This window comes from Ochotona princeps, chromosome 26 (genome assembly GCF_030435755.1).
Source record: "Ochotona princeps isolate mOchPri1 chromosome 26, mOchPri1.hap1, whole genome shotgun sequence".
NCBI classification, from domain to species: domain Eukaryota; kingdom Metazoa; phylum Chordata; class Mammalia; order Lagomorpha; family Ochotonidae; genus Ochotona; species Ochotona princeps.
Genome location: NC_080857.1, coordinates 21,145,506 through 21,433,863, shown reverse-complemented (window position 1 = coordinate 21,433,863; position 288,358 = coordinate 21,145,506). Strand labels below are relative to the sequence as shown.

The following is a 288,358-nucleotide window of genomic DNA, read 5'->3' as shown; positions in this document are numbered from 1 at the left end:
GGGCAGAGGGCAAACCTGTCACAGGAGAGACACATGGGCTACAGGAGTGACCCCTTCAAGCCCCATGTGCAGCAAATCCCTGAAGAATCACGGGAAAGTAGCCGGAAGCAGACAGGAAGTGAGAGGAGCCCTGGGGCGGCTCCAGGTCCAGGCACAGGCATGGGCAATGATGGCTGAGCCAAGGCACACATAGCCTGGGACACAGGGTGACTTCGGCCACAGCGGACCCACGCTCAGATAATTGTATCTTCTGAGCGTGGGTCCCACAGTGGTCCCACGCTCGGAGGAAAGAGGAGGACTCTGAAAAACAGCTTTCCTGCCCTGTGACCTTGGCAGCGTACACAGCCACTGTAGCCTCGGCCACCACATCCCTAGATGAGGTGATACCCACCTCCTGGGGCCATTGCAAAGAGTCCAAAGACAGACAAGAATGCTTCAAGAAGCTCAGGCAAAGGGACGATGCAATGGGTTAAGTTGCTGGCTGTGACACGCCAGCATCCATTATCAGTGTAGGACTTGGTCCAGGTTGCGGCACTCCTGATCTAGCCTCTTGGCTAATGCTTCCTGGGAAACAGGAGATAATGATGGAAGTACTTGGGCCCCTGACACCCAGGTAAGAGATCCTGATGGAATCCTGGACTCCTGATTTTAATCTGGCCGAGCCCTGGTTACTGTGGACATTTAGGAAGTGAATCAGCAATGGAAAAACCTTTCTCCATCACTGTGTTTAAATTTATAAAAAAAAAAACCTAAAAGAATTAAAAGTTGCTTATTTTCATACAAATGTTTTTAAAGCCTGTGCAGTTTTTCCCATGGACTTACTTTTGAAAAAAAAAAAAATTTGCAGGAAATAAATGCACTCATTTCATTTTCCAGGGACTTTCTGAAGCGACTCAGGTATAGCCTCCCACACAGAAGTTTGTTTCCTACTGCTAGTCCCCAAGGCCAGCATGGCTTTGGGAGGCCACTGATGAGAGTAGGATCAAGACAGGGAGTCAAAAGCAACAGGAAAATGCAATGGATGCAAGGGACTGAAAACACCTCTGCTCACCGAAGTCACCAAGGGCCCAGAAGAGAGGAGGGGCAGGTGGCAGATTAGGCTGGATGGCATCCAACACTGCTGACTTCTCTCTCACATTCTCTCTCTCTCTCTCCCCCTAAGGGGAGGCCAGCTACAAGGTGAGGTTTGTCAGGGCTGGATTTGGGGCCCCAGATGGGCAAGGCAGAACCTTCTTCAGCCCACAGTTGGGGTCCAGAGCTGCGGGGAGATGTTGGCAAAGCCATACCCTGGCACTGTGCTGGGGCTGTTTTCTCTCTGCCCTACACTGACCATCCCTGGCACAGCCCTCAGCAGGAGCCTGCTTGGCACCACAGCAGTGAGTAGCACCAGTTTCTTTAAGATCCTCTAAGATGCAACAGACGTTTCTGACCTCCAGACTAGGCCGACAAGCACCTGACTCAAAGGCACAGGATCCAAGAAGCAATGATGAAGAGGTCCAGCTTCTGTATTCACAGAGGGGCAGCCCGGACACATCTCTCAGCCCAGAAGGGTACCAGCCATCGGGCCCTCCCTGCCCCCACTGCTCTCTGTTTTAAAGAATCAACATGGCTCAGGAGGTGTCTTCTTTGCATGGGAAGGGGTTCCAAAGTGGGGGCTGTGGAGACAAAGTGGACTAAGTCAGGAATGGAGGTACAAGGGTGTCTCCTTATGTCACTGAGTAGTGGTGGCAAAGGGGGCTTTGTGAGGACCCACCCCATGACACATGTCCCAGGGGAGAGTGGACCCTGTCCCAAAGATGCTTCCAGAAACTGGCCTGATTCCAGGCTCTAGAGATGACTGTCAGTCTGAAGTTGCCACCAACCTCCTACTTCATACGACACACATGCCAGGCGAGGTGGGGCAGCCGGAGGGATGCCTGTCATGACCAAATGCTGAGGAATTAGATGAAAGAGCATGAGCACGTGCCTGGGGCCCATGAGTCACACTAGGGCAGTTCCAGTCCCTCCTTCCCCAGAAGCCACAGGAGGGACTAGCAGGCAAGTTCCCTCAAGGCACAGGGGGTGAGGAGCACACATTCAGCTTGAGCCACTCAGCCCGTGAGCATGGAGGAAGCCTCCTTGAGCAGCTGGCCAGGAGCCATCGCTGCTTTGGTGAGCTCCTCTGACACATCCTGCCATTTCCCTTGGGAGGCAAACATGTGATGGTGGCATCTGAAGTGAGGAAATGTGAGAGGGGCTAAGGTCATGCCGCAAAGGCAATCTGGGGAACAGAGTCCTTGGGTCTCGGTGCCTGCTGGCCCAGCTTGGCAGTCAGTCCCAATAGCTTCCTAATTTCCCTGCACTCGAATCTTCATTGGTGAGCATTCGCCCCGCCTATACTAGCAAGTATTATCAAGGGCAGAAGGAAAGTGGTGCCACTCAGCAGAGAGCAAGAAGAAAACTGGCACTCCTCAGAGTTGTCCAAGCATAAGACATTGTGTTTGTGATGATCATCGCTGCTACCAGACGTCAGGGATGCTAAGTTGCAAGCCCCATGAGAAAACATAAGGATAACTACTGGCAGCGGCCTGGGGTCCTTAAGAAACGAACCGAGGGTCGTCAAGTCGACTATCAGTGGCAGGAGAATACAGAATCTGTGGCCATCCCCACCATGCAGGTGGTGAATGCTTGCTAAGGACAGAAGGAACAGTGTCTCCCAAGGGACTCGAAGGAAGCAGATAAGGGAAGCCCCAGCTACTGCCACTCAACTGACCTCAAATACTGCTTTAGGACATGCTCTAGCCTTTGACCACCAAACAGGGCAAAAGGACTGTACAGAAACCACTCCAACCTGTCCCTTGCAGGCTTATCCCATCTCCTGCCCTGTTCCAGATACTGTGGCAGGCAGGGGCCTCCACAGCCTGGCTCATTGCAGCCTCAAGTTGGTTTTGCAGAGGCTCAGGGGGCATCTTCAGAATGAGCCTGCTTTGCTTCCTTCAGGTACAATGACTGCCTGAGCAGAGCCCCAGCAACGCCTGCTCTTTCCCCTGGGTGGGTAAGAATCAGAAGCCACCTCTTACCCAGTGTCAGGTGGTAGTCCTTTCATCTACACGGCAATTTCCAAAATAAAAAGATGGCTGCGGCCAAGCAAAATGAAGAAAAGGAACAACAACAATAAGAAGAACTACAACAAAAACATGAGCAGAAAAACCAATCCCTGCTTCCTAGCACAGAACGTGGTCTAGAGCCAGCACAGTTTGGATTAGGCCATAGGCTGTGCTCTGGCAGAGGGCCACTTCATGGAGCCAAGGGTTTAGAAGAGGAGCTGGTGACTGAGGGCCTGGGGTTTTATCCAGGAAAGGATAGAGTACAGAGGCTATTTATCCCTTTATGTCATTCAAGAAAGGAGAATCATTTGGTTGGCTGGAACTGCTCTTAACATTCACATTTCCCCTCCCCTCTATCCCAGGAATAGACGTCTAGAGGTAGAAATGTTTGCCTTCCAAAGAGCAGCAGAGAGATGAAATGCATTAAGAAAACCTGGGGCAACAAAAACACCTGTGCCTCTCCGTCTGAGACACAGCAGAGTCCTTGAACCAAAGTGCCATCAAGCTCATAAAGCAAGGAACAAACCTCAATACCAAAGTCACCCTCTTGGGCATCCCAGGGTAGGACTTCCATCTCAGCTACAAACAGCAGTGGCCAAACCCATCACATGTGCCAGCTCTACCACTCTCCCCATCCTGGAACCTGATGACGCTGCAAATGCAAGGACCCTGCAGCTGGGCTCAGTGCCTCTGGCGGATAATTCATGGGAGGACAGCAGAGCAATAGAGAGGGAAGAGGGACAGGTCCTGAGGACTCTACTTCCAACCCCGTTTTCATTCCCACTGGTCAATATTTAAGTAAAGGAACCAAAATTCCAACAAAGACCCAGTTAACCTCTGTGGTCCTTCCTACCCAGTTGACGGGCCAGAGTGCAGCGCGGTCTGTGCAGAGATGCCAGAAGGCCATCTGCAGCCAGTTTCCCACTGGGAGACTCAGGAGCTGGAGGTTCGTGCCCATCAGTGGCTTGCTGAGCATTCACCACAGCATCACTCTGCTACAGAGAAGCCTGTGAATGCTCTTTCTACTTCCAAGGGCATCCTGGCTAAGAAGGTCCCCCTCCAGTCCCAGCTTCCCGTGTCCAGGGCCCACCCTCACAGGCTATCCTGGCTAAGAAGGTCCTCCTCCAGTCCCAGCTCCCCGTGTCCAGGGCCCACCATCACAGACCATCCTGGTGCACTGCACAGATACTGCCAATCAAACACAACCCAAAGCTCATTCCAAGAACTGGAGGGGAGTCCATGGGGAGGCAATAAAACAACAGTGATCAGACAATAAAACAGACAAATTCAGGAGCTTTGCCTCTGACTTCAGGCAGGCACCAGTGAATCTCCCAAGACACTCTTCTGGGAAGAGCAAATGTTTATATCGGAACTTGATCTGATTGTGTTTGGACTACGTGTCAGTAGATGGGTACCTTCGACAGGTGCTGCTTTCTGCTCCAGAATGTTTCCAAAAGGAACAAGGATGGACTCTGCCTACCTTCTCCCCTGGCCTTTGGCTGTGTTCTTCCTAACCGCCTCCTTTCCCTGCAGTTCCCCTTACCATCTGTGGGCTCAAACAGGTGGGGCATCTGGAAGTGCTGGTAGGTAGTGACAGGTGGACCAATCTATATACTCTCACACTTCAGCCTTTTAGCTAGAACGCAACAGACGCAGGGAACTTAGAACTCACGTTAGACAAGATTCCTACTCAAGGGTGTCGGGGCAGAGGGTAAAAGGGACAAAATCAATCCCAGAGCATCCAACACCAGCGTCCGGGACAGCTAGACTCAGGGCTGAGGCGGGCCCTAGACAGCTCTGGGCACATCCAACCGACCAAGGAGCAAGAGAAGACAGATTTGGCTGGGTGACTCTTCAGGGTCACCCTCAAGGCGAGGAAGACTGTGGGGGGTTGAGGTGCACATAGGCACCCCATATTCCCCTATACAGCCGGAGCTCATGTCCATTAGTTGTTCTCCTAGGCAAGGGCAGAAAGGCCCTACAGGGCCAGAAACTCTGAAGTGGCCCTGTATCCACCCCTTCCATCTTCAAAGTGCATTAACAGTGCAAGAAGTAGGATTCAGAGGGCTGTGCAGCCAGCACCCCCTGTAGCCTCCAGTTCCCCCATTGCCTCCGGCTTCCCACATCACGTGCCCCCCACCCTCATCACGCTAAGACCAGAACTCTTGCTGGATCTCATAAGGGGCAGGCCTGTGCGTGTTCAGCTCTGCTCTGCACAGCGGCACGGTGCTGTCCTGACTCTGCCCCTCTGCGTCCAGGTCCAGGAGCGTCCGCTCGCCTGGGGGCAGCGGCCCTGCCTGGAAGGGGAGCAGGGCTGGCAATCCGGGTCGCTCCTCCACAGTGCTGCTGCTGCTAGCAAAGCACGAGTCCAGGTTGCTGGGCGTCTCTGTGCTGGAGCTGTTGGCAGGAGAGGCGCTCCGGGCATGGCTGGGGGACACAAACCACCAGGGGTCCAGCCGCTGCCGGTTGGCAGAAGGACGTGGCCGGGGCAGGAAGTCCAGGGTCTTGGGTCTCTCCAAGGTAGAGTCCTGCTGGGAGCTCCACCGCCTTGGGGTCGGGGGAAAGACCACACTGGGGTCAGGGAGACGGGGGAATTCGCCGGGGTCTCGACTGGGACTGGGGGTTTTCAACATTCCTGATCGAGGAGACAAATGGGAGAGCCGTCAGAGGATGGCACCATTACTCCTGGGCCACCCAGTACCCTCCCACCTCCCTGCCCTGTCATAGGCTCTGATGTGGGATAACAAATGGGCACACATTTGCTGAGCATCTACCATGTGCCGTGCAGTGTGCCGGGAGGTTCTGGGGGAAGACAACAGTGAGCTACAAGGCCATGGCTCCAGTACCCAGGTACACACGAGGCCACATCTGTCATGAACTGACTGAAGGCAGTGTCAGCAGATAATGCACAGGGCAGCCACCTGTGCTTCTAAGTCTTCCTGGAACCCAGCTACATTCCAAGTCTCTACCTTCCTTTCATAGCTGCAGGAAAGCAGTCACAGTGGGCTCTGCAACGTCCACACAGCCAGTGACCGTGTTATCAAAACACCTGATAACCCCTGGCAGAAGGGACTGTCCAGTCCTTCACTGTTCTGACATTTAACAAACAAACATACGATGGGAATGGTGCTATGTCTCAGAAGTCTAACGGGGAGGGAGAGAGGGTGACATGAGAGGTCACACGGGTGGATCTAACCAGGGGCTGGCCATCAGGTTGAGTGGTGCCGAAGTCTCACCTGCCTGTCAGACTAGTGGACGTTGGAGGAGCATGCTGGGAGGGAAGTCCTAGGGTGAGAGTGTGTGTCTCTGGGCCTCTAGGGAGTCAGCCGGGCAGCAGTTTAGCTGGAAGCTTCTCCAGGTCTACAGGGTGAGCATGAGTCAGGACTGAGTGTTGAGGGAAGTGACGCATGAGTGCAAGCTCATTTTACAAGCATGTCTGAACTAGTGACTGCAATGGGAGGCCAGAGGCCAGGAATCCTTCCTGCGCCCTGCAGCACATTCCCCAGGGAGTAATCGGAAGCTGGGCTTGTGCCCTTCCTGCCCCCTGAAAGCCCTGCCCCCGACAGGTCATCCCTCCCCTGCAGAGTTCTGAGCTGGCCTCTTCTCTGCAGCCTGCTTGCCATCTTTTAACCCTCAGGGAGGCAGGGTCATCAGCTGACACTGGCCACCTGATTCCACATCAGTACTTCCTAAAAAGGCCTGAGGAACCTGCAGATGGCTCCCTGGGGGGAGCGCAGGACTCACCTGTGTTAGGGTTGTGGCCTAAGCCATTGCGGGATGGGCTCCTGCTGGCTAGGACAGCCTCTGGCTTGAGGGCCCCATCTGAGGGAGTCCGCCGGTGACTGCTCGGCTGCGCAGGGGCCGTGAGGGTGACGTGGGTGGGAGTCAGGGACTGGTGAGGGTCTCGCTTGAAGCGCTCCACTCGCACGTTGACCAGGGGGTTGTGGGTGCAGGGGGTCCCAGGTGGGGCCTCAGCCGGGCTGACTGGCATCTCGTACACTACGATCTCGTCGCTGTCGGAGCGCAGCAGGGAGCGGGTAGAGTTGCACTCGGAGATGGAGGAGAGCGAAAGCAGTGTCAGGGAGGCTGAGGGGTCTCCCAGCAGCAGTGTGGGCTCCTCCTTCTTGAAGAGCTTCCGGGATGGGGGACTGGTGCTCCGACGGGGCCGGCCAGCCCGCTGAAAAAGGCCCTCACGCCTCTTTTTCTCTTCCCGGGCTGGTGGCTCAGGCTCCTCCGGGGGAAGCAGCTGACACTTGCCAGCCTCCAGCAAGTCGAACCCGAGGCCTGTGGCCGCAAGCACAGCTGCACAGCCAAGCAGGGCCACCTCACAGCGGCGGTGGTGAGCAGCGCCCCGCTTGAGGCTGTTGGTTGGCGTCAGCTGAGGGGTACTGGTGGCTGAGTTCACTGGGGTGGGCTCCTCATGGCCTCCGTCGCTGGAGGGGCCATCCCCGTCCTCACCGCGAGGAAATGGGATACAGAGGTAGGACTGGTTGGGTGAATGCTGCAGACGACCCTCTGCGCTCTGCAGGCCTTCGATGTCCTCATCCTCTGCGAAGACGATGGCAGTGATGGGGGACAGGGAGGAAGCAGCGAGAGTAAGGTTCTGAGCCTTTTCCTAGCTCCAAGCTTCCTGACTCAGGGTCAGGAAGCTTGCAAAGATCAAATGCTCTGATGGCCAGGGATGTGCTATTTACTGGATGGGGAAGCAATAGTGCTTTACCTGCTTACACCAAGACAGGGAAATCACTCTAGAGGCCCCATTCCTGTTTGCAGGAAAGGGATCAGCTAGTTTGCTACACCTTTAGGAGGACCCGTCACACAAGGGCAGTATGATTTTCCAGAACATTGAAAGAACAGACACATTCCTGATGCTGTTTGATTTCAAGTACGGTGGCCTAGCGACTTAAGATCAGCCTCCCACAACGGGTTAGAATTCCTCGTTAGGGGTGATGGTCGATCTGCTCTATGGAGTCATATATGCTACAACCTTGGAAATCTACAAAGCTAAGAATATGAGGGGGACCAGCGGGGTAGCCCAGTAACTGAAGCCCTCATTTTACATGCACCGGGATCCCATATGGGCGCCAGTTTGTGTCCTCTGCTGCCCCACTTCCCATCCAGCTCCCTGCTTGTGACCTAGGAAAGCAGTAAAGGATAGCCCAATGCCTTGGGGCCCTGCACCTGTGTGGGAGAACTGGAAGAAGCTCCTGGCTCCTGGCTTTGGATTGGCTAAGCTCCAGCTACTGCAGCCACTCAGGGAGTGGCTTTCCAATAAAAATTAAAAGAGCATGCAGGGATCTTCCAATACTTCATTGGAAATGTGTATTATGTGAAACTTATCCATGGATTTAAAAAATGTTTTGCATCAAAATCACATGAGTTCATTTTTCACAGACATTTTGTAGGGTGCTCCTATTGTCTAGGAGATAGTGGGAAGAGCCTAACCACGTAGTAACCACAGGGCAGCACTGCAACCATCCTGCTCGATGGCTGCTGTGCTTCCAGCTGGGTAATACTTTGGGTCTACCCCAAAAGCCTAGATATTGGAGGTCTGAGCCCCAAAGTCTTATGCTAATGGTTAATAGATAAATGCTAATTGCTAACAGAGTAAGGGTAGAGACTTGATCTGACTACAGCATTAACAGGAGAGTCGACTGTGAGGTCTTCAGGTGACCGAGGTCACACAAGAGGGTTGATCACGTAAGCAGAGACCAACCTAGCCTCTGTCTCCGCTTTTTGGCCTGCCATGCGACTGACCTCTGCACGCGTTCTGCCATCAACTTGATTATACATCAGACCAAGGAGGCCACTTGACCTTAGACTGTGAACCCCCCTTCCTGAGTGATTCCTCTCCGATTATTTTAACTACAATAACAAAACGCTGAGCAATACACCCAGCCTTCACTTTGTGTATGAGGAATGATCCAGAAGGAAAATGCAGGCTCCAAGGCCTTCTGCACTGCCCTTAGGAAATCATTACTGGGATCTTAGGCTAGGAGGCCAGGGGCAGACCACTTGGCACTGGTAGGAAAACAACCATGACCCAGAAAAACACAACGGAAGAGGTGCTATGCAAACTAGGAAGGGATCAAGATGGGGGCCAAAAGTTGAGCAAAAGAGGGGGCAACCTTCACATGCTAAGGGTCTGTAAACTACCCTGGATGTTTGGTCAAGAATGTTGCAAGGGAACAGAGCTCTAAGAGCAATGCTTACCCATCTCCATAAGGCTGGTGAACCCTGGTAGGGCTGGGGTACCCTTTGGGCCCTTCCCCAGGTTGGGGGCGCTGGACGACCACTGCTTGCATCCGTCTACCAGTGATTTGAGGCTGAATAAGAGGAAACACAGGAACTGTCAGGACTGGTTACTTCAGCTGACTCTACCCAGCCGTGCGGGTCCAGGGCAGTCCTCTCCCTGTCTTCCGAATGGTACCGCAGAGCCTTGGCACACAGCTACCAATCTTTACTGGGGTCCATTTCTGCTGCTTCACAAACAGAAGTGCACATGCTCTAGGGCTAGAAAAGCGGTGGGAGGAGCCGCACCTGCGCACATGCTGTTGTGGAACGGTGGAATGACCCGGTGGGCAGATAGAAGCAAGCACTGCCCAGCCAGTGTGGAGTCTTGCATAAGCCCATGAGAAGGAAGGCGTGGGCAACCCACAGGCACTGAACACAACACGCTCAGGAGAGCAGGAACACTGTAATACACAAACCTGCGAGGCGAGTGTGGGCACTAAGCTGGCAGGGAGGAGCCAGGCCACTTCACTCCCACTAAGGCTCAGCAGCTCCTCCCAAGCTCTGAGCATGCCTATGCAGCCTTCAGAGCTTTCCAGACACACAAAATTGAACCCACAAAGCTGCACCAGCTCGGTGCACTTTGGGACAGACCCATGGGGTGGGAAAGAACAATGTGCTGGAGCCCTAAGCTGGTTGTATTCCCATCCCTGTAATCCGGTGCTTTTACAGGATCAGAATGGGCACCCCGATAAGCCCCTTATGGAATGGGGGCATCAGAGATCCTAAAGCACTGGCCTCTTCCCTGCAGACAGTAAAAGGGGGCCTGAGGCATCTGTGGTTGCTTTGGAGACCACTGTTCAACCAAAGCCGTGCTCCCAGAGCTTCCGACAGAGAAGGGTCAACTTTTTCACTGACCTCGGAACCTAGTTGTCGGGGAATTAAAGTACAGTCCAGTTACCGCTGGTTTCATATAAAACACAGACCAAGAGCTAAGCAAGCTGCCTAACCACAGCCGGGTCCTGCAGGGATCACCTCCCCACGTCACTTCCAGCACCGACGCTGACCAAGGACATCCCAAGTTACCAAGTCACAGGACACATAACTGTTTATCACTTCCCTCACTAAGGGTGACAGGATTACCCCAACAACCAGAGGGCTCAGGGAGGTGAGGACTAAGGTACAGTGATGAGGCACAGGGGTCTTCCCAAAGTGCACGATAGTGCCGCTGGAAACAGCAACAACCAACCAAAGCCAGCTCGACCCTTGCAGCAATGAGGCTTCATCCACGAGGCATGCTGTGGGAACGCAGCAATGGGAGGGCAATGCTTACAGCACAGCTACCGAGAGGGTGACCATGGGACTCACCCCAAGTGGAAATGTGGAGACTCTGATGGGGTACTTAAACCATTAGTTTTCTCACGTCTCTGGGGGGATCTTCAATGAACACAGACAATCAGTAGTGGGTGCTGGAGGGCCTGCCTGGCCTCTTCTCTCACCAGAACCCCCAAGGTTGCACTCGGGCTATGATGCCAGCCTCCCTGCCAGTTCCAGACCCGGGGCCCACTGTCCCCTAATGGCTTTTTGTCATTACAGACTTTTGTCAGAAAAAAGTAACTGAAATTAGAATTGTTATCATATACAGGTTTCCCCAAATTCCTGACATTAAAGAGCTCTTTGCTCAAGACTGGCTGGAAAGCACTCTGACTGCCCAAATGGGAAGTGAGGGCCGTGAAAGAGTAAGTCATACATTTTGAATGTTTTCAAAAGTTGGTGAGGAAGTCCACATATGGAAGAAGAAAATTTAAGAAGTCCATGTTTTGTAATGTGAGGGAGATTTACTTTCCTACTAAAACAAAATGTCTGTAAAAGAAGTAGAAACACAGAAATTGCCAGGACCCAGAGCCAGGCCAGTGAACTCTGTCAGGGATCACACCAAGGTCAGCAATGACAGGGATCCTGGGTGACTGAGTCCTGCGGGCCTGTCTCAACCCGCCTCTGTGCCGGGGCTCAGAAGCCCGGTGGACGGCTCCTGCTCTCCAAGCACTCCGGAGGGCACAGCAGCAGTCCGCACTCCTCTAAGGACTCAAGTGCTGGACTGTGGCTCAGGTGGTCTGTCCTACACATCGAAATCCCTGTCCAAAGGTATCTAGTCGTTGCTAAAGCCTGGCTTCAGAAAGTTAAGTCTATACGTGTCAGGTCTCTGCGTTTAGCTCAGATCTAACACAAGGGAATGGGCTTTAGATAGGAAACCCTAGTATATCAACAATTATGAATGCCAGTTACAGGCTCAAAGCACCTATGAGAATACAGGGTTCTCAAAAACTTCTTATATCAAAATAATTTATTTTAATTCCAATTTCCACAAATGTTTTTAAGTCCCCTCCTTATAAGCATAAATATCCAACTTTAGAAGTTCTTTGGAGGGGCTGGCACAATGGCTCAACTAACTAATGCTCTACCTCTAAACATGACATTCCATATGGGTGCTGGTTCATGTCCCAGCTGCTCCGCTTCCCTTCCAGCTCTCTGCGTGTGGCCTGGGAAAGCAGCGGAGGATGGTCCAAATCCTTGGGACCCTGCACCCACGTTGGAGACCTGAAAGAGGCTTCTGGTTCCTGGCTAAAAATCAGTAAATATTTTTTTTAAAAACGCTTTGAAAAGTCACCAGAAAAGGACAATGGGGACTGTTGGTTATCCTCACACTTAGAAAAGTCAAGACATATGGTTTGGGGGGGCGTGCATGTCTAGCCTGGCAGTTAAGATGCTGGTTACAACACCTGAATTCCACACCGAGTGTTCAGGATGCATGCCCAGCCCTGCTCCAGCTCCTGACTCCAACTTGGTGATGATGCAGAGCCTGGGAGGCAGTGGCCATGGCTCAGCTGAAGAGCGTTCCTGCCCCTACCACCCTCGTGGAAGTCCTGGACCGGGTTCCTGGTTCCCAGCTTTAGAGCAGCCCCAGGGATGGCAGGAATGTGGGGAGGGAATCAGCAGAAAAAAACACTCTTCCTGTCTCTCTGCCTCTCCAACAAGCAAAAGAAAATTTTCAAAAAGAAAGAGAAATAAATGGCTCCAGCTGTTTCTCAGGTATGGTTGGCATAAAACAGAAGGAGAGGCAAGGAGGAATCTTCCCAGCTCAGGTTGTGCTGAGCTTGCTAGGACCCAGCTAAGCTTCTGCGTGCTTCACAAGGACGAACCTATTTAATCTTCTCATCAACTCCGCAAGATGTATCCCAGTACTGCTCCCTTTTCATAGATGAGAAAACCTAAAGTCCCAGGGCGAGACTTGGTGAAGCCATGCACATTTTCAGGCAATCTACTGCAAAATGCCCAGCCTGAGAAGAACTAGGGGCATAGGGGCACTGGGACAATGGGTTTCTGGGTCTCAGACCCACAAGTGAGAACACAGCGCACCCAAGACACAAAGGTCCCATTTGTGCAGGTCAGTACAGCTCTGGGGGGAAGGCCTGGAAGCAGTTCCTGAGCTCGGAAGTCACAGCCAAGTGTACTGCCAGGGCTGGTCCCTGCACCAGGGCGAGCTCTGGTCAAGACAGTTCTGATGGTTCCTGCTCGTCCTTCTCACTCCTCTGTACCCCCTGCCAGATACAGGCAGAATACTTGGGAAGCACATTCCAAGTGTAGTTGATGCTTGAGCTCAAGCTACTGAGTCCCACAGCCCCAGGAGTCAGCAGATGCTGTAGTGGCTACAGTCGCTCTACTGCTTGTGATTACGGGCTTGAGGGGCACTCAGCCATGCTCGCCTGGCCACACCATGGCCATGGCCGAAGGCAGCTCTTGTGCCCCAAGGACAGTTTCATGCAGTCCAACAGTAAGGACAACACAGCCTAAAGCAGTCACTATCTGATCCTTAATGCAAAAAGCCTTGTGAATCTATGTGTTAGGGAACAAGGAGATGGGATGATCCACTGGAAAGATCACAGGCCCTATAATTTCTCAGGAAGCACTGAGATACACACCACAAAGAGAAGGTAGTTCACGTTGTATTCTCGAATGGTGAAAACTTCACATCATCTGGTTCTTACCCTTCATCTCCTGAGGCAAGCTCTTTCTGACCCAGCGTCCCTGGCCCCCACGTCCGTCCCTTCTTTTTGGGGGCCCTCTTCTCCTCCTCCTCCCCTTCCTCCTTTGGCATAACTGAGCTTCGGCCCCAGGTCTTGCTGCTTTCACCCGGTGTCACTGTGAACAACAAAAATTGAACAGGTCTGGAAAGTGGACAGGCAGGGTCCCCAAACAGGTCTACACCGCAACACACACACACTCACTCACACGCACATACATCCACAGGTGCACACATTGGGAGCCACAAGGATATCAGACTTCAATGAGATCTGGTGAACATACAGGAAAGTGACAGGGTTTCCAGATACCAATCATTTAGCTCTGTAAGTGCTAGATGTGGTAAAGTTGGCTATGTTTTCACAGTCTCGATACAGAGCCAGCCATGAGAGCTCCAAACAGATCTCACTTAAAGAACCTGTTTTGTTGGGAGGAACTGAATTGTTGGCGAGTGAGTAGGGGGTTGAGGAGAAAACAAGGGCTAAGGAAGGTGGGGGAAATGCAGAAACAGAGACAAGAAACGGCTGGCGGGGAGGAAACGAGTTCAGGACGACGGAGAAGGTGAGAGGAGGAGCAAGGAACAGACCAGGCCATGGGCATCTACAATAAATGACTCCCCAAGTGAGCCACAGACCAGAACACGGGGAGCCGTGGGAGCGGGTGTCAGTCCTCGCCAACAGCAGCCACACGACAACACGGGGCTCACTGATCTGATGTAATCAAGGAAAGCGAGAAATCTAGAATTTTAAAAAATATCTTCTTAATAAAAAATATCTTCTTTTCACTGGTCCATACACATACACACACACACACACACACACACACACACACACTCACATGTGTTTACATACAAGATTACTTCAAAACATTCATGAAAAATGGAATGAAAAGATATTTTGAGGCCCCCAAAAATCTGAAATCCATGCATTGTTTCTTCATACTATGCATTTCCCAGAAATTTCTTGAAGGTCCCTCATATGCAAGAATTTCAAGAAAATCAACTTCTAATTCCATTTTTTCATGAACTTCCTGAAGTACCCTCATTCATGGTTGTCTCTCTTTCTCTATCAATATACAGACAGATATAGATACAGATAAATAGTAAATATTATAGTAAAAATAAAATCCAGTCAGATGTGGACAAAAGACTAATAAGGATATCCCAAACACGGCAGAAAGGACACTGGGTTTCCAGGCAGGGAACCCTCCGTGTCCACTTCACACACCACTTTCCAAACTGCTTTGTAAATCAGAGACACTGCCAGTACCCACAGCAGTCAGTGGAGAGACACAAGGCGGAGGGCTGAGGGATGGGTATGTGTGTGCATAGCTATACACTTTGCTGAGGAGAGGTGGCAGTATTTATGGATGGAGCAAGCCTGGACCAGTGGGTGGCTGGACTGGTACGTTTGGGTGCTCCTGGTACGTTTGGGCCCCAACCAGTTTGGGAAACAGTCTCACACTGGATGGCTCGAAGGCGAGGGATGATGGTGGGGCTGGCGGGAGGACTGGAGCGGCTGCTGATGAGACTTTTCCTTTTGTCCATGGTCGGGGAGGCCTGCACCGTGAACTTGTGCTGGAAATCTGCTCGAGAGAAAGACAAACACATGCATATGTATTAGGTTCTTACCGTAAGAAAAGCCACACAATTTGTCACCTGCCATCAGGCCCCAGGGATAGGGACCCCATTACTTAAAAAGCTCAGTTCACCTGGGAAATGTTATTTCAGAATCGTCTTTTTTTTCCCACAGGGTGTGGAAGGATAAATGGATGAAAAAGATGGAAAAGTTATCACCCAACTGAAGTTTGTGAATCTTCCTAAAATTCTCTACACAGTGTATGCATCATGATGCGATGATGCTGACCAGTGAAGAAAACGGAACTTAACAATCCATATGAGCCTTGAACTCCTAAATCTTTGAGTACACTACCCATTTTTCAGGACCAACACAGGAGACTGATGCTTTACACAAAAGCTGGGTGGGGAACGGTGCTGAGGGTCAACCCTGGGAGGGTACCAGAGCAGTGAGGGAGCCAGGCGAATGACCCTCAATCCAACATACTCTCAAGGCAGAAGGCCAGTGCAGCTCACAGCTGGAGTCTCCGAGCTGTGGCCTCCTCATCCGTATGGGGAGCACAGTGACTAGCCACCAGCTGCCGGAGACCCCGGGGCCTGCCCCTGAGTCCACCCTCCAGCAGAGGGAAAGTGCAGCTTTGAATCAGCACCACCGTGCCCAAGCACCCAGGCGTGCAGACGCTCAGGGCACCTACAACCTGGTGCTGCCTGAAAAGAACAAAACAGGCAGCAAGGAGATCAGTGCCGGGTCCCAAGCACCTTCTCCTGAAACGGCTCGACTTCCCACGACTGTCCTTAGGCCACCCTCCCTAGTCTCTGTTCCTTGGTCCCTAACACACTCATAAGCTTGTCTCTCGGGGCGTCCCAGATCCAGAACACAGGGCCAAGTGCACATGCGTGCGGACACACACACACACACACACACACACACGTTTCTAACTTCATTCCTCCATATCTCTCCAAGGCTGTCGGGCCACAGCTGGACACATCCTGGGAGATGAAGTCCCATGGGGTCTGTTGCCAGCCTCATCTCAGTCACGGGCTAACGAGGGAATGCACCCTTGAGATGGGTTCAGACACACACCAGGGGACCCCAGAACTCCCCCGCCCCAGTCACACACACTTCCCACAGGGAGAGATGTGCCCATGTCAGCTGCCTAGAGAGTTGCCCCTTGGCAGGCCCTGCTCCCCTGCAGTGGGGCAGCTGGCCACTCTCCCACTGAACGCATGATCCTGTGTGAGACTGCGAGCCTCGGTGTTGCCCTGCTCCCACTTCCGGCCTCCAGCCACTGACCAGAGGGCAGGCTGATGCGGTTGCCGTCCTTGAGCTTCAGCCGGCTCTTCCTGAACTTGCCCTTGCGTTTCTTCACTCGGGGCTTCTCCTGGCACAGCTGGTGGATGATGATGTGGAGTTCCCGCTCCAGGATGTCGATCTCCCGCTCGGCCAGCTCCTGCTCCCGCCGCCGCAGCAGTTCCTCCTGGTTCTTCTGCTGCAGCGCTGCCCGCGTCAGCTCCTCCTCCCAGGTGCGGAGTTCCTGCACGGTGGGCGGGACCAACAGAGCGGGTCTTGGCGGTGAGGCCCCAGGGGGCCCTTGAAGGGTTAGTGCTCCCACAGGCCCAGAGTTTCCCAGGATACCCAGTGGAAAGAGGGGGCTGAACGCCTGTGTGCCCCAAACTGTGGGGAAGAGAAGCTCAGGATTGTCGTGGAGACAACATCACAGAAGCTAAAATCACAGGTCAAGTCCTAGACATGGCAGCTGAGAGAGTGACACGAGCATTTGGTGTAATACAGTCAACAGCACCAACATTACAGCTGCAAGTCACTTTCTAGCGTATTACATGGGACAGTGCATCTAAATCATGACAGTACATGTTTGAACAGTGTCAACGTATTGTTAGAGTGGGTTTGACTTCTCCTGGTATAGCAGCCCCCCATCTATGCAGGGTCTCCCCAAGACCTGATGTGGTTGTCTGAGATGTGGACAGTACCAAACCCCACATGTACTGCACCCTCTTCTGCACAACAGAGTACTTCAACTCAAGGAAAAAAAGAATTAAAAGTTGATTTTGGTGCCCTCCCAATGGAAATTCTTGCATATTTTTTTCATAATTAACATCTTCCATGAACTTTTGGAAGATTCTCCCATATATATGATTTCACGGGTTTTTATATCAAAATGAGCTTATCTTAGAATTTTATTTTTCCACAAAACTTTCGAAGCTCCCTCATGCAAACACCTATGATAAATTTAATTTACAAATCAGGCCAAATGAGAGATTAATACTGTAACTAATAATAAACCAGGCCCACTATAATAACATAGTAAACTTACAAATCATTAATTTCTCGAATTTCCTAACAGCCGTTTTGAAGCCACAGTTACACGAAACGCAAAAGTCTATGTGAACAGCCCTTGAGGTCCTCTCTGTCCCCCTTAGGTCTATCCTGCAAGCAACAGAAGTATTCACAGTTGGCTTGTAACTATGGATGCTGAAAACTAGCAGGAAGTGGAGAGGGGCCACTGAGTTAATTGTCGCTGAAACAGAAAGGCAGATGGAGTTGTCCAGAAACCCCCGGTTGGTTTCGGCTTACAGACAAAAGGCTCTAAACACACACAAAGGGCCAACTAACTTCCCATCCAGAGTACTGTCACCCTGTGTTCTCTTCCTGCCACCCAGAGAGGCTGTGGTTCGCAACCTTACAGCACCCTGATCTCTAGTTAACCTTCTCCTACTGTGGAACCAGGAAACCTTTCTAGAACTCATGTTACCTGCTGGCAAGCTGAGACGCCCCACTGGTAATTACCCAACAAGCTTCTCCTTGGGTTTGGACAGCTGAGGAGACATGGAGCAGGGAAGTGAGCCTGGGAGAATCAGGGAGGTGGGCCGAAGAAGGGCTGCTCTGTGTGTGTGTGTGTGTGTGTGTGTGTGTGTGTGTGTGTGTGTGTATGTGTGTTTTTCTCCGTATTCTCTCTTCTTACCTTTTCTTTGGCCCTGAGTTGGTCAAACATCTCCTGGATCTCATGCTTCCAGTCATCCTGCAGGCAGTGGAAGGAGTCCTTGGGCATTTCAAAGAAACCAGACTCCTCGATGGTAGTCAGCTGGTCCAGGATGCTTGTGAAAGATGGTCGTGAATGGGGATCGGGGTTCCAGCAGTCTGAATGGAACATAAGGGGCAGCAGAAGACAGGAATGGGCAAATGCAAGACTTAGAATCTTGTGGGAACTCATTTATCACAGAATTCTCTCTCCTTTCAAAAAGAGACTGACTTTCAGATAAGCCCAAGTAAGGTTCAGGTTACAAACCAAGCTGCCTACCATCAGTTACAAAGAATGAAGCTGGAGACAAAACAGCAATTTTACACCCACTTGAATCTGACTGTCATGAAATGCAAGACAAGCAAGTCCATGGCAGTTCTTGGGTCAAGTATGACTACCTTAACACACATGTCACTGCATGATGCAAATCCTAACCAAGGGCAGCTTTGTCCTGAGACTCAATTTCCCATAAATCAATGGGCTACCGTATCCTCTCACACCTCACTGGCTGATTAGGCAGAGATAAAAAGCATTAGAACTGGAGTTAGGAAAAGTAAGTTCTTTCTAATCCCAGTCCAGACAGTAACCAGTGTGGTAGCCATCTGTCCATTGAACCTCTTTCAGTTGTGAATTTCTGCTTACAAATGTATGGGATTTGACCAAATAAAGTGTTTATTTGAGAGATAGAGGGACAGACAGACATGGAACTTCCATCCACTAAATGCCTCCAATGGCCACGGATGGGCCAGGCTCAAGCCCTCCCAGGTTTCCCAAGTCTCCATCTCCCAGGTGGATGGCAGGGACCCAGAGCCATCACCACTGCCTCCCAGGGTGTACATCAGCAGGAAGCTAGAATCAAGACTGGAGCTGGGACCTGATTCCAGCCACTGCAATGCAGGATGTGCACATCTTAGACAGCAACTTAAGTGCTGCATCAAACACCTGCCCACTAAGCAACTTTGAGGCTTCCTTTTTTCTCTTATGTTCTTCATTTCTATATGAGGCATTCAGCAGCCCTGGAATAAAAGCTGCTATACAATCTTGGCTTGCACTAAATAACAAAAGGACTGAAGTGCTGGTCAGCAGGCTTTGGTCCCTGAGCTAACTTCCACTGTCCCTGGAGAACAGAAGGGCCTCTCTCAGCAGGGTGTGCCCATATCCTTCAGAAGCCCTAACAACTGCCCACAGCATTCTTCCCTCATCCTTGAGTAATGCAGCTTACGGCACTGGCCCAAACCTACCACATGTCTGTCTCCATGTTCAGAAAGGCCAGGGGTCACTTACCTTCCATGAGTCTCGCGAAAGGCTCTGGGCATGTCGAAGGAATAGGAAGAGCGAGTTTGTTCATGGCCACTCCGTAGGCCACTGCCAAGCCATCAATGCCTCGGAAGGGCACCTCACCAGTCAGCAGCTCCCAAAGCAGCACCCCATAGCTAAGGAATGGAAGGAGAGAGCAGCTGTGTATAGCGAACCCCAAGGTCTGGGCCAACTTTGGAAATCTCTCTCTCTAGAATATCCCTATTTGTCTGACTGACTAACTGTTGTTCAAAATCCAACTTAAATGTCTCATCATTCATTCATTCATTCACTCATTCATTCATTTAAAATATCTGCTAAATATTTTCTTAGCATCAAGCTCAATGCCAAGCACTGGGATAGATCTCATCCACTAAGAGATTAGTGACTGGGACAGAATACAGGGTGATAGGTCACGAGAAAGATCCTATGAGGACAAAGGAGCAGAGTGGGGACAAGAGACAGCTGGCCTTATACACCCTGGCTGCTGAGTGAAGGAAGCAGGTCAGTGCTCCAGAAACAAGGTTAGCATACAAAGTTGATGGCTGCAGAGCATGGGCCTGCCCTGGGGCCTGGCTCCAGAGATGAGCCAAGGGTTCAATCACGCACTGGGGCATCTGTGAGGCTGCAGGTGGGCTCTCGGAGACATCTGGCCAGTCTCCTTGGACAGTAGCTTGTTCCCTGGAGGCCTCCAAATATCATCAATCTTTAACATGTATCTACAAGGACAGACTGCTACTGGTCTTGTCTGGACAAGTAGTTGGATTTGGGTTAGAAGCTGATGGGAACAAGCCTGGGCACTTTGGCAGGCGTCTCCTGACACTCAGGGGTTCCTGAGACCCATTCAAACTGCCGTATATTACTGTTGCTCATTTACCCATCTATGGGGTCCTGAAGGCAGGCACAGTAGTTTGCAGCTTTTCCAGGGCTTCTCCCAGGCTCTAGTACACAGCAGGCATGCCCAGACATGCCTTTGTGTGCAGGGGAATGCACCTACGGTCAGACGATCTTACAGGCTGCACTGGCTGCTCTAGAATCAACCTCAAACACCATCAAGAAGTACACCACTGTACTTCCTGTCAAATTGTTCTTACCGAGGCAATGGCTGCACTGGGCAGTTTCAGCCAAGCAACCCCAAAGACCCATCAGATGTTGGATGCCAGCTTCCCACCTGAGGAACCTGCTCCTGACACTAATGCCACCTCTACTCTGGTGTCTGGGTTCCAGCCCCTTGCACAGACAGACAGAGTAGGTTTCAACGACCCAGGGGAGCCTTGTTCGTGTCCTTGGCAACGTCTGGCTGCTTCACAGAGGACAGCTCTGCTCTTCCCTGGCTCGCTTCTCCCATCCCTGCACTCAGCTCCACTGAAAGGCTCTACAGCTAAAAGAAACCTCACTAAGTAACATTTAAACAGACTTGAGTGAAAAGACCACATCACCTTGCATCCTTGTAGACTCACCACTCAGGACAACAGCAGTGTCTGCCTCACAAGACAGTCAAAAGGATTCAGTAACGACAGCTATTCCTGGCCCAGCAACACCACGATGGCTAAGACACGTGTGATTTCCCCCAGGCAGGACCTGCAGAGGGCCATGCGGAGCCTGCGGCGTCTGCCGAGAGCCTTGTCTAGGGACGCCTGCACTCAGATAAGAGGCCCTTCTGGGAGTGACTAAGCCAGCCTGCTCTCTTCTGCCAACACCTCTCTTCATTTCTACTGCACAAGATGGGGGTCAGAAAGGAACACTCAGCAGGAACAGAATCTGAGAAAGAAACTGGAGAAATATGAGACACAGGGCACGGAGCTGCAGCCTTTTGGGTGCGTGGCACAATGTCCGCGTAACCATTCTCTACTCCTGCGGTCTGCTTTGTCATACTCCCAGGGTTGGAAGAAGGGCAAGAGGACCGTGCAAGACCACTTACAGACAGCCAGCTCAGCCAAAGCACTGCCAGAGTCCTTGGGCCCCACAGAGAACCGCCAGCTTCCGCAGAGCAGCCGGGTGTTTCCAGGAGCTCTCCCTGCCGCCAGAGGTTCAGTGAGCCTTGACCATTTCACAGGTCACCTTCCCGACCAGAGTCAGAAGAACTCTCCACTGCAACCAGCCAGTGACCCTGCATTAGTGCTAAGGCTGGCAGCTCCCTTAAGTGGGTTGGGCTGAAGAAATCTTGCACTGGGTAGTCACCAGTGAGCCCACATTCCAAGAACCACGCTGTTTAATGATCACTGGTAAAGATAACTGAGAAACTACTTTGCAAAAGTGTAATTTAGAATGCAATGTTTCTTCTATTGGACTCTCATTCAAATGAATATATATACACATAGATACATATGGACACAATCTGTTTAATGATAATATCTCCAGTGGCATGAAATCCAAAAGGCAGCTTACAAAACAGAACAATCTCATTCTTAGGGATGGAAATATCAGCTCATGAAGAGAGGTAAACACACTAAAACACCAATATGGCTTATTTCTAAAAGTGAGTTTAGGATCAGTGAAAGAGAAACGAGATAGTGAAGGAGCTTCTATTCCTTAGGTCATTCCCTAAATGCCTGCAACAGCCAGAAGCTGGGACTGGGAGCTGCGGCCAGGCGTTGAATCAAGGCAATCCAATATAGAACACAGGCCTCTTAACAGCTAGGCCAAATGCCCACCTGTGTCATTTCCAAAACTTAAAATGATCAAGAACATATCGCTACTTCATCCCACATACAACAAGCAGGAAGTCCCCAAAGACCAAAGCCTTCTGGGTATATCCACTGCTCTCCCTGCACAGCCCAACCACATGGGGAAATATCAGGCTACTCCTTTTTTTTTTTTTTTTTTTTTTGCGAAGTCAGATACACAGAGAGGAGGAGAGACAGAAAGGAAGATCTCCCATCCAATGATTCACTCCCCAAGTGACCGCAACAGCTGGTGCTGTTCTGATCCAAAGCCGGAAGCCAGGAATCTCCTCCAGGTCTCCCACACGGGTGCAGAGTCCCAACACTTTGGGCCAACCTCAACTGCTTTCCCAGGCCACAAGCAGGGAGCTGGATGGGAAGTGGAGCTGCTGGGATTAGAACCAGTGCCCATATGGTTTCCTGGCACATTCTAGGCGAGGACTTTAGCCGCTAGGCCACCACACTCAGCCCCAAGCTACTCTTCTTAAGGAGGTCCCATCCAAGTCGACTGGGAAAACTTACGTAGTCGAAGACCCAGGCCAACGTCATACCCTTCACCTGAGCATGAACACTTTGTGATTTGGTGCCCAGAGGGTGCCGAGAGTTTTGACTTTTGTCCGGTGCGTAAACTAGGTAACTCCCAATTGTCCATATGAGTAAATTGTAGTCAAATTTAGGATCCGAAATCAACTTCATCTGTCACTGATGAACATTCTAGAGGCTGCAACATCACCAGACACTACCAGAGAGAACGTGTCTGGGAGGAGAGGAGGAGGTAACAAGGACTGGGCACTCGCCTCTTGGCGCAGGTGTATGTTCGGTCCTTTGCTGATGCTGCCTTCCATCGCTGTGAGGATGGTTAGGAGGTGGGGTGGGCTTGTGCTGCTTCGGAATTATCTGTGCAGGTTGTAGGTCTCCTTGAATATGAGGAGGCCCCACCCCGCCCCCCAGAACCACACCCAAAGAGCAAGAACAACAACTCGGCCGGCTGGCAACAGCAGAGCCCAGGGAGGCCCAGGATGAATTCCAGCAGGGGCGGACGGGCGGGGGCCCAGACTCAGCTGGTGTCTGGCAGCCAGCAAACAGTTCTGAATGAGTTCAAAATGAACAAATGGGTTACAATTCGAGAGCCAAGTTTGTAGACTCGTGCAAGTCCTCTCTTGGATGTCACTCACCCTGGGAAAGTGCAAGTGTACACGCCCGGTCACTCGGTACAAGCGAGGCTTAAGAGTCTTGCGCGTGGTTCTGACCACAGCTTCTGCCTACCACTCAGGGGAGCTTAAACACGTAACTTAATGGGTACAAGCACCCACATCTGTAAGACTGAAAGAACAGCACCCGCTTTGGGCATTCTTGTAAGGATTAGTTGAGATGAAATGCAGATGGCACTAAATATACAGCCTAGCCCTCAAGCATTTGGGTCTGGGAAGCTGTGAGATCAGCTGGGGCCACTTAGATGAGGAGAGAGGAATTAAAGAGCCATTCAATGGAGCCCACAGATTATCTTGAACGAAAGTCTGTAGCATGAATGCTAAGAAAACTCCACAGGAACAGGCTGAATTCTGTTTACTAAACACAGTCATCCACCGCTGAGTGAGGAAGCTCACTTCCTGGGAATGATTTTAAACCAGTGACCCAAGCCCAATGCGGTAACCTAGTGGCTAAAGTCCTCACCTTGCACATGCCAGGATCCCACACGGGCACCGGTTCATGTCCCAATGGCCCTGCTTCCTATCCAGCTCCCTGTTTGTGGCCTGGGAGAGCAGTCAAGGACGACCAAAGCTTTAGGACCCTGCACCCACGTGGCAGACCCGGAGGAGGCTGCTGGCTCCTGGCTTTGGATGGGCTCAGCTCCGGCCATTGTGGTCACTTGGGGAGTCAATCAGTGGACAGAATATCCTCCTCTCTGTATATCTGACTTTCCAATAAAAATAAATAAATCTTTAAAATAAATAAATAAATAAACCAATGACCCACTGGCAGGTTATGCAACAAAGTCCAAGATTTCATCCAAAGAGCTGATGATCTGGGGTTTGCCTGGAAGCTGTTCCCCTTACAGAGCACCTGTTTCAGGAAATGCCTCTCACAAGCTTGCAGGCTCTATGAGTAAAGGGCAGGACCCACGATCAGTCTCAGAACAAGGATCCCATGAATTAAAGCTAAAGCTCCCAGATGACACTGAGGTATAGTCGGTAAAGCTACCATCTGTGGTGCGGGAACCCCTCAAGGGCTCCTGTTCCAGTCTCGGCTGCTCCACTTCCAATCCAGCTCTCTGCTAATGTGTCTGGGAAAGCAGTGGAGAACAGCCCAAGTCTCTGGGCCCCGGCACACGCATGGAAGACCCAGAGGCTCTGGGATCCTGATTTCAGATGGGCCCAGCCCTGGCTATTGCAGCCATTTGGAAAGTGACTCAGCAGATGGAAGATCTTTCTTTCTGTTTCTTCTCTCTCTCTCTCTCTCCAACTCTTTCAAATAAATAAATACATCTTGAAAGAAGGCAATAGAAAAAAGAGAAAGGGAGAGAAAAGCAAAGGTCCTGCCTTGCTCACTCAAAGGACAAACCCTTGCAATGGCCTTGCCCTGCCCACCTCTGTCATGATGCTTTCCCATCCCCTAAGCTTGTCTCTGGAAACCTGAAGCAATTCTGTCCAAGTAATCACCAACAGAAACCTCTAGAGAACGCGGCACTAAAACCTGAACAAAGTCAGGCCTGGGCCAGGAGAAGAGGACAAGCACACCCATGGGCAGCAGCACATTCTGGAAGCATCATGGTTTCCCATGAAGAAAGGCCAAGTGAGTGTCAGAAGTGGCAAATGGCTCATTCCCCTTCGTCCATAATAAGGGTCGTGACTGAGCTGCCTGCTCCTGCCTCTCTTGGAGCCAGGTGTGCCCAAGTAACCTGTGCAGGCAGCGGGTGTTGAGGGCTGCGTGCAGTTTCCAGATTGTCTCCCGATTAAAGACCAGCTGTTGGCATGGATGAGCTCTCTTCTTTTAATAAAGACAGTCACTCATTTCGTCCACCCAGACAGAGACAATGCTGAGGGAACCTGGCTTGCTGGATGATCCTGCAGCCAGGGCTTTCTAGGCCACACCTACAAAGAGAAACACGCTTCTATCCTAGTTCAGCCTGTGTGCCTCCTGGCAAAAGAAGCTTAGCTAAATAAATTAACCTTCTAAACAAAAGGTCAAGCAATACAACTATAAACACACGCAACTGCCATTTTTACAGACCAAAACATTCGATATCAGTAAATAACTGAATCTAACAAGACTGGGTTAGACATTCTAAGGCAATAAAAAGTTAGCTGTTTCTCATTAACTACTTCATCCTTTAGTTAACATATGGCTAAATAAAAATCTACACACGTAGCTACAGAGTATCACTGCAAAAAATTAAGTAAGTGTCCTATGTCCACAGATTGGAAAATTACTACATTCTACTGATTCCCAAGGTAACACGTAGATTAAACACAATTCCTACCAAAAATCTCAGATGCCTAATTTAGAAAAACTGACAAAAGGATCCTCAGAGGCTTAAGCAAATGTTATAGACTTAAAATGGCCAAAATAATCTTGAAACAGAACAATAAAACTTAACTATGAAACTGCAGTAACCAAGAAAGGATGGAGCCAGTCTAAGGATATGGATGTAGATTAATGGAGTAGAACTGAAAATCTAGAAATAAACCCTGTGAGGTGACTTTTAAAAAGGATGACAGATAGGCCCAGTGTGGTAGCCTAGCAGCTAAAGTCCTCACCTTGCACATGCCGGTATCCCATTTGGGCACCGGTTCATGTCCCAGCTGCTCCACTTCCCATCCAGCACTCTGCTTGAGGCCTGGGAAAGCAGTAGAGTACAGTCCTAAAGCCATGGATGGGAGTCACATGGGAGACCCAGAAAAAGCTCCTGGCTCCTAGCTTCAGGTGGGCTCAGTTTCGGCCATTGCAGCTACTTGGGGAATGAACAAGCAGAGATCTTTCTCTCTGTATCTCCTTCTCTCTGTAAAAATCTGACTTTACAATGAAAACAAATAAATCCTTACAGAAAGGATGACAAACAAGTCAGTGGGGAAAAGAACAATTTTTCAATAAACATCGCTCTGACAATTGACTAATCAGATGGAAAATAATAAAATTAGATCCCTACCTCAAACCACATGTAGATATTTATTCATAATGGGTCAAAGGTTGAAATATAAAAGCCAAAATTATAAAATTCTTAGAAGAAAACATAGTTATATTCATGACCTTGTATTAGGCAATGATTTCTTACATATTAGACACCAAAACAAAAGAAAAAACAGAAATTGGACTTGATCAAAATAAAGAATGTCTGCTTAACAACGCCATTAACAAAGTGAAAAGGTAGTCAACAGAACGAAAAATTTTGCAAATTACATATCTGTTAAAGGACCTGTATCCTGAATACATAAAGAACTATTTCAAGTTGAAAAAGACAGCAAACCCAAATACTGAGTTGGCAAGGAATTGGAATAAACATTTCTGCCAAGAAGATATCTCAATGGCTAATAAAAACAGAAAAAGGTAATTAACATCATTAGTCATTGGAGAAATGCAAACCAAAACCACAATGATACACCACTGCACAGCCACAGAGACGGCTATAATTAAAGAAAGAAAAGAAATCGGAACCCTGTTCATTGCTAATGGGAACATAAACTGTAGTTGTGATGAAAAAGCTTGGCTCCTAAAACCATTAAAGACGGAACTATCATATGACTCAGCAACTCTACTCCCAGGCGTGTATCTAAGAGAACTGGAAATACACGTTCCCACAATTACCTGTAAACAAATATCCACAGTGGCCATCATTCATGACAGCTAAAACGTGCAAACTATCCATTGTCCATCAAAGGATAAATGGATGAACATTACCTACTCACACAATGACATATGATTAAGATATAAAAAGAATGGAGTTCTGATGTTAGCTACAATGGATGAACCTTGAAAATACGGCACCAAATTAAAGAAGCCAGTCACAAAAGACTAAACATTGCCTGATTCCAGTTATCTGAACTATCCAGAATTTGCAAACCAGTAAGCTAGTATTTGGAAACAAGGGAATCGAGACAGAAGGGACTGGGGAATGGGAAGAGTTGGTAACGGATTTCTTTTTTTGGCTGATAAAAATGTCCCAGAAATAGGGATGGGTGGGAGGTTGGGTAGGGCTTTTCCCTTTGTTTCTCCTCTGACCCCAGATACAGGGAAAAATGATAATATTAGTGTGGAAACAATGGTATTACCCACTTTCACCCTGTAGCCCTTGATCCAAACTAATAAAAAAATTTAATTAATTTAAAAAATTGTTATGCAACAACAAAAAAAATGTCCCAGAAGAAATAGACACTGGCCATAGTGGGTTGAGTCTTGGCCTTGAACAGGTATGGCCATGTCCTAGTACCTGGGATCTGCAGTTGGGATAGAACCTCCCCTGAGGCTCTGGACAATGTGTCCTTGTCACATGTCTGGTCTGCAGAACTGCAAGAAATGAATTTCTAGGCAATCAAGGCACAACCACTGACTTCTATGCTTTTAAGTATATAAGCAGTGAACTTTACAGCATATGAATAATATCTCAATCAAATTAGTTTAAAGGGCCCGGAGTGGTGGCCTAGCAGCTAAAGTCCTTGCCTTGAACATGCCAGGATCCTATATGGGTGCTGGTTCTAATCCCGGAGGCCTCGCTTCCCATCCACCTCCCTGATTATGGCCTGGGAAAGTAGTTGAAGACAACACAAAGCTTTGGGACCCTGCACCTGTGTGGGAGATCTGGGGGAAGTTCCTGGCTCCTGGCTTTGGATCAGCGCAGCTCTGGCCATTGTGGTCACTTGCGGAGTGAATCATTAGACAGAAGATCTTCCTCTCTGTCCTTCCTCTCTGTATATCTGACTTTGCAATAAAAACAAATCTTTAAAATGACAAAAACAAATAAGTTTTAAAAAAAGTATATACACACATGCACATACGTAACCTCATGGACTAATGTGCAGTGTAACCTAACGTCTTGGCTTTTGCATGTCAAAGTGATGACACGGTCCCAAACCCACCAGGATCTATATAGCTGCTCATGCCCTCAGTGGAGACAAGACTGCTTGGATCCATGTCCTTGTTCTCTCCTGGACTGACATTAACTAGGGTGACATTTCACCAGGTCTAGTCCGTGGCCCTGCAGTTCTTGCTGCAAGCCTGGGATCCATCTCTTTCCATTTCTAAACCAAGGTCCAACAGACAGAGCTGTGACTAACAGATTAACTAACTGGACTGACCTTTCTTATAGACCAACCAAGAAGAAACAGACAGTACAAGGGACATTCTTCAGTTCAGGAGCTGTGCCCTAGGTTGGTTAGCCCCCTCCTTAAGTCCAGCAGGAACAGCCACTTGGAACCCAGCACACTGCTGAGTGAGCCAGGCTGTTCTAGGTTAAGTGCCCGCATCATCCTACAGCCAAAGATGGGAGTACACCTTGCCCCTGAATCTTCTGGCCTTCTCTGGGGAACAGACACTGCCCTGGAGGACTGTACCTGCCTCAGCACTAGAGGGTACATGAAATCACAGGAAACTGTCGCCTGGCAATGTGGCAGTCAGCCCTGATTATTCGGGAGGGCTCTCCCAGTACAGTTTCATTACTTCCAGCTCTGAAGCACACACACAGTCACAAAAGACCTGGGGGACACTGTCCCTGTGGCCCTTACCTCCACACGTCGCTGCCTTTGGAAAACATGGAGGCGCGAATGACTTCTGGAGCCATCCAAGCGTAGGTCCCTGCCGCACTCATCTTCGTGGTTCGGTGCCATTCCCGAGCCAGACCAAAGTCCGTGATCTTCAGAATCTTGTTGCTCAGGTCTCCATTTTCCACCTTCTGAAGGATCAATACTGGCCAAGGAAATGAAAGCAGGAGAAACTGGAGAATTCATAAGATACAGAACCCTACCATCACTGGCCGCCTCTCCCACAGGCTCCATGGCTCAGCTGCCCCAGATCCAGGGTTGCAACGGCTGCAGTTTGGCCAGTCGGAAGCCAAGAGCAAGGAGCTTCCTCCAGGTCTCCCACATGGCTGCAGGGGCTCATGCACTTGGGCTATCTTCTGTTGCCTTTCCAGGTGCATCAGCAGGGAGCTGGATAAGGAGTGAAGCAGCTGGGATTCGAACCAGCATCCACATGTGATGCTGGTGCCACAAGCAACGGCTTTACCACTATGACATGGGTGCCAACCCCAGGAGCCACAACTTCTGAAACTCCTGCATTTTCATGCCATTCATTTCACAGTCATCATCTTTAATCCTCACAAGAACTTTAGGAAGTATGTACTGCAGGTTAAGCACTTTCAGACTGAAAATCCAAAATGCTTCAAAATCCAAAACAAACATCCTGCTGACAGCTCTGCCAACTGCTGTGACAGCACAGCTGCAAGGCTCACCATCTGGTGGGGCTTCCTGTCTGCCCAGCAGCCCCGACCTATATCTATTCACAGATCACAGAAGCAGGGGCACAGGGCATCTCCAACAGTTGAGACAATGCTGGGCAGCACCCAGGAGCCTCTCGACATTATTTTTGCATAACTGTAACTTATTTGAGAGGCAGAAAGACAGACAGCACTCCTTTCACCAACAATGGCTACTAGGCCAGGCCAAAGCTGAGAACGTAATCCAGCTCTCCCACGTGGCTGACAGGAGCCGTATCACTTCAGCCACCACCTGCTGCCTCTCAGGGTCTGCGCTGCTAGGCAGGGTAGGAAGCTGGAGTCAGGAGCCTGAGCTTGGCTTCCAACCCAGGCACTCTCATATGGTATGCTATGTCTCAACAGATAAGCTGAACACCCACTCCCTCTGTATTACTGTAACTCTTGAGAAGTGTGACTGTCAAAACCCATGCATAATCCAGAAATTCATTCCCATCCACAGAGAAGTGCTGATCAACTAGCAGTCAGAGGTGCACACATGTTCACACGTATGATGATGTGAACATGTCCTGGGAGGGAAGAATTTGGGCCCTGCAGTAGTTATTCCCTGGGTCTTGTCTCCCACATCTTAACCATGACGCCCTGCAGTATGGAAGCCGCACCCTGGCTCTCCTAACACAGTAGCTGAGGCCCCCATGACAGTCCAACCACGGGAGACAACTTGACTTTACAAAGAGCAAAGCCAGGGCTGGTAAAGCTCCCAGATGGGTGTCAGTTCAAGTCCTGGTTACTTCATTTCCGATACAGCTCCCTGCCAATGTGCCTGAAAAGCATTAGAGGATGGCTCAAGTGCTTGGGTCCCTGCACCCATGTAGGAGACCTACAGGAAGCTTCTGGCTCCAGACTGCAGCTTTAGCTACTGCAACCATTTGGAGAGTGAACCAGCAGATATAATACCTTTCTCATCTACCTTCCAAATAAATAAACGAATAAATGTCTTTAAAAAAAGTGGAACCATCAACTGATTCGAGTGCTACCAGTACCACCAAGGAACTCTATGTGAGCAGGCAGGCCCTTGGACACATGGATGCCAAGCTTCCATTTCACAAGCAGGGGTACCCCAAAGTCTCTAAGCACAACCTGTAGTGGGCTCGACACTGAGTCCCTGGAACTCAGGATACAGGACTTCAGAGGACTTCAGGACTCACCCCTGCCTTCAGTGCACGTGCTGTGTGTGGGCCAAGGTGCCTACTGGTGACGGAGGACATTGGAACAGATAGATGCTGGCGCCATCTTCTATGGCCAGCCACTGTGTGTCAGGGTAACCCCAAGTGCCTTCCTGCCAGGTCTGCCCTCAGCAAGGGCTCCTGTAGGGTGGCCAGGCCTCTGGAGGTTCTCATCTGTGCCTCTGTCATGGATGCTTGCCTCAGAAGGCTCTCCGAGAGCTCCAACCTGCCAGTATCTCAAGAAAACCACTGCGACAGTAGTGCTCTGGGTACCAGGAAGGGGTGTGTGTTTTGCGGGGTATGAGTCTTTGAGGGCAGGCAGGTCTCCACTCTGCTGTGTGCATCTCACCCCCAAACACTGATCTGGCTCTTGTGCCACACGCTTCTCAGCAGTCAGTAGTACCAGGGCTGTTGGGCAGCTCTGGGGTTGGAAGAACAAGAGGAAAGAGCCACTCCCTACGCCCAACAGATGGAGCCTCCTGCCTACAAGCCCTGGCCACACCCTGACAGCCCTCCCCAGCCCAAGCTGCCAGCATCCTGAGACAGGACAGACTTCCCATGCCTTGGGAAGATGGGGGCAGAGACAGCAAGGAAAATAAAAACAAAAACCTTTCTTAACCTCATTCATTGAAGAAAAAAAATTCCAGGCTATTCCAGGCCTTTCTCTCTCTTGCCCTTCAAGTTGCCAGGTGAGTCACACACTAGAGCCCACCACTCCCTTGGCAGAGGCTGTCAGCAGCTGTTGACCCTCAAATGGGAGATTCGCAGTGAACCCTTCCCCTCACATATCCAGTGGGGTTCAGGCCTGTCACCTCTGCCATCCGGGTGGCTAGGACAGGGAAGTAGAGAAGGAGACAATGTTCCATGGCACTGTCTTGTCAGACGGCTCAGAAGGATAGCGGGATGATAGGGGATGAGAAGAAGCAGTCACGTACATCTGCCTTTAGGTGTTACAGGTGCCGCCCAGGGCTTCATCCCCACCCCTGGTGCTTCCCACTCAGCTGTCCTCAAATACACACCCTGACGGCTCAGGTCCCTGTGGTGCTTAGCGCAGGCCAGGGCCCTCACTTCAGCAGAGAGACAAGGCAGTAGGCAGAAGCCAGTGAGAATCCCGGCCCAGGGTGCCAGGCAGGAACCATGCCCTTCAACACTGGCATCCATCAAGCCTCTCTTCCCACTGACAACCAAAGCCCTGGTTTGTAAGAACTTGGCTTCTTCTTGTAGTCTTTGGAAAGCTGAGATGAAACTCACATAAACAGAAAATCAACCATTTGAAAGGAAACAGCACAGAGGCATTTAGCACCGTCACAATGTGCAGCCTCTGCCTAATCCCCAAACATTCCCAGCACCTCTAAAGGAAACCACATACCCATTAGTACCTATTCTCCGTTCTGCCCTCCCTCCAGCCCCTGGCAACCACCAGCCTGCTTTTTCTCTAGGGAGTTGCCTATTCTGCTGACTTTAAAAAAAAAAAAAATATATATTTATTTACTGGATAAAAAAGGATGAGAGAGAGAGGAAGATAGGGAGGGAGGGAACAACAGAGAGGGAGAGAGAGAAAAAAAGAAAGAAAATTCCCATCCACTGGTTCATTCCCCTGATGGCTTCGACAGTCAGGGCTGGGTCAGCCCAAAGCCAGAAGCCCAGAACTGCATCTGGATCTCCCCCAGGAGTGGCTGGGGTCTGCGTTTTTGGGTCACCTTCTGCTGCCTCCCCAGCCACGTCAGCAGGGAGCTGGAGTTGAGGTGCAGCAGCCAGGACTCAAGCAGGCACTCAGAACATGGGAGGCTTAACCCGCTGCACCACAGTGCTGGCCTCTGCTAACTTCATATGAAAACATAAACGTGCCACATACGATAGGTAATATGTCACAAATGATGGGTTTTAGGTCACTTCTCTGTAGGTTATATCAGTACTTCATGTATTCTCATGATTGAGAATATTCTCTTGCATGTACATACCATAACTTATTTAATCCACTTGTCCACAGATAGACATTTGGGTTGTTTCTCATTTTTGGCTACTGGCAACAGGGCCGTTAGGAACACATGTGTATACATGATCTGTGCACATGCTTAATTTTTACTCTAAACCTAAGAGTAGAACTTCCGGCCACACGGTAATTTTATGTTTAGCTTTGTGAGGAAGCGCTCAATTTCTCCATCGCAGCTGAGCTACTTCACATTTCCAGCAGAATAAGAGGGCTCCAGTTTCTCCCCAGTCTTGCCAGCCCTTGTTTTAATCAGTTCTCTTGTTGTCTCTACTGCTCTACACACGAGAGCCAAGGCCTACTCAGTGCATTCTCAGGGGAAATGGGAAAAGTAACCTTTCTTTCCAACTCAAGATGATGCTTCTCCAGATGATGCTGGGCCAACTGGATGGCCGTATGCGGAAGAACGAAGTTGGACCCCTTTCTCATGCATACAAAAATGAACGTGAGGGCCCAGTGCGATGGCCTAGTGGCTAAAGCCCTCGCCTTGAATGAGCCAGGATCCCATATGGGCACCAGTTCTAATCCTGGCAGCCCCGCTTCCCATCTAGCTCCCTGCCTATGGCCTGGGAAAGCAGTTGAGGATGGCCCAAAGCCTTAGGACCCTGCACCTGTGTGGGAGACCTGGAGGAGGTTCCTGGTTCCTGGCTTCGGATGGGCGCAACACCAGCCGTTGTGCTCACTTAGGGAGTGAATCATCACACAGAAGATCTTCCTCTCTGTCTCTCTTCCTGTCTCTATGTATCTGACTTTGCAATAAAAATAAATAAATCTTTTTAAAAAATGATCTTGAAATGGAGGAGATCTAGATAGAAGAGTTTGAAGGATAAAATCCCTGAGAGAAAGCTTTGGGACAAATATTTATGATTTGGACATAACGATAAATTCTTAGATATTACACCAAAAGTATGAAAAGCAAAAGGGAAAAAAATAAAGTGGACTTGATCTAGGTGAAACATTTTTATACACCAGTAGGATTATCCGATGAGAAAAAAGCTCATAGAACAGGAGAAACTTGTAAGCCATCGATTTAATAAGGGTCTAATATCTGGTATAATACTAAAACAAGCTGGACCAAGGTGGGCCCGCGGCAGGGTGGCAGAATAGACAGGAAAAGATGGATTTGAACTACGGACCTGGTGGTTAACCAGACGTCAGAGCCTGATGGCTCAGGGAGAGGCATCCAGCCTTTCAGACTGGGGTGACAAGGAGAATGGGGTGCCACTAACTGTGGCGTTGAGGAAAGAAGCTTCTACAGATTGGGGCTGAACAGGAAAGGCAATGCAGTGGCACAGCACATAGCACGCAGAGCACCTGTCACACACCAGGCTCTCAGAGCACCACGGTTACAAGGACGATGATGACCGAGTGTCCTGAACACGGCTGGAAACCATGGGATTCAGCACTGGAAGCAAGGCCCGACGCACAGCCACCACCAGGACACATGTGTTGTATAAATAAAGGGAAAGGTTGATTAATAATGACAGATAGTCATGATGGTCGCTGACTATGTAGTAGCACCATGTGACTGCTGATGTCACCTTCAGTTTCAAGTCAAGCCCGTGAAGCAGGCGTAATTACCTCCCTGTGCTCACCCAGGCCAGAACAGACAGCTGTATGTTGTTCAAGTCAGTCGTCCAGTGACAGAGGGACAGGGACAGGGACAGGCATGGAATTCAGAACTGTGTGACATCACAGCTACCCTGGTGTTGGGCCATCCATGAAGGAATCCACCGGGTTTCTAAGGCCTGCACCTTTCAGCTGTCGCTGGTGAACAAATCTCCACTATTCTTCTCCATGAATTCTTCCTTCAGTATCCCAAACCAAAGCCACACAATTGATTGAGCCTTACATGCTGGTACTTTACAAACTTTGTGGGAAAAAAACACAATTTAAAGACAAGCTTAGTTGGGTATAAAGTATTTTTTTAATCTACGCAGGTTTTTTTTTTTCATATTACACACTTTCCAGAAACTTTCTGAAGACCGCACGCAAGTATGGGTGATTTTTTTTTTCTTGGCACCAAAATAAGCTTATCTTTTAAATGCATATTCCACAAACAGTTTGAAGTACCGGTGGGTATGCTTCTTCTAGTCAATGCCAACTCAAGCATTGAGCGTGTCTCATCAACTGCCCCAGATTGTAATGGACTGTGACTCCCGGAGGGCAAAACCCTCAGCACTCTGCTGGGGCCCACACCACTCATTCCACAGCAGGGGGCTCTCTGACAGAACTCAGCCCCCACTGCTCTGAAGGAACAGGTGCCTCTCCTCCAGCCATCTGCTCCACCAGCCCCATCCTACTGCTGCCAGAAGCTGGGCAGACCCTTTGGGGCAGACTGGAGGGAAAGTAAGGCCTCAGTCAGGGGTTCCACAGTGACTAACTCACCCAGGTGCTGTAAGACGTGGCGGGGGATACACAGGGAAGGCAAGTTGCAGATTCTACTTCAAAAGCCTTCTACAAAGAATAATACACAGAGCCCGGCGGTGTGGCCTAGTGGCGAGAGTCCTCACCTTGAACACGCCAGGATCCCATATGAACGTCAGTTCTAATCCCGGCAGCTCCACTTCCCATCCAGCTCCCTGCCTGTGGCCTGGGAAAGCAGACGAGGACGGCCCAATGCTTTGGGACCCTGCATCCGCGTGGGAGACCTGGAGGAGGTTCCTCGCTCCTGGCTCCGGATCGGCACAGCACCGGCCGTTGCGCTCACTTGGGGAGTGAATCATCGGACGGAAGATCTTCCTCTCTATCTCTCCTCCTCTCTGTATATCTGACTTTGCAATAAAAATAAATAAACCTTAAGAAAAAGAGAATAATACACAACAGAAGGGACAATGCGTGCATAAATAAAGGCCAGCAACTTAAAAATGGCCATTTCTCAGAAGACATACAAATGGTCAGCAGGTATATGAAAAGATGTTCAGGGCCTGGCGACATGGCCTAGTGGCTAAAGTCCTCGCCTTGAAAGCCCCGGGATCCCATATGGGCGCTGGTTCTAATGCCGGGAGCTCCACTTCCCATCCAGCTCCCTGCTTGTGGCCTGGGAGAGCAGCCGAGGACAGCCCAATGCTTTGGGACACTGCACCCGCGTGGGAGACCTGGAAGAGGTTCCAGGTTCCTGGCGTCGGATCAGCGCGCACCGGCCCGTTGTGGCTCACTTGGGGAGTGAATCATCGGACGGAGGGTCTTCCTCTCTGTCTCTCCTCCTCTCTGTATATCTGACTTTGTAATAAGAAAATAATAAAATCTTTTTTTAAAAAAAAGATGTTCAAAGCTCGCTAAGCACCAGGGAAATGCAAATCAGAACCACAGCGAGAAATCAGCCACAGGTGTTAGAAAAACAAGCCCCGGCAAGGATGTGGAGAAAAGCAAATCCTTAGACACCATGGGTGCAGAGTGTAAACCAGTACAGCCATTGTGAGAAACAGTACGGTTCTTTCAAAATTAGAAGAACCAGGATGGGCATTTGGGATGCAGTTAGTTGAAAGACACTAATTGGGACACTCAGATCCCATATGGGAATGCTTGGGTTCCAGCTCTACTCCCAAATCCAGCTTCCTACCAACGTGTGCCCTAGAAAGCAGCAGAGGATGGCTCAAGCACTTGAGTCCCTGCCAACCACATGGGGGGCCTGGACTGAGTTCCTGATTTCCAGCTTCAGCTGAGCTCAGCTCCAGCCATTGCAGCCACCGGGGGAGTGAAGCACAGACGGGGGGGGGGGTCTCGATTTCTCTCTGCAAAAAAAAAATGTGCAACTATCATCTTACTCCAAAATCCCACTGCTAGATATTTACCCGATCAGTATGCCAAAGGGAGATGTGTACTCCCAAGTTCACTGCAGCGTTATTCACATTAGCTAAGACATGGATTCAACCTAAGTGTCCATCACCAGTAACAGGATAAAGAACACACAGTGTATCCATATGATGGAATACAGCCACAAAAAGATGATGAAACTCTGTCATTTGGCAACACATGAAGGATACCCTGACACATGTATTAATACCCTGATACATGATGTTTTCATACACATGGATTAAAACATCATGTGGTGCCCTGTAAATTCAAATAAAGTTTCTGAAAACTCAGTAACCTAGTACACTATTCTTGATGATCAGGACACCATCTATATCCCCATTTACCTGATATTTTTCTTTAAAGTGACTTTTAAACGGCTTAAAAGAACAAAATCTGTAAACTATTGTAAATGGGAAAGCCAAATAGTCTCCTAACACTAGGTAACCTGTAAAAGCAAATGGAGGGCCCGGTGGCGTGGCCTAGCGGCTAAAGTCCTCGCCTTGAAAGCCCCGGGATCCCATATGGGCGCCGGTTCTAATCCCGGCAGCTCCACTTCCCATCCAGCTCCCTGCTTGTGGCCTGGGAAAGCAGCTGAGGACGGCCCAATGCTTTGGGACACTGCACCCGCGTGGGAGACCCGGAAGAGGTTCCTGGTTCCCGGCATCGGATCAGCGCGCATCGGCCCGTTGCGCTCACTTGGGGAGTGAATCATCGGACGGAAGATCTTCCTCTCTGTCTCTCCTCCTCTGTGTATATCTGGCTGTAATAAAATGAATAAATCTTTAAAAAAAAAAAAAAAAAAAAGCAAATGGAAAGGCAAATGAATGTTGAGTTTCAATAGACCCTGCTGCTGGTCCGAACCCGAGGCTGCTTTCTGTGTTAAGACAGGAAAGCCTAGACCCATCAGGGAGGAACGAGAGGCAAACCAACACCAAGTGGGCCTGCAATCTTCAGCTACTGAGGCAGAATGACACTACTTACTGTACACCACCGCAATGACCCCAAAGCCACCCCCTGCGGGAAGGCCTGAGGGACAAGTGTGGATGGGGTGGCCCCAAAGAGCTTTGGGAATCTGGCTTACCATCATTTAGCTGGAGTCTGGTCTCTCAGAACTTGGCATAACCCCAAGACACTCCTGCATTAGGTCCTAATGGTCAATCTAGCTTTAGCTGATGACTTATCATTCTGAATCCCTCATTTATTATTCATCTCCATTAGCATGAGACGCTGGGATCTGCTCAATGCTCACCTTGGCACCAAGGATCCTGTCCCCAGGCATTCAGCTAGTCTAGCTGAGTCAGTGCCCTCTCTCCCAGATGAAGCAATGGTGTAACTGTTCAGAAGGGTGTACTCTGTCTGGTATGATCTCTCACTCTCTCAGAAGTTTCGTGTTAAGTATCTTACGCACAAAAAACTGCATAAAAATGTACATGTGCTGAGCATGAAACCCACCGAGAGGCGCTCCCCCCCTCCCCCCAGAAGTCTCACGACGTTGACAGGCTTACTCCCTCTTTATGAGCTCACCATCTGTGTACATATCCTTAAATAAAATAAGGTACAGTTTTGAACCTGCTGAGTCGGGTGAACATGAAGTGGCATGTGACAGCTCCCCATGGCTGCCATCACGAGACAGCACAGGGCCGTTGTGTAACCCAACACAAACATGGTCACGCACGAAGTCCAAACTCCTGGGGCCAGTAGGGCCATGGCCTCTCCAGGGGCTCTAGGGACAATCCTCCTTGCCTTGTGCGAGGAACATGTCTGTTCCACGGTGTTATTCCCTTTGGCTCTTCTTACAAGAACGCTGGACACTGGATTAAGGCTCATCCTAGTCTAGGATTACATCTACAAAGACTCCATTTCCAAATTTTACCATATTTGTGTAGGCCCATTTTTTTGGTGAGAAGGTTAGACAAAGAAAGAAGACAAGACAGGAAAGGCTCAGGAGCGGACCAGAACTTCTGAGCAAAGGGAGGAGTGTGTCACGGAGGGTGTCCTGGGGTCGAAGCTGATCCCCTTGGGCTGCCCAGCTCCCAGAGAGCAGGTCCTCTTCCAAACGCTGCCAGGAAGACAGAGATGGGAGGGTAGGCCCTGATCCATGGAGAGGGCAGGCTCGGCACGACAGACTCTGTCCCCAACAACCCTGCGTTTGAGATGAGGTGCTCAGAACTTGCATGGTGTGTGATGGGATGAGTCCAGAAACTCTGACTTACCCCTCAGTCGATGAGGCAGCAGTATGGAATAGCAGAGGAAGAGACACACAGGACCCGACTCTCCTTCTGCATTGTTCGGTTATTTATTTGAAGGGCAGAGAGTCACAGACTGAGATCTTCCTCCTACTGCTTCAATTCCCCAAATGCCCACACCAGGCACGGCTGTGCCAGGCTGAAGCCAGTATCCCAGAACTCCAATTAGATTTCCTTTGTGAGTGACAGGGACCCAAGTATGGAGCCATCACCTGCTGCTTCTCAGTGTGTCCATTAGCAGGAAGCTGGATTGGAAGCAGAGCTGAACCCTGAACCAGGGCACTCCAAGAGGAGATGAAGGCATCCCAAGCAGTGTCTCTGCCGCTGTGCCAAACACCTGCCCCCAATGGCATTGCATCAATCTCTACCACAGCTTCTTCACTTTAGCACCTCCTATGCCCCAATTCAAGAGGCACGCACTTCTGCCAGCTCCTACCTTTCTCAGCGGTCTGTGGTAGAACTGACTGGTTCTTTGCTTTCCAGAGAGCCAATTTAGAGATTTGTCGCTAATAATCCAACACCTTCCATCTGTGTCCAGCTTCCAAAACAGTTGCTATTGTCTCCTCCTGCTTAAACCCTGTGCATTTGCTGCGCTCTCAGCCAGCATTCAGGAGGCAGCGACCTCTGCTGCCATGCACAATCTACCACCCTACCACAAGACTCCTCTCCCCTTCGGTTTTATGTGATTAAAGGAATCTTGCAAGGAGGAGGCCTTTGCTCTGACATCAGAGGGCCTGATGTCAGGGCCTGCAGTCAGCCCCGACTCCTGATCCTACTAACGCAGCCCCTGCGAGGTGGCAGCGATGGCTCAAGACGCTGGAGCTCTGCTGCCCACATGGGAGGCACGGGCTGTCTCTGGTTCTCAGTTTCAGCCCTGGTTTTTCTTATGTACCTGGGAAGTGAACCAGCACATGGGAGCTCACTCTCTCTGCTTCTCAACCAACCAAAAATTAATCAATTAAAATACAGAATTATACAATGGCTTCTCTCCCAATACACAACACCTGCCGAGAGTGAAGCAGAACAAGATGCCGGAGTGCAACGCCACGTCCACATCCCTGCGTGCTCTCCCACTTCAAAAGGAACAAACGGGAGACCGCGAGGGTGAGACCGAGTGCCGAGCTCTGGTTCCACACTGCATGGTCTTCCCCAGGTGCTCATGTCCCTGACCGATGACTCTGCCACACCTCCCAAAGTAGCGTCCATCTTTCCCTGTGGCAGGCACGCCACACCACCTGTCTGGGCTGAGGAATAGCTAACACCAGAGGCAAGGTGACCCTACCCCAGAGCAAAGCCCCTCCGGGGGGATACAGCCAGCCCTTAGGGTGCCTGAGCTGCACCGGAGATCACTGCTTCCTGCAGCAGGCTGTCTCTGGGAGAAGACGGAAGGTGATCCCGGACACCCCCACCCCGCAACACAGCAACTGCCAGCACAGAACAGGCAGGCAAGGCCCACCAGCAGGGAGCAAGCTCATGACTAGTGCACACCACAGCCCATCCTGGCCCAGCCCTCTGCCTACTCCACCCCTTCAGGCCAGACTTGCTTACTGAGACAGTGACTCACCACCTAGATGGCATGCGCTCAGCAGAGGAGTGCTGTCTGCTGCTCCGGGATGCCAGAGAAGCTGGCAGCCACTGAAGCCCGGCCAGGACTGGCACCATCAGCAGAGCTGCCCTGTACAACCCTCTGTGCTCCTCACAAGCCTGAAGCAAGGCAACCGGAAGGGGGAGATGGGGTTTAGGGAGATAGAGGATCCAGGATCCCTGTTCATGCAGAAGATGGCAGGAAAGCAAGTAAGTGCGCCAAGCACCCGGTGAAGGCACAGCATTCACCACGGCGACCTCCTCTTGTGGCTCAGGGCAAAGCCAACAGCCTCCCTTTCCGTTCAAGTTGACTATTCTATTCCATTTTTATTTATTTGAAAAGCAAATTGAGAGACAGGACAGAAAGAAATAGCTAATACTGATGGGTGTCTTAGTGGTGGGAGACAACAGGCAGACTGACTTAAATCTATACTTCTCTCACCCTGTCAACAGCACTTGAAGGCAGGTGACATTCCCATGCCTGCTGTCAGGTGTGCAGGCTGACATTCAGACAGGCTGGTCTACGGATGGGGAGAGGCAGAGCTGGGATATAACCCCCATCAGAGCAAAATTATCTAGCCAGGGTGATAGCCATTACCATGCCATAACACACAACTCCTTCAGGGAAAGCTTGTAAACGGGTGTGCACCACAGAACCTGTGCACATTTGGAAATCAGAAGCTTAAACGCAATCACTTTCTGCACCCATGGTTAAAGACACTCTGCAGCAGCCCCTCTTGGGGGAACTGCTGACCTCAGGGCAGCATCCCAGAGAGCTGGATGCAGACAGCTGGATGCAGACAGCTGCAGGGCACTGCCCCACGGCAGGTATCCAGGTCTGCTTGGCCTCACCCCCAGGCAGGTATGTCTAGGCTTCCAACTGTCTCCAGCTGAGTGTGAGGGAAAGCTCCCAGCCAGGGTTAAAGCCGAAGGCCAGAGTCAGCAGGGTTGGTGAGAAAGACAAAACAATTTGGAAACACAGCAGAAATGCACTGCTACATTAGCAGTCCTGGGAGCACACACAGAAGGACTAACGAGGGATTAGTGACAGGCAGGAGCAGAGCCTGAAATACATACGGGACCCAGACGGCGACTCGTCCACCAGTAGTTACTCTCCCCTCCTCCCGTAGGAAGAGTAGCCGTGACTTCACCAAGAGAACCTGGCCAATTGTAAAGGCAACCCCATCTCTCATTTGCCTTGTTCCAGCGTGACCTGCTCTGAGGTGCAGCCAGGTAACCAAGGAGTGCCCAGGGCTACTTTCTGTAACCCATTTTCAAAGATTCCAGCTTGTGGGGCTGGTGCTATGACGCAGCATGTAAAGCTACCGCTGTGATGGCAGCAGCCCAAACAGGTGCCAATTTGAGACCCGGCTACTCTACTCCTAATCCAGCTCCTTGCTCTTGGAACTGGCAAAAGCAGCAGAGGATGACCCAAGAGATTGGCCCCTGCCATCCACAAAGGAGATACAGACGAAACTCCAAACTCCTGCTTTTGGCCTAGTCCCAGCCACTGTGGCCATTTGGGAAGTGAATTAGTGGGTAGAAGACCCGTGTGTGTGTGTGTGAGTTCCCCTTCCATGTAACTCTTTCAAACAAATTAAAACAAATAATTAAGTCTTAAGAAAAAAAAAAGAAACAAAATAGTTGCAAATGCCAGCCAAAAGCAGTGTTTCAGCTAATCCACTCCCAGTGGGCGCAGCTAAACATTTGCACAGCCTCTCTGAGCTGCTGCAAAATGAATCAACCAGAACCACGTTCCTCAGCTGCTGTTATTGGGAAGTAACGTCACATTCTATAATAAGTGTGGACTTAAACCGTTCACTAAAAAAAGCTCACATGTACCACAGCCCCATATGCATCAAACTCTGTCCTAAGTACTGGCAGCTAAAAAATAAATCAGCACCTCTCCTCCAGAGGACTACCCAGCCCGAAAAATCAGAAAACATGGAGCGGGTGACATTTGCTATCCATAAAAGCAGCAAAATCCTCAGAGGCGGCAGAGGGAAGGAGCTCTGGCCGACTTGTTCACACCCCAAAGGCCCAGGACAGGTGTAGCTGCACTGAGGTTGAAGTCAGGAGCCAGGAATGCCATCAACCTCTCCTCTGAGCAGCAGGAACCCACGCACCTGAGCCATTATCCCTGCCACGAGCGTCTGTATTAGCAGGAAGCTGGAGTCAGGAGCCACGGCCTGATCCCAGGCACTCCCATGTGGCGTCTTAGCCACTAAGCTAAATGCCTTGTCCCTGACATGGTAAACACGATTCAGAACTGAAGATTCAGAGTGAAAAACAGATGTGGAAACAGGGGTTGTGGTGCAACAGACTAAGCTGCCACTTAGTTACCAGAATCCTTTATCAGAGCGCTTGGTTCAAAGTCCTGGTTCCCCCACTTTGGACCCAGCTTCCTGCTAATGCACATAATGGCTCCAGTGTGTCAGCATGGCCAGGCCCAGCACTTCCTGTTGTGAATGTTTGAGGCATGAACTGTAAATGGAAACTCAGTTTCCCTCATTTGTTTTGCTTTTAAAGATGAAAATAGGGGGCCAACGCAGTGGCACAGCCAGCTAATCCTCCACCTGCGGCACCAGCATTCTATATAAACACCAGCTTGTGTACTGGCTGCTCCACTGCCTATCCAGTTTCCTCCTTACAATGAGGGAAGGCAACAGAGGATGCCCCACGTCCTTGGGCCCCAGCACCCAAAGGGAAATCCTGAGAAGGCTCTGGCCATTGCAGCCATTTGGGTAGAGAACCAGCAGATGGAAGTTCTTTCTCTCTCTCTGTTTGTCCTTCTCTATGTAAATCTGCCTTTCAATGAAATACAAATTTTTTTTTACAAAATTAAGATGACAACAAACATTTCAAGAAAAAAAGGACAGGCAGTTTATTTTATAACTAGACTGCAGTAAAACATGAATAACCAAAAATACATACCTTGCTACATTTTTCCTTTTTATTGTTGTTGTGGTTAAAGACATGTTGTCTCTGTCACCTAGCCAATGGGCAGATATCAAAATGGTAACAGTGGGTTATGTCTAGATAGGGGATTAGGGATGACAGGTTTTTTTTCTTACACTTATCTATATGGTGCTGTCAGGTGAAGGGAGATGTCTCACTGGCTGGTCCCGGGAAGAAACCCTGTGCTCTGAGCGGAAGAGAACTGGCAGATAGCCCAGCCGAGTGAGCCAAAAAACCCACTTCCACCTCCAAGTTGGCTGCTCTTCCACCGGAACTCGGGGAGTGTTGGACTAACACCACCCCTGGGCACCGCCAGTTCTCCCCGTCTGTGGGTGCCATATCCGCCAACTCAACCAGCTATTTCAGGGATCAACACTGTTTGTACTGAACATGCAGGGTCTTTTCTTGCTGTGATCCCCTAAACAGTACAGGCTAATAACTTTCTGATGGACGCAGGCGGGGGTGTTGTAAGTAACCTGGAGTTACACGAGGGGAAGGCATTGCAACGTTAAGTAGGCAGGACAGGTGATGTCCAAGCCACTTTATATCAGGTCCTTGAGCACCCACAGACTTGGTGTCTGAGGGAGATTCTTAGAACCAGTGCCCTAGAGATACTGAGAGGCCGTGGCACTGCCCCAGGCCCACCTGGGGAAGGGAAGCAGCTTTTCACAGCTTCGAGAGGGTGGTTCTGAGGCTCAGCCTGTCTCTACTGGGAAGATACTCAGCATCAAACTAGCACAGCTCTGCCAAGGTGAGGATGCAACAGCGGGCTGGCAGGTGACACTGCCCCAGCGTTAAGTAGGATGAGCCCGGGCTGGGTTGGAGGGAGGGTGCAGGTGGGCAGGTCACACTGACCCTCAACCATAGCAGAGGAACGGACTTGGTAGTGATGAAACCATCTTGGCAGCTTTGAGTGGTACGGGCTGGACCCTACAAACCCAGTACCACTCAGCACCCTGAAGGGACACCCTCTATGTGGCATGTCCAGGCAAACCAAAGGTTGGGCCAGCAAAGAGAGTCAGGCACCCAAAAGGTCACTGTTCAAGCAGGTCAAGATGACACATCCTCAGGTCCCTGAGCTCTGCTCATTAGGGCTTCATCCTGAAGACGGGCAGGACGCAGGGTCTGACTGAGCGGCAGCAGGCAGGCCCCACGCTTGACTCACCAGCTCCTCTCCTGTCAGCCCTTTCCACGCTAAGGGAAGCGGAAACGCCCTGGCCTGGGCCATTTACCGGGCCCTGCTGCTTGGCCCCAAGCCGCTCCCTACCCCTTTCTCAGGGAATCTTCAACTTCCTGCCTCCACCCACTCTAAATCACCATGCACTTATCTTTTTTTTTTTTTTCCTCAGCTGTGTGCCCTACCCAGTGATTCATCTGCACACCGGCAGAAAGGGCCTTAAAAGAGTGGTAAGAAAGACCAAACCACCCTAACCAGCCCAGAGGCAAACAGAAAGCATCAACTCAGAAACCCCTACAGCCCAGCACCTTGGTCCCCAGCTGCAGCCTACCCTGCAGGATCCTTACCGTCCGCTCCCCAGAATCCAGAGGGACAGGCACTGGCACACCTGCCTCACGTACAGAAGTGTGTGGGTTCAAATCCTAGTTCTGTTTCTGATTCTAGCTTCCTGACAGCCCCAGGGAGGGGGGGAGGGCACAGCAGGTAGTGGCTCAAATCAGGTCCCTGCGATCCACATGGGAGACTTAGACTGGCTTCCCCAGCCCTTCACCCTAGCCCAACTCTGGCTATAGTAGGAAAGTGGAGAGTTGGCCAGCAGGGGGAAGGAATATCTCTATCTCTCCCTCTCTTAAATAAATTATAAATAAATATTTTAAAAAGTACAATAAAGACTTATTTTATTTTGTGTTTTCTACCCACCTGAGTCCCACATTAGAATGCCTGGGTTAGAATTCTGGCTATTCTTTCTTTTTAATTTTTCTGTTTATTTCAAAGTCAGAGACAGAGAGAGAAGAGTGAGTGAGACGAATTTTCTATCCACTAATTCACTCCCCAAGGGTCTGCCAATGGCCAGGGCTTAGCCAGGCATCTTGTCCAGGTCTCCCACCTAGGTTCAGGGACTCAAGAACTTTGACCATCTTCCGCTGCGTTTCCAGCAGGGAGCTGGTTTGGAAGTGGAAGAGCCAGGACATGAAATGGCACCCACATGGGATGCCAGAGTGCCAAGTCACTGGTTCTGCTGACTCCAGCCTCCTGCCCATGCACACCCTGGGAGGAAGTGGTGATGGCTCAAAGGGCTGGGCCCCTGCCACCTAACTGGGAGATCTGAATTGAGTTCCCAGCTTCCGGCTTCAACCTGGCCCAACCCCACTGTTGCAAGCAATTGGAAGAATGAACCAGCAGATTTCTGAAGATTTCTCTCCTGTCCTCTCTCCCTTGCTCTCATGTGTTTTTATCTCTCTCTGCCCTTTCAAATAAAAAAAAAAATAACCTTTAAAAAACTCTACTTGTGGGCCCGGCGGCGTGGCCTAGCGGCTAAAGTCCTCGCCTTGAACGCACCAGGATCCCATATGGGCGCCGGTTCTAATCCCAGCAGCTCCACTTGCCATCCAGCTCCCTGCTTGTGGCCTGGGAAAGCAGTCGACGACGGCCCAAAGCTTTGGGACCCTGCACCCGCGTTGGAGACCCGGAAGAGGTTCCTGGTTCCCAGCTTCGGATCGGCGTGCACTGGCCCATTGCGGCTCACTTGGGGAGTGAAACATCAGATGGAAGATCTTCCTCTCTGTCTCTCCTCCTCTGTGTATATCCGGCTTTCCAATAATAATAAAAAATCTAAAAAAAAAAAAAAAACTCTACTTGTTTCCCCATAGCCCAAGATTCATGAAATCCTCCCATTAGAACAGCCTGATTTTTTACGTGGTCAGAGGACACCCATGTCCAGAAGCCCAGCCCAGGAATCATACACTCCAGGCAATTCAACCCTTGAGACGCTGGGCTTCACCCATAGCAAGATACGATGAGGCCTACTAGGGCCCAGCCCCGCTGCAGTGTTCATCCAGCTCCCTGGGAACCTCACATCACCACCATGGCAGGGAGGGACTGCAATCATCTGAAACCCCTATAACGCAACCAAGGTCCAAGCTCAGAACTGTAACCACAAGAACGCAGGTGGCTGCTCTTAAGAAACCACAACTCTAACTTGCTGCCCAGCATCCCTGAGAACCCAGAGATCTTGGCAGCTGAAAGACACAAATGCCCCAGTGACTGGAGAAGAGCAACAGTCACAGAATGGGGCAGAAGGAGAAGAGCGAGGGGGGAGGGAGCAGGGAGCAGAGACCCCATTAAGGACACCAGGACAAAAGCTCCTTGGCCTCATTCATTCTGGTCCTAAGTCCACTTCTGTAACTATCATCATCATCATCATCATCATCATCATCACTGCTAGCATTCACTGAGCATCTCTTTAAAAACACTGGGAGACAGGTGTCCATATAGTCTCTATTACTCCTGTTGGTCCTAGGCAGGGAGCATGGGCCTCAGTGTCCAGTTCCTAACAGTGACCGACCTTGTCCGAACACCAACATCGCTGGAGCCAACAGACACAAGCGAGATGAGCTCCCCAGGAGGGGGTCCCGGGATATAGAGCTGCAGAGGGCTGGGTTCCTGGGGGCAGACGGAGAGAAGGCCAGCCCAAGCAGAGGCAGTCCCAGGATTCTGAGCCATGAGCCTGGGGAAGGGTACCTGACACATCCAGGAACAAGGTCCTCAGAGCTAGAAGAGAATTCTGATGAGAAAGAATAGGAGAAGGCAGCTGGAAGGCGGGAGGCCATGCCAAGGAGTCAGGGAACCACCCAGCAAGGCAGCACAGACATGGCAAGCAGCTACCCTAATACATCACTCAGCAGATGGAGGACAAACCTACACAGGTACTGGGATTGAGGGATGAAGCGAGAGGCAGAGTCATTAGCTGCACACTTGGGATGGAGAAGTGACCCTGAGAGTCAGGGACTCTACGGCAAGCCATCATTTACCTGCCCCGGGTGGGCACCTGCAAGTCATCAATCTTATAGGGAACTAGTGTTAAGCATGTTTAGGGAATTTTCAAGGTCCCTTCTGCCACAGGCAGAAACTGTTTTAAAAACAAGTTCTGCTAGGGTTCTGCATGAAAGGTAGCAGTCAGCCAAAAGCCGAAGCCCTTGGAGGAGGCAGGTGTTGGGGATTACGAAGGAAGCGGAGACATCAGCAAGCCAGAGGATGGAGCCAAGCCAGCATCGGATGTCCAAGGAAGAAGTTGCAGGGATGACACTGCCCCGATGAGGTCCATGGTTGGCAAGGCCGGAGTCCCAGGCAGCACACATGCCTAGGAGTTGTGCTCCCCTCTGGGCATGTGAGGAGCCCCTGAGGACCTCTTGGGGGCAATGAGTCAGCAAACCAACCCCCCTCCCAAGCAATGAATCAAATCAACAAGCAGTACAGCTCCCCAGATAAATAAAAGCCACCAAGACAAGCACTGTAGTGAACGGGAAAGGGCATTTCTCTAGCTGCCCTGATTTCTCCTCCAGCTTTTCTCATTGCACACTGTCCTTTTGAAAACCCAGATCCAGACACATCTTCCCCCCTTCCACCAGGCTAACCTCTCCTAGCGGTGGGCCACCCACTCACCGCTCCCTTCCCATCCCTCCACAACTATCCAAGAGCAGGATTCCCTCATTTTCACTTGTAGTCACCAACTCCCTGTCACTGCCAGCATGCAAAGCACAGCTGCTTTGTGCCAGAGCGGCTCACTCCTGCATTTACCCGGGACGACTGGCAGGCCCCCAGAACCAGTACAGCATGCTTTCCTCCCATGTCTGTCAAGGACACACAGCATAGTGTTCAGGGAAGGCACACGTAGAATTAGGCCAGAGGGAACAAACACTGAGGGATGAACTTTCCAGGACAGGCTAACATCTTACAGAGCAGATCAGGCATGGGGTCTCACGCGCAGTGCCCATACAGACTGCTGAGGCAACAGCACGAGGATGCTGGGGCTTGAGTTCAAATCCCGACCGTGTCCAGGTAAATCCCAATGCTGAGTCTGTGCTATGGGGAACAACACGTGGATCAGCACCCGGAAAACAAGTCAAAGCGCCTACCTTCTTAGAACTGGGCCTGTACCTGTCTCACAATTCAACAGCACGGCACACAGACTGCTGCTGCTTGCTGGCCTGGGGATGAAGAGGGCATGCCAGGGAACTTAAACTTGAACACTTAACAAAGCCTCAGGCAGCCACAACGCGGCTCATCAGCCTTGAACATGGACTCTTTCCACCAGTCCTGTTTTCTGTGGGAGCACCACCTTCACCTCTTCCTTTGGATGCCACAACATCCCTTTCCTGCAGCTCCCTAGCTGCAGAGTAAAAGCTTCTAGTGGCTAATGCAGAGAAAGAAACCAACCTCCCTTTCCCTGAGCAACCCTCCTAGAACGTGTCTGCAGGACACCTTGCTCTCTCTAACACCCGAAAATAGGACTCCTTTGAAGGACAATGCTGCTTGCAGACCCACAGCCATGGCCATCTTGTGCAAATTCAGCCCAAGGAGCACAGCCGAGCCTCCAGCCCTGGGCTGTCCGGACACAGATGTCCCCAGCAGGGGGCCTGGTGACACAGCCAGGGACACAGCTCAAGTACAGTCTGCCTGCGCTGCGTTTTCCCCCTTATCAGCTTGCACTGTCTGACAAGAGCTGCCGGATCTCGGCTGTGCTTGGGCTGTGTGCCCAGCTATACACCAGATAAAAATACTCGTGAAAGAGGAAGCGTGTCAGGTCTTCAGTGGTCTGGTCAACAGAAAGCAGTTCTTCTTCCCTGCTCGTGGCCATGGGCTGTGGTTGCTACACAGACTCTCGGGAATCTTGGATCCCCAAATTCTGCTTCCAGAGTTCCCTTGGAAGACCCAGAAAATTCCACTTCCAAAATGTCACCACCTCTCTCTCACCCTATGTGCTTTCCAGCAGTGTTGTCCTTGACACTTCCCCTGCAACCCCAAGAGGCAGGTCTACGTTGCTACTGCCTCAATCTGCCCTGAGACATTTGGATAGGCGGTGGGTAGGCGGTGACCACACCACGTGATTTCCAAGCAAGATCAGAAAAAACGATGCAGCTTCCACCTTGGGACAGTCACGCTGCAAGCCCTGGATTACCTCAGAAGTCCAAGGGCTCTGAGACAGCGCTGCTCAAAGAAGGGCTGCGCGTGGGCCTCCCCACAGTAGTCCCAGACTCCAGGTCGCCCTGCCCACCACCTGACATGCCTGTCTACAACCTTGGGAGGACTCCAGTCTCCCTCAGGGAGCTCACCCTGAGCCTTCCTGTCTCCCCTGCCCTTGAGGAGCAGGAGTAAGCCCTCTCTCTAGAAACAGGATTTTTTTAAAAGAAGAAAAGCTCCCTGTGGCTGAGCATTTAGTCCGTTCTAGACATCTGTCTAAGGTCTTACCTGCAGAGCATCATCCAGTCCTCACGACAAGGCTAGGAGCAAACATTAAGATGACCCCCATTTTAAAGAAAAGGAAAAGGGGCCACAGGTCAAGGACTTTCCCCAACATCAGGTCCATCTGACTGAGAGCCAGGCCATGTACTCTGGCTGCTTAGAGAGCATTCTCTTCCTTCAAACAGAGGACACGGCTGCTGGGAGCACAGCTTCCCCGTTCTGTATTCAGCATCGAGGGATGTCCTAAAAGACCAGGCAATGGGGCCCAGCACAGATGAACACGTGGCTCTGCGGGAGATGAGACAGGCTTCTCTGTCTTTTGCTTCTCTACAAAGTCATGGCTGCGGCCTACCCACCCTATTACCAGCTCCTCCTATATTCTGCCCATTCTTTATGCCCTTGGTCCTGAATCAACTCCTTCCAGGGAATTTTGCCTTCTTTAGACTCCCAGCTCAACTGGCACACAAGTTCATGCTGTGTGATACTATTACGGTGGTGAATTTTTTTTTTTTTTCATTTTAAAAGTTTTGAGAAGGATAGAATTCCCAACCACTAGCTCATTCCCCAAAATGCCTGCACTTCTCAGGATTGGGCCATATCAAGGCCGGAAACTCGGAACACACAGCAGATCACCCACTTGGGTGCCAACAACCCAATCATGTTGGCCATCACCCCTACCTCCCAGGGTCTGCATTAGCAGGAAGCTGGAGTCAGGAACCATAGTGAGGCATTGAAACCAGGCATGATAAAGGAAGTGGGTGTCATACTGATGTCTGAACTGCTCAGCTGCATGCCTGCCCACTGCCCTGGTTGCTTCTGGCTATGTTTTCTATGTGTGACTTCTGCTATGTTGGAGTATGATTTGTCCTTCTGAAGTGTCTGGGGAATGATATTAATGGAATTAAGGGGTGAGAGCTCAGCTGACCATGGTGTTTAAAGGCAGAACCTTTGGGGGACGACACACTTTAAGTCAATAGGATGGATTCACCATAGTTGAATGTTGATGGCTTTATCAGAAGAAGGGAAGGGGCTGGCATCTTGATGCATACAAGTACTGGTTTGAGTTCTGGTTGTTCTACTTCCAAACCAGATCCCTGTGAATGGCCCGGGAAAGCAGTGGAAGTGCTTGGGCCCCTAAGCTCATGTGGGAGACTCAGATGAATCTCCTGGCTTTAGCCTGACCCAGCCCTGGTCATTGTAACCATTTGGGGAATGAACCAGCAGATGGAAGATACATCTCTCCCCCCACCTCCTTCTCTCCATAACTTTGTCATTCAAATAAATAAATGGATCTTAAAAAAAAAGAAGAAGAAGAAGAAAGGCAATCTCACACAAGTAAGTAGTCATACACACACACACTCCCTGTCTCTTGACAAGTAATGCTCTGGAACCCTGGTCTTCCAGAACTGTCAGCCAAAATAAACCTTTCTTTATAAAGGAGGCTACCACAGGCATTTGATTATAGTAACAAATCTCTCAGTAGCACAGCTCCTGAGGGTGGAAAAGGTGCAATTGAAGTGCTATCATGTTACATACATGACAAATGTATTTCCTGAAGCATCTGTACATGGCAGGCTCCCCAGTTTCTCATAAGACCTGCTTGGGGGTGGGGAGTAAATTGGTATACATACCTGTGTGCCCTGGGTGAGGTGGGTGAAGGCACAGAGACTGCACTTCACCAGGGCAGTAGGGACAAGAAAGCAGCTGAGGGCAGAAGGGGGAAGCAATGCCACCCATCAGATCCCACCGTCATCCCACTGCTCCTAGCCTTGGAGCCCTTGCCATGGAAGATGTTTGAATCACAAGTCTTTACTGGCTCGGCAACCACAAACCATAGATGAAAGTGTTCGGTGATCACTCCTTGCCCTCTGCGTGGAAGCGCGGGGACTGCCTGGCCATGGATGGGCTGTGTCCTGACTCATTGCCACCCTCTGCCGTAGACACCTGTTCTCCTCTATCCTCCCACCCTTGTGCATGTGGGAAATAGACTGATTCTTCAACTCTAGATACACCGGGGGAGGTGACGAAGAAAACAAGGGCCACTTACTTCCAGTACCAGGAATCACAAGCGAAGGAAGACATACGACAGTGTCACTTCACACTAATTCTCTTCAATCATGTGAGAAAAGCAAATGAGGGAACTTGAGAAAGTTCATGGAAATTGGAATCAAAGGAGAAACAGATTTTGGTGCAAAATTTCTGGAACTAGGGTGCGCATCCTACTTAGCAATTAAAACACCTGCATCGTGAATTAAAGAGCCCTGGGTTTGACTCCTGATTCTGGCTCCGCAGCCTGGCTTCCTACTGAGGCAGACCCTGGGAGGCGGCAGTGATGGCTGGGTCTGCCCACCCCTTCCCCTGTGGGGGACCTGCTTAACTATTCCATCTAGACACTTTGTGGGGTCCAAGAGGAAGGGGCAAGGGATTGAGGTTAGGGAAAATCGTCATCCTTTTTAACTTTCTTGTGGCTCTTAGTTTTCTCCTGTGCTTGCTGATATTATAGCTTCCAGGAACACCTGTGCCTGGGAGAAGTGGCTGAGCTAGGAACTCCTGAGTCTCATGGTGGGTGCTCTTGGTTTCAGCCCCTCTGCCCATCCCTGTCCATGGAAACCCGTTCCTCTGTCAGACACTACAACCAGGTACAAGGTACTGCCGACAGCAGTGGGATGAGGGTCTATAACCCATCTGGGGAACAGTATAACTTGCCCTAAGTTCCCCAGGACACAGTATGGGAGTTAAGTCTGCATCTTTCCTGGCCACCAACATGAACCTGATAATAGTATTTGTTGCTCTTTGGGGGAGAATATTCTTCTGGAACTCAGATCATTTTTATGTCTCAGGCAGCAGGCCTCTGGCTGCCTGAGGTTGGGGCCAGACATCCCGGTGTTTCAATAACTATCTCGGTGCCATCGGCATTGTTGTGTGGTGGAGAGAGCCCTTGTCCATTCCCCAGCACAGAAGGCTTTGTCCACTGGGTTAAATTAATAATCAGATTACCTTGCCAATATCAAACGCATGGCAGCTGTGTTAAGGGATAATGCTCCATCAGTCTCATGGGTTGCAGCGAGAATCCAACTAAACCAACTAAAAATTGAATTTTTAACCTTCAGTTTGTTTTCAGATTTTCCCCACTTTTGAGGGCACTTCAAAGGTTCGTGGGAAATGGATTAAGAAGTTTATTTTGGTGTCAAAAAATGTTGAAATCCATGTACAAAAAAAAGAAATACATGTATAAAAGGAGTCTTAATAAAAGCTCCAGGGAAATGAATATTAAATGCTATGCATAAATTTCAACACTTTTTAAAAAATAAAATTCCAGAAGGTTCCTATCCCCCAGGTCACTCCCCCAAATGCCTGCTAGAGCCGAAGAGCTGAAGCTGCCAACCAAGACAGTCCAAGTCTCCCACAAAGGGGGCGACGGTGGGGGAGGGGGTAGGAACCTAACCACCTGACCTTAGCAGCAGAGGAGGGAGGGAGAGAAGCCCCACTGCCTTCCTCCTGGGGCAAAAGCATTTTAATTATCATTGAGAGCCCAGCAGAGCCATAAAACCAGCCAGCTGTTCCATTCTATCAGGCCAGAGGCAGTCAGGGATGATGGCAGAGAGGATGCGGCATTTTTCAAGATGCTGAGTGCTTTAAGCTACTGCTGGGTAAAGGGAGAGAGACCGAGTGGTGTAGGCAGGCAGGCTGGTCTTTTCCATGGCAGCCACTGCACAGCTATGAGGAGCTGGTGGGAATTAGCACCAGTCAGTGGTTCTGGCCCAAGTGCCTGAGCCCTTTCCGGTGACAGGGGCAGAACTGTGCCTGGCTGGCTTAGGAAATGGCTGCTCAGCGTGGCACGTTAAGGACATCTACCCATGTACTACGTGCACCTCAGATATCAAGGGATGGGAAGACGTGCCTCCCCCACCTGGGAAAGAAAGGAAAAAGAGCCGACTGAACATGATGCCCCAGAGACACTTGGGGTGCGTCTTTCCGAGGTTTTTTGGTATTGTCCCATGGACAGGTAAAATTCCTGCAGCTCCAAGAGGCCCAGCACATACCCAATGTCAGCTGAAGCCTGATTCAAGGGTTTTCCAAACCCACCCTCCAATGGCAAGGGCTTTCTTCTCAGGTTACGAAAGCCTGGGGGGGCGGGGGCATAAGGAAGATCAGGAACAGCTAGCTAATTTCTAGGTCTTACTCTCACAGGGCAGGGCACTGTGACTGTGGGGTGAGCTGGGACACAGAGGCACAGCCGCCCCATCCGAAGCTCAGCGGCAGCGGCTTAGAGAAGCAGGCAGGCAGCACCTGTAAGTCAGAGCGACCAGAAGGCTCTGAGATGCCCGGCCCTGTGCTCAGCTCCAAGGATGGGGCAGCAGTGGAAGGAGTCGCCCTTGGCCTGGTGAAGCCTGGTCAGGGATCATGTGACTGTAGCATCTTCTCTCGGCGAGGCCATCTGTCACAGCCGGCATGGCAATGGGAGGTTAGGAAGCAGCACCTGTGAGCTCCTGTCAGCTGTCCGCTGCAATCACCCCTCGGCAGAATCTAATTCAGGGGGAGAGGGGGATGTTCAGCCCTGGCATGTGGAAGCTGGCAAGGGAGCAACCTGGGCACATCTTAGACTGACATCAGGCGCAAACAAACTGGGCAGCTGTCAGCTGCTCTCCAACACTTTCAGGCCTAAGTGCGAGCCATCTTGCCCTAGCCTCATTTTACAGAAGAGAAATGCAAGTTGCATGAAGATCACAAGACACCAACAAGGCCACGCAGCCAGTTAACATCAAAGGCCACGTCCCTCCCACCACCCCAGTGCCCTCACACACAGGAGCCTACTTAAGGTCTCTGTGACGGTGGTGGCTCACAACCCTCCCATCTCAAGCCCTGAGTTGATATGAGCCCAGCCCCACTTCCTTCAAAAGGAACCACATTTTACATCCTTCCTGGGGAGCTCACATGAAAGCCCTATGTTAAGAGGAATGATGTGTGGTGCTACAAGAGCGATGGGGAGCTAAGGGGTGCCCCAATAGAGCTGGGCTCCCCACCTGAGCAAGGAGCCAACTCTTTTCCTGACTCCTCCACATGTGGCTGCTCTGTGTCCTGTCCCCACGAGACCTTGAGCTAAGAAAGTCACAGGAACAAGATGAAGTACCAGGCTAAGGAATAAAATGTTCCAAGGGACATGGAGATGAGGCTGACCGGCTCCTGCCTGATCTCCTTAAAGATCTGGAAGCCGATCTGGCAATGTGGTGTAGGTTAAGCCTCTACCTACAGTGCTGGCATCTCCTATGGGTGCTGGTTCACATCCCAACTGCTCCACTTTAATCCCTCTGTTCACATGCCTTGGAAAACAGGGAAAGATGGTTCAAGTGTTTGGGTCCCCGCACTCACATGGGAGACCCAGATGAAGCTCCTGGCTCACAGCTTTGCCCTGTGTCAGCCCCTAGCTATTGCAGTCATTTGGGGAGTGAACCAGTAGGTGGAAGATTTCTCTCTGTAAATTTATTTTTCTTTTTTTTTTTTTAAAGATTTATTTTTATTACAAAGTCAGATATACTGAGAGGAGGAGAGATAGAGAGAAAGTGGAGCTGCCGGGATTAGAACCAGCGGCCATATGGGATCAAGGCAAGGACCTTAGCCACTAGGCCACGCTGCCGAGCCCTGTAAATTTCTTTTGAATAAACAGATAAAGCTTAAAAGAAGAAGAAAAGAATAGGATTTGGGCCTGGTATGATAGCCTGGTGGCTAAGTCCTCGCATCCGCCAGAATCCCATATGGGTGTCAGTTCGTGTCCTGGCAGCTCCACTTCCCATCCAGCTTCCTGCCTGAGGCCTGGAAAAGCAGTAAAGAACGGTCCAAAGCCATGAGACCCTGCACCCCGTGGGAGAATTGGAAGAAGCTCCTGGCTCCTGGCTCCTGGCTCCTGGCTTTGGATCGGCTCAGTCCAGGCTGCTGTGGCTACTTGGAGAGTGAGTCAGCAGATGAAAGATCTTTATCTCCTTCTCTCCATATATCCGCCTTTCCAATAAAATAATAATAATAAAATCAATCTTTGAAACAAGAAAAGATTTGTCAGGGACAAATCTTCACCCTGAGCCATAGTGGAACCACCAGCCATTTGCAAAAAGTGGGGCGATCAGCTGACAACGTGGCATCCCATGTTAAATCACATCTGTAACACTGACATCCGCTATTAGAGCCACTTCAAGTCTCAGCTGCTACACTTCCAACCCAGCTCCCTGCCAATGAGCCAAGGAAGCAGCAGCGGACGCCCAAGTGTTTGAGCCCCTGCCACTCACAAGGGAGACCCAGATGGGAATGTGGGTTCCTAGCTTCAGCCTGCATATTCCCTGACCACTGCAGCCATGTAGTGGGTGAATCAGCAGATGAAAATCCACCTGCCTCTCTCTAACTCTGCCTTTCAGATAAATAAATCTTTACCAAAAAATGATGGGGGCCGGCACAATGGCTCAACTGGCTCATCATCTGCCTCCAAGCACTGGTATCATATCTGGCTGCTGGTTTGTGTCCCAGCTGCTCCACTTGTCATCCAGCTCCCTGTCACAGCCTGAAAAAAAACTGGAGCACAGCCCAACTCCTTGGGAATCTGTACCTGTGTGGGAGACCTGGAGGAAGCTCCTGGCTCCTGGCTCCTGGCTTCGGATCCACTCAGTTTCGGCTGTTGCGGCCACTTGGGGAGTGAACTAGAGGACAGGAGATTCTTCTCTCTGTCTCTCCTTCTCTATAAGCCTGCCTCCAATGGAAATAAATAAAGCAAAGATTCATTTAATTCTTGTATACATCAGCCTAAAAAAATCCTCAGAACTCAGCTGCCATCATCCAAATCTCTGTAAGAAGCACTTGTGGCAAAGAACACAACAGGGAACAGAACAGGCATACAGAAGCTCACGAGCCAGGCACGCCTGGAGGGACCTCTGCTTTTGACAAGGGGCACCTGAGGCATCCTGAACAGCTTTCTTTATCCCTCAGAAAGAGCTAGGAACTGGGCTCTGCAGCTGACATCCTCTCGCATTCCTGCAAACAAGGTGATCCCCCAGAAAGTGTGAGTGTGAAATGAGCCTGACGGCCTAGAAGGACAAGCTCTATTCTGGGGGGAGTGTGGCTGAAGGCCAATTACCTCAAGATGAACAACAGAGAGTTAAGGCAGCCGAGACCTCGTACGAGCCTTCAGCCAGCATCTGCGAAAAGGACGGCAGGTATGCCTAGTCCCTAACCCACACACTAACACAGTCCACCCCTCATCTCTGGTCTTTCAGCTATAAAGTTAAAAATGTCTTGGAATTGGAACAGTGGCTTGATGGGTTAAGCCTATGCCTAAAGCAGCAGTACCCCATATGGGCACTGGTTTGAGTTCCAGCCGATCAGTCTCTAATTCAGCTCCCTGTTAATGTGCAGCAGAAGACGGCCCAAGTTCTTGGGTCCCTGTAGCCACAATGAAGACTCAGAATCTTCTGGCTCCTGGTTTCAAATTAGCTCAGTTTTGGCCATTGCAGCCATTTGGAAAGTGAACCAGCAGATGGAAGCTCTCTCTGTCTCTCCTCTCTCTAACTCTGCCTTCCAAACACAAATAAAGCTTTTTTTTTTTTTTAAGATTTATTTTATTATTTTTATTACAAAGTCAGATATACTGAGAGGAGGAGAGATAGAGAGGAAGTGGAGCTGCCGGGATTAGAACAAGCAGCCATATGGGATCAAGGCGAGGACCTTAGCCACTAGGCCACACTGCCAAGCCCACAAATAAAGCTTTAAAAAAAAAAAAGTCTGTCTCCAACTCTGCCTTTTAAATCAAATAAGGTTCTAAATATGTAGAAATCAGCTGCTTGAAGCCCAAGGAAGATACAGGCAGGATACAGATCACACATGAACAAAATGTGCTTGCTACTGCCCTGGGAGGAACACGACGTTACTCCTGATCACATAAAACTAAAACACCACGGGATCAAAGTACTGCAGTGAAACACCCAGCTGTCAGTTGTCCGGCCCAACAGTGCAGGATGAGGGATGCAAGCTGACGATGCCGACTGCTGGGTGGAGAACACCCCGCCACACACAACATGTGTGTTAGAGGCTCTGGAAGGCACAGTCTTCTCCACTTTCATGCTTTTCTGTGTTTTCTAAGAAGATAGTTATTAAAAATAAAATGCAGATAATAGCACTACCTTCCACTGGGCGAGCTTGGCTTCCTGGGGCTTTCATGTATCATGGGTGACAGGTCCCTGATCCAACCTTCTCTGGCCCGGAAGCTCTTCAACTTACAGAGCGTTCTGAATTTCACAGTAGTGACACCGACTTCTCTGGGGGAGCATATCCCTAACCCCAACTTTGAAATACTCCAGACTTCAAAACCTCTGGAGCGCATGTCAGGGATCAAAATACTTTGGGTTGGGCTCAGCAGTGTGGCCTAGTGGCTAAGGTCCTCGCCTTGATCCCATATGGCTGCTGGTTCTAATCCCGGCAGCTCCACTTCCTCTCTATCTCTCCTCCTCTCAGTATATCTGACTTTGTAATAAAAATAAAATAAATCTTAAAAAAAAAAATACTTTGGGTTTTCAGACCAGAGATGCTCAGCCTGTATCTGCTTTACTAACCTAACCTGAATGGGCTCTCTTCCAGCACAGCTCTGCCAAATGCCTTCACACCACACTACCTACTAACTGAAATCCCCCCCCCCCGAGAAGCCCACCCCTCACCACTGTCTTCCATAACAACTGAGTTAACTTGGTCTGCCCAGCTTGACAGAGGAAAGATGCATACATCTATTCTTTTAGAGTTTTTTCCCCCAAGTAGATTTCTGATGTGATGTTTCGGTTAATGGTGTGATACAGTACAGTTATATAAATTGCTAAATCAGGGGTCTGAACCACATATCCTAGAATCAACTGGGCTTGTCTGACTGAGGGAACCTCTTCCAAACACATGCCATGGCACAGGTGGGCACCTGGTGAGGCGGCTGAGACTGCATCCCACATCAGAGGTGCCTGGGTGGGAGTCCGGCTCTGCTTCCAATTCCAGCTTCCTACTGAGTGGACCCTCAGGCGGCTAGGGCTCTGTCACCCTCATGGAGGACCTGGATTACACAGGCTTTGTCCTGGCTGCTGCAGGCGTCCGGGCAGTGACCTAGCGGACAGTAGCATGCTCTCATTCTCTGCTGCCTCTCAAAAAATAGAAAACAAACCCCAGCCCCCGTCTTCAGTCATGTTCACTAACAGAACCCAGTGCAGAGCTGGGCCCGCTGCCCACTGCCACTGCCCACCAGCCCCGGATTCGTGGCTATGCTCTAGTCAGCGTGAGTGGACCTCAGGGCTGTCCCAGGGAGCTCACTCAGCCAGAAAGGACACCTTCTCCTGTGCTGCTACTTTTTCTCCTCCTTCAAAGAAGGATCTGAACAAAATCTCTGGTCCTCCAGCAGTCTTCTTGGTCCACAGGCCAACAGTAGGAGGCCTTGTGCTGGGATGCCAGTAACACAGATCCTGGGTCCCTGGGCCCCTGCCATGGAGTCCCCCAGGCTGCTCCAGGGCAGAGCCACATGCCCCTTCTTTCACCCAGGTCTCCTGTGTTGTCTTCTAGGTTAGGTACACACAAATATAAACCTAACATGCATTATTTAGGAATACATGATAGTATAGGCTAAACGCTTTTCACTGTCAGTAAATGGTAACTTTTCAAGTAAGTGATCAGGCTATTAAGACACTTGAACAAATGACTTCTGACGGAGCCTTTACAGTAGCTACAAGTCAATCACCATCTCCCCACACAAAGCCCTTTCTCTGCTGATTCAATGTAAAGTAGACCTATAATTCCTAGTATTCTGTCTCTATGTGATAAAAATCAAACCCAACCCTGTGAAACCAACCATAAGAATCAAGGGAGAGGTGGGTGTTTGGTGCATCAGTCAAGAGGCAGCATGAGACAGCCCACCCCCAGACTAGAGCGCCTGGGTTGGAGTCTTGGCTCCACTCCTGTTTGCAGTTTCCTGCTCATGTGCACTGCGGGAGGCAGCAGATGATGGCTCAAACAGCTGAGTCTCTACCAGCCATGTGAGAAGTCAGGACAGAGTGCCAGACTCTAGGCTTGGGCCTGGCCCAGTGCAAGCTGTTGTGAGCCTTTGGGAGTGGTGAATCAGCAGACGAGAGAGAAATAAAAATAAAAATTAACAATGCAACGTCAACAGGACAGTGTTGTCGTCAAGTCTACAAAATACAAAGTCTTGACTCCCAAACTAGAGGCAGTGGAAGGGAGTGGTATCACAATTCTAAAACAATCTGCAGTAGAGTAAGCACAATGGGGTCAGTAAGGCTTACACTGGATACGCACAAACCCAGGCTAGCGCCCACGCAGACAAATGCCTAGGAGCTACCCCAACTCACACGTCACATTTACAACTGGGCTCTCAACAGCAGCACTGATCACACAGGCAAGGACCCTGCACACTTCTGGCACAGTTCCCTCGACAGTGTACATCAACTTACTGCCCAACATGGAAGTCCAACTCCTGTGACAACATACCACTCCTGAAGCTCCGCCTTAGCTTCTAAAACTCGAATAAGGAAGCAAACATTGAGCCTAGTGCTTAACACGCTCTTGCTCCGCACCAGAGTACCTGGGTTTGACTCCTAGTTCTGGCTCTTAACTTTAGCTTCCCACTGACAGTCTCACGTAACTGGCTCCCTATCACCCATATGAGCGTCCTGGATTGAGTTCCTGGCTCCTGGGTTTGGTCCTGGTCCAGCCTAGGCCACTACAGGCATGTTCAGAGTGTAACAAAAGATGGAGGCACCTGACATGCTCTCTCTCTTTAACAATAATAATAGGGCCCAGCGTGGTGGCCTAGCAGCTAAAGTCCTCGCCTTGAACGTGTCGGGATCCCATATGGGCGCAGCCCCACTTCCCATCCAGCTCCCTGCTTGTGGCCTGGGAAAGCAGTCAAGGGCGGCCCAAGGCTTTGGCACCCTGTACCCACGTGGGAGACCTGAAAGAGGATCTGGGCACCTGGCTTCAGATCGGCACAGCACCGACCATTATGGCCACTTGGGGAGTGATTCATCGGGCGGAAGATCTTCCTTTGTCTCTCCTCCTCTCTGTATGTATCTGACTTTGCAATAAAAATAAATAAATCTTTAAAAATAATAATAGAGTAACAATAACAAACCTTATAGATCACAAAAGGACAACAGTTTTGTCTCTTGGGTAACACAAGGCCATTCAGACCTCTTGCTCTCTCCTGTAAACAGCAGGACTGTGGCAATGTAGCTTTTCCTTTACCCGAGTCTAGATTTCACTGAGTAAGGACATGGCCTACAACACTGGCATATGTGCACCAATTTGTATCCTAGCTGCTTGCACTCTGATCCAGCCCTCTGTTCATGACCTGGGGAAAGCAGATGACCCAAGGGCTTGGGCTCCTGCCACCGCTGTGGGAGATCTGGAAGAAGCTCCATGCTTTGGCGTGGCTCGGCCCTGGCAGCTGCTCATCTGGGGAATGAAGCAGAGATGGAGGAGCTCTCTTGTACCTCTGACTTCCTAATAAATATTCAAAAAATTAAGACTAGATTCCCCCACACAAATCCCCTGAAAAGATAAAACCTTGCATGTACAATTAGAAATTATGCTGAATTTTGAAACTTCATCAAGGAAATAGAAATCTTAGAATTCTATTATCCTAAGCCTGTTTTTAAAATTATTTTTATTATTTTCCATGATACATTTTTTTTTAACTGGAAAGTCAGATTTACAGAAAGAAGGAGAATAAGAAAGAAAGGTCTCCCATCCGCTGACTCACTCCCCCAAGTGGCTGCAACAGCCAGAGTTGAGCTGATCTGAAGCCAGGAGCCAGGTCTCTGCTCCCATGTGGGTACAGGATCCCAAAGCTTTGGGATATCCTTGCCTGCTTTCCCAGGCCACAAGCAGGGAACTGGATGGGAAGTGGGATAGCCAGGACACAAATCAGCACCCATATGGGATCCCAGCTTATGCAAGGCAAGGGCTTTAGCCACTAGGCTACCACGCGGGGCCCCTAAGCCTGTTTTTAAAAACCAGACTGATTATGTAACATAACTGTACTTTGCCTCATTTTCCTATGATAAGGACATTAAAAAAAAAAAAAAGGAAGAAAACTCAGTTTCAATATCACATGTCCTACCAACACATCTGTTGCTTTTTACTGCCTCACCCAAAGCCATTTGTAGGTATAAGTTACTTGGAAAAGTGGCCACCAAGAGTTCTAAACTATTCAAAGAACTAGACTTTGCAGGAAATGAGCACCACCAGATGAACAGAGATAATGGCTAAGGGAAAAGAGAAGGTGCTGTAGTCCTGTCATTTGAACCCTTCACAGGCATCACATCACATCTCCAAAAAGGTCTCTAATATTCCATATGCTTGCAAAACGGAAGTCTTCCGCTGTAAAGCGGGAGGAATACATGGACAGGAAGAGACTCAGGTAACAAACACTACTGTGCGGTCATGTGGAAAGTAGACTTTTGGCACGGTGAGTAAGCCGATTGCATCTCATGTGGGCGTGCCTGGGTTCCAGGCTCAGCTCCACTTCCATTCCAGTTCCCTGTAATTAATGTAAAATCCTGGGAGGCAGTAGTGATGACGGCAGTACAGATAAAAAATATATATATTTCTATTTGAAAGGCTGATTTACAGAAAGAGAAGGAGAGACAGAAAGATTTTCCATCTGCTGGATAACTCCTCAAATGGCCGTAACAGCCAGAACAGGGCCAATCCAAAGCCCGGAGCTTGGAGTTGCTTCTGAGTCTCCCACATGAATGTAGAGACCCAAAGGCTTGGGCCATCTTCTGCCGCTTTCCCAGGCACATTAGCAGGGAGCTGGATCAGAGGTGGAGTAGCCGAGACTCAACCCAGCATCCACATAGGATGCCAGCACTGATATTATGGCACCTGCCCCAGACTCAAGTACTGCATTCCCTGCCACCCACATGGCAGGCCTGGACTGTTTCTGGTTCCTGATTTGGCCTTGGCCACACTGGCTGCTATGGACATCTGGGGAAGTGAACCCATGCATGGTTACCTGCTTGTTTCTATCTCTGTGCCTTTCCAACAAAAATGAACAAATAGACTTGTTCAATGACTAGGGAGACATGCCAAATGTAACAGCTAGGTGAACGTTCTTGTCTTTTTAGTTGCGCTTTCTAGTTTTTACACAACAAGTACTTGCCATTTACAGAATTTTTTGTAAAGTACTTTAAAAAGTAAACACACTCACTAAAGTACTTACCAACCAACAGAGAAGCTACAAATGCGACAAAGTAAAGTGTGAAGGATTTCTGGGCTGCAAGCTGAAAGACGCAGAGGAAGTTAAGTTCCTGGGACCTGTGTTGCCCCCTCTTGGGGCTGGAACACTCCGGGTGCTGTCAGAGAGCCGCAAGGCTCTCTCCTGCTCAGCGGAGGAGGTGAGAATGAGCAGGAATCTCCAGGCCACTGCAGCCCAGGCCAGCTCCTGCAGATTCAGCCAAGGGGAAGGCAGAAACTTCCAGCAGCTCACCACCTAATTACGTCTACCCCTGAGTCGCAATCCAGCTTAAGGATTCTGCGTGTTTCACCCATCGTTACTCCAGCTCCCTGCTATTAACCACGGGGAGGTTATGGCAATGAACAGCAGCCCTGGGCTAGGAGGGGGAGTGTAACACCACCGGCCAGGCTGCACTCTCCAGACGGACACAGCCACCTGCAACGGCTCCCGGCTCACAGAACCCACCTTCCCTTCCCACAGTCCTTTTTCTGCAGACACCTCAGGTTGTGGTGTTTAGGTCAATCATAACAGAGTGGTACAGGTTCACTCTGCCTGCTCGCCCCATAAAGAGGAAGATGTGCCTCATGATGGCACACAGGCTTCCCTCATAGGGAGATCTCTAGTTTTGCATAGCACATCACAGTCCATCTCGCCCACCGGAAGGGACTTAGAATTGTCTTAGACCCCTCAGGGGTCTCACTCTTCCCTTCCAAAACCTCTTTTTCTTGGTTCTCATCTCATTCCTACGTGTCAAGGATGGAATGCTTTCTCTTGGTGCTTCTGTCTTTGTTTATTTTTTTAATTATTTGCTTTATTTGAGAGGCAGAGAAGAGACTGGGGGCGGGGCCTATCTCTCCATCACTCCTCAAATGCCGCTAATGCCTGGAGCTGGGCAGGGCTGAGGCTGCGAACTCAGCCCAGGTCTGTCTCACGTGGGCGACAGGAACTGAAACACACAAGCCACCCTGCTGCTTCCAGGGTCTGCGAGAGCACGAGTCAGACACAGGAGGCGGGGCAGGTATCAAACCCAGACACACGGCAGACACACAGGTGGCAGTAGTCTTATTTGACAATGCAGCCACTAGGCCAAGTGCCCACCTGGATGATGAAGCAAAGGGCTTATTGCCCCTAAGTTCCATTGGGAATCCACTCCTACTGGAGTCGCAGGCTGTCTGCAGGTGCCCTTACCCTCCCAGCCCCCCTTCATCACACTCACTGTTGCTGGACTTAAGGTCTCGGTGGATGATGGGGACGATGGCCTCATCGTGTAAGTAGTTCATTCCTCTGGCGATCTGCACAGCCCAGTTCACCAGGATGTCCGGGGGAATCCTCTTCCCAGACAACACCCTATTCAGGGGCCCTCCGCGGGCAAACTCCATCACCAGGCAGAGGTTGGGTTCCTTCAGACACACGCCCCTGAGGGCGATGATGTTGGGGTGCTTCAGCATGGCGAAGAGCTTGGCCTCCTGACGAACGTTCTCTATGGTCTGGCTGATGTCCTCGTCGGGGTCGTGGCGAGCAGCCTTCACGGCAACCTCATCCCCGATCCAGAAGGCACGGTAGACCTTTCCGAAGCCCCCAATGCCAATGATCTCTTCCAGAGTCAGCTCCGCAAAGTCAATCTCTAACACTGGGGAGAGAAGACGGAAGCAGCAGGTCAGTGACAGCCTGAAAATACAATGCAAGCATCCACCTGCTGCCCTTCTCCAGCATCCCACTGTAAGATGGAACCCATCAGGGCGGGAACTGCAATTAACCTGCTTTTCTTCTGCAGGATCATGAGGGACTAGCACATAGTAGGCACTTAACAAGTGCCAGGTCATGTCCTGGCAGCTCTGCTTCCGATCTAGCTCCCTGATGATGTCCTTGGAAAAGCAGGGGAAGATGCCCAAGAGCTTGGGTACCTGCCACCCATCTGGGAGCCTAGGATGGAGTTCCTGACCCAGCCTGAAGCCACTGCTGTCATTTGATAAGCAAAAAAGAAGATGGAATTTCTCTTCTCTCGTTCTAACTCTGCCTTTAAAATAAATAAATAAATCCCACTTGGAAAGTCAGGCAGGATCCTGCAGCAAGGTCAAGCACTTTAACCCAAACAACACTGGGAAAGTTCTTCTGGAGCCTCACTCAGCTTTACTGTGCACCTGCTGCTGAGCAGCACACACCCCAAGGCCTAGGGAGAAACACAAGACCCACAACACAGCGGGTCGGCGGGGGTAGGGGGCTGACCAGAGGTTTAGAAAAATCACAAACTACTACACAGGACGGGGTGAAGAGAAGGACCAGGAAAAGGATCCTCAGGCAAGGGGACATCTGAAGGGCCTGAACAAGGAGTGGGAGGGGTCAAAGGGTCACACTGAGACCTGGAGGAGACCAGTGTGTATAACAAGACAAAGAACAAGGGAATGAGAATGTATGGCCTTCGGGCACTTCAGGAGGTCTGCTGTGGCCGCTTATAGCCAACAGCAGAAAAGCTTTTCTTGGGGCAGCTGAGGTAACACGTTTTTAAAGCCATTGTGAAGGACTTAAACTTCACACTATAAATAACAGAAGTATCTTTCAGAAGGGGAATGTTGTTAATTCAACAATTTAGAAGGACTGGCCATAGAAGCCCTGGACAAGAACTTTAAGGGTTCAAGAGAAAACAGAAAATTAAAACCTAAGTTTGAAATCCAAGTTTTTTCACAATATACATTTTTCATAGATGTTTTGAAAATGCTTTGTATGCATGGATTTGGCTTCAACTTTTTTGCCCCAAAATAACTATTTCATTCCTTTTGCCATGAGCTTTTGCAAGCGCCCTCACAGAGCATAATCTAGACGGAGGGCCTTCAGCAGAAGGCGCCACGCAGGAGGTCAGTGCAGGAACCCAGGAACGCTGCTCTGCAGCAGCAGCGAACACAAGCAGAGCCGAGTCAGCCCGGGAGACATCCAGGACCTCATGGCTGAGACCCATGGAGCCTCATAACAAACACCTGGGTCCAGTTCAATCCCCCCAAGTTCACAGTGTCTCAACAAACCCACCGAGTGCCCTTGAGGCCCCAGATCCTATCTGTAAAAAGTCTGCTTAGAGGGTCTGGTGCTGTGCTCTTGCAGCTAACGTCCTCACCTTGAACATGCCAGGATCCCACAGGGGCACCAGTTCTAATCCCAGCAGCCCCGTTTCCCATCCAGCTCCCTGCTTGTGCCTGGGAAAGCAGTAGAGGACGACCCAAAGCTTTGGAACCCACACACACGTGGGAGACCTGGAAGAAGCTCCTGGCCACAGCTCTGCTCCCCCTTCCAGCTTCTTGGAGAAGCAGCAGGTGCAGGCTGAAGCATGTGACCTCCAACACCCACATGCAAAACCTAGAGTTTCCAGCTCCTGGCTTCGACTGACCCAGTCTCAATTATTACAGTCATTTGGGGAATAGTAAACAGATAAATGGATAAGCAGATACCTCGCTCTCTTTCAAAATATTTAAAAAGAAATAAAAATTATCTTTGGTCATGAAGGGAAGGAACACATTTTTCTTCTCTCCCAGCTTTGACACAAATGAAAACACCTGTTTCTATTTCACAAATTTATATCTGTTCTGCCCACAGTTTAAGAAGTGAATGCTCCTTAAGAGAACCATGTGTAGTGTTTTCTCTTGTAAGCTCCTTTCTGCTCTGGCCCGCAACATCACTGTGGACACGCAGCAGGGATTAAGCATGGAAATACACGAACCTTAAAAAGACAGGCACGCAAACCAGAGTGCTGAAAGAACAGCTCCTCAGACCGCATCTCCCAGAAGGAAGAAAATCCCCATGGAAGGCCACGGATCTGGAGCTCATGATTTAGTTAAGGAAATATCAGGACAAGCCTTCAAGTGCAAAACACAGACCACAGCCGCCTAATGAAGACAAGGCAGGCCCCGAGGGTGGGGGAAGGGACTGCGTTCCCAGCTCCCCGCTAACGGAGGGACAACATCCTCGGTTGCAGAGGAGGGCACTCGGGTCTCTCCTTCCCATTCCTGCTCCACACCAGGCCTGGTTTTAAGTAAGAAACAGGTCAAGTTGCATTCTGCATTTTTTTTTCAGTGTCTGCAGCAGCATATTTCCAGGAATATCAGGAACAAAACCTTCTTTCTTTCCTTTTCAGAGCCAAGACATAATTCCTTCTCAACTGTATGCTTCAAAATAATGTACAGACACACTCTGATGGGCTTTGGGCAAGACACTGTTATAAACGTCACACATCCAAAAACGTTAGATACATCTGAAAATACACCCTTAGCAAGTATTGAATAAGAAGTACAAATTAATAACCTTACTCTATGACTTGTTTGGAAACGGACACAATTCTCTTGTTAAAGAAACTTTTTGTAAAAACTGAAATATCTTATAAGGCAACACATTTATAACTGCACATTTTTCCTCTTTCAATAAAATACAGATGAATGTGTTCCTGACTCTCTCTGTTGTTTACGAAGAGCCAAAGTCCAGTTATCTACACAGGAGAAAAGCACCAGCTCCAGATAAGACGTCTCAGAGCATCCCGTCAAGTTCTTGGAGCCAAGACTCACATCCGCTCTTTCTGTTTTGGATAAAGTTTAAAACAGCACTGTCACCTGAGAAAGCAACCATCTAAGACCTACACTGACCATGACTGCTGGGTTTAGTCCCTTCCACTTACAATTCAGAATGTAATGTTACAAGACACGCCCCGGGGAGAAGCTGAAGGAGAGTTGAACCCAGGGGAGACACCTCAGATGCTCAATTCTAACAAATATTTGTAGACAAACGTGTCCATCACCTTTATTTTCTGCTTGGCATTAACTGAATGAGTAGACAGGACATACATATCAGACATACACCTGTCAGCAGCTGCCCAGCTGCCCATCTGTTCTAAAGCGCTTCAGTGAAATCGTGTATTGACACACCTCATATCCCTCATAAGGTCCAGAGCCATAGCCTAGCAGCTAAAAGTCCTCACCTTGCATTCACCAGATCCCATATGGGCGCCAGTTCTAATCCCGGCTGCTCCACTTCCCATCCAGCTCCCTGCTCATGCCCTGGGAAAGCAGTTGAGGACGGCTCAAAGCCTTGGGACCCTGCACCCGCGTGTGGGAGACCCGGAAAAGGCTCTTGGCTTTGGATCGGTTCAACCCCAGCTGCTGCGGCTACGTGGGGAGCGAATCAATGAATAGAGGATCTTTCTGTCTCTCCTTTCTATACATCTGACTTTCCAATAAAAATAAATCTTACCAAACAGAGAGATTGTGTTCATGAATGTCACAATGTCATGAATGAATGTCACGAATGTCATAACTTCCCCACTCTGACAGTAGCTGTCTTGAAAAAGAAAAAAATGGGTGGGCATTGTGGCACAGTGGTTAAGCCATTGCTTCTGATGCTCCCAAACCACAAGAGAGTATCTGGGTTCGAATCCCAGCTCCACTTCCTATCTAGTTTCCTGCTAATACACACCCTGGGACATAGCAGATGGTGACTAAGTGCTTGGGACCCCACCACCCACAGGGGAAACCTGGATGAATCTGCATGCTCCTGCCTTCAGTGTGGTGCCGCCCCCACTGTCGCAGGCATGTGGGCAGTGAACCTGCGGAGGACGCAGCGCCAACTCACCCTCATTCTGCTCTCCTGCTCAGTTTGCCCTCGGTCAATCTACCTTTCAAAAAATAAAACTTGAAAAAATAAAATCACAAAACCACCCACAAAAAATCCAGACCTCTGAGATCTGCCTAAAATCACACTGTACTTTCTAACACGCCAGGTTATTTATGTGTCTTCCAATAGATGACCAAGTTCATGTTCGTCACTACTCCAAAACTGAGCCAGGACCCTCAGCCTTCCTCTCACCAGCCCCTGCACAAAAAAAGATGTGACACATAAAAACAATTTAAAGTCATGTGCCTCTTCAAGACATTCATAAAGATCAAAATGCAGAAATATGAAGCCTTAACTCCAGTGAGGGGGAGAGGAAAAGGGAAGGAAAGGTTTGAACACTGGCTTGGCAAACACCCACAGGAAAAAAAGAGTGGAGAAACAGAGACAGCAGTGATGACTGGGCATTACCTGCTCATGTTTCAAAACATTCAAAGCAAATGTTCAGGTAGAAACAGTCATGGGATCCGGAAAAACTGTCGCAAATGCAAGATCGCAACTGCAAGGGGCCAGCGTGTGTGCTTCCAACTAAACCCTTGCCTTGCACACACCAAGATCCCACATGGGCACTGGTTCACGTCTTGGCTGCTCCCTGCTTGTGGCCTGGGAACACAGCCAAGGGTGGCCGAAAGTCTTGGGACTCTGCATCCACGTGGGAGACCTGGACGAAGCTCTTAGCTCCTGCCTCTGGACTGGCTCAGCCATGGCCACTGCGGACATGTGGGGAGTGAACCAGCTGACAGAAGATCTTTCTGTCTCTCCTTCTCTCTGTAAATCTGTGTTTCAACAAAAATCAATAAAATTTTTAAAAAAGAAACTAAATGTTTAAAGCTGGTCTTCAGTAACTATTATTTTTTCCAGAATCAACTAAGACAAAGTACACAAAAATAAGGAACATTAATAACTGCCAAGGGCCCGGCGTGGTGCCCTAGTGGCTAAAGTCCTCGCCTTGAATGCGCCAGGATCCCATATGGGCGCTGGTTCTAATCCCAGCAGCTCCATTTCCCATCCAGCTCCCTGCTTGTGGCCTGGGAAAGCAGTCGATGACGGCCCAAATCCTTGGGACCCTGCACCCATGTGGGAGACCTGGAGGAAGTTCCTGCGTCCTGGCTTCAGATCGGCGTCCTGGCTTCAGATCGGCGCAGCTCTGGCCATTGTGGCCACCTGGAGAGTGAATCATCGGATGGAAGATCTTCCTCTCTGTCTTTCCTTTCTGTATATCTGACTTTGCAATAAAAATAAATAAATCTTTAAAAATAAAATAACTGCCTATTAACAAGAACACTTCTAATAGGGCAGAAACGACAGTTCATCTCAAATCTCAAACTGTGCAAACTGCACTATGAGACGCTTCCACCTCACTTCTAAAACGACCCGCCAGGATTGATTACCGGGTTCCAGGGACTACTTCACTCTTAGGAAATAAACAAAGAAAATTTCCGGACAGGCTGTGGAACAGGGGCTCCTGGGAAACTGACGAAAACCAGGACACTGGGAGAAAGGCCCCACGAGGGACCCAGGGCATGGTCTCCCTGGGATCTGGCCAATGCCAAATATAGGCAAGGATCTAGGGTGAAGAGAAGGTGCTGCTGGCCCGTGTGTGCGCAGCCCAGCTGTCTAAGGGAACCGCGACTGGTGGGGTGGGGGGAAACACCTGCTCCGGCTTGCGGGGTGGGGGACACCTTTCCCTCCTCAATCTCCTCTGACCCAGCCTCTCCCTTTCTCCCCGGACTTGGTGAGATTCCTAAAGACACAACTTCGAAGTCTCACAGCTGGAGCAACCACAACATTAACAGAGAATTTATTTCAAAGGCACATCGGCCTAGCCTTCACGAAGTCTTCCGGGGCTCCAGAGCCAGCCCAGCTCTGTGGGAGACACCCCCATCTCTTTCCAGGCAAATGCCTGGAAGGGACGACAGGCGTCAGAATTAGTTCCCCGGGCTGGCTGGGAGCGCGGGTCAGGACAGCGCCCACCTGGAATCCTTCCAGACACCCGGGACACAGCGCAGGATGGGGAAACGCAGAGCCGCCGCCGAGGTAGTTCCAGGCAGGCCCTGGGGCTCGCTCCGGCCGCTGCAGTCCAAGCGCACGCACGCACGCATGCCCACACCAGGCGAACACCACCCCTGACCCGGCCCGCCCGACGCCCGCCCGCCCGGCTCAGGTCCCGCCTTCTCCTTACACTGAATAGGCGGATAACAACTGGGGTCCTCGCCACCGGGCTGGCAGCGGCTGGAGAAGGCGCTGCGCGGGGTCACGTAGTTGCTGGGAAAGATGCCCACCCGCTGGTTCAGCTGCCCGGTCCACCAGCCCTCGTCGCCGGACACCTGCGAGTCCTTGGAGAGCACCTCCACCACGTCGCCCAGCCGCAGGGTCAGCTCGTCCTCGCCCGCCGCCTCGTACTCGAACACTGCCGTCCAGTAAGGCAGCGGAGGGTTCGAACCCAGCTCCCCGGGGGCCGCCACCGCCGCTTCCTCCTCCTCTTCTTCCTCCTCCTCGGCCCCCGCGCCGTCCTCTCCCGGCGGGGCAGCAGCGGCGGCGCTCGCCAGGCAGCCGAGAAGCGCTCTGGAGGGCTCCATGGAGCGGCCGATCCATAGGGTGCGGGGCTGCCGCCGCCCGCAGGAGCCGCCGCCGCCTATTGTTCATGCGGCTCCGCAGAGCTGGGGGGACCCCCCTCCCCCGACGACGACGGCCTCAGGTAGGGCCCGGGTTGGCGGGGGAGCGCAGGACCGGCGCTCCGGAGGGGCTCGCGCGGCCGAAGGACAAGCGCGCGGGGCGCGAACGCTCACCGCCTTCCTCGGGGTGCGGCGGGCCCGCGTCCCCGCCTGCCCAGCTCGCCCCCCGCGGGCGGCCTGGCCACCTCCGCCGCGGGTACCTGCAGGTGCAGCCAGTGTCCGCCGCCAGCCAGCCAGCCAGCCAGCCAGCCGGCCGCCGCTCCCCTCTGCGCCCCGCGCCCCGCCTCCCGCGCCGCCCCGCACGCCCGGGACCACCTGACGCGCGCCTGGCTCCGCCCCAGCCCTGCGGGACCGGAGAGGAGGTGTGGCTTCCAGGGTGCCCCGGCCCGCCCGCCCCGCGCGCCCCGCGCGCCAGCCGCCTTCCCATTGGCCACCGCCGCCCCGTGCGCAGGTTCCACTGGCCGTGGTTGGGGCAGCCGCGCTGGGCGCCCTGCAGGTCCCTGCGCCTTCGGGGCCCCACCCCTCCTTTGCGGGCTCTCTCATTCTCAAACCCCAGGTCGACCCCTCGCTCTCTCCCATTGGTCCACGGCACCTGTCCGTTTACGCACCGAGCGAGTTCTGTTCCGCCCGGTGGGAGGAGGCTCCGGTCCCATTGGGTGCGTGAGAAGGCGCGGGTGGATCCCCAAAGGTAACGCCGAGGCTTCGTCCGGGCTGAAAAAGCCTGGCGGAAGGACCGCTGCCTTTGTTTTCCTGGGCTGGTTTGGGGCTCCACCGGGCAGCACCGAGGGTCCTTAAAGGTGTGTTTGAAAGTCAGTGGAGGAGAAGCGAATGGGGTTGCGCCCTCCGGGAGAGCTCTTTTCCTGTCCAGCTCCCCGCTGGCCATCCTTGGATCTGCCGCTGCTAGGGTCCAACCTGATGGGCCAGCTTCCCCGTCTGCCACCCGCCCACCCAGCACAGCCTCCCACAGCCGTTCTGCGCCCGTTGGAGCCTTTCAGGCCCGCTGGAAGGCTCATTCAGAAGAACGCACAAAGCTGCAGTTCTTGCCTTTATGCGTTCATGCCAGAAGACGGTTCGACCCCCGCACCTAACACACGTTGTCCTGTGCTTGCCATTTACTCAAACGTTAGGAAAGAGGGAGGTGGGCAGCCCTAACGTTTACCCTGTGCTGTTAAAGATGTAATCATTTGTGTGAAAGGCAGAGTTAGTGAGGACACAGAGAGCTTTTCACCCGTTGCTTCACTCCCCAAATGGCCACAATGACCAGGACTGAGCCAGACCTAAGCCAAGCGCCCAGAGCTTCATGTCTAGGTCGTGGGTGCAGAGGCCCCAGGCCTTGGGCTCTCTTCCGCTGTTTTCCCAGGTGCATTAGCAGGGAGCTGGATTGGAAGTGGAGCAACCAATGTCTCTGTGGGATGGCCTTGTGACGGGCAGCGGCAATCGCCCTGTTTCCTCTGTTGGAACGATGTAGGGGGTTCTTTGAAATTTCCAAGGTGGATCTGCCCTGCATCGAGTTACCTTAGCACGGTAATGGAGTCTGCCCATGCTGAGGGTGAAGGTGGTGGGCTGCAAAGTTTCCTGTGTTCAGGTGGCCCGCACATCCCAGGTTTGCACGGCCCAGCCCAGCATCACACAGGAAGAGCCGTCAGTGTGGTCCGGAAGGACATTCAGGGTTCAGCTCTTGCCTCAGATTCCTACTGCGGTCTCCTACCGATGCAAACCCTAGCAAGCAGCCCTAATTAGTGGAATTGTGGGCCCGGCACGATAGCATAGTGGTTAAGGTCCTCTCCTTGCACGCACCAGGATCCTGTATGGGCACCGGTTCTAATCCCGGCAGCTCCACTTCCCATCCAGCTCCCTGCTTGTGGCCTGGGAAAGCAGTTGAGGATGGCCCAAATCCTTGGGACCCTGCACCCGCGTGGGAGACCCGGAAGAGCTCCTGGCTTTGGATTGGCTCAGCTCCAGCCGTTGTGGTCACTTGGGGAGTGAACTATCGGAAGGAAGATCTTCCTTTCTGTCTCTTCTCCTCTCTGTATATCCACCTTTCCAATAAAAATAAATAAATCTTTTTTTTAAAAAAAAGTAGTGGAATTGTGTGAGCAATGTTTATTTCCATCAGGTTTATCTGTAATTTTGAATATTCTACAATATAGTTTCCTGGGTTCCTCTCCCTCCTGCCTCCCTCCCCCCATTTCCTGGGAGAGAGGAGGAAGGGAAAAAAATACTGTAATTTTCTGTACAATTTAAATCTTTAATGCCATCCTATGTGCTTAGGCTCTCATGAAGCGTCAGTCATGAAACATTTCAACGAGTCCCTCAGTAAATATTTGCTCAATGGGTAAGTGCTAGGAATGCAAATGAGGGAAGCTCCTTCGTAGTCAGGTTGTCTGGCAGAACCGCAAGGAAGGAGCAGAACGAGCAACTGGGCCTGGGCTGGGGCAGAAAAGAACCTGTGCTCAGGCAGGTGGGCTGACCAGGTCCAGCCGAAGAGGTGGGAAGGCGTGGAGGGGGGCCAAGCCCCCAGAACAGAGGATGAGAATCAAACCGAAAAGGTGGGTTGGGGTCAGAGCATCAAGGACCTTGTCATTACTTGATTCACATTGACAATGACTTAATTGATTATTTGTAATTATTTAATGCCCTGTGTGTTCACCAGGAGTTCAGGGACCGGTCTTTCTGGTTTCCACAGTTCTCCTCCTGGTACTTGGAGTGTACCTAACACCCAGTTGTCTCGTCATGCCTATTTGCAGCTGGGTGACGGGCTGGGAGACCAGGTTGAGAAATCTGGGGTTTGTTTAGTGGACAAAGAAGGCTCGTGGAAAGGTTTGGAACAGGACTGTGAGGTCACCGATTAGCAGCTTTGTTGAAGAATAGAATGGATGAAGAATGAAAAATAGTCAGGTCTGGTGCAGAGAGTGTACACAGCCTGATGCATAGAGAATAGGTGTGGGGAATGCCAGAACACGCCCTGGTAATCGTGACAGACGTTGCAGCCAGAGAAGAGGAGAGGATGCGAAAAGGGAGTGAGGGGGAAGAAGACTGGTGAGATTGTTAAACACCTTGAAAGCCACATGGGTAATCCTCCACCTTCAAGTGCCAGCATTCCACATGGGCAACAGTTCATGTCCCAGCGGCTCCACTTCCCATCCAGCTCCCTGCTTGTGGCCTGGGAAAACAGTGTAGGATGGCCCAAAGTTTTGGGACCGTGTACCTGTGTGGGAGACCTGGAAGAAAACTCCTGGCTTGTGTCTTCAGATTGGCGCAACGACAGCCATTGTGGCCATTAACAGGGTGAATCAGCAGGTGCAAGAGCTTTCTCTCTGTTAATCTGCCTTTTCAATAAAAATAACTCTTTTTAAATAGATATATTAATTTGCCGCGACACCTGCTAGCACACAGACGAGCGGAGGTATGCTAGTCCAGTAAGGGCGTAGTGGGGACCTCCCTGCTGGGCCGCTGCTCCTGCTGGTAAGTGGGAGGCCTGGGACTGGGGACAGACCAGGCTGTGCAGGGCTGTAACACCTGTTGGCCTGTATGTGAACTGGGTGAGGAGAACCAGGCTGGGCTATCCTGTTGTATCCACCGGTATGAGCCAGAGTAAGTACAGGCAGGTTTGGCTTTGCCGCAGCACCAGCTGGCAAGCGCTGAGACTGGGGGCAAGTCCTGTCGAGCTAGACTGCAGAACTGCCTGGAGTGTGTGCCAGACCCAGGATAGGGAGTGGATCAGCTGGGGGGACTCTGGGCACCTGTCTGATGGGCTGCACCTCCCACTGGTGAGCATGAGAACTGTTACCAGAAAAGCCCGTTGGGTTCTCTCCTCAGCTTATTATAGAAATAAAAAGCCCGGAATCTGTTGCAGACAGGAGAGTTTATTTGCGAAGGAACCAGGTGAGCAGGGAAGGAAGAGGTAAGGGAAAAGCACCTCCAGAAAGAAAGCCTGGAGGTGGGGTGCCTCTCGAAAGGGGAGGGAGACACCAAAGGTTTGAGGAAGTGTCTTGGGATTTTAAGCGTTCCCTGACCCCTCCTTGTTGGGCGGGAACCTACAGGTAAAATGTTCCCCATTGGTGGTCTCTTAATCAGTTAGGAAATGGGCGGTCAATGCTTGCGCCGCCCACCTGAAGGTGTGGCCAAGACCTCTGCAGGCCTGGATGGGAATCAAGAACCAGGACTGGGGGTGGGCCTGGCTGGACGGGCGGCGGCACCCACTGGCACGAGTGTGGGCTAGTGGGTGGAGTCGATTGGATTGAGTTAGGCTTCAACATCCAATGATGTCTGTGAGAGCGGAATGGGCTGTAGGACAGACCAGACTGCCGCGCATGTTGGCAGGCACAGGAACCAGGGCTGGGGACTGGTCCACTGCGGGTTATTGGGAGTTGCTCTAACTGGACTTCACCTGCCCCCTGTGTACGTGAGGGCTGAGCATGTGGTGGGCAGGTTGGAGCTGGGCTGCAGCACCCATTGGTTTGCAGAGGAAGGAGGGCAGAACAAATGGATCAATTACCCCAGTGAAACTTGACAGCAATCTTCCAGGCAAATGGAGACTCGGAGGTGAGCCAAGGCAGCCAATCGACCTTGGAAGGATTTCCTCATCCCTGGAGCAGCAATATCACAGTATCTCAGAACTATCCAAGAACACGCTCTACCACGGGGACCCTGGGAGGACACTGGGTACTGGGGAGGCCAGTGTCTCCCCTCCTCCAGATAGGAAGAAGGAAAAGAAAATTTGTAAACAATGGGGGGGGGGAAAAACCTTCTACACAGTAAAAAAAAATTATTTAAAAGGCACAGAGAGAAATTCTACCTGCTGACTCACTCCCCAAATACCAACAATAACCAGACCTGGACTTGACCAAACCCAAGAGGCAAGAATTTCATCTGGGTGAGTCCTGTGTGGGTGGCTGGAATGCAAGCACTTGAGCCATCAGCTGCTGCCTCCCAGGTCTGTAAACAGGAAGCTGGATTCCAAGTAGAGTAGCTAGGATCCGGCCTAGGCACTTCAATAAAGGATCAGGCGTTGCTAGTGGGAACTTAACCCATTCCACCTTAATATCTACCCCAATTTCCCCATTTTTAAAAAAGATTTTTGTGAAGGGCAGAGTTACAGAGAAAAAAAGAGACAACCACAGTGGCCGGAGCTGAACCAATCTGAAGCCAGGAGCCTCTTTTGGGTTTTCCCAGTGGATGCAGGGGCCCGAGGACCCGAGCCATCCTCCGCTGCTTTCCCAGTCTGTAAACAGGACAGCTGGTACTCAAAAGGGAGCCTCTGTGGGATGTGCTGCAGCAGGAAGCTTAGCTTGCTACACCAAAGCACCCATCTCAGTCTCCTCATTCTGCCCCCCCCCCCCCCCCCCCACAAAGTCCACGGAGCCAGCTTCAAGTTCCTCCGCAGCAGCTCGGATGACAAGCACGGGTGGCAGATGGAGGGTGAACCCAACGGGAGGTCGCCACAGTGCCTGCGATGAAGTGGACAAGGCTGGGAACGCAGAGGTGCTATGTAGGTGTTTTCAGCTGCCGCCAGGCCTTCCGGAACTCCGTGGTCACCAAGTGCAGACATTATTTCTGCAAGAGCTGTGACCAGCAACCAGCCAACCCATGGCGTCTTCAGACCAGCCAGAGATTTGGTAGCTAAGCAGGAGAAGCCTGGAGCTACGGCCCAGGGGGACACATCCAGTTCCCTAGAGGACCAGCTTGTCCACCAGTCGGTACACCAAACAACAGCTTAACGGGCTGAGCCACAACATGGACACCTATGGTCAGTGAGTCTTGACTGTTCCACTATGCATCCAGCTCCATGCTGCTGAAACCAGCAAGACGAGAGACGGTGACTCAGGTACTTGATCCCTGCTCTCCTTGTGGGAGAGCTGAAGGTAGCTTTGACCTTCAGCTTGCTTGGACTTGCCTTTGGCATTGAGGCCATTAAGGTTGTTTCAGGAATCACACATTAAGATGCCTTCTCTGTTTTTATTCCCTGTTCCTTCATAAAAAGCAGCCTGTGTTAGTATACCCATTTTAAAATGAGGAGACCGGGCCTGGTGATAGCATAGCGACTAAAGTCCTCGCCTTGAACGCACCAGGATCCCACGTGGGCGCCAGTTCTAATCCCGGAAGCTCCACTTCCCATCCAGCTCCCTGCTTGTGGCCTGGGAAAGCAGTTGAGGACGGCCCAAGGCTTTGGGACCCTGCACCCAAGTGGGAGACCCGGAAGAGGTTCCTGGTTCCTGGCTTCGGATCTGCGTGCACCGGCCATTGTGGCTCACTTGGGGAGTGAATCATCGGATGGAAGATCTTCCTCTCTGTCTCTCCTCCTCTCTGTCCGTGCGGCTTGGGTCTCTGCACTCCGCCCGCCCTCGGGCACTGCCGCACTCTTCAGTATCATCGGGTCGGGGGGCTGCCCGCCTCTTCTGCAGCCGGACCACCAAGGGGCTCCTGTGGTCACCCTGCACACCTGGCGCTGCCTTCAGGGGTCGCAGCCCCTCTCTGCCCAGGCCTCTTGAACTGGAAGGTGGACGCCTGCTCGGCGCGCCACCATGGTGCAGATTATCACACAGCTAAAATCGCCCTGTAATACTTTAGTAATTGGATCAATGAACTGCGAAATCACTTTTTGGGAGGTACATATGAAATCAATATTGTGGGCCCGGCGACGTGGCCTAGTGGCAAAGGTCCTCGCCTTGAACGCGCTGGGATCCCATATGGGCGCCAGTTCTAATCCCGGCAGCCCCACTTCCTTTCTATCTATCCTCCTCTCTCTATATCTGACTTTGTAATAAAAAATAAAATAAATCGTAAAAAAAATCAAGATTGGGCCCAGCGGCGTGGCCTAGCGGCTAAAGTCCTCGCCTTGAAAGTGCCGGGATCCCATATGGGCACCGGTTCTAATCCCGGAAGCTCCACTTCCCATCCAGCTCCCTGCTTGTGGCCTGGGAAAGCAGTTGAGGACGGCCCAAGGCATTGGGACCCTGCACCCGTGTGGGAGACCCGGAAGAGGTTCCAGGTTCCCGGCTTCGGATCTGCGCGCATCGGCCCATTGCAGCTCACTTGGGGAGTGAATCATTGGACGGAAGATCTTCCTCTCTGTCTCTCCTCCTCTGTGTATATCTGGCTGTAATAAAATGAATAAATCTTTTTAAAAAAATCAAGATTGTAAATATGCATTTATTTATGTGAGAGAGACAGAGAGACTCTCTCTTGAGAGAGAGACTGAGAGACTGTGCGTCTGCTGGTTCATTCCCTAGTGGTTACAGCAGCCAAGGTTGGGCCAGGTCAAAGCCAGGAGCCGGGATTTTGTGGGTCTCCCAAGGACTTGAGCCCTACTCTGCAGCTTTCCGAGGAAGCTGGGTCAGAAGTGGGGCGGCCAGGACACTTGTGTCACAGCCAAAGCTTCGTCCACACGGTCACAAGGCCGGATTGGAATAAACATCAAGCTGAGAGCGTTGTTGTCAGCTGCAGAGGAAGACCCCAGACCTCTCATGGCACTAACCATCCTGTGAATAACAACGAAGACAACCAACCACTGCTGAAAACGGAGGCCTTAGCAGGGCCCTGCAGGAAGGAAAGCAGTCCATTCTTGGGGTGTTTCTCCCTCTTCGGCATTGGAAACTGTCTTGATTCCATTTAGTCGGGTAGGTGGACCTCCTTAGCACACTGGGCGCATGGCTCACCTGGCGCTAACATGAGAGTGTGTCTTGGGTTGCCAAGTACTCAAACTTTGTTCTGGGAATCACGTTGTTAAGAAAAACTTCGGCTCACTAGTGTGGCTTTGGGGTTTACGCCTTCTTGTCGTTATTCTTTTTTTTTTTTTTAAGCAAGGCAGTAAAACCTGATGAATAAACGATTCACCCCGGTTCTGCACGCAGGAGCCAGACCTGTTAAGGATTTCACTGCACCGCCCATCAGAGACAACGATGGACAATGGCGCCGCTGCGTGGTGATAAGGAGTATGGCACTTTTTTGAATTCACCTTGCTTCTAGGTTCACGTTTCAGTTCTTGAAGCAAACCTAGTAGTCACTGGGTGGCGCCCTTGCGAAGGAGAAGGGAAATCACAGGCGCTCCCAGCGCTGTAGCTTCCTTCAGTCAGGCTTTGTGCCTCGGTTGGGGGAAACTTGGATTACTTAGTGCAAACCCTCAATGTCGCACTCAACGAATCTGAAGCCTACAGAGGATGAATGACTTGCTTCGGGGTCCACAGCTGACCTGAGGATGCCTGGGGTTTTGTTCTTCTCATTCATTTGTTCACCAGATATTTCCATAGGTGTCTGCCCCGTGTCAAGCTACGGTTCCAGGCATGAGGGATAACCGTAGTGGACAAGACGGGCAAAATTCCTCCTGAAGCTTCTCTTCTCCTAGGAAGGCAGACAGCTGCTGAAGAGGAGGAAATGCAGAAAAGTAGGGAGGGAGATGGGAAGTGTTAGGAGGGTTTGCAGAGTGACTTTGGAGGGCCCAGCGCCATGGCTCAGTGGCTATATCCTTACTTCGTACATGCAGGGATCCCATTTGGGCGCCGGTTCTAACCCCAGCATCTCCACTTCCCATCCAGCTCCCTGTTTGTGGACTGGGAAAGCAGTCGAGGACAGCCCAAAAGCCTTGGGACCCTGCACCTGCGTGGGAGACCCGGAAGAGCTCCTGGCTCCTGGCTTCGGATCAGATCAGCTCAGCTCTGGCCAGATCAGCTCAGCTTCTGGTTGAAGCCACTTGGGTTACACCAGTGGACGAAAGATCTCTCTGTCTCTCCTTTTCTCTGTAAATCTGCCTTTCCAATAAAAATAAATAAATCTTTTTTTTAAAAAAATGAAGTTGAAACAAAAACCAGGAAGAGTTGAGGAAACCATTCATGCAGATAACAGACTCCATTTCTAACGGGACTACTGTGGCTGCCGGGGTCACAGGGGACTGACAGGACAGAGCGGGGGACCCCGAGACGGGAGAGTATGCACTAGCTAACCCTGTGGTGGAGCACAGCCCCCACTGGACAGGGGGAGGCCTGGGGCCAGCGACCAGTGGCCAGAGTTTTGAAATTTGTGTTGAGGGCAGACCATCTGGCTTTGTACCCTTTACCCTGTTGCAAAACGCTGTGGTGTTCATCTCTCATAAACTAAACGTAAGTTGTTCAACGTTTAGCACAGTGTTATGACCTTGCCCTGCTTCAATTCTTTCAAAGGTTTTTAAAAGACTTATTTCATTTTTATTGGAAAGTCAAATATACAGAGAGGAGGAAGGGAGACAGAGAGGAAGATCTTCCATCTGATGATTCACTCTCCAAGTGGCCACAGTGGCTGGAGCTGAATTGGTCAGAAGCCAGGAGCCAGGAACTTCCTCCAGATCTCCCACACAGGTGCAGGGTCCCACGCTTTGGGCCGTCCTCGACTGCTTTCCCAGTCCACAAACAGGGAGCTGGAAGGGAAGTGGGGCAATTAGGGCACAAACCAGTCCCATATGGGATCCGGATAGATGTAAGGACTTACTTATTTTTATAGCAAAGTCGGATATACAGAGAGGAGGAGAGACAGAGAGGAAGATCTTCCATCCGATGATTCACTCCCCAAGTGAGCGCAATGGCCGGTGCGCGCAGATCCGAAGCCAAGAGCCAGGAACCTCCTCCAGGTCTCCCACTTGGGTGTAGGGTCCCAAGGCTTTGGGCTGTCCTTGACTGCTTTCCCAGGCCACAAGCAGGGAGCTGAATGGGAAGTGGCGCTGCTGGAATTAGAACCGGCGCCCATATGGGATCCCAGCGTGTTCAAGGCAAGGACTTTAGCCGCTAGGCCACCACGCTGGGCCCCCAAGACGCTTTCTTACATGAAAAGAGTAGGGCCAATCAAGGCGGCAACCTCCAGCCCAGGTCTCCTGCCCCATAGAAATGCAGAAAGCTCTGGGAAAGTCTAGCAAGCATGCTGAAGTGGGTGAGAGAAAAGTCACAGGGCTCACTGGTCTGAAGCCGGAACTGGCTGACTTCAGGTCTGCTCAGGAATAGCCGCAACCGAGAAACTATCACCCAAGCTGTCAAAACAGACCCACTAAATACCTAGCCAAGCTTCCCATGTCCATAGAGCTCCAGATAGAAACATCCTACAAAAATAATTCTCCAACACATCCTTCTAAAATGCACAATGGCATTCCCATTTGAAGGGCAAAATAGGGAAGAGACAGGTGGTAAGTGGCTTGCCCCACATCACAGACTAGGGCAGCAAAAACACTAGAAATAGGTTGTTAGGAGCTTGCCAGAAACTGCCTTAGAGCTCACAAATAGCCAGCCTGAGGAGTGTTCCAGGTTGCTATTACTGTCTAACAAGCTACTCTAAAATGCGGCCTCTTAGAGCAACAACAAGCCTTTGCTCATGACTCGGCAGCCAGGGCTGGGCTCACTTGGGCAGTTCTTCTGCTAGTCTTGCTTGGAGTCACACATGAGCTTGCAGTAATTGCATGCAATGACCGGAGCAGAATGATCAAAAATGATCTCACTTACAGGACTTGAGGCCATGGTGCCAGCTGTCGGCTGTGTGGCTTGGCTGCTGTCACTCAGTAGCCTGGAGCCGTCTTGCACACCGAGAAGGCCCTAACAGGAGCTGCAAGGCCTGCTTCCTAGGCCTAGAGCCCAGGAACTGCAGTGCACAGTTCATCTTCTCTTCCAACTCCTACTCTCCTGTCTGGGCACACTAAGGGGTGAAGCCAAATGACAACAAAGCCATCTTCTGCAAGCTAGAGGAGAAAGTCTCCCAGCGGAGCTGGAGTCCTGCCAGAACTTTGATCTTGGACTTGCAAGGGCTCATGAAAGTACACTTATTGTTGAAGCCTTGGAGCCTGTGGTATTTTGTGCCAGCAGCCTGAATAGACTAAATACAGGTGGTTTCCAGTTGGGAAGCTTCTTATTACTATAACACATGACCCAGAGCATACTGCCTTGGAAGGAAAAAAAAGATGTATTTTGCCTCATGGTTCTGGAGGTCCAAAGTCTGTGTTTCAGGATTTCCTTGCTGCCGGCAGAGGTCCAAGGTGGCACAGAGCAGGGAGTGCTCAAGTCAACCTGTCTCTATTTCTGTAAAGCCAGCAGGTTGCAGGCACATGCGCTCCACCCTAACGATCCAATTTAGCCTAATCACTGCCCGAATGCCCTGCCTCTGAACTCCGTAACTGGATTAAGTCCCCGCCTTCTTGAGACCATAAACATAAGACTTTGAGGACTAAACTCTTAGGTTCAGGAGGATAAATATTGCAACTGCAGCAGGGGTAGGCAAATGGAACTGCTATGAACATCCGTGCCCAAGAGATTAGCAACATGCCTTCCTTTTGCTTTAGTTAACACCTACAAGCAGAACAGCTGGGATCATATGGCGCCTGTTTGTTTACCTTGGAAGGAAACTGTCAAAACAGTTTGCTAGACAGGCTGCATCACATTGCATTGCTGCCCACAGCGAATGAGACTTTGGGTAGCTTGCAATCCTTACCCACGCTTTGGAGAACCGATCGTTTCCATGGTTAACCAGCCCAATGAATGGGTGGTGGCAGGCAGCTCACGGTGAGTGCTGCTGCTGGTCGTCACCTTTCCCTGTGCTTCTCTGTCATCTTCTGCCTTCTTCATTGAAACACCTGTTCAAAGCTTTTGCCCTTCTGTCATTGGCGGAGAGTTTGTTCAATGTAAATTTGAAGAAGTGTCAGCATAGAAAAGTACGTCTAGAATCTTCCCTGCCGTTCAGATTGGGCAGTCCTGGGAAAGGAGACTGGGATGTCCAAGAGAGTCATCATTGACTATTTGGGGGAGGGACTTTGGCGGTTGGAAGCAATGCACCTGCAGATAAATACCCCAGCTTCACAATGTTGTCAATGTTTAGCCTTGATCGCTAACAGTTTTCTCATCATTAGTACCCATTCCAATCCCCTCACCACCCCACCAGCTCCTCTGACAGCTCCAATTTCAGGCTATTATTATTATTATTTTGGCTGGAGTTTCCAGGTTCAAGATGGCATCGTGATATGTCCCCCTTGCCTGAAGTTTGTCAACTCCATAGGCAAATACAGAGCCATTCACGAGAAGAACTGAGATAAGATTTGGTCTCGAGTCCGTCTAGGGACAGAGTTAAGAACAAAATGGTGTCAACACGCATTCCATTCGAGCAAGGACCTTGGAGAGGAGGCGTGCCGGGGAAGGACTAGGAGGAGGTCGGGGTGGACTGGGCATGTCGTGCAGACGAGCGATTAGTCATGGCTGGGATCAAGGACGTGTGTTCACCCCCAGATCACTCCAGGCTGCAGAGATAAGTGGAGAGTGCGCAAGAGAAGCATACATGATGCAGACACAGGGAGGCTGATTTCATAGAGCTCTCTGAAGCTGTTCACTTAGTCAAATGCAGCTGAAGCTAATTTTCCTCAGAGCCTGGAAGGCCTTGGAAACACACATAGAAAAGATGAAGAAGATAGCAAGCGGAAGGGTCCGCTCGTCGTCTAGCTTATTAAGTCAAATGACCAGTTTTTGATCTACACTTTTGCCTTCCCGTATTGTCAGAAGCCTCTGTTGACCTGTTCTTTTTGACCACATTGACCCTCATTGTTCCCCTTTTCCTTACGCCTGGTGCATGTTGAAGCTATAGGCAAAGCCCCAGTTCTGAGGGTTCCTATAGCCTCATTTTTTAAGAAGAATCTTTCTGGTTCATACTAAAATTTGAGATCTCCCATTCATTGATCCACTCTCCAGATACCAACAATGGCCATGAATGGGATTAATGCCCTTATAAGATGGGGCATAGTGGGTTGGGCCTTGGCTTGCGGTGTGGGCATTCCATAGTGGCGCTGGTTCAAGTCTTGGCTGCTCCACTTCCAGTCAAGCTCCCTGCTGATGTACCTGGGAAGGCAGGTACAAGTACTTAGCCCAAGTACTTGGGCCCCTCTGCTCACTGGGAGACCCGGAAGAGGCTTCAAGATCTTGCCTTTGGACTGGTCCACCTTCAACCATTGTTTCCATCTGGGAAGTGAACTGGCAAATGGTGGATCTCTCTCTGTGTCTCCTATCTCTATAAAATCTTCCTTCAATAATAAAAGAAAAAAGTAAATATCTTTGGGCCTGATGCAGTGGCCTAATAGCTAAAGTCCTCGCCTATAACGTGCCGGGATCCCATATGGGCACCGGTTCTAATCCCAGCAGCCCTGCTTCCCATCCAGCTCCCTGCCTGTGGCCTGGGAAAGCAGTCGAGGACGGCCCAATGCATTGGGACCCTGCACCTGTGTGGGAGACCCAGAAGAGGAAATTCCTGGCTCCTGGCTCCTGTATTGGCACAGCACCAGCCGTTGCGGCTCACTTGGGGAGTGAATCATCGGACGGAAGATCTTTCTCTCTGTCTTGGCTCCTCTCTGTCTATCTGAGTTTGTAATAAAAATAAATAAATCTTTTATATATATATATATATATCTTTATTTTTTAAAAATGAGAGGCTCAAGAGAGGTGATCTATCTGAATACAGCAAGAAAGCACCTGCTTACAAACCAGCAAGGGGGCCCCTCACTCAAACCAGACCATATTGGCCCTAGATCCCTCGCGTCCCAGCTTTCAGAACTGTAAAGCAAAGAATTTCTATTGTTTAAATCACATGGTCTACAGTATTGTGTCACAGCAGCCTGAATCCCACTTGTCCCATGTGTCTCTGCATGGGGCTGGTCCTGACCTGAATCCTTTCTGTGAGGCTGCATTCAGTAATACCAGGCTTTCTTGATGTCTGTGATTTGTTCTAGCGAAGTGTCAAACCTAAGGAGGTGGCCAGGACCTCAGAAACCATTGCCTGTTGGCTAAACATGTAGGTGACCCAGGAGTCCTAGAACTTGTGGCTGATGGAGGACTGTGTCCTGAACCTGGGACGAGGGCCCCAGCCCCCAGGCAATTAGTGTCAGATCAGCCCTGCAGCTAGAAACCTTTATCATCAATTAACAGAAGAAAATAAGCCTGGAAGAGGCGAAATAACTGTCCAAAGATGTATCACTGGTGATAAGCAAGCAGGTTTCGAAGCATGTTTGCTATAATCTGCCCTCCTGGGAGGAGCAGGGTTCTCTGGGTTCCTCTGATGGATTTGCTATCAGAGTCTCTGTGTCTTAGAATAAAAAGGACTTATTCCATCTCCATTGATCTATCCCATTAACATGTTCTTTATTCAGTTGGAGAGTAGCAATAAAAAGCTATGCTGGTCCAGGCTGGAGAGACAGATGCGCCTGTGGCCACCATCAAAAAGCCACCCCGGGGGGCAGCCCTTGTGGCCCAATGGTAAGACACCCACACTCTGTTTCAGAGTGACACAGTTCACTTCCTGGCACTGGCTCCTGATTGCCGCTTCCTGCCAATGGAAATATCTGACTTATTGGAAAGTCAGATATTCCTGGGAGGAGGCAAGGACTTCAGTGGTTGGTTCCTGCTACGCATGTGGGAGTCTTGGATTTTATTTCTGGCTTCTGATCATTGTGAGCTTTGGGGGAGTGAACCAGCAGATGGCAGCTTGAACTAATTATCTATCCTGTTGTCATCTATGACCTATCTACCTCTAACCTTCTACCTCTGGAATTGAAAAAAAAAAAAAAAAGTAATGAAGTTGTATTGCAATGTGATTCAGACTTTAGATGCTCAACACCCCAGACCCCCCACTTTTAAAATATTTATTTATTTTTGCTGCATTAGAAAAGCAAAGACACAGAGAAATAGAGATCTTCCATCCACTGGTCCACTCCCTAAACTTTGGCAATAGCCAGGATTGGGCTGGCCAAAGCCAGATAGATATTTAGAAATCACTGCGGGTCTGTTACCACAGCCATCACCCCTGGCAGCTGGAGCCAGGACTCGAACGCAGGCCATCCAATATGGGATGTGGCAATAAATGCAGCCATAAATGTTAGTTAATACCAGGAAGGGTAGAAAGACAAGTATTTTGATGAAGACCTTAGAATATGAAGACTCAGCAGTCTGTGCAGTGAACATGAATTACCCTTCCTGATGGCTGTCTCCAGATTCAGCCCTCATTTGTGCATGCATGCGGATCTCAGCGGCACGTTCAATCGCCTGATCTGTGACATCACCCATCACAAGGATGCCAAAGTCCATGCCTTGGTGGTGTCTCTGGAATCAGTTTTATTGTGAGGATATCAGAGCGCACTTACATGAGATTCAGAGGCTGGAAGAGGGTGTGCTTCTGAGCCACACGGTGTTCCTGGAGCCCTGAACCCTGGGCCTGTTGGGCCAGAATTTTGTGATCCCCAGAAAATCATCAGCAGTCTGAAGTCAATGCAAAAACATAAAGGTGGTTTATTCAAAACTAACCTAGCCTCCCAGCCCAGCAGGACGGGGGAGCAGTAGCCGCCACCCTGGCGGCGGCTACTGCCACGGCCAAGGTGGCCAAAGCAGGAAAAACTGCAGCAGAAGGGGAAGAAGAAAGTCCAAAAAGAGACAGATGTTCAACAGCACAGGTTTTTTTAGCCATTTCAGGCCAATTCCATATAATTGTACAGTCATGATTGGTCAGCTTAACTGCTGACTTTTAAGAAGAGCAAGTTGGTGGGCTTCTATTGGTGGGTTTGAAGCAAGCAACTTTCACAAAGTACAAACTGGGGGGCTATAGGGCAGTGGGTCTTATTTAACACCAGGGACCTCCTTCCTGATCAGTGACCTGCCAGGTGTCCTGCTGGGTGTCACGTGGACTGCCAGGCCTGGAGTTCACACAGCCCCCAGCCAAGCAAGTAAGGCACAAATCACAAAGGCAGAGAACACCTGGGTTCTTCAGGCTGACTTAACCATTAGGCACAGTGAACACGATACTTAGGGACTATGGTATTTTTTTAGGGCCGCATCAAATCATATTCATTTTTTAAAAATCAGAAGCAAACAAAAACTTCTAGTGCTAAAGGAAATATTTTCTCATATAGTACGAATAGATCTACCTTTATGACAACGCGGTTATAAAGTCCTATTTTTACTACGTTGTTTAGGGAGGAAGGAGTCCAGGGAGGTTGAAGGACACAGGACTCTGAGAAGTCATAAAGTGTGCGCTCCGAAGGAGGAACTTTGTGTTGCCACAGTCTCTCTAGCAGCTGCCCTAGGCGTGTGGTCCAGCAGTTCAGATGCCTTTGCCCATCAGGCCAGGCACTGTGGCACAGAGGGTTAGATGACTACTTGGGACACCCACATCCCACACTCCACTCCTGAGCCCGCTTCCTGCTCAAGCACCCGGGAAGCCAGCAGACAGACCAGGTGCTTGGGTCCCTTCTCCCCTCACCTGGGAGACCTAAGTGGGATTAAAACTCCTGACTTCAGCCTGACCCAGTGCTGGCTCCTGCTGGCATTCAGGGCATGAACTGGAGGATGGAAGAGTCTCCTTTCTCTCACTCTCTCTGACTTTCATGCATGAATAAATAAATCTTTAAAAAAGTAAAAAAGGTGTCCATATCCCACATCAGAGTGGCCGTGTTCAGAGCCTGCTCCTTCCCCGATGAGCAGGAGTAATGGCTCCCATGTTGGGGTTTCTGCCACACAGGGGCAAGCTCCGCATTGGTTTCCTGGCCTCTGCTCCGGCAGGCATTTGGGGAGGTAATTGTTTCTTTTTTCCACTCTCTCAAATAAAATTTAAAAGTAAGTAAACAAGTAAAATGGAAAACAGTGGGTCAGCTGTTTTGCTGTTGTCCACTTAACCACAGGGATTTGAACCACATCCGAGAATGGTCACGTGGCTCCTCTCTCTTCTTTGCTTCTTTTTTTGGTTCTTTCCTCCACCCAAATCCCTCTTCTCTTCTCATATTACAAAATCAAAACCAGACAGGCAAGAAAATCTGTCTTCCTTGAGAAATTGTTTCTTTTGGGCCTGATGCTGTAGCCTAAAGGCTAAAGTCCTCGCCTTGCATGCACTGGGCTCCCATAATGGCGCCAGTTCTAATCCCAGCTTCTCTGCTTCCCATCCAGCTCCCTGCTTGTGGCCTGGGAGGGCAGTCAAGGACAGCCCAAGACCTTGGGACACTGCACCCATGTGGGAGACCCAGAGGAACCTCCAGACTCCTGGCATTGGATTGCTGCAGTTCCAGCTGTTGTGGCCGCTTGGGGAGATCTTCCTCTTTGTCTCTCCTCCTCTCTGTATATCTGACTTTCCAATAGAAAAAAAAAATTTAAAAAAAACAATTGTTTCTTTCTATTACTGTACTGGTAATCCATGCCCATGTCCATCTGACCCAAGTTTTGTACTCGAGTTGAACATAGGCATGTCTTCCTCCACCCCCTAATTTTTAAAGCCAGGGTGTGATTGCACAGAAGTTAATATCTGCAAGCCTCCTCTTCCGATGCAAGTGGCAACCACACTCCAGGCAGCAAGGAGCAGAGCACAGAGAAGCCAGAGAATGGACGTGGGCGGGGCCTTGATGGTGGACAGGAGAGAAGGAAAGTTGAGTGTCTGATACCCCTGCTTCAGGTGGAAGCTTGGAGATTGCTGAGAGCTCTGCGTGCAGGCGGGAGCAGAGGGAGGCAGGCCTGACAGGCCTTTCCCTCCTGCACCGTTCAGGAAGGGCAGCCGCAGGCAGTAGGCAGAGTCCTAGGAGAAGTTGAAGGGCAATTGGCAGCAAGCGAAACGTCTTCTTTTTCTAGCCGTGGAAACCACCTGTTCTGCGGCGGTGAAGGTAGGCGAGCAGAGGGGCTCCTCCCACCCGGAGACCCCAGCGGAGACGGAGAGCTTGCAGGCACGACAGACTCTGTACATCTTACCAGCAACAAGTTGGCCTAACTCAGAAACTGGTCCCTAACTTTCGATATTGATAAGTGAAGCCCCCAGATAACAGATGAAATTGTTCTTGACCTTCCCAAGAGATGGTCCAGGTAGTTATCTTCTTTTCCATACATAAAAGGGTCTTCAAAAAGGCCATCAAAAATGTGTATTATGAAAAAATTCTACCTACATCAATATGGAATTGTTTTTGCACCAAAATAAAGGTATCTTTTAATTCCATCTTCCTATGAAATTTTAAAAGTACTTTTGTATGAAGTATAGTTTCAATAGGTAATCCGCTAGCAATTTTTTTAAACCTCTGGAACTTTTTTATTTTTAAAGATGTATTCAAAAAGATTGCATCAAATTTAACTGTCTTTGTCCCTAGAACCATCAGTCCAAGCACCCATAAAACAAGTGACTTAAACCACATAGCTCACTGAATCTCACGATTTGAAGGCCAGAAGTCTGAAGCAAGTCTGACTTGCTCCCTTCTCAGGGCGAAGTTCCTTGTCTCGCTTCCAGATTCCTGGGCTTATAGGTGGACATCACGCTGTGCCCTCGCCACAGGCCTGTCCCTGTCCAAATCTCCCCTTCCCCGGTCACTGGATTGGGACCTGCTCTAACAACCTCATCCACAAAGACCTCCTTTCCAAATAGGTTCACATTTACAGGTACCTGGGGTTGGGACTTCCGCATCTGGCAGGGATATCATTCAATCCACACACACACACACACACCAAGGGAGCATGTATTAGAATCTAAAAATAAACAATAAATATCTACCAAGAGGAGCTGGACTGAATGGTGGTGGGCAGTTAGTGGACCACAGTTGCCCGTTCAGCCTGTTCTCTGCCTAGTTGCAGAGTTCTCTGTGCTCCTCCCATGAAGATGAGGGATCCGTGGCAGAGAAAGTTCCTAGACAGAGGGAAAACACACAATTCCAGAGCCTTCCTCAAATAGTGCTAATAGTACACACACATACAGAGGTGTATGCATTTATATGTTTATACACATGAATACATATTTACACATATAAATATTATACATGTATAACATACTATGTATAATACATGTTTATACTATAAATAAAATATAAATATATAAACACATATTATTTAATTATATAAATATGTGTAAATATATATATAAATGCATATTATTTATACATGGAAGTACAGCTAATGATACTCAAGCACATGGATCCAGCCCTTCCCACTCGATGAGCAGCCAAAAAGAAGTCTCACATTCATTCCTTAACGGGTTTGCCTAGACAAACCCAACTCTATTTAGCTGCTGGATAAAAATAGCAATGTTATGGGGTACCCTCAGCCTCTTAGAAATGAAAGGGTTAAACTTTCTTTTTTTAGTATTATTAAGACAGATAGACAGAGAGGAGGAGAGAGAGAGAGAGGAAGATCTTCCACCCATTGATTCACTCCACAAGCCGCCACAGCAGCCAGAGCTGAATAATCCAAAGCCAGAAGCTGGGAGCTTCTTCCAGGTCTCCCACGTGATTGCAGGGTCCCAAGGCTTTGGGCCGTCCTCAACTGCTTTTCCAGGCCACAAACAGGGAGCTGGATGGGAAGCGGGGCTTCCAGGAAGTGAACTGGCGCCCGTTTGGGATCCCGGCACGTGTAAGGCAAGGACTTTAGCCACTGGGCTACCACATCAGGCCCAGGGGTGAAACTTTTATGACCTGGATGCCTACGCCAGAATCCAGAGAATGATCTGTGTCCCGAACAAAGGTTAGTTTCTCTTCCACCTTTGCCTTGCGCCAATGTTTCATCTTTGTTTTGCACCCCACCCCATTCTATGTGAATTTTCCGAGCCTTTCCCCTGCCACCATCTCCACAGACTAATGGCAAAATCTCTGTGGAGGAAAAACCTTTGCAACAATAAAAACATTCCTTCCCACATGACTCAGGACAGTTGGGAGCCAAACCATTTCCTTCCATCTCCTGAGCACATTGTTTCCCTCCAGTGACTTCTGCAGTCCAGAGACAGCTGCAGACTCCAGTAAAACAATGTTCTGGTCCAATCCCTCAAGCCATCTTCACCCGTGTGCTTTCCTTTCGGAGAGGAGCAAAGAGGGAGGGGAAGGATCTTTGAGCAGCTGCCATGTCGCATTATTTCCAGGCGTCTGTTGATTTAGGCAGAAGCCAAACGGTCCTTTTGATTGGAGGAAAGCAAGAGAGTAAAAATGAAAACGAGGAAGTTATTTTCTAAAAGGATGGAAAAGGGCACGGAGAAAAAGCCGAGGGAATGGAATAAAGTTGCCCAATGGGAACAGAACTGAACAAAAACATCGCTTATGCAACTCAGCGGACATGCGCTCCTCGAGGGCTCAGGCTCGCCTTGTAGATGAGTCAGAAAGCCAATCTACTTCAGCACTTTGGACCATTCTTCTTTGAAATGAACCTACTAAGGGCACCAGGTTGCAGCCTCAGAATGCTTCTGCCATCGGCTGCAGCTAAGTGTGCACTTCCAGGCTGGTTTGCTTGCTTGGCTGTTGTGGGGAAAAAAAAAAATCACAGTAGGTTTGCAGGGATTAGAATGTCTTCTCCAAAGTGTTGCCATGAGCCAGTTAGATGAGACAATGTGTGCATATCGCGGGCACTCCGCACACGCTCACGGGGTTTAGAGCCTATGTGCAGTTTGGATGAAAGAAATTTCTTTTATATGGAACGTCATTTAGGTTGACACTTTCCTGGTTGGTCACGCCAACTATTACTATTGCCCCAAAGGATCTATTTCTGCATCTTTCCACTTACCAGGTTCTGTATCCATGATAAACAACAAGTGGACTCTGACAATACCAAGGACCAAATGGTACAACGCAGTGACCCTACACAAACATTTAAGCTGCTTGAACTGAACTATATGCTCATCAAAAGAAAATAATACAGATGAATATATATATGTAATTTCTAGCACCACCACCCCTACATATAGCTCTTCAGTCCAAGCCAGCTACTTCATCTGGTACCCAACCACAGAAACAGCCATGACCACCTGTTCTAACTTTGGAGGGAAACCTGTAACCTGTCTAGGCTACACTTACTGAAAGACGGCACACAACTCCTAAAGCTATGTAATTGTTACTGTATGGGCATTGAAGATATTCTTCAGTAGTAATACTTTTGCTGTGAAGGAGTTTTGCCATGCTCGTTAACTTTAAAAGCTAAACTCTAAGCATGGTACAATACCACCGCTACACTCTATGGGGTATATGAAACATGGCTCCTAACCATACCCAGATTTATTCTAAGGCTAATCTGGGGGCTGCTTAGCCAGCTTCACAGCTTCAAAAACAACTGAGCTCAGCACTGGCACGATCGACATTTACAGTTATTCATGTCAAAAGTACTGACTGACACCTGCTCTGCACCAGGCCCTGTGCTCAGCTCCAGGAACACAGGAGTGGTTAGAATAGGCTTGGGCTCTGACCTCACAGAGCTCACAGTCTAAGAGGGTACCAGACACATTGATCAATTAGCCACACTAATGCATAAGGCATTCAGTCAACACATACATGTAAATCAATCCTCTGCCAGCCTCTCATTGTACCAGGTATTTGGGATGATATCATCAATGAAACACATTAAAACTCTTCTTGAGAGTAATTCACATTCTAAAGAAAAATTTTTAAAGATTTATTTTTAATTGACCTAAAATATAGCTAGAAAGAGAGAGAAAGAAATTTTCCATGCACTGATTCATTTCCCAAATGGCTGCAGTGAAAGGAGCTCTGTATTAAAGATGCTCTATAGACTGTTAGGCCAGGCAGAAACTAGGAGAACTAGGAGCCTGGAACTCCATCCAGGGACTCTCATGTAGGTGTCAGGGGCTCAACTACTTAGGTCATCTTCTGCTGCTGCTGGCAGGGGCCTTAGCAGGGAGCTGGACCAGAAGCAGAGTGGCAGGACTCGAACCACTGCTCTGATATGAGACATTAGAATTGCAATCAGTAGTTTAACAGTGAGTTACACTGTACCATAACACCAGCCCGCTCTCTTCTGTGATCCTTCCTCTCTAGCCATGTCTGGCTTCCCATCAGCCATTTCTTCTGTCTGGAGTGTTCTTCCTCTAGGCATTTGCAAGGTTAAAACCATCATGGTTTTCCATTCTTGCTCAAGAGTCATTTTCTCAGGGAGCTCCTTCTGGTCATCCTGTCTGAAGCTAAGCACTGCTCCATCAGCTCGAGCTTATTTCTTGATTTGCTTTTTCCTGCTCATGTTTTATACATATATACAACATGAATAGTCTGTTTTGTATTTCTTTAATAAAACATTTGAGATCGGGCCACTTTAATAAGGAAAAAAAATGCCCTGAAGTTTCAATGGTCCGATCTGAAGATAGTCCTGCTGACAGGGAGCCTAGTTGCTGCAGAGTGTCACATGATGAGAAACGGGACACATGTGTGTCCCTTTTGGCATCTCTCCCTCTTCTTACAAATCTACCTGTCTTAAAGTCAAGAGAACTCCACTTCAGTGACTTTAATCCTCCTCTCTTCCCAAAGGCCCCACCTCTGAACACTATAGCTGGATTAAGTTGGCACCTTCTTAACATCTCACAATGGGGATTAAATTCCAACACATGAACCTTGTGGGACACATTCACACGATATCCAAATTCTAGCATTTGCCCTGCCATGCCGTTTACGTAAGTGTCACGTTGATCTTTTAGCTTCCGTAACAAAATGTGAACTCAGAGCTGGTGTTTTGGCATAGTACGTTAAGCCTCCACCTGTGACACCAGCATTCCATATGGTCACCAGTTTAAGGCCTGGCCCCTCCACTTCTTGCTAATGGACCCCAGAAAGCAGAGATGATCCAAGTGCTTGGACCCTGGTCCCCCTGTGGAAGCCCTAGATGGAGTTCCAGACTCCTGGCTTTGGCCAACCCAGCCCTGTCCATGGCAGCCATTTGGGAAGTGAACTAGTGCCTGAAAGATTTCTCTCTTTCACTTTCTTTCTTACTGTAGCTACATTTCAGATTAAAACAAACAAACAAGCAAAAACTTTAACCTAAAAAAAGGGACAAGTGCCATGTAACGCAGGCCTGGGAAGTCTAAGCGGAGAAGTGTTTCTGCACGGCTTGTGAGGAGTGATGCAGCCACGGTCATTGAGGGGATCCTGCTGATTGGTGGTGAAACGGTCTGGAAAGGCCTAGTGAGGAGGTCTGTGATATCTTAAATAAAACAGGACAATGGCTTACACAAATGGGGTGGTAAGCAATGGTTAAATCCTGGATGTATTTTGAAGGAGAGCTGACAGGCTTTGATGTCAAACAGAAAGTTCAGAGAAGGAGAGAAAGAAAAGAAACAAAGGTATCACCAAGGGTTTGGGTCTGAGCCATTGTAAAGGTGTAATTCCCATGAATAGATAAAAATGATTTTTAGAGCCGAAAAGCCACTGAGTGCACATTGTTCTTTGTTCTTATCTCTAGCCTTTGGCAAGTGGTAAACCATGATTGCCTGAAAAATCTTTTATTTGGCAAAATCAAATTTATTTCCGAAAAGTAGGAACAATAAGAATAATCAGAAAGCACATGTATTTAAAACTGAAGCTCTCACTTCTGGGTCCTGGAGTGTGTCCTATGGCCGCCTGGCTTTCCCAAGTATTGCAAGCTGAATGATGTTCACCACTAATATTGTGCCAAGGTCCTAATCCCTAATACCTCAGAATGTGGCTGTGTCTGGAGATGGGGTCTGTAAAGAACAAGAAGCTATGGTGAGATCAGCAGAGTAATCTAACCCAGTAAGACTGGTATCTTTGTGAGAGATTAGGAGCCAGAAGAGCATGGGAGGACACAGGAAGAGGACAACCACCCACCCAGCCGAGCAGCCTCAGAAGAAACCAGCTCCACCAGCACCTTGATCTTGGGCTTCTAGCTTCCAGTGTTTTTTTTTTTTTAAAGATTTATTTATTTTTTATTGGAAAGTTAGATATACAGAGAGGAAAGACAGAGAAAAAGATCTTGTATCTGCTGGTTCACTCCCCAAGTGGAGCTGAGCCAATCTGAAGCCAGGAGCCAGGAGCTTCTTCTGGGTCTCCCACATGGGTGCAGGGTCCCAAGGCTTTGAGTTGTCCGCAACTGCTGTCCCAGCCCACCAGCAGGGAGCTGGATGGGAAAGTCAGATATACAGAGAGGACGATCTTCCATCCGTTGTTGCACTCCCCAAATAGTCACAATAGTCAGAAGCCAATCCATAGCCAGGAGCCAGGAGCTTCTTCTGCATTTCCCATGTGCGTGCAGGGTCCCAAAGCTTCGGACTGTCTTTGAGTGCTTTCCCAGGCCACAAGCAGGAAGCTGGATGGGAAGCAGGGCTGCTAGGAGTAGAACCAGCACTCATATGGGATCCTGGCATGTGCAAGGCAAGGACTTTAGCCACTAGGCTATGTGTTAGGCCCGCTTTTCTATTATTTTTACCTACATTAAAAATATTATCTATGGAGAACTGTTTTCCTTTCACTCTTTGTGTTACCACAGGGCCAATGTCTTCACAGCTTCATCTGTACACGGAGCTTCCCTACAGAGTTGAACAGTGATGGGAAGGGAAGCATTTCTTAGAACTAGCTACCAGCTTCACTTGTTCTTAAGGCTTTGTTATACAGCTCAGGCTTTTTCTGTAAATGTGGTGAAACTTACCCTGGTCCCTTGAACCCAATGACTTGCTGGGAAAAGCATCTATGAACCAATGTGACTTCCATGTTGATATCCTTCAGATCAAGGAAACGTGCATTGTAGAAAAAGGGTTGTAGTGGGCTGAACTACGACCTGACACACTAAGCACCACTCTGATGATGTTTGGAGATGGGGCCTTTAGGAGGCCATCAGGTTTAGATGAGGTCATGAGGGTGGTGGACTCGTGATGAGATTTGTGCCCTCGTAAGAAGAGCCACCAGAGAGCTTGTAGTCTCTGTACCTTCCTGCCACATGAGCACCCAAGAAGACAGCCATGTAGAAACCAGCAAGAGGGCCATCATGGAAACCTGACCATGCTGACACTTGGTCTTAGAATTTCAGCCTCGGGCTCAGTGCAGTAGCCTAGTGACTAAACCCTTGCTTTGAGTGTGCCAGGATCCCATATGTGCGCCTGTTCTTATCCCAGCTGCTCCACTTCCCATCCAGCTCCCCGCTTGTGGCCTGGGAATGCAGTCAAGGACGGCCCAAAGCCTTGGGACCCTGCACTCATGAGGGAGACCTGGAAGAATTTCCTGGCTCCTGGCTTCAGATTGACTCAGCTCTGGCCGTTGTGGCCATCTGGGGAGTGAACCAGCAGATATGAAATCTTTTTGTCTCTCCTTCTCTCCATAAATCTGTTTCTCCACTTAGAAAAAAAATAAATCTTTAAATTTTTTTTTCAGGACTTTGAGAAAATTTATTTGTTCACTTACTTTTTAAAGATTTATCTTTTTTATTTAAGAGGAAAAGTTAACAGAGTGACAAGGTGAGAACACAGAGGGCCTTCATCTGCTATTCACTCGCTAAGTGGTCATAAGGACAGCAGCTGAAGCAATCCAAAGTCAGGGGCCAGGGGCTTCATCTGGGTTTCCCATGTGGATGCAGGGGTCCGAGGACTTCAGCCATCTTCTACTGACTACTCAGTTCATAAACAGGGAGCTGAATCAGAAGTGGAGTAGCCAAGACACAAATTTGTGCTGTATGGGATGCTAGTGCAACGGAGAATTTAGCCTGATGAGTTTTTGTTGATTAAGCCATCCTATGCAGGTTATGGCAGCCTGAGCTGACTTAGATGGTAACCATGATCATATGACAAAGGAAGAAACCCAACACACAGGAGTTAAGAGAGCCTATCATACTATGGCTTAGTTGTGGTTTGTCCCCTAAGGGTTTATGTGTGGGAATTTTGGTCTTCAGTATGGTGACATGAGAGGTAGTAGAACTTTAAACAGGTGGTATCAAGCTGAGAATCTAGCCTAATCATTATAATTTCCCTTGAGACACCACATCTATATTGGAATCTTGGGATTCAATGTGTGGCTCTGGCTTCTGACTCCAGCTTCCTGCTAATGCAGTGCCTGGGAGGCAGCAGGCCATGAATCAAGATCATCGAGGCACACGGGAGAGCTGGACAGTTCCTGGCTCCCGGTTTCAGCCTAGTCCAACCCTGACCATTGTGGGTCAGCAGATGGCTGGCTCTGTTTCTCTGCCTCTCGAATGAATTTGGGGTGGAGGCATGATATTCATTTGGTGCAGAGTTACATAACTGTGTGGGATGCCTGCATCACATACCCGAGCCTCTAATTCACAACCTGGATCTTCTGCTTCTGGTCCAGCTTCCTGCAGACACACCTCTTGGACAACAGCGGGTGATGTTTCAATTTTTGGACCCCTACCACCCACACAGCAGACATGGACCAAGTTTAGGCTCCTGGCTTTGGCTTGGGTCAGTCTTGGTTATTGCAGACATTTAAGGAATGAACCCATTGATGGACGACCTCTGTCTATCTCTCTGCCTTTCAGATAAAATTAAAATTGAAACAAGTTGATTAAAAAAATCTAAGAAGCAGGACCTAATGGAAGGTGATTAGGTCACCAGGGGGCACTTCCCTCAGGAAGAATCAATATCGTTCTTGCAGAATCTCATTAATTCATGTGAGAATGTGCTGTGATGTGGGAGTCCAGTCCCTGCCTTATATCCCTGTTTGCCTAATGCAAACTGCCCAAATGCACTGTTTGCCTTTCTTGCACATGATCCTACCATCAAGATGTCACCTGCCCCAGGGACCTCGCCAGAGACAAGCAGTACTATGCTGTTGAATCTCCAGAGCAGTGAGCTGGATAAACCTCTTTGCTTTACAAAGTATCAGGCCTCAAGTATTTGGTTATAGCAACAGAAAATGCTCTAAAACAACATGACTTAAGAAGAGACAGGAAGTGTAGAGAATATACATTTGGAAAAGGATAAAGAGGAATTAGGAACGGCTTCCCATTTAAGGTACTTCTGACAGTAGAATCTAGAGGGATAGACAATAATTCTCCAGATGGTCTCGAGGTAGAAATGGGGACATTCTAGACTAAGGAAAGCATAACAATCTTCATTATAGGCCGTCAACTGCAGAGAAACTCATAGTTTCCAATCTATTACCTTTCCACGAACACTTCTTGATCTGTACGTTTTTTTATGGACAGGCCTAGTATGACTAACCCAATGTCATGATAACCTGCACTTCCTGTTGTGTTACTTCCTGCCAGGATGATAAAGTTGTACTGCTTTAGTCCCACTGCTTCACCAATCCACACAACAGGTGCATTTGCTGATGGTTAGCCAGGCTCCGCAGGATACTCTGCAGCCAAAAACAAGATGAAGCAGGTTCACTGTGTTTCAGAATCAGATCCACAATCTTCATCCTAAGAGTGCTCTACCCAGGTGAACAAACCGGACCTACGTGAAGCTGGAATTGTTCTCTGGAGGATGTTTATACTGAATAGGACATGCATTCTCAACATACGCGTTCCTCTCAATTGGTTTTGTTACATTCCATCTTTGTCTTAATTATATTCACATAGTCTTCAATAAAGAAGAGAAGGAACTGAAATGATCCTAGTCCACGCCTCTCTGAGAAGTCAACATTATACACTGCTCTTGCCCATTTCCTGCACATCGGTCATGTGGCAGGGAAGAAAGAATAGGACATAAAACAGGGCACAATTAAAAGAGAATGAAGAAAATTAAAACTTAACTGTTATCAATCATTCTTTTAATAGGCATCATTTTTAAAACTCCAGAATAACCCAAGGGCATAGGCATAATTATGAGGTATGATTTATCAATGAAAAAATAGAAGCTTAGAGAAATGAGGTAATGGCCAGGAAGTCACAGCCAGCGTCCAAATGAGACTTCCCACCCTAGAAGTCTGGCTCCAGACTACAATGTTGCTTTCTTGCAGTTAGGAATGAATAAGAAAGAAGAAAATCCCTGATAAGAAAAGGGTGTGTTTGACTAAGAGAAGACAAAGAAAAGAGGAAATGACTCAAGTCATTTCTACCTTTGGAAATAACTGAGCAGAGCAACCTCTGTCCTCGAAGGAGAACCATTTCACCCTCAAAGGAGATCCACTTCTTTCCACATTCACTCTATTGTAAAGACATAAGTAAGCCACTGTGTTCCCTCCTTCTTTTTCTAACTTGGTTCAATGCATGGAATAATGCTGTCTCAGCAGCAACACTGACCGGCCAACAGATTTGTACAAGGAGCATCAAAGGACTCTGAAGCCAATACATGTGTGGTTAGACCGGCGGTAAAATGAGAGCTTTTCCATGATGTGCCTGTCTTCTGTTGTTTCAACAAGCAATTGAAAGTGATAACCTCATAAAAGCCAGCTCTCCCTGGAGTGGCACCTGCTGACTGATGGGGATCATGGTGACATTCCGTGCTGGGTTCTACTGCATGCACCAGGGTGGGGCCTGAGGGTCCGAGCCCCATCTTTGTCTTCACTGCTAATGAGTAGGTCTGGGGCAGGCAAGCCTAAGCTAGCTTGGGCCGATACGACACATAGACAAATTTTCTAGGCACTTGTGGGAAATGTAAGGGTACTCAAAAAATGGGGAAGGGGAATGAATTAAAAGAAAACTTTATTTGATACCAAAATTTTTTTTCATAATACATATTTTCTATTAACTTGTAGAAGATCTCTTCTGCTTCCTTCTCCACATAAAGTTCATAGGAGTTGAAAAAGGAGTCATTGAGGCTAAGAATTGCTAAAAGGCTTCCCTTCTCCACACTGGGAAAGCACAGCAGAGAACTGGAAAAAATCCATTGGCTTCACCATTCCCAAACCCTCTCCTACCCCCTGACTACTTATACCTAAGTCAATAATTTTCTTTACAATGGACTCTACTTTGAAGTTGAGTTAGGCTGTCTGCTACCCATGTTTTATTTTATTGTTTATTTATTCAATGGTTGTTTTTTATTTTAAGAAGAAACAGAAGAAGAAGACAGATTTCCCTATTTGTTGCTTCACTCCCCAAATGCCAATAACATTTGGGGACGGGCCGTGCCAAAGTTAGGATCCAGGAACTCCATCTGGGTTTCCCATGTGGGTGGCAGGGACCCAAGTACTTGGGCCATCACATGCTGCCTCTGAGAAGCAGGAAACTAGAACTGAGCGAAGCTGGGACTTGAATTCAACCACTCCAAGGATATGAGTGTCCCAGGCTGCCCACTCCTGTGACTCCTACCTTTGAGTATCTAATTGATGCAGCCTAGCAAACATTAAAAAATGGTACATACACATGACCTATTTTTACTCTCAGTGGGGTTCACTTGTTCAAGCTTTTATTTTTAAAGGAAGATTTATTTATTTTTATTGAAAAGGCAGATATACAGAGAAGGAGAGACAGAGAAAAAGATTTTCCATCTGCTGGTTCACTCCCCAAGTGGCCACAACAGCTGGAGCTAAGGTAATCTGAAGCCAGGAGCTTCTTCGGGGTCTCCCTCATGGGTGCAGAATCTCAAGGCCTTGGGTCATCCTCTATTGCTTTTCTAGGACACCACAGAGAGCGGGGTGGGAAATAGAACTGCTGGGACAAAAACCAGCAACCAACCATACGGGATCCTGGTGGATGAGAGGTGAGGATTTAGCAACTAGGCTATTGCGCCAAGCCCTCAAGCTTTTGTCTTTTTTTCTATTGTGATAGCCTTTTTCTCTGAAAGGTGCAAGCTTTATCTTTCCATGGCTACCTAGCTAAAAAAGCACAGCCAGATTCGAATGCTTTTTTTTTTTCCTAAGATTTATTTATTGGGCCCGGTGCTGTAGCCTAGCGGTTAAAGTCCTTGCCTTGAACACGCCGGGATCCCATACAGGCGCCGGTTCTAATCCTGGCAGCCCCGCTTCCCATCCAGCTCCCTGCTCATGGCCTGGGAAAGCAGTCAAGGATGGCCCAAAGCCTTGGGACCCTGCACCTGTGTGGGAGACCTGGAAGAATTTCCTGGGTCATGGCTTCAGATTGACTCAGCTCTGGCCATTGTGGCCATCTGGGGAGTGAATCATCAGACTTAGATATAGCGACTGCTTTCCCAGGCCACAAACAGGGGGCTGGATGGGAAGCGAAACTGCCGGGAATAGAACTGGTGCCCATATGGGATCCCAGCATGTTCAAGGCAAGGACTTTGCCTCTAGGCTATCACGCCATGAGCTCAAATACTTTTGATCTCCTTTCCTTTTCATCACCTACGTATCCAGCTACGTGGCTGATGGAGCAATAATTTGTATCAACCACTTACTGTAAGCAAAGCAATTTGGTAGATACTGTAAGACTACCAAAAAGAAAAAAAGAAGTTGGATACTCTGAACTCTGAAAGACTCAAATTCTAAAAAGTGAGAAAACATTTTTATAATGGACAGTGGTGAAATACACAGCATTGTTGACTGTCGCTTAGGGCAGCGCAGATGAACAGCCACAACAAATCAGCCCAGACTCTTCCACGCTGCAACTGCTTCGTGGTTTATTGTTGCGCAAAGAAGATGGATTTTGTGCGCAATCTTGAATGAAATAAACATGGGCATTCCTGCCTAGACCTGATGCAGAGGACCGGGCATTCCTGGCAAAGAGGGCCTGAGCAAGAGTCCAGCAGCAGATCATGAAGTGATGGGGGGAAAGAGTGGGCTGACAAAGATGGTTGGAACTTGAAGGCTCATTGAGGTCAGGTGGTGAAGGGTTGTGATTCCAGGTCAAGGGATTGTTCTGTGGGCAAAAGGCTGGGTTTTGTTGTTGTTGTTTGCTTGTTTTTTTTAAAGATTTATTTATTTTTACTGGAAAGGCAGATATACAGAGAGGAAGAGAAACAGAAAGGAAGATCTTCCATCCAATGGTTCATTCCCCAACTGAGCGCAGCAGTCCAGAGCTGAGCCGACCCGAAGCCAGGAGCTTCACCCAGGTCTCCCACTTGGGTGCAGGGGCCTAAGGCTTTGGGCTGTCCTTGACTGCTTTCCCAGGCCACAAGCAGGGAGCTGGATGGGAAGCAGGGTGGCCAGGACTGGAACCAGTGCCCATATGGGATCCTGGTGCTCAAGGCAAGGACTTTAACCACTACGCTACCGCGCCTAGCCCAAAGGCTGGATTTTGAGTAGATTGTTGGTAGTGGTGGAGACAAAAGACAGCCAGAATGGAAAGTGGTGTCTGGGTGGGACCTCAGCCAAACAGGAAGACGCAGGAGCCGCTCTCCTTGGGAGGCAGGCAAGTCTAGCATACTCTGAATCCAGGGAGCAGCAAACCAATCCCACACTGGTGAGGCCCAGCCATCAGAGTTACAAGCAGGGAAGTTAGGAACCCCTGGGTCAGAGCGAGGTTGACAAGGAATAGGTAAGTGTTGTACACTTGCAGGGGCCTAACAGGTGAACATCTGAGCCAGGAAGATAAGACACAAAAGTGGTGCAAACCAGGCAGGAAAGGACAAAGGTCTAAATATTTAGGAGCCACCTGGAAGACGCATCAAGGGCTGGAGGACAGGGTCAAGTGCCAGGACCAGGAGCCAGGACAACCACTGTGCTCTGCAGACTGCGTGAGGAGCTCTAGCTGTCGAGTCGAGTTGAGCCAACTCAGATTTGAGTTCAAGCACCTGCTGTGTAAACTTAAACCAGTCACTTCACCCCTCTGGTCTCTCTGTTTCCTTGAACATGATAATGTCACCTTACAGCGTTGCTTTAAGGAGTATAAATAATATATGGAAAGGTGCTGGCACTAGAAGCACTCAATAATGAGAGTTGTCATTGTTGTCCATTTCCTCCTCATTATTACTATCGAACCATCGAGATTGTTTTGGCTCAGGCTGTGAAGATCAAGCCAAGGAGAGGAAACATTTGCCGGGAACAGAGAAGCCAGGATGAAGAGCTGGGCCTCTCCAGAAGTGATCACAAATGATCTCATTCGCTTACAGATATTGGTCATTTTGTCATTGTCAATTTGGTCATTTATTTTGGTTTTGTTTTGTTTTTGTCTTACTGATTTGAAAGGTGGACAGAGTGGAGGGACAGCGCTACCATCCACTGGGTCACTCCCCAAACAATGGAAGGGTTGAACCAAGATGAAGCTGAGAACCAGGAACTCTGTCAACGTCTTCTGTGTGCGTGGCAGGGACTCAACTGCTTGAGCCTCACCTCCTACCTCCTAGGGCATGCTTTAGAAATTAGAATCAGAGGACCCGGCACGGTAGCCTAGTGGCTAAAGTCCTCGTCTTGCATGCACCTGGATATCATATGGGTGCCAGTTCTAATGCCGGCTGCTCCACTTCCCATCCAGCTCCCTACCTGTGGCCTGGGAAAGCAGTCAAGGACAGCCCAATGCCTTGGGACCCTGCACTCATGAGGGAGACCTGGAGAAGCTCTTGGCTCCTAGCTTTGGGTTGGCTCAGCTCCAGCCATTGTGGCCACTTGGGGAGTGAATCAACGGATGGAAGACATACCTCTCTGTATATCTAACTTTCTAACAAAAAATATAAAATCTTTTTTAAAAAAAGAAAAGAAAATTAGAATCAGAGCAGAGCAAGGACATGAACCCAAGCACTGCAACTTGGGCTGTGGGTGTGTCAACCAGCAGGCTAAAAGCCCACTACTGCCCATTTGTTCTTATACTCACTAGTCGTAACACTGTTGGCACCTGCTCTCCAGTAAAAATCCGAAGCATCTTAGAATTCTGCTAAGGCAGCCTCACAGCCTGAGCTCATCTGCTCCAGGCAGAGCCATTCCTGTTCCCTGGAGGGTGAGTTATCATCAGTATTCATGGACGCCATCTGCTCAGCGTCTCTGACAACCATCTCCATGGTGTCTGGCCAGATCTTATTAGCTAAGTGAGGTCAAGCCCTGGGAGGCTGATGTTGTCGATGGAGGTGGGGGTGCTGGAGAGACAGGTGGTTTCAGAAGATGGCATTAGTGATGGGATCACAGGGGTGATTTGGCCCATGGTTAGCAGGTGCCTTGAGGCTGGAAAAGCAGGGTTGTCCCCTTGTGCAGGGTCTGAGGAATCCTGTGGCCACACACTCACTTCATCTGATAAGGACATGGCCCCAGCGACACTGCCTGAGTCTGACTGATGCCTTTGCCTGTTCTCTTAATGCTTGGTTCACCCTACTATTACACGCAATCCAATAATAACGAAGATTTATTAGCCCTTTACTGTATACAAGGCTAAAATTCTGGAATAAAATATTTTATGTGTTTTTGGTTGTTGTTGTTCTTGTTAGCAATTCAGAAAGAGGTAGAGATGTGAACAGAGATATTCCACATGTCCGTTCACTCACCAAATGCATGAAAAACCAGATCTAGCCAAAGCTAGGTTGCTGGAACTCCATGTGGGCCTTCCACACAAGTGGCAGGGTCCGCGTACTTGGGCCATAATCTGCTGCTTTTCCAAATATGTTAGCAGGGAAATGGATCAGAAGTGAAGCCTCGGGCACTTGAAACAGTGCCTGTATAGGATGCTGGCACTGCAGGCAGAGGCTTCACTTTCCTGGATCTAGCTTTCATTGATTCCATATCTTTAGCCCTAGACTGGAAAGACATCTGACACCTCTCGTGTTTGAACCTGCATACAAGTTACCAGGGGGTTGCCAAAAAAAAAAAAAAAAAAAAGTCATACTGCATTCTAGAAGGTTCCTAGGCTAATATGGATGCTGTCAGTCCATGAGCCATACCTTGACTAGCAAGGGTCCTGTCCTGTGGATTTGGTTTCTTTGTTGAGGAGTTTGCATTTTAATCTTAGAAATCTTAAAACCATTTAGAGCACATGTATTCTAGACCTATGCTGAATAAACAGATTATCCAAGTTTAGCTTTTTAAGCAACACTTATGTATTTTCTCAGACTTTTTTTTTTCTGCAAAAATGGTGGCATCTGAGAAGGGCATGGCTCTCTACTCGGGGTTTCACAAGCCTGAACTAGCTTGTTAGTGGGACTGGCACACCTACCTGGAGCTCAACGTTCTTGTCCATGTCCCTTCGGGTTCTCACAGACCCAGTTTCCTGTAGTCACTGCCTTGAGATCCCTGTCAGTGAAGAGCCACTCTCATGTCCTAAAGGCCTTGCACTTGCCTGTCTCCTGGCCCTCCTATGGTGAAACCCAGCAGTGGACACTCTCCCCTTTGTTAAATTCTCTAACACCTCCTCTCTCTGACTATCTGCCTGACCTTAGACCTAGACTGACAAAGCTCTGGTAAGTAGGTGAGGCCCACCCAGGCAATCTTCTATCTTGAGGACAATTGATTTGGGACCTTAATTATCTTTGCAAAGTCTGTGCACAGCACAAGCTTGGTTAATGTTTGATGGAATTATGAGTCTTAGATTCCAGGGAAAGCAGAAAATCTTAGGGGCTGTCCTAGGACTCCCCCCATCGCAATGTAATTGGATCTTCTTGGATGAGCTGCGCTGTTGATTGGCCAACAGTTTTAGAGTCACCAAGACAGAGACAGTATCAGCTGCCTCATTTCTGCTTTCATTTTTACTCCTTTGTTGTAAGCTGTCGCTCTAGGATGAAATGTCCCTCACAATGGTTGCAAAATAAAAACAGACTGTCGGTTTCCAGCAGATTGAGCTAAGCCCTTTTTCTTGTCTGTTGTGTCCACTGAAAGTCCAGCATAGCAGCTGATGCATAGATGATCCGGAGCTTTGCTGACTCGTGAGCAATGTTCAGGGAAGTCTTAGGCCAGGCTGTGTTTGTGTCTGTCACTCAGGGAATTCTGAGGGCCTACAGATGATGATGGCAAGCATTACGGCCTGTAATGCGAAGGAAGAGTTTGTAACGTCCTGACGTCAACCTCCTGACTGGCCTCATAGGAATCAAAACTGCCTTTTGACTCGGAGCCTTCCAGTGGCATTGGCTTAGGAAATGTGAATCCAGGGCTCGGAGCAGTGATGAAGACACTGCTTGGATCCCTATGGACCGTATCTGAATGCCCGGGTTTCAATCCCATCTTCCTGCTCATTCGAACCCTGAGAATTAGTAGATGATGGCCCAAGTACCTGAGTCCGGAACACACATGTAGGAGATCCAGATGGGGTTCTAGGCTCCTGGTTTAGGCTCATCCCACACCAGGTTGTGGCAGGCATTTGGGAAGTGCATCAGTGGCTGGAAGAACTCTCCCTCTTTGCTTTTCAAATAAAGTGAAAAATAAAAGAATATTCTCTTACTGAAAGAAAGCACTAACGTAGTGTTGTCACCACTTACAGACAAGAGAGAGTCAAGAAGTAAGAGGGAAGCTGCTGGAGCCCTCCAGGCCAGGGAATTTCCATGGGGCTTTCTCCACCAGGAAGGTTCTCCTTTCAAAGCAGAGAGAGGAACAGAAACCGCTCCCCCACTATATCTTCAGAAGGAAAGTGTGGCTGCTTCAGTCCATTTGGGTGGCTACTACAAAATATCCCAGAGTGGTGTCTTACAGAGTGCAATTTAGAAGCAAGACCAAGATGCCAGCAGTTCTGGTGTCCCACTTCTCACACACACACACACACATCTTTTTTAAAAGATGTATTTTGTTTATTTATTTGAAAGGCAGAGTTGCAGATCGAGGGGGAGAGACAGAGAGAGATCTTCCATCCACTGGCCGTGGGTTTGAGTCTCCGCTGCTCCACTGCTGATCCAGGTGATACACCTGGGGAACAGCAGAAGAGGACCCGCGTGGGAGACGTGGGAGATGTTCCCGGCTCCTGGCTTCAGCCTGACCCAGCACACACTCCATGTGAGGAGTGAGCCAGTGGGTAGAAGATCTCCATCTCTGTATGTTTCTCCTTCTCTCTATCTCTAACTCTCTCTGTATAATTCTGCCTTTCAAATAAAGAAATAAATTCTACCAAAAAATTATGTGGATTTCAATTTGTTTTGCACCAAAATACATTCGTCTTTTTAAAATTATTGATTTATGTGAGAGCAGGGAGGCAGACAGACAGGCAGAGACGGCTCGCCTGGTTCATTTCCCAAATTAGGCTTCAACACGAATTTCAAGGCTACAGACAGTCGGCCAATAACAGCCGCTGATGAAGAGGTAGAGCTAGGCAGAAAGCTGGTGAGCCTGCTTCTCATTACAATTCTCCTTAGTGCCTCCAAGATCATCATACAGGAAATGTCCCAGTTTCTTCGCTCTCGCTCAGCAGTGAGCACAGTGAAGTGATGACTGCGGGGAAAACCTGAGTGTGCCTTGCAGCCTCAGGGCATGGGGGTGGAACTTGGTAGTGGGGCAGCCTTCCCCAGAGCTTGGAAGCTACAGCTCTAGGGTGCTGGCCTTCACCTTATTTTTGTCAACACAGAACAAGCTCTGCTTGGCCGTTTTGGTCCCATGACATCAGTTTTTGAAATATGAATCATAAAAGCGGTGCATTTCGTCTGTGCCTGCTGAGACTTGCTTTATCACCCTCCCGTTTCGGCATCAATAAAATGATGTTGTCATTCCAGCTGGGAGGGATTTTGATTGTTCCAGACAGAGAGCTGGCTGATCCATTGTGAGTGTGTGTGTGTGAGTGTGTGTGTGTGTGTGTTTGCATGCATGTGCCTGCTTTCTGAGGCTGAGAAAGAAGCAGGTCTCGTCTAAGAAATGGATAAATGCACTTTGATGAGAACTGATTACCGATTTGAGACTTTGTATAAAATCTTCTAGCATCACGGCAATTTACAAACAGACAAAGAGAGTTCCTTGCTAAAGGCATCATTAGCAAAAAAAATCCAATGCCACTTGCTTCTAAATAGAAGCATAAATGTAGGGTTAGAAAAGTAGAGACTAGGAATAAAATAAGAGGCTTTGAGTAAATGATCTGTGAGAGCCCCTTTGATTTAAAGAAAATTTCAAGTTTAACCTTGGAAGACTTAGAAAGGATGCTAAACGCCTGAAAAAGGGGAGTATAAATTTAGCAAGGCCGTAGAAAATTGGTAAAGGCATGAGTGAGGATATTTGGATATTTACATGTGTGCTCCTGTGTCTTCTGTGACCCCAGCATTACAAGGCATTTTTTTTTCTTGAATCTCAGAACGATGGGGTCGGTTGGTGGTAGAATGGAAAGGACTTAGAGACTGGCCAGATGCCAGGTTCAGGGCAGGCATTCCCAGAAGGTCTTGGCAAAAAGACTTAGACTGAGAGGTAAGCTGGCTGGCCAGTGCCAGGGAGTGTGATACAGCTGGGTGGAGTAAGGAGCTGCAGTCAGGAAGTGCAAGGTGGCTGCCTTGAAGGGTGGGAGAGGGTAACTGGAGGGAGGGGGGAACTGCACCCTGGAGGGAAAGGCTGAGAGGTAGGATTGGAGTCCTTAGAGGGATTAGCAGGAGGCAGAGCACAATACCCCAACCAGAACAACTGATGTCACAAAGGACAGGTGCGTAGCCCTGGTTCTCCAGGCATAATGCTGACTCTGGGGATCAAGGAAACCATGTGTGTAGGTTCCATACAAGACTGGCGTGAGGCTATTCCCTTGAGAAACTATCGCAGCGCTCCTTAAATTCTCCCAGAGCATAGAAATACTCCAGGATCTCAATGGCCTCGGGTTGGCTAATAAGCAAATTAGATGATCAGATTTAAGATCTTACCTTTGGGGCCCAGCAGGGTGGCCTAGCAGCTAAGGTCCTTAATCGGCAGCTCTGCTTCCCATCCAGCTCCCTGCTTGTGGCATGGGAAAGCAGTCATGGAGGATGGTCCAAAGCCTTGGGACCCTGCACCCACGTGGGAGACCCAAAGGAGACTCCTGGCTCCTGGCATCGCATTGCATACCAGAATGCCTGGGTTGGAATCCTGATTCCCACTCCCTGTGAGACGGCAGTCATGGCTGTTGTGGGGTCCCTGCCACCCACATGGGAGATGGGAACTGAGTCGCTGGTTCCCAGCCCTGGCCACTGACAGCATTTGAGCAATGAACCAGTAGATGAAAACTGGTTCATGTGTCTAGCATCTGTCAGACAAATAAACAAACAGAGAAACAAAAACTAAATGCAAAATCCTACACATTTATTTTGGTGCAAGCAAATTGAAATCCATGCAAGGTTTTGCTTGTTTTGTTTTGGTTTTATGTCAGGCATTTTAAGAAAAAGATTTATTTATTTTTACTGGAAAGGCAGATTTACACAAAGAGATTCACCGCCCCCCCCAAGTGGCCACAATGCCCAGAGCTGAGCTGACCCAAAGCCAGGAGCTAGGAGCTTCTTCAAAGACTCCCATGCGGGTGCAGGGTCTCAAGGCTTTAGGTTGTCCTCAACTGCTTTCCCAGGCCACAGGCAGGGGCCTGGATGGGAAGTGGAGCAGCCGGGATTGGAACCAGCATCCATATGGGATCCTGGCGGATGCTGGGCAAGGATTTAGCCACCAGGCTATTGCATCAGGCCCCATATCAGCTATTTTCATTGTTTGCAAAGACCCCCCATATGCATGGAATTTCAACATGTTTTACAACAAAATAATTTTTTTTCCAAATTCCATTTTTACACAAATGGGTTTTTGTGTCCTCATATGTCTTGGAAGAGGTTAAGGAAGGCTTCCCAGTAGTGGTGAACATTGGCAGGAATGGTTTGAAATTTTCCACAAGAAAGACAAGTGCCGGGGCCCAGGGCAGTGGCCTAGCGGCTAAAGTCCTCGTCTTGAACGCCCCGGGATCCCATATGGGCGCCGGTTCTAATCTCGGCAGATCCACTTCCCATCCAGCTCCCTGCTTGTGGCCTGGGAAAGCAGGAGAGGATGGCCCAAAGCTTTGGGACCCTGCACCCGTGTGGGAGACCCGGAAGAGGTTCCAGGTTCCCAGCTTCGGATCAGCGCGCACCGGCCCGTTGTGGCTCACTTGAGGAGTGAAACATCGGATGGAAGATCTTCCTCTCTGTCTCTCCTCCTCTCTGTATATCTGGCTTTCCAATAATAATAAATCTTTAAAGAAAAAAAGAAAGACAAGTGTCTGGGTTGTGAGAGGGGAAGATATTGATGGAGGCAGAGAGAATAAGGAATACCTGGGATGTTTTCTTCTGCTACCACCAGAGCTGAAAGCACTGAGCCTCTCCCTCCAGCCGGGAAAGCCAGTAGCAGAACTGCTTGAGCACACAGAAAGCAGAAGGTAGACAAAGGAAGTGGGATTTACCTGCTAAGAACTGATTAGCATGAGTCTCCCCAAAAAATACATTTCAGTCCTTCGGTAACATAGACTTGATATATTACCAGTTTCTAAACTCCAGGGCAGGTGTCTCCAGGCTTCCAGCCAGTACACCACCATCCCTACAATTCTCACTGCTTATTTTCCTTCCATGTGTTTAATGATTACTATTGAATTGAATTTTCCTATGAATTCCAACCCTTGGGACCTGCCTGGAAGCCTTAGTTCACTCTCTGCGACCCCCCAACACCCCTTACTCCCTTGCTCTATGACATAATGACACACAATGCATTGCAGCAGCTCCTGGTCCCACTGCTGCCAGCATGGGATGCCTGTTCAGCATAGGCAGGGTGGATGTCGCCATCAAGATGATGCCTCTGTATTGAGGAGTGTGAGTCAACTCAGCGTATTTATGGATCTGCGTGACATTCGTTGTCAGAAAAGAAAGGAAGAAGGAGTTTTAAAGCACCCCATTAGAAATGACAGTTGCTTTCCCCAGTTTGCTGCTGCTTAAGGAATTTCTAATGGTTCATGTCAGATCCCAAGGCACCGGCCTGTAATGCTGAGAGAGGAACTAGTGTCAGAGGATCTTGGCTCTCAGCTACCGTTTTACTCTGCAGGGACAGTGAGAAATTGGAGCTGGGATAATCTCTTTGCCTTAGCAGGTGCTTAAGCAGGCCTGACATTGGGGTTGGAAAAGTATATCAACTCACCCCAGTTGAGAGAAGTTGTTTTTCAATCTTAAGAAAGTCAAGTATGTACCAGCCCACTGAGGAGTCTCTTCCATGGGCGAGAAGAAGAAAGAAATCAGACACACTATAGACAACCCTACGGCTCAGTGGCTTAGCCGAGGCACTGGTGGTCCTGGGAGACAAGGACAATGATTGACATTTGTCTGGCAATTTGCAGCATATTGCTTTAAGTCTAATTTAATCCTATCAATGAGACCAAGTAAAATAGGTCATTTGATTATATATCCTATGAGGAAATAGACTTGAATTCCGGACCAACAGTCAGTGAGCTGCAACTGAGACATGAACCCAGTCTCCTGCATCCCAACCCCAAGTCCTACCCCCCACACCAGGAATTCTGTTCCACCATATGGCAGACAGTTGTGAGTAAGGTCACGTAATAACTGTCACAAACCAACGTTAAAATTTGATGGTGCTCTACTTTAGAAACATCAATTAGAACTGGTAGCATGCCTTTCATTTCCTCATATTCAGCTGTGCTTTTTGAACCAGGAAAATGAGTGAGATTGTAGTTAGCTAGGTGGGAACTCATGTTGATCAGATTTATCTGTGCAATAGCATTCACAGAGCACGGCTGGTGCAGGTAACTGCCCTGCTTAACATCCTAACAAAGCTCTGGGTTTCACCAAGGCTGAGTTCTTTCATGAAAATGTGCTGGTTGTGTGAATGTCATCCAATGTGAACATCTCCAAAAGCCAATTTTAACAGGCTTCCCAATAGTTTACTAAGTCTCTACCATGCATCAGCCCTGGGCGCTCACTCCTAACAGTGGTTAATGTGAGGAAATTTTGCTTTGTGTATTCAATTCTTTCAAACTTAGTTAATTAATTTGCATTTATTGAAACACATGCACAAGTGCACGCACACACACTCATACAGAGAAATCTTTAATCTGTTAATTCAATCCCCAATGCTGACTGAAGCCAGGAGTCTAGATACCAATCTGGGTTTTCCATGTTGGTGTTGTGGCATTAGTAGGAGGCTAGAATAGGAAATGAAGCCAGGATTCAGTTTTAGGTATGCCAATAGCAGCGGTTTTTTTTTTTTTAAAGATTATTATTATTATTGGAAAGCCGGATATACAGAGAGAAGGAGAGACAGAGAGGAAGATCTTCCATCCGATGTTTCACTCCCCAAGTGAGCCGCAACGGGCCGGTACGCGCTGATCCGATGCCGGGAACCAGGAAACTCTTCCGGGCCTCCCACACGGGTGCAGGGTCCCAAAGCTTTGGGCCGTCCTCGACTGCTTTCCCAGGCCACAAGCAGGGAGCTGGATGGGAAGTGGATCTGCCGAGATTAGAACCGGCGCCCATATGGGATCCCGGGGCGTTCAAGGCGAGGACTTTAGCCGCTAGGCCACGCCGCCGGGCCCGCCAATAGCAGCGTTTTAACTGTTGTATCAAATGCTCACCCCATATGCAACTCAGAATTCTTATTTGTACATCATAAGACTAAACTACTGCATTCTTTTACATTTTCTTTATTTATGTATTTATTAAACTGAGAGAGAAAGAGTTCCCATTCATGGGTTTACTCTCCAAATACTGGGAATAGCTGGGGCTGGGGCAAGCCAAAGCTCTGGATCCAGCAATCCACTGCACATCTTCCACGTGGCTGCTAGGGACCCAGTTACTTGGACTATCTCTGCTGCCTGCCTGCCAGCGTGTGAATTATTACGAAGTCAGGGTGCCTGGATGCAGGACACAACCTTCCAAACCAGTGGCTCAACTGCTCGGTCAAAAGCCCACTCTTACCATGTTTTATTCATGAGAATACTATTGCTATTTCTATAAATATAGGTCATAGAAAACTGTATGCTCTGTTACTACAGAAATACAATGTAAACATTCTTAAATCTGGCTGTAGCAGCAGTGCTGGCCACTCCAGAAATTCAGAGGCTTACTGTGCCTTAGTCGGAACACATGGAATGTGTTTGGGAGTTATTTTTACAAAATACTGCTCTTGCTGTTTTTGTAGAGTAAGCAAAAGGCACATTTTGGTGCAAGAACAGGATATGAGTGTATTGAATAAAGATTCATGTCTACACCAGAAGTTCTTAATGAGAGAGAGGATGCAGAAACTGGCATTCTAGTATTATCTGGAAACATCTTTGACCTTCACAGCTGTGGGCTGGGGTGCTGGTGCTATTGGTACCCACAGGGAGAGGCCAGAGACACTGCTAAATATTCTGCATGGCACAGAACAGTCACCTTTCCCCCGCAACATAGTATTATATGCCCTGAATGTCAGCAGAGCTTAGGTTAGAACACCCAGACACAAAGACCACGGACACGGTAAACATTGATATTTGATTCAGCAGGCAGCACCCTGCAAACAAGTTCCATCATTCAAGGAAAAAGGCAGGTAGTGTAACCCAGGTGTTCTTTTTTTTTTTTCTTAATTTATTCATTTATCATAAAGTCAGATATACAGAGAGGTGAAGAGGCAGAGGGGAAGATCTTCCACCTGATGGTTCACTCCCCAAGCGGCTGTAACTGCCGGAACTCCTCCTATCTGAAGCTCAGAGCCAGGAGCCTCTTTTGGGTTTTTCACATGGGTGCAGGGTTCCAAAGCTTTGGGCCGTCCTCAACTGCTTTCCCAGGCCACAAGCAGGGAGCTGGATGGGAAGCAGAGCTGCTAGGATTAGAACCAGCATCCATATGAGATCCCAACGCGTTCAAGGAGAGGATTTTGGCCGCTAGACTACTGCACTGGGCCCACCCAGGTGTTATAATTTCCTATTGCTATTGGCAGTCAGTTCGGCTCATGTCCTAGCCCACGCTGGGAAGTCACTCCCATAATTCCTATGGATTTACAGGTGACTCTCCCCCACCCCCACTCTTGGACACCATTTCTGAAAAATACCACTTATGCGTGCTTGATTGCAGAGTTGCAATCTATTGCTAATCTTCCAAGACTATCTTTAAATTTCTCAAGTCCTCACCATAAGAAATCTCCCACTGCCCATGAGCTTTTGTAGAGTTTGGCTGTCCCATCAAGTTGCCAGAACCCTCTTACATGTCTCTTTCGTGGCATCTTGTGCTGCTTTCTCTAAAGTGACCAGCTAAAATCTCTTCAATTCTAATTTCTTTGACCTACAAAGTAATGGCAGCAATGACTGGAGCTGAAGTGATCTGAGGCCAGGAGCCAACAATTTCTTCTGGGTCTCCCACATGGATGTAGGATCCCAAGGCCTTGGGCCAATCCTCAACTGCTTTTCCAGGCCATAAGCAGAGAGCTGGATCAGAAGTGTAGTGGCCAAGGCATGAAGCAGCATCCATATGGGATGCCAGCACCACAGGGCAGAGGCTTAGTTTGCTGCACCAGCCCCTTGTTTCAGCCTCTTCATTCCCTGTCTTTGATGGGCTAGTAGTGGAATTACTCAACTAGCATCATCAAATGTTTTCCTGAACAGCCACAATCACAGAAACAACCCATATTCCTGTGGGGTGAATTGTGTCACTGGTGGGAAGGCAACGTGTTGAGGACCAAAGTTGTTTTACATAGGTTTATTTGCTCCCTAACACAGTGACACATTGCAGTGTAGCTGGCAGGAGCAGTGGGCACTGGAAGTGTATCACCTGGGATTTAGATCTGGGCTCCATCATTTGTCATGGGTGTGACTGTGAGCAACTTTGCTTTACAGCTCTGTCCTTTCATTTCCTCACTATAACAGCAGGAAAAATAATAGTATTTATGTCATAGAGCTATGGTGAGACTGTTTGTTATTGTTGTTAATATTTATTTGAAATGCAGAGATCCTTTAACAACTGATTCATGGCCCAAAAGGCCACAACATCAAGGGCTGGGCCAGGTCCAAGCCAGGATCCTGGAGCTCCATCTGGCTCTCCCTTATGGGAAGCAAGGGCCAAAGTACCTGGACCGTCTTCTGCTGCTTTTCCAGGCGCATTAACAGGAAGCAGCCAGGACTCAAACAGGCATTCATATGGCATGTCAGCACCATGGGCTGCTGAATAAACCACTGTGCCACAACGCTGGCCCTCTGGTGGAACTTTTAAAGAAGATTATGCATATGAAGTCCTGTGGTTTCGTGGCAGATACTCAGTAGCTTCTCCACAAATAAATGTTAAAAGTGCAGGATATGCAAGAACACGCCAAAAAGCTTGTAGGAATTTGTGCCGCATCCCACATTGGTACCTGGAGCGCACTAGCTTTGGATGTTCAGCTCTGACTCCTGACCCTAGCTTCCTGCTAACGCAGACTCGGGGAGGTGGCAGTGAGGGCTCCAGTAAGTGCGTTCCTGACACCCACATGGGGGAGGTGGGTGGGACTCCTGGCACTTAGCTTTGCTCTGGCCCAGCCCTTTGGAAGAGTGAACCAGCATAGGGGTGCTCTCTTTCTGTTTGTCAGTCTGTCAAATAAATGAAAAAAAAAAAAAGGTAATTGTATTTTGGCACAAAAATGTTCAAAATCTACATATAGTTTTTTCAGAACATGCATTTTCTAGGATTGCTTTTGAAGACTCCTTGTATGTGTGGACTTCAAAAATAAAATGTTGCGCCAAAATAAGCTTATCTTTTCATTTCTTTTCCATAGACTTTTTGATGTCACCTTACATAAGTAACTTATCCACCTTAGAGTGAGCACATATCCTGAGGACCATCCAATAGACAGGAATACCTGTCCTAATCTGTAGGGATTCCAAGAAGACAAAGAGCTTCTGCCCTTAAAATACTCCCAGTCTCCTGGGAGAGACTGGAAAGTAAACAAATAACTGTAACGCAATGTGACAGCACCGCCAAAGAAGTCTGTACTTGTCAAAAGGTTTTTATTCAGCGGTGACCATGACATCCCGTTGTTGTGGGTAAATGTTAGCTTCCATGCCACTAAAGAATCACAATGCACGTTACACTCTCCGGCACTGACAGCAAGGTACCACGGCCGTGTCAGATCCTGGGATCAGGCCGGTTCCTGGCCAAAAGCCCTGCGGATGGGATTAAGTTGTTTCTCTACTTTGTCTTCACTGCTGGGCTCTCCTCTGGTAGTCTTGGAGGGTGGCCTTGATTTCTTACTTTTAAAATATATATTTATTAATTTATTTGAAAAGGAGAGTGTCACAGAGGAGGGGACAGAGAGAGAAACACAGGTACCTGGTGGCTCATTCTCCAGATGGCTACAAGAGTCAAATCCTGGCCAGGTTGATGCCGGGAGCCAAGAACTACACCCCACATAAGTGGCAGCAGCCCACGTGTTTGAGATGTCTTTGAGATGTCTTCCACTGCCCTCCCAGGTACCTGCAGAAAGCTGAATTAGAAGCAGTATATCCAGGATAGAAGCAGCATTGCAAGGCACTGCAAGTAGCAGTTTCACATACTACACCACAATGTCAGCCCCAAGTGAGCTGACTTAAAACTCTTCAAATGCAACCTGGAGCAAGCTATCTTTCCCAATCCTACAAGAGAGTAAAGAACATTCTCCGTATCACATCTACAAAGATTTCGAGTTAATGAGTAGAACTATACATGTGCCCATTTTAAGTGACTTAAATCACTACAACCATATGCTAGTGAGTTTAATGATTTAATGGTGAGTAAATGTCCTGAGTAAACACACTTCCAATAACAAGGATTATGAAGCAGCATCAAGCATTATTCTTTAGATCATATCAGGGCCTCTTCAAGCCATTATCTTCCCAACTTCTAAAATACATCATGGCCTAGGTAAGCTGTAGAAGCCTAGTTATTGTTCTGCTAATCAAAGCCAATGTACAATTGTGCGTGTGTGTGTGTGAGTGAGAGAGAGGGAGAGAGAAACAATTCTAGAGGCAGAGAGATAAGGCACTTCTATTTATTGGTTTACTCCCCAAATACCTATAGCGGCCATTATGAAGCCAGGATCCCTGGGTGGCAGGAACCCAAACATCAGAGCCAGGCCCATTGTAATGAGGCGCTGGAGTCAGGGAGGACACCCAAGGGCTCTGACAAAGGACATAGATGTCCAGGCTACATGCCTGCTCCCAAAAGTTGGATTTTAAAAACTTACCTATAGAGGCTTGCCTGTTGCACGGTATAAGCTGCCACTTACACTGCTGGCATCTCGCATCATAGTGTTGGCTCAAATCATTCCACTTCCAGCCCAGCTTCCTGCAAATGTGCTTAGGAAGGCAGCCAAAGATGGGCCAAGAACTTTGGTGCCTGTTACCCAAGTGAGAGATCAGAGTGGAGTTTCTGACTCCTGGCTCTTGTGGCCGTTTGGTGAGTGAACTTGCACCTGAGATCTCTCCGTGTCTCTCCCCTTCTCTCTGTCACTCTATCTTTCAAACAAACAAATAAATCTTTAAAAATTTATAGGGCATATTGACTGTCACAAAAGAAGAGGAAGCTATTTTGAAATAGCATACAATGAAACTCAATTAACTGGGGAAAAAAATCAAAGTTGATTTATTCTTCACATCTAACTGGGATAAGTTCTAAGAGGATATTATGTCTAAACAGATAAAACTAAGGTATCAAAGTATTAGAAGCTACTCAGAGAGGTACTCACTTGAAATTGGAGAAGGCCTTTCTAATGATGTCATTTTATCCAGAGCCATAAAAGTCTGACACATTGACTCTCATAACATCCAAAAACTCTGCCTGGAAAAATTCTTAAGTGAAGTTAAAAGACAAATGACAAACTGGGTGGCAGTAGTTTCGGCTTCATTACAGACCATACACTAATGCCCCTGACATGTAATGAACTCCTTCAGATCAAAAAGCCAAAGATCAAGGCCAGCATGTCAAATTGACAGAGAATAGGAAAAGCCAGGATTAATCCTGCAGCACAGTGGGGTAAAAAAAAGGACATCAAAATCAGCATCTTATACCAGAGCACTGGCTTAAGTCCCTGCTACTCCAAACCAATATCCTATTAATGCACCTAAGGCCCCTAACAGCCATGTGGGAAGCCCGGATGGAGTGCTTGGTTCCTGGCTTCAGCTTGGCCCACAGTTGAATGCTGTGACTATTCAGGAAGTGAACCTCCCTTCTTTCCTCCCTGTCTCTCTACCATGCTGCCTTTCAAAGAAATAAAGACTCTTAAAAGACAAAAAGCCTGTAAGTTAAATAAGTAAGTACTCAGCTAAAAAGCTCCTCATGGGCCCAGCACGATAGCTTAGCAGCTAAAGTCCTTCAATCATATGTGCCAGGATCCCATATGGGCACCAGATTGTGTCCAGGCAGCCCTGCTTCCCATCCAGCTCCGTGTTTGTGGCCTGTCAAAGCAGTCGAAGACAACCCAAGGCCTTGGGACCCTGAACCTGTGTGAAAAACCCAGAAGAGGCTCCTGGCTCCTGGCTTCGGATTGTCTCAGCTCCAGCCATCACGGCCGCTCGGGGAGTGAATCATCAGACAGAAGATCTTCCTCTCTGTCTCTCCTTTCTGTGTATCTGACTCTTCAATAAAAATAAATAACTCTTAAATAAGTAAGTAAATAATAAATAAATAAGTAGCTCTTCATAAATCAGAGATCAGGATTTAAGAATTTCCAGTAAATCTGAGGCTAATTGAGGTAAGGAATTTAAAACAAAGCCCCCAAAGTAGATTTAGGTTACAGATGCCATGTTTAAAGAAGAATTCATTTGCATGTTCTTGAAAGCAATGATTTTCACAATATTTTTGCGGTATCATGTTTCTTTTTTTTAATTAAAAAAATATTCGAATGTGAAAAGTGGAGAAAGATATCTCATCCAGTCAGTCTTGGAATGCCCAACACCTGGGTCTGGGTCAGCAGGAAGCCAAGGCGCTAGGAACTCCGTCCAGGATTCCAGGTTGGCGCTGGGGAGCCGTCTGCTGGAGCCCTCACCTGCTCCACCCCAGCTTGCACAGCACAGGAAGCTGGCCCTTAGAGCAGAGTCAGAACGTCAACCAGGCACTCTGAGATGGCATATGGGGGTCTCAGAGAGTGTCTCAGCCACCAAGTGCCCACCTCAGTGTCATATTTTAAGTCACCACACGTGGGGGTGGGTTGCTTTCATATTCTGGTAGTTCAACAGGCTAAGGATTGTTGTTTGATTCAGATTAGGAGGAAATTCTGGCTCAAAAAAAAAAAAAAAAAAAATCCCCCAATAGTGGATGACTTTCTTTTTTTGCTGTATTCATTTAATGAAAACGTTTGAGGCACATAAAGAAGACAAGAATTTCATAAAGGAGACTTGAGTCCAGGATCATCAGGGAAGTAAGAGAAAATCCGGAATTGTGAGTAAAGTTCCAGAAGTTGGAACAAACAGGTGCTTACAGATAAGCAACCAGGAGGTCATTGGTGACCTGTGCGATGAGGGATGTGCTTTCGCTCTTAAGGAACTTAGCCTGGGGCAGTGTTTGCTGCAGCAGGCGAGTCTCTGGAGCACTGGGTTTGATTCTTGGCTCCACTCTTTATTCCAATTTCCTGGTAACACACAGCTTTGGAAGCAGCAGACAATAGCTCAGGCATGTGGGTCCCTACCACTTGCAAGAGAGATTTGGATAGAGTTTCTAGTTTTTGGCTTTGGCATGACTCAACCCCAGCTGTTGTCGGCACTTGGTGAACAAGCCAACAGATGGAGATCTTTCTCTCTCTCACCTCCTTCTCTTTTTTCTCTTTCATATAAAAACAATAAGTTTTTTAAATTTCACATTTTCCCATTCACTGTGTACAAATGTGCCATGTAATTCTTGAAAAATTCCACATTTCCATACACTGAAAGGGGAAATCCCAATGTCATCCGTTCCAATTGATCTTGTATAAATAGACTGCAAATACTCTTAAACAAACGAAAAAGTTTACATTGGCTGGGGTGGGGCAGGGACGGGGAAGAACCTTGGTTAAGAAGAAAATAATATAAGTGGAAGCTAATGTCAATGTACGAATGAAAGTGCCAGGCCCGGGGTTGTGGCCTAGTGGCTAAAGTCCTCGCCTTGAACGCCCTGGGATCCCATATGGGCACCGGTTCTAATCCCGGCAACTCCACTTCCCATCCAGCTCCCTGCTGTGGCCTGGGAAAGCAGTCCACGACGGCCCAAGGCTTTGAGACCCTGCACCTGCGTGGGAGACCCAGAAGAGGTTCCTGGTTCCTGGCTTTGGATCGACATAGCACCGGCCGTTGCGGTCACTTGGGGAGTGAATCATCGGACGGAAGATCTTCCTCTCTGTCTCTCCTCCTCTCTGTATATCTGACTCTGTAATAAAAATAAATAAATCTTTAAAAAAAAAAATGAATGAAAGTGCCTATTTATAGAAGAAAAGAGTACCCAAAACAAAAAACTTACGATGCTTGATGGACCGAGGGCAACAAAGTGGGTGTGACTTGAAGATGGCAGGTGGTAGAGCCCAGAGCACAGGTGAGAGACTCCTTAGGCAGCTTGATACCTCTTCCACTAGGAAAGAGAGAAAAGAAATTAAAGGAAAGATGAAGGTACAAGTAGATAAATTGTGAGGCAGGAAGGCAAGAAATTGAAGACAGACAGGCTGACAGCTTCAGCTTTTTGGTGGGAATGGAAGTAGTGAGGGTGTCTCCAGAACATAAGTGAGATTCAAAAAATCATTAAGACGGGGCCAGCACTGTGGCATATCATGCTAAGCCTCTTCCTGCAGTGCCAGCATTGCCTATGGACACCGATCTGAGTTCTGGCTACTCCACTTCTGATCCAACTTCTAGCTAGTAACCCAGGAAAATAACATAAGATAAGCTAAGTTGTTGGGTCCTACATCCATGTGGGAGACACAGAAGGGGTCTGGCACGATGGCTTGGTTAGCTGATCTTTCCCTAGCAAGTGCCAGGATCCCATATGGGCACCAATTGATGCACCAGTTGCTCCACTTCCCATCCAGCTCCCCGCTTCTGGCCTGGAAAAGCAGCAGAGGACGGCCCAAAGCCTTGGGACTCTGTACCCTTTGGGAAATGAATCAGTGGATGGAGGATCTTTCTTTGTGTCTCTCCTGCTCTCTGAAAATCTGCCTTTCCAATATAAATAAATCTTCAGAGAGACAGAGAGAGAGACAGAGAGAGAGAGAGAGAGACAGAGAGAGAGAGAGAGAGAGAGAGAGAGAGAGAGAGAGAAGTTCCTCATTCCTGGCTTTAGACTTGCTTTGGACCAGCCCAACTCCTTGCTAAGGCCCAGATCTATTACTCACCTAGAATTCAAAATATACCTTCTGTTCATAGTCAAAAAATGGGTACATGTATCTAGAGCTACTGAATCCAAGTCACAACAGACAAAGCAAGACAAAACTCTGCACCAAAACTCAAAAACCCAAACTAAATGAACACATAAACTAGTCAGAAATGCATTTCCATGTACTGCCAGGATTTCTACAAAGCAAGCTGTAAAAAAAATCTCCAAGGGAAAGTTTTTTTTTTTTTTTTTTAAATACACCATTGGAATGTTCATTTTTGCTGTTCAGATAAAGCTACAGCTATCAAGGCTATAATGTGTCTGCAGCATTGAATTGCCTGAGATTCTTTAACTCTGCATTGCTTGATTTGGGGCAAGGATTTCTTTAAGAAGTAGCAGAAGATGGATTAAAAACACACGTTGACCTGGTTTCACATCCTCTGCTCTTTCCACTGCCCTCCCATTAAGGAATGCTCCTGGTGCTCCGTGCCAGGGGAGCCAGACATCTGGTCTCCAGAAGTGATAACTCCGAATTCTGTAAGACGGCAGGGAGGTGCTTCAGATGGCTCCAGCCTCAGCTGTCAGGAGGGGAGAGGGCTCCTCAGAGAACCACCCAGCAAGGGAGCTGGTCCGGTAGGTCCTGCTAGAGTTTTTGAACTACACTTGTTGAAACACAAAAGTAAATAAGCTGGTTAATATGCTATAGTTACACACATTGGAGATCAGACAGTTGCAAAAGAATTTTTTTTAACGTCAAAGGCTGGGAAACAATGTGTGTGTATTTTGTATCTGCTCTAGGGATTTCCAGAGTTTGGGGAGTTTTGCACTACCCTGTATACTTCCCATTACCTTTCACTGCCTTGTCCCAAAAGTGCTATGTGAGTTTAAGGAAAGTAGAATTGCATTTCTGAGCTTTAACAGACGATCCTCTCAGACTGGCGTAGAACTATAACGAGAATGCTGGGCTAGTCAGTGCCAATTAAAGTATACATTGTTTAGAGTTGACATTTAGAGTAAAAGTAGATTGGGATGAGATGTCCACAAAAGATGGCCTCCTAGGTAGAAAGAAATATTTTTAATTTAACTTACAGACCTTCATATTCTGATATTAGTAGTTTATACTGTTAGGTGAGATTTGGGGAGTCATCCTCCCACTCTGTTTTTGACATCTGTTTTCTTAAGTGTGATTAAAAGTGGCAGGTAGCAAATGGCTCAACACAGACCCAGGGAAGGACTCTAGGGCATTTCTCTTCTGTTCTGAATTCTCCTCATCCTCATCTTTTTTCCTTCTTAGACCTGATCTTTTAAGTTGGTGGAAAGCTGCTATTTTTAACTGCTTTTTAAAAAGAGTATCACCCCGTTTGTGAGGTTTATAATTTATCGATTTGGGAGACAGATAGATGCAGGGTGCTCCAATCTGCCAGTTCATTCTCCAAATGCCAGCCATGGCTGGGGTCACTGCTAGGAGCAGACAGCTCAGGACAGGTCTCCGGCATGGGTGGAAGGAACCCAGTGACAAGAACCATCACCTGCCAACTCACGGGTGTTGGGAGTACAGATGGCACTTGAATCCAGACCCTTGGTTGAAATGCACACATCCTAACCTGAAGCTTAACTGCAAAGCTAAACTACTGGACTCAGTAAAATGCTTTTAAAGGTTGAAAAGCTACTGAATGAATGCTAAAATAAATCAAAAGCTCTCATTGAAAAGTCATTGATTTCTGTGTTTTATTTTTGGAATTTATACAAATTGAGTGTCCATTAATGTTAACAACTTCTCTGTAAGGCACGACAGGGCATGCTGAGAAGTGCCTCGTCTTCAAGGGATGTAGGGTTTAGTAGGAGAGATATAAAGCAGCATACAATTCAGTGCTAAATGAGTGAAACTATAAGTGCCCTAGGCTGTTCAAAAACTAAATGCATGGATCTGGATTGTCATAGAGGATTTTAGGAGGCAGGTGAAGGGGTTTGGTTTCCCAAGTAAGGCAGTTGGGCCCACCATGGTGAACCTAGTGGTTAAAGTCCTCGCTTGCATGCATTGAGATACCATATGGGTGCTGGCTAGTATCCCTGCTGCTTCACTTCCCATCCAGCTCCTTGCTGGTGGGCTGGGAAAGCGGTTGAGGACAGCCCAAAGCCTTTCACCCCTGTGGGAGACCCAGAAGAAGCTCCAGGCTCCTGACTTCAGGTCAGCTCAGCTCCAGCTATTGTGACTACTTTGGGAGTGAACCAGCAGATGGAAACTCTTTCTCTCTGCCTCTCCTTCTTTCTGTATATCTACCTTTTCCATAAAAATAAATAAATCTTTAAAAAAAATAAGAACGACCAAGTAAGGCAGTTACTGTTAGTAGGAGTGTAGGGCAGATTTAATAAATGGGTGGGCTAATTACTATAAATAAATAAATAAGAATGCTGATATTCACTGATGAAAAGGTTTCGTGCTGAGCACGTGCAGTAAAGGCAGAGAAAATAGTGACTCAGATCGTGGGGGAGCCTGAACGCCTGGCTCAGGAATGCACTGTTAGCCTTGTAGGTGACTGAAGGGAATTAAAGGCTTTTAAGAGAAATGAATCAGCGAGATTAAATCGTTGATGGAAGCTGGAATGGTTTTAAAGAGGATTGATGGCAATAAGAGCTCTTGGGTATGGCTTGAGGAGGACATCTGCTAGGATGGTTGATAAGGAGAAAGTAGAGCCAATGCATCCGTGGGGGAGGGTCCACGTTGGAGCTGAGTTGGAGAGGTCCATTTCCTTATGAGGAAGAGGAGCCGGTTTTGAGGGAATACAGCACTACTTGCTACATCTGGGTCGTGGCCAAGCTCCCAGGGCCTTGATGTCTGACGTGGGTCACTGTCAGCACAGCCACTGGCCAGAGCTGCAGTGTGTACTCCCAGTTCCTGAGGCGGGCTTGGGCACACTCGGAAGGGTTGGTACACTCAGCTTTGTCCCCTTCAGGAAGGAGAGAGCATTTGCTAGAGGACGTGCTCAGTCCTCAAGGGGCCTATGAGCTGGTCAGGAAACATAATTGTGATAGGATTAGCTGAAAGATGGCTGGTGCTTTGGTAGTATGTCATGGCTGCTAACTTTGACATGCCAAGTGTCACATTATGGATGGCTTTTCTGCATGGTTAAGAGGGTTAACACGTAGCAAGTAAGATCTCCGGATTTTTCTCTTGCTGCTTTGTATGATAAGTATGACAGAGACTGTTACCTGGGGCAGACCGTTTAACCTCTCTGTGCTTTGGCTTCCTGTTTATGAAATAGGAAGCTTGTTGTGGCAGCATTTATAAACATTTCTGAAAGCCACAGTTAAAAAGCACGATAGGGACCCATGCTCCCTCTCCCTGCCCTCTGCCGCCTTCCAACGCCTGACTCAGTCATTTTCAAAGGTCAGCCTTGTTCGTTGGATTCTTTCAATCACTAACTCCCCCAAGTCCATTTGTTTAGCATTGTTTCCTAAAATGCTTCTAGTCAATTGTGAGCTGAAAGATGGAATCTGCCACTGCCTTTTCTACCTTCTGGGCCTGCCCATCCTGCTGACTCTTCATCACCCAGTAGCTGTTGCCGTGTGATCTTCGTCTCTAGGCTCTGGGTTGGATCCTGGCCATATTGCAGGGGAATTAGAGGTCAGTACAAACCCATATGACAACCTGGCTCAGAGTGAAATCTAGGCAGTGAGCTCTCCTGCTCAGTTAAGAATCGTGCTTTCTTTCACATGTTCAAAACATGCCCAGAGCATCAGCTTAAGGGTCTGAATCCTATTTATTTTATCTGTTCCTTGCAGGGACTGGAGTCCCCAGATGTCCCCTAAGACTGGGTCCCTGCTACTTGTGAAACTGCACATTTTTCTCAATGCTGCCATGATTTCCCAATGCTTGCCACGATTGCCCAAGTTTGGCCTGCTTCTGGATGTCTTGAGGCTCCGTTCCAGCTGTCCGTCGGTTCATAACGTACATTCAGCCTGCTTCGGGGCTCCCCTCCTGGCCTGCTGCCGGTTCCATACCCTCCAGATACGCTCTCTTGGCTGAACACTGATCATACCAGCTGGATCTGCATTTTGTTTCACAAATGTATCCAGTTCTGGTTTCCATGACTCCCCAGCCTCTTCTTACTGTTAATCCTTTTATATGAAACCACTGTACATACTTTCTGGTGTGGAAGCTGATGTGGTATTGGAATTTTATCCTTGTTTACATCTTTCTTTGTGTTGGAAAGCTTGGGATCAACTTCCAAAACCTCCTCAGAGAGCTTGTTTGTCTCCAGGAGAAACAAATCAAACTTTACAGTGCCTAGCGTCATTATTCAATCTTAATTATGATTTTAGACATATCGTTAAGAGTATATTTTGGTAATCTATTCACCTAATTTCAAGGCATCTTTTTGGAACCTAATGACTCCATGGTAAAAGAAGATAAATCAAGGCTGGGGACACAGTTCTACAGTGATAGTCTTTAAGATACACCAGCATCTTCCAGAAAGCTTGTTAAAACAGATTGGTGGGTGGATGTTTGACCTGGAAGTGAACATGCTGGTTAAGATGCTTGTCTCCTATACCTGAGTACCGGGATTTGACACCTGGCTGCAACTCCTGACTCTAGACTCCTGCTAATGCAGAACCTAGAATTAGCAGTCATGACTCTAATTTTGGGTCCCTGCCACCTCCCAAGGAGACCTGGATTGAGTTTCCGGCTCCTTGCTTCGACCCCAAGCACCCCGGGAGTGAACCAGCTGATGGGAGCTCAAGTAAGTAAATTAACTAAAAGCTTAAACTAACATCCAGTGATAAGATTGCTTATTCCCTCCGCCCCCTCGCTCAGAGATTGTCTCAAGCCTACCAACCTGCATTTTTCAAAAAAAAGATGTATGTATTTATTTAAAATCAGAGTTGCAGGCAGAGGAGGAGAGACAGAGAGGCTGAATTTTCATCTGCTGGTTCACTCCCTCACTGGCCACAAGAGCCCGAGCTGGGCCAGCTAAAGCCAGGAGTCAGGAGGCATTGGTTTTATCCGTGTGAGCCACGGCAGCGGCCAGCAGGGGGTTGCGGGGTGCAGGAACCACACCACTAGGGTCATTTTCCACTGGTTTTCCAGGTCATTAGCAGCGGACTGGGTAGCAAGTAGAGCAGCTGGGACTTGAACCGGTGCTCCTATAGGATGCCAGCGGCGCCCGCGGTGGCTTTACTTCCTTTGCCAAAACGCTGACTCTGAGAATTTGCATTTTGAACACACCTCCAATGATGTTGATACCACTGGAGCCCCTGCCTGTACTCTGAGAACTGGTGAGACATTAAAGTTGACCGCAGGCAAGATAACCAGGGGCCGATGAACAGTTATTGATCAGCTCAAACTCTTTCCCAAGAGTGCTGACAAAGTTCAGTCCGTGAGGTTAGGATGAGAACTGGTATCAGCAGCATGACTTAACGGCACCTTGGGCAATCACTGAGATTCCTTGAGCTTCGTTTCTTCATTCTCACAAAGTGTTGCAAAGATCAAATAAAAGGGGTGTGTGAAAATGTCCAAACAGTACAATGGTATAGCACTGAGGAGTTACTTCAGTGGTTTTTCACTACTTTCAAACCATCATCCGTTTCTTTTGGCGTTCTTGCTTCCCTCATTAATTATAGCAACTTTAATCCGGGAATATAAAACACTTTTATAGCTATAATAAACTTCAAACTCCTTTAAAAATTTTCATTCAATGAGATCAGACATGCTTAATAAACATTACACAGAGTCAAGCACGATTTCCAGCTTTTGCTGTTATAAAAAGAAAGGTACAGGACTCTATTCTAACTTGGGGTGCAGTCATATTGAATCTTTCAACCGTGTTTAGAGGGGCCCATTGATAAAAAACGGCTACTAGTTACAACTTTCAAAGATAAGGGCAATGGGTACAAAGGATGAGCTGTCTACCCCATCCATTCTTCTGTGTCTCTTGCACCTTGTATTACTTCCTCTGTTACTGGCAGTTGTAAAGCCTCCCGGTCCTGGATGTGGCTTATTTTTCTCATTTCAGAGCCTCCAATTCCGTGCCAAGGACCAGCACCGTTCCTATTCAAACCGGGTACGTCTGTTGAGTTTTGAACCGTGTCATCCGCTGTGCCTAACTCTTCCAGGACTTTCGGCCAATACCTCAGCTGTTAGAGGTCTTTTTAATAATAAACACCACTGTCAGGGTGTTTTTCTGAAGACAAGATGTATCGATTTCAAGTCAGAAAGACCCCGCTTAGGGGATGATGCTCAATGGATGGTCCACCAAGGACCCCGGGTCCAGGGTCTGTGCAGCCCCCCAGCCCCCGGCCCGGGAGGAGTCCACCCGTGCTTCTCCCGGGCGCCAGCAGGAGGCGCCAGCGGCAAGCGGCGGTGCACGCACCCGCGGGGAGCCGGCCCAGGGGGCGGAGAGGCGCCGAGAGGAGGAGGAGGAGGAGCCGGAGGGGGCGCGGCTTCCTCGGCGTCCCTGTGAGGAGCCGGGTCGCCTTCTCCGCCGGGCCGAGGGCGGCGGCCGGCGGGGGGTCGCGGCGGCGGTCCCGGGGGGCGCTGGCGGGCCGCGGGCGGCGGACGCTGCCTCGGCTGAGGCTGTGAGGAGACAAGATGGCGGTGGCGGCGGTCAGGAAGCCGGTCTCCTCCTCCTCCTCGTCGTCGTCGTCGTCGTCGCGCTCCTCCGCCCCGCCGCTCGCCGCCTCCTCCTCCTCCTCCTCCTGGGTCTCCTCCTCCCGGTTCGCTGCCTCCTGCTCCTCCTCCTCCTCCTGCGGCAGCACTAACGACCGCCGAAACGCCGGCCCGCTGTCCCGGGGCTGCGGAGGGGGCTAGACGGGGCGGCTGCAGGCTCCGGGGACCGAGGCCGAGCTGGGGCCGGGGCGGGGACGACGGCGGCGGCGGCGGCGGCGGCGCCGGGTGGGGATGGGGTCGCAGACGCTGCAGATCCTCCGGCAGGGGGTGTGGGCCGCGCTCAGCGGGGGCTGGTACTACGACCCGCACCAGGCCACCTTCGTGAACGCGCTGCACCTCTACCTGTGGCTCTTTCTGCTCGGCCTGCCCTTCACCCTCTACATGGTGAGCTGTGGGGGCGGGGAGCGGGCTGGCACCTTCTCCCCTACCCTGACCCCGCGGGGTGGCCGGCGGGTGTCCCCCCTCCCCAGACCAGCGCGCCGTCGCGCCCTCTCCTGTGCCCGGTGCGCGCGCTCCCGGGTCTGCATCCTCTCCCCCTCGGGGGGCCCCGGGGCCCGGCGCCTGGCCTTGGGGCCCCCATCCCCACCCCCACTCGGGTTCCCCTGGCACCCCCCGACGCGCCCGCTTCGGGGCTTCCCTTATTTTAGCACTGATTCCAGAATGGGGACCTGCGGGGCTCCCCGCGCCCGCCGGCCTCGGCCCTTCTTCTTGGGAAACAGCGGCTTCTTGGGAGGGGGCTCCCCTGCTCGGCGGGTGCTTAACCTGTAGCCTCTCCAACCCTCTGGGACCCCCGGTGTGGGGCGGCTCGCAGGTGGGCGCCCCTGCGGGGTCGGCGCGCCGCGTTCTGGGCACGCTGGTTCCTCCGGTCGCCCCTCGCCCCGGCGAAGGCTGCCCCTGGGCTCTTGCCTGATGGGCGCGGGGGTGTCGGCGTTGCCGGGTGCTGGTGCTGGCTGCAAGCCTGGCCCTTCCGCGCCCTGCCTCTGGCAGGCATTGTTTGGCTGGCCGCGCTGGCTCGGGGTGTGCTCGGGGTCAGTGGCCGTGGAGTTTCCAGGCCGACTTCGGGGCGGGGGAAGAGGAGAGCGCGGGCGAGAGCTGGGGAATCTGGCTGGCATTTCAGCAGATTTGTTTGGGTTGGTTCAAGGCCTTCGCCTGATAGGAAGACGGAAAGTACCGCCTGTTGCTGAATTCAGTATGATTAGCGTGTCTGAATGATCGGTTTTTAAAAGCAGGATTGTCGCCCAAAATTGTAAGCACGTTTTCTTTAAAAATTAAGGTTGTGTGTGTGTGGGGGGGTGGTATAATATTAGGAAAGCAAATGTGGAGAGAGGCGACACATCTGAAGTTGAGGTTTTTAAACATAATCGGAGAGGAAGTAAGGGTACTGGCTTTTGTATTTTAGGCGAATTTCTTTGAAAAGGGACCTGCCAACTTTGTGTTTCTTCTTGGAGCTCGAGTGAGGGCGCCGAGTTAGGAAATGCTGGAACCCCGGGACGACACCCACGGTTTTCCCGTCAGTGAAGCTTAAGTTCGCTGATTGGGGCACAGTTTCACACCCCCAGACAGATTCTGTTTTTTTTTTAATTGAAATTGTTTTGAAGATAGTTAATTGTTTGAGCTAAAAACTCCATTTAAAAAAATGTTAATGACATATGGGTTATTTTATTAGGGAATCTGTTCAGGCTTGCCACATTCTGAACATTTATCATGAGGTGTTATAATTTTCAATTACTTCTGGCCCAGGGAGTTCTCTTTGCACCGTGGAACCTTCCAGGAATGTGACATCATTAATGAACAGGTTAATTACGTTGGGTGTTAAGAATGCTCTAACCATCAGAGAGCTCTCATAGCTGATTGTTCTTGTAGCCAGGAGAATTCCAAGATTAAAGCTGAAATAATTCTTGTGATTGTAGGATTAGTTGCCATGTCCCGGTATAGGGTTTTTATGTTAGCGCCTGCAGTTAAGCTGTGTGATTGTGGTTGAGTCTGTTTGTATGACTGGTGATGTGACTGAAGGAAGACTAGAGCACATGGAGGCCAGTTCGTTGAGTTTACCTTGTTTCATTTGGAGATTTTATTGAGTTAACATTTGAGTGTCTACTGACACTTTGCTGCGCTCAGGGAGAATGAAATTGCATCTCTGTCTTTGTCAGTGGTACCTAATGGTAACTGCACTTTCCCTGAATCTTTGCAGAGTTCCCGGTGCACATGCAGTCAGCCAGCAGATCATGTGGGGGTCTGTGTTAAACCTAACTGAGGTCGGGGCTTGGCAGCGTGGCCTAGTGGCTAAGGTCTTTGCCTTGATCCCATATGGCCGCTGGTTCTAATCCCGGCAGCTCCACTTCCTCTCTATCTCTCCTCCTCTCAGTATATCTGACTTTGTAAAAACAAAAAAACCTAACTGAGGTCCAGCTCACCAGCAGCACTTGGTTCAGGCCCTCGTTCCAGGGTTTAAGGAGACCCACTGTTTCCATTATTCTGTGCTCCCCGGCTTTAGTGGCCCTGCTCTGCTTTCAGGGCCTGCTCAGTGTCTCTGCCCCTCCCTCTTCCTGCCCAAAGGCCTTTGCTGGTCACTCCTGTTGGGATGACTTCCCCTCTCCAGGTGTTGGAGTAGCAATCTCCGTTTGTTTATATGAGAGATTTTCCCCTGATACCCTGTGTGAAATAGCCGGTCTCCAGCTTTTGCAAGGTACCACTGTTTTAGGCAGTACAAATCATTGGCCAATAACTTGATTTGTTTAATGTCTTTATCTCATTAGAATATGAGTATTAATATGGCCAGGAGTTTGTTTATTCACTCTGTATTGTCAGGACCTAGGTCAGTGCCCAGATGCAGGGCCAGTGCTCCGTAGATGACAGATTAGAATTGGACAAGGCACAGCTTCCTCCAGTGAGGGCTAGCCTGGGGATAGTGAGCATGTATAAGCAGTAGCCCCGTCTGGGCACCAGTCTGCATTGAGGGCATGGGTTCTGGGGTGGGGATGTTGGGGAGGGTTAGTAAAGCACTTGTAAACACTTTATTAAAGTGTTGAGGTAGTTTGGAATATCCACCTAAAATAAAAATAAATTCAGCAGTTGAAATTTCAGGCCGCAGTAGATTAGCATTTGTAATGTTCTTCCAGTACCAATTACAAGTAATAGTTCCTATTTCTCATGTGAGTATGGATTTTTCCTGTCAAATTCTGTGTCCTCATGAGGATTAGCCACCAGTGACTTGTTTTGTGACATTAGGCAGATAGCCGACGTGGGATTTAGCACAGGCCTTTGGAAACCAGGGAGCGCACAGGCTGGGTGTCTTTGTCGAATGAGCCTGCCTCTGTATAGACTCTACACTGAGTTAGGAAGTCTTAGGACTTTGCCTGGTTATGTTTTCATGGATACTTTGGAAGGTAGAATTTTTAGTTCCTACCATCCTGAAACTTCTAGGTAGTGGAAAATTTCTCTTACTGTCCTTTCATGTCCCTTAAGACTCTTACACCATTTTCTAATTATTTTTGCACATGACATGTCACAGATGGTGAGTTCTTTGGAGGTGGGTGTCTTTTCTTAGGATGGTGAGCTGGGGTTTGTGTTATCTTGATTTTTTAAATCTTGATTCTGTTATTGATGATCTGTCACATGGACAAGCTGCTCTGTTTCTGAACCTTATGTATTTTGCAAGAGAATATTTGTGAAATAGAGAAATTACCTTCAAAGTAGCCTTTGGTAAATGTCATTTCAAAAAATGATTTGTTAAGTGCAGCATTTCCTCTGTAATGCTCTGTTTCCAGAGATTAGATAAACTTTGTCTAGCCGTTATCATAGCGTGTTGCTCAATATATATTTTTCTTCTATAGAAGGAGTTGTATCTTGAGGTAATGAAATAGATCTTAAAAACTTTGCATTTACCTGAGTGGTTTTCACATTCTAGTTGCCATCAGCGTGGCTTGGCAGTCATTCAGATCCGGCGCTCTCACGTGTGGCCTCTTCGTTTGTGTTTCATACACACTCCAGGTCAAGATGCTGAGCTTCCTCAGTAGGCCACCGACTCCTAGCCTCTGATTTAGATCCAGATACACTCTTGGCTGTCCTACAGGCATCTCAGAGTTATCAAAGCATAAAGCCTGAATTCCCCAGGACCCTGCCAACTTCTCCCCACCCAGCCCTTTTTCTGTTTGTAATCTAGTCAGTGTCTCTTCCTTGTTGCCCATGCTATCCCCTCCAGCCTGTGAGCAAGTCTTACCAATTATTCTTAGATGATGTGAAATTTTCTGTTTCCTCACCTCCACTGCTTTAGTCTCCTTATATAGGCTTTTGGCATCTCTTCCTACCCATGTCCAACTTTCTCCACAAAGTCAAAGACTTAAAAATGTTTTGTGTTACTGCCTCATGTTAATTTCTTCTTTACAAGCATAAAATCTCCCGTCTTTGCTAAGGCCACTTTGTGTGTGTGTATTCAGTTTGCGCAGTTTCCCATTGTGCTGTAATTACACTGATATTCTTTTTTTTTTTTTTAAGATTTATTTATTTTTATTGGAAAGGCAGAGAGAAGGAGAGACAGAGAGAAAGAGCCTCTACTCACTGACTCACTTCCCAAGTGGCCACAATGGCTGGAGCTAAGCTGATCTGATGTCAGGAGCCACTAGCTTCTTCGGGTCTCCCAATCGGGTGCAGGCTGCTAAGGCTTTTGGCCATCCTGGACTGCTTTCCCAGCCCACCAGCAGGGAGCTGGGTGGGAAGTGGAGCAGCTGAGACGTGACCCGGTGGCATTTTGGGGTCCGTATGGTTGTAAAGCAAGGATTTAGCCACTGAGCGACCACCCTGGGCCCTAAGGTGTCTACTTTTTATTCCTTTTTGTTTTTATTAGTTTCTGCAACTGATTTTTATCATCTATAGAATGTTAAATCCTTTACTAATGAGATTTTTTTTCCTTAGACCGTTAGATAATTTTCTTTCCCAAATATTTTAAAGATTTTTATAAACAGGTTTTGAGTAAGATAGCTGAAACAGGAATGCTTATATTTTTAGAATTAATTTTTTTAAGTTTTGAACTAAAAAAATTATAAATTAACAATTAAACATCAGTTATTTAGTACTAAAGTATTTTCTGTGCCCTTAGGAAAGCAAAATAGTGGATGATGTGTTTTGATCTCTAAGTTGTGCATTTTGAAAACTTATTTATTTTAAAATATTTAATTTATATTTACTGGAAAATCAGATATACAAAAGAGGAAGATCTTCCATCTGCTGATTCACTCCCCCAAGTGGCCACAACGGCCAGAGCTGAGCTGACTAGGAGCAAGGAGCTTCTTCCAGGCCTCCCGTGCAGGTGCAGGGTCCCGAGGCTTGAGGCCCTCCTTGACTACTCTCCAAGAGCACTGGCAGGGAGTAGGAAGGGAAGTGGAGCAGCCGGGATATGGACCAGTGTCCGTATGGGGTCCCAGCGGATGTAAGGTGAGGACTTCAGCAACTGAGGCTACTATGCCAGGCCCACATTTTTTTAAAACCCCTATTTCTAACAGTATCAAGGTGAATATAATTTCATACTGCAGCCTTTGCTGTTCTCTTTCATATCACCCATGGTAAAGTTGAAGGTACTCTGTCCGATGACGGCGTCCAAGTGCAGTTTCTTAGAAAACATCTTTTTGTCACCTTGTAGTAAAGCTTGTAAATTTATTAAAACAATTGATTCTTAAAGCATTCTACTGGTTTTCGTTAAAGAAGGAATATTTTGTTAGATAAAGATGGAATGCTTTCTGGATTTTGAGAAATTATTCCAAGTCATAAAATCATCTGACTGCTGAAAGACTTGCACTTTTTTTTTTTTTAAGATTTATTTATTTTATTACAGAGTCAGATATACAGAGAGGAGGAGAGACAGAGAGGAAGATCATCCGTCCAATGATTCACTCCCCAAGTGAGCCGCAACGGGCGGGTGCGCGCCGATCCGAAGCCAAGAGCCAGGAACCTCTTCTGGGTCTCCCACGCGGGTGCAGGGTCCCAATGCATTGGGCCGTCCTCAACTGCTTTCCCAGGCCACAAGCAGGGAGCTAGATGGGAAGTGGAGCTGCCGGGATTAGAACCGGCGCCCATATGGGATCCCGGGGCCTTCAAGGCGAGGACTTTAGCCGCTAGGCCACGGCGCTGGGCCCCGACACTTTTTTTTTAAGTATTTATTTTTATTGGAAAGTCAGATATACAGAAAGGAGGAGAGACAGAGAGGAAGATTCTGTCCACTGATTCATTTCCCAAGTGGATACAACGGCCTGAGGTGAGCTGATCTGAAGCCAGTAGCTTCCTCTGGGTCTCCCACACGGGTGCAGGGTCCCAAGGCTTTGGGCCGTCCTTGGCTGCTTGCCCATGCCTCAAGGAGGGAGTTGGATGGGAAGCGGAGACACTGGGGTTAGAACCGGTACCCAAATGGGGTCCTGGTGGATGCAAGGTGAAGACTTTAGCCGCCAAGTTACCGTGCTGGGCCCATGGTTTTTTTCTTTTTTTCTTTTGCAGTCTATGAGAACACATGGTTTTAACTAGGTAGTTGTTTTCTGTAACTAGCTTTAGTGAGAATTATATTTCACTTTTGTAATAAAAAGAATTTCCAGACATAGAGAAAAATAGGAGAAATGTATATGTATGTTTTTTGTTTGTTACGTGTCTCCAAGGTGTTACGTGTATTTCCATGTGCCCACCTTTGGCCGGAGTTACACGTAAAGCCCATTGTGGACATTACTGCAGCTGGTTGTAAATACATCAGTAGGCTAACCGTCGGTTGGAGTTCTAAGGGCACAGAGCTTAAGTGAACCATTGGCTGAGTTTGGATAAATGCACACTTGTAATGCAGAACTGTCATGTACAACAACATCACCACAGATACTTTGTTCTTGGATATCCAGTTCTAGAACTTTCTATACATATTTATTTGTATAAACCTCTGTTACTTGGTGTAATGTATCAGAGATTCATCTCTGTTGTTTTGTACATCAGTTGCTTCTTTTCATCTTAGATTAGCACTCCTTAGTGTGACGCTCCAGTTTGTTGTCTCGCTTCCTATGTGGGTGGGGACCTAGGCCGCATGCAACGTTTGGATCTTGTATGTGGAGCTGTCTTCCCATTATGAGGACAGTGTATTTATCAGAACTCGAAGACATTGGAAGGTTTCACTGGTTGTCAGAAACCTTTCCTCTTATAAAATAAGGTCATGTTTTCACTTAAAAGAAATGAATGATAATTGCCTACTTCATCTTCTCATTTCATACTTAGTACCCTATTAATGCTAAAGGATTACTCTTTAAAATTTTTCTCTGTGAGTGCAACGGAATCTTTTTGTTCAGATATTCTGACTAATTTAGCCAACTGAGCATTTACAGATAATCTACAATTCCATCACCATCTGTTGAACATTGCAGTCACCAAAGTCTGAAACTATGACTATTTATTATACTTGTTTGTTTACAAAAAAATGAGCTTGTAGAATTTTATTGATTTCATCCGATTATCCATTGTGTATACGTGTACACGGGGCAGGAGGGTTGCCTTTTAATGGCTCTGTAGAAGAGGGTAAGGTGGCTGAGTAACAGCATGTCTAGTAATTTTCTTGTTACTGTTTGCTGAGGTTATTCCAGTTATTGTAGTTAGGTCTTTGTACCTGCCCTTTGTGAGGGATATCACTTTTGCCTTTGGCCAGTGATGGTTGAGTCAGGGAGCATGGAGTCTTACTTTGCTCTCCTTTTGGGGAGTGAGCAGGTGAGGATGGGCAGGGACAGTTGAGGATGATGGGATTGTGGAGCGGTTTGCAGGGTGACTTGCAGGTTCAAGAATAGGAGTTCACAGTGTTGAAGAGGAATATTTAGTTGAGAATTCAGGGCAAAATTTACGTGCCATTTAGTAGCATGTAGATCTGTGGTCTTGGGTAGAGTTCCAAGACAGTAGACTCGAGAAGATAGGAAAATGAAGAAAGCCTAAGAAAACACAGTTAAAACATTTACTGCCTGGGGGCGCAGTGCAATAGCCTAGTGGCTAAATCCTTGCTTTGCATCCAGCAGGATCCCATATAGGCACCGATTTCTGTCCTTGCTGCTCAGCTTCCCATCCAGCTCATTGCTGTGGCCTGGGAAGGTAGTAGAGGACAGCTCAAAGCCTTGGAATCCTGTACCCGCGTAGGAGGCCTGCAAGAAGCTCCTGGGTTCGGATCAGCTCAGTTCTGGCCATTGTGTCCATTTGGGGAGTGAATCAGTGGATGAAAGATCTTTTTCTCTGTCTCTCCCTCTCTCTGTGTCTCTACCTTTTCAATAAAAATAATCAAGTCTTAAAAATGTCAGTTGCCCTTCAGAAAGGTATTGCTGTTAAATTTACATTTATGATAGCAGTATTGATATTCCCACACTCAGCGTTTGCCAAAACAATGTTATTATTCTGAGTTTGCTTTTCATGAACATGTTGAATTAAAGCCATTTTGGTAAGATTTGTCTTTGAAAGGAGTGTTTCTCTTAACATATGAACTTTGTGATTCAGTCTGAGTTAAGGATGTTTTCTAACATGTATTACATAACAACTCTGTTCTGTGGCTTCTATACTTTGTCCTTAAGTGGGCAACTGAAGCGTAGTCATTTATTGGAGAGCAGATTGATTGTTTTTGTTACTTCTGAGTTAAATCAAGTGATTTTTCTGTGAGAGAAGGAGGAGGGGGCAGAGTAGATTGACTAATGTGCTGGACAAGGGAAGAATACAGAGGCTCCTGTAGATTTGACTCCTGTTGACCTTGTCAGCATGTAGATGAATTTCACCCCATCACAGTGGACTAAGTAGCTACTAATGGATTACCTGGTTCCCCTAAAAATTGATGGGATGCTTTTGTTGGTAAAATTGTAGGAAAGTTTACAATTCTTTTACTTTTGGAACCTCAGTGATTGTATCTTTATAACTTGCATTGTTGGTTCTAGTGTGTTATTTCTGTTATGACAGGAAAGAAAAGAAGACCTAGGGAAAGGCGAAGCATTTCCTTTCGAGGTGTAAAGGCAGCATGGGCCTTTAACCAGAGCGGGGCACTCCACTCTGGAGCCTCACACAGCCCAGACAGGGTGCTCAGTGCCCGCAGCCTGGAGAGGCAGGAAGGCCAGTCACCCTTTGAGAAGCTTGAGTCAGGTATCTGACCGGTTTTTGTTTCACTTCTCCCCACTCCTTGAATGTTTTGTTGATGTAAACAGCTCCAGCCACCTCAGATACTATCTTGCTACATTTTGAGAGAATTTCAGATTTACACAGAAGTTGTAAAATTCCTGTATACTCTTTCTCTACTTTGCTCTACCTTTAAAGTTACATAACCATGATGCTGTTATCAAAATGAAGAAATTAACATTGGTAGAGTGAATGGTATTAATATTAATTAATATCGGTACAGTACAGTTAAGGAACTACAGACTTTATTTGGGTTTCAGCAATTGTCCCTTTTGTTTCAGAGTCAAATCCAGGAAATTGTTGAATTTAGTATCATCATCTTTAATTTGATTCTCTTTCTTTGTTCCCTTATTATGATGGTATTCTGTTCTTTGAGGAGTTATGCAATTTATAGCATTTTATCAAGCGTATCTTTTAAAATGACTTATTTATTTGAAAGGCAGAGGTAAGGGGGATGGGGAAGAGAAGGGCGAAGAGACGAGGGTCTTTGATTCATTGGTTCACTTCCTAAGCGGTCCAAACAGCTGGAGCTGGGGCCAGGCTGAACTCAGGAGCTTCAGCTCCACCTGAGTTCCCAGGTTGGTGGCAGGGCCCCAGGTGCCTGGACCATCTTATACTGCTTTCCCGGGAGCATTAGAGGCTCCAGCTATTGCTCAAAAGAGATCGTGGCATTGCAGGTGGTAACCTAACACTGTACCACAGTACTGCCCCCCAAATCCATTGTATAAGAAAAAGTGAGAGGCTTTTCAGCTGTGATAGGTGACGTTTGATTTATTTATTTGAATGTCAGAGTTTGAGGTCTAAGTGGCCTCGCTGGCCAGTGCTGAGCCAGGCAGGAGCCAGGGCTTTATTCCACTCTCCCACTTGGGTGGCTGCGTCCCATGCATGAGGGCCACTGCTGGGAACTGAGTTGAAAGCGGAGCAGCCGGGACACAAATCATGCTGAGTGTCACAGTGGCTTTTCCTGCCGTGCCATGGTGTGGAGGATGAGGGGTGGGGCAGGAGGAGACAGGTGATATTTTAGAAGGACAACAGAAAACAGTGTTCTGAATTTTTAATCTATGCATTGACCAGTAACCTGTATTATGCTTTTTGAAAATTTAGATCTTATATATGAAGAATTATAAAATGAACATTATAACATGAAAAAAGATTGTAGACCTTATTCATGGCAAAATATACACACATCTGTTAGCTTTTTAGCTTCATAATGCTGTGTTTCCTAATTTATAAATTTGAGTTAATAAAACAAGAATATGACCAGAGTACAAGAAAAATATGAACAATCCCTGGTGTGTCATAAAGTGTTCAGAAAGGAGGATGTAATTGTTTTCTAGAATGCTTTATGTAGAAGGCAGTTCATATACAGAAAAGCGTTTTCTGTGGGACCTTCGTGAAGACCATTATTTATGCTGGAACAGCATCTCCATCATCTCCCCAGCAAGCAGAGGAGTCTCTGTGGAGGGAGAAAGATTGTGTATCAAAAGAAAATAGACTGTTGGTTGTAGTGTGCTGTGCTGCCAAGTGTTTTGTTAAGGATGTTAAGGTTTTCTGCGTGAGTTGTTTTTTAGCTTTTATATATGTCCATTATATTACCATGTCTGGTCATTATCTGAAGCAATTAAGAGAAAGAATGTAAAAACAGTTAAGAAAATGCAAACACACCAGTGCTCACTTGTACTCAGCAGATATTCTACTTTATTTGTGCTGCAGTTACACAGGACATGGGATTTTTGCAGGTAACGCAGACCCTCATGACGAAACCTAAATGAGCTTGGCTGGTAGAAAGAGTCTTTAGTTTCTAGGTGGGTTTTTTTTTTTGGCTCTTTTATTAATAAAATCCCATTTAAAGATTGTTTTCGATGAGAGTAAGTATGACTAGTATAATCTTAAAGTACAGTGTATTATTTTAAAAAATTTTAAAATATTTTCAAAAGGGTTATTTATTTGAAAGGCAGTCTTACAGATTGTGTGAAATATAGAGACAGATCTTCTGTTCGCTGATTCATTCTCCAAATGGCTGTCACATCTGGCCTTGGGCCAGGCTGGAGCCAATAGCCTGGAGCTTCATCCGGGTCTCCCACAATACTGGTAGGGCTCCAGGCACTTGGACCATCTTCTTCCGCCTCCCCAGATGTGTTAGCGGGAAGTTGGGTTAAAGTACAACAGTTGGTACTGGGACTTATACACCACTGTGGGTTGCTGGTGTCTCAGGAGGGTCTCTACTATGTTGTAATACCAGCTCCAGTTTTACAGTTCTTAGCATGAATTTTTTTCAGGTGAATCAGAGAGTTGAGAGACAATGACATTGTGATTCTTGATTCCATAATTGATCTTTAAAAAAAATACTTGCTTCAGTTGATACTTATTTGTGGATCTATACCCTCATGCATATATAAATGAGGCTGAATTCCAAGGTATGTTGTAAACTTCGTGGTACTGCCTCTATGTGCTTTAGGGGCCAGGTTGCAGCGTGGCAAACTAAGCCTGTGATTCCAGCATCCCATATGGGCACCAGCTCCTGTCCTGGCTGCTCCACTTCTGATCCAGCTCTGTCTGCAGTGTGGCTGGGAAAGCCATGGAGGATGCCCAAGTGCTTGGGTCCCTGCCCCCTGTGGGGGGATATGGAATGAACTCCTGACCTGGGCCAGCCTCAGCCAGTTCTAGCCATCTGGAAAGTGAACCAGCAGGTGGAAGGTTTCTGTTTCTCTGTGTGTGTCTTCCTCTAACTCTGCCTTTCAAATAAATATTTTTAAAAGATGCTTTATGGGGCCCGGCGGAGTGGCCTACCGGCTAAAGTCCTCGCCTTGAAAGCCCCGGGATCCCATATGGGCGCCGGTTCTAATCCCGGCAGCTCCACTTCCCATCCAGCTCCCTGCTTGTGGCCTGGGAAAGCAGTCGAGGATGGCCCAATGCATTGGGACCCTGCACCCGCGTGGGAGACCCGGAAGAGGTTCCTGGTTCCCGGCTTCGGATCGGCGCGTATCGGCCCGTTGCGGCTCACTTGGGGAGTGAATCATTGGATGGAAGATCTTCCTCTCTGTCTTTCTCCTCTCTGTATATCTGGCTTTCCAATAATAATAATAATAATAATAATAATAATAATAATAAAAAAAAAAGATGCTTTATGTTTTCTCACCTTAAATGTTTGTAGTACCCCGGTTACCCTTGTCATAGGGAAGGTCTTTCCCTAATATCAAGCAGCTGGTTCATATTCAGGTTTTCCCAATTATCATAAAAATGTTATTTCCAACCATTTTTCTATACTGGCATCTAATTAGGATTTTTTTTTAAAGATTTATTCATTTCATTACAGCCAGATATACACAGAGGAGGAGAGACAGAGAGGAAGATCCTCCGTCCGACGATTCACTCCCCAAGTGAGCCGCAATGGCCGGTGCGCGCCAATCCGAAGCCGGGAACCTGGAACCTCTTCCAGGTCCCCCACACGGGCGCAGGGTCCCAATGCATTGGGCATTGGGCCGTCCTCAACTGCTTTCCCAGGCCACAAGCAGGAAGCTGGATGGGAAGTGGAGCTGCTGGGATTAGAACCGGCGCCCATATGGGATCCCGGGGCCTTCAAGGCGAGGACTCTAGCCGGTAGGCCACTCCGCCGGGCCCCTAATCAGGGTTTTAACCGATTTCCCACTGTGTAACTTTAAGATGTTTTGTCTGGTTATGGAGTGTTTTAGTTTATGGATTAACTGTGGTGGTGTTCCCTCCAACTCTATTGTTATATGTAATTCCTGTTAAGTAAAACCTTGTTTTATTGTTTAAAACTAAATATAGTTTTGGAATTTATAAATTTAACATGATTATTCTGCAGATTCTTCTGTTGTCGTTACTTTGCCTTTTTTTTTTGGCAGTTATTGACAGCATTATAGTTGTTCACCTCTTATGCTGTGTCAGTGTTATTGGAACTTTCTTTGTGTTACATGCTTTGATTTAAATACATGTCTTGCAGGTTAAAAAAACTAGGCACACATCATCAAGCACATAGCTCTTGACAGTACTGCAGGATTGACAGGTGGTTTAAGCTAATCATGATTTCATAATCTTGGTAGTTTTTTGTTTTGCTGCTAATACTGGTAAGGAGAATAAGAATTCTCGGGGGTAGTTGCAGTCAGCAACAGCTGCCCTGTGCATCTCATTGTGAGCCAGTGTCCATCTCCGTTCCTCCTTGGGAATGCAGGATAGAGAGGCACATAAGGAAAAATGGGTAATTCCTTTGCTCCTCCCCTCAAAAGGAGTTTCTCAGCAGATTTGGGAGATATTGGAGGTTCGATTTTTAGACATTGCTGACGTGTCTGGAGCAGCGGGAGCCTGTTGCACATGGCATGGTGTCATCGCAGGAGGCTGAGGTGTCATTGCTCTGTGCAACTAGGAAGCACTTGCTTGACATTGCGCTCCGCTTCAGTCCTTCAGCTTCTGATAAGATTCTGGGCATGTGATTTGAAAAACAACCCTCCCAAATGTGCCAGCAGAGAAAGCTACAGGTGATTTTGATGGGCATTCTAAGTTTACCAGTGTCCCCTTGGAGGTGTTAGTCTTTGTGACTGAAAATACCTTATTGTTCCTGTTAAATTGTTGGTTTAACTCATGTTTTTTCAGCAGTGTGTTGTGCAACTTTGATTCTAGCTATAATGTAGACTTTCGTGGTGCTCATACTAGTAACAGTTAATGCATTTTACAAAATATATTTTATTCCTCAAACATCGCATCCTTCAGTTAAAAAGCATTTATTAGATATAAGCTGTAGAAAACTTTGGCAGTAGTCAAGTATATATAGTCCTACATTAAAGTCTTTGTGTTTTCTTCCTTCTCTACTGACCAGTACCTACCCTACAGAGATAATGGTGGTTAGCTCTTGGGGCTTTGTACAGCATACAGGTGTGCTTGTGTATGTGTGTATCCTTGACATCTCTGATATACATTGTGCTTTAAGTTCCATTGAAGTACATGTAGTTCTTCATGTTTTGAACCTTTTGTATAGTAATCCACTGTGTAAATGTGGACTAACTATAACTTCCCCAATTATAGTTCCTTGTGGAGGGATCTTTTAGGTTCTCTCTTTTCTTCTGGTGCAGATAATAGTGGTGAATATTTATGTGCATAAATTATTTTTTTAAATTTTATTTTTGATGATGATTACACAGTTGATCAGGGTGAGAAGGGTCAAAGATGTACATAAGATTTACTTGTGGGAGGGCCTGATGTGGTAGCCTAGTTGCTAAAGTCCTTGCCTTGCACTGGAATTCCATATGGGTCCCAGTTTGTATCCTGTCTGCTTGTGGCCTAGGAAAGCAGTCGAGGACAGCCCAACGCCTTGGGACGCTGCACCCATGTGGGAGACCCAGAGGAGGCTCCTGGGGCTCGTGGCTTCAGATCGGCTCAGCTCTGGCCATTGAGGCCACATGGGGAGTGAACCAATGAATGAAGATCTTCCTCTCTGTCCTTTTTGAAATCTGACTTTCAAAAAAATTTTTTTTAATTTATTTTACTTCTGGGAATTTATATCTAATTTGGAGTATAATTTGAAATTAAAGTAGCTGCCAAATTATACCTCAAAAAATTTTTTTACTGTTTTATATTGTCACAGGTGCACAAGGGAGCCGTTTACTGGGTATTGGCAGTCAGTTTCAGCCTGATGGTGTAAAATGGCATCTGCTCTTGATTTGTTTCCTTAATCATGAATTTGGGTGGTTTTTTTTTTTAAGATTTATTTTATTTTTATTGGAAAGGCAGATATACAGAGAGGAGGAAAGACAGAGAGAAAGATCTTTTGTCCAATGATTCATTCCCCAAATGAGCGAAACGGCCGGTGCTGTGCCAATCTGAAGCCAGGATCCAGGAACTTCTTCCAGGTCCTCCCACAGAGGTGCAGGGTCCCAACGCTTTGGGCTGTCCTCGACTGCTTTCCCAGGCCACAAGCAGGGAGCTGGATGGGAAGTGGAGCTGCCGGGATTAGAACCGGCGCCCATATGGGATCCTGGCCCGTTCAAAGTAAGGACTTTAGCCGCTAGGCCACTCCGCCGGGCCTGGCTTTTCCGTTTTATCCAAATGTCTATTCTTGCATGAATCCCATATTTTTAATGACTTTAATATTTACATTTTTCTATCATGTAGAAATCAGTCTTACTGTGTTTTTCTCTGTTATTTTCTTCTGGCTAGTTTCTCATGCTTACACCTTTGTTAAGTTTCTTAGGAATGCTCTTGCATTTTAGATTAAAATAGCATTAAATTTGTGGATTCCTTTTGGGAGGGGAGTTTGACCTTTATAGGATTTATATGTGATCTCTCTTGTTTATTTTACTCTTCTTTTATATCACTCAGAAGATTTTCCCTTGCCGTTGGTGTAACATTAGTGTTAAGAGAAACCGCTTTATTTCAAATTGGTTATTACTTATATGTTAGGTAACAAGTGATATTTTAAAATAAGCTTTTCATTTTAAATTCATAGAAAAGTTGCAGATAATACAGAGATCTCACTTCTCTTGTACTGTGTTCTATTTTGTTTTTAAAAAGATTTGTTTATGGGGGAGGAGGAAAAGAGAGGGTAAAAGGGGAAATCCATGAGCCTATGCAGCTGTGTGGAATTTGTATCCCGAATGGATAAGGGGCTCACACATTTCAGCCATCTTTGGCTGCCTTCCTGAACTTGGCAACAGGGAGCTGGATTGGAAGCAGTGTAAATGGGGCTCGAACCTGTTATCTTTTGGGATGCTGGTGCAGCAGGGGTGGCTTAATTTGCTGGGCCGGGACACTGGCTCCTCTTACTGAGATCTTAGATGACTATTGTACCTTTGTCCCACCAGTATTCTTTCATTATTATTAAGTTACATACTTCATTCAGATTTCTTCAATTGTTATTTGATGTTCTTTTTCTGTTCTGAGTTCTTTGCTGAAAGTCTTGTTTTTAACTTCTTAATTTCGTATATAATGTCACAGAATTAGTTTTTCTGTTGAAACTCTGTTGAATTTAACAAGTCTCTCTTGATTTTAAAAGGATTTTCAGAGAAGTGGTTGTTTTTAAGTGCAAGTCTTTACATCTTTTCCATATTTATACTTTCTTCCTTTGTATAATTTTTTAATACATCTACCAAGTAATGATGAAAATCCGGACATTTCTGTCTTGTTTTTAACTTTGGTGGGTCTTCTAGTTATTACTGTTAAGCCTGCTAGGTTTTTGTTTGAAATACACATTTGTTTTTTCTTTGCCAAATTGTTAAAGTACTTCTGTGTGTTTTCCAGCGACTTCTGTCATTCAGGGAAGAAGTACATTTTCTTTGGAGTTCATTTTTGGTTCTTATGAATCATATCCACTCAGATCTGTCCTCCAGACTTTCCCTAACTTACTGTTTATTTAAGAGCAGGATCTGGGCGAGTGGAGAGCAAGAGCATGTGCTTCTGTTTGCTGGCTTGCTCCGGGTGACTATAGTGTCGGCTCCTGCTGCCCCAGCCTGAAGCTGGCAGCCAGGAACTGAGTCCAGCTCTCCCAGGTGGTGGGCAGAACTCAGCCACTGAAGCCGTCACCTGCTGCCTCCCCAGGTTTGCGTCATCAGGAAGCTAGGATGAGAAATGGAGCCAAAAGTCAAGCCCAAGCACACTGATAATGGGATGTCTCCTTCCCAGTCTGTGGCTCGCCTGCTGGGTCAAATGCCTGTCCCTTTGGAGATCTTTTTATTTGCATACCTTGGTGTTGTTCACCACATAAACATTGTTTAAAATGCCAACTATTTATTGAGCCATTTTATGCCCATTCATTCAGATGTCTACTTCAGATTTTCTCACTTATTCCTCATTGTAGCCTCTGTGGTGGCAATCCTGTCATTATCTTTATTTGGCAAGTGAGGAAACAGGGTCCTAGGAGTTAAATCATTGGCTCAGAATACAGAGATCGCTCCTGTCATTTCTTCCTTCTGGCTTCAAGACAACTGTGGTCACCAAGTACCACCCTCTTCCACATGCGGAGTCATGCAGAATGCTGCTTTCTGATTAATCTGTTCCTGACAGCTTATGTGTAATTGATATAAGATGATCTAAGTGTCCCCTGATCTTTAAAAATATGGTATGAATCTGGGACTCTTAGGGCTGCCCTTCCCATCATCGTTTAATTACATCTTTAAGTCTTGCCACTTGACCAACGCTTATGTGAATGCAATGCAGCGTTCCGACAGGGATTTAGTTATATGGCTCTCACATATACTTCAAGTGAGGTAATTTACTTCACTGATGACTTGGGAGTGTGGTTGGCTTTGTTCTGCAGTAAGAATTGTAAATAGATTTTATGAAACTAGTATCCGTTCACTTGCTGGTCTGATGTGGGGTTCTTTACCTGCTGAGTTTATAGCACATGCCATCTCCTCATTGGCATTTACATCTTCATTCCAGTTACAGACATGCAAACTTTGCGGTCTGTTTATATCCTGTCTGTTCTAGTTTTTAAAGAAATGTTTATTTGAAAGAGCAAAAGAGGGAGGAGGAAGGAGAGGGAACCCTCAGCTTCCCATTGGATTGGAAGTAGTGTGGTTGAACTCCAGCCAGGCACTCCAACATGGGATGCTGGCATCCTAAGCAGTGGTTTACCGTGCTGTGCCATTGTGCCCACTTTCCATTCTAGTGTTTTGTGAATAAAATCTGGAACCATAGTCTTTGTGAATATGTAAGCAGCAACTGTTTTCAGTATGTTTGAAGGGACAGAAGCTTTTTTGGGGGGTGATTTTAACCTCGTTTTAGAACAGCAGTGCCACTGGTTTCTGGTGGTCAGAGATGATGCTCAACTCATAATGCACAGAGCAGTTTCCACATCAAGATTGTCTGGCCCAAGCTGAGCCCCAGGCCATACATTATAATAGCATCAGAGGGGTCCAGATTAGTTTGTTGCAGGTGAAGGGGTGTGTACAACAGCTTTTCCTCTTTTTATTTTCAAAGTACAAGTATATGTGTAGTGTGCTGTGTTACCACAGAAGGAGCCTGGTCAGGAAAAAACGCCTTCAAGGGCTCCTGAGGAGCTGTCCCCTGTGGAGGACCGTGCTGAGATAAGGTTTGAGAAACGTGTCTGGGAAGAGGATCGTCTGGTGGAGTGGTTAAAACTCAGGGTCTAGAGTGCAACTGGCTGTTATTGCCAGATGTGGGCAAATGACTTTTACTCCATAACCTCAGATGTTTTCATTTGTATAATGGAAATAATAGTACTTTCTTCAAAGAACTGTGTGAGATAACTGGTAAAACACCAGATTAGTCATTTTCCTAAGAAGCTGAAGGAGAGAAAAAGTTCATATTGCTGTCAACACCACTCTGCAGGAGGCTATCTCACACACGGAATGAGAGGCTGCCGCTGTCAGACATGGAGTTAAGTGTTGCCAGCCTGCTTTTGTGCAAAATGAGGAGGTAGTTCTAAGATACATTGTATTGTTTTTCTTTTTGGCATCCTTTAACATTTAGTTAATTAAATCTAATGTATGATGCATTGTATATATGTAACACTTTCTCCTTGAAGGAGGACATGAATTATGAGCATGCAGTGCTTTCTGTTTCAAGGAAATTGAGTGAGCTCAGGGCAGATCTGATGGAACTGATAGATGCATTCTGTTAATGTAATTATGACTGCTAACGCACTTGTATAGATCTTACTGATTTTCATTCTTAGAATTTGAGCTTGTAGTTTAATACAATGAATTTCAGTGAAACAAGATTACAAATATTTTAATATCATTTTTGCACATGTTATCTGATTTGAAAATATTTGTGTTTGACCCTCATAGTTTTCTTTGTTCTGATACTTTCATTGTTAAGTTTTGATTGTAAAAACAGACCATTTGGTTTGCAATGTAGAAAGACTAGAGGAGAGAAAGATTCTTCCATTGGGTTCACTACCCAGATGGCTCCGGCTGGGGCTGTCTAGGCTGAAGCCGAGAACCATGATCTGGGTCTTCCCAGTGGGTGGCAGGAGCCCAGGCACTCGCACCATTATCTGCTGCGTCTCAGACACAGTTGGCATGGAGCTAGATTGGAAGTTGAGTAGCCAGGACTTGAACTGGCAGCCTGTTATGGAATGTGGGCATCTCATGAGGTGGCTTAATGTGCTGGGCCACTGCCCTGTTCTGATTTAAGCCTTCATTTGAACTGTGGCTTTTCTGTTTGTTTGAGACGATTGTAGTGTACTACATCTGTAAGAGTAGTTTTTTTTTTATGAGCGTAATAGTAATAATCTCATGAAATGTGTTTGGAACTGGGATTTTGTGAGGTATGGTAGTAAAAGTGTATTCTACTTGCTGTTCTTGAAGACGTCAAAGTCATGTTGACAGAAGTTGTTGATGAATGTATAATTTCACTTGCTATGAATCCTGATACATAAAGCTGCTTGGAGATTGCTTCTGGTTTGCGTATTTACAGTGTAGGAATTCAGCTTTTTCAGTTGACTCAGTTGATTCAAACTAAAACTGCCAAGTTACAAAGAGATACTAGTCAAAATAGTTCTTAGTAGAGGACACTCCCAGGATGGTTAGGTATACTTGGAAAAGCATTTCTAAATCAAGACATCGTTGGTGCCTCTCATGTTAAGTTCTGAGGCACTAATTCCTTCAGATTTTATTTGGGGAGTTTTTGGGTAACAAAAACTGGGTGCCATCTGGATAATAGCACAAGATAAATCTGGGGAGATGATTCTAGATTGATAAATGTGCCTGTACCTTCTTGTTTGTATTTTCTGTTCTGACATTTTAATAACAGGCTATAATTTCCAGATGTATCACTTATTTGCTTTTATTACACCTTAAGTTTGATGCTGCCTGATGACTTTAGGGATGGATACCTTAGTCTCAGAAAACCATGTAAGCAGAGGCAAGGCTGGATTCATTTTGGAAGGAATGTTTGTGAATCACTAATTCTCTCTATAACATTTAGGTTGTCAGGTATTTTTTGGGGGGTGGGGTGGGTGAGTACCTGTTTGTGACCTTGATTTAAAAGTTTTGAATTGTGTTGTTTTTTTTTGACAAACTCTTCTAAACAGGAACCATTTGGAGACTATGTTGGAATTATTTGAAAATTGTGTATTATTATCTCCTGTGTTTCCTATACTAATCTAAGTTGATCTTGGAACCTGGAGAAAAGCTCAGTTGGGAAGTTTATCACAGTTTTGTATTCCCTTCCAGCTTGCTCTTATTCTGTCACATTCTGTTTCTAGTTCACCTTGTTTCTGTGGTGTGCTGTGTTTGATTTATAAGTCTGGATTCCCTGCCTTCCAACTATCAGCAGAATTGCTACCTGCTCAGTTACTGTTTGCCTCCAGGTTTTGTTTTGTTTGCATATGTGTTTATAACAATAGGTTTGGTTTTTAAAAGTATTAAAATGTAAGTGCTGAATGCCATGATAATTGTTAAGGATCAGTTTGAAAATGAGGGTTCAAAACAGGTTGTGGTTCAAGCAATTTGTACTAAAATGTTAATGTGCTTTGTGTAAAACTGCGTTAGGTAACTGGTAATGGCGTTTGTTTTGAAGAAAGCTCTGTAGCTGTAGGGTTGAATGAACTGAAAAATATTTTTTTCATGTAATAGTGTCAAAAGATAATGCATCTTAATATATGTGATGTAACACTTTAACTATAAGGACATTGACTTTCACCAAAATATATAAATTCAGATTGTATGAAAGTCTTCTTTTTAATATTGTTTTTTGTATAGGAAAAAAATCTTACGAAATATAAGATTAATTTTGTCTATTTATTTACATTCTTACTGTTAATTTATAGGGTAATTTTTCATCACTTCTCACATCTGTCTTGCCCTCGTATTCGCTTTAAGCTGCCCATCTGTAGATCTTACCGTAGTTACTTATTTGCCCAGAGAATAGGGTCAATAAATTAAGATCTATTGATGATGGATTGAATGTATTATATTACGTTAGTCCCTTTTTAGCTAATGGTGTGGCATGAATTTTAACTATTAAGAATATTCTACTAAGAATGTAAATAGAAATTGTAAATATAACTATTGTTACAGAGATGTAAGTATGCAAATATGAACACATAAAAATATACCGTCTTGCATTGTTTATGATTCTGTTTATATTAAACTGGACAATATGTAGATAACATCCAGATTTTCACATAAATATGGAGAGGCTCGAGTTCCAGTAAGTCACTTGGCAAATCAATTACTTTTGGGGAAAATAATTTCTGAGTTGGTTGAAGAGATTGAATGCTGGCCCTTTTAAATTAGTTAGGCTGCTGTATAATTGGATTATAGATATATTATTATTTTTTCTATGAGAATATATGCTTAAATCTGAACATTGAAAGTGCTTCCAAGCATTCTCTGTACAGCCCAGCTGCTGAAGGAAGTGTCCAACTGCCTCGGTTCCCAGAAGAGACCAGCCAGAAGGCTCAGTCCCAGAGCCTCTTCCCACCAGTGTCAGGGCCTTTCCTGAGTCCTGTGGGTGCAGCTTGTATGTGAAAACTGGAGGCTTGTTAATAACATTCATTCTTTCTCTGTCTCTCTGTTTTAACCTCTCTTCTTGCTTGTTAATTAGTATTTTCTAAATTTATGGACAGTGTTTGCTAAATTTTTCTTCCTCCTCTGCCCAGCGTTCCCTCCATTCTCTGAGCATGGGAAGTGGTATGTCTGTAGAGTTGAGTCCTTCACATGGCAAGATTTGCTATCCTTGTCCTTAGGTGATTAAGCCAAAGGATTGTTCAGATAGGATGAACGCGTAGAGGCAAGGCCAGTAAAAGGCTGTATCAGCAGAACTTTACAAAAAATGGTTGGTTTTTTTCCACATGAGTCATTTGTGCCCGGTGAGAACAGTAAGAGGAGTGACTGATTTGAGGCCGATTGTCAAAATTAGAAGGAAGATATAACAGCTATGTAGTGTTATCTCTTGAAAAAGCGCTAAGAGAGGTTAGTTCAGATCTTAATGATAGATGGAACTGAAAAATTAGGATAAGGTTGTGTTTCTCTGCCTCTCTGTTTTGAAATTCTTCTAACTTTCATGATCTACCAGATGTTTTTGCTAAGAAAAGATTAAGTTCATTTTTTTTCCCTCTGGAAACATGCCAGTGATTCCTTATATCATAACTTACTAGAAACACTATTTTTTTCTTAAGGTTTTATTTATTTATTTATAAGGATTTTTTTATTTTTATGGACAGGCAGATTTATCTATCTGCTATCTGCTGGTCCTCTGCCCAAATGGCAGCAGTGACTGGAACTGAGCTGATGTGAAGCCAGGAGCCAGGAGCTTCTTCAGGTCTTCCGTGTGGGTGCATGGCCAAGCAGTTGAACCATTTTCTACAGCTTTCCCAGGTCATAAGCAGGGAGCTGGATTGGAAGTGGAGCAGCCAGGATATGAACTGGCGCTGTATGGGATGCCAGTGCCACAACTGGAGGATTCGCCTCTGTCAGCATCACAGTGCTTCTTGAGTCAAGGTCCAGAGACTCCTGTCTGAAAATATGGGCATGCTCCCGGCAGACCTCTCTGCCTGTTTAGCTGGGTGCACACTTTTGAAGACGTGGCTTCTGTTTGCTAGCATCTACCAAAGCCTTTAGGTTCTCTTAGTCACTGGTATCCAACATTTGTAAATGATGACTGTGCTGTGGATCTTCTCCTTTGTCCTCCTCCCTTTCTTTCTTCTCCTTCACACTTGTTTTTTAAGGGTTTGTTTGAGAAACAGAGAGATAGAGACATCTTCCCTTTGCTGGTTAACTCCGCAACGGGCTGCAGTAGCTGGGGCTGTTTTCCCTGGATTGGAAGGGGAGGAGTTCAGCAATGCTGTGCCAGCCACCATGCTGTGGGGTTTGTTTCATTTGTTTAGCATTGTGGATGCTTTCCTTCTAGAATTGCATATCTTTGCCCTGTAAAGCATCTTTGCTTAGAATCGCTTTGATGGTTTATTTTCTCCTGTCATTTGTCTTTCTAAAACTCCTGTTAATCACATGCTGGCCTTCTTCAGTTAGAGTCTAAATGCCTTATCATATCTTATCTTTTGTCTTCCTTCCTTGTTAATTTCACTGACTTTATCTTTCAGATCTTGTACTACATTGTTTTTATTTTGAATGACATTCTTAACTTTCAAGCCCTCTTATTTTCTGTTGTCTCTCTTCATCACATTTTATAGTTCCTTCAGGAATGCAAATAGCTATCCTGAGAATTTTTTTTAAAGATGTATTTGTTTTTATTGCAAAGTCAGATACACAGATAAGAGGCCAGACAGAGAGGAAGATCTTCCATCTGATTTACTCCCCAAGTGGCCGCCAACAGCCGGAGCTAAACCAATCCAAAGCCAGGTGCCAGGAGCTTCCTCTACGTCTCCCACGTGGGTGCAGGGTCCTAAGGCTTGGGATGTCCTCGTCTGCTGTCCCAGGCCCTATGTAGGGAGCTGGATGGGAAGCAGGGCTGCCGAGATTAGAACTGGTGCCCTTAGAGCCTGACGCAGTAGCCTAGTGGTTAAAGTCCTCGGCTTGAGTGCCTGGGATCCCATATGAGCGCTGGTTCGTGTCCCGCCAGCTCTGCTTCCCATCCAGCTCCCTGCTTGTGGTCTGGGAAAGAGGTTGAGGATGGCCCAAAGCTTTGGGACCCTGCACCCGTGTGGGAGACCTGGAGGAAGTTCCTGGCTTCTGGCTTCAGATTGGCACCAGCCCTGGCGGTCACTGGGGAGTGAATCAACAGATGCAAGATCTTTCCCGCTGTCTCTCCTCCTCTCTGTGTGTCTGACTTTGCAATAAAAATAAAATAAATCTTAAAAAAAGATGTATTTAAAAAACAAAAAAGAATCGTTGTCCATTGGTATCCTGGCACGTTCAAGACGAGGATTTGAGCCAGTAGGCCACTGCGCTGGGCCCCATCTCCGAGAATTTTAAAGTCTGTTCTGTCTGCCACGCCTCTGATTTATGTGTCTTTCCTCTGTGTGTATCTTTCATTTTTAAAAAAAGTTGGATTTGTTGCCTGTTATTCCTATGAAGGGTTTTCCTGAGAGGCCTGATATTCCTTGATTACTCATAATCAAGGAGCAGCAAATACCTACATGCGAGGCGTATAGTGTGTAGCGGGGGCTTTCCTGAGAGGTGCACTTGACCGGGAACTAGCCATGTGATTGACAGGCCCTTAGATGTTGATGTCTTGAAGTCCGTTCTCTTGGGGTCATTCGTTGTTATCTCCTGTCTCTGACTGCAAGCTGTGTGGGGGAGTCAGGCTGTGGCATGGATGGCAAGACTTCTCTTAAATTTGAGTAAGTAGGGTCCTGGCCCCAGGCCTCATTTTACATTGGAACCCGTGCTTTGAGATGCCGTCCTTGTCAGTGTTCTCGATTTCCTCCAGGACTTTCTAGAAATAGTCCCCCCAGGACTGGTGTATGATATCGTCCAGGTAAGGTCAAAGTATTATGTGAACTCTAGTCGCCATTTTCTTCAGCATAGGGTCCTCTCTGACCCTCTCCCCTCTCTTTCTCCTTCCCCCCATGTGAGGGTTGACTAGGAACTGCAGGATTCACATTGTGGAGGCATTCTGGGACCTGGTTCCTGGCCCTGGTTCCAGGAGAGTGACTGAGCAAGCAGATGAAATCCTGCTGGCCAGGACTATATTTTTATCACAAGATCACATGAGATTGGCTTTCTGTAGTAGAGCCGACAGGCTAACTTCACGTGGCTCAAATTGTTAAGATAGAGACTGTGTTAAAAAAAATTACCACCCCCTCCATGCTCAGGCGATGTGGCTGCCAGGCCCACTGTGCAGAGGTCAGATCTTTGTGCTTGGTCTTCTGTTGTGCCTGCCTCTTGATCTCCTACTTGACCTGACACCCTGAGCTCCACTTTTTTTTCTGTTAACTTCCTATCTTGTTTAGAAGTAGCTTGTTACAGTTCTTCTGTTTCTTCTGCTATAGTAGCTTGGAATGAGGGTTTCTGAGGCAAAAAAAAAGCCACTCCATGTACAAATTGCTAGTCAATCCCTCCCTTTGTATGCAACATCTGGTGCCAGATCCTGCCCCGTACTGGGGTGCTGGACTGAGCTGGCTCACTGACCTCACTCACTGCCTGAGAAGCCCATCATCACACTCCCTCAGTCTTCGAGGCATTTTCTCCTCTCGTTTTCTGTCTTTGTGGTTTCATCCATTGGTTCCTTCCTGGCTTATGCCTGGCCCACTCATCGTAGGCTTCTCTGCACCAGCTCTCCTCTTTCCCCGTAGTGCCTACAAGACCGTTTCTTTCTCCACAAACCTCCTTCCCATGTCCTGCCCGTGATTATACCCGGACTCCCCAGGCTCTCATTGGCTTGCGTTCTAGTTCATTCTGGGGTTGGGACAGAGGGTTGCTCACGGTGCTCTGCTGCTCAGACTTACGATGGAAGGAAGTGGTGTAGAGAACTGTGAGCTTCTGTCTGTCTCATCCGGAAAGGATAGCTGAAATGTTTACTTCTTAATTTTTAAATTTTTCATTTTTTGGTGATTCTCTTACGGTTTATTTTTCTGGGCAACAACTTCAAATACTATGTATTTTAAAAATGTCCTTTATTGTACTGACAGTCTTTATGTTTTCAGTCCCTAGTTAGTTGGTATGAAGCTGTCAAATGTTGACACAGGCCACTGAAGGTTTTTTTGTTTTTATTATCTTATAGTCATTTCTGTGTAACTAATTGAAGTTTTCCACAGTAATTCCAAACCATTGTGTTTTTTTTTAAGATTTATTTATTTTTAATTGGAAAGGCGGATATACAGAGAAGAGACAGAGAGGAAGCTCTTCCATCTGATGGTTCATTCCCCAAGTGAGCATAATGGCCGGAGCTGAGCTAGTCCGAAGCCGGGAGCCAGGAGCTCTTCCGAGCCTCCCACACGGGTGCAGGGTCCCAAGGCTTTGGGCCATCCTCAACTGCTTTCCCAGGCCACAGGAAGGGAGCTGGATGGGAAGTGGGGCCTCCCGGACTAGAACCGGCAACCATATGAGATTCTGGGCGTGCAAGGCGAGGACTTTAACCATTATGCTATCGTACCGGGTCCCAAACCATTGTTTTCTAGTATAAACTGATAAATTTTATCACTGCGAACTATGACAACAGAAACATAACACTATTTCCCAAAGTTATAGTTTTCTGTAGTAAAATGCAGATAGGGACTTTTGCCTAAAAAAACTTAAAAAGTTGGGTTTAAAAATTAATTACAATTGGGCCCGGCGCCGTGGCCTAGTGGCTAAAGTCCTTGCCTTGAAAGCCCCGGGATCCCATATGGGCGCCGGTTCTAATCCCGGCAGCTCCACTTCCCATCCAGTTCCCTGCTTGTGGCCTGGGAAAGCAGTTGAGGACGGCCCAATGCATTGGGACCCTGCACCCGCGTGGGAGACCCGGAAGAGGTTCCAGGTTCCCGGCATCGGATCTGCGCGCACTGGCCCGTTGCGGCTCACTTGGGGAGTGAATCATCGGACGGAAGATCTTCCTCTCTGTCTCTCCTTCTCTGTGTATATCTGGCTGTAATAAAATGAATAAATCTTTAAAAAAAATTAATTACAATTATTTTGCTTGGAGAGCAAGCAAGATAATCTATTTCCAGAGTTTTGTTTTCTGGTGACACTCTTGCATGTTCCTTCATTTTTTGACACTCTTGCATATGTTCTGAAAGAACAGTTACTGGCCTATGTTTGCTAATAGATAACACCTTCATGGATGAATTAAGCTGATGTTGTTGGAGATTATAGGTGTGTATTTGGCTACCCTGATCTACAGGGAGAGGTGCTTTTTTTTAATATTTCATTGTATTTGAAAAGCAGAGAGAAGCAACACTTTGCCATTCTCTGATTTCAGCTGGCACCGCCTGAAGCCAAGAGCCAGGTCTAAGTAGATCTTGTTTGCAGCATCAGGGATCCAAGTCCCTGGACCATCATCTCCCAGTGTGTGCATTATCAAGAAGCTGGATTTGAAGTAGAATGGCTGGGACTCAATCTGATATGGGATGTGGGCATCCCAGCAGTGTCTTTTTTTTTTTTTTTAAAGATTTATCTATTTTATTACAAAGCCAGATATACAGAGAGAGGAGGAGAGACAGAGAGGAAGATCTTCCGTCCGATGATTCACTCCCCAAGTGAGCCGCAACGGGCCGGTGCGCGCTGATCCGAAGCTGGGAACCAGGAACCTCTTCCAGGTCTCCCACACGGGTGCCCCAGCAGTGTCTTAACTGTTGTCCCAAATGTACTGCTTCTTATTGTCTCTTTTAAGATGAAGTTATGGGGCCCGGCACGATAGTGTAGTGGTTGAGGTCCTCGCCTTGAACACGCCGGAATCCCATATGGGCGCCTATTCTAATCCCGGCGGCTCCGCTTCCCATCCAGCTCCCTGACTGTGGCCTGGGAAAGCAGTCGAGGACGGCCTGGGAGAGCATTCGAGGACGGCCCAAAGCTTTGGGACCCTGCACCCACGTGGGAGACCCTCAAGAGCCTCCTGGCTTCGGATTGGCTCAGCTCCAGCTGTTGCTGCAGCTTGGGGAGTGAATCATCGGACAGAAGATCTTCCTCTCTGTCTCTCCTCGCTGTATATCTGCTTTTCCAATAAAAATAAATAAATCTTTAACAAAAAAAAGATGAAGTTAATAGTGCATGGCGCAGTAGTCTAATGGCATTGGGCCGTCCTCGACTGCTTTCCCAGGCCACAAGCAGGAAGCTGGATGGGAAGTGGATCTGCCGAGATTAGAACCGGCGCCCACATGGGATCCCGGGGCATTCAAGGCTAGGACTTTAGCCGCTAGGCCACGCTGCCGGGCCCCTGACATTGGTTTTCAATATATAGTGATCACTTAAATTTTGTTGAATTTTTTTCTATCTATGCTAAATTAATTAATATATAAATTCTGCTCGCTTGAGTGTGTTTCTTTACATTTAGTCATCCACTGTTTTTAGCCCCGTAATAATAGGGGGATATATTTTATTTAGATGTATTTTAAACATTCCTAATTTTGGTGCTTTTATCAGAGGCAAATACTATAGATTATCGCGTGTTAAGTATACTGCTCTATTATGTCCCGTTTGGAGGGGCTGTGAATTTATTCTTTGAATTTATGTAACGCATATGTACTAGTGTTGAGGTTGCTTCTTTTCTTGCCACTTAGTGGACTTTGCTCAGTTATGATAGAACTGTGAATAAGCCTTCATTGGTGTTTTACATTTGAAAATAGAATTGGTATTGGGGCATATATAAAATGTATACAGCAATAGGTATAAATGAAATAGGAATAAGTGACCTTGCTTTTTACAAATGTTTTATTAAGATGCATGATCTTTGCCAGGCCATTCAAAGTGAGTAGGTTTCAGTTCTTGTCTGAAAAGGAGGATATTGAACTCAGATCCCTAAGAATTAGTAAGTCTTATGCAAACGTTTCACTTGAAAACCACCGTCACACAGAAATTTTGTAAACTCTACAAGTGGTGTGTGTGATTGTGTCAAATAATTCAAAGTGTGTGTGTTTCATGGTATCCAGAAAAGGGTTGTTTAGGCCACTTTTGTTTTTGTAATAAATATTAGATTTATTAAAGTTGTCCATTGAGATCTAAGAATTTTGAATTCGACTCTTTATAAATCAAACATTTAATGAAAAGAATATTTGTTTATTTTAAATCTAGAGTTACATAAGAAAGGGAGAAACAGAGATCTTCAGTCTGCTGGCTCACTCCCCAGATGACCATAACAGCCAAGGCTGGACCAAGCCAGGACCCGGAGCCTTGTCTAATCTCCCACAGAGTGGTGGGGCCCAGATGCTCAGGCCTTCTGCTTTTTTTCAGGCTATTAGCAGGGAGCTCCATTGGAACTGGAGTGGCCAGGAAAGGAATCGGCATCCATATGGAATGCTGACATCACAGGCTTCGGTTTTCATTGGCTGTACAATTTTTAAGAGGCTGATTTTTTTTTTCCCCTATAACTTAAGATCCTTATAATTTGTAAATGAAGAAAAAGTTTAGAAGAATTATTTGAGAAACAGAGAGGTAGAGGAAGGAGAGAGAGAAAAAAAAATTTCGCTTGCTTGCCTTGGGCTGATTAGGTCAAAGCCAGGGGCCTGCACCTCAGTCCACATCTCCTGCGTGGGTAGCACGTAGTTAGCTATGTGTCAACACTGTTGGCCTCTGGGACCTGCATTGGCAGGAAGCAAATGTCAGGAGCCAGAGCCAGTTCTTGCACCCCAGCATCCTGGTATGAGTATTCTGAGGCACTCTTTGAGGCTAAATGCTTTTGTCCTGGATCTCTTAGGTTGTGTTTAAAAATTCATCATTCATTCACCTGACAAATGCTTCTTAAGTATTGAATTTTCTTCAAACTGATATTCTAAATATAGTTTTTTTCCTCTTAAAATTGTAAGCCTAAGCCAGTGATTTGGCAATATTTAAAAATCTGAATTGTTGTTTTTTCAGATTTACTAGTGTGTATAATGTGTAGGGCTTCTTAGTCTAAGTTTTAAAAATATCAGAATAAGGAGTGGGCCTTTGGCCTATCAGTCAAGACACCTGTTGGTGTATTCATGTCCCATATTAAGGTGCCTGGGTTTGACTCCTGGCTTGGACTCCCTGTTTCATCTTTCTACTAAAATAGACCTGGGGAGGTGGTGGTGATTTTTCAAGTAATGTAACCCATTTGGGAAGACCTAGATTGAGTTTCCAACTGCTGACTTTGGCCCTGTGGTCTTTGTGGGCATTTGGGGAGTGAACCAAAAGATGGGAGATTTCTGTATTACTCTGCCTCTCTCTTTCCCTTCCTCCCTCCCGCTCTCTCTCTGTCTCACACACACACACACACACATCTTAGCACTGATCATTGTTGTTTTGTATATGAACATGTGTTATTTTAAATATAGATTTCTATAATTGAATAATTGAATAAAATTTAGAATATTAAGACGTCTTTTTTTTTTCCCCAAAGGCCCTTCCTTCTTCCATGATTATAGTCGCAGTTTATTGTCCTGTAATAGCTGCTGTATTCATTGTTCTGAAGATGGTCAACTATCGACTGCACAGAGCGCTCGATGCTGGAGAAGTTGTAGACAGGAGTACAAATGAGTTCACAGGTCAGCGAGCCCAAGCTGAACAGGGCAACTGTTCAACCAGGAGAAAAGACAGCAATGGCCCCAGGTAAGGAACCTGTGTCACTCCGCGTGTATGCTGTAGGTTCTGGTGTGTGTATAGTGACGTGTTCATTGTGTTGTATTTGCTCTTGGTGTAAGATTCAACAGCAGCATTGTATCTTACCACTGTAAGTCAGATTGTAGTGTTAGAGCAGGGAACATCTGGTTGGCATGTTTGGGGCTTAAATCCATTTCTTTGGCCTCATTACTAAACAAATTAGAACAATATGCTATTGTGGGCAAGTTTTTTTTTTTAGAAACCAAAATGAAAGAAAACAGACTAAGGAAATAATTATGACTCGGAAATCTCAGCATTTAAAAAATTTATACATATGTAGAAAGTGTGGCATATCTTAAGAAAATTGTGATATTTTACTTTGTGATGTCCTGCTTTAATCTGTCATGACTATCTGTGAAGTTTACATTCTTGCTTTCGAGGCTTACCTATTCCTTACTAGGTCTTCACAAGACTGACTTCTTCAAAGTTTCCCAGGTGAATGTTACCTCGTCCTAGAGGCTTTCCCCCTGTACCCAAGCTGAAGTACACTGTGTCGCTCAGTCCCGTTGGCAACTTATTGCCCTGCCTCCACCTACCTTCTCTTTTAGGGGGGACATTTGCTCTATTCATAGTCAAGTTCAATATGATCCTTTGGAAATATTAGGTGGTACTACGTAAAATCTTCACAAAAGTATTTCCTGTGTGAATTCTTAACATATATTAGCTCAGTTAAACCTTCAGAACAGTTGTATGAGATAGGTTATTCCTGATTTACAGGTATAGAGACCAAGATGAGAAAGGTCAAATAACACAACCACTAATGCGCTGGAGTCTATGCCAAAATGCCATGTTCCCACTCAGCATTATGGGAACTAGTTCAGGTATCAAGGCATTAAATAATATAATGAAAAGTGGCTCCCACTGTTAAGCCAGGTAGTATTTCTGAATATGTTACAGTGTTTTAATACAGTTATATTCTTTTAATCTTTGACATGATTACCCAGTTTGTTCATTTAATAAGTATTTTACCCTGGTAATAATTATGGTCATTGCACTAATGTCTATCTGAAATTATCTTACTTGATCATTTATTTGCTTTTATAAACTTCTTGAGGACAAGAGCAATATTTTTCTTTGAGTTATTATATTCCCACCAGTTTAATCAACATCTGGCATTGAAAGATACTCGGCAAATATTTGAAGTAATGAAAACATTTTTCTGTATTAATATTTTTTATTAAACACAGTATTCCATTTTGTGTTTGTATCATAGATTAGTCTATTTTTAGTTATTTTAAATTTAAGGTTAAATGTTAGAAAAATCACTGTGATAGTTAAAAATTACTTATTTTTACTTACTTGAGAGGGAGAGAGAAGCAGAGACAGAGACCCACCATTCCTGATTGGTGGTCGAAATTCCTCCAACAGTTGATGGTGGGCCAGGCTGAAGGCAGGAACTGGAACTCAGTCCAGTCTCCCAGGTGGGAGGGAGGGAACCAGGTACTTGAGCACATTAGCAGGAAGCTAGAATTGGAAGTAGAACAGGAACTCTGCTGTATTCCCAGGCAGTCTTATCTTGGGATATGAGTGTGGTAAGCAGTGTTTTAACTCTCCGCTTGATTTTATCATTTGATTTCTGTGGTTAGCCGTTTGAAGACCTCTTTATTTATGCAAGTATTTTACAGTTAGGAAGTCGCGCACATCTCAGCCAACCAGTGAAGAGTTTACATTTTGTTTACTTATTATAAGAGTAATTTAACAAAACTGATCCATATCTCATTGCTTAATTTTTCTGTTTATGGATTAGTAATGAAGTGAAAGTATTTTACTTACGTTGTTGTCTTTTATACTGATTTTGTGAATAAAACCAATATTTTTGGGGTTAATTTTTTGCTGTTGATTTGGAGAAGGTATTTATGAAGGCTATTATCTTCTGTGTCAAATACTTTTCTTCATTTTGTAGATGTATTTATATGCTACTACTTAAAGAGGCCTGTTCTGTGCCTATTGTTTCTGCCCTTGACAGCAGGTTTTTTCTCTTTTCCTCAAACATTTCAATATTCTCTTATTAGATATACTTTCAATTTTTTATCATTTAATTTTTTTCTCTTAAATTGTTAAGTTGAAAATATTCCTTGTTTAGATATATGTCCTAATACCATTCATTAAATAATGCATTTTTCTCCAATAATTTAGATGTTTTCTTTTCCTTGTACATGTATATGTGTATAGTTGTTCCCAGCTGTCTCAAGGGGATTGATTCTAGGATTCCTTGCAGATATCAGAATCCACAGGTGATCCAGTCCCTTATATAAAATGGAGCAAATTGCTACAGGTTGTTTAAGGAATCATGCCAGAATATTTTTCATTTGCAGTAGCTTGCATCTGAGGAAACAGATCTGCTGATACGGAGGGCTGATGGTCAGTTGGCGTCTGGTCTGCTCTTTGTTTTCTGTCCTGTTGATCCTTTTTGTTCTTTACATCAATTTTTTTCAATTAATTTTATTTATTTGAAAAGCACAGTTAACAAAGAGAGAGAGAGAGAGAAAGGCAGAGAGAAAGAAATTTTCATCCACTGTTTCACTCCTCAAATGGCTGTAAAAGCCAGGACCAGGAACCACAAACTCCACTGGGGTCTACCATGGTAGCTTCATACTTGATTCTGGAAATCCATTCTCCATATTTTTGTTTCTCAGTATTATCCTGTTATTTTAAAGATTTATTTATTCTTTATTCTTTATTGGAAAGGGAGGTTTACTGAGAGAAGGAGAGATAGAGAGAAAGAACTTCCATCCACTGTTTCACTCCCCAAGGGGCTCCAGTGGCCATAGTTGAGCTGATGCGAAGCCAGGAGCCAAGTACTACTTCTGGATCTCCCACGCATGTGCAGCGTCCCAAGGCTTTGGACCATCTTGCATTGCTTTTCCAGGCGACAGGCAGGGAGTTGGATGGCAAGTGGAGCATCCAGGACATGAACCAGAACCCATATGGGATCCTTGCTGCGTATAAGGTGATCTTGTAGCCACTAAGCTATTGTGCCAGTTTCCCAGTATTTGTTATTCTCCTGCATGTACTCACTTATTTATTTTTTTTTCAAAGATTTTTTATTTTTATTACAAAGTCAGATATACAGAGAGGAGGAGAGACACAGAGGAAGATCTTCCGTCCAATGTTTCACTCCCCAAGTGAGCTGCAATGGCCGGTGCGCGCTGATCCGATGCCGGGAACCAGGAACCTCTTCCAGGTCTCCCACGCGGGTGCAGGGTCCCAATGCATTGGGCCATCCTCGACTGCTTTCCCAGGCCACAAGCAGGGAGCTGGATGGGAAGTGGAGCTGCCGGGATTAGAACCGGCGTCCATATGGGATCCCGGGGCGTTCAGGGTGAGGACTTTAGCCGCTAGGCCAAGCCGCTGGGCCCTACTCACTTATTTTTTGTGACTTGCCCCTCTGTTTACTGATTTTCTAAAAACAATTCTCTTAGATTTTTGTTGGTATTTGTATTTAATTTGGAAAATCTTAACCTTTGAAGTGGAAAATTTCATCCAGGGACTTGAATTAGATTTCCGTTTGTTATCCATTTATTCACTTATCATTTCTGTCTCATGAAATTTCAGGTTTTAATGCATCTAACATATTTCCAAAGTCTGTGTTTTCTGTTTATGTTAATAAATGTATACTCTTATAATGACTAAGCAAGAAAAATGTAAACTCCACACTTAGTTGGTTGAGGTGTGCGTTGCTTCCTAACCTTGTTGTAAAACTTTGGAGAAGTTAAGCTTTGGCTTCCACATTACAGTGACCAGGCAAATAACAGTATTAATCTCATAGCATGATTATAGGTGATAAGTTAGATAATATAGGCAAGGCACTCAGAACAATTAGAGACATGGTAGCCACTCTAAAACTATTCTAATTGTTTCTAGGTATTTTATAAATAAATAATACATTTGTGTATGTGTGTATGTATGTATTGTTCTTTCTAATTTAATGATAATTTTTTGCTGTTTGATACTGTCTACATAGTTGAGAGAGATGCACACCCATTTGGGTGTGTGACTGGGTGGGAAGGTTCAGGTACGGAGGAAGGTGGGTGGGACAGGTGTTTCAGTTTTCTTTTTTTCTCCTGTGTCCACATGGGAGGAGAAGAAAGGTATCCTTCTTGCTGTCAAACTACATTAGCACCTGGGGATGGCGAACAGTCATTTAATAATTTCTTAGAGACCCCCGTGTGGAGGAAGAAGAGTATTTCAAAGATGTTACTAGGACGGTTTTGATAGTTCTGAGAAGTTGTTGATTTTCTTGGTCCAGTGTTGAGAAAATATTTCCAAGGTCTATTCGTTGACGAAGTCCAAATTAGTGCATCTACAGACCCAGGAACATGTTGCAAAGTTTGGCCAGAAGAATTGTCCAACCTGTTCTTTTTTCCATCTTTTAACATAGTAGTTGATGTCCCCTACTGGCCTAGGTGAGCTGGCCATCATGTCTCCTGTGTGCATCTGGGCATATTGTCCACTGCGTGGGCATCAGCAACAAGGAGACCTATTGCTGATACATGCACTAAAGGTTGAACCACACATCTTGTGATTTTTTCCCTGTTGCTGGGGTCTTGAGTCCAGCAGTCTAGTCATGGAGTTCCTCAAGAAACTTAACATAGAGTTTTCTCAGTCTTGACTCTTAGGTGCACCAACCAGTGCAGGGTCAGGTTGGGTCTGTCCCCTGCACCATCTAGCACACGGAAGAATAGATGCAAGCTGCCTGATCAGTTGTGGCCCAGCTCCGTACCTTACAAGAAGCGATGGGTACTGCAACCCATCACAGACCTGGTTCTCACACATATCAGCGGTTGCCGCAACTTAGTCTGGGAGTCCCTGAGTAATCCCACCAGGCCCAACCCTAGCCTCTGCTGCAGCCTAGCCTGGCTCAGCCCACATCCCATCCAGCTCTTGTGCACGCCTGTGGGTGCTACAGCTTAGCTTAGTCTGACATGCCCACAGACCCAGCCATCACATATGCAGATAGGCGCTGCTGCCGTTTCCAGCCAGGCCCACTCCAGCCCTGGCTTTACTTACCAGCAATAGGTATAGCCCAGCAGGGGAGCGCCTACAATTCCCCTACTAGGTATGTTCTCAGCCCTGGGTATTACTCCTGTCACGGGTACTGTATAAAGTTGGGCATTACAGGACTCATACCTAGTCCTGGCACTTGCCAGCTAGTGTGGGCCTAGCCTGGTTGACCTGCATCCATTGTGGCACTCATGTGCACCAGTGGCCACAGCAGTCTAGCTAAGCCTGGCCTGTCCCCAGACTGGACCACCCCCAGTCCCAGCTCTCACTCTCACCAGTGGAAGTAGCAGCCAGCAAGAGAGTCCCTGAAGTTCTCTTAGAAGGTCTGCTCCCAGTCCCAGGTCTTGCATGTGCCAGCAGGTTATGTGTCCAAGTTTGAGATGGCCTGCCCCCAGTCTTGGCATTTGTCAGCAGGTGCTTCTGTCCTGCTCTTGCTGGCAAGTGTAGCAGCCCAGCCTTACTTGGCCTACCCTCAGCCCTCATGTGAACTTTAAGGTGTTGCTGTCCAACCTGGCTTGGCCTATACCCTGTCCTGGCTCTTACACATGCCAGTGTATGCTGGGGCTGACCCTACCCAGCCCACCCCGAGACATGGCTCATGGTCTGCTTTGCCTGGCCTATATGCAGCTCTTGTGCACACCCATGATTGCTGTGGCTTAGCTTGACCTGACCTGTCCCCAGACCTGGCCCAAACACATGCCAGTGAGTGTTGCAGCCCTGCCCAACCCAGCCTGCCCTCCCCAGCCTGTCCTCAGTCCCAGCTCTCAGGCTTAATAGTGGAAGTAGTGGCCTAGGGGGTAAGTCCCCAAAGCTCCCCCAGCAGGCATACTCCCAGCTCTAGATCTTGTGTGTGCTGGTTGGTGCTAGGACCCAGTCCGGCTTGGCTTGCTGTCAGTCTCAGCGCTCGGTTGCAGATGATGCATCTTGGCTTAGCCCAGTACACCCCTAGTTCCAGTCTTTGCTGGCACGTGCTGCAGCACAATCCCCACTGGCTTGCACCTTGGCCTGGCTCTTTTGTGTGCCTTTGATTGTTCCGAACCCTAAGGACTCTTTATTTTGAGCATATGACTGGTAAAGAGGAGAGGATTCTACAGATTAGAATCTTATGCATCAATCCTGGAGCTTTACTGTTCCCCTGGCTCTGGAGTTCTGTCGCACTGCACTCGCCTGAGTGGTACTCTGAACAGTTTGGAGGGAAGAGTGGGGATATTTCTTATTCTAGAGTCTGCTCTGCTTGAACTGAGAGCATGTGTAGGATTTGACCTGCACAGCAGAAGGTGCAGAGGGTGTTGTGCAAGTTGCTTTCCTACCACTGTAGTCTCCCAGCTCTGAGTGGCCTGGTCCGGTTGCATCAGTGAGGTGTAGTTTGGTAAAATGGTTAAAGGTCAGGGAAAGTATGTTAATGCTTTAGAAACTTACACAAGTTGCTATGTGTGAAATCCTATTAGTAATATTGTACTGTTGAAACTGAGAATAGTGCATATATTTGGTTAACTGGGGATTGAGGATTGTAAAATCACAAATTCTTAAAAAAAATATAAATTTTTGACCTAAAGTGTTCGTTTACTTTTGTTTGACAGGCAGATTTACAGAGAAAAGGAGAGCCGGAGAGCTCGATCTGTTATCTGCTGGTTCTTGCCGCAAAGGGGAGCTGAGGATTATTAAATGGTTCTGCATCCCTCTCTCTGTCCTAAGTCAGCTTTCCATTTATGGTAGTTTGTCTCTGGATGCTCTTTTCTGTTGTGTTGATCCAGTCGTTCGTGCCTGAGCCTTTGCCACATCAGTCTCATTTCTGTGGCTTTACTGTGTGGCTGGGTAGCTGATAGAGCACGTCTCCCACCTTGTCCTGGGGGAGTGAGTTTGCCATTCTTGCCTCTGCTCTTTGTAACAAACTCAGGGTCTACTATGGGCAAAGTGTGTAGGAACTTGGCACTGTTACTGATTTTTCATTGGATATGTAGTTCCCTCTGCTGAGGATTTCTATTTTTACCACATTTAAATCTCTGCATTAAGTCTAAATGTCTGTTATCATTTTTTTACATTTAAAGGAAACAATTTTCTGTAGTTTTCCTGCTGTCCTAAAATTATGTTTTCTGTTTTTCCTCAAATACAACTTACTTCTCCAGCACTCTGTCATTGGTAATGACTTCTAGCACATGCTTTAAGTTGAAATAGTACAGAGTAAATTCTTGTCTTTTTTCCTAATTTTGGAATATTTTTTTTAAATTATTATTATTGGAAAGGCAGATATACAGAGAGGAGGAGAGACAGAGAGGAAGATCGTCCGTCCGATGGTTCACTCCCTAAGTGACCACAACAGCTGAAACTGAGCCAATCCGAAGCCAGGAGCCAGGAGCTCGTCCAGGTCTCCCACACGAGTGCAGGGTCCCAAGGCTTTGGGCCGTCCTTGACCGCTTTCCCAGGCCGCAGGCAGGGAGCTGGATGGGAAGCGGGGCCGCCGGGATTGGAACTGGCGTCCATATGGAATCCTGGGCGTGCAAGGTGAGAACCTTAACCACTAGGCTCTCGTGCCGGGCCCACTGGAATATTTTTAAAGTTTTGTGATTGAACCCAGCGTGGTAGCTCAGTGGTTAAAGTCCTCGCCCTAAATGAATAAAGTTTCATGATTAAGTAGGAACTTTGTAGTAGATTTTTGGTTTTGTCATTTTTTTCTTTACCTCTCATTTGTGAATGTCACATTCTGTTTGGAAGAAAATAATTTAATTAAAATATGACACTTGTGTCTGGAGCCTGTTGCTGTGCTGGATGAATCACAGCTGTCAGTCATATGGCAGTTGCACGAGTCAATAGGAAAAAGTAGATGAAGAAATACTAAAGAATCTTCATCTTAGAAAAAGAGTTTGTATTTTGTTTTTAGTTCTTCACCACATTCACTTTTAGGGTTTGGATGCAAATACTTTGGAAACAGACTATATTTTTCCTATGTTTCTTATGGCGTTCATGCTAGTAATATAAACTGAATGAAGTTGAATTTTAGATCAAGCTTTTCTGTTTAGGTACTTTATTTTTAATTTAATTTGTTTTCAATCTGTATTTTTTTGAGCATCATTATAACCTATATCAGCTTTGTAAACTTCGTACTGTAATGATGCTATAAAGCTTTTGATGAAGACACATGAGCACAAATAGTTGGTATGATGCTAATAATAAAAAAATTAGTTTCTGAGGTCTTCTCTGTGAGTTAGGCCCTTCTGTGTTTTTTTTTTAACAGATGGGGGAATTAAGGCATAGAGGTAGAGATCCCCTGAATTTGGTGTATTGCTTACTGCAGTAGACCACTTTGCTTCTGTGAGAATTTTAAACTACTGTACTTTCCAGGTATGTGCTAACATATGTATGGATGAAAACCTCCAATTCTTGTTGATTAAAAACTCTTATTCAGTTATTTTACATATTTAGCTAAACATTGGCTTAAAGTTCTGCTTCTGAATTTGTGGGTAAAAGTACAGAAATATGTTAGAACACATACAGAGGAGCTGTCCAACTTTTTCCTGGCTGTTTTTGTGACGTTAACATCTCCTCCCCATTTGATATGAATTATTGAGCAATTGATCTAGATCAGTTTTTCAGCTGGAGTGATTTTGATCCCCACCCATGGGGACACTTGGATCAGCCTTTGATTGTCACAAGTGGGGATACTGCTGGAATCTGGTGGGGAAAGGCCAGGCGTATAGCAACGGCAGTGCACAGGACAGCCTGTGCAGTCAGGAACCAAGCAGCTCATCAGTGTCAGTGCTGCTGTAAAGATAACTTACTCAAGATAATGATGTTTGGTTTTGGTCTGAACTGCAAAGCGAACTTCAATGCCTTTGAAAAGCTGGTGTGGCTTCCTAGAATGTGAATGTCAGAGTTTTACTGATCGGGTGTTCAGACTCTCAGCACTGCTACTGAGTAGGTACATTCAGGTGGCCGGAAAAAAGAACAGGAATGATAATGTTCCGTAGATGACGTGGAGTGCTAAGTATTACCTGTGACTTCCTCTTACACCTGAACTCCATACGTGAAAGATCTTTTCTGAGACCTCTTATATTCCTATGATCAGAGTACAATAAGTGCTTAGTATATATATTTTTCTTTTTGAGTAGTAATTTTACATTCAGGTTGAAATAATTTCATTTTAACATCAGAAGTGATATATGAAACTGGGAAAGATTGTACGTTAGTTGATGGCTCCAGTATCACAGGTCTGGAGTTCCTGCTTCACGGCCAGAGATGTAGAGGTTTCTTGTGTTGTGTGTAGGGCACTTTACCCTAATTCCTGTTAGCCAGAGTTGGGCATGTGCTTTTTCTAGAACTAAGTTCAATGACAAGAAGAAAAAGATAGGCAGAGTGACTTTGAGCAGCAGAATCTACCCCTAAACTTGAACCATAGGAGAGTTTGGGATGAAGTGGTCTGTTGTTGTTCTGTTTTGCTTATTTTCATTTTTATTGTTTTTTGGTTAACCAGTAAATTGATGTTCAATAGCAAGATAGTATATATCTATTATACACTTGGGAATTTTTTTGTTTTGTTTTGGTAATAATAGCTAAAAATTGAAGTTGGCATTATGGTGCAGCCATTGAAGCTTGAAGCTGCTGCCTGCTGTGGTAGGTGGCATGCCATGTGGGCACCAGTCCAAGTTCCAGCTGCTCCATTTTCCATCCAGCTCCCTGCACATGTGCCTGGGAAAGCAGCAGCAGATGACTCAGTGCTTGGGCTCCTGGACCCGTGAGAGAGACTGGACGAAGCTCCTAGATCCTAGCTTTTTTTTTTTCTTTACTTGGCAATTGAAGCTATTTGAGGAAAAAACCAGTGGAAGGAAGATCTGTTTCTTTTTGTCTCTCCCTTTATGTCTGCAACTCTGTCTTTCAGATAAGTAAAATAAATATTTTAAAAAATTAGCTAAAAGTTTGTTGAATACTCCCAGGTAGACCAAGTGAAAAGAAATGGGCAGAAATAGCATTATGAATTGTTTTAGTAGTTGAGTTCCAAAGCAACCTATTGCAATGGCATTCCTGGATTATTTAGAAATTTGGTGTAATCTTTTTTCCTAGTTCTGGATTCCCATTGTCTTTAAGTACTACATATGGGCTCTCCCTGCAGTTTGAACCAGGTACTTTTCTCTCTTGCCTATCAAGTGCCTGTTTTTACACATAGCATCATTTTACTTATTTTTAGTGTACACCTCGAACTCAGCACACACAAATCTAAAATATTAGGTTTTCAGTTCTATACAAATATGTTAGTGTCCTCTGTTCACTTAAAATTACAGCTACAAACAGCTTCGCCAGGATGACTGATGTCTCATGTGTTCATCATTGCGTCTGGTAGTTCAGTCAGTTAATTACTGCCGATTACTCTGTGTTGACAATTAACGAATTTTTCTTGGGAAACAAAAGGTAATCATTTCTTTGCTGGAGTGGTTTTATGTCACATATCGTAAAATACTTAGTATGCTATAACTATAATTAAGACCAGTTTCTAATGTTGGATCAGATACAGTTTGGGATGAGAGGTTTAAATATTTTGAAATCACGATGTAGTTATAAAACAGTTTGAATTGTCAGACTTACAAGTAAAGGATGACCATTCTTTTTTCTCTTTGCTCTGTTAAATATCAGAACTTACAAGTTTTATAGGAAGATATCTAATTTGAGACATAATAAACAAAATCATAGGTGCCAGAAGAATGATGTTGTTCTATTTATTTTTCCCCACAGTGATCCTGGTGGAGGGATTGAAATGTCTGAGTTCATTCGAGAAGCCACACCCCCAGTTGGTTGCAGCTCAAGAAATTCTTACGCCGGTCTAGATCCAAGCAATCAGGTAGGAACGTGTGCTGTTGCATATTGTGCCTTTTTACCCTCCTTTTCATGTCCTCTGTTATTTCCTGTGACAGCCAGTTGAAATTTACATTTATTGCTTATTTATCATCTTTCATCAACATTTTTATTTTTAACAGATATTTTACATTAATGAAGTACATATTCGCTTATTGTCTGGGTATGTAGTTTTGCTCAACATAGTTGTAATGTTTGCCCTTAGGAAATTTAGCTTCTTGGCTTCTACTGTCTTAGTGACCTTTACATCCGATGCACTGGAGAGATGTAGTATATATAATATAGTTACCCCTAGTCTGAACAGGCCAGGAAAAAAGGAAAAGAAAAAAATAAATTGTTCAGAGTTTTCAGTCATAGTTTATGATGTTAACTCTGGAACACTAAGTAGAAAACCAATGCACTTTGCCAGTTTTAATACTCAAAACACTTTTAACTTAAAATACAGACTGTACATGTGCGAAAGACTTTGGTTTTGTCTAACCTCACCTCGACTTTTGCTGCTACCGTTGTTTTTTTTTTTTTTCACCCTGAACATCTTTTATACTGATCAAAGTGCTAGGTATTCCTACTTGCCTTTTCCATAGATAGCTTCTCTGGCTAGTGTAGAGGTCTGTTTTTGTGTGGCAGTGAATTTTGTGAGAAAGTTGCAGTCCCCTCAAAGTAGAATGCTGCCTGACAGTGGGTTTCAGTAGCCATTGTGTCAAGCCTTCGTTACTCTGAAGGAGAGACATCTGAGTGATGTCAGAGGTTAGGAAACATCTTTTTAAATCATTTTTATTTTTACTTATTTTCATTTTTTTTAAATCAAAGAACAGAAAGTGAGAAATTGAGCTTCCTTTTACTGGTTCACTTCTCAAAGGCTCTCAACAACTAGACGTAGGCCAGACTAAAACTAGGAATTTAATATGAGCCTCCTATGTGGTTTCAGAAGGTTCATGGAATGGTGGTGGGAATTTTCTGAGACCTAAGTGTGTGTATTATCTGCTGCTGCCCTCCAGCTTGTGTGAGAGCAGGAGCTGGCTAGAAGCAGCTGGATGCACTCTCGTGTAGGGTATGGTGTTTCTGTAACTCCTGTGACCCATGTGGTCCATGTAATGGTTTAAATTTTATTTTATGAAGCTAAATTTGCTTGAGTGTTTCAGTCTTGGAACTCAAGAGGAAAGGCCAAAATGATTATCATAGTGCTGTAATTGGCACCCTCAATATGTTTGGAATTTGTGGTATTTTTTAAAATGATTTTTATGATAGTATAATAATGACTGTGGAATTTTAGGAAAATGTTATGGATGCATAGATGAAAAGCTCAGCAACCAAATTTTTGTTTTCTATTTTGTAGTTAGTGCTAACAATTCATATTTGTGGGTGCTATAGATTTTTAACTTTCCAAATGTTAAAGCCATTTACAAAGGATGTTTGTAGCTAAGAACATATTGATGCTCTAACAATTTGACTGAAAAACTTATGTTCTTTTTAACATATATTACTTTTTCCCTTTATGTACCAAATTTATTTTAGATAGAGCCAGTGCCAGTTTTGCTTTTGTTTATAACATGAGCATGATAAAATAAAATAGTACAAGTGCATGACATGAGTTGTTGGAAGCTAAAGGCATCTGGCTGTGGGGGCTTCAGTCATCCTGGACATGCCAGGGGAGCAAGAGCTCAGCCCATCTGTAACACATGCACAGTGCTTTCTGGGGCCGACGGCCTGTGGCTGTGAGGGAACATGCTTATCAGGTAGCCGTTAGCACTGAGAAGAGTGGCAGATGAGCGTGATAATCTGGTCATTCATCTTGCTAGTCTGCAGCTATAATGAGATATAGCCACATTTTTTTCATTGTATATATTTGTATTGGCATACCACGTTGTATGGCATACACATTGTGTAAGCATTGAAGCAACACATTATATCCCATGAGTGTGGAAAATTAAGTCAAGTAAACCCCCAAAATACATACACTAAATAAATCAGAAGCACAAAGCCAGCCAACCAACTGAACAACCTAGGTGTCTTTTTACACATTTCCATCTGCAAGGCCACACTTTAATAGTCAAAATTCACATTTAATGTTTGCTTCCCAGCCTTCTTTGAGGACTCCTTAGGAGTTAAATCATTGGCTATTCTTCCTCACTTCTACCAGGGGAAGGGGCTTGTTACCTGAGAAGGGGCTAGCACCTTACATATAGGTGAGTGTACATGAGTGATCACGTTTTTACCTTTGCCAGGCTGTTGAAGGGTGTTCCATGCAGTTAGATGCCAGGGTGGGTCTAAAACAAATTATGCCAAGATTTGTTAACATTAGACCTGGATATGGAGCAGTCTAGGCGCAGAAGCTTATCAAAAGAAAACAAAAAACACTGTTCACAGAAGCAGGTGCCAGATGGCTGTAGACCACAGTTTTCATTATCATGCCTTACTTAGCTCCAGTTTACAGCCACATTTTAACAGGTTTATTTTATGTCACATTTTCAGATTGGATCTGGTTCTCGTCTTGGAACAGCAGCAACCATTAAAGGTAGAGGTGATCTGATTTGAAGGTTGTCTTTAATTTCGTGTTTGGTTATAATAAATATAATAGCACAATACATTCATATATAAGGAAAACACATTTTTGAAGTTTTTATAGATAAAATTATCTCATTGAAAGTTGCTTGATTTAGATGGTGTTCCTCTTTCATCATGTACATTTCACAAAAGTGTTTGACTCATGAATCAAAAAGATTTTGATCTACAAAGTGGCTTCAGAAAGTTCATGGAATGGTGATGGGGATTTTCTGTGAACGTTTGGAAGCGTCTTCCTGTAAGATACTTCCTTATTTGAGCAAAAATTCATGATGATACCGTCACATGTGGGCACAGATAAAACAGTGAGAAAGTTCCGATTTTGCTGACCTTTGACTAATACATCTGTACTATATATACATCACATTATTTTTTCCGTACAACTTTTTAGCTTTAGCCTTCTGTTTTACCCTGGGAAATTTCTATAAAGTTGTTACATTATATATATATATAAGATTTTTTTTTTCTGCAAATGTCCATCTCCCTTTTCTTTTTTAATTTAATTTCGTTTTATGACACAGTTTCATAGGCTCTGGGATTCCCCCAACCCCTCCTCAAGCCCTCCCCACATGTTGGATTCCTGTACAGTGTTGCAGTAGTACAGTTCAAATCCAGTCATGATTCCTTCATTGCAAGCATGTACCATGCATAGAGTCCAGCATCTTATTGTCCAGATAAATTCAACAGTTTCATTGGGAGACCATCCCTGGTCTGAAAGTAGAGCTGGCAAAATATCATCCCATCCAATGAAAAGCCACAACATAACATCAAGAACAATTTACAACATTATGGAGTTAATTGACATGGTATTGAATGACCAATATGTTAGAAAATGCAAGTTCTTAACCACTTCCTGTATATAATTTGTGTATTTTTAAAAGCTCACACTGAAGGAAATAATTTTTTGAGTTAACACTGTTGTAACACTCGATGCACAAGCCCTGCTTTAGTTATCTGCCATTCTGTTTGGGGTTCTCCCTGGGCTATGTCATACTACAGACTTGACTTTGAATGTGATGTGGTTTCTTGGTTCTATTAACTTTGTAGGAGATACAGACCCTGCGAAGACTTCTGATGATATCAGTTTAAGTCTGGGACAGAGTTCTAGTCTTTGTAAAGAAGGAAGTGAAGAACAAGGTAAGGACATTATTCTTTTTTGGGACATTTTAATGTGGTGACTAGATTGAATTTGTAAAATGCAGCTCACATTTTGGCCGAGGCTTATTTTTGCTTGGTATGGTTGTCTTTAGGAACCTTAAAATGATGTATTGGGAGTAGTACTAATACAGAATTATAAGTGATTTTGGCCTACAAGATTTCAGTTAGACATGATCTGCCAAATAAACATGGAAAAAAATTTTATGAGTATATAGCAAAGGATGAATATCAGGTGAGACGTAAGAATCTGGTCTTCCTTTAGTTGGTCAGAGTGTCTAGGCCAGTTTAGGGAAGCCCTAATATGTAAAGCTCTTATTTTAATTTGATGTGATCTCTAAGTGCCAGCTGCTTCATCTCTTGCCGAAAGGTAGAAATTACTGTCTTAACTCAGAAATGACTTTCTGTTGGTTCTCAGAAACTGTGGGTCTGTTGCCAAAAAAGTACTTTGAGGTAAGATTGTTGATAGAAACGTTGGCCATGTGTTTTGACCCCTCCTTAGTCAGTCTGATATAAATCAGTATTTTGGATTTTACAGGGAACTTTCTAGATACCAAATCTTCTTTTATACTTTCTTTATTGAAATAAAGAAAAGATATTTAATGTATTTTGTGGGTAAAATTCTACACTTGATCTTAGCCAGAAGGCCAGGAACGATTGTAGATACAGTATAGCAATATAAAGATACCTAAATTGTATGTTTTATTTGAAATCTTTGAACATGAATGGACAGCTGTGTCATCCCCATTTTCAAAAAGGGATTATCCAAGTTTATATTATCAATAAACAATTGAGTTAGTAGTTATCTCCCTGTTTTTATCCTGTTATAACCTTGTTATTTTTTATTAGCTTATTGATGGTGTTTGTTGGGCATACAGGCTGATAAACTATTCTCACTATTTAAACTTGTCTATGAGATTACAAATAGGTAATTTAATTATGATATTTGTCCATTAATTTAATACTTTTCCCAAGTCCGTTTCTTACCAGTGTATTTTGTTATTGGTACCTGGGGTTTTGTCTTGTCACTGTAACTTTTTGCTTGTTTGAATTACAGTTGCCTATCATTGTTTATTTCTATGTGTGTGTTATCCCCCCAACCATAACCCTCAAAGAGAATGTGAAAATCATTAAATATATAGTATGCTACAGAAACTTTTTAAAAAACTTAAAGGTGAGTCAGTTGCTTTGAAAATTATAATATCCCTTATTTAATGTATAACCATCGATATTGTCTCAGCAGCTAAGTAGCATATCTTTAAAAGTTTTAGTGACATTGCATTTATGGGTCATTTGTCTTCATCATATTTTGAATGTGGAAAGTATTTTGTGTAAGCGGGATTTTTGTAATGTGGTTGGGTGGAATAACATACAGAAACCTGCCCTTGAAGCTGCACACTACTGTGAATAAAGATGTCTGCATTCACTGGGGACTTTATTGTCCAGAATAGGAGCAGGCAAACTTTCCTGTAAAGATAGACTTGTCAGTGAATGATCTCTCTTGCTATTTATCTGCTGTGCTTTTGTGGAGTAAAGGGAATCATGAACACTTACGTGAATAGACATGGCGTAACACACTTAAAACTTCATTTACATAATTAAAAATGAGCTGATCTTGCACTATGGGCTTTAGTTTGTCCTTTTCTGCTCACTTCATATGCATTTGCCTAGAGTATCTTCATTATTATTATTCTTTTAAAGACTTATTTATTTATTTGAAAGGAAGAACTACACAAATAGAGAGATTGAGATCTTCCATCCATTAGTTCACTCCCCAATTGGCCTCAACAGTTAGAACTGCTCTGGTCTTGAAGGCAGGAACCAGGAGTTTTTTCTGGGCCACCAGAGGACCAGACATGTGGACTGTCCTCTACTGCTTGCACACGTACAATGGCAGAGAGCTGGGATCTCATTATTATTCTTATTTTACAAATGAGCAGGTTATGACTTAGAAAGTTATATGACGCTTGCCAGAAATCATAGTTATGAAGTTATCATTCAAATCTACATGTAAATTATGCTTTTGCTCCTTGTATTGTACTAGTCTACTTTATACATTTTGTAATTTGATTTTATTATGTAACACTTTTCATGTCTTAGTTTAACATTTAACATTGTTTTCAAGTACTCATTTGTGCCTGGCAGCATTAGTTCTGAAAGTAAGTCACTGAATAGACAGAAATCTCTGCCTTGGTGTGGTTTCCCTATGAAGCCTGTTTAATCCTTGTGTGTATTCCATAGTTTGGAATCTTACAAGTGTAAGTTCGATGTGTCAACATAAATGGAGACAGGACAGGTTGGGGGCTGGCGAAACTGTGATAGCAGCACAGTTCAGAGAGAGCCTTCTGGAGACCACAGACCTGAGATAGGAGTGAGCTGTCAAGGCCCCGGCAGACCCAGGAACAAGAGGAAAAAGCCACCAAGGCTAGAGAAATGATGTGACTGGTGTTGGTAGGGTGAAGCTAGATTGTATGGTCTTTTAAGCCATTTCAAAGACACTGATTTGGGGCTGACATTGTGGTGTATCAGGTAAAGCCTCCATCTGTGATTGCTGGCTTCTTGTATGTGCACTAGATTGTGTCCTGGCTGCTCTATTTTGAATCCAGCTCCCTGCTAGTTGCCTGGAAAAAGCATTGGAAGATGGCTTAAGTGTTTTGGCACCTGCTACTCATGTGGGAGTCCTGGACCAGCAGTGAACCAGCAGTTCAGATTCATTCTCTCTCTCTCTCTGTCTCTCAGAAACTTTACTTTTCCAAAAAATTGGTTTTAATTCCAGATGATCAAGACTGCTGAAGGGTTATTTTTTAACTAAATTGTTAAATTTAACTAAATTGCTGAAGCTCCTCTGTTTGGGAATATATTAAAAACAGCAGAGCTGAAGCAGAGAGCTCAGTTAGCAGGTGATTGCAGTAATCTAGTACACAGATCAGGGTAATTAGTAGTGTGTTGGGGTGAGAAAGAGAGAGAGAGAAAAAAATATGTTGCTGAATTTGGGTATATCGTGTATGATGAATAGTAGTTATGGAAGACTGGGGTTTTTGGACTAAGCAACAGAGAAGATGGAGTGTACAGAAAAGGACCAAATATTTGGATGGGGAGAGAGCGTGGATAATAAGTAGGGAGTTTCTTTGGTCATATTTGTTGTGAGATGTTGTTAGACCTCCGTATGGCAATGAATAGGTAAGGAGATCTGGATTGGGATTTTAAGTTTCGCAATTATCTGTGCATAAATACTATCCCTCTGTCCTCCCCCCCCCCCAAAAAAAAAGCCCCAAATCATGTGAAATGTGTAGTTAGATTATTTGGTTCGACAGTTCATAAACAGGGCAAGCCAGTGTAGTTAGCTGGTTTGGAGTTCCTAATCCAAATTCTTGGTCCTGGCGCCCTCTAGTGGTACTTTTTCATTTTGGTCTAACTGTCCTTTGGAACTTTTGTGGTTCTTTGGTTTCGATTTACAGGACAATGACCTTTAGTTAGTTGGCTGGCCGTTAGTTGGCTGGCCATTAGTTGGCCAGTTGGCTTTTGTTTTGTCAATGATTCAGGAGATTGGGAGAAAACTGAGGATTAGGGGTGGGGTTTGTACCCTGTACTTTTTCCCATCTAAGAAGTAGTCTGTGGTGTCCCTTCCCACCCTTACTCATGTCTTCAGTTCTAAGATCAGAACTTTAGGCTATCCTAGAGGAGCACAGGGGATGGTAACATATGGAGAAACTAGTTGTGAGTATTTTTGAATGTTAGCTCATTACAATGTCAGATAGCTAGATGAGATTTGAAAGAGAGGGAGTCTAACAGAATAAAGAATTCTGAGGATGGAGCCTGAGCCACTGCAAGCTTAGTCTAGGAGACTGAAGAGAAGTAACTGGTGAGATAGAAGGAACATTTACGTTGTTACGTCCCAGAGTTTCAGGAATGGATGGATCAGCTTCGTCAGATGCTATGGAGATGTTAAGTGACATGAGATCTAGACTTGACCATTGGGTTTAATGATTTTTTTAGAGGATATTGGTGGCCTTGGTGAGCATAGTCTTAATGGAGTAGGGTTAGAATTCAGCTAAAAATAATTGGGAAGAATCAAACATAGTGAACATAGTCATTTTTAAAAAGTTTTTAAAAATTAATTTACGTAAAAGAGGAATGTGAAAAAAGACATAGAGGTTGGGTTTCCATCTGCTGGTTCATTGTTGAAATTCCTGTAACAGCTGCTAGTTCATTTCCCAAATGCCTACAGGGTTAGTAGTAGTGACCCAACTACGGGAACTGTCACCTGTTTCCTCATTATGGTGTGTGTTAGTAGGAAGTAAAGTCAGGAGCCACAACTGCATATCTAACCCAAGTTCTCTGAGGTCGGACATGTGTAACTTCAGTGCTAGGCCCTGGGCCCTGGACCACCTTTTGTTTCTTTTCCTCAGAGATTTTTTTTTTTTTTTTTTTTTTTTACTGGAAAGACAGGTCAGATTTATGGAGAAAAGGAGGGACAGAGGGGAAGATCTTCCGTCCGTTGATTCACTCCCCAAATGGCTGCAGTAGATTGCAGCTGAGCTGATGCAGAGGTCCCAACACTTTGGGTCTGCCTCTACTGCTTTCCCAGGCTGCAGGCAGGAAGCTGAATGGGAAGAGGAGCAGCTGGGATATGAATTGGCACCCCTATGGGATCCTGACACTTGCAAGATAAGGATTTAGGGATTAAATGATCCTGCCAGGCCTCCTGGACTGCTCTCTGAGTTTTTATAAAAGGGCAGAAATCTAAAGTGATAGCTACTAGGGGAAATCAATGTAAGGGGAAGGATTTGATTTTTGTAGGATAAATAAAAGAATGTATAGTTGAGGAGGGTGGTCCAGATGAGAGGAAGGAAGGATTATTTGTGTTTAGGAAAGTAATGTGTTAAGTTTAGAAAGCACTGTTAAATATGAAGGATAAAGTAGTTACACTTCTGCCACATGTTTGGTATATTACCTTTTTTTCTTATTGCAATATATTTTATGTATATGAAATTTGCCTTCTATATAATATGTAATTCAGTGGTTTTAGTATACTTATAGGATTTTGTGCCCATCACCACTTGTAATTTCATATCCCCCAAAAGACACTCATTTTACTGTTTCCTTCCTGAGTCAGTGCATGACAAAACCACTAGGCTTTTGGTCTCTACATTTACTTGTTCCTTTTTGTGTTTGATTTACTTGTTATAGTGTATATCAAGGCAATTCCTTTTTATAATTAAAAATGGCAAATCACTCTTAACATTCATAAAAATATGCACCTGTACTGTTAGTGCTCATATTAATGTGTAAACCTGGGATACTGTGTTTTTGTGTAGGATCACCTTTTTGTACAAATATTTTCTCACATTGTTTATTATATAATCTTTGGAAATGTTTTTAGCACCTGTATAAATAGACCACATAATCGATTTAGCCATTTTTATTGGACATTGTTAGGAATTTTGTGGTTTAATAGCCTTCATAATTATCTGAGATGACAGGCTTGTGCTGAAATTTTTTAAAAAAGGTTTATTATTTTTATTAGGCAGATCTACAGAGAGGAGAGATAGAGTGAACTATTCACTGGTTCACTCCCCAAATGGCCAGAAGGGCTGGAGCTAAGCTGATCCAAAGCCAGGAGCCAAGAGCCTAGGGGCATTGAACATAGGGGCGTTGAACCAAGGCTTTGAACTGTCCTCCACTGCTTTCTCAAGCAGGAAGCTAGATTTGAGGTGGAGCAGCTGGGACTCAAACCAGTGTCCATTTGGGATGCTGTTGCTTGCAGGTGGAAGATTACATGGTTGAAGAAATCTTATATGCAGATTTGATTTTATTATTTCACATATAAATTATTTCCCATATAAATAGATTAAATGATCAGAGTTAAGAATAATTTTCAGGGCCCAGCGCCGTGGCCTATTGGCTAAAGTCCTTGCCTTGAACTTGCCAGGATCCCATATGGGCACTGGTTCTAATCCCGGCAGATCCGCTTCCCATCCAGCTCCCTGCTTGTGGTCTGGGAAAACAGTCAAGGACTGCCCAAAGCCTTGGGACCCTGCAACCATGTGGAAGACCTGGAGGAGATTCCTGGGTCCGGATTGGCACAGCACTGGCTGTTTCTCTCACTTGGCGAGTGAATCATCAGAGGGAAGATATTTCTCTCTGTCTCTGTTCCTCTCTGAATATATCTGACTTTGCAATAAAAATAAATAAATCTTTAAAATAAAAAAGAATAATTTTCAGGCCCGGCGTGGTGGCCTAGCAGTTAAAGTCCTTGCTTTGAATGTGCCGGGATCCCATATGGCACTGGTTCTAATCCCGGCAACCCCACTTCCCATCCAGCTTCCTGCTTCTGGCCTGGGAAAACAGTCGAGGATGGCCCAAAGCCGTGGGACCCTGCACCCGCGTGGGAGATCCAGAAAAACTCCTAGCTCCTGGCTTCAGATCAGTGCAGCACCTGCTGTCGTGGTCACTTGGGGAGTAAATCATCAGACAAGTTATTTCTGTCTCTACTCTTCTCTATATATGTATCTGACTTTGCAATAAAACTAATTAAATCTTTAAAAAAATTAAAAAAGAATAATTTTCAAGGTAAACTGACAGATGTTGCGGCCCAGTCCAGCCCAGTGTACCACAGACCTAGCCCTTCCATACTCCAGCAGGAACTGCAGCCTAGCTGATGTGATCCCCGTTAACCCCACCAGACCTGCTCCCAGCCCCATTCCTGAGCATGCCAACATGTGCAGCAGACTAATTTAGTGTGTGCTACATCCCAATCAGGTCCTTGTATACACTATGTGTGTTGCAGCTCAGCTGACGCCACAAACCAGTCCTGGCTCTCATGCCACCAGCAGGAGTTGCAACCCACTAGAGGGATGCCCACAGTTTCCCTACTAGAGCCAGTCCCAGTCCAAATCCCAGATTTTGCACTCTCCATGGAATACTGTGATCTACTCGGCCACGATTTGTGCCATGTCCTGGCACTTGTGGATGCTATGACAAAGCTTGGTCAGTTGGCACTTATCATGGTCCTTGCCTGCGCTAGTAGATGCAGTGGCCTGGTCTAGTCCAAGCCCTGTTCCAAACCCAATTCCCATGAAGGCTGATGATAGTGAGTCCTGCCCAGGGTCTGTTGCATCCTTGTGTGCTCCCAGTCCCAGCTTTCAGTGGCCTAGCAGGGGAGCCCTTGCAGTCCCAACCCCCCCCCAGCAGGTTCTCTTCCAGCCTCCGGTCTTACATGTGCTGTTGGTTGCTGCGATGCAGTCTGGCATGGCCCATCTCACCTTAGTGTTCGCCAGTGGGTACTGCAGCCTGGCTCCACCTGGCCTGCCCCCAGTCCCAGCTCCTGCCTGGGGGGTACTTCAGCCTAGCACAGCCCAGCCAGTCAGAAAGCCAGATTTACAGAGAGGAGAGATGATGGAGAAAGATGTTCCATCTGCTAGTTCATTCCCCAAATGGCTGCAATGGCTGGAGCAGAAATGATCCCAAGCCGGCATCTAGAAGCCTCTTCTAAGTCTCCCACATGGGTGCAGGGTCTCAAGGCTTTGGACCATCTTCTGCTACTTTCTTAGGACACAAGCAGGGAGCTGGATGAGAAGTGGAGCAAATGGGACTTGAATCAGTGTTCATATGGGATACTAGCACTTGTAGGTGAGGAATAAGCTAGTTGAGCCATTGTGCTGGCCTGGAGGTTTTTGTTGATACATGAAATAATCATGCTAGTTTTTCAAAGTGATTCTCGTATTGTGTTAGGTAAAATAATGACACTGTTAGGTACCATTGATCATGATGTGCCAACACAGTGTTATTAACTCAACATTTCTTGACCACTAACTCTGAGTTTTAGGCTAATAATGCCATTTTATAGACAGAGACCCTGAAGTATAACCCAGTGCCATCGAGTTAATAAGATAAGACAAGGTTTGCATAGAAATCCAGGTCTATTTTTAATATAATCTTTTTTTTTGCCTCTAACTTTATTGTTATTAGTCTATAGAACCTTTTTGAGGCCAGTTCAGGAACTCACATTTGGTAATTCCGTTCATCTCATCAGTAGAATGCTGTCTTTGTGCAACTGTGAAATAGAAACCAGCTCTTTGGAAGGACCAGCCAACTGTTAGTGAACTGTGAGAAATTGTGTATCTTTGATTTACTGTATGCTGTGAATTCTTTCGATTGTTACACAGTAAAAAAAGTAGATCATGCATCTGTGTTAATATTTCCAAATATGTGTTTGAAATAGATTTGGCAGCTGATCGGAAGCTCTTCCGTCTGGTCTCCAATGACTCCTTCATCTCCATTCAACCTTCCTTATCCTCTTGTGGACAGGACCTGCCCAGGGACTTCAGTGACAAAGTGAGCTTGCCAAGTCACAGCCACCACCACCATGTTGATCAGTCTCTGTCCAGCGCCTGTGACACAGAAATGGCTTCGCTTGTACCTTTACATTCACACTCTTACAGGAAGGACCACCGACCTCGAGGAGTGCCACGGACTTCCAGCTCAGCTGTGGCTTTTCCAGACTCTTCGCTGAATGACTTCCCTCTCTATCAACAAAGACGTGGTCTAGACCCAGTTAGTGAGTTAGAATCTTCCAAGCCTCATTCTGGATCCAAAGAATCTTTGGTGGAAAATTCTTGTTTATCTGGGGAGTTTCGGCTTACTTCTGACCTAAAAATCAGCAGTTCTCAGCCACCCACAAAAAGTGGGAAGAGCAAACCTTTGAAGGCAGACAAAAGTGTGGACAGCTTGAGGAGTCTGAGCACACGGAGTAGTGGGTCCACTGAGAGCTATTGCAGTGGGACGGACCGTGACACCAATAGTACTGTCAGCAGCTACAAAAGTGAGCAGACTAGCTCCACACACATAGAAAGCATCTTGTCAGAACATGACGAGTCTCCAAAAATAAGCAAGAAGAGTAGTAGGAAAAAAGAGTGCTGTGCTGATCCTGAGAACAGCTGTGCCGGTGACCAAAGGACTAGCAGGGACACGGCTGCCTTGGAAGTCAGTGCAGATCCTGGGGCTCCCGAGGCCAGGGAGCCTGCGAGCTCAGAGGAGGTGCACAACCAGAGAGCGCTCAGCACGTCTGCGTCTGAAGAAGCCAACAAAAACCCCCATGCCAATGAAGTTACGTCACCAGAGGATAGGCCAGTGGAGAAAACTGTGGACAACAAGGAGGAACAGAGTGAAAAGCCAGTGATTCCAGTGGATTCAAAAATTTGTAAGGATGCTGGTGGAAAGCAGAAGGAAGGGGATGTGCGACCTAAATCCTCCAGCTTAATTTACCGGACAGCTTCTGCCCACAAGTCAGGCAGGAGACGGACAGGAAAGAAACGGGCCAGCAGTTTTGACTCCAGTCGGCATAGGGACTACATTTCCTTTCGAGGTGTTTCTGGTACCAAACCTCATAGTGCTGTATTTTGTCATGATGAGGACTCTAGTGATCAGAGTGACCTGAGTAGAGCGTCAAGTGTTCAGTCTGCTCACCAGTTCAGCAGCGATAGCTCTTCTAGCACCACTTCTCATTCGCGTCAGTCTCCTGAGGGCAGGTACAGTGCTCTAAAGACCAAACATGTCCACAAAGAAAGGGGCACGGATTCTGAACACACACACAAGGCTCATCTGGGTCCTGAGGGAGCTGGCAAAAAGCGGGCCACACGACGGACTTCCAGCACCAGTAGTGCTAAGACTCGGGCCCGTGTGTTGAGCTTGGACAGTGGCACGGTAGCATGCTTGAATGACTCAAATAGACTCATGGCCCCTGAAAGTATAAAACCCTTAACAACTTCCAAATCAGACCTTGAGGCCAAAGAGGGAGAGGTGCTAGATGAGCTATCTTTACTGGGCCGGGCTTCGCAGTTAGAGACAGTCACGCGGTCTAGGAATAGCTTGCCAAGCCAGGCTGCATTTCCTGAAGGGGAAGAGCAAGACGCAGCCAGTGGAGGTAAGTGAGCCACACAGGAGACTCCCCAAAAGTCAGTGAAGATTCTGGTTCTGTCAATTTGAGTAGTATTTATTTCTTAAAAAATGCTTTCAGTTAATACTGTCCCATTCACACTGTTATTTAAATATGTTTTTTCCTAAGAAGTGAGATGGTTATCTTAGAAAAAGTTTTGATATGAGTACTAATAAATAGTTTTTAGCTGTATTATTTGAACGTATCATTTTGTTCTTGTTGGTGTTGACTTTTCTAAGCTGGATACTACATGTTTCTGATGGAAATAATAAGGCTAACCCTTGTGGCTCAGTGATGGCAGCAATACCACACCACTGTCCATCACCTTTTACACAGTGTGTGCCAGGGAACTTTCAGAATCAGATCATTTAACTTGTTACGTAAGATTTTTCAGAATATAACCTAGCTTGATTGTGTACTTTTGAAACCTGTAACTATCTCTTTAAATCTTTTTTGTTTTTATTTCTTGCATATTTAACCTTAAAAGAACATTCCCCCCATCTTCATATGTTCTCTGAAGCTTACATAGTTGAGATTTGTATTTTATCATAGCATGTTGCATCCATTATTAGATGTGTGTAATCCCTGTGATAACAGTGATGGTGTTTTGATTAATGCAATAGCTTACTTAATTTAGTTTGAGGGGAAATTATGCAGTACTAGTTAGGTGATTTTACATTGTTAGTGTTTATTGGCCATATTTTTTATTGTAAAGTGGTGGCTTATTATTTCCTCCTGCAAAAAATTGTATTTTGGTTATGTTGGAAAATTATGTCTTGTTTCAGCACTTTAGCATTTTCTGCCTTTCTCCCCTCCTTTTCTTTCTGCTGTATCTTTAGCTTTGGATTTTATAGTCTGTTCGTACAGTGATGTTCAATGTCTTAAGCTGAATTTTCTGTTTGTGCAAACATTCTGAAACATGAATAACTCATTCTGTCAAAGAATGATAATGTCATCAAGAGTGTTTTAGAAGTCCATATTGTGGTTAACAGTGTCCTTTATGTTTGCTTTTTCTTTTGGTAAAATTTCTAACAAAGAATGTAAAGAAATGTGATTCTTCAGGAAGAAAGTAGTTTGTCTCAAACTTAAATAATGAGAATGGTGTGTATCTAAAGAGATTTTGTTGATGACAAAGTAATTAAATGTCCTTGAGTCTTTGACCTGGATACCATTTTTTGGTTTTTTTGTTTTTTTTTTTTTCCTTTTTTATAAGAGACTTAAAGATGCTTGCAGTGATTTCTCACATGGATCTCACCTGTGTTCAAAATGTGCAGTAAATCATTAGGTTCTAAAATACAGCTTTTTAAAATCTGTGTGAAAGTAAGTTTTAACAGTGAGCATACTATGATGGAAAATAATTGTTGGTATGTTAGTACCCATCATATATGTATAAGAGCTGTAGTAAGTCTGTGTCCTTGTATTTAAAATGTTACTTCTTTTTATAAGGAATGTGCAGTGCTGTCTTTTTTAGGGAAAAGTTATATAGAAGGTGTCATCTACTTCTTAGTACAATTTGTTTTGAGTACTTTAGTCTCTCATTTTTACAGGTTCCAACATTTGTGGGTTCTTTCTTTGTATTCCTTTCCTTCTTTTTAAAAAATCTCCACTGAGGCAAATGACGAAAGAAGAACATCCACCAACACGTGATGAAAGAGACGCGATATTCTGTAGACTGTTGTAAAAGAGCTTTTCCCAGAGAAGCCGTTACAGAGGCCATTGTTATTTGCACTGCATTTTGTTTAGAGTAGATGTTAAGCAAAACTAAACCACTTATATGTGTCAAGGATTTATATTTAATTGACCCTCATCACAGTTAAATACAGAGGTTTTGTAAGAGGTTTACTTGGGCTTTTGGGAATACTGGAACATGGGAGGTAGTTAGTTTATTTTGATTCTCAATATCTAAAAATTAATGTAGACTTAAATACTTTTAAAGATAATATTGTATATTAATGTTACTTGTTATTATTTGCCAGTTTTATTTGACAAGGAAAACTGTTTTGGGCTATATATTTTGTTTTACTAATGAAACATACATCTGTTTATAAAATATAAATGGATTTCATTATGATGAATTTGAAAGTATTTATTAGTTCTCCAGTGATTTCTGTTTTATTTTTAAAGTGTGTTGTGTCAGTAATATGGAGGAGTGGAATTAGTAAATGTACTTTAAAATACTAAAGGAAAATATTCTAAGAATATAGCCTAAAGTATTCTAAGAATATGATTTGATTTTATGACATGAATTAGATGCATTTGTTAGAATCTGGGGTCTGCTATAGTTGTGGCTGTAGGAAAGCTGCTCACCTAAATTTTTAAGCCTCAGCTTCCTTATTGTAAAATGAAATGATAAAAATATATATCACATAGAGTTGTTGTAAGGATTAGAGGGGTTTGATATACATAAATTGCTCAAAATAGTGTCTGGCATGCCATAAATTCTTATTAGCACTGCTGGTATAATTCTCAACAGGCCAGATCCATTTGCAATGCAAATGGATCCTGTTCTTGCTTAACTTTTAAAATCAGTGGTATAAAATTAAGTGCAAGTAAGTGATTAAATATAAAAGTAAATTAAGTATTCTAATTATGCCATTGTGGAATTTGACACTGTAAAATATAAAGACAGTATCTAAATTACGGATTTCTTACATAAAATCAGCAGAAAACCAGTTTTCATTAGCTAATCTAGTAATGTGTATTTTAACCTTATTTTGGCTGTAGTAATTATGTCATGTAACTTTAGGCATGTGGTCATATAACAGGTAATTGTTTTATAAGATCTGTTGTCATCATTGGTTAAGTATGCTTTTGACCTTGTTTCATACTTGATTTCTATTTTATACTTTTTAATAAGTAAAAGGGTTTGTCTTCAAAAATTTATGACTAGTATTTTAAGAAGTACATACCAGTTTTATATAGTAGCAAAGTGCCTTGGGATTTTCTTTTGTTTTATTTTTGGTTAATATAAAGAAAACAAATTTTATGGATTCCATTGAAGTGTCTTGGAGTTTTCTGGGCTGTATTACTTATAATAAAAGCAATTCTTATTGCTCACTTAAACTTACTTGCTGTATGATTCAGTGATATGATTATAATGTATTTTCCATATCAAAATTAGACGGTAAAGAATAGTGGAGAAGTTTGTGTTTACTTGATATTCCTTGTGCTTTTTTTAAAGTTCTCAATCTATTTTACAACAAAATTATTGTAATTATAGTTATTGTAATTATTTGGATCACAATTCTGTAGGCATTAGCTGGAATCATATCATAATATTGTTTGCTTTAGGAACCAGAGGTAATCTGTTACGGGAAAAGTTATCAAGAAAAGTCACATATTCTCTGAAAATTTGTGAGACGATTGTGCTGTACATGAAAATTTTAAATCTGCTATTTTGTTGTACATTAATATTATCAATGAACTTTAGAAAGATGAAGACCACTAAACAAAATAATGCAAGTTAAAGCTTCTGTCACTTTACTAAATAGAAGATCTCTGAAGGCTAATAAACTTAGTTACCTGATTTCCCAGTCCGTCATGGCACGTTAGTGGAAGAGGATTGGCTGAAGTCAAGGAGCAGGTGAACTGCACAGCTGATGCTCCAGGAGAAGCTGTAAGGGCTGCGCAGAGAGGAGCGAGAGGCGTGACGGGGCGTGACGGGGCGTGGCGGGGCGTGACGGGGCGTGGCCGGAGAGACAGGCCAGCGTCAGAGTTGTGTAACTATGCAGTACTATAGTATATGTCAGACACCCTAACTCATTAAGAAAAGATTATGTTTAGGCTCTACTGTGAAGAAAGTTAGAAAATCAAATGGACAGTGCTCATTAAATATAGTAATACAGGTTTGAAAATTACCTTCCATTAGCAAGAATTTTTAAAAAGAGATATTTTATTAGTTAAGCTAACAAATGCTTGTATCCCAAATTCCACAAATGAACCCATGCTCTCTTTTGTTCTGTGGGAACAAAAGTTATGTGTTCTCAAAAATATTTTGAGCAGCAGTGCATTTCTGAGGAGTGTGTCAGATTTCACACACCTAATCTCTGATTAAGTAAAATGGCATGACACTACATCTGTGCCTCGGCTGCCTCTATTGTAAAGCAACATTCTAACTAAAAGGAACTGTGCTATGAATGATTGCCCCGGGGTCGTGCAGTGTCTCCAGCTGCGTTTGCTTGGTTGACAGGATCATAGAAAATAGCAGTAAGGATATGAATACGTTGTGACACAAGTCATAACTAATATTTTATTGTTTGTTGGCATATTTGTCAAAAAGCAGGCTGGTCCTTTATAATGTTTTCACCAGTGAAAATTATTTTCGTTCACAATCGATGATTACATATTGTACAGTCAATTCTCATTTTTCTTTGGCCTCCCAGAAAGTGATGCTTACAAGCATTTGTTTTATTACAACAGAATATTTGCAATAATTTTGGCTGACGTTGAAGCTTAGAAAGGGAAAGCTAATGAATGCCATGCCTAGACTAAAATATTTACTCTAAATTTTTTTTTGCAAAATGATTTGAATGTTCAGTTAACTAGGTAGTGATCCTGTTCTTAAGTAGTTTTTAACTTGAAGAGTATTTCAGAATGTCAGCACTTTTTGAGTTTATGTATACAGTGTGTTTGTTCCATGTTTTATTGTTTTTAGTTCCATAATAGCATTTTTCTGATATACTTGAGGTACTGGGTGTACACATTTATTTTCATTATCTTGTCAGATTTACTTTCTTTTTTCCCCAAAATAAGCATTTCCCGCAGGACAGTATTCTTCAGCAATTTTTTCTGTCTAAATTTTTATTACTGACTGCAATATGCTTGTTATTGCAAAAACAGCAATTCAGATGTAGTATTTTATATATGAACCCTTTTACCAATCAGTTATATGACTGATATTTTTTAAAGATTTATTTATTTATTTGAAAGAGCTATTGAGAGAAACAGGGAGAAATACACCCACCCACCCATTCACTCCCCAAATTGCTGCAGTGGCCAGTGGTGAGTCAGACCAAAGGCAGGAGTTTTCCGCAGAGGCCTAAATGATTGAGCCATGTTCAGCTGCTTTGCCAGGCCACAAATACTAAGCTGGAGCAAAAGTGGAACAACTAGGATGTGAGCCATTTCTGGGATGCCAGGATGGTAGGCTTAACTTGCAGAGCCACACACTGGCCCCTACTGACAGTACTTTTAAAGAAGCATCTTTATCTGTACATATTTACACTCACAGATTATACTCACAGATACAGATTCTGGGATAGAATTTTTGTACCCTCAGCTCCTGCCTCATCAAAATTTGCTATTGTGTGTATACCAGCTACCTTGAAAGTAAATGCTTTCCTTGTTTTGACTCATAAGATAGTTTTAATGTGCCGTATAAAAATAAATAGATTATATTGATTAAGTACAGTGACTCAGTATGGAACACACTTAAGTCACTGAAATAAAAGGGAAGTGCGTCCTGAAGTTGGAGATGTGGAGATGTGTAGTGTAGATTTTACTTTTAAAAGTGGTCTGCAGAACACAGCTGCTTAAAATATTTTAGAATAAAAAATATATATATTTTAGAATATTTGGGCTGTGCCTAAGAATTGTACATAGACAGTTAATAAATACTAAAACTTAATTGAATTTTTGCACCAGTATACCAAAACTAAAAAGCTAAATTATCTGAACATTCCTTTTTCTTATTAAAAAAAAAAAAGATTTATTTGTTTTATTTGAAAGAGTTACAGAGAGAGGGAAGGAGGGAAGAATAGCCAGAGAGAGAACAATCTTCCAACTGCTGGTCCATTTTTTTTTTAAGTTCAAACTTCCTTTTTTAATAAGATTTGTTTATTTTTATTGGGAAGTTAAATATACAGAGAGGAGCAGAGACTGAAAAGAAGCTCTAACGTTCACTGATTCACTCCCCAAGTGGCCACAACAGCCAGAGCTGATCTGATCTGAAGGAGCCTGGAGCCTCTTCCGGGTCTCCCGTGTGGGTGCAGGGTCCCAAGGCTTGGGACTGTCCCCGACTGCTTTCCCAGGCCACAAGCAGGGAGCTGGATGGGAATTGGAGATGCCGGGATTAGAACTGGTGCCCATATGGGATCCCGGTGCATTCAAGGTGAGGACTTTAGCCATTAGGCTACCGCACCGGGCCCATGCTAGTTTATTTTCTGAATGTCCATAAGCACCAGAGCTGGACCAGTCTGAAACTGGGAGCCAAGCACTCCTTCCAGGTCTCCGTAAGGCTTTGGGCCATTCTTGTCTGCTTTCCCAGTTCGTAAGCAGGGCTGGATGGGAAATGGAGCAGCAAGTCCTGAACCAGTGCTCATTATGGGGTGCCTGCACTGCAGGCAAAGGATTAGTTAGTTATGCGACTGTTCTAGTCCTTGAAAAATCCTTAAATTTAAGATAATAAACATTCTTTTGAAGTCATTTTAACTATTAGAAAATGCATGATTAGAATGTCAAGACTTGTGATTTGAAAAAAATGCTGGTAGGTTAGAATTCTGTTTTTGTTATTCTTTTTGTTTGAAAGGCAGAGAGAGAGAGACAGAAAGAGAGAGAATGAATGAGAGAGATGTTCCAGATTTGCTGGTTCATTCTTCAAATGGCTCTAATTGCTGGGGCTATGCCGGGTCAGAGCCAGGCATGTTAAGCTTGTTCCAGATTTGCTACATGGATGCAGGAGTCCAAGCACATGGGCTTCTTCTGCTTTGCCAGACACATCAGTAGGGAGCTGGTTTGGAAGTGGAGCAGCTGAGTCTTTAATCGGTTCCTGTTTGGCATGCTGGTGTCACAGGTGGACACTTAAGGCACTGTACCACATCTTGGCCTTTATTCACAGTTTTAATCGCTGAATCATAGGAATGTTTTTAGTCCTTTACCTACACATAGTATAATTAAATAGTAGCTAGAATGCCAGGTTTGCATTGCTTGTATTTTATATTCTCGATCTTTAACGCCATTCTTTGCTAGAAAATACTGGTTTTTCAGTATAACGATGTCTTCAAAACTAGTCTCAAACTATTTTCTGTTTTCTAGCTTAATTTTTTTTTCTTTCTCTAAGGTTAAACTGTTCAAAAAGTTCATTGTAACTGAATTGCTGTCGTGAATTTTCTTCAAGTATAACTTAGGTGACTGTATATGCTTACAGCAAATTATTTTAAACTGGAGAGATTCTGCTCCCTTGGGTCTGCCTGAGCTAGACCTCTGCTGGAGAAAGTGGCCCGTGCCCTGGGGCCCTGGGCAGACTTACTTGGCATTGCGTTTTCAAGAGAATGTGTGAATCTGCCTTCTCATAAAGCATTTGCTATGGTGAACACTTTGAAAATTCTTAAAGATACTTATATCCTGATTATTGCAAAGGACACTATAGGCAGTTTTTATAGCTCCACTTCAATACATTGTTCAATGAATTCCTCAGCTTTCATCTTGATACATTTCCAAGACTAAGGGAAGGAGTAAGATAATCCATAGCTGTTCTGCAGATGGCCGGATGTCAGTGGTGTCTTACTGGAGCAAAAAGAAAAGATAGTTTACTGAAAAAGCCAGAGAATGTTTTGGCTAGAAATAGTTACTACAGTTTGTTGCTTTGTCTCAGAACTATGGAGCAATTAGCTTTTACTTACAATTAATACCAATAAGTCTTAACTAGAAGAAGCTATTAAAACTATCCCCTATTTTCTTTCCTCTTTAGTCTCAGGAGCTGTTCATCACAAATTGCTTTTTTTCTATATCTTTCTGAGTAATTTTGGTATATTCTGTGAATTAAATTACCTAATTTATCCAATTTTATCTTCATCTAATTTATCTTTAATATCTTTCTGAATAATTTTGGTATATTCTATCAATTAAATTATCTAATTATTTCCTGTAAATGATGTCTGGGTACATTTACTCTCTCTTCTGGTTGAAGCAGTGTCTACAGTGAAACTAAACTACAGCTGAACTAGAGAGAATGTTAGAAAGTTTTTTACTGCTGCTGGATTGACCTATTAATTGACCTGACAGCTTGTTGTAAATAATGGTGTGTAACTCATAGGACCATAGGTGGTTGAAACCACAGAATAGAAATCGCGTTGTGAAGGTTGTCTGAATTGGAATTTTTTAAACGATGGTTTAAGTTCCCCAGCCTGGCTTAGTGATGTCTTAGATGCCTTCCTGGGTATACCAGTTACTCTTACTTTCCGTTTCTTCCCTCAGCTCACTTGCTTTCTCCTTGTTTGTTCCTTTATTCTGTGACTGCATATGTTTTCTCCTTTGTGATGATTTCAATCTGTTTTCCTTTCTTTGGGGTCATGATTATCAGGAGTTGGTAACTGTCTTGTGGAATGGCAGAACAAAATATACAGCCTGGACATTGTAGGCCAGCACTGACCAATGCAACTTTCTGTGGTGTTGGTAATATTTTATATCTGTACTGTTTGATGATGGTAGCCACCAATTACAAGTGTAGCTGCTTAGCACTTGACATATCACGAATTTGAAGAATTTTTAACTTTATTTGATTTTAATTAATTCAAGCTTAATAGTCACAAACATCTGGTGGCTGCCACATTGGACAACAGTTCTTGGTGACCAAATTTAATCAATGTCAGTTGTTTTTATAAGATATGCTTTTTATATACATGAGCTTTTATGTACTTTTATCTCATATTTAAGGGAAGTATTCATGTTTGGAAAGAATGCCTTTGTACTAACTTGTTTTGTTTTTGTTTATGTTTACCATCAAAATATCCTTTCTCAAAATTAAACTGATTCTCAGGATATTTAGATGACTAGGAAACAAGGATTGTTCTATATTTGGATATATGGCAATCATATTTCATTTTACTTTACAAATTAAGTGTGTGGTTAGATGATTAGAGTGATTTTTAAAAATGTATAATTCTGTGACATTGTTATGATTTTATTGTAATTTTAGTTGGTATATTATTGCTTTCAGATTACATCAGGAGTTTCTGTATCTGATACTTTATCACTACATGCGTTTAATATTGAGGTGGTTAGGCCTGGGGAGATAGAGTTGAGTGAAGTTTAATGATGACTGAAATACCTTACGGTTAAGATATATTCATACTATCACAGACTTTTAGCAGATTAAGGGTGCAGCTTTGGAATTGGTGATTTCATTTAGTGCTGCCAAAATTACAACACAGAGTGTTGTGAGGTAAACATACTGCCAGCTTCTTGGCATTGGCTGTAAAGTACAAAATATCCCCAACTACACAAGTGTCTGACTCTCAGTTTTCTGTTCTAGGATGGTGGGGAAATGATATATGCTCAGAACCATGCCTTGAATTGTGAATTTGAGTCTTTTCCTGAATTAGCAGTAAAATCAGGAAAAACTCTGAGTTAGCCCTGTGCTCCTGAGGCAAAACAGCCAAGGCTCTGTAGTGTGCTGTGGAGGTAGGCTGCCAAGTCCTGTGGTTTGGGGCTATTAAATGGGCCTTTGACTTAGGAGGTTTCTAACTTACGACAAATTCATTAGGACACAACCCCTGTGTAAGTCAAAGAATATCTATACTGTTTTCAATGCTTTTACTCTTCTTAGAGTGAAAAATTAATGCCCCATTCCTGTTAGTATAAACTAACAAATACTCCATTTTTAAGGCTGACGTAATTTAAGGGATCTAGAGGAATATGAGATAACAATAAACAAGCTTTCAGGAAAAGATACGAAGTAACAGAAGTATTAAAATTGAGGGTGAAGAGAAGACAGTGCACCAGCACCAAAAACACTTTTCAGAAAATAATGATCTTTGAATGACACATACCTTCTGTGTGTTCTCTGATGTGATGGATTAACAGTACAGAGCAGGAAGCAGTGTGGAGTAATTAGACAAGTTCCTGGTGCCCTTTAGGGTGAGACATCAAGGGAAAGATAGGCTCAGCTGCTTTGTACATCTCTGACCTGGACTCCTATTTGACATGAGTCTGTCTTGATGCAGCAGCACAGGCCAGCGAGGAGGCGGTGTCATTTCGCCGTGAACGCAGCACATTTAGGCGCCAGGCAGTGCGGCGCCGGCACAATGCAGGCAGTAACCCTACCCCTCCCACCTTGCTCATCGGATCACCCCTAAGGTATGATATTTTGAAATTCCACCAAGTATAGCATGCATGTAAAAGACCTGATAACCTGTGACCCAAGAGAGCATTTGGAGTTTGCTTTTCTGTTTCTCTCTGTGCTTTTTATCTCTTGCGGACTTTCTTTGCATGTAACCATGAATGAGACTGTTGCATTTTGCATGCCTTATGTTGTACTAAACAAAATGATTACATTGGCTTAATCAGTTTTTAATTACAAGATCACTTTAGGATAGTTAGAGAATGTAAGTAGTAGACCTTATATTACTTTTCTCTTGATCTAATCCAAGTAATAGGAATAGTACAGTGTCTTTTCTGAAGCTGTTAAAGAAATATGAGACCGAACAGTGAGCTGTTGTGGAATAATAGATACTGGCCTCAGCCAGATAAGGCAATTTGATTTGTTTCACTAAAAAGTGATTTGTTTTTTATTACCTAAAAGCTTAATATCTTTGTTTAACTGTTAACAAAAGCTTAAAAATGATACAAGGTTGAATGTTATTTTACATGAAATATGATCATGAAATATGGTCATAGTCAAATATGCACATTGTAAATATATGTATTGTAAATTATATGTTTAGTCATATAATCTCTGGTGAAGTTCTCAGCCTTTACAATGTGCTAAACATTTTGAAATTTTATTATATTCATAGGTAAAAAAACACCCATTTATTTACATTGTGGATTAATCGCCACTAAAAATTCAGTATTATTAATTGTATCAGACTAATGAAAATATATCTCAAATTTGAAATGTAAAAATCTATTCAGAAGACTTAAAAAATACAAATACGGATGTAAAAAAACGATTTATTTGTTAAAGGTTCGGTAGCAGGGAGAGTGGGAGGTGAGGAGTTGGGGGTTGAGGCCGAGATTGGGAGGCTGATCTTCAGTCCACTGGTTCATTCTCCAGATTTTCAGAACCGTCAGGGCTGGGCTAGGTTAAAGCCAGCAGCCTCCCTCCAGAGCTCGGGCATCCCAGCTGCTCCTTCTCAGGTGCGTTAGCCTGAGGCTGAGGACTGCTGGCGAGAATAGCTGGGGCTTCCTCACACCCCACAGTGCATGACACCACATACTTTGGTCGGTCTTTGTGCCCAATAGCATCGTAATAAAATGCATTTCCCTGCTAAAGCATCTGATGAATGACTGCTGTTAAGTCCTCATTTTTGTAAATGAATACTTTATATTCCCCTGACATTCAGGACTTGGTTATTTTTTTCTGTAGTTTATGTTACAATCAGGAACTTTCCTAATGAATCCTTTAAAAGGAAATTTGATATAAATAAGTATGGATTAGCTAAGCCAATATTTACAATTGTAAATGGAAAGCCGCCAACTTAAATGAAACATTTGGAGAACTTTTCTGAGTACCTTGCTTTTGTGCAGCCTTTTCTATTCTTTTTTACTCCTTTACCTTCCTGTTTGAAGTACTCTTTTTTTTATTTGGGATTTAGTTTCAGCATGCAGAAAGAACTCAGCATTTTATTTTTTCCGTTTTTTTCTTCACTTAACTAATACTTGCTATAGCTAAGCTTTCTTAACTCTGTGTTGGTATTTAAACACTTTATTATTTATTTTGGAAATCTGAGGTTGTAACATTTTTTAACCTTCTCTTTTTAGTCCTTTAAAATCTTTTTAGTCCTTGCCTCAAATAAGCCTGTAGGACCCCACTCACCAAACAATGATAGACAGGACAGTTTTGTTTCTCTGTCTGGTGGAATGTTAAAAAGCAGTGTTTTAACTCCAGCAGGTCACATAGAATTTTCCCATTTTCAGAGGGATTTGAATACATTGTTATTCAAGTACAGATGTGGTTATAAAAACTTACTAAGGTTCACATTAGAATTTTTGGAAAGCAGTGTTACAGTAGAACCATATTGTTTTTGGGTATCTCCAATATAAAAATTATAAATATCTCAAAGTGACCTTATCACATATGAAGTAAAATAAAATCTGAAGGATTAGGAAAAATAGCGGTTTATAAAATCATCCTTTGTAGTTGTAATATATTCAGGTAAAGTATATTAATGTTATTTCCCAGTGTGAGTTACAGAATAATATCATGTTTAAATAGATGTAGGATTAAATAGTTATTTCACTTTTGGACATTTTTTCAAATGAGATAAAATAGAGAAATACTTCCATTACAGTTCTTATACAAGTATTGTGCAGTTACTAGATTTTATCTAGTAAAATCTGCAGGAGTCCTACCATGCCAAGCAAATGACACTGAAGCTTCTGTGTGTTAGGCTTTTTTTTCCTGCACAGTACATTTATACTCGTGAAGAATCTTAACTATTAAATTATGTGTAATAAGTGGGTTAATAGTAAAGTATAATGATATATCATAATACAAGTAACTAAAAAATCCTAAAAATGTTTGTATCTGAAATTTTTTATTTCAGACCATGATTGCTCTTTGGTAATTGAAATGAAAGGACCTGAAAGCAAAACCTCAAAGGGAACTAATGTAACTCATATTAAACTTTAATGAATAGTTTAAGTAAATGGCTTTTCAGAAATAAGTTGGTGAATACATGTTTTCAAGGGTTGGAAGTAATCTTCAATTTCTTATAAAGAAAAGTTGTCATGTGTTTTTATATTACTTATTAGAAAAATTATTTCAGAACTTTTAGAAAATTGTTATTTAGGTAGCCTTATAGGTAGATTTAGAGGACTGTAGCTAATTCTTCCTATTTAGTAGCATTAATAGCAAAATATTTTAAAATTTCGTAAATCATTATTGAAAGCTTGAAAGCCTGTATTTATCAACCTAAATGTGCTGCCTTTTCAATTCTAGTTCGTTTTATTAGAAATTACCAGTGTACTTTGAGAAGAGAAAAAGGGATAACTTTATGACACTCAGGAAAGAATCTAGTAAATCTTGGTCATTGGAATATGTTCAGGACACTGTCTTCTGGAATCTGGTTGCTCACGGGAAGACTGTCATACTTGCAGAGTTGATACTTTGGAAAGACACAGAAAAATAATAGTGTGAAGCCACATGTGAATTGCCACAGAGAAGGGTGAAGCCTCAGAACAATTGTTTTTCTGTAATCTGAGCAGTGTGCTTGTAGGTCAGTGATGCTAGCTGTAGCTGGGATTACTTTCACACCTAAATTTGTAGCTGTCATTTTGATGTGTTAGAAAATATCTTTTTCAAACTGATAGTTTTGACATATAATTGGATCAGTAAGAAAAATTTATTTTGTACCAATCAGTAGTAGCTTAAACATCCTGGTATGTTTCCCAACAATTCATACAAACAGGCTTTTAAAATTTTTTATTGAAGGATTTCAAGAATGTAGATATTTCTTCTCTAGCTTTTGATGTTTGAAAACATATAATGCTTACAAGCACATAGATTTTGGCCAATGTCTATTTTGGTCAATTTCTTTATCCTGAAGTTAATATTTTTTAACCTGATACATATTTTTCATTTCTCTTTCTAAGATTGTTAATTTGCAAGGCAGAATAGCAGAGAAAGGAGGCTGTCTCACTTCTTAAATGCCTGTCACAGCTAGGGCTGCTTCCCAGGTGTATTAGCAGGAAGCTGGATTGGAAGCGCAGGAGCCAGGACTCAGACATGGCATTCTGCTGTGGCATGAGGAGTCCAAAGCAGCAGGCTCACCCAGCCACACCCCTATGCCCACCCTGGCACAGTATTTTGTGAACCTTTTTCGGTTTGTATATATGAATAGCTTGTGGACCTTCATTTTGAAGTTGGTGCATTCTAAACTATGCCCACATTAAAGTGCATCTGACTGCCACATAATGTCTTTGTTTATGACGCTACATGGAAAAATTGATGTAAACATCTTTGAATATCATGTCCTATAAAATCCTACTTTCTGAGTCTGCCAGGGCATAGTATTCAAACATTGTTTTTTCCCTATTTTTGGTTATGTAAAATCCGTTCATTTTGATAAGATTTGCTGGTAAATTTAGATACCTTCTGGGGAGGAGTAATTGATTAATTAATATGTGTATGGAGTATAAAAACTTACATGTTAAAACCGAAGAGCATAATTGTATATCTATTTTACATCTAGCCTAAGCAGGTTATTAAGTACTTTTAAAGTTACAGCTTAAAGAAGTAATGCCAGTAAGAGTTGACACTTTGCAGACTTGATATGTTTTTTGCATATTGTGGCCTCTGCATAGAACATGTACCTTTCAGTGTCTCTAATAGAAGCTTACTGGATGGATGTTCATGGTAATACTGTTTAGCAGAACTTTCTGTGATTGTGGAAATATTCCATCGTATGCCTTCCTATAGTAGACACCAACTGCGAGCTATTGCTGACTTTGGCAACCGTTGAGCAAGCTAGCTGCATTATGTGGTTATTGAACATTTGAAATTTGGTTAGTGGGACTGAGGAGCTAAAAATTTTAACTAGTTCAGATACAAAGCTGCTAACTCAGGCTGTTACTGTCATAACCAGAGGCTTAAGGAATATGCACAGTATTTTCTGCTTAGCCTTTTATTTCAGTCGTCAAGGTAGATGCATTTGTTTTGTAAGTACCAGAGAATGCATTACAGTGAATTCAAAGGATTAGAGAGAATAGTTACACAGGAAAAATGATTAAGTAACTGAGTAAGAAGCATTCTATTTTTGTTTGAAACAAAATAATTTCTATTATTTTTGCTTAATTTTTCTTTTTAATTTGAAAGGTAGAAGGACAGAGAAAGAGAGATCCCCCCAGTACTTGGAACATCCAGAGCAGGCTCAGGGTGAAACCAGGAGCCTAGAACTTCTTTTTTGATGCTCTCAAAAGGAGGTTGGGAGCCCAAGTACTTGAGCCTCCCTAGGCATGGCAGCAGGGAGCCAGGACTTAGACCAGCACCACGACAAGGATGCAGACCTCTGAGACAGTGGCTTAACTCACCGCACCAAATAGCTTGGATAGCATTCTGACATGGTTCACAGTTAATTTTGATGGACAGAATGCAGAAGTGCATTGCATGCACGTTCTATATGTATACCATGTACCAAGTGATGTGTAATAATTGTAGTCAAAATTATCTTATGAATTTGATCAATTCAAATTTGTTAAAGCATTGCTGTGAGTGCTAAAGCTCAGTATTTTAAATAAATAAATACCTAAAAATATAAAATGAGTAAGCAATGGTACAATTTTTTAATTATCTAAATTATTTTTAAAAATAAAAAATCAATTTATGATAATATTGTACTGGATTTAAAACTATTTTATTTATTTATTTGAAGGAGTGATGTAGATAGAGGTCCAACCACTGGTTAACTCCCCAAATGACCACAACAGCCAGATCTTGGCCCAGCCAGTGCTAAGAGCCAGGAACTCCACCCCATCTCCCACATGTGTGGCAGGGGTCTACATCGTTGGGCTGTCTTCTGCTGCTTATCCAGGTTTAGTAGCTGGAAGCTGGATTGGAAACACAGCAACTCCGGCTTGAACTGGCACTCTAATGCAGGATGTCGGTGTTGGAAGCAATTGCCAAACCCACAGTACTACAATGCCAGCCTCTAGGTGTTTCTGAAGTTTTATAAAATTTATAGAGAACTAGGGTCCTCTGAGAAATTGGTGGTGTCTAAATCACTTTTAAGATTTTTGCAAATGAGGAACCCTTGCTATTGAAATTGTTGTATGTATTGGCAGGAAAATAAAATTTGTTAAAAAAAATAACAATATTTATATAAAGCATGCGAGCGTCTTTCTGAAACATGCAGAATCTTTATAATAACACTTGATATTGCAGGTTGAATATCCTGTACAGAAAGACTTGGAACCAGGAGTGTTTTGGATTTTGGAGTATTTGCACATACATAGTGAAATATCTTGGGCCTGGGATTCAAGTTAAACACCATTCACCTGTGCTTCATGTACACCGTGTATGCATGACCTCAAGGCAATTGTCTTCGATATCTTTAGTCCTGTGTGGTTGGTTGTGGAATTTCCCACTTGTGGTATCATGTTAGGTTTGAAACATTCTGGGTTCTCATATCAGGGATGCTCAACCTGTTATTCTGCTTCTTTGAACATCTCAGTGACAATATTTTATTTGGTTGAATCAATCACTGCGGCTTGTCTTACACTTGTGTATGATTTTCTCTCTATTCAAAATTGAAAATCTTGGTTCCATTTAATATTCCTTAATTTTCAAGTGTATGGAACTTGGTTTGATTGTGAATTTGAGTCTGAAAAGTTGATTCTGGATTATTACAAGATTCTAAATGAAAGTACTTTTTTTTTTTTTACATGAAAATTAGTGTTTGTTGGTGATGAGCTACAACCCACACATGTGAGGACTTCAAGAAGTTTGCAGAGTAGAACTAAGATAATATACCTTTTCTGTGAACTTTCTGAAGTAGTTTCATATTTGATGTACTTGCGATTCTTTGCTGCTTTCTTTTTCTTTACCTTAGAATTTGATAGATTTAGGTGAAAAAAAAGATCACAGATTAGCTCATTCACATGTACAGTAATTCTTTATTGCTTTTGGCACTACACGTTTGATTTGTAGGGACCAGGAGGTATGAGTTGAATCTGGATATTTTACTAAGTTGTTGGCTCTTTCCTAGGCTATTGTTGAAAAGCGTCTTTTTGAATTGGTTTTCTGTATTGTGTTCATTCTAGCTATTGTTTTTTCTTTTCTTTCCTGTAATGTCTTCCCACTCCATGTTTTTTCCTAGCCTTCAAGATGGTCAGCAAAGCCAGCAGTCCACAGCCCAGGTCAAAGTCCAGTCCCGTCCCCCTTCCCAGGCTGCAGTGCTCAGTGCTAGTGCCTCCTTGCTGGTGAGAAATGGGAGTGTCCACTTAGAAGCATCACATGACAATGCATCTACTGTAGGCGGTAGCAGTTTGCACGATGAACTTGGTATGCAGGCCATATGTAATCTTGGTGATAAAGCATTAATGTAGGAAATAATGAGTAGCCCTGATTACAGTTCTTGGGATAATTTTTTTATAGAACTGTACTTAGGAACACTTGTTATGGAATTTGCCTTGTATGTAAGGAAAATTTGCTATTTGCTTTTTCCATTTCTGTTTCTGTCTATTGTTTATTTTACATTTCCTTTTGAGTGTCTCAAAGTAAGTAAAGTAAAATGTTAGTAAATGTTGATACTTCAGTATACTCAGAATGTTTTGACTATTTCCATTATTGCCAGGCATCAGTCATGTGACAAAATTGATTTTTTAAAAGATTTATTTATTTTTTTATTTTTTAAAGATTTACTCATTTTATTAGAGCCAGATATGCACAGAGGAGGAGAGACAGAGAGGAAGATCTTCCATCCGATGTTTCACTCCCCAAGTGAGCCGCAATGGGCCGGTACGCTCCCATCCGAAGCCGGGAACCTGGAACCTCCTCCGGGTCTCCCACGCGGGTGCAGGGTCCCAATGCATTGGGCCGTCCTCAACTGCTTTCCCAGGCCACAAGCAGGGAGCTGGATGGGAAGTGGAGCTTCCGGGATTAGAACTGGCATCCTTATGGGATCCCGGGGCTTTCAAGGCGAGGACTTTAGCCGCTAGGCCACGCCGCCGGGCCAGGATTTATTTTTTTTTATTGGAAAGTTAGAAATGCAGAAAGAAGGAGAGACAGAGGGAAAGATCTTTCATCCACTTGTTCACTCCCCAAGTGGTTGCAATGGCTGGAGCTGAGCTGATCTAAAGCCAGAAGCCAGGAGCTTCTTCTAAGTCTCTCTCGTGGGTGCAGGGTCCCAAGGCTTGGGCTGTCCTTGACTCCTTCGCAGCCACCATTAGGGAGCTGGTTGGGAAGTAGAGCAGCTGGCATATGAACTAGTGCCCATATTGGATCCCACCATATGCAAGGCAAAGATTTAGCCACTAGGCAATCATGCCAGGCCCAAGGGAAAATCGGTTTTTTTGAAAAGTGGTTTTGCGTAAACTTTATGGGAAAGCAAAATTGATCTTTCTGTAGGGTATTCTGTTTTATGATCATGTCCACTACTTTATGGTAAGATTTAGCATAATTCTAAATGCAGCTTCATACTAATATCAAACAACCATATACAATATATATTTTTGGTGTATCTATAAATATATACATTAATTATTAAGTAATTCTTAGACACTGTATCATTTTAAAAGCCCAGTAATATGTTTCTACTTAAATACCTGCTTTATACATTATTTAAGGACAATATTTTATACTACTTTGTTTTTTTCTCTGTAGTTTGGCTTTCTTTTGTTCAGACTATAGATTGATAATGATTTAAGTAAATATAATTGGTAATCAGAAGCAGTTGCTTGCAAACATTTACTCGTTGTGCTGTGATTATGCATGTTATAATTGTTCCTGCTTTTAAAAATTTTAATGCTTTTGGTTCTTTAACTGGTAAGATCTGTGGTATAAGGTGCCCAGATTATGCTTAATAAAACCTGCATGCTTTCTGCTCTCTTCCATTTTGTAAAATCCTTAAAGAGAAGTTTTAATATATATAAAGATGTGTACCTTGATGAAAGTGATCCTTTAGCAAATCTTGCAGAAATTTGAAAATGATCATTTGAGATGTTTTCTACCATTAAAACACATGGTGGTTAGGGTTCCTGAAGTTATGGTGTAGCCTTTTAAGCTGCCACCCCGTGACACGCACATCCCATTTGGGTGCTGGCTTGAGTTCTGGTGCTCCACTTCCCACCCAGCTCCCTGTTAATGTATCTGGGAATGCAGTGGCAGATGTCCTGCATACTCGGGTTCCTACCATCCATGGAGATAGGCCTGGATTGAGTTTTAGGTTCCTGGCTCCAGCATGGTGCAGCCCCACAGCAGCTGCTGTTTGGGCAGTAAACCAGTTTTCTGTCTCTGTAGCTGAAGATAAAAGTCTTGATTGCAGGTGACTTTAAAATCTGCTGATGGATATTCAGGATATTCTCTTGACATCTGGATTTTACTAGTTAAATCTGGATTTAACTGTCTTCTGATGGCTGATTTGTCACCTTCGGTTGTTAAATGTGGCCAGATCGAAAAGTCAGCAATGCAAAGTGCATCCTTGTTATGTACAAGTTCGCCAAAAAAGATCTGAAAATGAGCTTTTTTATTATATTAATTTCCTTTAAAAATTAATATGGGAAAACGTATGTAATGGTGAACTATCCCATTGTAGTTGATAATTAATACTCTTAATATTAACAACACATCTCAAAAGAAATTTCTGAAGTGAGATAATTTTTTCCCATGATTAAAATTAGTACTGCTTAGTAATGAGGATAAACTTTTCCTCATCTTTGTGTGAAAAAATAGTGTTTTAAATAAGAAGTGAGTATAGGAATTCTGAATTTATCAAAACAAATATAAAGTGTATGATCTCAAGGCAGAGTTTCTCTCATTAATTCAAGTCTTTGTAAATTTAATCAGATATAGAGATTTCCTACCCCACTAGGGAAAACAAAATTAGAAGATAAAAACATAAGTTTAAAAAAGTGGTGCTTGGATTAATTTTCCTAAGGCTTTCTTTTGTTTCTGTGTAAGAATTAGTAAAGAGGTTGTCCTTTGAGGTAATCTGCATTACCTTAGAGATTATAACCTTGAATATTTAGTCAGTTCAGGGAGAAGTTAAAGGAAATTTGACAGCACCTTATTGTTAAGCATTTTGTAGCAGCTATGCATTATTAAAGCAGAAGCATAATTGGGACTTTTTAATTTTTTAGTTTAAAAAGTCAAGACTCGGATGGTTCATTTTAACCTGCAAGATTTTGCTCAAATAAAGTTTGATATTTAAGAAAGATTATGTGTACCAATCTAGCATTATGGACTATGGTATATGTACTTTTGCTAATTATAAATGTGGAGTTCAGGGATAAAACAGACCTTGGAATTTATACTTCAGTTCTTCATGTTATTTTATGTCACGTTCATTCATCTGACCAAAAAACTACTTATTTTTGCAAACACCTTGTCCTTACTCATTATTGTTACTAAATTCTGTGAGGGGAGGAGCAACATAAAATACAATATATAAATGAAAACAGAGTGTTTATTTAATTGAATCTATTTTGAAAAATGAATCATTATTTCTAGAAGGAAGAGTGTTAAAATATTTGTGACATGTATTCATTCCCCTTATACTTTAGATAAATTAAAATGTACTGTTTTTCTATGCTTGTCACAGAAATACAGTTTACAAATAGTAACCACATAGTAAGTTAAGGTCTTCTGTGTCTCATCACTCGGGGTGATTCGCTGTTGATGTTTTGTAATTTTTCCTTCCAGTCTTTTTCAATGTGCTCATGTAATACTTTTCTGAAATAGAATTGAGATCTTATTGTGTGTCTTTTGTGCTACTGTGTGTTTGTTAGCTTTTTTCACTTAGCGTGCTGTGTTTATCCATGTTATTAACTGTTCTTCTACTCGTTTCTATGTGGCCGCATATTTTGATTGACATGAAAGGTAAATTGCAGAGCCAGACTTGTGGAAAGTCATCTTCTCTCCCAGCTCTTCTGTTTCCTCATTTGTCAAAGGGCAGCGATAAGAAGACCTGGCTTAAAGGCTTTTCGTGAAGTTTATATCAATAAAAAGCAAAGCAGACAGAACAGTGCCTACCAATAGGAAGGTTGTTAGTTACTGAAACAATCATTATGATTATTAATAAAATATTAGTTCATGATTTATTTAATAAGTTACTCGGGGTAACTGGTGAAATTGAATTGTTAGTCAAGAGAAATAAACATTCCTGGGACTTTGATGTGCATTCATGCTAATTGCTGTGTGGAGAGTTTATACCAGTGTTTAATTCTTCAGCAGTATTTGTGAATGTGTGTTTTATTCCTACAAGTATAAGTTTAAAATAAATGTAGATAAAATTTGTCTCATGCACTAACTGGGTAATGCTCAGAAGTTTGTAATTTTATTGTTTAAGCTAGAATATTATTTCAGACAGGTTTAGGTGCCTTGACCAGTTTAGAAATTTTGCAGAAAATGACAAGGACTAGTTGAGATATTTTGTCTCTTGTTAATAATACAAAAAATATCTTGAAACCCTAGGCTAGATTGTTTTCCAGCACTTAAACATTCTTAAGATTCCGAGTTGGTTGGTACTTGCATATATTAGATTCTTTGGTGCAGGGGACTCCTGGCCCCAGCCCTAGCCAATCAGTGGCTAGCAGAAGTGTTTATGTTTCTCTTGTGATTGTCTAATGGCAGTCATTTCTAAGCAGATGGATTGCCTGTGTTGTCCTTCACATATGGCTTCTCAACCTGGTGCAAGGTGACAATAGCTATAGTTGTTACTTCCTTACCAACAGAAAAGGAAAGGGGCTAAAAACCAGACAACCATTCCTCTCGTTGGCTTGTACCTACTCACATGGTGACTTACAGGCTGTGGAGTCTGTATGACAGCCGGTAATGGCAAACTTGAATTATTGCTGCAAATACTATCTAATACATAAGGCTAAAAATATGTATTATCTAGCTCTTCACAGAAAACATATGCAGACTCCTAATCTAGGAAGAAAAAGGTCCATTAATAATGTAAGCTATAATGTGGTGAGTCATTCCTGAAAACACTGTTTCCTCAGAAAACTCAGGGTTGCCACTCATGGTAATAATGGAACACTATCAGAGAGATGAGAACGGATCTCTAAGGCCTGTTCTCTTAGAACTCTGATGTATTCATGAGATAGCATTGTTAGCAAAAAAAAAAAAAAAAAAAACATCACTTTCAGAAAAGAGGCCCCTAGTGCACTTAGCATTTAAGCGTTTTACTTAGTCATAAAGATGTCTGTGGTCCTCCAATAGTTGACTGAAAGCTGCTTGATTAATTTGCCGTCCTGTATCTCCTTTGCTTTTGTAGCGCTAAGATTAATACTAGAAAAATGAGAAATCAAGACATGTGAGGTCTGAGGTTGAAGCACACTGAGGGGGCTTAGAGTTCAGAAAAAAAAAATGATTAACCAAGAAATTTAGGAGATCTCCTCTTGTTCACACCTGGAGGATTATAACAAGCCCTGTAGACGATCTATCCTTCTAGAAATCACCTCCTTCCAAGATGAGTATCTATCGTTAGAAAATGAGTGGCATCAGGAACATGATAGGGCTTTCTTTGCTGCATGATATTCTGAAAGTTTTTGATGTGCTTTGTGCTGTGTGGTTAGGAATTTATTTGGTAGGAATTCCACTCATGTGTCTCAGCAGCATTTTGCCAGTGCTCATTTAGAATCTGCTTTCTGCACAATCCATGGTTTCAGCCACATGCTCTGTAGTTTTTAAATCATTATCTTGTGGTCTTCAACGTTTATCCAGTTTTACTTATCTTTGTATTTCTCTTCACTTACTATTGGCCTGTTATCGTTTCTTTAATGTTCAGCCTTTTAAAAAGTGATTTGGTATAGTTTACAAATTTAATTTCTGTAGATGGTTTAACTGTCATTCAATATTCAAAATTCAGAAATGTGAGGTGATTTAACGCTTCTTTTTGTCTTTAGTGATGCTGTGTCATTGCAGCTATAATCTTCGCAAGAACACAATTCTAGCTTCCAACTTGTTTTCTCTTTTTGCTGTTAAGTCATAAGAGGCTCATCCTGTCCTGGGAGTTGAACCATGTTGAGGTGGCTTAGTTTATAATCAAAATTCCTGGGCACAGGATATTTACCTGATTTTCTACTTTCTCAGGTTACAGTAATTAGACATAGTAATTTGTCACAACGTTTTTTTAAATGGAGAGTAATGTTAGAATAGTGTCACTAATGTATATTTTGCTTTGGTTGTAAAGCTTAAACGTGGTTATGGTTTCAGTCTCAGTTGTGTAAAATTGCTATACGTGCCAAATATATACATTTAAGATAATCTTTTTGAGATTTATTTATATGTGTGTGTGTATATATGTTGAGAGACAGAAAACCAAAGTTCCCATCTGTTGATTGTGTAATTGCTTGCAACACTGGGCTACCCCAAGTTAAAGCCAGAATGGAAATCAAATCCAGGTTTCCCATGTGAGTGACAGAGACCCAAGTACCTTTGGATGTGTGTATCAGCAGGCATCAATTTTGGAGCAGAGGCAAGACTTGAGCCCTAGGGTTCTGATTTGGGATGTGGGCATCTCAAACTTAACTTCTTGGCCATTTTCTTGAATAGACTAATACCTATATTAACTTAGTTCTGTCTGATTTATTTTTAAGTTGCCTTTAGTGCATCATCATATTAGCACATTACAATGTAAGCCAAGCTTTTAATTCAAACTTTAGGCTGTTTTTTTCTGAGTAAAATTTGATACGTTTGAAGTGCTGTTGCCAAACCCAGAGGATAACAGAGAAACATCGAATTATTACTTTATAGTTAAGTTAGGAATACACAATGAAGCCTTTATGTGTGGTGTTTTGACAAGTGAGTGTCCTGTGTATTTTTCAGAACGTGAAGGTGTTGTATAGTTTAAAATCCAGGCAAAAGCTTCCTTAGGGAAAACAGGAAAGCTAAAGTCATCCACATTTGAAAACCATAGCCTCCCTTTTCTTTGGCCTGTTTTGTGTCTCCCTTCAATTTCCTAAATTTTATTTCTTCTTAGTCACTAATTTGTATGGAAGCATTCGGTGTTCAACACTTAGGTGGTAATAAAATTGCTAGATATTTCTGTCTCTAAGAAAAACTTAAAAAAAACCCAGTTCTTTGTTTTAATTAAAGTTTACATGTATTTAATGCCCCATTTCACTTTTGTATGATACAAGGCATTTTTACTTAGGACTAGACATCTGAACATGGTAATGTAATGACAATATTCTTTGCTATGTGTGGAAATTATGAGGACAGTATCTTTAGTTGATTTTAGTTACATATCCATATTATTTCCAATATACCAAGCCAGGATTTATACTAATAAAAATCCCATGGAAGTTTTAATACCCCCATAATAAAGTAGAAGCTTATTTAAATCTTTTGAATACTAAATTAACTTATTTCTGAAATAAATACAAACTACATAATAACAAGTGAATTTATACGTTCTGTTCTTACTGAGTTTCACACACAACAGCCAAACTACTGTTTGTTACTGTAATTTAGTCATTTAGCGTGAGTATATTGTTTCGCATTTGTGCAGTTGGTCCCAATCAAGTGTTTTTTTTTTTACTAATATTATGATAGCAGGTCAATATCTGATTATCTATATGTGAGAAAAGAGCAGAACATTAAAAACTGACATTTTGAAAATAAGTTTTGAATTTCAGTTTAGTGTTTTTAATATTTTTACTTTCAATTTCTGTAACGTATGCTACTACTTCAAACATTCAGTCATACATTGACAACTGATGTCACTTCATTTTCATTGACTAACCATTTTTCTGGTATAGGGGTGCTTAGAATGCATAGTTAAAAATTAAAATAGAGAGGGAAAAAGAGTCTTAGTTGGCACATACGCAAAATAACTCCCCATTGAAAAAATGCAGCAAAGGAGATGAGCGCTTCACAGATCGCCTTGTTTCTAGTTGCTCTCGGGGATGCATTATTCTCACTGAGCACTAAAAAAGATCACTCTAGGAAGTACTGTACTAAAGTAAAATTTTGCATGTTCTATAGCCCAGGTGCTCAGAGAAACCTATCTGTTAAAGTGTCTTTTGTGCTTCTAATCCTTTAAAGAATGAAGTGCTGGTTGAAATGATTTTGTAAAACCTTAGTTACATATGGCACTTTGGGCTCCTTTTGTCGTTTTTTTTTTTTTTTTCAAGTGTTCATCTAAATTTAAAAATCCACATTGCATACTTTTCAGATTGTAATCCCGGACTCGTCTTTTACATAGAAATAATCTTTCGGTTTAGAATTGTCCTGTAAGATTCTTTAGCCTTGTAACCACACTGCTTCAGCTAATTTTAAATGACTCGCACACTCATGAAACAGTCTAGACTAGACCCACCTGATTGCACAGTTCTGTACCTCATGTGTAACCCTCCAGAAATTCATGATACTTTATTTATATTCCCTTCCATTGATGTGGTTTCTGTATTTCCTCAAGGTGAAGAGTGCATTTAAAATTCCATTTACAAAACTTATTATACATTATAACCTTCATTTTGAGAGATCTTTTCATCTACATTCATCTGCAACCGATATAATTTCTAAACCTTTCATTAGTTTGATAGAGATATTTGACACCAGTGATTTGTTTCCAAAGTTTTTGTAAAGCTCTTGTATACAATCTGTAATTTCATTAAATACTATAGTTTAATTTTTGCCAGCATAATTGTAGTTTATTTAATCCATTGAACTTTCTTATTTCTATTTTCATTTCTTAAAAAAAAAAAAATCCCCAGAATGCCTCTTCGGGTTTTGTTGTTTTGCTATTTGAGCTTTGTCAAATAGGGAGTGTTGCAAAGGGCCACACTCACCTGTCAGTTACACTTGGGTTGTTTTTAAGAACATTGAATTCATTCACGTGATGATCTGATTTAAGGATTGCTAATATGGAGGGAAAAAAGAGACTGCAATTCTTGACCTTCGATTTGGTTTTATATATATGTCATCATTTAATACTACCATCTAGCCTTCCTTTTCAGTTCACCTTGGACTGAATTACATGAATATCGTTGTTATTAAAATACTGTAGAAAAAACATGTAGTTTTTTTTTAATATGGAAAATATTATGAAATGTTATTCAGTGTATTATGAAGAAATTTTTCTGACTGTCCTAATGACTTTTTACAATAATCATTTGTTTTGCTAGGTAAGTTCTCTTCCACTCTATATGAGACTGGTGGATGTGATATGTCACTTGTGAATTTTGAACCAGCAGCAAGAAGAGCATCTAATATCTGGTATGTGTGAGATAGCATTAGAAATTTTGTTTACCTGCATGTTTTTGCTGTGTTTAAAGTTCTTAAGCCTGGATATATATAGGTTTAATTTTTTATGTTTCTAATTGACTAATATAATCATGGTATACTGTAGTATATCTTGAAATATTCTATCTGTTGTAGAATGCCTAAATTGACTTAACTGATACATCTGTTTCCTGAAATAATCCCTTTTTTTAATAGTAAGAAAACTTAAAATCTAGTAATTACTTTCAGGTGTACACAGCATTTTTATTAACTGTAGTCTTCATGCAATGAATATTTGGAAAACGTATCAACCAAATTTCACTTAATAATTTGCCATATTGCATTGTAGAGAATTATTCTAGAAATTTATTCTGTGAAAAATGTAAACATCATTAATGAAAATTATTATGTATGTTTAAAAATATTTAAGCTTCCTATAATTATTGTAACAGGAAAGTATGTGTCTGCACAATTTCAAATTTAATTATAGATTTTGTGCTCTTTCTATATTACAGGATGGAAGAAAGCATATCAAAAAAGGGTTTACCTTATAGAGTTCAAACTCATATTAATTACTTCTTTTAACTATAATTAAAAAAATTTATTTTCTTGTTAAGGACTTTTTTCACATACCTTTATTAATACTCAGCATTTATTTTAGTTGGAAGTTTTTGTTGTGTTTAATGAAAAATTTCTCTGTTTTAAGGAATATGTTAAAATGTGTGTCAAGTCACATTTTACTTCTTTTCCTCTACACCTGTTAGGACAGCGTTTGTAAAATATAAGGAAACTAGAAGAAAAGCAGATAACTTGGAAATCTTTATCATATAAATTGCCATTTTAAAATATTAGTTTTGCTTCCTGCAGTTTTACTCTTCCTCATGTGTTCAAGGTTCCTGCTTTGGACTCCATGTTGATGAGCCAGCGTACTCCCCTGGAAAGCGTCATTTGATTCTTATTTTAGGACTTCTCTTTATTAATGGGTTGCAGCCTGCGGACAACTTACTTACTTTTGAAGTTTGAGGGTCCAGTTGGTGCAAGGTGACTGCTGAAAATATAGGATAATAGCAGTAATTGTTTTCTCTAAGCTCCTTTCACCTAGTTCAGAATGTACTCATCAACAAATTTTTAAGTTGGAGCATTATCTGATTGTACAGTGTTGAAAACAGTAGGGAAAGGGAGGAACGCAAATACTCTGGGTTTAGTGTAACTTGAGAACAATTCCTCACATCATAAATATGGTAAACCCTTTTGTTTTGCAATCCAGGGTTTACTTAAATGTGAAAACTGAATTGTCACGTCCGAGGCTGCCGTATTATAGCTTAGGCTTATTATGTCTGGTTATTTAAACACATTCACAAGAGCCTTGTGCCACAAGAGCTGCTATCATCAGAAGATAATCTGTCCAGGATGCCAGCTGAAGAGGTTAGAAAAGAGACCTTAACAGTGCACACTGTTTTTGCATCTAGAAGTTTTATGGAAAAGTGAAACTAGTGTAAATATCATTAAATTGTTGAAGGATTTTTATTTCTACTGCTTCACAAGCTGTATTTTAATTCCTAAAGCCTTTCTTGTTCTATTTTAGTGACACGGATTCTCATGTATCCAGTTCTACCTCAGTTCGCTTTTATCCACATGATGTGGTAGGTTTTTCTGTGTTTTTATGTTGTAATATATTTTCATATTAAACTTTTATATAAATATATATGTATCAGAAGAATCAGTGAGGTTAAAACATGTCATTTTTGTTGAAAACTCGGGAAAGTAGCTTTGCTGTCCCAGTGGATCTCCTCTTATAAATCCTTTAATAGGAAACAAAAGTAAAACATCGTAAAATTTAATTAACTATGTTTATACATTTTTATACATTTTGAAGGTACATAAAGATTTATTTACTCACCAATGTCATAATTTGGTTGTGTCATTTATTAGTTGCAGGTTCATTGTAACTTTATTTTGACATAGGTCATTGTTGACTATTAGCTATTCATAACCTGTCTATTGGGGGAAATTTAGTAATGGCATTACTATCAGAGATTATGCTGTAAGAAATATAGTGGGGATTAAAAAGAAGCCAGCTACATATAGCAAGAAATAAATGTTCAAGCTAAAGAAGACAAAACAAATAAAAATTGTTATGAGAAATACATCAGTTACACATTGAAGAATTTAATGCCAAAATGATTAATTTTAGTGGCTTCCTGAAGATTGATTATTTAGGTTAGATTTTTAAAGATTGATTGATGGATTGATTGATTTGAAAGGCAGCACTACAGAGAGAGAGAACTGAACACATCTTCCATTTGCTGCTTCATTTCTGAAGCAATTGCAATGTCCAGAGCAGCTCCAATTTGAAACCAGGAGCTAGGAACTTCTTCCAGTCTCCTACTGGATGCCCTGGCCCAAGCACTTAGATGATGTTTCACTGCTTTCCAGGATATAGTAACAGAGTTGGATTGGAAGTGGAGCAGCCGGACCCTGAACTAGCACCCAAATGGGATGCCAGCACCTCAGGCAGGAGCCTTACCTGCTGCATTTGCAGCACTGGCCCCAAGTTAAAAGTGTTTTTTTTTTTCTTAATTTATTTATTTTTAATTAATTTATTTGTTTTAAAAAATTATTTGGGGGCCCGGCGGTATGGCCTAGCGGCTAAAGTCCTCGCCTTGAACGCCCCGGGATCCCATATGGGCGCCGGTTCTAATCCTGGCAGCTCCACTTCCCATCCAGCTCCCTGCTTGTGGCCTGGGAAAGCAGTTGAGGATGGCCCAAAGCTTTGGGACCCTGCGCCCACGTGGGAGACCCAGAAGAGGTTCCTGGTTCCCGGCTTTGGATCGGCGCAGCACCGGCCATTGCAGTCACTTGGGGAGTGAATCATCGGATGGAAAATCTCCTCTCTCTCTCTCCTCCTCTCTGTATATCCGGCTTTCCAATAATAATAAAATCTTTAAAAAAAATTATTTGGAAGAATGAACCTATCTGCTGGTTCATTCTTAAATGACCACAACAGCTAAGATTGGGCCAAGCCAATGCTGGGAGCCATATCTCGGTCCAGGTCTCCTGTGTGTAAGACTGAATAAGCTACTGTAGCAATCAGATGATGCTTCTCATGGTGCACTTTAGCAGGAAGCTAGACTGAGGAGCATGGTTATATGGTTGATATGGGAAGTGGGTGTTCTATGTCATGTTAACCACTACACCAAATGCCTACTCCTGGAAATGCAATTATGAGTATGATTCTCAGGGTATAGCTGTGAATTGGCAAAAAGCAGTGATTTTCAACATGTGGATATTTGATGACAGTATCTGAAAGTTTCTGCATGTCATAGTGGGAGGAATGCTACTGGTATCTAAGGTATAGGTTAATGCTGAACGTCCTACATTGGAGAGCCCAGCCCCTTAACAGTGAATTATCTAGTGCAAAAAGTCAGGCGTGTCACAGTTTAGAAGCCTTAATGAGAAAAAAAAATTGTTCTGAGAACTAATTTGTCAATAGAGATAGAAATGGAAACCAAATTTTAAGTATTTTGTTTCATTTACTCATTGACTTAAAGATTTATTTATTTATTAGATTTAGAGAGAGATGGAAAGACAGAGAGAGAGTGAGCAAGAGAGATAATCTTCCATCCTCTGGTTCACTACTCAAATGGCCAAACCAGCCATGGCTGGTTGAAGCCAAAGCCAAGTGCCAGAGCTGCATCTGGTTTCCCAGGTGGATAACAAGAGCCCAGACATTTGGGTCATCTTCTGCTACTTTCCCAGGCCATTAGCTGGGTAGGAAGTGGGGCAGCTGGAACTAGAACTAGCACCCATATGGCAAGCTGGTTTCATAGATGTCACCTCCATCACGTTAACATCACATGGTTTTGTTTGTTTTTAAGATATATATATATATATATTTTTTTTTTAATTTGAAAGGCAGATTTTTACAGAGAGAAAGAGATCTTCCATCTGCTGGGTCACTCCGCAAGTGGCCACAACGGCCAGAGCTGAGCTGATCCTGAAGTCCAGATTCAGAAGCTTCCTCTGAGTCTCCCATGTAGGCACAGGATTCCAAGTCCTTGGGCCGTCCTCCACTGCCTTCCCAGACCACAAACAGGTAGCTGGAAGGGAAGTGAAGCAGCCGGGATATGAACTGGAACATAGGATCCTGGCGTTTGCAAGGCAAGGATTTGGTCACTAGGCTACTGTGCTGGACCCACGTTAAGTGTTTTAAAAGCAAGGATGTCCCCATTTTATTTGCTATTGTATATTCTTAGAAACGCCATAGGAAGGCAGAAGTGGGATTATTATTTTTATTGTTTTCACATACAAGTGGCATGGAAGCCTTCAGTTGGTAAAGTGCTGCCTAAAGTTGTGCCAATTAAAAAAAAATTTTTTTTTTAATTTGAGAGCAGGGACCTGTCATCTGCTGATTCACTCCCTAGGGGCTTGTAATGGCTAGGACTGGGCCAGGGCAAAGCCAAGAGCCGGGAACTCAGTCTAGGTCCTCACCTAAGTGGCAGGAATCCACTGACTTGTGCCACTTGCTGCTAATTCCCAGAGTCTGTGTTAGCATGAAACTGGAGTCAGGAGCTGGAGCTGGGACTGGACTCCAGTTACCCTGTTACAGAATGGATAGGTGTCTTAACCAGTAATCCAAACACCCCAGAAACAATTCAAATACTTTTAGAAGATGGGAAAAATGATGGTAAGTGGATGAGTGAAATCTAAAAGAAATTAGTGGTTTCCTGCAATAACAAAAAATTGGGAAAGCATTAACAAATGATGGTAAATATCAGAGGAGTAAATAGAAGTGGAAAAATTCCGACATGAACCTAAAGGTGAGATTCATTGTTGAGAAAAGACTATACATGCAACAGGGAGAAGAAATGCTATCAAAGATTCATTGAAAATTGTTTGAGTGGATTCACCAGCAATGCAGTTATAAAATCCTGAGGTTTCACATCTTTCATAACAAAACCATCCAAAGAGTCTGTTGTTATTTGCTTTGTTTACTTAGTATTCTGTAGTTTCTTTATTATTATCATAAAGCTTATACACTGGACTGGAGTAGAGAATTAAGGAACCAAGGGAGGCTTCAAGTTGATTTCGTAGTTCTTGAATCATGATTTGATTTAAGATATTTTAAGCCTTTCATCGTCAGCACTGATTTTCTTTCAGCTTTCTCTCCCACAGATTCGACTGAATAGACTGTTGACCATCGATACAGATTTATTGGAGCAACAGGACATTGATCTAAGCCCTGACTTGGCAAACACTTATGGCCAAACAGAAGAAGCTGCCCAAAAGGTTAAACACTATTACCGCTTTTGGATCCTGCCTCAGCTGTGGATTGGCATTAATTTTGACAGACTCACACTTTTGGCCCTGTTTGATAGGTGAGAATACAGTGTGATCCTGATGATCTATGCAGATTTTATTTTTAAATTGAAATGTTCCTAGTTATCCATTGAGATTTTTACCTGGATATCATGTTGGAAAATGTTTTCTGTTTTAGTCCTCTTGAGATAAAACTTAAGGTAATGAGGCTTTCAAACATTGAATGCCTTAAATCCGTTAAAAACATTTTCTGTTATAATTTAATGTCTGTACCAAGAAATTATTTACTTTAGTGCTAAGACTTACAGATCTGAAACTTAAAGACCATCGAATATGAGATGGTAATATCCAGATATGAATGTTATCAGAGGAAACTTCTATCTCTGTTAACACTGCTGTCTTAATAATAGACATACTAGTCTATTACAACCCAGTGACCAACAGGTACTTCTGGACAGCATGGAGTAACAAGACTAGATTTATTCTTCCTTCCAAATAACGCAAACAAGACAAAATATGTGAAACTGGTTTTTCCAGAAATCGAGGGATTAACAACAAGGACAGTTTTGCTTGAGAGATGAAAAATAATCTCTAGTTACTTAAAGAGAGTTCATAAACTGCAGCAGGGGCAGGGTGTGCTGGAAATGGCTCAAGGGACTGCTTGAATTGAGATGGGGATGAGAGTGCAGGGAGACTGAGGAAGCTGGAATGTATCAGACAAGGTATCATAGAAGAGAGTGTTGCTCAGAGAGACTCTCAGAAGTCAGCAGATGCCCTGCACTGTTCGGCAGAGCATTGGTAAGATCCCCTGTTAGAGGAAACTGGGAGGCTAGGGAGAGGACCGTGGGAGGAAGAGTAGCTCCTGGCCTTTGATCAACATTTTGATGTTTTACAGTACGTTTTTCAGTGTGTTGAGGGAACTCTTGCCTGAACTGTAGCTTATGCCCTACCTCAGACCTGCTTAACAAGAGGGATAAAACTACTTCCAAACAGCACAATAAAACTCAAGAAGATTGGTAAGAATCTAGAAGCATACCACGCAACAAGTTATACTTCACAACTGGTATCTAATCAAAGATGACCGGATTTGCAAAGAAGTGAGAAAAAGTGACCTCTGATGAAAAGAAAAGTAAATTGAGCCCAATCTAACTGGCACAGATGGTAGAGTTAGCAGATACAGACACTAGAACAGTCACAACTATGCTCTGTTAAGAAAGTGAGGTAGAAACATGAAACAGACAAAGTAAGTCCTACATCAAGGTTATTTCAGTAGAATATAACAGTGTGTGAAAAACAAAGTTCACTGGATAGGATTAATGGTGAATTACATGTTGTAGAAAAATCGAAACTGTTCCCAGTGAAGTAAAGACGTTTCTTACCTGTTCTGTAACTCCAGTGAAAACAGCATAAAATCAAAAGGAGAATGATGTATGCCAACTTCAAGGGAAGACAGAAAAAGTTTTAACTATTATTGGATAACTTTCTCATTTTGCTGAAAACATATAGAGAAACACTGAAGAAGTTCAGTGATCCCCAATCCCAAGGAAAGTGAGGAAGACTACACAAAGACACGTAATTTTTCGAACTAGTAATAAAAAGTTAAAAGCTACAAATGTAGGTACAGAGGAACAAAGGTAGCAAACATATCAGTGTTAGTGGAAATAATGCAAATGGGAAGCCATGTGCAGTATCTTTGGGTACTGGGAGAAAACAAACCATTTAACTTAGAGCTTTATACCCAGCAAAACTACCTTTTCAACATGAAAGTTAAGTGAAGATATTTTCAAACTTGGAAAACGGGAGGAACTTCCCATGGGCAGAGTCGAAGGATATCTTAGTGGCAGGAGAATGTTAGAAAAATAGACTTCTCAAAAGGAGCAAGGGTCACTGAAACCATAGATTGTGTGATTAGACACTTAAGATTTTTTTCCTTAGGATAGATGTATCTCTTAAAAATAATTGGCTATCAGGGCTGGCACGGTGGCCTAGTGGCTAAAGTCCTGGCTTTGGATTGGCTCAGTTCCGCCCATTGCGACTGCGTGGGGAGTGAATCAGTGGATGGAAGATCTTTTTTCTGTCTCTCCTCTCTGTATATCTGACTTTCTGACAATAATAAATAAAATCTTTTTAAAAGAGAGATCTTGCCTTGACCTTGAAAAGAAGTCATTAGATATGGCAAATTTAGAATAATGTATCTGTGATACTAAGATCAGAAGAAGTGGGCCTGGCGTAGTGGCCTTGCGGCTAAAGTCCTCACCTTGAACTTGCCGGGATCCCATATGGGCACTGGTTCTAATCCCAGCAGCTCCACTTCCCATCCAGCTCCCTGCTTGTGGCCTGGGAAAGCAGTTGAGGACGGTCCAAAGCCTTGGGACCCTGCACCCGCGTGGGAGACCTGGAAGAGGTTCCTGATTCCCGGCTTTGGATCGGCGCAGCACCGGCCATTGCAGTCACTTGGGGAGTGAATCATTGGATGGAAGATCTTCCTCTCTGTCTCTCCTCCTCTCTGTATATCTGAGTTTGTAGTAAAATAAATAAATCTTTTAATAAATAAATAAATAAATAAATCTTTTAAAAAAGATCAGAAGAAGTATCAGTAATTTATAGAGTCAAAAACGCTGCTGAACATTTTTAATCTGGTAAAACTATTAAATAGTGCAGAGACATTAATGAACTTTTAGTTCCACGTTATGATTATAAAATGGTGTAAGTTTTAGAGTGCTAAGGTTAATTCCCTACCCATTGTAGAAAATAAGTATTTGGGAAGTTTTCAGGTGAGAAACAAGCAAGTGATAATCCGGCCACAGAGAATTATTAGTAAAACATTTTTTAGTTTATGGGTCTCTTTTAACCTGTGTTTATCACTAAACAATATATTTTGTATCCTCGTGTGAACCTGATCTTTGTATCCTCCTTGCTTTGAAGAGTTAATAGCAGAAGTGCTGAATATTTCCCTGTCTTTTACTATTTTTAAAATCATGACTTTTAACATAAAACATTTTCTGGATATTTCACAAAAAAATCTTAATTTTTGGTGTGCTATGAAAGACACATTTATTACTGTTAATTGCATCTTGGGTATCATATTGTTTCTTGTGCAGTATCACTTTAATCGAGCGTTCCCAGCAACTTTGATTGAGGCATAATTGATGATTTGTCATTGCCTTCATCCTTAAAGTTGTAAGAGTTTGTACTTAATTCTAAAGAGAGCTCCTTTGGATGACTAAGATATGGGGAAGGTAAAACCACTTGATATAAAAATTTGGTTACAAATGTTTATCATGTAAATTAGCATTTTAGCTTTCTAGCAGCAATTTTGAAATTTTTTTGTTAAACTTATTTCTTTGTGTATCTTATTTGCCACCCAAATTGATTAGCTATGTTGCATCAAATTTGACTGAAATGCAGATGTTTAAATAAGATTTTGTGGATAGGAACTAAAACTATGCTATATTTTATGTATTAGTGGGAACTCCACAGTTTGGCATGGCATGTTTATTTATGCATAATAATTTGTTTTGTGTCCGCATGAAACTAGCTTCTCTTTCAGTATGTTCCAAGACCTTCTCTAAACCCAGTAGTAACAAGGCATCTCAGCAACTGTATCATGAACTGTTTGTAGTACTGTCTTTGTTTTTTTTCAGTCTGGTTGGTTTCTTAATTTTATGATACGAGACTAACTCAAAAACCTTTTCATCTACAGAAATCGTGAGATCCTGGAAAATGTGCTGGCTGTCATTCTGGCGATTCTTGTGGCTTTTTTGGGATCTGTTCTTCTCATACAAGGCTTCTTCAGAGATATTTGGGTCTTCCAGTTCTGCCTGGTAATAGCCAGCTGTCAGTACTCACTGCTTAAGGTATCAGCATCTTCTCTTCTCATTTGGTGGAATAATTAATTCTTCTAGAACAAGGCAGAAGTTTTGACACCATTGTTTGAATTGTAGTAAATTTTAGATTGATTTTACCCGAGATTATATGAATGTTTACCTGAGATTATGTTTAGAGCAAAAGGAGAATATAAATTTAAAAAAACACATAATTACATGTAGGTGGAACTTCTTAGAGACTTTCTTTGTATTAAACGAAAATGTTTGAGAGCCAGCATAGTGGCTATACAGAATAGTCTTCAGCCTGTAAGCGCCTGTATCCCATACAGTTACCAGTTTGTGTGCTGGCTGCTCCACTTGCCATCCAGCTACCTGCTTGTGGCTTGGGAAAGCAGCGGAGGAGGGCTCAAGTCCAGGAGCCCTTGCTTGTATGGTGTAGGAGACCTGGAGGAAGCTCCTGATTCCTGACTTTGGACGGGCTCAACTCTGGCCATTGCGGCCTTTTGGGGAGTGAACCACAATGGAAGATCTTTCTCTCTGTCTCTCCTTCTTTTTGTAAATCTGCCTTTCAAATAAAAACAAATGAATATTTTTAAAAATGTTTCTGTATTTGTTAAAATAAGAACAGCGTGCACTTTGTTGGTGCCTCTTTGTTCATTCAGTGGCCTTCATTTAAGAGCATTCCCTGCAGTTTTGTTTGACCTTCAGTTAAGATTAATTTTCTTGAAGTCATCCTCTCATTACTTGACTTGTTTTCCCTGTATATGAATTATGTACATATTTTATCTTGACATTTTCACCCCTTTTCCAACTTTCCATCCTGTACATCTAACATGTAATTCTTGGAACAGCACAGTGTTGGGGCTGATGTTGTGTGATGTAGCATATCAAAGCAATGCTTCTGATGACAGCATCCCGAATGGGCCCCGGTTCAAGGTCTGGCTGCTCCTCTGGGCCAACCCCATGCTAGTAGTCTGGGAACAGCAGCAGAATCTGGCCCAAGTGTCTGTGCTCCTGCCATCCATATGGGAAAGACCCAGTTGAAGTTCCTGGCTTTGGTCAGCTCAGCCCTGCTTGTTGCAATCATCTGGGACATAAACCAGTTGAAGGAAGATTTCTCCCTGCCTGTCTGCTTCCCCTCCCCTCCCTCTGCTTTCTAACTCTGCTTTCAGAATAAATATTTGAAAAAATAAGGAAGTATAGTATCATCTTCTGATTAGTGTTTTCCAATTGTTTTGGTTTTGACAACTGAAAATCTTGGTTCCTCTCACTGCTTTTTTTCTTGATGCCTTACAAGCATGGACACAAATCCCTTGGATTAATTTACTGGTTCCATGTTAATAGCTTTCCTTTTCAGCTTTCATTTCAACCACCTTATATCCTGTTATTGCCTTAAACTTTTGAAGTTCACTCCATGTCTCTAAAGACCCTTTTCCTAGTATTTTCATCCCCTGCTTTCTTGTTAATTTTGGTCAAATATGGAAAACATTGCAAGCAGTTGAGACTTTTGAATCTAGTTGACTCAAGGAATAATAATGTAAAAACAGAAACAAAAGAGGCAGGAATAAAAGCTTTTAGAGAATAAATGTTGAAGTTCACAGAATTTAAAGATGATCTAATCTCCAATCCAGCCAAGGGCCAAGTGCCAGACTCACTGAATCTGGTCCACTCTAGAAAGAAGTACAGGGTGGTGGTTGATCATCCTAGTAAAATTGTTTGCCATTCCTTTGGGTGGGAACTGGGACAGGATCATGATCTCAGAAGTGATTGTATGCTACTTTTTTAATGTTTGGGAAGTTAACTGCTGGATATGCTATATTATTTCGAAGTAGAGTACAGATAAAAATACCGTTGATTTAAGTTGTAAGCTTGGAATTTGTAGGGAGAACTGGAATTTTGAAAAAAAGACATATAGCATTTAAAAATAATCTAACCTGTGTTACTATGCAACTCCTGATTGAAATAATGTCCCACGAGGAAGAATTTGCTGTAACTGTATTTAGGTGGGATATTTTGCCAAGCAGTGAGATGGATCTGTTAGCATGCCATTTCAGAAGCGTTAAGTTAAGTGTAAATTGCTAATTTGCATATAACAAATTAAGTAGTAAGAGTCACGAAAGATTTGAGGTGTTTTTAAGTTCATAGTGACAGTTGTATTTGGTATTGATGCTTCATCATAAAGGCAGAATTCATGTAGATTATTTCTTGGTTGTGGAATATTCAGTTGGAGTCATTTTAGACATTTTGAATGTCACAAAGTAACTGTGTCCTCAGGAATAAGATCTGTCTTTTTGTTTCATTATTAGAGCGTTCAGCCAGATTCTTCCTCTCCCAGACACGTAAGTCATTCTTCAAGTGGCTCTATCTTATAGTTTCTAATGTTCATCAAAAGAAGTTGGTACATTTTTCTGAGCATCTGTGAGGCTGAATTAAGATTTATGTTACTTTGTCATGCAAGTTTTGATTTGCTTTATAGATGATTTATTAGCATGAAGGGAAACTGCTGTGCTTCAAGTCTTGTTAAAAATGAGGATAACAATTTACTTTTTCAGATAAGAAACGTATCAGTGAGGTAAACATGGCTGATATACATGGATGATTACTTGATTAGTTCCATTTAATACGTTTCGAATATTGAACAACAGAAAGTTGCCCTGGTTATGTGGTTACTCTCTTACATCTCATTTAATCTGGAGCAGTTCCTCAGTATTTCTATTTCTTGGTATTAAAATAGCACTTTATAGGCTCTCCCTTTGCTTGACTTTTTCTGATGTTTCTCTGTTATTGTATGGATTTTCAGATAGGAATACTCTGAAAGTAATATTCTCAGCATACAATATCAAGAATTACATAAAGTTGATTTATCCTGTTGCCAATCATGTTATTAACTTTAGTCTTTTGGACAAAGGTAGCTGAGAGTGGAGGCTGTATCCTGTGCAGACTGGTACCCACTAGATGTTGATAACATCTCCGCTCCAGATGGGCAGCAAAACTGTGTCTAGACATTGCCAACTGAGCTTCAAAGAACAAGCCCCCCTCCCATTCCCTTCAGGACTGCTGCTCTACTGTAATGTTTGTTGTTTTCTCTTCTATTGCAATTAACAGATATATAGGAAAATAATTTCATGTGTCTTGCTTGTCCTATATCCATATTTATACAAACTAAAAATGAGTTTATATCAATACCTTTAATCTTGGCCATATATCACAGGGTTTATTCTGTTCTTCCTCCATTTTGTGAGGTTATTGCCAGAAGTTCATGGAAGTTAGAATTAAACAGTTTTCAGTGCAAATTTTTAAAGTCAGTGCAGTTTTTTTCCTAATATTCATTCTCCACGTATTACGAAAAAAATAAATTCTACCCCTAAATAAGCTTATACTTTTAGTTCAATTTTTCTGTGAAATTTTAGCATGCCCTTGTGTTCTTCTTATTTTCTCTGCAACCATCAGAAGGTTGCTTCCATTGTGGGTGTTTGATATGCAGTTAAGGATCTGATGACGTAGCAGAATGCCTGGGTTTTATCCTGACTGCTTCCAGTGGCTTCCAGTTTCTGCTTGTGCACTCCCTGTGGGCAGTGAGCGATCACTCACAGGAGCTGAATTCCTGGCTCCTGACTCCAGCCTCTCTCCAGGTTCTGCATGAATTTGGAGGAGGAACTCAATGTATGGGAGCCATGCACTCTCTCAAAAATAATTTTTTAAAAAATATTTCCTTCCAAGAAATTGTGTATGCTTAGACTATAAGCCTTTGGAGATCTCAATAGCTAGTCGTGATTCATAAAATTAACTAAGTTGACTTTTATGTCTCTTTCAGGGTCATAATCGTATTATTGCCTACAGTCGACCAGTTTATTTCTGTTTATGTTGTGGTCTTATCTGGCTCTTGGATTATGGCAGCAGAAATCTTACGACAACTAAGTTTAAATTGTATGGAATAACCCTCACCAATCCATTGGTGTTCATATCAGCCAGGGATTTAGTTATCGGTGAGTCGTTAGAGTATATCTGATGTTAAACGTGAATTTATTTGTGTTCAAGCAGCTCATTTGCTGAATAGATGAGTTATATACGTTAGATAGTTTTAATTAGCCTGTTTTGCAGTTTACTGTAATTTTCTTTGCAGCACAAGCCTGTAGCTATTATGAATGAGACACTACTAATGAACTTAACACATGATCTATCCTGAAGCTGATGCAGTCAAAATCCATTTTTGTTGTTTGTTTTTCTATCTTAGGTCCCATTAAGGTAAACATTTGAAATAATTTTGAAAGGTGTTAATAGTTTAAAAGATGTTAAGACTCAGCAAGTTGAGTAAAATATATTAAACACTGTCGTTTAAAATTGATGTAATAGTTATGCTAATTTTTGGATCCCTTTTCATTGTTTATATCTTTTAATAAACAAGACAATGGATATAGTATAATTTTTTTATATGCTTTTCTTTCTTCTCTAGTGTTTACTCTCTGTTTCCCAGTCGTGTTTTTCGTTGGTCTCCTGCCTCAAGTCAACACATTTGTCATGTACCTTTGTGAACAATTGGATATCCATATCTTTGGTGGTAATGGTGAGTGCTTTTGTACTGAAATTACGAATTGTAACATTGCTTCTGCAGATCACTAAATAATAAACAGTGTTAGAGTTGGTATTAGAAAAAAACATTGACAATTAAAGACTGAGAAGTCATTCATTTGTACATAAGAAAAAGTTGTCAAGTCTGCCACATTAGTACAAGTGTAAGAAGTGGTACAACAGTGTCTGAAAGGAAGTCATAGTGAGATTGCACAGGGCCTGTGTGGACTTGGGAAACATGGAATGGTCATCTGTCCCAGATAGATTAAAGTCTAGTAGAAGATTTGGATTTTGAACTCATTTCTGTATTTGATATGCTTATATAGTTTGCTGTGTCGTTAGAATGAAAACAGCAAAACCAGAATCTGAAAATATTTTGCTAAATAAGTTTTAGGGAAAACTTCTGCTTTTAGAGTAGAATTTGTAGATACGAATTGATATACTTGATGAGTTTATTCATGTATATGTATATATGTATGTAATTTGTTAGCGTGGCAGAGAGCTCTCATTTACTCATGCATCCCCTAAAAGCCTACAGCAGATGGGACCAGGTGATACTGACGCTGGAAGCAGGACGTTCTGTCCAGGCCTCCCATGTGAGTGACGGGAACCCAGTTATTTGAAACATCACTGTTGCTTCCCAGAGGTCTCCATTGATGGGATACAAGAGCCTAACTCCTCACCTTGTAAGGGCCGGTGTGGGTGCTAGTTCATGTCCTGGCTGCTCCACTTCCCTGTTTCTGACCTGGGAAAGCAGTGGAAGATGGCTCAAAGCCTTGGGACCCACCTGCTTGGGAGACCCAGAAGAATATCTTGGTTCCTGGCTTCAGCTCCAGCTGTTGCGACCATTTGGGGAGTGAAGATCTTTCTGTATCTCCTTCTCTCCAAAAGTTTGATCTGCCTTTCCAATATAAATAAATAAATCTTAAAAAAAAAAAAAAAAAGAGAAGCTGAAACTGTTTCAAATGCAGGCACTTGAATGTAGGATGTGGACCTCTTCAGTACCATCTTAACCAGTAGGTGAAATCCTGTTCCCATATGTATGTGTTGTGTGAAAAAATGAGTTGGGAACACACTGTGTTACTCTATAATGGGCAGTGTTTTGCAGAATTTGAAAACAATCTCTTAGCCACAATGATTAAAATACAACATTATTTAGTTTAGGTGGTTTATGGCTTTACTAAAAGGTGAGTTTGCTGACTAGAGAAAATATATGAAAATGAAGGAGATTATTGAAACGTTATAATGATTTTCATATCTCACATTTGCATTCCTTATTCATCTTCCAGTTATGTGCATTTAAATCATCTCTACTGATAATGTTGATATTATAGCTTAACTTTTAAATAGAAATGAAGCCTTCTCATGTATATGAAGATGTGTAAATTAAGTGAAAGTTAATTCTGTAATCCGCATGATTAAATGGATGAAAGGCAGTGCTAGTATTTACATACTAGTGTTGGTTTTAAATTCATCCAGATACTGTGGGGAAAACATAGTGTAGGTTGTTAATAATAGGGGACTTAGTAATTTACAAGCTTGTGTAAGATGTTGAGAGCTTTATATTTTGTAAAGAAGTTTCTTTCTACATATTTCTTGTATGATCATCATCTAAAATTACCACTAAAGAAAATCTGTCATCCATAGTTTAAAAATAAATCTAGATCTTTAACCACTCTATTCCTTATTACTAACAATCTCATTGGATTTTTTTGTTTTGTTTTGGTGATTGTCTTGTCAGTAATTAGCAAGTGAGAATTAATTAACACATGGTCATACAATTAATTAACACATGGTCATACAATTAATTAACACATGGTCTTACAATTTCTTTCCAGGCCTCTGTAGACTTTATTATCCAGTACTCTTTATTAATGTGAGATACATTGTTCAAATATAATACAGTACAGGTGTGATTTCTTTCTGCTACATATTAATGTTCATTACTTCTGCTATAAAATTATTTTTGTTTAGAAGCAAAGAGTAAGGACAGCAGATCTTTGTCATGTCAGAATCTTTTGAAACTAACTAAATTTAAAGAAAAAAATCAAATTAGTAGATATTTAACTGTATTAATTGTAACATCATAAATGCTTTTTAGTAACTTTTTAACATCTATGGATATTTACAGATGACTGGTATCTCTCTTCCTTCCTTTCAGCCACGACTAGCCTGCTTGCAGCACTGTACAGCTGTGTCTGTAGCATTGTGGCTGTTGCCTTACTGTATGGATTGTGCTATGGAGCTTTAAAGGTGAGCAACACATGCTAGTGTATTTGTTCTTTAACCTTCTTTGTATTGGGACTGCTGCGGTGGCTTAGCAAGCTTGTTCCCTGGCTGTGCTGCTGGCATCCCTTGTGGACTCTCTTTATAGTTACCTGATGCTCAACTTTCAGTCCTGCCCCCTACTGATGGATTGGGAAAGCTGCAGAGGATGTTAGAATCACCCAATGGGAGATCTGAAAGAAGGTCCTGGCTCCCAGGTTCTGACAGGCCCAGCTCTGGCCATTGCAGCCATTTGGGGAATAAAACAGCGGATGGAAGATCCCTCTCTCGGTCTCTCCTAATAATTACCTTCCCTACCACATGCCACGTTAGCATTAATTCTCATGTCTCCAGAGACCAAACATGGTTATCATTTAGTTTGAATTTAAAAGTAACCCTAACAGTTAACTACTATTTAAAAAAAAAATTCTTTTCCTTGCAGTAATCATAGGCTAACCTTAGAAACAGGCTGACATTGAGGTTTGACAGGCAAACCTGCAGTTGCCAGCATCTCCTGTGGGTGCCAGTTCGAGGTGCCAGTTCGAGTCTGCGCTGCTGGTGCAGCTCCCTGCTAATGCATTCGGGAACACAGTAGAGGTTCACCAAGTGCTGACCTCCTGCCACCCATGTGTGAGATGTGAAAGTAGTTCCTGGCTCCTGGCTGTCATCCAGCCCAACACCCACCATTTTAGCCAAGCTCTGTAACTCTACCTTTCAGATATATAAATAAATCTTTTTTTAAAAACTTAGAAACAGCTTATGGAGGCTAAGCTCAAGTGGAATAGGGATAGGCATGGGTTGCAGAATTTGAAATTTTTTTTATTTTGAGTTAAGAATTTATGTAACTACTCTTTTTCATTGTTTCCTTAAACTCACAGAAACAAGCTAAGGAAATACAGGACACATGCTAATAAAAATACACTAGCATTTAATATCATTGTGTTAGAACAGTGTAGATGAGCCTTATAAGCAACGTTATTTTCAAATTATAAACATGAAAATTTTCATCTTTTTACAGAAACTTTCAACCTCATGCCTACTTCTCTGAGTTTTTAGAAATCATTAATTTAAGACAAACAAAGCATAATAGAGTTGAAAGGACTACAAAAATTTATCTTCCTTGCCTCAGTTGTTGAATGTATCAGGGCATACTAAAAATCACTTCCTGCTTTTAAGGCGATTAAAGGTTAGCTTTGATTAACAAGTAAATCCATATGTTTAGTACAGAGTAACGATGGCTATCAAATTGGAGTGCCATGGATATAAAAAGTAAGCTTGCATTATTTAGCCAAAAGGAATTAAAGATAATTTCCTCACTGGGGGGTTGAGGTTGTTGGTGGTGGGAGACTTCAGCCAAAATTTGAAAGCTAAATAAAAATTAGTTGAGTCATGCAGAGCAATAGAATTGTAAAGACAGTGTAAAGAGGGAACAATAAGTAGTTCAGAATTGTTCTTTCATGAAAGCTGGTGAGATAAGCCAGTTTTGTGGCCTGGTATTGATGACAGTTTATGACACTAGATTTAGTGGTGAAAGCAGATATGAGTAAGAGAAAAAGAAGCTCCGAGCAACATGGGAGTCACTGGTAGAAATAGAGCAACCATGCTGCGGAGGTCTACCACGTTATCACCAGGGAACAGGGACATTGTTCCACATTAGTTACTGTGGCGGCTAGGGGCCTTCTTCCTTGAGGGTCAAGGGGCAGTGAAGGCCAGAGGCAGTCTTCCTGGAGCCTTTCTGTCTTGCTTATTGAAACCTAGATCTTGTCATTAAGGTATCTTCTGGATACATATATATTCACACACATACATGTATATGTGTGTTTGTGTGTGATTTATGCATGCATTTGAAAGACACAGCGAAGAGATCTTCATCCATCCACTGGTTCATTCCGCAAATCTTTATAGAAGCTGGAGCTGGTCCACCTGGATGGTGGAACTCCATCCAGGACTCCCACGTGGGTAGCAGGGGCGCAGTTAGCTAACCCATCTTCTGCTGCTTTCCCAGGAACATTAACAGGGAACTGGATGAGAAGCAGCAACTAGGCCTTGAACCGCACTCTAATATGAGATGCCAGCATTGCAAGTAGTAACTTAGCTAAGTGCCCCACAGTGTTAGTCCCCAGCGTAGCACTTTTGAGATTTACTTGTAGTGTGGCCATAATTTGTACTGTAGGGACATATCTCCTTTAGGTTTAAATCCCTCTTATTCCCATGGTATCAGAACATCACAGTTTGTCTACTTCTATAGATATGCACATTGAGTTGTTTTAGTTTCACGATATTTTGAATAATACTGCTGTGAATATCATTACGTAGGTGTTTTTGTGGGCATATGTTTTCATTTCTCTTGGGTAAATACCTAGAAATGAAGCTGCTTGTTTTTGACAGTTCTTGTGTTAAACATTTTCTTTGGTTTTGTTTTTGAGAGATATTTACGTGACAGACTTAGTGGCATTGGGAAAGGGAGACACGGAGCTAAAAAAAAAAGAGAATGAGAGATCTTCCTTTCATTGATTCATTCCCTGAATGCCTGCCAACAGCCAGGGCTAAGTCAGACCAAAACCAGAAGTGAGGCACTCCCTCTGAGACTCCCACATTGGGTGGGGGAAATGTGCCTACACGGGCCATCATCTGCTTCCTCCTAGTCGTGTTAGCTGGAGATTGGATTGCAAGTGCAGGGTGGTTAGGACTGCACTGGGTACTCTGAAGTGGGATGTGGGTGTCCCAGGAGGCAGCTGACTCCTCTGCCTCACATGCCATCTTCTGGTTCTAATTTTCATCAAGAGTTAGACATGCATGTATTCTAGAGTCAAACACGTTGTTTTCGAAGCTAATACCAAGATCAGTAGTGTCCTAGGCCTTTTTCTGTCCCAGAGCTACTTTCAGCTGTTGGAACTGAGTTTTTTGGTATTTGCCTATGTTTCTATTACTTGCACTTTTTAAAGTTTTAAGCATTTAACGTGGACTGCCCTTTTGTGGATATTTCAGGTTTAATTTTCAGTACCAAAAGAAATCTCTTACTAAATCCTTTAAATGAAATTAGATTAACAGTTTTAATCAAATTACTATTAGGTTTTAAATTAGCAGTTTAAACTAGCAGTTAAATTATAGCTCATCAGAAAGTAATAAAGTCTAAATTTGTCTGAAATAATAAAAATATGAAAAACGTTTTATTGAATTTAACTTGCCCTTTTTAAAAATACTGACATTGAAGGATTATATATGGTGGATGGTAAATTATACGCATGTCAATCTGTTAATTTTCTTGCAACAGGATTCTTGGGACGGCCAGCATATCCCAGTACTCTTCTCCGTTTTTTGTGGTTTGTTAGTGGCCGTATCCTATCATCTCAGCCGACAGAGCAGTGATCCATCAGTACTTTTGTAAGTAAAACCAGTCTTCATTGAAATAAATTAAATAAATCGGTGTTTCTTTTAGGTAACTTCCAAGATCTCTTTTTTCCAAAACCTTTCTGCAGTACTATGGGTCTAATCTATGGCTGTTACTAGGTTTCAAAATATATTAATTTTGTCTCCCTGTTACCATATTGGTGGAAAGTACTGGTTTTTTCCTTTGAAGTATGAAACCATGTGACTAATGTATTTTCAGTCTGTGTTCATTTGTGATAGTTCAAACTTTTTAGAATTTATTGTTTCCTAGTGATTAAATATACTTGGATCACTTGGTTTTCTACCATAAATTTTATTTGCCATTTGAATGACTGTTTTTTATGCTTTTTATGTATTAATTATTTTCTTTCTCCTTTTAATGTGAAGCTCTCTGGTGCAATCTAAGATTTTTCCAAAAACAGAAGAGAAGAATCCAGAAGACCCTTTGTCTGAAGTAAAAGATCCATTGCCTGAAAAACTTAGAAATTCTGTTGTAAGTTTCAGCTTTTTTCTCTCTAAATATTTATTTATTTGAAAGGTAGAGTTACCAAAAGAGAGATGTGGGAGCAAGAGAGAGAGAGAACTTCCATCTGCGGGTTCACTCTCAAAATGGCTGCAAAGGCTGGGGCTTGGTCAGGCCAAAGCGAGGAGCTAGGAACGTTACCTAGGTCTCCTGCATGGGTGTGGGGGCCACTTGAGCCATCTGTTGCTGCTTTCTCAGCCACATTAATGGGGAGCTGGATCGGAAATGGAACAGCTAGGATTTGAGTTGGCACCTGTATGTGACACAGGTATCAGAGAAGCCTAACCAGCCCAGAATTTTAGCTTTTAAAGTCACATTTTGGTTAGAGAATTGATCATTGTTAAATAATGAGCCCTTTTTGAAAATATTTAGTAGTTCTTAAAAACTGTACAGTTAAATTGAGAAGAGTTAAAATACATTGTTGATTTGCCTTCATTCTGCATTTTGACTTGAAGATCAAGCCATCTCTAAACTGAAAACTCAAAATGCTACAAAATGTGAAAAGTTTTTGAGGGACCAGAGTGGAAAATCTCACTCTTACCCTCATGGAATAGGTCACAGTCGAAAATGCAGGCATACCAAAAATTATGTGAAAGCTTACCTTTGGGCTTGTGTGCTATGTATATGACACATGAATGAATTTCTTTTTTTTTTTTTTTTAAAGATTTTATTATTATTGGAAAGCTGGATATACAGAGAGGAGGAGAGACAGAGAGGAAGATCTTCCATCCGATGTTTCACTCCCCAAGTGAGCCGCAACGGGCTGGTGCGTGCCAATCCGATGCTGGGAACCAGGAACCTCTTCCTGGTCTCCCACGTGGGCGCAGGGTCCCAAAGCTTTGGGTCGTCCTTGACTGCTTTCCCAGGCCACAAGCAGGGAGCTGGATGGGAAGTGGAGCTGCCGGGATCAGAACTGGCGCCCACATGGGATCCCGGGGCGCTCAAGGCGAGGACCCCAGCCGCCAGGCCTCGCTGCCGGGCCCACATGAATGAATTTCATGTTTAGATTTCAATCTCAACCACAAGAATTCTCAGCACATATATGAAGCTACTTTGACATCTGAAAAAATCTGAATGCAAAAGAATTTTGGCCCAAGCATTTCAGATAAAGATACTCAATATATAAGAAATGCTTATTCCTGAAACCTGGTTTATGTGCAATATTAAACATTTATTTTTATGTCAGAAGAAATTCATCTCATTGATGATAGAATTTTTAATCCTGTTCAGTTTAGACTAGGATCTTAAAAAGTAAGTGCAGCTGTTCCCCCTTGATTTTGCTTTCTTGACTTTATTCTCTACAGTTTCAAGTATCTGGAGTCAACCTTGATGTGAAAATATTTCATGGAAATTCCAGAAATACCATTTCATAAATTTTGAATTGCCTCTCAGTAGCATGATAAAATCTCTCACTTTATGTATCATCATTTGTTCAGTAGATCCGTTCCACTGATGCTGCCGCCCTTTATTCCCTTGGTGGCTGGCTGAGTTGTCAGTGTAGTATGGAGTGTTCTGTGCTGTTTCTAGCTTCAGACGTGCCACGAGGGTGTCAGATAAGGGAGGACTATTCATATTTTTAAAGCTCATTTTCTTGTTGTTATTATTGTCAGTAAAAACTATGTCCTTGTTAGTCATTTGTTAGCATTTTATGGTGTTTTATTTCTCAAGGATAGTTGGAAAAATGTGTGTGTAAACTGGATTGAAAGAAAGCAATAGCCTGTACTAAGTTAGCATACTTAAGAAATTCCAGAATATTGTATTTTAGTAAATCACACTGTTGCCAGTATTCATTTAATTGTTTGACAAATGTATTCCATAGATTTCGTATATACTTTGTGCAACAAAGCATTGAAACACTCTTTTCTTCGTTCTATCCTACATTATTTCCATTAATGAAAGAGTGAATTTAGAAATGTTGAATTAAACAATATGTGCTTTGAATAAACTTAAGCTGTTGACAGATTAGAAGTACAAAACTTCAAGATATAATTTGAAAAAAAAAAGATATAATTTGAACAAATATTTGTTCTGGGTATAGTTCTCATATTAGCAAAAGATGTATTATTTTTTAAACTTTGCTGATTAGAAATAAAGACTTTAAAACTCTGTGTAATTGTTTAATGTTTTTCTTTCTGCTTCACAGAGTGACCGTCTGCAGTCTGACCTAGTCGTGTGCGTTGTAATCGGTGTGCTGTATTTTGCTATTCATGTGAGCACAGTGTTTACGGTTTTGCAGGTAAGGAGCCATTTTGCTGTCTCAGTTGAGGAAGAAGTGTGGATTCGTTTCTAAGTTTTTTTTTTGTGAAGATTTGTTTACTTTTATTGGAAAGGCAAATTTACAGAAGGAAATAGAGAAAGAAACAAAAAATCTTCATCTGCTGGTTCACACCCAAAATGGCAGCAACTGCCAAAGCTAAGCTGATCCGAAGCCAGGAGCCAGGAGCCTCTTCCAGGTCTCCCATATGGATGCAGGATCCCAAGGCTTTGGGCCATCCTCTGCTGATTTCCCAGGTCACGAACAAAGAGCTGATGGGAAGTGGAGCAGTCAGGACATGAACCAGCAGCCATGTGGGATCCAGGCGCTTGCAGGTGGAGGATTAGGCAGTTGCACTCTCACATCGGCCCCATGATTTGATGTTTTTCTGTGAGATACTCATAGATGTCTTCTTGCTTAATTTGTCAGGTATTTTCTCATGGTTGGTCCAGGTCATGAATCTGGAAGTCGCTTATTTGGTTGATGCTACCTTGGGATCTTTGTTGGTGCTACAGTCGTCTGAGGTTCATTGTTTGTAGGTCCTAGGCTCTGTGCTGACTGTTGGTCAGAAACCACTTCCCCATGCAATCCTCTCTATAGGCTGCCTGAGTGTCCTGAAATGACAGCTGATTTCCCCCAGAATGAGTGCTCCCTGAAAGAAGAAAACCAAAAGCAGACTCAGGGCACTCTTGTAATCTGATATGGGAAATGATGTTCAGTCGTTTCTTCAGTGATCTATTCCTGGTCAGTAGACCAGTCCTGGTGTTGTGAGGCAAGGGAACGTGGACAGGTGTCAATACCGGGAGGTCAGGGTTATGTTTTTGTGCCTGACTATCGTAGTGTGACTGTTGTCCTCCATGTTTTACACTGCTGTGTTGTGCAAAATGCACTTCACGTTTTGCTGAGCTGCCTTTCAAATTCAGCTGCAGTCTAGAATCTTCCCTACATGCAGTGTCGAGACCCCTCGAGTCTGGACATCTGCTACCAGTGTGGTCACCACAGAACAAATGGAGTCACTTTTCATCTCTTGTATGATTTTCTGGAACATTTTTTTCCCCAGTATGAATGTGCAGATCCTCTCAAGCTTTTGTATTTCTGAAGGAATCCATTTGTCCTTGGTGTTGAAAGATCCTTCAGCAGGTCTGAAATGGCAATATGACTTTCTCATTCAGCACTGAAGATTTTGCTCCACTGTCTTCTTGATGTTACTTTGTACGTGAAATCTATTGGTTATCTTTATTTTAGTGAATTTATTTGAAAGGCAGAGACAAAGATCTTATTCACTGGTTCCCAGGCCAGTGAGGAACCAGGAACTAATACCAGATATTTCCCTTGGGTGGTGGGGACCCAAGTACCTGGCCTCCCACCTTTCACCTTGTAAAGTATACATTGAAAGGAAGCTGTGACTGAGGGTGGAGTCAGAACTTCAACTCAGGCGGTTTGGTCAGAGATGCCAACAGCATCTTATCTACGGATGCCTAATGCCTGCCCTCGCTATTACCTTTATTTCTCTAGATAAGCTTGTATTCTGTCTGCTGCTTATAAGGTTTTCTTTTCGTCACAAGTTTTGAATAATAGGATTATGAGATTTTCTTCATGTGCTTTTGTTTGTTTCTGTGCTTGGTTCATTTTACCTGAGGTTTACAGTTTTCATCATATTTGAAAAACGGACTGTCATTACTTAAGATGTTTTGCTCTTCTTCTCCACCCTTCCTCTGCCCCTTCTCACCATCGGACCCATGGATTCTAGCTACATATGTCTTAAGACCTTTGAAAGTTGTCTCATAGTCATCTTGATGCTTTGTTCATTAAATTTGTTTTCTCCCCTCTGTTTTAATTTTTCTGTAGTTTGAAATCTGGCATTAATTCCATCCAGTGTATTTTTCAACTCAGAATTTACAGTTTTGTCTTTAGAAGTTGGTCTTGGGCCTGGCGCGGTAGCGTAATGGTTAAAGTCCTTGCCTTGAACTTGCTGGGATCCCATATAGGCGCCGGTTCTCATCCCTGCAGCCCTGCTTCCCAACCAGCTCCCTGCTTGTGGCCTGGGAAAGCAGTCAAGGATGGCCCAAAGCTTTGGGACCCTGCACCCGCATGGGAGACCCGGAAGAGGCTCCGGGCTCCTGGCTCCTGACTTCAGATTGGCTCAGCTCCAGCCATTGTGCTCACTTGGGGAGTGAACTATCACACGGAAGATCTTCCTCTCTGTCTGTCCTCCTCTCTGAATATCTACCTTTCCAATAAAAATAAACCTTTAAAAAAAAAGTTGGTCTCGTTCTTCTGTATAATCTCTCTCCAGCTGTGGGCTTAAGTTTCCTCATTCTTGTCACACAGTGGTGATTTTGTTGATAACAAACAATATAAAGTTTACTTTGTTAAATGTTGTTTTTGTACTTTGAGAAATATTCTGGAACTTTTTTCTAGGGCACTATTATTTAATAGCTTGATCCTTCAGTTCTTGCTTTTAAAATTTTTATGATTGGATCAGGTCCTCACATAGTCAGGAAAATATCCCCCACTACTGAGTGCAGCGTCTGTGGATCTAAGCTTGTCCGGTCTGGCTTCTGAGGACAGACGTGAGTCTGCTCCTGTGTGACTGTTGGCTGCTGGATGGAGTTCTGTGATCCCTCCTTGAGGTTCTTTGTTTTGCTCCCTTTCAGTGGGCGTCTCCAATTCACTTGTGATTTTCTCTCCTTTTCTTTCAGCCCGCACTCAGGTATGTGTTGTATGCACTGGTCGGCTTTGTGGGGTTTGTGGCCCATTATGTGCTGCCTCAAGTTAGAAAACAGCTACCCTGGCACTGTTTCTCTCATCCTCTGCTGAAGACAGTAGAGTATAAGCAATATGAAGTTCGAAGTAAGTATTTCATTTACACTCTCCTGGATACTATCAGTCTTTTTCCCTTTTCATGACTATAGTGCTAGATAAATGAGCTCAGTGTCATCAAGTAGCGCTTTGGCTTATGTTTCTTAAGTTTAGATTTGAAGAGGTTCCTGAATCTGATTGCTCACAGGATGCTGTAATTTCAGCTGAAGTTTAAGGGGCAGTGCTGCAGTTATAACATTCCACAGAATGTAAGAGATGGTCACAAAATTCTTGAGAAATAGGTTATGAAGACTGCATGGTTTTCAATTATTTTTGAAGATTGATTTATTTATTTGAAAGTCAGAGTTACAGAGAGAAAAGACAGAGATCTTCCATTCACTGGTTTGTTCCTAGATGGCTGCGAAGACCCGGTCTGGGACAAGGAGGAAACTAGGAGTCAGGCACTTTATTTGGGTCTCCCCCGTGGGTGGCAGGCAGGAGACCAAACACTTGAGCCATTTACTGCTTTTCCCAGATCTTTATGATGGAGCTGGATCGGAAGCAGAGCAGCTGGAGCATGAACTGGTGCCTATGTGGGATGTTGGGGTTGTAGGTAGCAGCTTCACCCATTACATCATAGTGCCAGCTCCTAAAAATTTTTTGGCATCAAAATAAACCTGTCTTTTTAGTCTGTTCCTACCAACTTTTCAAAGTACCTTCTTAAACTTTCTTCCTTCTCTAAGTTGTTTTGTAGAGACCTTTCATTTGTGAGTCTTTGTGTGCACATCTATGACTTCTCTTTTAAAAAACATTCATATAAGGGAAACAAATTTCATGTATTTCATATCTGCAGTTTGAAGGGCTTCATGACACTTCCCACCATACCCTGTCTTCCTTCTACCCTCTCTCCTTTTTTTTTAATTTTTCTTTTAATTTTTACAGTGACATACTTTTGGTTTACTTTATAATCACAAGCTTAACCCTTCACTAAGTAAAGAATTCAACAAGTAGTGAGTAAAAAATCCACAGTTCTTCAAGAGTGTAGGTGGGACTATAAACATTCCTCAAATCTTAAAAATGTATGGCTTCTCTTTCTAAGCCTGACTAGCTGTTTTTTTCTTTTCTAGTTGGTTTTTCTTTCCCTATCTGGGTGAGCCAATCGTTTTAAAGGCGTTTGTTTGAAATACTTGTAACTTAAGACACTGTAGGGAGGAAAGAAAGGGCTTTGCTGATGGTTTTACCAAAGATACTGTGCACAGCCTGGGTGAAAGAATGAATAGGAAAAAGAAATTAGTAAGTAAAAAGAAACAGTCAGTATTTTGTAATTGCTATTAGCTCAGATTTTTTTTTAATATTTTTTTCTCTTCATTTGAAAAGCGTATTTTACAGAAAGGGTAGGGGCACCAGAGAGAAGTTGGCCTTTCGTGTGCCGGTTCACTCCCCACATGGCCACAATGGCTGGAAATGAGCTAATCTGAAACCAGTTCTCAGGAGCTTCTGGGTCCCTCATGTGGATACAGACACCCAAGGACTTCAGCTATCAGCCATCTTCCACTGCTTTCCAGGCCATAAGGAGGGAGTTGGATAGGAAATGGGGTAGCTGAGACTCAAACTAGCACCCATTTGGGATGCCAACGCCTCAGGCAGAAGCTTAGCGTACCACACCACAATGCTGGCCCCAGATTTTTTTTTTCCAAGATGTTTCAGTTCACTGGTTCACTCTCAATGGTCACAATGGTCTGAGTGCAATTGGTCTGATGCCAGGAGACTGGAACTTCCTCCAGTCTCCCACATGAGTGCAGGGCCCGATGACTTGGGCCCTTTTCTGCTGCCTTCCCATGGAGCTGAGTTTTAAGTCAAGCTGCCACAACTCAAACCCATATGGGATGGTGGTGGTGCAGGATAAGCCTTCTGCACCATGGCCCTGGCCTCGGGGAGTAGCAGCGTCCTGCTGGGATCTCCGTAGCCCATAGCAGCATGCCTAAATGGAGTTTGATGCCACTGTCACTCCAGCTTGCTGCTGCTGTGCGCTCTGGGACCAGCAGGTTACAGCTTTAGTGCTTGAGTGTGTAACCTCCACTGAGACCCAAGTGGCCCAGCCACAGCCATTGTGGTTTTTTGAGAAATGAACTAGAGATTAAGGGAATCCTTCTCTGTCTCTCAAATGTCAAATAAATAATTAAAAGTTTTTTTTTTTAAAGTCAACAGTAATGCATATCTGACAGTAGTAGTTTCACATAGAACTTTTATGAAACACATGATTTTTCAGTAAGGAATGATAATATCAAAATTTCAAGAATCTGACGAAGATAACTAGAAGTGAGGTGTTTTTATAATTGTGAACTTTTGAGGTTTCATTTTGTTTATTTGAAAGTGAGAGTTAACAGGGTTTAGGGGAATGGGTAGAGAGTGATCTTCCCTCCTGTGACTTCCTTTTCTAAATGGTCTCAGTATCTGAGGTCGGGCCAGGATGACACCAGGAGCCAGGACTCCATGTGGATCTTCCATGTGGGTGCAGGGGCTCAAGCACTTGGGCCAGCTTCAGCTGCCTTCTCAGGAGCATTAACAGGGAACTACCTGAATCAGAAACAGAGCAGACAAGTCGGAAACTGACTCTCAGATGACATGATGGCTTTATACGTGGCTTAACATCTGTGCCATGCACCAGTCCCCATGATTGTGAAACTATTGATATCACCTTTATATACTTGGATAAATTATATCAGGTAAATCTAACTTATATTAAGTATCAACAACTTTTATTAAAATAAATCACTGGCCATTATTGCTTCTTTGCTTTTTTATGTTTTTGGAAAGCAAAGTTACAGAAAAGGAGAGGGAAGGGCAGAGAGAAAAATTTTACATACACTGCTTCACTCCCCCAAATGGCTGGGGCTGGCCTGATCAAAACCAACAGCCCGGAACTCCAGCCAGGTCTTGCACATGAGTGGCAGGGACGAAAATGCTCGAGGCTCCTCTGCCACACTCTCAGGCACATTACCAGTGAGCCGGATTGGAGCAGCCAAGACTCATACTAGCAATCTGGTATGAGTTGCTGGCATTGCAAGCAGCAGCTTAACTCACTGTGCCACAGTACTAGGCCTTTCTCTCATTCTTAATCTTATCAAAAGATTAATCCAGATTCTGTGAATTTTTAATCAGCATAAAATTTTTTGACTTATCCAAAGTATCCACTAATAACAAAGTGTTTTGCCCCCTCCTGATTTTAACAACTGAAAGAAAAATGTTTATTAGGACACTTTCTAAAGCCAGGTGATACTGTTTTTAGGTGACCAAAGAAAGGCATTTCCCCCAATGAAATATATGGAAATGTTAGAAAAATATTGCAATGAAAAGTAACCCTTCTGAAGTATTAATTCATATATTTTCATATCTGCTCTGATACTGCATTTCATATTGCATCTGTGTAGCTTAGCATTTTAAAATCAGGTAATATACACAAGCATTTTAGTACATGGATTAATCCTCAGCTTGGGGCCTATCTTCCCTGTCACAATGCCAGATTTGAGTTCCAGCTGCTCTGAACTTCACTTACAGGTTCCAGCTTATGCTCCAGGAGGCAGCAGTTAATGGCCCCAGTGGTTGAGTTCTCACCACTCACATAAGAGACCCAGATGTAGTTCCTGACTCCTGGCTTTGGCCTGGCATAGCCCCAGCTTTTGGGGACATCTGGGGAGTGAACCAATGGATGAAAGATCTTGTTTCTGTGTCTCCCTCCCTCCCTGTCTCTGTACTTTTCAAGTAAATAAGTTGGTTAAAACAAAGAAACTTAAACTAGATTATTTGTTTATTTTTGAAGGGAGAGGAGGCCAGATAATTCTCCATAATCTTTTCTCCATCCACACATTACAGGCATAAGTAGGGGGAAAGTTACACCTAAAAGTGGAACTCTGAGCAGGTGTTGGCCTTGAAGTTAAGACGCCTGCACCTCAGCATTGGGAGCATGTGCTTCAGCTCCTGACTGCACACGATGGCAGCTTCCCGCTGAGGTCCACTGTAGGAGGCAGTGATGGTGGGTTCCTGCTGCTCCCACAGAGACCCATTGCTTCTGACCCAGTGCTGGCCTTAGTGGGCATTTGGGGACTAAATTGGAAGGGGAGAACTCTTTTTGTCTCTCTCTGGCTCTCAAATAAAAATAAATAGTCAAACCAAAGTGTCAAGATTTAAGGTTTAGAATGAAGTTCATCAAATGTAAGTCATGTCCAATTTGCAAGTTCCCAGAATTTGTATAAACTGACAGTTGATTCCATTGCTGGATTTCTTACAATTTTTTTTTAAGATCTATTGTAGGGTCCCAGTGTAGTAGCTTAGTGGCTAAAGTCCTTGCCTTGCACACGCCTGGATCCCATATGGGCACCAGTTCGTGTCCCAGTGATTCCACTTCGCATATAGCTTTCTGCTGTTGGCCTGGGAAAGCAGTCGAGGGCAATCGAAAGCCTTGGGACCCTGCACCCATGTGGGAGAACTAGAAGACGCTCCTAGCTCCTGACTTTGGATTGGCACAGCTCCAGCCATTGTGGCCACTTGGGGAGTGAATCAGCAGACAGAAGATCTTCCTGTCTCTCCTCTCTGTATATTTGACTTTCCAATCAAAATAAATAAATTTTTATAAAAATAGCTGTTGTGTTTATTTGAAAGGTAAAGTTAGAAGGAAATACAGAGAGAGAAATCTTCCGTTTGTGGATTCATGCCCCAAATTGCCTCAGTGACCAAGGCTGACCCAAATTGAAGCCAGTAGCTAGGATCTTCTTGTAGGTCTCCCAAAAGGGAGCAGGACCCAGAGGCTTGGGCCGTGTGCTGCTGCTTTTCCAGGTGCATCCACAGGAAGCTGAATTGGAAGTGGAACAGCCAGGACATGACCAGCACCCATATAGTGTGCTGGCATCATGGGCTGCAGTTTAACCCCTTGTGTCACATTGCCAGCACTGGATGTCTTACATTTTGATTTTATAGTATCTAACTAAATTTGCATTATGGAATTTTTATTTCTCATCACATTGCCTTACTGCTGTATCTATTAGATGATGTGGTCTTCTTGACTTGTGTTATTGTTAGATGAAGCTACCATGATGTGGTTTGAGAAACTTCACGTGTGGCTTCTTTTTGTGGAGAAGAATGTTATCTATCCCTTGGTTGTTCTCAATGAACTGAGTAGCAGTGCAGAGACAATTGCCAGCCCGAAGAAACTGGATACAGAGTAAGTACCATATTTCCCTGATCTATGTTTGACCACCCAGGGCTATAACAAGTGTCTGAAGTTACCAAGGATCAGGTATTCATTGATTGTCTTTTGTTACAAGACACTGTGATATTTAGGTAGAATTTTGTCCTTGACGTCACTGTTTTGAACATCTATTGCTGCTCTTGGCATATTCACTTCTCCAAACATGTCATTCACTGCCAACTGGTATGTTAAGAGATAACATAAGGAAAGCTTAATTTTACTGTTAGAAAGTGAGTTTGGAAGGTTACTGTCTTTGCACACATTATACCATACAAATGATCAGTTACCCCACAGTCACCCACTAGAATAGATGTGTATTATTAAATAAGCATTGTGTTTTTCATGTGCTAGATGGCTTCTAAAGAGCTGTAACTAGAGAATCATGTCAGAACGCCAGTGCTGTTTTTTAAACATGCCTGTTTATATAAAGGATAAGAATCTTGGCATCTACTATTAAAAGAGAATATTACACTAGTCAGATCCTCTCAGGATATGATACATGTAACTATATCATTTTTAGAAGTTTCAGTGTGAACCCCTGTGTTGTAAACCTTATGAATTAAATGATGATCTTGCCAACATGAGGCTTTCCAGTGTTTTTGGCCGTGTGTCAGTGAGCCGTGCTTTCTCTCTGTAACAGACTAGGTGCTTTGATGATCACCATTGCTGGTTTGAAGTTGCTGCGCTCCTCCTTCAGCAGCCCTACCTACCAGTACGTCACAGTCATCTTTACTGTGCTCTTCTTCAAGTTTGACTATGAAGCTTTTTCAGAGACCATGCTATTAGATCTCTTCTTCATGTCCATACTCTTCAACAAGGTAACTTACTGTGTGGAACATCCCTGTATGTACAAGTCGTTCCTCTGTGTGATCCAGTAGTTAGTGTCAGTGATGCATACATTTCTTAACTGGTTTTATTTGAAGTGAACAGTATCTATTTTAGTGTATGTGCTACCAAGGCAAGCACAAGCAATATATTTCCAACCTGCCAGTGTTTTAGGAGCTTCACAGTCTATTATCTGGGATGAGGAATGTCTAGTCAAAAGGCAAAAATGTAACGCTCATAAAATCATTTGCTTTGACCCTGCTAAGGAGTTGCAGATGAGATTTAAAATTCGGTCAATCTGTGGCAGGCTAATTTTTTAGTTGGTAATTTGTGTGGCCTGTAGATGATGTTCTGAGTATCCAAATGGCCCTTGTCAGAAAAAGATTCTGCACCCTACTCCTAACAGAGCCACCACTGTGGTTGATTAATGATGCATTTCTGACTTTAGATGGATGGAGAAGATGTAGTTATATAGAAAAATTGGGGAGGGTTAAGTGTTTTTGAAAAATATAGCAGCTTCCACTCCAGAGTGGAGCAGGTGGTAAGGAGGAAGCTTGGATCCCAACCATGAAGACTCCCAGACCTTCACCACAAAGTATTAATACGAGCAACAAGAACTATATCCCAACTGCCAAGGAGGCCACAGGGAATTGGATGCCCTCGGAGGCCGAGTACTCTGAGGTCACCCACCCCCAACCGGAGCTTCCACAGGGGATGGAAGAAGTCCAAACACTACCGTGCAGAAACCAACATCATCGGAAAGACAACCAGAAGCCCTGAGCGGTCCGCAGACACAGAAGAACAATAAATGTCCTTCGGGACCAGGGAGGAGAGCTTTCTCTGGTCCGAGCCTGGCTCCACCTCTGGACCCCCACCCTCCCTCGCAATGACCATCGGGATCGCTCCGAAAACCCCTCATAGCAAACGAACAATCATACAAACTAAAAAAACCTAAAATAAATAGACAAACAACAAAAAGTAGAGCTTGGAATCTGACAGGAAAGAGCTGGCGTGGATTGGCTGATGCCTCGCTGGGTGGGACACAAAGATTAGTCACTCCTCACCATGGTGTTGAGGATTTTCCTGCACACCCCCCCCCCAAAAAAATGTTCTGCACCTTAATTGTCGACAAATGTCTTGTTAGAATTACAAGCTAATCTAGATTATCCTAAAATCTGCCAAGATCAGCAAAACTATACTTCAACACAACAAATGGCTAAATACTAAAATGAAATAGACACGAGACAGCTGAATGGTACCTTATAGCCATTTTAAGGTATATAGCAGCCGGTCCTGTATATAAACTAAAATTGAAATGTCAATGAGCTAATCATAGGTTGTGGTTAGGACTTGCTTTTTTTTTTTTTTTTTTTTTTTTAACATACTGGTTACTCAAAACCATGTCAATTCCATAATGTTGCAAATTGCTGTTGATGTTATATTGGGACTCTTAATTGACTGGGATGATATTCTACCAGCTCTAACTTCGGACCAGAAATGGTCTCCCCAAGAAACTGTTCAACCCATTTGGACCATAAGTAGCTGGACTGTATGCTTGGTATACGTTTGCAAGGAAAGGATCTTGATTGAATTTGAACTGTAATACTGCACCAAGGTGGAGGAATCCACTAGGGGGGAAGGGTGTGGGGAGGGGTGGGGGGATTCCCAGAGCCTATGAAACTGTCACATAATGCAAAATAATTAATAAAAAAATATATAGCAGCTTCCAAAAGGGAGTGTCGTTTAAAAAATTTTTACAGATAAGAAATGGTAATTACAGATTTGGATTTTGGGTTGCTGGGTAAATAGAAGGAACAAATTCCAGCTGAAGATAGAATCTTGATAGCTGAACAAAGATATGAGGCCATATTGGAACAATAAGAAATTAGACTGATTACACAAAATACTCTGAAGTCTGCAGTAGTCTTCTAAAATCAAATATTCGTCTGTGACCTAGATAACTGTCTTTAATAGGCCTTTTGCAGATGAAATGATAAAACCCGGGTCTTGTGCCTTCTAATCCATGCATCTTTTTGCCAAACTACATTATTTTTAAAAATGAAGTGAATTGTACTGCCAGAGTATTTGTAAATCAAATGTCTAAAGTTTATATTAACACTGAGCACATATAAAAGACTTTGACCTGTGTTGATGGAAAACAGAGCTGAAGCCATTGAACAACTACAAAACGCGTTGCAAGTCCAATTTTAAGAAAGTGAGCTTAGTTAGCTCCATTGGGATAATTCGGGAAAGAACCTAGAGCTTAAGGAATTTGGTAGCAATTCAGATGTAATAATGGCACTACCCTAGTATGAGAGCGGTAACATTGGAAAAATACTTCATTTAAACAGGTTTCAGTGATAGTTTCAATATTGTGATAGTTTCTTAAAATATTCCAGTCTGATGTTTCACATAAATTTTGTTACTTCTTTTAGTGAGCGTGGTTATTGAATAAAGAAGGAAGCCAATAAACCAACCAGGGAACTGTTTGTATAAAGGAGCTTGTGGTTTCTCAATAAATTTAAACATTTAAATTAGAAATTGTGTTTCATCTTACTACTACTAGGTTGGATAAAAGTGAAAGTTGCAATAGAATATAAACTGAACAATGTTTGAAACACCCTGCACTATGATATTTATACTTCACTAATTTGGATTCTTTTAGTACTGTGTTTGTTTATTTTCTTCTACTTGAAAGGCAGAGAAAGAGAGAATGTGGTGTCTGCTATCTGCTGGTTCACTTCTGAAATGCCTGCAACAGCCAGGGCTGGGCCAGACCACAGCCAGGAACTTGGAACTCCATCTAGGTATCCCACATAGGTGACAGGGACCCAAGCGCTTGAGTCATTCTCTACTACCTCCCAGGATGCATTAAGAGGAAGCTGGGACTTGAATTGACGCTCCTGTACAAAATGTGGATATCCCAATTGGCAACTTAACTTCTTGTGCCACAACACATACTGCTAGTACTTTGATTTTTAAAAATGTTTCTGTGAGGAATAGTATTTTCCAGAATTGTTCTAAATGTTTTAATTACATCAGTGAACAAAACAGAAGAGGCTTTACCCTTAAGGAGTTTTGCATTTTATTACAGTCAGTAGATAAGACCTAATTATTATTATAGGCAGGTAATATATAAGGGATATGTATGTGTGTGTGTATAATTCTGAGATGGCAGCAGTGTAAGGTTCACCATCGATTTAATAACCTTTTAAGCAAAAATTAAATTTATTCTAAAGTGTTAATATCCTCCAACCACTTATCCACGTAATTACATATCTAACTTTCCTTTGATACTTGCATCATGCTTGATACTTCATGTTTAGAATCTGAGCAGTTTCCTGAGCTGGTGCTGTTAAGGGTTGAAGTGGTGTCATGATGTGTCCAGGCTGCTACTGTTTGCTGTGGTCTTGACTATACACCCTGGCTGAGAGTTTCCTGCAGAACTCTGAGTTGTATCCCCAGACACAGGGGGTTTATCTGCATTTTCTTTTTTTTTGTTTTTTTTTTTTTTTTTTTTAATATTCATTTATTCATTAATTACATTGCATTACATGACACAATTTCATAGGTACTGGGATTCCCCCCCCTTCACCCCAAACCCTTCCCCCATCATGAATTCCTTCACCTTGATGCATAACCACAGCTCAAGTTCCGTTGAGATTCCCTAATTAAAAGCTCACACCATACAGAGTCCAGCATCCCACTTGTCCAGTTCAAGTTCAACCGCCTCTTAGGGAGGCCCTCTCAGGTTTGTAGGCAGAGCCAGCAGAGCGTCACCTCGATCAATTAGAAGCACCAACATATCATCAGCAACAGTCCAGGTATGATGAGGCTGGTGCAGAGTCCACTGATTGACATAGTCCGTCTTAGGGTTTCCCCTTGTCCAGTTTTCCGCTGCAAGCATAAAGCTGAGGTGGTTGATTCATCTACTCCATTTTCCATCTTTTTTTGATTAATGCTTTGATTCCTCCATTTTGTTCAGGGGAATCCCCCTAAAAAAAACTTTGAGGCATTCCCAGTCCAGGCTCCTACATGTACTACTAGTAAGCACAGTGCCCGCCACCGTCCATCACTCCGATCAGCTGATGGTTTTAACCCCTGGGTTGGTTCTCTTCTGAGCCCCGACCTCTATTGGAACCAATGAGTATCGCATCTCTCCCCGGCTCTGCCCATCACACTCTTGTACCTCACCTAAACCAGTGTATCTGCATTTTCTAATTGGTTGAGTTGTGATTTTTAGAATTGAAATGTGAATAAAGTAATTTGAAAATCAGCTAAAATATGGTAGAGGACTAAGTGTTATCTAATCCTGGCATGGACTTAGTTAAAACATCTTGCTTTAATGGGATCTGTTTTGAGAATTGGCTTTGCATTGCTCAACATACATAGGCAACAAATGTCATCATTGAAGGTATTCAAAAACCATAACAGATTCAAATTTAATTAAGATTGAACTATGTGTTGTGTTTCCTGTCGATAACAGTTGAGGTTGTTAATGGGTGCTAGTTATACAACTAAAATCCCTTAAGCAGGCAGTAACAACTGTATTATAAATGCTGTTTCCAAATTCCATTTGATATTATATTTAAAACACACTCAGTTTCCACAGCAGTAAAATTTGATGAAAATATGTCTTAAGTTAAAATAAATCTGTGTATCACTTAAGTTTTACTGACATGTAAATTTTATTTTGAGGATAATTATTTCTCTGCCTCTTACCTTTCGTTGTTATTGCTTGTAGTTAGTGGTAATTCATGTGTTTGGCCAGTAGAGAGCATATTTTTTTCTAAACAGGTGAAATCCATGAGATAGTAATCTATGCTTGAAAACAGTGTATTTAAAAATAGCTAAATTGTTTTGGCAGTAGATATAGCTTGTCCTGTTATGCAAAAAGAATTTCTGTGTCATTTCCTTGGTAAGAAGAGTAATTTACAAGTCTTTTATTTTCTCTTCAAATACCTGATCTTGAGTTTCACTGATGGCTCTGCTTCTGCCCCTGCAGCTTCGAGAACTCCTTTACAAGTTGCAGTTCGTGTATACCTACATCGCCCCATGGCAGATCACGTGGGGTTCTGCTTTCCATGCCTTCGCACAGCCTTTCGCAGTGCCCCGTATCCTTCTCAGCGTTTTGTAGGAGTGGGCAGTTATATTTTTGGTGGTATTATCAGTTTATAGGCTGAAGTTTTCACGGGCATAGAATATAGGCTACTCTTGTGAAAGTTATTTGAAAGTCAAATTCTTCAATATTCATTCCTGTTCTTAATTTTGATAGTTTAACATATATTAATATCTGTGACCCACAGATCTGGCAAACGTAAGAAAGCTATTAGCTTTTGTAAGTAAGTAATGCTGATTTGAATTTTATTTACATCTATGAATATTAAAATCCAGGAGTGCCTTTCATTTTATTTGAGAGGCAGAGACAGACAGATGGGGGTAGGGAAGCTCATCTCCATTGATTTCCTCAAATGCCTATGTTTGCTCTGGGCTGGGCAAGAGCCAGAGTGAAGTCTGGGAGGCTGGGACCGGGTCCAGGGCGTCCACATGTTTGTCAGGAACCATCATCGCTACCTCTCAGGATCTGAATTCATTAGAAGCTGCGGTTAAGTGAAGCCAGGTATTGACCCCGGGTGATGTAGTATGATAGGATACGGGCATAGAAACCTCTAGGCCAAATGCTTGCTCAAAAGTCTGGGAATTTTTACTACATGTAAATGTACTTAGAGGGTTTTTTTTAATGTATTTTATTTATTTAAAAGTCATAGTTACAGAAAGGCAGAGACAAAAAGATCTTCAGTGTGCTGGTTTATTCCTCAGATGGGCCAAATAGCTAAGTCTGGGCCAGGCTGAAGCCAGAAGCCAGATGCATATTCCTGGTCTTCCCCGATGGGTGTAGAGGCCCGAGCTGTGGGATCCTCCTCCACTGCTTTCCCAAGCAGATTAGCAGGGAGCTAGGTCAAAGTGGAACAGCTGGGACTCAAACTGGTGACCACATAGTATACTGGCACTGTGAGCAGCAGCTTTTACACACTATACCACAATGCCATCTGCTAAAATTCATAAATGAATGAAGGTACAAACATTTCTCAGAGCACAATTATATTAATATCTAAAGTTTTCTATTTTCATTTTTTAGAAGTATTCTCTAAACAGCAAAGATCAATGACATGGTAATAATGTTGAAAGGCAGACTTGTGGAGGCTACAGATTTTAGTTTTAACCTTCCAGAAAATGAAACCTAGGCATTCCTTCTCAAGATTAACATAGAATTTTACCAAATGAGTCTTCAGAAAATTTATGGAAACTGCGTATTATGAAAAATATTGTGTAGATTTCAGTTTTTGCAACAAAACATCTTTTGAAAAGTATTAGCTAGAGAAGAGACAGAAAGCTCCTGTGTGCTTTGTCATTTCCCACTTGGGGCTGTGCCAGACCAAAACCAGGAGCTGGGAACATAATCTGCTTCTCCCAGGTGGGTTACAGGAACCCAAATACTTTTGAACCATCACCTGCTAGCTCCTGGGGTCTGGAGTAGCAGGAAGCTGAGATCAGGAGTGGAGGTCTGGCTTGAGCTCAGAGGCTTCAATATGGGATACAGGCTTCCCAACCCGTGTCTTGAACCTACAGGCCAAATGCCCACCCTTCAACTTACCTTTCAATTCCGTTTTGCAAAACACGTTTTGATTACCTTGTAAACATTAGCACATGCTAGGAAGACTTAAAAATTTTTTGTACAAAATGAAATAAAATACCATGCATGTTTTCCATGGGCTTTTGGAGGTGACCTTGTGTTTCTCTGAGCCCCATCAAAGCATGACACAGCTTTTACTTTCCTTCCTCAGGTTTGTTTTTTGCCATATCCTCTTAACATTATCTGGTGATGTTTTTCTGGTGAACTTTCTCTAATTGCTGAATGTGAGTGTGATTGTGGGGAGTTGTTTTTAGAGCATATGCACCGATGAACACTGAATTCCTTAACAAGTATTCCCGTAGATTCAGCCATGCTGTTTATTCAGGCTGCTGTCTCAGCCATCTTCTCCACTCCACTGAACCCCTTCCTGGGAAGTGCAATATTCATCACTTCATATGTCCGACCAGTGAAATTCTGGGAGAGAGACTATAAGTGAGTAAAATAAAACGCCTGAAAGGTTAATTGCCTGTTTCATGAGGGAAAACTGTAGACACAATGACAATATCATTTCAAGTCCGCTCTAGTTCATATTTTATTGTAATTGTTTTGTTAAAATCTGTAAGTATCAAAACTTGGGAATTTTACAAAGAAAAACTTTGGAGAAAATTATTCTCATCCTCTTTTCTACTCTACATATATAATTATATATTAAGACATAATTATAATGCTATAGTGAAATATATAGAAATAAATATAATTGAAAGAGCAAACTTTGCTTTTTTTTGCTTTCAGTGATACTTCCTAGAATATCTCAATTCCATGTTAATAATACAGGGAGACTTTATGCCATACAATGTTAGATCGTTGCATCATTGTAACAGTTACACTAAGGTACCTGATAGTTTCCTTAGAAACCCCTGGTTATTCCCAGCACTGAACATATCTTAGTTACTTCTGCTTTATCATGAAAATAAAATTTTATGATTATCTTTGGATTTGAAGTTTTTTCTTCATATCTTCTAAGGCTAACTGTTCAACCTGATGCTTAATAATTTGCATTTTGGGCCTAGTACCTTGGTCTAGTGGCTGGAGTCCACCCCCTTGAACACACCAGGATCCCATATGGGCGCCAGTTCTAATCCCGGCAGCTCCACTTCCCATCCAGCTCCCTGCTTGTGGCTTGGGAAAGCAGTCGAGGATGGCCCAAAGCCTTGAGACCCTGTTCCCCTCATGGGAGACCCGGAAAAGGCTCATAACTCCAGATGGACATAGCACCGGCCATTGCAGTCACTCAGGGAGTGAATCATCAGATGGAAGATCTTCCTCTCTGTATATCTGACTTTCCAGTAAAAATAAATAAATGTTAAAATAATTTGCATTTGATGTACTCTTACCCCAAATCCCATTATTTAAGGAAGAGTTCTTAGAAAGGAAGTTATTGAATAAAGTATGGTATATAAACATTTTCAAACTTTTAATGTAGACATACTGACTTAGTGTTTGTTCTGATATATAAACCCAGTGGCCATTTCCATGACTGCTTTTTTCTTTGTACATTTACACATTGGTTTATTTAATAGGTGAAAATTAAGATATCAGCTTTTGAACAATGATTTTATTCTTTGATCTACAGCTACGTTTGGTATTTGCCCTTTTCATGAATTTCATTGTTATTTTTTATCCTGTTTGCCTGTGCCAACTTCCAGCCTCAAATAATGTTCTTTCACAACAGTTCTTAAAATTTGGGAGGCAATTTGATGCAGTGGGTAGACACCACATGCAGTTCCCATTACATTCGGCACCAGTTCAACTTCTGGCTGCTCTACTTCTCATCGAGTCCTCTACTGATAATCTGGGAAAGCAGCGGGAGATGGCCCATGTCCTTGGGCCCCTGTACCCATGTGGGAGATTGGGAAGAAGCCCCTGGTTCCTGGCTCCTGACTGATTCATTCTGGCCCTTGTAACCATTAGAGGTGTGAATGAGCAAGGGAAAAATCTCTTTCCCTGAATTAGCAAACAAACAAACAAACCTTCTAGAAATTTTCTGGTCTCTGCTTAATGCTCTTAAACATTAGTAAAAACATCTGAATCTTTTTACTTTTATTGTTGTTATTTATTTAAGAGACAGAATATGTGCATTCCCATTGGCTGGTTCACCTGCAGGATAAAGACAGATGCCAGGAGACCAAAACCAGGACCCAGGGATTCTATCCAGATTCCCCACATAGGTGGCAGAATGCTAACTACTGGAGTTGTCATTGCTTTCTTTCCAGTTCCTGTTAATAGGTGCTGGAGCTGAGGATTGAACCCAGGCACTCCTATATGACACACAAGTGTCCCAGCCAAGTGGGATGTTTGTAGCATGTGTTTTATTTACCAGTAGTTCCTGTAAAAGAAAGGAAAATTTTTTAAAATTTCAAAATAATGTATCTGTAGCATGTTACATACACATGATTTTAAAATTAAAAGTAAATATATATTTGCCAGAAAAATTAATAAGGAGAGTGACACTGGTTTACTAATCAATGTTAGAAGGGCTGGTTTTTTTTTAAGGGCTGTTTTCTAATGTTTTTGCGTTTAATTCTGTTATATATTGTTTTGATTGAACTATGTGAAGAAAATACAGCCTCAGACAAATGTTTAAACTGAAAAGTAAAAACCATATCCATAGCCAATTTTTTAAAGATTTATTTACTTTTATTGGAAATGCCAGTATACAGAGAGAGAGGAGACACAGAGATAGAGCTTCCATCTGCTGGTTCACTCCCCAAGTGGCCACAATGGCCAGGAACCAGGAGCCTCTTCTGGGTCTCCCACATAAGCACAGGGTCCTAAGGCTTTGGACCGTCTTCATCTGCTTTCCCAGGCCACAAGCAGGGAGCTGGATGGGAAGTGGAACAGCCAGGATTAGAACCGGTGACAATATGGGATTCCAGCACATGCAAGGTGAGGATTTTAGCCCCTAGGCTGCTGCGCCGATTCCAAACCTCTTTTTTTTTTTTATACATTTATTTTTATTGAAAAGGCACAGAAGGAAAGACAGAAATATCTTCCTTCTGCTGATTTACTCTCCAAGTGGCTACAACGTCTGGAGCTGAGCTGATCTGAAGTCAAGAGCCCGGAGCTTTTTCCAGATCTCCCATGCGAGTGCAGGGTCCCAAGGCTTTGGGCCATCCTCTACTGTTTTCCCAGGCCACAGCACGGAGCTGAGTGGGAAGTAGAGCAGCCAGGACATGAACTGGTGCCCATCTGGGATCCTGGTGTTTGCAAGGCCAGGATTTAGCTTCTGAGCCATCATGCCAGGCTCATATCTATAGCCTTTTTAAGACAATCATGGCTATGTGGAATATGTGGAATATAAAGCTTACCTATGAGCTTTTAGAGCTATGTTAAAGTGAAATTCACCAATCTCTTCTTTTAAGATTTATTATTTATTTTTTTTAAAGATTTATTCATTTTATTACAGCCAGATATACACAGAGGAGGAGAGACAGAGAGGAAGATCTTCCGTCCGATGATTCACTCCCCAAATGAGCTGCAACGAGCCGGTGCGCGCCAATCCGATGCCGGGAACCTGGAACCTCCTCCGGGTCTCCCACGCGGGTGCAGGGTCCCAACGCATTGGGCCGTCCTCAACTGCTTTCCCAGGCCACAAGCAGGGAGCTGGATGGGAAGTGGAGCTTTTGGGATTAGAACCAGCGCCCATATGGGATCCCAGGGCTTTCAAGGCGAGGACTGTAGCCACTAGGCCACGCCGCCGGGCCCTATTATTTATTTTTATTGGCGTGTTAGATATACAGAGAGGTGGAGAGACGGAGAGGAAGATCTTTTATCCACTGATCCACTCCCCAAGTGGATCAGCCAATGCTGAGTGGATCCAAAGTCAGGAGCCTCCTCCAGCTCTGCCACATGGGTACAGGGTTCCAAGGTCTTGGGCTGTCCTTGACTGTCTTCCCAGGTCACAAGCAAGGAGCTGCATGAGAAGCATGGCCACCGGGATATGAACTGGTGTGCACATGGGATCCCGGTGCATCCTAGGCAAGGATTTTAGCCACTAGGCTACTATGCTGGGCCCCCACTAACCTATTTTATACTCTTGTCTTTTACCTATACATCATTTTATAACTATTTATTGGTCACTTGGAAAGTATCGGTTCATTGAATAATCTTCCGAATACTGACACGTTTCATTACTCAATGTTTTCAGAAAATATGTTCATTATGGGGCCCAGCACAGTAGCCTAGTAGCTAAAGTCCTCATCTTGTACACATTGGAATCCCATAAGAATTCTGGTTCATGTCCCAGCGGTCCCACTTTCCATCCAGTTCCCTGCTTATACCAGGATGAAACAGTCAACGGCCCAAGGTCTGGGGACCCTGTGCCTGCTTGGGAGACCTGAGAGAAGCTTCTGGCTTCAGATCGGCGCAGCTGCAGCTGTTGCAGCCGTTTGGGGCGTGAATCGGCGGAGGAGAGCATCGTCTGCATGTCTGTCTTTCCAGTAAAAATAAGTAAGTTTTTATTTCAAAAATGTGCATCTCTATCACCATCGATCTAAAAAGAAAACTGGCTTCTAGTGCTAAACACAGATTTTCAAAATTTCAATTTTTCATGAAAACTTGAAGTCTGTCATTATCACAGATGTGGGCAATGTATTCCAAGATGCAAGACTCGCTTTTTTGTTTTTGAGACATACCTGATGGATGCCCACATCTGGAAAACAATTACAGTTTCTACTCCGGCTGATCAAATAAAATGGTATTGCAGTGGGGAAAGAGCGACTAGCTGAGCTTGCAATTCAAACAGTTTTACAAATGCTTTCACTCAAGACAACCAGTGTCCTTTAGAATGAAGCAGAATTGCCTTTCCTCACCCCTAGTTTGCTCATAAACAACAGGAGGAAGAAAACAAAAGTGCTGTTTTATATGGTGTACAGACACTGTAAAAATAATGTTGCTCCCCAAAGCACACTGACAGGTTTTATTGTTAACAGATCACAGGGTTTTTGGTTTTTGTTTTTTTTTTTACAGAGCTTTTCACAAAGTAATAATATTTGTTTTACTTGTAAGCTAGTGTCTTAATTATTAAACAATTTTAAAATATAAAGAAAGTTACTAAATATGCTTTATTTTGTCCCCATTAGCACGAAACGAGTGGATCATTCAAATACAAGATTGGCTTCCCAACTTGATAGAAACCCAGGTAATACCTCTACGTGTGAGTACTTAGGAAAGAGCAAGGATCTACGTTACAGGCATATGTTTTTATTCATTCCCAACTTGTTCATAATCCTGTATAGTTTTAAATAGTACTTAAAACAAAATACCTTTATTTTATTTTGCTTTTTTACAAAATATAGCTATGTCTTTAACTTACATTATCTATTTTTTTATTAATTATTTTAATTTTTGATGGTTTTTACATAGTTAATTAGAGTCAAGGGCTACAGGAGGTGGCTGTGATCACCATTTCCACATGCTCTTTTTTTCCTTCCTGTATCTGGGGGAAGGGGAAAGATAAGTGGAGAAACCACACCCAACCTCCCAAACACCTCTCCACCCTGGGATGGAGGACAGCCATCCAGCACCACCCCAGGCTCCCCACTGTGGGGCATGCTCTGAGGGTCCTGCTCAGGAAGTTTCGATAGTTCAACAATTTTGTGTTACTGCCAATTTCACTACTCCAAGCACAATGAAATCACTGCAGAATCCACTGGTTTACATAGTCCACCTTAGAGTCTCTGTTTGCCCAGTTATTCACTGCCAACACTTAGCTGGGGCATTTGATCAATTTGTTCTGTCTTCCATCCTCTATTGTGGTACCAGGTATCCTCTGCAGACTCTATCCCACATCCCATTCAGCTCTCAATCTTGTCGGTGGGCATTGAAGCCTAGTTCAACCCAACCAGCACCACTATCCAGCCCGCACATGTGCCAGCGGATACCACTCTCTCTAGCCATGCCTGCCCCAGTCCCAGTTCTTATTGCTCACTAGTCAGAGTGACAACTCAAGAGGGAGGTGTCCACTGTTTCCCTAATGGGCCCACTCCCACTTCCAGATCCTGCACTCGCCAGGTGGTTCTGCAGTTTAACTTGACAGAATTTGCCCCTGTGCCAGCATCTGCCAGCTGATGCTGCAGCAGAGCCCAACCAATCCACACCCACTCTGACTTAAGCATGCACCAGTTGGAACAGTCAGCCCATCCTGGCTTTCCCCTGATCCAGCTCACGTGAGGCCAACAGGTATTGTACCTTTTCTTGCCCTGGTCTGCCCTCATCCCAACTCTCATGCTCACCAGTGGGAGTGGTAATCTAGCAGGGGAGTCCCATACAGCTCCCCTACCAGGTTTGCCACTCCCAACCACTACGTCTCATATGTACTGGTTGGGTGCTGTGGTCCAGTCTGGCATGGCCCGCCTCACCTTGGAATTTGCCAATGGGTGCTATAGCCTAGCTGGGCCCAGCCCACCCCCAATTCCAGCTCACGCTTGTGGGGGTTACAACTTAGCCCAGCCCAGCCAGCCCCCAATCCTGGCCTTCATGTGAGCTGGCTTGTCTATGACACAGCTCAGCCGAACCCACACTTCATTCTGATGCTCAGATTCACCAGTGGGTGATAAGAACTGGCCCAGCCTGGTTCGCCCCCAACCTGAGCCAACTGTATGCCAGTAGGTACCATTTCCTGGCTTGGTCTGGTCTGCTCCCTATTGTGGTTCTTGTGCTCACCTGCAGGGACACAGTCCTGACAGAGGAGTTCCCCAAGCTCCTGCTTCAGAATCTCTCCCAATGTCAGATCTTGCAGCCATAAGTAGGTCAATGGACTCGTCCTACTTAGTCCACCTCATGTCCTGGCAGGAGCAGTGGCTTTTCCTGACTGTCCTTCACCCATTCTGGTTAATACTGTTGGGTGTTATAGCCCAGCCAAGCCTGGTCCACATCCAGGCACAGCTCACACATGGCTGAGCAGGGGCGGAGACCTAGCCCAGCCCGTCCTACACCTACACCTGGTTCTCACAAGCACACCCCAAACCCAATCCACACTTGCGCTGTACATAATTTCTTTTACGAGATACGTTCTAAATCGCTTCTTAAAAAGTAATTTAAAGACTATTCTTATATAGGTTAAAAAATAGAAAGTGTCTAAATTAAAACTGGTCAGTGTGATATCCATGATTTAAAAACATGGTTTGAACAAGTTAAAAATAGAAGGGATATGTTCGATAGAGTAAAGGTTGTGTGTGACAAACCCACAGTCAGCATCTTAGTGAATGGGGAAAAGCTAAAGCATTTTTTCTAGTCTGTAGAATTACACAAGGAGGTCCACTCTCCCTCATTCCTATTTAATATAGTTATGGGAGTTTTGGCCAGAGAGTAGGCAGGAGAAACAAATAAAAGACATGCAGGCAGGAAAGGAGTAAGTCATATTATCCCTGTTAGCAGCTGACGTGAAAATCAGAAGTCAAAAGACCCTACCAACCAATGTTAGAACCGATAGATAAACAGCGTTGCAGGACACAAAATTAGCATACAGAAATCAGTTGGCATTTCTTTATGCAGTAAACTCACTGAGAAAGTTAGTAGTCCAATTCATAATAGCTACAGAAAGTAAAATAGTTTGAAATGCATTTAACCAAGAATCTGCAAGACCTTTACAATGAAAATTTTAAAACACTAATGAAGATGAAGAGGAAGACCTTCCATGTTATGACCATGGTTGGAAGCTTTAGTATTGTAAGAATGTCCATATAAACATGAAGGAGTTGCAAATTAGTTGTACTTCCTATCAAAGTAACAGTGGCATTCTTCACAGAACTAGAAAAAAGTCCTAAAATTTATATGACGGCACAAAAGATCCCAAATAGGTGAAGAATGTTCAACCTAAAGAGCAAAGCAGAAAGTGTCACATTATCTGATGTCAAAACAAAATACAAAGTTACTGCTTAAAAAAAAAAAAAAAGCCCATAGTACTGGCATAAAAACTACCACAGACTGCAGGAACAGAATATAAATCCCAGAAATATATTCATTCATCTATAGCCAACTGATCTTTGACAGAGATGCTTCGTACGTACCTTTTGGAAAGGATGGTCTCTTCAGTAAATGCTGAGAAAGCTAGATATCCCTGTGTGCAAAATTTTTACTTCTTTCTCTTCCTATGCAAAAATCAACTCAAGTCAAAGTAGATCGGAGATCTCAGTGTAAGACTGAGGACTGTTTGAAGGAGGCACTGGCACACTAAGACCCCAAAAGCACAGACAGCAAGAGCAGAGCTAGACAGAAGCTTCAGCCCAGAAAGAGAGCACTCATCAGAATGATAGAAAATACTTGCAAAGTTATACCTAAGTGGGCAAAGGGTCTGAGTAGGCATTTCTATAGAATTAGAAATAGCCAACACATACGTGGAAAATTCCTGGGTATCACTAGCCATGAGGAATATGCAAATCAAAGCTAGCATGAGACATCATCTCACTGCAGTTAAAATGGCTGTGTTTCAGAAATAGAACAGAGGCTGGCGAGATGTGTAAAAAGGGAAACCCTAAAAAAATATATGTGTGTGGAGGAAGTAGGGTGGGGGATATAGTTTGAATTTGCACTAGAGATCAAGGTGTGAGGAGGCGAGAAGATTGAATACCTGGAACAAGAGGTAGGTAGCATGTTCTTATCTTCTACAGTACTGTGGGGGTGACTACAATCAACATTAAGGTTATCTAAGAAAGAGCTGAAGGAGAGTTGCTGCTAATCTGCAAACAGAAATATGGGAAATGGAAAGGCTAATTGTCATGATTAGTTTATTCTGTGTTTATGTACCCTGTTAAAAATGTCTAAGAATTCCAAGGTGATACAAATTATGAATTAAAAACAAAAAGGCTATATTGTGGTAAATTATTCATCCAGACCATTACATGTTTTGTTGATGAGTTTGCTTCTACCCATTGCCAAACATTTAGGCAACTATAAGCTTAATTTTGTTTAGTTAATTCTGTTATGGGTATGCCATCTGAGAGGCCAGGTATCCTCCCAAGATAGGGATTTTTGCAGATGGTGCTTTGGTGTTGGCACTGTCTGAATTCTGGTTCTTAGTTTTGTCATTTGGGAAGCATCATTTTATTGTTCCACCAGTATTAATTTGATACAGAGAAAGTGAATATTCTGTCCCAATTGTAAGAGACTAGCATGTCAACCAGAATGCTAGAGTATTAATTGAGAAAAAGAAATTTTTTCTCCCAAATAGACTATAGTGTTTGTATCATTTAACTTACAAATACCTTCAGATGGCTCATACCCATCTGAGAAACCGAACTACAGAAAAGTGAGTTTGAAGTGCCCATTAAGGATGGAATATTTTCCCATCCTCCAACTCTAATTTGGTGCTCATGTATACAGCATTGCTGTAGTGGGGGTGCTCCTGCAGATGGCCAGCTCACTTACTGAGCAATGTTTTATCTTTTTTTTTTTTCCACTACAGATAATCGTAACATCCAGTTTTTGTAGTTCTTCACTACTGTTTCTTTGTGTTCAATTTATTTTACTTAATGTTAACCAGGGTATTCTCAACTAACTTCTCTTTGATTTGGAATGAATGTCTTGTTCAATCAAATTTTGTATTATTTTTACCCACATCTTTTACCAAGTAATCTTTTTCTTCTCTTTTGAATTCCTTTCCCATTTTCTTGCATAATTTTGTTTATAAGACACCCTTCTTTAAATATTAATAATGATTCATAAATTATGGCTGTTAAAGATGTAGAAAAATCATTACATTTCATCTGATTAAATTCCCGCATTTCTCTCTTCAGCTTTTTGTCTAAAAGAATCCAAGTCTTTTTCTTTAGTTGTTTAATCAGGCAATAGCATACTGTGGCGCCATCGGAGCACTTTAATTTTCAGCCTTGTTGGGCAAAACTATGAGCCATGTGCATATTTTCAATGAGAAATGAATTTGTAGTGTTTTTCCTTCTAAAATGCAAGAACTAAGTGCTTTTTTTTTAAAAAAAAGACCTCAATCTTAACATGTATATGGTAAAACATTGTCTTCAAGCTTATGTGAATATCTTTTTAATTGTGGCTGAAAAAAAATGACAAATTTTGCCTTTTAGAAAAGGCTTCCCATGATTCATGGTGGGAGCTATAGATTCAGAGAGGTTCTGTGACTTCGAAGTCTAAATTTCAAAACTTTCCCCATCTTCCTATTTCATTTTTACTTAATGATTGCAGTTGTGTGTTATTTTCCTTATCAAGCAATTGTCATCCAACCTAACAAAGTTAATGTTAATTTTTTTTTAGCAAACTTGTTTTTTGATACAGAGGAGATTTAGGAGAAAATTATCGTTTTAATCCGTTTTTATAGGGTCAGATGACAACAATCTGAATTCCATCTTCTATGAACATTTAACCCGATCCCTACAACACAGTCTGTGTGGAGACTTGCTGCTGGGACGGTGGGGCAACTACAGCACAGGAGACTGCTTCATCCTGGCCTCCGACTATCTCAATGCCTTGGTGCACCTGATAGAGATAGGCAACGGTCTGGTCACCTTCCAGCTTCGGGGGCTGGAATTCAGAGGTGAGACACTCGCCACTTACTTCCATAGTGTATGCTGGAAACATTACTTCCATAGTGTATGCTGGAAACATCCAAGTGTTCATGAACTTCTGTGTTTGAGACTAGAATAAGAACAGTTAGCACTAATTATTATATTTTTCCCCTTCAAATTCCATATTCAAAGAATTGTTTTCATGGGATGGCATCGTATCTAAAACCAGTATCATTTATGTATAATTGAATTGTGACCTTGCACATAGTGGTTTATTTTCTTTTACTTCTTTTTTTTCTTGGTCTCCTACTAGCTGTTTTTGTGACTCTTTGCACAGATTTGCTAAGACAGTAGGTCTTTGCTGTGTTTTTGGGTGAAGCAAAGATAGTAAACCGAGTATGAAAGTCAAATAAAATGAATAAAGTATAATGATTTAATCTGGCATTTAGTACATTCAGTGTTATGTAGCCATCCCTCGTTCCGAAATATTTTCCTGACTCCAAAACAAAACCTCATAAGGAATTAGCTCCACATACTTCCCTCCCACTAGCCCTCTTCAATTTCATGTACTAAGAGACAAAGCTGTTTAAACAAAAGAAACTCTGTCATTTGGAAACGTCAGTTTGGTGTTTGCACATGAGCAACTTACAAGCATTAACACACTTGTTACAGAGGAACATCATCATGCTGTTATTGGCTGTCTTTCTAATATGGGAAACATCTGGACTCGTCCTGGTGATGAGTGAGGCAGCCTGTGCCTTTGCTGTGTGTTGCTTATGTTAGGAAAACAAGCACTTTCCTGCAAGTTACTCTGTTCACTAGAAATAACACTACCTCTGCAGCACTCAGATAAGTGAACATTGGTGTCTGTTATTCATTTGTAATTCCTTCACTCAGTCCTTACTGGTCCCTCCTTTAGAATACCCTGTTCTTTCCTTATGGGCATTTATTGCTGCCTCTCCATGAGTACTCCCTGGCTGTGCAATTCTGAGACTCAACTGAAAACCAGCGCACATCACCTACCCCTTCCAGAACTTCCTGATTGTGTGTGTGTGTGTGTGTGTGTGTGTGTGTGTGTGTGAGAGAGAGAGAGAGCTTTTTATCTATTTATTTAAAAGTTAGAATTGCATAAAGAGAGAAAAAGCCTTTCAGCTTCTGGTTCACTTCACAAGTGGACAGCTTAAAACTAGGAGCCAGGAGCTTCTTCTAGTCTCCCATGTTGATACAAGGGCCCTAGGACTTGGACCATCCTCCACTGCTTTCCCAGACACATTTGCAGGGAGCTGAATAAGAAGTGGAGCATCCGGGACATGAACCAGTGCCCTTATGGGATGCTGGCTTTGCAAATGGCTTTACTTGTTGTCATTTGTTGCCCCATTCCCCCTAACCTTCTTTCACTTTCTTGTAAGGACTGTTATTCCCCTTATCTCTACCCAGAAAGTACCCGCTAATTTTTAATTATCCTCTTTAGCATTTAACATAGTTATAATTTTATGTTTCTCTGCTTATTTCTTTAAAGCTTATTTCTTGTGTAGGCCAGTGAGTGATAAAACTTCCGTTATGAATCAAATAGTAAATATTTCTGACTTGCACATTGTTCTGTGTTGTTGTGGTTATCTTTTTAAAAACTCTTTGGAAAATATGAGAATAAGTTTGCTAGCCTTTGTTCCATGCTATAAATTCCGCAAGGTTAGGGTTAGGGTTATCTGCTTCATTCATCATTATGTATTCAGCACTATCACAGTAATTAATACTCTTATTATAATTACGTGGAGTTGTTAAGTAATGGAACTGAATAACCTCTTTTCTCCTTTCCCTTCATTCTAAAACTCATGAAATGTGATTGCATTCCTGCTCAGATATTGCTGTGATCATTGGCAACATTCTTTCTTTGATTTTGTCAGGTTATTTATTTGAAAGTCAAAGTTACAGAGAAAGAGAAAGATCTTCCACCTGCTAATTCACTCTGAGATGGCCACAATAGTCTGGCTGAGCCAGGCCTGACTCAGGAACCAAGAGTTTCTGCCAGGTTTGCCATGTGGATGGCAGGGGCCCAAGGACTTGAGCCATACTTCACTGCTGTTCCCAGGCCTTTAAAGGGAGCTGGATTGAAAGTGGAGCAGCTGGGACCCAAACTGGCACCCATTTGGGATGCCAGCATTACAGGTGGCGGCTTTTCCCACTATGACATGTTGGCCCATGTTATTTTCTTTGGCGTTTGCTGGAACTCACTCCATTCAGCCAATTTACTTTCTTTGGTTGTATTTGTCTCCTGAGGCTAGCTAATTTTAAACAATGTTTAGCAAAAATAAACTCATATTTTTCCCATTTTTATTTACTGATACTTTCAAGACTGTTTTGCATGTAATTTTATGAATGTTTTAAGTATCAGGTTTTTTCTGTGTCAAAATAGGTTTTATGTTAATTTCTCATTTGTAAATGTTACTTCTACCATGTAGTTTCCTGAATCAAACTTTACATGTGAGAAATTTGGTATGCAAATTGGATTATTTTGTTTTTTTCCTGTTATTTTTAATATGTCTAGCTTTTATGATACTTTTATTTTTACCAGTAATATTTACTGTGAAGTGACTTAAAGATGTAGTTAATACAGGTAATAGTTCCTTATGAATATTCTATAATTTGTTTCCAAGTTTCAAAAAACAATTTTTTTGGTTTCTAGTATTAATTTCCCGTATTGACTTTACTTTTGGAGAAAAATACATTGTAGGCATGCTGAGGTTGAAAGCAATTTTCAGTAAAAATAGTGTGCTGTAATTCATTTACCCTGTTTGTATTATTTTACTACTCTGTAAAAGACACCCTTGAGTATAAATGTCAAAACTTCCGAATTCCCTGTTGCCACTGGCTTTCTCTATGCACAGCTGTGATCCACCCCCAGTGTAGATCTCATTGTGTTATATCCTAACTTAAAAATCCTTCATCAGGTTCCTGGGAAAATGACAAAATGAGTAAAATGAAGTAATAAGAAAAAAAACCTAAGAGATAGTTCTAAGATTACATACTACTACTTCTGCCGCTACTAAGGTCTAAGGAGTCCTTCTCGGCGCTGACTAGCTCTGTGGCCCCTGACCTACTCTACGAATGGATAGAAGGAGGCCGTTTCTCGAGGCTTGTCACAAATCAACCTACTAACTACTAATGTGAAAATTTGACTAAGCATCAAGATAACTGTAATTTGACTTATGACTATATATAAAAATTCCCTAATTCTAGAATAATCAGAAACTTAAGTGCTTTCTGAAGTACCACTCACAAGCCCCGCCTCCTTTTCATTTTTGGAACTCATTTAAGTATTAGAAAGCAGTTAGTAGGATTTCTTCTATTTTGTAGACTTCAACGAAAAAAGCATTTTAATGCAGTCTTCTCAAGAGATGCCAGAAATTGTCTGATTAGATTTAATTTCCAGTATTTGTGAGAAACTGTGAGACTGCACATACCCTATACGTGCATATGTATGTATACTGCCAATGTATATTTATATATACTGTGTAGGTATATTTCGTCTGTGTGTGTATATTTATGCATGCCTTGTTTTATGTTCTGGGTTCTACATGTATGTCTGTATTACTGTTTGCCTGAGAAGACTCCATTCTTACCCCACTGTTCCTTTTTTTTTTTTTTAAGTAAAACTTTGAAGAAATCTACCTTTACTTACTGATTTGACCTTCATTACAAAGGAATGCATTTTTAAACCCAGTAGGAAATCATTTAGAGTTAAATAGATTTATTCACTGCACAAATTTCGCACATCCTTTAATGTTCTAATGTACATTGTGATTTTGTAGATAAATATGTAATACACTTATTTTCTGGAATTTGCAATAATTTTAATGAGTCTTCAAGACAAATCAGTTGTGAACTTTTAGTTACTGTGCTGTGTATATTTTTTCTAAATCCATGTGTCAAGACATTTTCCCCACTTCATATTTTTTACTCCTGTATAATAATCTCTGCTTCTCTCTACTCCCCTGCCCCCCTTTGTTTTCTTTTTTAAGGCACCTACTGTCAACAACGGGAAGTGGAGGCCATTACCGAAGGTGTAGAGGAAGATGAAGGATTTTGCTGTTGTGAACCTGGCCATATTCCTCATGTGCTTTCATTTAATGCTGCATTTAGCCAGCGCTGGCTAGCCTGGGAAGTAATTGTCACCAAATATATTCTAGAGGGCTATAGCATCACTGATAACAGTGCTGCTTCTATGCTGCAAGTCTTTGATCTTCGGAAAGTACTCACCACTTACTATGTCAAGGTATGCTCCTCCTTAGATCTTGAGATAATGAAGATTCTTCTTTGGAAAGACGTACTTGAGAATACCTCTAGCAGTTTAGGAAAATAGAACTAAAAGATGTTTGGTTTGGCATAATAACTGAAATCCATGCAAATAAGAATTTTTGAAGTCATGAAAAAAAAAAGCCTGAATTTCAAAGACTTCTATACCAAAACAAACTAAGCTCTTTATAAAAATTTTTTCAATAATTTGAGAGATTGAGGAGCTGGGAGCTCATCCAGTTCTCCCGCAGAGTTGGCAAGGACCCTACTACTGGAGCTGTCAGCTGGAATCTTCTAGAGTCTACATCAGCAGGGGCCAGGATGTGACCTCAGGCATCTAATAGGGGACATGGGTACATAGCCAGTCTCTTCACTAGGAAAAATGCCTAGCCCCGATATACCTTTTAATTTTGTTTCTCCATAAACTTTTTTAAGGACTCTATTTGTGTGTTGGCATGTTGTATGTATGTCTTAACTTGTGCTTTGTCTGCAAATAGTGGTGAAATTATCTAGCATCCAAAAGAGACAGTAAAAATAACCTACCGAATGACATTTTCTTGGCTGTTTCTTCACTGAAAATCAAGGATGTTTGTACATTAATGATAATTGCTAGTTTACAGCTTCTATGTTTTGAGCATTTTGCTAAGGAATATATACATATGTGTGTTTTATATAATTCTCTAAAGAAGTGTCATTTGCATGTTTTATAAGTAATTTAAATTTCCTTGCTTGGCCTCTAGCATGTAGAGTTTGGGATTTAATACCAAGATATGACTCCTGAGCATTTATTTGCTTTTAACCTCTGCTTCACAGAATTTCCAACAAGAACTTCCCAAGACCACTGTTACTTCTTACATCAGCTGAAATTTCTGGTTCCTCAAGAATACTGGTTCTTCTCAGTAATTTGCTAGAAGGACTCAAAGAATTCAGCAAAGCCATCATTATTCATTATACTGACATTATTACAGGAGTACAGATTAAAATTAGCCAGAGAGATAGGCCCACCTGGGCAGTGTGCATAGACATCCAGGAGGGAGGCCTCTAGTTCTCGCCCAGTGGAGTTGTGCTGCTAACTTACTTCTTCCAGCAGCAAGGAGTGGCAGGACAGATCTTGCCTGTCAGGGAGGCTTCCCTGTGCTTGGTGTACAGTTTAGTTGTAGCACAGCCTTGTAGACATGGTTAGCTACCTATGTGGCCAGTTTAAGTCTCTGGTATGACTGGAGGTCAAGTTAACTATGTGGTTCCAGGCTCCCCGCTTAACAGGAATATCCAGGCAGAACATTCCAAGGGTTACCTCCCAGGACCTGAGGGCCAAATACAGTCTCTCATTGGACATGACTAATCCTCATTGTACATGATACTCTGTTTTTGCTAAAATTTTTCCAGAAATACCACATGCTTGTGATTTGGGGTTTCCAGGCAAAGCCAGTAGTTTCAAGGTCAGTTTTAATGGCTTGCATCTGAAATTTTCCGTGTTTTGTGTTGCAACTTCCAAGTGCCACCTTAGCTATGCTAGTTAGAGCGAATGAGTTTTCCATTTAATGTTTGGTTAAATCCAACCTCAGGAAGCCAGAGAAATTGCCTTTACAGCATTGTGTGTATGTGTGACAGAGGCCTAGGGACAAAATGTTGTACCTCTGCTTCTAAATATATATGATTAGCTCTATTTTTGTAACGTAACCTAAGATCACTGGATGGTTTTAATAGCTTTGACAGATTTTTCAAACCAAGTACACCACAGTGAAGGTTTTTCACCTCTTACAAAGTTGTCCAAACCCGAAGCTTTAGAATCAGTAGACTACAATTATTTTGAAGTTGCCTTGCTGAATGTATGACTGTGATTTTATATATTAAGTGATTCTTCTTCCATAAAGGCCTATGCTTTGTTGTAGCATTCTTTTTTTTTCCCAGTTGCAGAGTTTGGAGGAGAAAGAAAGAGACCCCCAAATGCCCGCAACAGCCAGGCCTAGGGCTGGAGCTGGGCCAGGGTTAAGTCGGGAGCCTGGAGCTTCTTCTGGGTCTCCCTCAAGGGTGCAGGGACCCATGTACTTAGGCCATTTTACACTGCTTTGCCAGTCATGCGAGTAGTGAGCTAGATCAGAAGTCAACCAACCAGGCATCAAGTTACATCCATATGGGGTTCTGGTGTCATTAGCAGCTTGTCTTACTACACTCTAACACTGACCCCTGTTGCAGCACTCTGAAAAGGTATGCAGAGTGAAGTATTTTTGAATCATGCTATAAGTAGAAACAGTTAGAATCTGTTTCATTGAAGAATTGGAGTTAGTTCAAATTGTAACCTGGGTTTGTTTTTATCTTTTTCTTCTTAGGGTATAATTTATTACGTTACAACCTCCTCCAAATTAGAAGAGTGGCTAGCTAATGAGACCATGCAGGAAGGACTACGTCTGTGTGCAGATCGGAATTACGTCGATGTAGATCCGACATTTAATCCGAACATTGATGAAGACTATGACCATCGACTCGCAGGCATATCCAGGGAGAGTTTCTGTGTGATTTACCTCAACTGGATTGAGTATTGTTCTTCCCGAAGGGCAAAGGTGAGGTTTGTTTCCTCCATTTGCTGTTCACGGAATCCAGTTTTTTGTTATTGTGAGGTCACTGTCCCCAGGCTTTCCTCTCTCATCTTCTGGATAAGAGCACCTGTGTGAGTGGCAAGGTTGGGTCAGCCAGCTCTTTGAAAACAAGTTCAAAACAGTGGCCTCTATCATTTCATTTGCAGTCTCCTAAACTTACTGCCTTCACCCGTAGCCTGCATGTCTGCATATACAAATTCAAATTACTGGCCTTGTTTTCCAAAATCTTGTCCTTAAAAAGTCTGAGTTCTCACTTTGTTCACCAGACCCAAAGAAAACAACATTTTTGTTCAAATAGGAAATCTAGTCCAGTGCTGCCTTAATAGAAATTTTTATAGTGATGAAAATGTATAACATTACGTACAGCTGTTCAGTGCTCGGAATGTGGCTGGCACAACTAAAGAACTGATTTTTTTAAAGGTGTATTTAGATTTAATTGATTCAAATTTAAATTTAATATTCATCTGCTTAGTAGTTACTCTATTGGACAGTGCACGTCTAGACTTTTGACTTGCAAGGCAGCATTCTGACTTGCACATTACCTGGAAACACAAAATCATTCTAATCTAATTGAGTTCTTTACTTTTATCTGACATACTATTGACATATCTTTGATATGTTAAATACTTAAATTCTTTTCAAATAACTACTGATCCGTGTTTTTTAAAGCCACTGGACGTGGACAAGGATTCGTCCCTGGTGACTCTTTGTTATGGACTTTGTGTTCTTGGACGGAGAGCTTTGGGGACTGCATCTCACCATATGTCCAGGTAAAGAAGGCATTTCTGTTTGCAAGAAGCAAGAATGGGAAGCAGTATAACCTAAACTTGAAATCATTCATTTTAGACTAATTTATTGAGAAGTCTAGACGTTTTATTTCTGTGTATCTTTTGGCTATATGTAGTTGTTTCAGCTGGTTTCCATAATTGAATTTAAAATTCTCTATAGAGTAGATGCTTAATAATGATGATTTAATGCATTTAAGACATTTTAAAATATAATTCTCCAATGAAGTTTGGTTAGACTCTCCATTTACATCTGTTTTTCCACCTTTCATTGTAGTCTTTATACAGTACATGTAGTTATCTATATTAGATTCTTAAACTCAGACTAAATTTCCTTACATATACATTCAAGTGAATTAGAGTCAAGAAATACCACATTGTATATTTCTTATATGATTATCACAAGTTTTACATTAGGCCTCCCTGTAATTTAACATACAGATCTTTGCCTGTTGATTTTGTGAACTCACTGTTATGCTTTTGTATATGTGCTGCCGAAGTGAGCACTGTTACACTTTTGTTAAACAAGGGTCCCACGCCAAAGAGGCCCTGTGTCTGGTGATATAAGAATCAGGTTTATAAATGATCTTTGTCAAAATATGTGAACTTTTATCTTCAATCTTAACAGTAATTTAGAGTCATTCCTCTATGGATTGCATGCCCTATTTAAGGGAGATTTCCGTATTTCTTCAATTCGAGATGAATGGATCTTTGCTGACATGGAATTGCTAAGAAAAGTAGTAGTTCCTGGAATCCGTATGTCCATTAAACTTCACCAGGTAAGACGATGAGATTCTTCTAATGGATTACTAGAGTTTACTGGTAATTTCTAGCTTTAATTTTAAGTTAAGACTTTTGCGGGGGGGACTTGTTTTATTTTTTATTGAAAGGCAGATATACAAAAAGGAGATACAAAGAAAAAGATCTTCCACCCACTGGTTCACTCCCCAAGTAGCTGTAATGGCCAGAGCTGAGCCAGTCCAAAGCCAGGAGCCACGAGCTTCTTCCGGGTCTCCCACATGGGTGCAGGGTCCCAAGGCTTTCGGCCATCCTTCCCTGCTTTCCCAGGCCACAGGCAGGGAGCTGCATGGGAGGTGGAGCAGCCAGAATACAAACAGGCACCTATTTGGGATCTTGACGCATGCAAGGTGAGGATTTAGCCACTAGGCTATTGTGCCGGGTCCTCAAATTAAGAATAAATTCACTATTAATGTTAGGAATAACTGGTCTGGGCATAAACAAACAAACAAAAAAAAGGTTGGACAATAATAAATGGGAAATAAAAGTCTGGACTGTATAATACTGGATTTGTCTTCATGTGATTGTAACTCCACACCTCATCCTTGGATGAGCATTAGCCAGCTACAAATGCAGCGTAGTAACACCTCAGAGGACTCAGAGCTGCTGTTCCGGGCAGGGAGTTTCATTTAATGCATTATATAAAACAATATGTGGTTAGTATACGTGTTTCCTGAATTTAAAAAAAAAGTCTTAGTAGGATAATTAAATTCAGAATTCAAGGAGCTTTCCAAACCACTTGAAGTGATTTCAAGAATACAGTGTGGCAGTAAACACTGACACTTGCCCCTTCAGTCGTTCTGCGAGACTAGACAGAGACCATCTGCACTGCCGACAGATTTTACATGTAATGTTTGATCCGCATCCATCTGCTGTACTCAATGTGAGTATTTTCCCCCACGTAAAAGGTGAGCTGCTCTCAAGTAATTCTGCCTGATCTTTAGTGCTGGAGTAAAAGGTAGTTCGTTAGATCCTTGGGGAGCATGACTGATAAGGAATATATCCTTTGGAATACTTTTCTGACAAAATGAAATATTATTTTGAAGATTATGGAGGAATACTCATTTAGAATAAAGTAGAATTTTCTGAATTCAGACTGGCAATATAAATAGACCAAGTTCAGTATACTTATAATAACTTCAGGGGAGAAACCAAATTTATTCTTAACCTCTGCCTTTTAGACATTTTGTGATGTGTTTTCATTACCTCACAGATGTTAGCATCTTCCTTTACAATTTCTTACCTCTATCCAATGTATTATTAGTGTTTACTTTTTGGAAATTAAAAGTGTTAAGATCTGAGAGGTTTCTACAGTTGACGGCGCCCTACAGTATATACAGTATTTAGATATGCAGTATAACGCCATAGCCCAGTTTTGTTGGTGAAGATTAACCAACGAAACTCAGGAAGGTGAAGCAGATTTCCCTTTTCATGGGTTCTCTTTCTTTTTTTTTAATTTTATTTATTTTTGACTTTAGATGATGTCAGCATAATAGATCAGAGTGGGATGGATCAAGCATTAAGGAAAAGTGGGTGTGATCATTGTTTCAAAATTTTCTATCTCTTCTTGTTTTGGGGCAGTCGGGGAGGGTTTATAGGAGAAGCCACACCCAGCCTCCCAACTGCTCCAGTACCCCAGGGATGGGGAATGGCCACCCGATATCAACCCACAGTCCCAATGTGGCACATACTCTGAGGGTTCTGCCCAGGTGATTTTGATAGTTTTGAAATGTTATTGATTTCACCGATCTAAGGATGGGGGAACACTTTCAATGTCCGTTGGCTGACATAGTTAACTTCAGAGTCTCCATTTGCCCAGATATTTCATATTATCGTTTGGCTGGGGTAGTTATCCAATTTGTTCTGTACCCCCTTCCTCTGGGATGGTACATACGTCCCCTGCAGGGCTCAATGGGCTGCCATATCCTCCATGCGAATCTGGGCCAGCTGTCCACTACTCCATCTTTTCCACTGAGGAGGACTAGTTCTCACAGGTGGGCCAAGGACCCAACCCAGGCGACCCATGCCCTGCCAGACCCCTGACCCCGAGGCTCCTGGATCTAACACCCACCTCGCAGGTGATCCAAGGACCTGGACCAGGCAACCCAGGCCCTGCTGGATCCCCATCCCCTGAGGCTAATGAACCCAGCACCTACCATGCAGACGGGTCAAGGACCCAGAGCAGGCAACCAGGGCCCCCGGGGGTAAGGGGGACCCATGGATCTGGCACCCACCATGGGCCAGGACCTGGGCCAGGCAACCAGAGCCCTGCAGGTGTCCTCTTTCTTATCCTCTTGTTAGCCATTTCATCAAACACCTTCATTCTATATTTGGTTTTCCTTTTTTAAAAAATTCATTTTAAAAATTTCATAAGTATAGGAACTAAAAGGAATCAATCAGAGTCCAGTTGGATTTGCAAATGATACATGCTGAAAGGTTTACAGTTCATGATTTCCTGAAAGGCAGGGATAATTTCTTACCGGTCTCCTTGGATAACACAGTGCTTGGTGGCCAAGAAAAGTTTATTTTAGTTGAATTGTTTCAAAGAAATTGGTGTGTCCTATACATCTTTTCATAGCTTTTCAAGTGTATTTCTGAAATCCTTCTGAAAACTTTTACCAGAATACCTGAGGTTATTTTCTTATTTTTGAAATAACTTTAATTTTCAAGTAAAATTAAAATGTAAATATTGTTAAGTTGAGTAACCACTATCCCATCAACCAGGGCAATACTCCTCTTAGGGATCACAACCAAAAGCTTGATTTCTATCTTTTCTGATTTTTCCAAAGTCATATATTTCAATCTGTGTGTGTAAACATTAACCAAAAAAAAGGTAAGCAGTTGTGCTCTGCAAATTAATGTGACACACAGATAAAGACACTCTTCATTTAGAAGGGTATGCACACCTTTCCAAGTTAGTACGTATGGAGACAACTCATGTTTTTCAGGAATTGTAGTGTTCCAGAGTATGGTTTATTCTGTCATATCTGATTGTAGACATCTTGTTCATTCAAAGATTTTTCAACCAAAACAGTGCTTCAGTGATGTACATGGAAGGATATATACTCATTCAATTTGAACAAAAGAGCACATTGGGTGGTATTAGACATCTGCTGGCTGAGATAAATGTAAACTCTGTATTTAAAAGGAAGACTAGGAGAGTTGGGGTAGTCACAGAAGGCAAAAACTGCCCGATCTCTTAGAGGAAAGACAGGACCCAGGATGCTTGTGCGGAGTGTACTTGAGGGAGTTTTGTAAGGAAGTGTTGGAAACAGGCTGGAAGAAGGGAAAGGGAAGGAGCTGAGTACAAATGTGTTTCAGCTGAATTCCAGCCACACCTGAGTTCTGGAAGGAATTGTGCAAGTTGCTGTATGCCTCCCTACGATCCAAGGCCTTTCCTCAGGCAGGCAAGTCCAGCAGCCGAAAGCATTTCCCAGTAGAGTAAAACATCTGGAGACTCAGAGTGGCCAACACCCAAGGCAGTGGAGGAGTAAGTGCTGTAGATGGGGAGGAATTTTGACGTGAGGTGAGGTGCCCAGTGGTCTGATCAAAAGCTGTTTTTCTAATTTCCCCAAGATTTACATTACACACCAAATGAATTTGATGGGTTTTTTTTACAGTTAACTTTTATAGTCACATAATTTTTAAATCACATTTTACAAACTCAAAATGTTAAGTTACAGGATTTTCATCTACTAACTTTGTAAATGTAGGAAACAGCTAAGCTACTTTTATCTGCAGTTTTGAAGTATATAAAATTAAGTATTTTCTCAAAATAATTGGCTAGCTTGAAGAGCAGTGATGTCGTAGAGAATAGTTTTACAGAAGTGCATATGTGTTCCTGTAGTTTCATATATCCCAACCGCCTGGATTTAGAGGCTGTACCCTTGTATATATTATCTCCTTGCTTTTACCTTCCTCCCGTTCACACAGCACATACTCCTGGCATGCTTGGATTGATTGCAAATGAGTTACTTTATTTGAATATGAAAACTTGTCAACCTCCTAACTAAACAGGAATGTGGCCAATGCAGCATTTCCATTTTCTTAACACATCATTTCAAAAATTGAGATTTGTGTTAAGATTATTCCAGTATTATGACCCATGTTTCCTGTTAAAGCTGTAGGTCTGTAAAAGGAGAGCTATGTTTTATAAAGCCCTTACTTTCTTCTAAGCCACCTGCCATAGAACCTTGTGCATAGCAGATAGCAAGTAACTACCGAAGGAATGACTAGCTGTTAAGGTCAAGAGGCTTCCCTGAGAACACTGCCTACTTTTTAGGACTGAAACTCTGAGTGTTTGCTTATAGCTTTGAGCAATAACTTAACTAGAGGAGAGGCAGGGTAAAATGGTGTATGTTACAGCTATCTAGAAGTGTGGCTTTATGTAAAAGGTGTCCCACTGAAAAGAGACACAACAAAGACCTTTTATAGGCCTGCCTTAACTGAGAGTAGTGAAATAATCCTTCAGTAAAAGAAACACATGAAAGAGAAAAACAAAGAAAATATTTCAAAATCCTAAAACTTAGAAGAAAGGACTGGATTGAGGAATTTATGGAAGTAGTTGAGCAAAAATGTAATGTTTGTGATTAAGAGTCTAATTTATTCCTAATATTGACATGTGGATATGAAATGTCTGGGGCAAGTGTTTGGTACAGCAGTTAAGGTGTTGCTTGGATGCCCACAAGCCATATTGGTGTGCCTGGCTTTGAGTCTCAGCTCCACACCACCCCATCTTCCTGCTGAGGTGCATTCCAGGAGGACTGGGCATTTGGGGTGTAAACCAACAGATGGAAGATCTCTATCTCTGTCTCTGAAATCAAAGAATAAAAGTAAAGACACACCAGGCCAGTTTTCAAAGGAATTTTTCTTTTATTAGCAGTAGAAGTTAATCTTCCTGGAATTCATTCCTTTCTTGTTACAAATATTTTTTGGTTTCTGTGTTTAGGATCATTTCACTTCTCCAGATGAATATGATGACCCCACTGTGCTCTACGAAGCCATTGTGTCTCATGAAAAAAACCTCGTGATAGCCCACGAAGGGGACCCTGCGTGGCGGAGTGCGGTCCTGGCCAACTCTCCCTCCTTGCTCGCTCTGCGACATGTCATGGACGATGGCACCAATGAATACAAAATCATCATGCTCAACAGACGCTACCTGAGCTTCAGGGTCATCAGAGTAAGTTGATGAGACAGTCATTTGTTTTCAAAACTACGAGGTAGATACTTTGATCCAGTCTTTAAAACAGCTGTGGCAATCGCTTCTCGGCCCTTTGGCTAAGATCAAGTGTAAAACAGCTGTGGCAGCTCCTTTCATAATAAAGAAAATAGTGACCATACCACATTGTATTTGTTCATAAGCTCTTGTGTTGTTACTCATCTTTCTGTCCAGTGAAATCTTGACTTGTGCTGTAAAGCCTTATAAATTTTACTAATTTGGGTGTTGCAGACGTTCATCTGTTGTATTTCAGGTCTTCCATCTGTTGATGCAGGCAAACTGGACGGCATGTCCCTGAGCCTATGGAACTGTATCATAAAAAGTAAAGAATTTTTTGGGAAACAAAAAAGTTGGATAACAAAGTAATAGGGTAGTTTGTAGTTAGTAGTAATTAGAAGTTCTAAGTGATTCACTCTAATTTTTCCTCTTTTAAAAAAGCTAAAACATTCCAGGACTTTGAGGCCTAATTTCCAAAATTTTATTTTGACAGTTTTTAATTATTATTTTTTACCTTCATTTAAATCAGTTTCCAAATATTTCATATATCCATTCAACTCTCACTGTGCATTACCAACTCTAAAGATATTTTTATTAAAAATATCTGTTCTCTTATTTATAAAAGCAGTGCTTCATTGATCTAAAAATTGAATAGGCCACCTAATACTTCATACTTTAACAAGAGAGAACAGTATCTCTCTAGGGACTTGTTACTTAAGAGTCTGCTAATGAGGGCCCGGCGGCGTGGTCTAGCGGCCAAAGTCCTTGCCTTGAAAGCCCCGGGATCCCATATGGGCGCCGGTTCTAATCCCGGCAGCCCCACTTCCCGTCCAGCTTCCTGACTGTGGCCTGGGAAAGCAGTCGAGGACGGCCCAATGCATTGGGACCCTGCACCCACGTGGGAGACCCAGAGGAGGTTCCAGGTTCCTGGCTTCGGATCGGCGTGCACCGGCCGTTGCGCTCACTTGGGGAGTGAATCATCGGACGGAAGATCTTCCTCTCTGTCTCTCCCTGTATATCTGACTTTGTAATAAAATAAATAAATCTTTTTAAAAAATCAAATATTAAAAAAGAGTCTGCTAATGACAAAACAAAAATTAATTAGCGTCTATTCCTGTGTGACCTACTTAATACTTGCTGCCTGCTTTTCAGTTGATTGTCGTATGTATCTTTTGTATTACTTCTGTTTTGCCCTTGTGTTGATATGAATGTTGTTCTTGGCCCCTTAACCTAGTTCCTACATTAACTGGTTTCCAGGTGAACAAGGAATGTGTCCGAGGTCTTTGGGCAGGACAACAACAGGAGCTTGTTTTTCTGCGTAATCGTAACCCGGAGAGAGGTAGCATCCAGAATGCCAAGCAAGCTCTAAGAAACATGATAAATTCATCCTGTGATCAACCTATTGGCTACCCGATCTTTGTTTCGCCACTGACAACTTCTTACTCTGACAGCCATGAACAGCTTAAAGAGATTCTTGGGGGACCTATCAGTTTGAGAAATATCAGAAACTTCATCGTGTCAACATGGCACAGGTGAACCACGGGTTGTGTTTTTTCGGTGTGGGGAGACCCTGACCCTCGTGCTTAGCCAGGGGATCAGCAGCACCTGGGAAGCTTGCAGAACAGATACAGATTCCATGACACAAAAATTAACCTGCTATACCTGAACTTGAGGAAATTAAGTATTTTTTTTATCTTCAGAACCATGGTGGTAAATCTAATTCATAGTATGAGTTAGTAAGAGCCATTGCTCTAGTGTTTCATAGAAACTTGAATAATTGCATTTTTTTTTGTCATTATTCCAGCATATTGTCCCTATTCAAACGGGCCGGCAAACAGGGACAGTTAGAAGAAAAACATGAGCGAGTTGCTTCCTTCCTTGTTTTTTCTCACTGTGTGCCAGCAGTAGGGGGCGCACTGTGTACGTGTTGAAACTTGTAAGGGTGTGATGCAGAAATTCCACTGCCTTTCAACAAATCTCAACTCTTAATAATTTTCAAGTATGTCTGTGAATTTTTCTCTGCCTTTTGTCCAGTAAATTTTGATGTATGGTTGAGGAACTTCATAGTTTGATAGGTGGTGAAGAAGAAGTATGAAACATTTTTAATTTCTTAAGAGTTGTTGAAATTCTTAAGTATCACAGCTTAAGAAAAACAGGATCTGGGGCCTGCTGCAATAGCCTGGTGGCTGAATGCTCAGCTGGCGTGTGCTGGGATCCCATATGGGTGCCAGTTTGTGTCTCAGCTTTCCATCCAGATCCCTCCTTGCTTGTGGCCTGGGAAGGCAGTGGACGATGACCCAAAGCCATGGGACTCTGTACCTGCATGGCAGGCCCAGAAGAGGCTCCTGGCTTCTGGCTTCAGATCAGCCCAGCTCTGGCCGTTTCAGCCACCGGGGAATGAACCAAGTGGTTCTTTTAAAAAAAGAGAGAAGAAAAACAGGATCTGATTACTAGAATAGCAAACTGTGAAATGGATGTTCTTAGTAAACTACAGTCCCTCCATTGAGAAGCAGAAATTTAGGACAGTGTTTAAAAACATTTTCTTTTTCAAAGTGTATCTGTTAAAGTGCTAGAATCACCTGGAAGAAATTCTTTCCCCTTAGTAGAAATGGTGCAGAAATGGAGCTCAACTGTCTGGCCTCTCTGGAACTAAATGGTTTCTTGGATTGTTAGGCTCTCAGTGTCAATTCCAGACAGTCACCAACACTTAAAAATTTTAAAAACAAATTTTAAAAAATGATTGCAAGTAGTACTTCATATGTACTGAATTTTCAGAGATTCTGGTAGGCACTTTTGTCCCTCTAAATGACCTTAATGATAGAACTGCATTATGTAGAATTCTTTCTTTTCTTTTTTAAAGTTTATTTCTTTTTATTCAGAAGTCAGATTTAGAGAGAGAAGAAAAGACAGAAAGATCTTCCATCCACTGGTTTTTTTTCCCCAAATGGCTGTTATAGCTAGAGCTGAGCTGATCTGAAACCAGGAGCTCGGAGCCTCTTCTAGGTCTCCCACACAGGTGCAGGGTCCCACGCTTTGGGCTGTCCTCAATTGCTTTCCCAGGCCACAAGCAAGGAACTGGAAGGGAAGTGGAGCTGCCGGGACATGAACCGGCACCCATATGGGATCCAGGTGCATCCAAGGCAAGGATTTAGCCACTAGGCTACCAAGTCGGGCCTTGTTACAGTTCTTTCTTACAGTACAGGAAAAGAAAATGGAGTGTATCCAAAAGAAGTTGTTTGGAAATTTTGATATAATTAATAAAAGAGATATGGTCTTTAAGCCATTCTTTGAGGATGGATTTCACTTGTTTCTAATGCTGATTGCTCCATAAGGATTTTTAAAAGTCACATTAGTAGCATTGGTAGTTCAGAATAGCTAGAAAAGGAATAAAATGTCTGTTGGAAGAGCTCTTGGGATAATGCTTCGTACTCTGGTATTTGTTCCTAGGCTAAGGAAAGGCTGTGGAGCTGGATGTAACAGTGGTGGCAACATTGAAGATTCGGATGCCGGAGGTGGAATTTCCGGTGCTGGTAACAGTGCAACAAGCACCGGTGATCCCCACAGCAACGCGCCCCAGGGAAACACTGCAAATCCTGGGCAGGGATCAGGAACAGGGCTCCATCCACCAGTCACATCCTACCCTCCTGCACTAGGTAGTAAGAAACACAATTGTACATGTGTCTTAGCAGTTGGGGGCACTTGTGTCTATATGTGAAGAGGGATGCCAACATCCTGTCTCATTGAGCACATGCATAGACTATTTGGTTTAATTCTCAGTTATACTTTATAGTAATCTTTACATGCAGGTTTAGGAGGGGTCTTCAAAAAGATATATGATGTGTATTATATGTATCTATTGTTACTTGATATTTGATATAACCATTTTATTCAAAATGTTAAATATTCCCTGGAAACATTTTAGAAACTAATAATGTTAAATTGTTAAATCTCACTTAAAGAGATTGAGATCTGGAACACAGATGCACAGGCTAGAGTGGCCTCTGGTATTTCCACTGAACAAAGGAAATAATGAAGGGTTTTTGAGGGCACAGAAACACAAACTATTTTGAATGAAAATGCATTAGCACTTTGGGTGTTTGCACAGGCTGGTAAGCTGTGGTTGATGAAGGGTGGCAGTTACTGTGTAAGCTAGCTTTGAGGTCATTGTTGGCACTTGCTAAGTAGGAGCTGTCTGGATAGAAGTTTGATTGGATTGGCCTGTGAATCGGTTCTTGGAGTGAACTTCTGGAACCTGATTGGTCCCTTCTTTCCATAATCCTCAGCTCTTCTTTAATGAATGCCCAATGTTTTTGATGAATTTTCACATTTGTATATAAATCTTGGCAGTCCCATGTTACTTTCTCAGACTGAAAACTTTTAAAGTAGAATCACTAGGTCAGAAATTGATTATGGCTTTGATACTTAATGTTAAAGCTGTTCTGTTTTTAGTCAGCTGATATTCTCACTAGTAGGTGGAGAGGAATGGCCGTGTTATGGCCTCCGTCAGCTCTCTGTGTCAGCTGCTCTCACCTCGACTCCCAGCGACCCTGGGGCACGTTGGAGAAGAGATGCTTTTTAATTTCATTTTTTCAATTTGCGTTGCTCTGACACTTGAGGTTAGAATTTTTTAAAATAGAATTCACCAGGCATTCCTCTTTCTGAAGTGCCTCCGTTTGGCTGTCTTTTTCTGGTAGATTTAGAATTGTATGATCCGGTGTTGAGCTCTTTGCCTGCTTCCTACTCAGATACCTTTCCCTGACTCTTCATTCCCACCAGTGAGTAGTTCTTAGGGCAGAGCAGCTTAACTGATCTTTCACTTGGTGATTAATGCTTTCTGTGTCTTATTTAAGAAAATTTCCTTCTCCCAAGAGAGGCCATAAAGCTGGGCCTCCAGTAATACGCTTTTGATGCAAGAGCTGCCTGGCATGTAGCAGGATTGATTTATTCTGTTGCCTTGGGAGGGTCAGTTGATCCAGCATTGTCCTCTGCTAGTGTGGATCAGGTGACATTTTTAAGATGCCAGTGATGGGGGAATTGAAACAAAATGGTTATGTGGTCAACCTTTTAGATTTTTCTGTGGATTTTTTTTTTCTTTTGATGAGGGATGCAGAGTTTATATTTGAATGAAGATTTGAAAATTTTAGTCTTTTCTTAAAGATTTATTTATTTACTTGAAAGAGAAAGAGAGAGATCTTCCATTCGTTTGTTAACTCCCAAAGTGGCTGCAATAGTTGAGGTTAGACTAGGGTAAAGCTAGGGGCTTCGCCTCGGTCTTCCACTGAAGTGGTAGGGGCCCAGACACGTGGCTGTTTTTCATTGCTTTCCAGGTGCGTTAGCAGGGAGCTGAGTTGGAAGGTAGAGCCCTGGGGCCTCAAAGTGGCACTCCTACGGGACATGTCACAGAGACATGTCACAGATAGTAGCTTATCCTACTCGACACAGCACGTGCCCTTTGCTGTGCTTCTTTAAATGTACCTTTGCCTTTTATTTTGGGCTCTAAAGTATAGGTGGCTGTGTTTTTAGTCAAATTAATGATGACTTCCTAATCTTCACATTATTCCTGTGAGTCAAAGGAAAGGTACCTCTGAAGACTCACTTCAAGCCACTTGCATGAAGCACACAGAAGAACCTGTTGTTCAGTGCCACTCAGTAGGCAGCCCCTAAGTGGTGTCAGTGTTCCAGAGGGCTGTTCACGTCTCTAGGCAGCCTGTCCTTGGGAGCCACTGAGCACTTTGGTATTAGTAGCTCCAGAGCTTGTCATGCAGTAGGTCATTGGCTCACAGTTTTCATTAATAAAAATTGTGTATTTATGGTGTGCAGCCTGATTTGGGGGGGGGCATGAATACATTGTGAACTAAATATAAACCAAGCTATTTAACATATCTTTCACCTCACATTCTTATTCCTCTTTGTGGGAAGGACATTTTAGATCTACTCGGCAACTCTTAGGCATTCAGTGAGTTATTAACTGTTGTCAGCATGCTGTGCTGTTCATCTCTAGAACATGTTCCTCTTGTCCAACTGAAGCTTTATACCCTTCAGCCAACATTTTTGCATTTCTCCCCTCCGCTCCCCCTCTGGATTTATGGACGTGGGATGCACATGTGAGATCGTGTAGTGCTTGTATTTCATGCATAATCCTTCCATTTATTTCCATGAGACATTTTGTTCTGATGTATTAAAGAGGGATTCTTGTTCTTCTGAAATCTTTCCATGAAAGGCACTTATTTTAGGATTTATTCCAACCTTCAATCATGATATTTGCTGTAAGTTATTTAGTTATTTATTTCTTTTATTGTAGGCTTTGAGTTTTAAAAAACCTTAACAGGTGAAAGTTGTAAAACAGAATACACACACTCACACAATCTCAGATGATTTATTTCTGTTTCATAACTTTCAAGTTTCAGATATAAATGTTAAGTTCTATAAATTCATCAAGTAATTGAGGGATAAAGATCTTAAGGAAACAGCCCAAAAGCTGTGTGTGTCTGAATCGTCCGTTGTCAGTGAGCGTTCTGTTGTTTCTCCCTCCAGGCACCAGCCACAGCGCTCACTCGGTGCAGTCCAGTCTGGTCAGACAGTGCCCTGCTCGCGCCTCTGGAGCCAGCCAGTCTTCCTACTGCTACAGCAGCCGCCACTCCTCTCTCCGCGTGTCCAGCACAGGGTTTGGGCCTTGTCGGCGCTCTTCCACCAGTCAGATATCCCTTCGCAATTTGCCGTCATCCATCCAGTCCCGCCTCTCCATGGTGAACCAGATGGAACTCCCCGGGCAAAGTGGCCTGGCCAGTGTGCAGCATGGTCTGCCTTCTTCCAGCAGCTCCAGCCAAAGCATCCCTGCCTGCAAACATCACACCCTCGTGGGCTTTCTTGGGACAGAGGGAGGTCAGAGCAGTGCCACTGACTCCCAGCCGGGCAACACTTTATTAAGTCCTACAACTAATTCGCATGCCAGAAAGGGGGAGGTGATCTACAGAGTCCAGGTGAGTAATCCTAGAGGCCTTCTGTTAGTCTTCTGTGTTATTATTATTTGTTGAAGGAGAACTCTTAGGAAGTGCCTTTGGAGCCAAAGTTTACGGTAAGGTGGGTAAAGTCACCACGGGTGAGATACTAGCATCCCACATGAGCTCCGGTTCATGTTCCAGCTGCCTACTTCCTGTTAATGTGCCTGAGAAACCAGCGAAGGCGGCCCAGTACTTGGGTCTCTACAACTTGCAGAAAAAACCTGGAAGAAACTTCTGGCTTCAGCATGGCCCAAGTCTGACCCATTTGCAGCCAAATGGTATATGAACCAACAAATGGAAGATCTTTCTCTGTCTCTCCGTTTGTAACTCCATCTTTTAAATATTTTAAACAGCTTTTATACTGTTCAGTCTGAAAAATAGATTTTTGAGTGTTAAAAAAGGTTCAGCATAAACACTGAAAGCAGGCAGTTTTTGCAGCAGTGTTCCTGTTGTCTGTGTAGCCGTCGACTACATGGCCACTGCAGAAAGGTCTACCAGTAGGAGATTGGGCAGATTTAAGGTCGTGGCTGTTTACATTTGTTTCATGATAAGCATCAGAGACTGTTAGACACAGGGTTCTGTGAAAGAAACTTTGGAATTATATCATTTATAGTCATCAAGAAAAAAAAATAATGAATTGTAATGATCCTTATTTGTTTACAGATTGTGGATCCCAGTCAAATTCTGGAAGGGATCAACCTGTCAAAAAGGAAAGAGTTGCAGTGGCCTGATGAGGGGATCCGGTTAAAAGCCGGAAAGAACAGCTGGAAAGACTGGAGTCCCCAGGAGGGCATGGAAGGCCACGTAAGTACTCTGGGGAAGCTGCTGTGGCTCTCTGCTTCCTGGTGTCTGGACTCACTTCCATGGCATGGATTCAGCTGATGTATGTACTGATGCTCTCTCGCCGCCTGTGCTCCTGTGGGATGAGGGTTTAAGTACCCTCAGGTTCTCCATCATGATGTCTTGTTTTATTCTCAATCATTAGGTGATTCACCGATGGGTGCCTTGCAGCAGAGACCCAGGCACTAGATCCCACATCGACAAGGCAGTGCTTCTGGTCCAGATTGACGATAAATATGTGACTGTAATTGAAACTGGGGTGTTGGAACTCGGGGCTGAAGTGTGAGCCAGTGTTCTATAGCTGCGTTTCTTCTGCCTCTCCGATCCAAGTGTTGGAGAAGGAGGGGAGCCAGCAGAAGGTGCCTGCAGGCATCACTTGGTTCCTGTGTGGGACAGACTTGAAAACAGAGTGGGCTTCATTAAGCTCCTCTCCTTCACCCTTCACCTTGACTTCTGTCACTATTCCCATCCTCAAAAAAAGTGGAGATACTTTTTTAGGTTAGCTGCGAAGAAGACATTCTGCATGAAGGATGAAGTTCAGTCAAAGTATATCCTTATGAAAAGTTTTTCCTATGTATTGCCTATGCTTTAAATCAACAGTCTTCATTTCTAAACTATGACTCATATTTTTCGAATTTATTTGCCAAAAATAATTGCCATGTTTTGTCATAGAACATGAAATTCATTTACCTTGATTTTGAAAATCCAGTGTAGAAACGTTCAGCTTGACACAGAGCAGTGTGAAAGTGTAATGTACAGTAAAAGAGACTATGAACACACAGAGGTTTATCTTATTCCTTGAGCGGTAAAAACTTTACTGAAAAAAAAAAACTGCACTAATTTTTTACAACGATGCACTAAAGTCTGAAATTTCTCAGAACATTTATTTATATATGAGAATAAAGAACCATTATTTAAATTGCCTTTGGGATTAACCCCACCCCTTTCCTTAAAAACATAGGAAGCAAGAACTGTGCTGTTCATTTTTCTGTTAGTAATCTACTTCATGCCAGTACCTTGGAGGTGTTCTTCAAAGCGAACATGAACTCTCAAGACATGGACAGCTTCATCCCTGACGTTTCCCAGAGCCAGTGGTCAGTGGCTCGGTCATGTGGACACTACTGCCAGCTACCGTGTCCACATTTCAGTTGAGCTCAACGCAGCATGTTCCTGTGTGCCCTGCTTCTCTCCGCAAGGCTCAGCTGTGTTGGTGTCTGTCCTGGGAAGAAAATGCTTTTGCTCTTCAGAGAAGATGGTGAACATCCAGGTGTCTAAAGAAAGGATAAAGTGCTTTTTACGTAAGAGTTCTGAGCTCCTGAAGTTACTCGTAATCAGTTCAGTTAACCAAGTAAAATTTTTTCAAGCCAAGTTATGCAAATGGTGCAGTTCTTATTGTTCAATTCCTCTTTAATAACTTGCTTTTTATTCCCCCTCATTTCTTTTTCTATTACTTGAATTTTATTTGCTATAATTTATAATGTGTACATGTAATTTGAAATATTTATAGCTGTGAAATCTACTTGATTCCTATGCTGTCTCATAAATTATATTGGTTTTTGTAGAAAGTATGTATTCAGGGAAATATGTAACTCAGATTTAAAATTAGGTTATGTGGGAACTGCAATTTAGATTTAATTTGCAACTTTTAGCATTTTTTAAATTTGTAAAAAATAATAATAATTATTATCCATTTCGGTTTGAAACTCCAAAGAAAATTGTACAACTCTTGTGATCATTTGGGAGCAGCCATCTTTCCACCCCCTCTGAATAAATCCTAAAAAGAAGTGGGTAAGGTTGATTTTGATACATTTACTTTATTCTACCTAAATTATTACCTCTTCCACCTGTGGTAATAGCCATATGTCAAGCGCTCAGTAGGACATGTGCCTGGTGAGGGCTGTTGGATCACCTTGCTTAGAGTGGCTTGGAAGAGGCCACAGGAGGGAAGAGCTCCTTTTCTACCAATGCTCATACCGATCTCAGAGCATAGCATGGCAGTGGGAGCAGTGAAAACTTAAGAAGGTAAATAGCTAGAATATAAAACCTTACTGCATTTCTACGTTAAATTGTATCTTTTTTTTTCCCATTTCCTAATTTAAAAATTCATGGTCATTTAGAACTCAGTGTGCTTTGTGTTGGCATTTCTGTATATTTCACACTGTGCAGAATTTACTGTGTAAAAATATTTTCAAACAATTCACTGAACCTTTCAGTGCTTTTTAAATTGACCCTTTAAAAATATGTATTCCCAATAGTATTGTTTTTTGTATTTGCCTCATTTTGACAAATCTGCAGCATACCATGCCAATTCAGTGTTGCTTTTTCTGAAACTGAATGTAGGAGCTGTCTGTGTAGGGTTTGTGTCTTAAATCCTCTCAGTAGGACTGTGCTTGCTGCTTCTTGTTCCCTGAGATTAATATGACCTTTTCAAGATCATTGCCTAGATGGAAAGAGGAATGGAGTCTTCACTGTCTAAATTGACCCTTTAAAAATATGTAAAAAAAATTTTTGAACTTGAAACATTTCATTCAGAACAACTAGAATTCTTTTAATCCTCCCAACCCCCCACCAGTTAATAAACATACTGACTCTGAAGTCATGCATTTGTAACATTAGTGGGAATAGTGATAACTGAAAAAATGTTAGACTAATATAGAAATAAGCACACTTTTCACTAATTAAATTGCTCATAAATGTCTCATTTCTGCTCTGTTTCCTTATTCTCAGAACAGAGTCATTTGTTTAGATTCTGCACTTAAACTTTCTTCTCATCTTTGGCCCGTAACTGCCAGAATTCCATAATGTGAAATTTAAAAGATGTTATTGAAATATTAGCTTTTTATCTCCTTAAATAATGTTTGCATGGTGGGGATCCTTGCATTCTCCCTTCTGCCCCAGCCGCCCACAGCTGGAGAGAAGGGCGGTCCTGGAGTGGCTTATGAGTAACTGGATTTTAAATTTTCGGTTACCCTTCCCACTTTACACCTTGATGTAAATTTTTGGATTTCACTTTATTTTCAACATTTTAAAAACTTTCAAGTGTTGATTTTTCCAAAGATCTAGATGTACAGAGATGCTGACGTTTGGGAAGTGTAAGAGAGCTGGTACTGATGCTTTCTATCCTTGAAGATAAGATACTCACCTTATAGGAAATTGGGAAGTAAACTTTTCTCCCCTTCTTTGGTTTTTCCATTACTGGAGGATTAGATTCCACTAGATTTGAACTGTTTCAAGTATTTCTGAAATATTTCTGCTAATCCTTGAAACTCGGTATTTCTGTCCCAAGTGAGGTGCAGAAAATGTGTACTAAATGTCAGACAGTGGAACTGCAAGTTTTTATGCAGGAAACTGAAGCTCATTAAGAAGATGTCGTTTTTTCTACGATGACTTTGCTTCTCTGTAGCGCACACAAAGAGCAGCTCTCCCCTGAGCAAGCACGCCTTGGCCTTAGTAAGCTCCACCTGGCTTCCCGGTGATGTCCTGCGTCATGAGTAGACAGGCTCTTCTAAACTTAGGGCTTGCCTAGTGTCTAAAATTGTCTTTCTTTTAGCCAATTTTTGAAGCATCCTTCCTCCTAAATCTTTGACTTGAGAAAAGGATATCACTGATTTTGTGTAAGACTTCTTTGAATTTATGTTTACTAGCTGCTAAATTATAAGCTGCCTAGAGTATTATTTACTTTTAATATTTAAGTGCTTTTCCATGAATATGGACAAGCCCTTTCTGTTTGTTTTTTTAAATATTCATTCTATCTATCTGTTTTTTGTTTGTTTGTTTTGTAATGTCATATAAAGTTATTGTCTGGACACAAACTTATCTTTTTCTTTTGTTATTATACACCTATTCAGAACAGGTATAAAATGTCCTTTTAATCACAGGGCGTTTTTCTTTAATTCCGAGGCAACACAGTATTGTCACTCAGGGCGAGGATGGTATCTGGCACCTGTTCCCGGCTTTGAGCCTTCTCTTTCAGTCTTCTTTAGATACGGAGTTCTACTTCTCTAGAGACATTGGAAAATTAGATGCATATAGCTGCTTTATTATTATTATTCTCAAACCAACTCTTGTTTTTTCATTTCTCTTGAAAAAAAAAAAAAACATGGTTGATAAAAAACCTCAGTTTTAACCTGTTGGGTATTTAGGTAGGGACTTAGATTGGAAGAAATTCTTACACAAATGGACTTGATAGAATATGAGTGGGTTATCCACTTTTCTTGAAATGGAAATCTATTTTCTACTTTGAATCACAAGAATTTCCGTTTATTGCCTATAAGCCACATATTCTGTCTAAATTAGGAAAATTAGCTTCCATGTGTGGTTTGTTATGGGCCATTTTGTAGAATCAGCATAGCATTTGCAGGGCGGGGGAGCTAGAGCTGATTGTCACTACAAGGTTCTATGAAAACTTTGTTCTAAGACTTCTACCTATTATATAGGGTTCTACCTTTCTTCTTAGGCCTCAGCCCTGTCCTGACAACTTAGGGTTCAGTGGAGCCACATTAGGAGGAACCCAGGTCCCCTAACACTGGGATGGGATGAGTTCCTGGCTGTCACCGGCCCCGGGGGAGGTGACACCCTGGAGTTGAGAATAGAGACATGGGAGAGAATGAGATGGCTGCTCCAAATGACTCTTGGGTTTATGTACTTGTGGTTGAACAAGATTTTTTATATTTGAAGCTTGATTCTACAACCAAAATAATAGAAACAGGGTTGGGAGGTGGGGATGGAAATCATGTCTGCTTATGCTTTTTATAAGCTCATAGTTGAGGTAAATCGTGAAAATGATGTTAACCTTGCCCAAGTGTGGCAGTGAGCTCTGCATGAGGAAATGGAAGGAAGGATATTAAACTGACTCTATGAAAGTCATTGTGAGGAGGATCAGTGGATTTCCCTTTTCTGATCATGGGCTCTGGAAAGTCTTCATTGCCTTTACCAGCATTCAATATAAACTCGAGGTGAGCGCGTCTGTGAGTGTGTGTGTGTGGTGTGTGTGTGTGTGAGTGTTACTCTAAACAGCTTGTAAATATTGTAGTTGTTTAAAATGGAAAATAAAAGCTGTTTTTTTTTCTTTTTGGCAAATGTATTGCATCAAAAATACAGTATTGACAGTGGATAAAACAGAGGAAATAAATTTTTTTTTCATTTTGCCTTCTGTCCATTTTTTGTCAAATGAAGAAAAAAACTAGAATGTACCATAAGTTCTGTGCGGCATATCCTTAAAACATACTTGCTTCTGAGGTGATCATTTTAAGCAGAAATGTTAACGTATACCCATGTGGTTCAGCTCACGGTAGACCAGAAGTGGAGGTGGGCATTTGGGCATCACAGGTTAAGTTGCAGGTTGGAATGTTATCACCTCATGAGGCGTTCCTCGTTCAGGTTTCAGCTGCTCTGTGCTTCAGATCCAGCTTCCTGCTAATGTGCCTGGAAAGCAGTGAATGATGGGCAGTGTCTGACTTCCACCCACAGGGGAGACCCAGGTGGAGTTTCTGGATCCTGGCTTGGGCCTGGTGGGGGGTATTTGGAGAATGAGCCAACCAATCTCTCTCTCTCTCTCTCGTCGTTTCTATCCCCACTGTCACTCTGCCTTTCAAATGAATAAATAAATATTTTAAGAAAAAAAAAGGTTTAGGACTGTGCATAATGTCTTGAGGATTTTCATTACACTTTTCTTGATAGAAAGGTAATAGTTTTTCTCTTCAGTATGAATCTGAATGGTATGTACTGATACATACAGTATCTTTAAAATATTTATTTTAATGGGGAAGTCAGATCTATAGACAGAAGAGACTTAGGGAACGATCCTCCATCTGCTGATTCACTCCCCAAGTGGCTGCAACGGTTTGAACTGAGCCGACCTGAAGCCAGGAGCCAGAAGCCTCCTCCAGATCTTCCACGCAGGTGCAGGGTCCCAAAGCTTTGGGCCGTCCTCGTTACTTTGCCCGGCCACAAGCAAGGAGCTGGATGGGAAGTGGAACAGCTGGGATACAAACCAGCACACATATGGGATCCCAGTGTGTGCAAGACAAGGACTTTAGCCACTAGGTTACCATGCTGGGCCCAACAATATAGTATTAAACAGAACATAGAAGATGATAAAAATGTGTATGTGTACCATTGTACAATTTATTGCAGGAGAAGGAACAAGTGTTCAGATTATGACCATCAAAAGCAGGCAGGTGCTGACCTGCTTAGTGTACTTGAAGGCTGTCCTGAGCCAGTGGTCTCACAGGTAATTCTTGAAGAAAATGCAGGCTGGCTTAACAGTGAGAATAGACATACCCTCTTGATGAAATTACTGAATAGGCCTTAAAGTCACCATTTGTCTGTTGCTTAACAATCAGCCGAACAGGCAGTGTGCAGGTGGTTTGCCAAGCAGTTTGCTGTTTTCCTTTTAGGATCATAGTAGCACAACTGGAAACACAGAGGAACTTGGTCTGAAAGGATACGGTTTGTCCAGAATGAGAGAAAACGTGCTACTTAAATAAAATACATCTCTGTGTGAGAGTTGCATTCCTCTGACAGCCAGAAATTCAAAGGGTGATTGACATGAAGTTTCAGGCCACAAACCACTTCCTAAGTCTTAGAGTACAGTTCAGTTACATTTTTTTTCTCCTGAAGTATTCATGAAGTGTACTGCAGAGCTGTAGCTAATGAATTGTCATCCTGAAAGCACACCCCCTGTGATGGGATTTTAAGGTGTCATGTTGGCTAGCAGTGTAGCTTAGTGGGCAAAGTTGCTGCAGGGCATCCTGTATGGGTACCAATTCAAGTACTGACAGCTCTACTGATGATCCTGCTCCCTGCTACTGTGCTCGGCAAAGCAGTGAAACATGGCCCACGTGCTTTGGCCCCTGCTCCTGTGTGGGAGACCCAGGTGAAGCTCTTGGCGTCTGGCTTCAGGCCATTCCTACTCCAGTTGTTAGGGCTTTTTGGAGGTTGAACCAATGGGTAGATGTTTTTCTCTCTCTTTTAGCTGCCTTCGAAATAATTTTTTTTCAAGACATAATAATGTTAGCTTGCTTGGGGATTCAGTCAATGTTTGTTATACCAACATACTCATGTCTCTCTTCATATGTGCTGAAGCAGCCAAATATACAGTTCAAATCTTGGAATCACACAGTTCTATGTAAAGAGATGCTTCAGTTTCTGTGATTTCTGAAGACGGACATGAATAGCAAGGGGAGATGGATGAATCTGCCTCGTCTGGAAGACTTTGAGAAGGCGCTGCAGTAGTACGCCCAGGAAAGCCCCCAAAGGGAGGGGTCATCCTTAAGCCCAAGGTTCCTTTTTGCTCCCAAGAATGTTGTATGGATACACGAACAACAGGCCTGTGTGGAAATACTCCAGGTCTCTTGTCCCATCTGGAACCAGATGCTTTGGACTTTCCTTTATCAGATAAAACCAACATCCTTGGACAGCACTAAACATGGGCATGCCCTGTACCGCCTCTGTGTGCATAATGGGTGAACACACACCGTCTGCCACTACTCAGTGGCAGGCCAGCACGTGATACAGTTTACATAAGTATCTCAGTGGTCACCAGTGCAGTGCAGGTGGACAAGGTGTATCTGTGTTAGGCAAAATGCAGGTATGTCTAACTTGTAAATCTGAGAATGACTTGTACATCTGCAATATAAAGCAACATTTCCTTAAGTAATTCTGTAATATTGGTTGACTTGAAATGCTTACTGCTGCAAGAAAAAACCCAGGACAGGAGTTAGAAGCAGGGAATTGCCTCGCTACAAGATGAAGACAGACTAGGCCTTGAGATTGTTACTGTGCGTCTGTGCTTCGCTCAATTCTCCCTTTTCTCTGCTGCTCCGGATTTCATGTGCATCATCATCCAGAAATAAGAGCTGCTTCCTGTGGCCTCTTTTGAAGGAGAATGTTCCGGAAGCCTCCATGTTCCACTTCTGGCATGTATAAAAGATGTGACATACCTAAGATCCTTAGCCTGTCCGTGTGTCCTTACGTTCTGTACCAGTCGCCAGCTGGAGAAAGGTGTACGATGAACATCCATCCCTGGACAATCCATGGCTCATTCCGTTGTGTGTTTGGGCTACGTAATAAACACAAAAGGAGTTGACCAGAGGGCCCAGAAAGGATCTGTAGGTAGCTTTCCAAGAACTGAAGATTCAGGCCACCTAAGAAATGAAAGCTTTCTTTCACTGTGTTTGAAGTAGACCCAGTACGAAGTCATCAGAAACAGGTGGACAGTGTTGGTATTGGGCCACAGTGGGTTAAGCTGCCACTTGAAACATCAGCATTTCTTGTCAGAGCATCAGTTCAGGTCCCGCCTGTTCTGCTTCCAATCCAACTTCCTGTTAATGCTTCTGGGATGGCAGCCAAGTACTTGGCCCTAATATCCATATGAAAGACCAAGATGGAGTTTGTGACTCCTGGCTCCAGCCTGACCCATACTTAATTGTTTAAAAAGTGAACCAGCAGGGCCCAGCGGCGTGGCCTAGTGGCTAAAAGTCCTCGCCTTGAACGCACCGGGATCCCATATGGGCACCGGTTCTAATCCTGCATCCGTGTGGGAGACCTGGAGGAGGTTCCTGGCTCCTGGCTTCGAATTGGAGCAACACCGGCCGTTGCACTCACTTGGGGAGTGAATCATCGGACGGAAGATCTTCCTCTCTGTCTCTCCTCTCTGTATATCTGACTTTGTAATAAAAATAAAATAAATCTTTAAAAAAAAGAAGTGAACCAGCAGATGGGAGATTCTTCAGTGTGTCTCTGGGTATCTGTCTTTCAAATAAACTGGGGAAGAAAAAAAAAAAAAAACAGGTGGTGATGGACCTGGGTCCAGATGTTCACTCTTAAGCCTGCCTTACATATCATGGCAGTTCTGTTCTTCCTCATGTAAATTATTTTGTTTCTAGAATAACAGGAAAGTTTCATGAGTGAATGCAGCTGAGTCAGTGGGTCTCCACAGAAGAAAGCTCAAAGTTATGGATTCTATTTCTTTAAGGACCGTCCACATTGTTTAGATCCTTTTCAGTTTTAGTAAGGATTCTGTGGGACTCCAGCTCTCGGGCTGCTTGGTGTCAGGACATTCATTCATATGTCTCAGAATTATTTAGCCTCTCCCCCAAAGAGAATTTGCTTATATGGATTCCATTTACTAATATTTATTATATTAGAAATTAAAATGATGTTTTAAAGATACATGAACTCATTACATGCTAAAAGTGATACTTAAAATGCTTCTGGGGCCACTTTTTATTTATTTTTATTGGAAAGGCAGATTTATAGAATGAAGGAGAAGCAAAGAGAAAGATCTTTTGTCTGCTGGTTCACTCCCCAAATGGCCACAATGGCCAGAGCTGAGCCAATCAGAAACCAGGAGCTTCTTAGATCTCCCACACAGTCACAGGGTTCCAAAACTTTGGGCCATCCTTGACTGCTTCCCTGCTTATCCAGGCAGGGAACTGGATGGGAAGTGGAGCAGCTGGGACATGAACCAGCGCCCAATTGGGATCCTGGCACATGCGAAACAAGGATTCAGCCACTGAGTCGTCACACCGGGCTGGGGCCATTGAACACCAGTGAACACCAGTTTGAGTCCTGGCTCTGCTTCTGATCCAGTTCTCTGTTAACACACCTGGAAAGGCAGCAGAAGGTAGCCAGAAGTACGTGTTTCTGCCTGGCACACAGGCAACCCAGATGGAGTTCTGGGTTTCTGGAGCAGTCAGAGCCCTCTGAGAAGAGAACTGGCAACTGAAAGATCCCTCATTCTCTGCCACTCCATCACTCTGCTTTTCGGGTAGAAAGTATTTAAAAGAAATGAAGTTGCTGCCAAATTAGAAGGAACTTATATAGACATTTGAATGCAGTATGACATGGTCTGTTCCATTGTTTTGGTTGAAGTATATGAATAAAAACTGATTTGGGTTTTGGAAAGGAGAGAAGTATTTTAATACCCTTTTCAAATTGTTGTTTGAATATTATCCTAAAATTTCACAACTGATTGTTTCTTAAAGCTGCCATGTGAGAGCCTCTTTAATTAAAATCTTTTTGTTTGTCTCACTTGAATGGATCATTTGCCTGCACATGGTTCTGTAACATTTTTTATCTACAAAATATTGATTTCTGGGGTAGTTCTGACATAACGGATAAAGCTACCGCTTGTGACACACGTCCCACGTGGGCATCAGTAGGTATCCCACCTGTTCATGTCAGACGCAGCTCCCTGCTAATGGCTTAAGGAAAGCAGTAGAAGATGGCCCACGTGTTTGGACCCCTGCTACTCACCAGGGGAGACCCAGAGGAAGCTTCTGACTCCTGGCTTCATCTTGGTCACCCATGATAGCTTTGTAGGCATCTAGGAAGTGAACCAGCAGATGGAGGCTCTGTCTCTGCTTTCCTTTCTTTCAAGTAATATCTTTTAACAAAAATAGAATTGTTTCCTTGAGTTATGTGGGTCTTCTAAATGTTGGCACATTTTCTTACACAGTACAAAATAAAAATTCACATTTGTTCATTTAATGAGGCCTTTGTCAGAAAACCAGACAGCTCACAGTGACAGGTATAAGTTTTCTAAAAACTCAGCGTTTACAT

At 44.0% G+C, this 288,358-nt stretch overlaps 2 protein-coding genes across 6 annotated transcripts; one reads left to right on the top strand and one right to left on the bottom strand.

The window, feature by feature from the left end:
• Positions 1–3,340: 3,340 nt before the first annotated feature.
• MAP3K9 (mitogen-activated protein kinase kinase kinase 9) lies at positions 3,341–71,658 on the bottom strand. Its single transcript, XM_004584433.2, has 11 exons — positions 70,697–71,658; positions 64,088–64,501; positions 28,687–28,867; positions 19,296–19,444; positions 17,955–18,130; positions 16,268–16,508; positions 14,859–14,981; positions 13,364–13,517; positions 9,300–9,412; positions 6,831–7,634; positions 3,341–5,721 (listed from the first exon to the last, which is right to left on the bottom strand). Exons 1-11 carry the CDS (start codon positions 71,091–71,093, stop codon positions 5,237–5,239), a joined length of 3,237 nt encoding a protein of 1,078 aa, XP_004584490.2. The 5' UTR covers positions 71,094–71,658; the 3' UTR covers positions 3,341–5,236.
• Positions 71,659–127,045: 55,387 nt separating this feature from the next.
• On the top strand, positions 127,046–279,160 carry PCNX1 (pecanex 1). 5 transcript variants are annotated; one of them, XM_058655454.1, is made up of 36 exons: positions 127,046–127,848; positions 157,492–157,700; positions 168,477–168,582; positions 171,069–171,111; positions 172,206–172,295; positions 180,538–182,238; positions 192,195–192,324; positions 199,005–199,189; positions 207,982–208,072; positions 209,664–209,721; positions 213,239–213,456; positions 217,101–217,254; positions 219,531–219,563; positions 221,039–221,210; positions 221,678–221,788; positions 223,955–224,046; positions 227,333–227,442; positions 227,836–227,941; positions 230,115–230,207; positions 232,928–233,078; positions 238,104–238,245; positions 238,913–239,090; positions 244,103–244,211; positions 246,094–246,223; positions 250,873–250,931; positions 256,077–256,292; positions 260,283–260,536; positions 262,887–263,117; positions 263,823–263,923; positions 264,567–264,717; positions 269,685–269,915; positions 271,209–271,483; positions 273,399–273,604; positions 276,486–276,931; positions 277,616–277,756; positions 277,938–279,160. In XM_058655454.1, exons 1-36 carry the CDS (start codon positions 127,696–127,698, stop codon positions 278,076–278,078), a joined length of 7,017 nt encoding a protein of 2,338 aa, XP_058511437.1. In that variant the 5' UTR covers positions 127,046–127,695; the 3' UTR covers positions 278,079–279,160. The 5 variants fall into 5 exon arrangements, with proteins under 5 accessions (XP_058511437.1, XP_058511438.1, XP_004584488.2 ...); XM_058655455.1 differs by having other exon boundaries at positions 192,192–192,324; positions 213,254–213,456; XM_004584431.2 differs by having other exon boundaries at positions 192,192–192,324.
• Positions 279,161–288,358: the final 9,198 nt, after the last annotated feature.

Bases quoted from the DNA above. Each gene is read 5' to 3' on its own strand.
- MAP3K9 (XM_004584433.2), bottom strand. From the start codon at position 71,093: ATGGAGCCCTCCAGAGCGCTTCTCGGCTGCCTGGCGAGCGCCGCCGCT. The intron at 18,131-19,295 runs GTAAGTGACCCC...TGTTCCATTCAG, and splicing joins TTTCGCGAGACTCATGGAAG to ACTGCTGGAACCCCGATCCC. The intron at 9,413-13,363 runs GTAAGAACCAGA...CCTCTTATTCAG, and splicing joins CTTGCCTCAGGAGATGAAGG to CCTCAAATCACTGGTAGACG.
- PCNX1 (XM_004584431.2), top strand. From the start codon at position 127,696: ATGGGGTCGCAGACGCTGCAGATCCTCCGGCAGGGGGTGTGGGCCGCG. The intron at 192,325-199,004 runs GTATGATATTTT...GTTTTTTCCTAG, and splicing joins CTCATCGGATCACCCCTAAG to CCTTCAAGATGGTCAGCAAA. The intron at 227,443-227,835 runs GTAAGTAAAACC...TTTAATGTGAAG, and splicing joins AGTGATCCATCAGTACTTTT to CTCTCTGGTGCAATCTAAGA.